This window comes from Pseudophryne corroboree, chromosome 9 (genome assembly GCF_028390025.1).
Source record: "Pseudophryne corroboree isolate aPseCor3 chromosome 9, aPseCor3.hap2, whole genome shotgun sequence".
NCBI classification, from domain to species: domain Eukaryota; kingdom Metazoa; phylum Chordata; class Amphibia; order Anura; family Myobatrachidae; genus Pseudophryne; species Pseudophryne corroboree.
In genome coordinates, this window is record NC_086452.1 from 396495348 (window position 1) to 396783705 (window position 288358).

A 288358-nucleotide genomic window follows, 5' to 3' on the forward strand; every position below is an offset into this window, starting at 1 on the left:
AGCAGTCTGCTGCCAGTGTCCACCAGGTCCGTTATACAGTATATTATATATATATAAGCAGCAGTACGGTAGGCCACGGCTGTACCTACCTCTGTGTCGTCACTTGTCGTCCATAAGTATAGTAATACTATACTATCCATCCATCTACATTGTATACCTGTGGTGTTTTTTTTTCTTTCTTCATACTAGTTTAGCAGTCTGCTGACAGTGTCCACCAGGTCCGTTATACAGTATATTATATATATATAAGCAGCAGTACGGTAGGCCACGGCTGTACCTACCTCTGTGTCGTCACTCGTCGTCCATAAGTATAAGTAATACTATACTATCCATCCATCTACATTGTATACCTGTGGTGTTTTTTTTTTCTTTCTTCATACTAGTTTAGCAGTCTGCTGACAGTGTCCACCAGGTCCGTTATACAGTATATTATATATATATATATAAGCAGCAGTACGGTAGGCCACGGCTGTACCTACCTCTGTGTCGTCAGTGCACTCGTCGTCCATAAGTATAAGTAATACTATACTATCCATCCATCTACATTGTATTTCTCTATCGTCCTAGTGGATGCTGGGGTTCCTGAAAGGACCATGGGGAATAGCGGCTCCGCAGGAGACAGGGCACAAAAAGTAAAGCTTTAGGATCAGGTGGTGTGCACTGGCTCCTCCCCCTATGACCCTCCTCCAAGCCTCAGTTAGATTTTTGTGCCCGGCCGAGAAGGGTGCAATCTAGGTGGCTCTCCTAAAGAGCTGCTTAGAAAAGTTTAGCTTAGGTTTTTTATTTTACAGTGAGTCCTGCTGGCAACAGGATCACTGCAACGAGGGACTTAGGGGAGAAGAAGTGAACTCACCTGCGTGCAGGATGGATTGGCTTCTTTGGCTACTGGACATTAGCTCCAGAGGGACGATCACAGGTACAGCCTGGATGGTCACCGGAGCCTCGCCGCCGGCCCCCTTGCAGATGCTGAAACGAGAAGAAGGTCCAGAATCGGCGGCAGAAGACTCCTCAGTCTTCTTAAGGTAGCGCACAGCACTGCAGCTGTGCGCCATTTCCTCTCAGCACACTTCACACGGCAGTCACTGAGGGTGCAGGGCGCTGGGAGGGGGGCGCCCTGGGAGGCAATGAAAACCTATTTTTTGGCAAAAAATACCTCACATATAGCCTCCGGGGGCTATAAGGAGATATTTAACCCCTGCCAGAATCCGTTGAAGAGCGGGAGACGAGCCCGCCGAAAAAGGGGCGGGGCCTATCTCCTCAGCACACAGCGCCATTTTCCCTCACAGAAAGGCTGGAGGGAAGGCTCCCAGGCTCTCCCCTGCACTGCACTACAGAAACAGGGTTAAAACAGAGAGGGGGGGCACTAATTTGGCGTTAGAAATATATAAAAAGATGCTATAAGGGAAAACACTTATATAAGGTTGTCCCTATATAATTATAGCGTTTTTTGGTGTGTGCTGGCAAACTCTCCCTCTGTCTCTCCAAAGGGCTAGTGGGTCCTGTCCTCTATCAGAGCATTCCCTGTGTGTGTGCTGTGTGTCGGTACGTGTGTGTCGACATGTATGAGGACGATGTTGGTGAGGAGGCGGAGCAATTGCCTGTAATGGTGATGTCACTCTCTAGGGAGTCGACACCGGAATGGATGGCTTATTTAGGGAATTACGTGATAATGTCAACACGCTGCAAGGTCGGTTGACGGCATGAGACGGCCGACAAACAATTAGTACAGGTCCAGACGTCTCAAAAACACCGTCAGGGGTTTTAAAACGCCCGTTTACCTTAGTCGGTCGACACAGACACGGACACTGAATCCAGTGTCGACGGTGAATAAACAAACGTATTCCTTATTAGGGCCACACGTTAAGGGCAATGAAGGAGGTGTTACATATTTCTGATACTACAAGTACCACAAAAGAGGGTATTATGTGGGATGTGAAAAAACTACCTGTAGTTTTTCCTGAATCAGATAAATTAAATGAAGTGTGTGATGATGCGTGGGTTCCCCCCGATAGAAAATTATTGGCGGTATACCCTTTCCCGCCAGAAGTTAGGGCGCGTTGGGAAACACCCCTTAGGGTGGATAAGGCGCTCACACGCTTATCAAAACAAGTGGCGGTACCGTCTATAGATAGGGCCGTCCTCAAGGAGCCAGCTGACAGGAGGCTGGAAAATATCATATAAAAGTATATACACACATACTGGTGTTATACTGCGACCAGCGATCGCCTCAGCCTGGATGTGCAGAGCTGGGGTGGCTTGGTCGGATTCCCTGACTAAAAATATTGATACCCTTGACAGGGACAGTATTTTATTGACTATAGAGCATTTAAAGGATGCATTTCTATATATGCGTGATGCACAGAGGGATATTTGCACTCTGGCATCAAGAGTAAGTGCGATGTCCATATCTGCCAGAAGATGTTTATGGACACGACAGTGGTCAGGTGATGCAGATTCCAAACGGCACAAAGGTGTATTGCCGTATAAAGGAAGAGGAGTTATTTGGGGTCGGTCCATCGGACCTGGTGGCCACGGCAACTGCTGGAAAATCCACCGTTTTTACCCTAAGTCACATCTCTGCAGAAAAAGACACCGTCTTTTCAGCCTCAGTCCTTTCGTCCCTATAAGAGTCATATTTGCCCAGGGATAGAGGAAAGGGAAGAAGACTGCAGCAGGCAGCCCATTCCCAGGAACAGAAGCCTTCCACCGCTTCTGCCAAGCTCTCAGCATGACGCTGGGACAGTACAGGACCCCTGGATCCTACAAGTAGTATCCCAGGGGTACAGATTGGAATGTCGAAACGTTTCCCCCTCGCAGGCTCCTGAAGTCTGCTTTACCAAGGTCTCCCTCCGACAAGGAGGCAGTATGGGAAAAAATTCACAAGCTGTATTCCCAGCAGGTGATAATCAAATTACCCCTCCTACAACAAGGAAAGGGGTATTATTCCACACTATATTGTGGTACTGAAGCCAGAAGGCTAGGTGAGACCTATTCTAAATCTAAAAAAATGTGAACACTTACAAAGGTTCAAATCAAGATGGAGTCACTCAGAGCAGTGATAACGAACCAGGAAGAAGGGGACTATATAGTGTCCCGGGACATCAGGGATGCTTACCTCCATGTCCCAAATTTGCCCTTCTCACTAAGGGTACCTCAGGTTCGTGGTATAGAACTGTCACTATCAGTTTCAGACGCTGCCGTTTGGATTGTCCACGGCACCCCGGGTCTTTACCAAGGTAATGGCCGAAATGATGATTCTTCTTCGAAGAAAGGGCGTCTTAATTACCCCTTACTTGGACGATCTCCTGATAAGGGCAAAGTCCAGGGAACAGTTGGAGGTCGGAGTAGCACTATCTCGGATACTGCTACAACAGCACGGGTGGATTCTAAATATTCCAAAATCGCAGCTGATCCTGACGACACGTCTGCTGTGCCTAGGGATGATTCTGGACACAGTCCAGAAAAAGGTGTTTCTCCCGGAAGAGAAAGCCAGGGAGTTATCCGAGCTAGTCAAGAACCTCCTAAAACCAGGAAAAGTGTCAGTGCATCATTGCACAAGGGTCCTGGTAAAAATGGTGGCTTCCTACGAAGCAATTCCATTCGGCAGATTTCACGCAAGAACTTTTCAGTGGGATCTGCTGGACAAATGGTCCGGATCGCATCTTCAGATGCATCAGCGGATAACCCTATATCCAAGGACAAGGGTGTCTCTCCTGTGGTGGTTACAGAGTGCTCATATTCTAGAGGGCCGCAGATTCGGCATTCAGGATTGGATGCTGGTGACCACGGAGGCCAGCCCGAGAGGCTGGGGAGCAGTCACACAAGGAAAAAATTTCCAGGGAGTGTGATCAAGTCTGGAGACTTTTCTCCACATAAATATACTGGAGCTAAGGGTAAATTTATAATGCTCTAAGCTTAGCAAGACCTCTGCTTCAAGGTCAGCCGGTATTGATCCAGTGGGAAAAACATCACGGCAGTCGCCCACGTAAACAGACAGGGCGGCACAAGAAGCAGGAGGGCAATGGCAAAAACTGCAAGGACTTTTCGCTGGGCGGAAAATCATGTGATAGCACTGTCAGCAGTGTTTCATTCCGGGAGTGGAAACTGGGAAGCAGACTTCCTCAGCAGGCACGACCTCCACCCGGGAGAGTGGAAACTTCATCGGGAAGTTTTTCCACATGATTGTGAACCGTTTGGAAATACCAAAGGTGGACATGATGGCGTCCCGTCTGAACAAAAAAAAAAAAAAACGGGACAGGTATTGCGCCAGGTCAAGAGACCCTCAGGCAATAGCTGTGGACGTTCTGGTAACACCGTGGGTGTACCAGTCGGTGTATGTGTTCCCTCCTCTGCTTCTCATACCTAAGGTACTGAGAATTATAAGACGTAGAGGAGTAAGAACTATACTCATGGCTCCGGATTGACCAAGAAGAACTTGGTACCCGGAACTTCAAGAGATGCTCACAGAGGACTTATGGCCTCTGCCGCTAAGAAGGGACTTGCTTCAGCAAGTACCATGTCTGTTCCAAGACTTACCGCAGCTGCGTTTGACGGCATGGCGGTGGAATGCCGGATCCTAAGGGAAAAAGGCATTCCGGAAGAGGTCATTCCTACCCTGGTCAAAGCCAGGAAGGAGGTGACCGCACAACATTATCACCACATGTGGCGAAAATATGTTGCGTGGTGTGAGGCCAGGAAGGCCCCACGAGGAAATTTCAACTCGGTCGATTCCTGCATTTCCTGCAAACAGGAGTGTCTATGGGCCTCAAATTGGGGCCCATTAAGGTTCAAATTTCGGCCCTGTCGATTTTCTTCCAGAAAGAATTGGCTTCAGTTCCTGAAGTCCAGAAGTTTGTCAAGGGAGTATTGCATATACAACCCCCTTTTGTGCCTCCAGTGGCACTGTGGGATCTCAAAGTAGTTCTGGGATTCCTCAAATCACATTGGTTTAAAACCAGTCAAATCTGTGGATTTGAAGCATCTCACATGAAAAGTGACCATGCTCTTGGCCCTGGCCTGGGCCAGGCGAGTGTCAAATTGGTGTTTTTTTTTTCTCAAAAAAGCCCATATCTGTTTGTCCATTCGGACAGGGCAGAGCTGCGGACTCGTCCCCAGTTCTCTCCCTAAGGTGGTGTCAGTGTTTCACCTGAACCAGCTTATTGTGGTGCCTTGCGCCTACTAGGGACTTGGAGGACTCCAAGTTGCTGGATGTTGTCAGGGCCCTGAAAGTATAGGTTCGAGGACGGTTGGAGTCAGGAAAACTGACTTGCTGTTATCCTGTATGCACCCAACAAACTGGGTGCTCTTGCTTCTAAGCAGACTATTGCTAGTTGGATGTGTAATACAATTCAGCTTGCACATTCTGTGGCAGGCCTGCCACAGCCAAAATATGTAAATGCCCATTCCACAAGGAAGGTGGGCTCATCTTGGGCGGCTGCCCGAGGGGTCTCGGCTTTACAACTTTGCCGAGCGGCTATTTAGTCAGGGGCAAACACGTTTGTAAAATCCTACAAATTTGATACCCTGGCTAAGGAGGACCTGGAGTTCTCTCATTCGGTGCTGCAGAGTCATCCGCACTCTCCCGCCCGTTTGGGAGCTTTGGTATAATCCCCATGGTCCTTTCAGGAACCCCAGCATCCACTAGGACGATAGAGAAAATAAGAATTTACTTACCGATAATTCTATTTCTCGGAGTCCGTAGTGGATGCTGGGCGCCCATCCCAAGTGCGGATTATCTGCATTACTTGTACATAGTTACAAAAATCGGGTTATTATTTGTTGTGAGCCATCTTTTCAGAGGCTCCGCTGTTATCATACTGTTAACTGGGTTCAGATCACAGGTTGTACAGTGTGATTGGTGTGGCTGGTATGAGTCTTACCCGGGATTCAAAATCCTTCCTTATTGTGTACGCTCGTCCGGGCACAGTGTCCTAACTGAGGCTTGGAGGAGGGTCATAGGGGGAGGAGCCAGTGCACACCACCTGATCCTAAAGCTTTACTTTTTGTGCCCTGTCTCCTGCGGAGCCGCTATTCCCCATGGTCCTTTCAGGAACCCCAGCATCCACTACGGACTCCGAGAAATAGAATTATCGGTAAGTAAATTCTTATTATCTGTGGTGTTTATTTTTTTCTTTCTTCATACTAGTTTAGCAGTCTGCTGACAGTGTCCACCAGATCCGTTATACAGTATATTATATATATATATATATATATATATATATATATATATATAAGCAGCAGTACGGTAGGCCACGGCTGTACCTACCTCTGTGTCGTCACTCGTCGTCCATAAGTATAAGTAATACTATACTATCCATCCATCTACATTGTATACCTGTGGTGTTTTTTTTTTTCTTTCTTCATACTAGTTTAGCAGTCTGCTGACAGTGTCCACCAGGTCCGTTATACAGTATATTATATATATATAAGCAGCAGTACGGTAGGCCACGGCTGTACCTACCTCTGTGTCGTCACTCGTTGTCCATAAGTATAAGTAATACTATACTATCCATCCATCTACATTGTATACCTGTGGTGTTTTTTTTTTTCTTTCTTCATACTAGTTTAGCAGTCTGCTGACAGTGTCCACCAGGTCCGTTATACAGTATATTATATATATATAAGCAGCAGTACGGTAGGCCACGGCTGTACCTACCTCTGTGTCGTCAGTGCACTCGTTGTCCATAAGTATAAGTAATACTATACTATCCATCCATCTACATTGTATACCTGTGGTGTTTTTTTTTTTCTTTCTTCATACTAGTTTAGCAGTCTGCTGACAGTGTCCACCAGGTCCGTTATACAGTATATTATACACACTTATAAGAAATTGTCTTACAACCCGATGGAGACCTTCAAACAAGATCTTGATAAGATTCTATCCACAGCTTGTAAAGACGGATTGATAGATCACAAACTATTAGGAGCTTTATCTCAGGCTTACCCCAGGGTTCCAATATTATACACGATTCCCAAGGTGCACAAAGATGCAAATAACCCCCCGGGCAGACCTATCATATCTGCCCGCGGGTCCTTGCTACAGCCAATATCACAATTTTTAGATTTTTTGTTGCAGCCGTTAGTGATGAAACAGGAGACCTTTTTGAAAGATACCACACAGTTTTTGTTGAAACTTGAAAATGTCGGGCTGATTCCAGAAGGAGCATTGCTGTGCACCTTGGATGTAAAGAATCTGTATACGATTATACCACACTCCATGGGTTTAGAGTGTATGAGGAGCTTTCTATATTCTAATCAGTTTAGTGATCTTGATATCCCGTTATTTTTACAGTTATTGGAGTTTATACTAATGCGGAATTTTTTCCTTCACAATGGTAAATTTTATTTACAGTGCACTGGCTGTGCGATGGGGACGAATGTTTCCCCATCGTACGCTAATGTGTTTATGTTTGAACAGGAACGTAATTTTTTCTTTTTAGATCAGAACATTCACCAGAAGATTAAGATGTATACGAGATACATAGATGATCTCTTTATGATCTGGACGGGATCGGAGAGTGAATTGATTCAATTGATCTCACAAATCAATGCTCTTGATCACCCTGTGAAATTTACGTTTCAATATAGTTGTGAAGTAATCAATTATCTAGATGTAAAGGTAAAGGTTGTAGATGGTAGGGTTACCACGGAGTTGTTTCATAAAAATACAGATCGGAACACGCTATTACATTACAGCAGTTGCCATCCACCGCCTTTGAAAAAAGCTCTCCCCAGAACACAGATGTTGAGAGCAGCTAGAATTACAAGTGATGTGAGTGCATTAGAACCAGCTCTGGATTTGGTTCAAGATAAGTTTGCACAAAGAGGGTACCCAAGATCACTTCTAGAGGAGTCCAAACGGAAGGTGTTAGACACCCCCAGGGAGGCCCTTTTGAAATCTGACACCCCTAAGATTAAAGCAGATAAAATTCCATTGATATCGGAGTATACCTTAGCCAGTCAAGTGATGCCTCGGGCAATGAAAGCGTTGTGGCCGATAGTGAGTGGTGATAGCGAGTTACCAGTTTTTAAGGGTAAACAACTGATGCCCTGTTATAAAAGAGGCAAGAATTTAAGGGACATATTGGTTAAGTCTAAAGTAGAATACACTCCGAATATCGGTAAAACATCCTTTTTAGTTCAGAAGAAAAAAATGGGGTGCTATAAGTGTATATCATGTACCACATGTAATTATCTAGAACCAGGTCCATACTTTAAACATCCACACACTGGGCATAGATATAAGATCAATCATGTATTGACATGTACAACCCAGTATGTAGTGTACATCATAATATGCCCTTGTGGGCTTTATTATGTGGGACAGACGACGAGGACTTTTAGGGAACGGATGGCTTTACACCGATCGGCCATTAAGGCCGCATTGGAGAATAAAGATTGTGACCAACCGGTGGCACGTCACTTTAAAAATGCGCACCATTCACTGACCTCCTTGAAGTATAAAATTATCGACCATGTCCCCCTCGATGTGAGAGGGGGTGATAGGAAGAGGCGGTTAAGTCAATGTGAATCCAAATGGATTCATATTTTGGACACCATAGCTCCTAGGGGTCTCAATGAGAAGATCTCTTGGGGCATATTTTTATAAATTATAACTGTAGAGGCAAATTTAGCTCCAAGTTCTTCAACAAGTACGATCTAGAGTTCCCTGTGAAGAAGATTATAGTGAGGAGAGCCTTAGGACTATTAGATAATAATTTTCTTGATATTCATGCTTGTGTAAAGAAATTATACATTGACTATGAATACAACAATGAATATATCTCTGGCATTGTTTTTAATCTTTTGATTTTAGATTAATAGTATGCACTAACATGTCATCACCTGTGTGATTCCACATATTTGTTTATCACTTATGAGCACTCGATTTTGGTTATAGTTTTTCACTTTTATATGACATGAATATGTAGATGTTCATCTTTTAAATAGATTTTTATTTCCTTGCAGTCACCACAGGGGGGCGCACACCGCACTCCCGGGAGGCACTGAGAGCCGCGACTGGTTGCTATGGGGATCCTGGTAACCGGCCGGACGGGCGCTTAGATGACGTCAGATCCGGAAAGACGGCATGTGGGCTGAACGGGAGGACGATGGACGCCGACACCTGTGAGTGATCTGCATCTTATAAAAGGTATGTTATAATGCATCTGTTCACAATGCTGTATATTCACTATTTTGCACTTGTTGTGATTGCGTCCTGACGAAAAGGCCGGAGGGCCTTGAAACGTTGCCGACCATTGTGTATGGATTTTCACTAAAGCATCTATTTATATGGAAGAAACTGGAGTGCCGCCCTTTATTCTTATTCATAAGGATCTTGGAACTGTCTATGCATGTGGGGAGGGCACCATATCTGTGTTCACATTATCCAGAGTGCCAAGCTTTTGTTGTATTATATATATATATATATATATATATAAGCAGCAGTACGGTAGGCCACGGCTGTACCTACCTCTGTGTCGTCACTCGTCGTCCATAAGTATAAGTAATAATAGTATACTATCCATCCATCTACATTGTATACCTGTGGTGGCTTTTAGTTGTGCGCAAAATATGGAGAACAAAAATGTGGAGGTTAAAAAAATAGGGAAAGATCAAGATCCACTTCCACCTCGTGCTGAAGCTGCTGCCACTAGTCATGGCCGAGACGATGAAATGCCATCAACGTCGTCTGCCGTTGCCCAATGTCATAGTACAGAGCATGTAAAATCCAAAACACAAAAGATCAGTAAAAAAATTACCCAAAATCAAAATTAAAAGCGTCTGAGGAGAAGCGTAAACTTGCCAATATGCCATTTACGACACGGAGTGGCAAGGAACGGCTGAGGCCCTGGCCTATGTTCGTGGCTAGTGGTTCAGCTTCACATGAGGATGGAAGCACTCATCCTCTCGCTAGAAAAAGAAAAGACTTGCGGCAAAAGCACAGCAAAGAACTGTGCGTTCTTCGAAATCCCAAATCCCAAAGGAGAGTCCAATTGTGTCGGTTGCGATGCCTGACCTTCCCAACACTGGATGGGAAGAGCTTGCGCCTTCCACCATTTGCACGCCCCCTGCAAGTGTTGAAAGGAGCACCCGCAGTCCAGTTCCTGATAGTGAAATTGAAGATGTCAGTGTTGAAGTACACCAGGATGAGGATATGGGTGTTGCTGGCGCTGGGGAGGAAATTGACAAGGAGGATTCTGATGGTGAGGTGGTTTGTTTAAGTCAGGCACCCGGGGAGACACCTGTTGTCCGTGGGAGGAATATGGCCATTGACATGCCTGGTGAAAATACCAAAAAAATCAGCTCTTCAGTGTGGAAGTATTTCAACAGAAATGCGGACAACAGGTGTCAAGCCGTGTGTTGCCTTTGTCAAGCTGTAATAAGTAGGGGTAAGGACGTTAACCACCTCGGAACATCCTCCCTTATACGTCACCTGCAGCGCATTCATAATAAGTCAGTGACAAGTTCAAAAACTTTGGGCGACAGCGGAAGCAGTCCACTGACCAGTAAATACCTTCCTCTTGTAACCAAGCTCGCGCAAACCACACCACCAACTCCCTCAGTGTCAATTTCCTCCTTACCCAGGAAAGCCAATAGTCCTGCAGGCCATGTCACTGGCAAGTCTGACGAGTCCTCTCCTGCCTGGGATTCCTCCGATGCATCCTTGAGTGTAATGCCTACTGCTGCTGGCGCTGCTGTTGTTGCTGCTGGGAGTCGATCGTCATCCCAGAGGGGAAGTCGGAAGACCACTTGTACTACTTCCAGTAAGCAATTGACTGTCCAACAGTCCTTTGCGAGGAAGATGAAATATCACAGCAGTCATCCTGTTGCAAAGCGGATAACTGAGGCCTTGACAACTATGTTGGTGTTAGACGTGCGTCCGGTATCCGCCGTTAGTTCACAGGGAACTAGACAATTTCTTGAGGTAGTGTGCCCCCGTTACCAAATACCATCTAGGTTCCACTTCTCTAGGCAGGCGATACCGAGAATGTACACGGACGTCAGAAAAAGACTCACCAGTGTCCTAAAAAATGCAGTTGCACCCAATGTCCACTTAACCACGGACATGTGGACAAGTGGAGCAGGGCAGACTCAGGACTACATGACTGTGACAGCCCACTGGGTAGATGTATTGCCTCCCGCTGCAAGAACAGCAGCGGCGGCACCAGTAGCAGCATCTCGCAAACGCCAACTCGTTCCTAGTCAGGCTACGCTTTGTATCACCGCTTTCCAGAATACGCACACAGCTGAAAACCTCTTACGGCAACTGAGGAAGATCATCGCAGAATGGCTTACCCCAATTGGACTCTCCTGGGGATTTGTGGCATCGGACAACGCCAGCAATATTGTGCGTGCATTACATCTGGGCAAATTCCAGCACGTCCCATGTTTTGCACATACCTTGAATTTGGTGGTGCAGAATTATTTAAAAAACGACAGGGGCGTGCAAGAGATGCTGTCGGTGGCCAGACGAATTGCGGGCCACTTTCGGCGTACAGGCACCGCGTACAGAAGACTGGAGCACCACCAAAAAAACCTGAACCTGCCCTGCCATCATCTGAAGCAAGAGGTGGTAACGAGGTGGAATTCAACCCTCTATATGCTTCAGAGGATGGAGGAGCAGCAAAAGGCCATTCAAGCCTATACATCTGGCCACGATATAGGCAAAGGAGGTGCAATGCACCTGTCTCAAGCGCAGTGGAGAATTATTTCAACGTTGTGCAAGGTTCTGCTGCCCTTTGAACTTGCCACACGTGAAGTCAGTTCAGACACTGCCAGCCTGAGTCAGGTCATTCCCCTCATCAGGCTTTTGCAGAAGAAGCTGGAGGCATTGAAGGAGGAGCTAAAACAGAGCGATTCCGCTAGGCATGTGGGACTTGTGGATGGAGCCCTTCATTCGCTTAACCAGGATTCACGGGTGGTCAATCTGTTGAAATCAGAGCACTACATTTTGGCCACCGTGCTCGATCCTAGATTTAAAACCTACGTTGGATCTCTCTTTCCGGCAGACACAAGTCTGCAGGGGTTCAAAGAACTGCTGGTGAGAAAATTGTCAAGTCAATCGGAACGCGACCTGTCAACATCTCCTCCTTCACATTCTCCCGCAACTGGGGGTGCGAGGAAAAGGCTACGAATTCCGAGCCCACCCGCTGGCGGTGATGCAGGGCAGTCTGGAGCGACTGCTGATGCTGACATCTAGTCCGGACTGAAGGACCTGCCAACGATTACTGACATGTCGTCTACTGTCACTGCATATGATTCTCTCACCATTGAAAGAATGGTGGAGGATTATATGAGTGACCGCATCCAAGTAGGCACGTCAGACAGTCCGTACGTATACTGGCAGGGAAAAGAGGCAATTTGGAGGCCCTTGCACAAACTGGCTTTATTCTACCTAAGTTGCCCTCCCTCCAGTGTGTACTCCGAAAGAGTGTTTAGTGCCGCCGCTCACCTTGTCAGCAATCGGCGTACGAGGTTACTTCCAGAAAATGTGGAGAAGATGATGTTCATTAAAATGAATTATAATCAATTCCTCCATGGAGACATTCACCAGCAGCAATTGCCTCCAGAAAGTACACGGGGATCTGAGATGGTGGATTCCAGTGGGGACGAATTAATAATCTGTGAGGAGGGGGATGTACACAGTGAAAGGGGTGATGAATCGGACGATGATGATGAGGTGGACATCTTGCCTCTGTAGAGCCAGTTTGTGCAAGGAGAGATTGATTGCTTCTTTTTTGGTGGGGGCCCAAACCAACCAGTCATTTCAGTCACAGTCGTGTGGCAGACCCTGTCGCTGAAATGACGGGTTGGTTAAAATGTGCATGTCCTGTTTATACAACATAAGGGTGGGTGGGAGGGCCCAAGGACAATTCCATCTTGCACCTCTTTTTTCTTTCATTTTTCTTTGCGTCATGTGCTGTTTGGGGAGTATTTTTTGGAAGGGCCATCCTGCGTGACACTGCAGTGCCACTCCTAGATGGGCCAGGTGTTTGTGTCGGCCACTAGGGTCGCTTAGCTTACTCACACAGCTACCTCATTGCGCCTCTTTTTTTTCTTCTTTGCGTCATGTGCTGTTTGGGGAGTATTTTTTGGAAGGGCCATCCTGAGTGACACTGCAGTGACACTCCTAGATGGGCCAGGTGTTTGTGTCGGCCACTAGGGCCGCTTAGCTTACTCACACAGCTACCTCATTGCGCCTCTTTTTTCTTCTTTGCGTCATGTGCTGTTTGGGGAGTATTTTTTGGAAGGGCCATCCTGCCTGACACTGCAGTGCCACTCCTAGATGGGCCAGGTGTTTGTGTCGGCCACTAGGGTCGCTTAGCTTACTCACACAGCTACCTCATTGCGCCTCTTTTTTTTTCTTCTTTGCGTCATGTGCTGTTTGGGGAGTATTTTTTGGAAGGGCCATCCTGCCTGACACTGCAGTGCCACTCCTAGATGGGCCAGGTGTTTGTGTCGGCCACTAGGGTCGCTTAGCTTAGCCATCCAGCGACCTCTGTGCAAATTTTAGGACAAAAAATAATATTGTGAGGTGTGAGGTGTTCAGAATAGACTGAAAATGAGTGTAAATTATGGTTATTGAGGTTAATAATACTATGGGATCAAAATGACCCCCAAATTCAATGATTTAAGCTGTTTTTTAGGGTTTTTTTGAAAAAAACACCCGAATCCAAAACACACCCGAATCCGACAAAAAAAATTCGGTGAGGTTTTGGCAAAACGCGTTCGAACCCAAAACACGGCGGCGGAACCAAACCCAAAACCAAAACACAAAACCCGAAAAATGTCCGGTGCACATCACTAATATATATATATATGATTGTATTATATATTATATTATCTACATATACTATATCTGTAATTAAATGTCCACAGTATGCTGGCACTCCTCAATAGTCAAACACAAGATGATGTGTATTAGACAAGCGTTTTCAGGGCACGCACCTATATTGTACGGGTCCATTTTTTACTTTGTGTGTAAAGTCCATTAAACTCTGTTAAAATTGTATTACACTATCAGAGTTTTCTTCTCCCCATGGGGCATATTTGGTTTTAGGGTACAGCGTGCATTTTAGTGCTGTGCAAGAAACGGCATCGGCGCCCCCCCTCAAGCAAAAACAGGGCAGTGTGCGCCATAGGCGCGCGCCAAAAATATAGGGGCGTGGCTTCGTGGGGAAGGGGTGTGGCCACAAAATAATACCACTTCATATAACGGTGCACAGTAGTCTCCATTATTTAAATACGCCGCACGGTAACTCCGCTACACCAGGTAGAGCCCCTTTTACACCTTACGGCGGACAGAATCCCCTTTTTACACATTACGGCAGACAGCGTCCACCTTTTACACATTACGGCAGACAGCATCCCCTTTTTACACATTACGGCAGACAGCGTCCCCTTTTTACACATAACGGCAGACAGCGTTCCCCTTTTTACACATTACGGCAGATGTTTAAAGCAGTGTCGGGATTCCGACTGCTGGGATCCTGACCTGATCCCATACACACACACACACACACACACACACACACACACACACACACACACACACTATATATATATATATATATATATATATATAAGAAGAAGGAGGTTGTGCAATCAATGTTAACGTCCTTAAAAGTCCATACAGTCCGTATGTAATTTCTGATGTCGGTGCTAGCTCTTCTAAACAGTGTAACCACACTGTTAATGTAAACTGAAAAAGAATGATGAAGGCGCACTCAGTGAATCAAGATATAAAGTAGATTAACTACAAGTAACAGGCTCACATACATCAAGGTTTAAAATCACCGGCTCATGGAACTCGAAAGCGCTGTATCCAGTGTCTCTCACAGCGGTTCGTCTCTCAGGTTGCCGGCATGCAACAATTATCAGGTCAGCGTCTCAGCTTACGGAACAAGTGTTCTTAGTTGGAAAGAACACGTCTTCGTTTAGGCCACGCCCAACGCGTTTCGTCACTGTATGACTTCGTCAGGGGGTGTGCTCAGTGTCTCCAGCGATGTCTTTTTATACGCACTGATTGTTCACATCATATATTCAGGTGTAACACATTACTATCAATCTTATACATACTTTTAGAACAGTAACTCTATAAACATCTTTTATCTTACTTTTCTTTAATACAGATATATATATTCTGAATGGACTTTATTTATAGAAAGAATATACTAATGTTAAAAAGATTATCATACAATGATTATCATAAAAAAGATCATAAAAAAGATCAGGAGAAAAAAACTATAAAACGTATATAGCAAGCAATACTAAAATGTCTGTAACTGAAGTTCAAATAAGTCAGTATATAATTTAGGCAGTAAAGAACAAATCAATTACAATATTGTAAAACACCAAACAGTTTTCTATTGGATGACTTATATTTTGTTCGATATAAATTCTTTGTTACTTAGTGAAACAACTGACGGGTATACGTACCCACTAAGGGAGGGGCGACCGCAGGGACAAGAACAAACTAAGCTACCACCGCAACTGCCGGAAGAAGCCGGGGTAGACATGGAAAGGTCACACCACCCGCCGTCTTTCCCCCCCATATGGCAACTCAACCAGTCTAAAACGCAACCCCAATCAGTTGCTAATAGCAATATCACCAGTCAGTGGCATACATTACAAATATATAATTAGTTAATTATATCAAAGGATCTTGCTTCTATCATACACTCTTTATCCGTAACAAACCGTCTAATCATAAATTACTCAATTAAAATACTATAATAATAACATAAGAGAATAGAAAGAATAAAAGGATGCATTATATCATTAAAAAGGAAAGATACCTATAGCAGCAGAATTAACCATATAGAAGGGAGATTAAATTATGCAGAGTGGACAATATGCTAATATATTCTATATTTAATGTAAAAATGATGTAATATCATAGGTCTCATTTAAACCCGACGGTGCGAGAGTGTTTAGTTTGTATATCCAAAAAGTCTCTCTTTTACTTAGTAGTTTAGAGATATACTAAAACTACTAAGTAAAAGAGAGACTTTTTGGATATACAAATTAGCATATTGTCCACTCTCCATAATTTAATCTCCCTTCTATATGGTTAATTCTGCTGCTATAGGTATCTTTCCTTTTTAATGATATAATGCATCCTTTTATTCTTTCTATTCTCTTATGTTATTATTATAGTATTTTAATTGAGTAATTTATGATTAGACGGTTTGTTACGGATAAAGAGTGTATGATAGAAGCAAGATCCTTTGATATAATTAACTAATTATATATTTGTAATGTATGCCACTGACTGGTGATATTGCTATTAGCAACTGATTGGGGTTGCGTTTTAGACTGGTTGAGTTGCCATATGGGGGGGAAAGACGGCGGGTGGTGTGACCTTTCCATGTCTACCCCGGCTTCTTCCGGCAGTTGCGGTGGTAGCTTAGTTTGTTCTTGTCCCTGCGGTCGCCCCTCCCTTAGTGGGTACGTATACCCGTCAGTTGTTTCACTAAGTAACAAAGAATTTATATCGAACAAAATATAAGTCATCCAATAGAAAACTGTTTGGTGTTTTACAATATTGTAATTGATTTGTTCTTTACTGCCTAAACTATATACTGACTTATTTGAACTTCAGTTACAGACATTTTAGTATTGCTTGCTATATACGTTTTATAGTTTTTTTCTCCTGATCTTTTTTATGATCTTTTTTATGATAATCATTGTATGATAATCTTTTTAACATTAGTATATTCTTTCTATAAATAAAGTCCATTCAGAATATATATATCTGTATTAAAGAAAAGTAAGATAAAAGATGTTTATAGAGTTACTGTTCTAAAAGTATGTATAAGATTGATAGTAATGTGTTACACCTGAATATATGATGTGAACAATCAGTGCGTATAAAAAGACATCGCTGGAGACACTGACCACACCCCCTGATGAAGTCATACAGTGACGAAACGCGTTGGGCGTGGCCTAAACGAAGACGTGTTCTTTCCAACTAAGAACACTTGTTCCGTAAGCTGAGACGCTGACCTGATAATTGTTGCATGCCGGCAACCTGAGAGACGAACCGCTGTGAGAGACACTGGATACAGCGCTTTCGAGTTCCATGAGCAGGTGATTTTAAACCTTGATGTATGTGAGCCTGTTACTTGTAGTAAATCTACTTTATATCTTGATTCACTGAGTGCGCCTTCATCATTCTTTTTCAATATATATATATATATATTAGGTGATTCATCGCGCCCTACGGGCGCTCTTCACACCGTAACCTTTGTCCGTCCTTAATGTAGCGGGTGCAGGGGTGACTGCGTATGGGGGAGGGTGTCTGTGGATGTCGCGGGTGGAGGAGGGGCGGATGTGGGGGTGTGTGAGGATGGGAGAGGGGATCGGGAGGTGATGTGGGTGGGGGAGAGGCGGGGGAGTGGATGTGGGAGGGGGTGGGGAGGTGCTACAGCTGGGGTAGCGTTGGAGGTGCTGGGAGTGGGGGATGGACAGGTGCAGGGCTGTTGCACATGTGGGAGGGGTTCCGGAGGCGTTGCAGGTGGGGAAGGGCCGGTTGGGGTCCGGTGGTGTGGGGAACAGGTGAGGGGCTGGGGTTACGTGGGTGGGGGAGGGGCGGTGGTGCAGTGGATGGTGGTGTTGTGGGTGGGATGGAGGTAGGTTTAGTATATATGTTATACAGAGATAGCATACAGTAGTACATATACAGTATAAGATAGTGGGGAGGTGGCTTACCCTGTATGTGACGGGTGATGCGGCTCTGCAGCCACTCCAGCCTCTGGATGATGCGCAGGGTGTCCCCCTTGTCCTCAGGCTCAATCCTACTGCTGCTGCCCCCACTCCAGTGTTCGAACATAGCAGCCGGTTATATATTTGTTGCTTTAGGCCACGTATAGTAGGCAGAGGTTGTTCGTGATACCGCTTTGGACCACACAGGGGCAGAGGAGCGGTTTTGTTTGCGTGCTACAGAGTATCCCCAGCTTCCTCCATATAGCTGGGATGGGGGGTGAGTCCGGGTACCGGGAGGGGCTCAGTGTTAGGGGACGGAGCGCATGGTCAACTTACCAGACTCTCTGCCGCTTGGCATCGTAGTGTCCGGCAGCGTCTCCCTGTGTGAGCGGGGACCCAGCAGGAGTCAATCATTCCGCTGCTAGCTGCACGGGTGGCCAATCACAATGCGGCCTTCCGCCATCTGTCCAATGGCGGGGGGCAGGGCTTGGACGGACCCTTAACCTGCTGCCGCTGTCTCCGCACAATCTCCTGCGCTCAGTGTATATATCTATATATCCTAGTATCCTCCTATTATCTATATATCCTAGTCTCCTATGTATTCTCCTATTCTCCTATATATTAGGACAGATCTGTGACTTGAGTCCGCCCAGCATTGTGGCTCCACCCAGCGTTAGCAAATGAGTCAAAGTCACAGATCTGGGCTAATATAATATATATATATATATTACACACACACAATCAATACTCACAGAGCACCGTCCAGCACAGACTCCACACGTTGCCAGGGAATTCCTCCTACCAGTCTGCGTGCTCAGCCAGTCACTGAGCCGCAGGCTGGAGCATGACTTCCTCCCATTGGGAGGATGAGACGTCACTCAGCATGCTCTGCAGCGCCAGCGGCTGCAAAGAGCATGACGGCGGGGCCGGGCTGTCAGTGGGGAGGGAAGGGTAATGCCACGCATTTCACTGCCGTGGATCGGATCGCGTTACAGATCTGATCTCCGGCGGGTGGTGGTAGCCCTTTTCTGACAGCCGGCTCTGGGGGAAATCTGCGCTCTAATTAGGTGTGCACTGTGGGCAATGCCCCTTCTGCACACACCTAGTTACGGCGCTGACCTGAGCCATACCCCCCCCCCCCCCTTTTTTATATGAAAAAAAGTGAGTTGTTATATACATTATTATCTTTTTCATGCTATAAACACTCACTGGGTCATTTTTTTGCTAATAAGCACGATTTTCTTTGCCACTTGGAATTAAGGTTGCACTTTGCACTCGGCACTTTGCACGTTTTTGTGATTGCACAGTCACTTTAATGAATATGATAGTACTCGGTACTGATACATCCCTCCTCTCCCTCTGTGCATAATACTGCATCTGTTGAGTACACCTACACAGCTACAAGGAATAGAGGAAGAATCTCCAAGAAAGCTCTTACTACAGGCAAATATTTCTTGGAAATCTGGTACGCATATAAGAATCTATTCAGCTGTAAAAAGCACAGAAGGCGCAAATGTTTTACCACCTGTGAACATATATATGAAACCCTCCTTTGCAAATCCTGCGTTTGCTCCTGCTGGGAGTATCGCCTTCTTAGAGAGGTGAGAGACTGAAACGTCTACAGCCGGAGATTCTTCCCAAAATTATCTACCCTCAGGGGCAAAGGGGAATGTATGCAAAAACAGTTTGGACACCTGATATTTTTTATCTGGATTCTTCCAGGTCAACTTAAATAAATCATCTAATTCTTTAGAATCAGGAAATGTGACTGTCATTTTGTCTTGAGGGAGGAAAAACGACTGCTGATTTGCAGCGTCCTCTAGGGGGAGCTTTAGCACATCTCTAATAGCTAAAATGAGGGGTTCAGTACCCTGTGTAGGAGTGGAATCCCCACTTAAGGGATCTACACCATCCCCATCATCCTGTATATCATCATCAGAATCTGATAGAAGTGTAGGCAAAGCACATTTTTGGCACCTGTATAAGACAGGGGGGAGGGGATGGGGGACATCAGCCCTGGCAGCTAGATCTGCTACTGCTTTTTGCAGTTCTTGTGTTTTATTGGCATTGGTAGTGAGCTGAGATGACATATTACACATCATAGTTATGATAGCCCCCAGCCAGGTGGGCTCATGACTCTCCCCCTCATGGTCCTCAGCATTTTGTGAGGATAGACTACACTGCTCACATGATATGGAATCAGATGAATCAGATGAGAGAGGGGAAAATATACGTTATGGTAAGAACTTACCGTTGATAACGGTATTTCTCCTAAGTCCACAGGTTTACAAGATAACAATGGGATATGATGGAGTGACAGCGGATTTGCACCAATCAGTCAAAGCTTTCTGGCCTCCCAGCATGCAATGGGCCCGTCCATATATCCCCGCCCCCTGGTTTAGGCAAATCAGTTGTATTCCAAAGCTCAAGGCAGGAGCATTATGTAGAACCCTAATCAGGCGAGAAGAACACACATGTACACCCTTCCGTACAAGAAGGAAGAGGTTAGTGAGTAAAAAAGGATTCTCAAATCAGGTGCGTCAGGGTGGGATCCCTGAGGAACCTGTGGACTTAGGAGAAATACTATTATCAACAGTAAGTTCCTACCATAACGTATATTTCTCCGGCAAGGTCCACAGGTTATCCACAGGATAACAATGGGATTTCCCAAAGCAGTTTAGCGGTGGGGACGCTCCTGATGCTCAGGAGAATCCTTCGCCCAAATTCAGCATCGTGAGAGGCAAAGGTATCCAAAGCATAATGTCTTATTGATTGTGTAAACGGAAGACCATATGGCTGCCTTACATACCTGTTCTGTTTAAGCACCACATTGTGCTGCCCATGAAGGACCTACCTTACGAGTAGAGTGAACAGAGACTTTAGCCGGAATGGGGAGATTAGCTAGAAAATATGCTTTGTCATATGAAGTCATCTTGCCAGTGTCTGCCTACCAGCAGGTCATCCTCTCATATGAAATCCATAGAGAATGAAAAGAGAATATGCTTCTCTGATGACACTGGTACCATCTACGTAGCTCCTTAATGCATGGATCACGTCCAGCGATGCATCCCCCGCAGAAAAGGTCCAGACTCTAAAAGGCCGGGACAATATTTCCTTTTGTTAAGGTGGAAGTTAATCATCACCTTAGGAAGATATCCAGATCTAGTTCTGCGAACTACTTTCTCTGGATAAACAATCAGAACTGGGGAACGATATGACAATCCCTAAGTCTGCTGTTCTTCTAGCTGACAACTCAGTCAGTAGAAAAGACACTTTAGTTGCCAACCATTTGTAATCCCTATTATTAAGTGGTTCAGATGGGGCAACTTGAAGGATTTTCAGGACTAACCAAGTCCCACGGCACTGTAGGAAAGACAACCAAAGGTTGATGCGCAGCATACCCTGGAAAAAAATATACGCACATCCTGTAAATTGGTTATTTACTTTTGGAACTCTACAGTCAATGCCGACCCTTGCTTCTCTCAAGGAAGCCATTCATTCCTGTCTGAAGGAATGCTATGACCCTGTAACTCTGAAAAAAAATTATTGGGGCCATTCACCTACAGCAACTGGTGTTTGCAGATGTTCCCCATCCAAGTACTCACCAGGCCCAACACTGCATAGCTTCCCAGATCTGGTGAGATTGGGCATATCAAGTGTGGTGTGGCTGTGGGTTTTCTTTCACTGTACCACAGAATATAGGCTTGCCATATTTGGTGATATATGCGAGCTAGAAAGGTTTCCTTGCTCTGAAACTGTCTGAAAGTATCCTCTTGACCTGAGGATAAAGGTTTCAATGGCCACGCTGTCAAAGACAGCCGACCCACATGTCTGTGATAACCAGTACCCTGCATTAGTAGGTCTGGACATTGAGGAAGCAGAAGTAGAGCATCCATTGCCATTATCTGCTATTCTTCCTGTTTTAACTTACTCACCACCCTGGGTAATAGGGTATTTAAAGGAAAACACATCCGCCAGATGAAGGTCCTATCTCACAGATAAGGCATCCACAACGATCGCCCTGGGATCCTTTGTTCTTGACCCATATGTGAGTACTTTGTTGTTCAACCAAGACGTTCTGAGATACATCTCTAGCATCCGGCAGGAGGTTGAACAGCAAAAGGTCACTTCCGCTTCCGCCAACGATCACGGAACGTGAAACGCACATTTCCGGTTCCGGGAGAAGTTTGAACCGCAAACGGCGGGAAATCCAAATTAGTTCTTTTCCGGAAATGGAGTTTAAAAAGGGGAACAGCGCACAACACCACAGATGCACTTGAGAAAGGATGTACCATCCGAAACGCGTTGTGCCGTATTAATGGGACTGTGACCTTCTTGGACTCTCACCGGGTACCTGTGATATCCATCTACATCGGCAAAGTGTGTGGTATGTTGCTGGGCTGCCAGCTGGAACCCTATTTACATCAAAGGCACACACCACATGCCTCCTACGGTATGAGCCAGAAGTTCCATCTCATATGAATTGCACATAGACTGTTTTGTCATTTGTTTACAATCAAGGGTCTGTGCAATAATTTGTCAATTTTTATCAAACGATTTCATGTTTTATGTATGTTCAATCCATGTATAATATGCATTGTGTCACTAAATTATCATGGAAAAATAAAAATGTCTTTTTAATTAATTAGACATTTAGTAAATAATTTTTGCACACATCCTTGGGAAGGAACAGCGCTCACCACAAATACCTAACCTTGTATATGCTATAATCCTTGACATTTGATGTTAGTGTCTTTTTGGTATTTTTATGATCTGCGGCATATTCCTTTCCCAAAGTGCGCAATAATCCACCTAAAATTCCTTTTTTTCACCTATTGTTTTAACATCATAGGTGGTTTATGCTGCAGGGATGTTTGCTTTCAGAGAAATTCGTAATGATCGTATGAGAGATATATTCTCTGATGATACTATTATTGATTCCAATGTTAGTGATGAGGATCTATCAACTTTACTTAATAAAGTAGAGAGAAGCATGCTCTAAGAAAATAGAATTTGGTGGGAGATTGCAACCCTAGAACAGTACCAAATCAAAAGAATGGTGCCGAAAGGTCTGCAATTATCCAAAGCACCTTCTTTTCAGTCAACAAGAATGGAATTTCAACATGATTGGGACCTAATTCTTAAAGCATGCTCTCACTCTCTGATTGACCTCATCATCAAAGAAAGACAATTGGAATTAAGATCATTAAATCAGGAAATCAATTCTATAAACATATTGTTAAAACCAGTTTTAGAACTGGAGGATGTGAAAGAAAAAGAAAAAGAAATCCTATTTAAATTAGAAAAAAACACCAGGGAGTTAAAAATAAAAAAATATAAGAAATTTCAAAGAGACTCAAAGATAGAAAGTGAGAGTCAAGAGATTGTCTCTCAAACAATACCAGCAAAACCAATTAAGAAGAATAATAGAAATAGAAACAATCAAGGTAAAAATCATGGCCCTAGGGAAAATGTCCAAAATAAATTTCAGAAATCATCCAATCAGACTAATGTAAGGCAGTATAGAAAATATAATAGGTACCAGTTCACATATCCTGATCCCAATGAATCGGGTGGAGACTGGAAAAGAATCCAGAATAGACGTCCATATAGAGAACCATATCATACAAACGATTTCAGATTACCAGTCAGAAATCGTTATGATCAACTACAAGAGTCTACTAAAAGCAATCAGTCTTTTTTAGATCAGGAACAGAGAACCCCGAGAAGGTTCAGGTAAAAAAAAAAACAGTAGGGGTAAACGGGGAGGTAAGAAGAAAAGCAAACCCCCCAAATCCCTAAATAAAGAATTGGGAACCATTACTAAGTGTGAAAAGGGAAAAGTCTACAATTTAAGTACCTATGTATTGAAACCAGAAGAATTAACAATTCTTCAAAAAGGTTTAAAGTTTGCTCCGACTTCAAATGCAAATCCATTTGAAGTTTATGTAGACCTGCAAAAATACATACGTAAACTATGTGTAAAAAAATTCTTCCTATCAAAGGAGAATGAAGTCAAGGATATCCCTAACGAGACATCAAAATCGATATTTAAACCAAGATCAACCTTTTTTCCTAAACAGATGAAAGGGAACTGTATCAATTGTTTTAGCACTTTAGTGGAAAAAGACATCAGGAATATGCAACAAAATAAAAATAAGAAATTCAATATTACTAAGAAGGAACAACTAGCGATTAAATCTTTAAAAGAAAATAAAGAAATAATAATAAAGCCAGCCGATAAAGGCGGATCGGTAGTAGTTTTAGACAAAAATGACTACATTGACGAAGTTAATCGACAGTTGGGAGACATGAAAACTTACAAAAAACTAAGAAGTGACCCCGCTGTCAGCATTGTAAAGAAATTGAAAACATTGACGGACGAGGCGTGTCTGAAAGGGGTTATAACTCAAGATGAGAATAATTTAATCAACATACAGAACCCCACTATACCAACCATATACGTATTACCAAAAATACATAAACATGCCACAAAACCGCCTGGGAGACCAATAATCTCTGGCTCTAACAGTAATACGTCAAATCTTTCCGCCATAGTAGATCATTATTTACAACCGCTGGTAATCAAAAACAATTCCTATTCGAGAGACACAACGGATACTCTCAATAAGCTTAAAGACTTTCAGTGGGACCCCAATTTCATTTTGGGAACGGGTGATGTCACCAGTTTATACACGATTATCAATTGGGAAAAGGGATGTGAGGCCATACGATTTTATCTAGATAAAAGTGATTATACTGAAGATCTAAAGGCATTCTTGATTGAATCAATTTCTTTTATTCTACATAATAACTATTTTTACTTTAATGGTTGTTTTTATTTACAAATACAGGGAACGGCCATGGGCACCAGGTTTGCCCCTGGTTATGCCAACCTATATATGGCATATTGGGAACATATTGCAGTTAATCAATGGCTGGCAGAAGGGGCAAACCTGGTGTGCTGGTTCCGTTTCATTGATGATGTATTTTTTATCTGGAGAGGAGACAGTGAAAGTCTATCTTCATTTTGTACCCATCTTAACACTAATAATTTTAATATTATGTTTACTTTTCATACCAATACACAAACAGTCTCTTTTCTTGATTTAAAAATATATGTAAAGGACAATGTGCTGTCCACGTGTATATTTAGAAAGGAAACCGATTCTAATTCATATATCGATATTACAAGTCAACATCACCAAAAATGGCTGGAGGGTATACCTTTAGGCCAATTTAAAAGAATAAAAAGGAATTGTACTGAAGAAGAGGTATGTCAAACAGAGTTAGAATTGGTTGGAGAGCGTTTCAAAAATAAGGGGTATTCAGATAGTGAAATCCTGAAAGCAAAAACAAGAGTTAACACAATCAATAGGGAAGACCTTTTAAAGTGCAATAACAATAATAAAAAAGATGATCCTTCATTACAATGGGCTTTTATAAGCCAATATGGATCTCACTTTAAAATAATGGAAAAAAGCATACAAAAAAACTGGAGAGTTCTACAGGAAGATGCCGTTTTGAAAGAACATCTACCTAAAAAAACAAAATGTATTTATCGGCGAGCCCCGTCACTTAAGGACAAATTAGTTAATAGCACTTTATATGACCCCAAAACTAGTGAAAGAACAAAGAGGTTTCATCGATGTGGCTCTTGCTTGATGTGTCGCTCCACCAACAATTCTTCTAATCCTAGGAAAATCACCACTTTTGAGGCAAATGATAGGTCTGACAACATAAGAAGTTTTATCACTTGCCATTCACGTAACATAATATATCTAATAGAATGCATGTGTGGACTTATATATATAGGCAAGACCACTCGTAATTTAAAAACACGTATGGCTGAGCACATATATAATATAAGGAAGGGACAATTAAATCACCCTTTATCACAGCATTTTAAAAATTGCCATAAAAATTGTGAATTCGAGATTAAACGATTTATGGGGATTGAGCAAATAAAAGAAACCAGTAGGAATAGAGATATTGATGTACGTTTAGCAAAAAAAGAAATGGAATGGATATATACTCTGAATACATTGGTTCCTAATGGTCTGAACTCAGACTTTGAACTAAAATGGTTTATGATGTAATAATCTATGTCCATTGTTTTCTAACTTGTTTTTTATTTCTTTTCCTTCACACGTCAAAACAAAATATAATGTTGCCGGTAGGGATGGACTACATGGGAATATAAAGTACCATGCAGATTTTAAATAGGCAACTTATATTGGTAAATGTCAATTGTATTAAGAAAGACATCCTATGGTCTTTTGGATCAAGATGGAATAATAATTGGAGGTCCCAACAAGTTATATCATCTTTTATTCATATTTATGGTGTATGGAACGCATATTTCCGGGTCCGGACCAGAGGTGGAACGCAAATCATCTCATTTCCGCTGACGATTGCGGAAGTAGATAATGAAGTGACAGTGCAATACAAGTTCCTTCAGCCACCGCCAACGACTGCGGGAGATGGAACGCATACTTCCGGATCCGGCAGGAGGTTGAACAGCAAAAGGTCACTTCCGCTTCCGCCAACGATCGCGGAACGTGAAACGCACATTTCCGGTTCCGGGAGAAGTTTGAACCGCAAACGGCGGGAAATCCAAATTAGTTCTTTTCCGGAAATGGAGTTTAAAAAGGGGAACAGCGCACAACACCACAGATGCACTTGAGAAAGGATGTACCATCCGAAACGCGTTGTGCCGTATTAATGGGACTGTGACCTTCTTGGACTCTCACCGGGTACCTGTGATATCCATCTACATCGGCAAAGTGTGTGGTGTGTTGCTGGGCTGCCAGCTGGAACCCCATTTACATCAAAGGCACACACCACATGCCTCCTACGGTATGAGCCAGAAGTTCCATCTCATATGAATTGCACATAGACTGTTTTGTCATTTGTTTACAATCAAGGGTCTGTGCAATAATTCGTCAATTTTTCTCAAACGATTTCATGTTTTATGTATGTTCAATCCATGTATAATATGCATTGTGTCACTAAATTATCATGGAAAAATAAAAAATGTCTTTTTAATTAATTAGACATTTAGTAAATAATTTTTGCACACATCCTTGGGAAGGAACAGCGCTCACCACAAATACCTAACCTTGTATATGCCACATCTCTAGCATGCACCACTTGTTTTCTAGAGTCCGGAAGATCTCTGGGTGTAGAGCCCATTCACTCCTCTGAATGGTGTATCGACTTGAAAAAAGTCCATATTACCCATTTATGATTCTCAGACTGAAAACAGCGGACAAGGTTTGGATGATGAAATCCATCCTCTTAGGTATGTGACTTACCTTCTTCATCCCCTTTTCGTCTGAGAGTTACTTCCCGATGTAGAGGTACTCTAGTGCCGTTGTTTTGTCCGAGCGGAACTGGACTGGTTTTCACATGAAGACTGTCTCGTGCCTACAACGGTGCCCTATATATGGCCCAAAGTTTTAACCTTTATTGGTAGACAGCACTTTGGAAAACAATCTTCCTGATACTAATCCTAGTGTCAGAATCTTCCCAATCTGATATCAAAGGGATTTCCCTTTGTCCAGCTGGGATGTCTGTAGCCACCAGGCTAATTACCTTCTTACTTTTATCGTAAGTACCATAGTCTGTTTTTATTATCTGATGCAATCCATTAATACTTACCACACCTTGTATCTCCAGCTGGTCTCTCTAGGTACCAACCAGGCCCACACTGCTAATCTTCCATGATCCAATAAAGTCTGGGCATATGCAGTGTGGCGTGGTTGTAGATTCTACTAGGTAAGAATCAGACGCTGCAGAGACTTAGAGTGGAATTTTGCATACTCCCTCCTGTCGATGCAGATACCATCAAACCATCCCCGCATTGCTGCGTGAATGGATACCGTTTGACTGTGTGGCGATTCTTGAATCCTATAGTGAACCTTGGATTTCATGTTGCGAAGTAAAAAATGACTCTCTGCAGACGTAATCCAGTACAGCCCCCAAGTGAGTCATCCGATGTGACGAAACTGGACACAATTTTCCCCAAGTTATGAGTCACTTGCCTGCAACTCGTTATTGCTGTTGCCGATGACAAGAGCAATCTCTGTGACTGTGCCAGGATTAAAAGATCCTAGGTATGGGAAAAACCTTAACCCCTGCTGGCGGAGATAAGGTGCTGTTACCCCCATATTTCTGGTAAATACTCCGGGGACTGTGGCTATCCCAAAAGATAAAGCCTAAACTGAAAAATGCTTTTCTGGAGGAACAGCCGAACCTTGGATTACACTGATGGACAAAAGTATAGGAACATGTAGGTAAGCCTCCTGTATCTCCAGGGATCCATAAAACCCACTGGCTCCATGCCACACATAAGGAACATAATGATTCCATGTTTTCAAATGTATTTGCTCAGTATTTTTCGGATTGAGAGTGGAAATGCCCCATTTGTCTTCCGACTAAGCCAGGTTGAAGTAAAACCTTGTCTTTGTTTGCCAGAGGAACTGGAATGACTATTCCTGACCAAAGCAATTTTCTGACCTGCTTCTTGCAAAGCCAGGCCTTCGTCTATAGCCGAGATAGGCTGTTTTGAAGGCGAAACATAACTAGAGATACTATACCAGGTCTGTGACCTAATGAAATCGGCCCCCCAACCTGGGATCTCCCAGGCGGAGCCCACACCATCCGCTGATGGTTTTATTTTTCTACAGCACCTGGTATTCCCTGATATCCGAATACTAATCAGGCCCACACTGTAGATCTTCTGGTAGCTCATTGGTTTCCTATTTTGAAACCACACTGACGTGGGATTCAGCCTATGACAGGCTTCTATTGATATTGTAATATCAACGCCTGAACTGTATGCGGAAGAAACCTGACTTTCTTGGAGTCTGCTTCTGACTCTGGAATATCTGTCAATTCCTATCAAAAAGGAATATTTTTAGAACAAGACAATGATTTAATCTACAGCACCTGGTATTTCTCACCAGGCCCCACACTGCATAGCTTCCAAGATCTGGTGAGATTGGACATATCAAGTGTGGTGTGGCTTTAGATCTTCCACGTACCCAGCTAAACTGCTCTATAAGCAGGTATAGTTAAGGCTGATGCCCTGGAGTAAATATTTTGCCCATATCCAATGCTTCCAGGAACATTGCAGTCTTTTATATGAGCCATATGAGATTCCTGTTCTTAAAAAAATCTCCTTCCATTGCATCAGCCCAGGCAACCACTACCTTTGCCATTTAAGCCGAAGCCAAGGCTTGGCCTCATGACAGCCCTAGACAGGAAAATTGTAGATTATCCTTATCTACTTTAGGAGCCATCTCCCCCTTTTTTAAACAATCACCAGCTAGAAGCAGATCATAGGAATTCCATTTCTTAGGAATTCTAACTTTTTATTGGGCTTAACCCAACCTCTTCCATGATTTTCTTGGAACTCAAGTATTGGGATGTTTAAACACAGGTGCCTTGGTTTTTAACACAGGCTTTACTGTATCCTCTAAGGATAAGATGGCTTTATTGCTTTCAATTAACTCAGGTATATTCGAGAGCTGAGACCTACCTCTTTTTCATATGATGAAGTAGAATAATAGGGCTTTCATCTACTGATGAATGTAAACAATGTGTAGTCTGCGAGAGTGAAGATTTACTTACCACTGATTCTGAGAAGCTGCTGCTGTATGTAAGGGCTTGTAACCCTATTCCTGGTACAGGATTTTGGGGGATTATCCATCTAACTTCCTGGATAAGCTTGTTTAAATATAGCCCCAGGTGGATACACTTGTTCCTGCATCTGCCTTGCTGAGCTAAACATTATGCATACAAGCCATCCTGAACCAGATAATAAGAGGATAATACAGCTTCAAACATGGTATGAGTGTCCTCACCATTTCGCTTTATTTCATGATAAATAATCAGCACTACACAATTTTTGTGACTGTATCACTTTACCTTTTAAAATGATATCCATTCGATCCTTCTCATGCACCAGCATTGAGGATCTGCAAAACAAACTGACAGCCCTGTAGCAAAGTCAGCATCATACTAGCAGCCAGTCACATGTTATACATTAGTATATTAAGCAATATGAGCATATCGTCAACTACATTAATATTTTAAGTATGTAGGAGAACACATTTACTGAATCATGTTTAACATATGTAACGTATTCAGATGCAATGCGACAGAAACAACAGTAATGGTATACAGACTCGTATGCAATAGGCACTTATCTAACTATTCATACTCAAAACAGTAGATAGAGATTTAGTGCTGTATAGCCCGTACTCAGTAGAGTGGGATACATTGAGACTTACCCCGTTTCCAGGATTGATCAATACATTAGCAAACGCTGAGTGGATCCAGATGCTACTAGTGTACACTGCCGCTCCATGAAGCTATAGTGAACACAGACGCACCGGTCACACAGCCGCCTATGCTGCGACTGGGCCCTCAGTGAACTCGGACGCACCGGTCACGCAGCCGCCTATGGTGCGACCGAGTCCCCTCGTGGTAGCAATCAGTGAACACAGACGCCACGGTCATACAGCCGCCTATTCTGCGACCGGGTCCCCTCGTCTCCCAGTGTAGCTGGTAGCATCTGAGACGGAAGCGAGGAAACAGTTCATGGTGGGAGACTCGGCGGAAACTGGTCATGAACCGTGGGGAGGAGCGACCAGGAGAGCGTCTGATTCCCCACTGCTGACATCAACCCTATGGATCGCGGCCTCATACTATTCCTGGAGCCTCTGATCCCTAAGGCCTAGCGCTGGAGCACCCGTGGTGGCGGCGTGTCAGCTACTGTTTGGTAGTTTCCTCCCAAAACAGTGCGGCTGTGTCCGTATTCCATGTGCTACTCGGAACTGATGCCTTACCTTCTCCCCGTGCTCCGGCCACAGCCTGGTAACGTCTGATGGACCTGCTAGTATATCCGACACAGACGCACGCCGAAACAGCACTGTACTCGTGGGTTTTTTTTCACCATTATGAAAACACACAGTACACATACAACACTAGACTGATAACAATGCAAGGCTTCCCTATTGCATGTGAGAGGAGACACAAATAAGATCGGTCGTTAGGTCGACACAGCTTAGGTCGACAGTCATTAGGTCGACAGGTCAAAAGGTCAACATGAGGTTTTCACTTTTTTTTCTTCATTTTTTGGATTTTTTCATACTTAACGATCCACGTGGACTACGATTAGAATGGTATCCTGCGAAGCGAGCCATGCGAGGGGACACGGTGCACTAATTGGGGTTTCCCGTCACTTTAAAAAGAAAGCGACGCCAAAAACAGTAAAAAAAATCCATGTCGACCTTTTGACCTAGTACATGTCGACCTAATGATTATGTCGACCTATTCTCCCTGTCGACCTTGCATGGTCGACCTAATGACTGTCGACCTAAGCTGTGTCTATCCAACGACCCATACCCAATAAGAGAGGACCCAGCACACACCACGCTGCAGAGCCCCAGTGAGGTTGTCAGAAACAGTGAGAACTGTTTTTACAATGTAAAATCCTCAGAGGAATTAATCTGTGTACAAATAGCGGCTCTCCCCATAACTAAACACCCTGTTCCAGTGATCCAGCGTGTGACAGTCTGGAGGAACTGTGTAAGGCTGCTGCTGCTTATGCAGAGGAAGGCGCCGAAATGCTGCTGAGCCCACTCTGATGTAACTCCACCCCCCCCCCCCCCCCCCCCCCGTAATGGCGCCGGAGCTACCTATATATTTTTATACTGGCTCTGTCTCCTAAACCTGCTGTAGATATACATGAATGCTAGGTACAGCCATCGGTTGCCAGTCTCACGCAGGGGCTATAGCGGATCCCCCCCAGGAGGGGCCCGTATGCCTCACCCCGGCTGCTGCCGCACCAAGAACGTGTGTACTCACCACCGATGATCACCTTCAGGTTATGTTAGGGGTGTGCGCGGTGCTGCGGTTGCGACAGCCAAGGCGCAGTGCCCCGCTTGACAAACAACCCCTCAGGACGGTAGTCCTGCAGCAGGGAAGCGGCTCTGCACCTCAGGATGCCGGTGACCGTCCCCTCCCCTAACTCCCACAGCACAGGTATGTTGTTGCCCAAACAGCATACCGAAATAAACAAAAGTTTACAATTAATTGAAGAAAAACTCTGGAGCTAGCTGAGTGTGCATCCTCTCCTGAGGGCACTTTTTTCTAAACTGCCTGTAGGAGGGGGCATAGAGGGGAAGAGCCGGCACACCCAGTGGAAGACATTTAAAGTGCACTGGATCCTTTGGACACCGTGTATACCCAATTAACCATCGTACTAATGTGTCCCCAATATCCCTTATGGATGCTAGAGAAAATTGAAAAACTAATGTCGACCTTTTGTCATGTTGACCTAGAGTCCCTGTCGACATACTTACTGTCGACCAATAGTGGTCGACCTAAGTGTGGTTGACCTAGAGACCGGATACCAGTGGACCTGACTGCTTTGTCGGGACCCTACCCTTAGCGTTAGGACGCTGCTACTACCCATTTTGTGTTAGCTCTTCTAGGCATTACCTATTCTGCCCAGGGTAATCCCAAATGGTGCGCCCAAGACGGCTGCTTTGCTTGGTACCTTTCGTGGGTGGAATATACAACCCATGGAGATTATGACACAAACTGTCTGCACCAACCTTGCAATATGCTTATTGTGCTCTCTAGGTTTTGTTGCTTTTAATTGTTTCTGTGTGGTTGTCTACTTGCTGAAATACCAATCCTTGTACTTTGCACTATGCTTCTGATGTCTGTAAAGCGACATAGGGGTAAATTGACTAAGGTGGGAGGTTTTTTTAGAACTAGCGATGTTGCCCATAGCAACCAGTTTCTACTTAACATTTATCTGGCTGCTTCTAGAAGATAATAGATAGAGGCCCTCATTCCGAGTTGTTCGCTCGCTAGCAGATTTTAGCAGCATTGCACACGCTAGGCCGCCGCCCTCTGGGAGTGTATCTTAGCTTAGCAGAATTGCGAACGAAAGATTAGCAGAATTGCGAATAGAAAATTCTTAGCAGTTTCTGAGTAGCTCGAGACTTACTCCTACACTGCGATCAGCTCAGCCCGTTTCGTTCCTGGTTTGACATCACAAACACGCCCTGCGTACGGCCAGCCACTCCCCCGTTTCTCCAGACACTCCCGCGTTTTATTCTGGCACGCCTGCGTTTTTCCGCACACTCCCAGAAAACGGTCAGTTTCCGCCCAGAAACACCCACTTCCTGTCAATCACACTCCGATCACTTCAACGATGAAAATTCTTCGTTCGGACGTGAGTAAATCTACTAAGTTTTGTGCTAAAATACTTAGCGCATGCGCACTGCGTACCATGCGCATGCAATTTTTTGCCTTAATCGCTCCGTTGCAAAAATCGGCAACGAGCAAACAACTCGGAATGACCCCCTGAATCTGATTGTTTGCTATGGGCAAAATCACCAGTTCTAAAAAAAAACTCCCACCTTAGTAAATATACCCCACTGAGTCCTGCTGTAGAGGAGAGCTATATAAATAAAATAAAATAATAATAATAATAATTATTATTATTATGATTGTTGTATCCCCAGTTCATATTGTGCCACACTATAGTGCCCCCACTTCACATTACAGTGCCCCAGTTCATATTATGTAACATTATATTGCCCCATACTTGCCTACATTGTAGGTCTCCTCTCCGGGAGAAGCCCGGAGAGGAGACGCTGCAGTAGTCTTCGGGGGGCGGGGCCGGATGGTGACATCACCAAGCCCCGCCCCGCATCGGTAAATGCCGCGATTCGCGGGTCAGCGGGAAGGGGTGGAGCTAAAATGATGCAATTTGCGTCATTTTAACCCCTACCCCACCCGACGGACCCGCGAAAACGGGAGATTCTCTCTCTATCCTGCTCGCATCACTAAGGTGCGAGCAGGATGCGGGAGACCTGCCCACTCTTCCGGGGGTGCGGGGGGCTACCCCCAAAAACGGGAGCCTCCCGCAGCTTCCGGGAGAGTAGGTAAGTATGTATTGCCCTCCAGTTAATTTTATACCACATTACAATGAGCAGGTTCAGGGGCAAACCTAGATACATTGCAGGCCCCAAGACAAAAGTTTGTAAGAGCTTCTATGTACCATCCACTGATAAAAAATGTATATAATATGTGTACCTGTGACAGGGAAGGTGGCCCCTCTCAGCCGCACTTCCTGTACCTATAGTAGCTACACCGTCTATATAACACATGTGACTGTGACAGGGAAGGTGGCCTCTCTCAGCTCTGGGTCCCATAGCAGCTGCACTCCTTGCACTTATGGTAGCTACACGCTGTATATAACACTTGTAACTGTGACAGGGAAGGTGGCCTCTCTGAGCTCTGGGCCCCATAGCAGCCGCACTCCCTGCACCTATGGTAGCTACACCCTGTATATAACACATGTGACTGTGACAGGGAAGGTGGCCTCTCTCAGCTCTGGGTCCCATAGCAGCTGAACTCCCTGCACCTATAGTAGCTACACCCTGTATATAACACATGTGACTGTGACGGGAAGGTGGCCTCACTCAGCTCTGGGTCCCATAGCAGCCGCACTCCCTGCACCTATGATAGCTACGCCCTTGTATATAACACATGTGACTGTGACAGGGAAGATGGCCCCTCTCAGCTCTGGGCCCCATAGCAGCTGCACTCCCTGCCCCTATGATAGCTACGCCCCTGTATATAACACATGTGACTGTGACAGGGAAGGTGGCTCCTCTCAGCTCTGGGTCCCATAGCAGCCGCACTCCCTGCACCTATGGTAGCTACGCCCCTGTATATAACACATGTGACTGTGACAGGGAAAGTGGCCTCTCTCAGCTCTGGGCCCCATAGCAGCCGCACTCCCTGCACCTATGGTAGCTACACCCTGTATATAAACACATGTACCTGTGACAGGGAAGGTGGCCACTCTCAGCTCTGGGCCCCATAGCAGCCGCACTCCCTGCACCTATGGTAGCTACGCCCCTGTATATAACACATGTGACTGTGACAGGGAAGGTGGCCTCTCTCAGCTCTGGGCCCCATAGCAGCCGCACTCCCTGCACCTATGGTAGCTACACCCTGTATATAACACATGTACCTGTGACAGGGAAGGTGGCCACTCTCAGCTCTGGGCCCCATAGCAGCCGCACTCCCTGCACCTATGGTAGCTACACCCTGTATATAACACATGTACCTGTGACAGGGAAGGTGGCCTCTCTCAGCTCTGGGCCCCATAGCAGCCGCACTCCCTGCACCTATGGTAGCTAAGACCCTGTATATAACACATGTGACTGTGACAGGGAAGGTGGCCCCTCTCAGCTCTGGGCCCCATAGCAGCTGCACTCCCTGCACCTATAGTAGCTACACCCTGTATATAACACATGTGACTGTGACAGGGAAGGTGGCTCCTCTCAGCTCTGGGTCCCATAACAGCTGCACTCCCTGCGCCTATGGTAGCTACGCTCCTGTATATAACACATGTAACTGTGACAGGGAAGGTGGCCCCTCTCAGCTCTGGGCCCCATAACTGCTGCACTCCCTGCACCTATGATAGCTACGCTCCTGTATATAACACATGTAACTGTGACAGGGAAGGTGGTTCCTCTCAGCTCTGGACCCTATAGCAGCTGCACTCCCTGCGCCTATGGTAGCTACGCCCCTGTATATAACACATGTGTCTCTGACAGGGAAGGTGGCCTCTCTCAGCTCTGGACCCCATAGCAGCTGCACTCCCTGCGCCTATGGTAGCTACGCCCCTGTATATAACACATGTAACTGTGACAGGGAAGGTGGCCCCTCAGCTCTGGGCCCCATAACTGCTGCACTCCCTGCACCTATGATAGCTACGCTCCTGTATATAACACATGTAACTGTGACAGGGAAGGTGGTTTCTCTCAGCTCTGGACCCTATAGCAGCTGCACTCCCTGCGCCTATGGTAGCTACGCCCCTGTATATAACACATGTGACTGTGACAGGGAAGGTGGCCTCTCTCAGCTCTGGATCCCATAGCAGCTGCACTCCCTGCGCCTATGGTAGCTACGCCCCTGTATATAACACATGTGACTGTGACAGGGAAGGTGGCCTCACTCAGCTCTGGGTCCCATAGCAGCCGCACTCCCTGCACCTATGATAGCTACGCCCTTGTATATAACACATGTGACTGTGACAGGGAAGGTGGCTCCTCTCAGCTCTGGGCCCCATAGCAGCTGCACTGCCTGCACCTATGGTAGCTACGCCCCTGTATATAACACATGTAACTGTGACAGGGAAGGTGGCCTCACTCAGCTCTGGGCCCCATAGCAGCTGCACTGCCTGCATCTATGGTAGCTACGCCCCTGTATATAACACATGTGACTGTGACAGGGAAGGTGGCCTCACGCAGCTCTGGGCCCCATAACAGCTGCACTCCCTGCATCTATGGTAGCTACGCCCCTGTATATAACACATGTGACTGTGACAGGGAAGGTGGCCTCTCTCAGCTCTGGACCCCATAGCAGCTGCACTCCCTGCGCCTATGGTAGCTACGCCCCTGTATATAACACATGTGACTGTGACAGGGAAGGTGGCCCCTCTCAGCTCTGGGCCCCATAGCATCTGCACTCCCTGCACCTATGATAGCTACGCCCCTGTATATAACACATGTGACTGTGACAGGGAAGGTGGCCCCTCTCAGCTCTGGGCCCCATAGCAGCTGCACTCCCTGCCCCTATGATAGCTACGCCCCTGTATATAACACATGTAACTGTGACAGGGAAGGTGGCTCCTCTCAGCTCTGGGTCCCATAGCAGCCGCACTCCCTGCACCTATGATAGCTACGCTCCTGTATATAACACTTGTAACTGTGACAGGGAAGGTGGCTCCTCTCAGCTCTGGACCCCATAGCAGCTGCACTCCCTGCGCCTATGGTAGCTACGCCCCTGTATATAACACATGTGACTGTGACAGGGAAGGTGGCCTCACTCAGCTCTGGGTCCCAGTAGCAGCCGCACTCCCTGCACCTGTGATAGCTACGCCCTTGTATATAACACATGTGACTGTGACAGGGAAGATGGCTCCTCTCAGCTCTGGACCCCATAGCAGCTGCACTCCCTGCGCCTATGGTAGCTACGCTCCTGTATATAACACGTGACTGTGACAGGGAAGGTGGCTCCTCTCAGCTCTGGGCCCCATAACTGCTGCACTCCCTGCCCCTATGGTAGCTACGATCCTGTATATAACACATGTAACTGTGACAGGGAAGGTGGCTCCTCTCAGCTCTGGACCCCATAGCAGCTGCACTCCCTGCGCCTATGGTAGCTACGCCCCTGTATATAACACATGACTGTGACAGGGAAGATGGCTCCTCTCAGCTCTGGGCCCCATAACTGCTGCACTCCCTGCCCCTATGGTAGCTACGCTCCTGTATATAACACATGTAACTGTGACAGGGAAGGTGGCCTCTCTCAGCTCTGGACCCCATAGCAGCTGCACTCCCTGCGCCTATGGTAGCTATGCCCCTGTATATAACACATGACTGTGACAGGGAAGGTGGCTCCTCTCAGCTCTGGACCCCATAGCAGCTGCACTCCCTGCGCCTATGGTAGCTACGTCCCTGTATATAACACATGACTGTGACAGGGAAGGTGGCCCCTATCAGCTCTGGGTTCCGTAGCAGCCGCACTCCCTGCATCTATGCACAGCCCCAGTTCCACCTTCGAGACCTCGGAAGTGCTGATACATTTTAACAGTATGCGGTTAGCATACCGCTTGTCGGGATCCCGGCTGCCACAATACTGCCGCCGGTATGCCGGCGAGATGGGTGATTCCCCCTCTATGGGTGTCAACGACACCCACAGAGGGAGAATAGAACCTGTGGCGGGCGTAGCTCGTCCCCGATCCCCAATCCTGCAAGGGGCTTCATTGCGCTCGCCCCCTTCCAGCATTCTACCGCTTGGGATGCCGATGTCAGGATCCTGACGTTCTGCATCCCGGCCGGCGGTATAGCATACTGAACCCATTTTAACACCTATAGACAGTCCTGGCACAGCTGGAAGTGGAGATTTTTAGACATGTAAGGGACTATAGAGCACTGGATTTGTACTTAGTGGCAAGAACAACATATGCATTACCAGGGAAGATGACCTTTAAACCAGGAGAGGGTGTAACTAACATTGGGAACATGACACAACTAAGATTTCCGCCCAGGAAAGAAGCCTGTGATGTAGATGTAAGTGAATGAATCCTTAGACCATGACACAATGCTTTTGTTCAGAGTGAAACACTGATGTCACTTGTTTACTGTAGAGAATATAGGCGGAGGTCCACGTATTGCTGAGGAACTTTACCAGTGGCTCACAGGAGTCTCACCTGTGTTTGTAGCAGTGACCTGGGAAGCTAAACAATCACTTGTAGACCTGAAAGTTGGCAGAACGACAGGTTGCTGGACTCGGTGTTGCTATGGCAACATACATTTGCTTTTCGCATAGTTTTAATTCACCTTACCACTTCGGTTTTTTTCAAATCTTAGTAATTCTCTATAGTGCTGTGAGATCTTTATTTCTACTCAGTCTTGGCTACGTGCTTTGTTGCACTTTGAGGTTGGATCTTTTCCAGAGATTTTTCCTACGCTGGTGAATTCGATCTGCCTTATCAGCCCATGCAGGTATACCATATGTAATATGCTACTAGTAGTCGAGTGTCGGTGGGGGGTGTCATACTTGAGTCCCTGCAGATGTTGTTGTCCCTGGCTTCCCTGAAGACTTTGGACCACCTTGGCAGAAGTATGAGGCCACCAAAGCAAACCAAAAAACAAGTCACCACTCATTAAGAAAGTGACCAAATATATGATTCAGGAACGAGAGGTCACCGGTGCTAAAAGTAATTGGTAAAGTTTAACAAGAAGGCAGCTGAATATCATGCATTAGCAATTATTAGTAGCAGACACAAATCATGCAAGACTAGTTGTAAACAGCAGTAGTACTGTCAGAGCATCAGGGCATGTAGTACATTAATTATTAGAATTTACAATAGCACTACATTATAACGCGAGAATGTTCCCTGCAATGACTCTCATGTCCACAGAGTAGTAAGCAGGGTTTTAGTAGTTCGAAGCGGAATGTCTTTAGCATCCAATCTACCTGGACCCGAATTATTGCTGGGGCTTCCCTCTACCAGCGCTTGGAGATGACATCCTCTCCCAGTGCTGGTGATCTGGCTGTCCATAGGCTTGGAACCCATTTTCTCTTACGTCCTAGAGGATGCTGGGGTCCACATTAGTACCATGGGGTATAGACAGGTTCACTAGGAGCCATTGGCACTTTAAGAGTTTGAGAGTGTGGGCTGGCTCCTCCCTCTATGCCCCTTCTACCACACTCAGTTTAGAAAATGGGCCCGGAGGAACCGGTCACAGCTAGGGGAGCTCCTAGAGCTTCTTTAGTTTTATTATTTCTCTTACGTCCTAGAGGATGCTGGGGTCCATTTTAGTACCATGGGGTATAGACGGTTCCGCAGGAGCCTTCGGCACTTTAAGACTTTTCAACAGTGTGAACTGGCTCCTCCCTCTATGCCCCTCCTCCAGACCTCAGTTTAGAAAATGTGGCCAGGAGACTGGATGCACACTGGTGGAGCTCTACAGAGTTCTGCAAGAAAAAGACTTTGTTAGGTTTATTATTTTACAGGGAAGCTGCTGGCAACTGCTTCCCTGCTTCGTGGGACTTAGGGGAGGAAGTAGGAACCAACTTCTCAATTAGTTCAATGGCTCTGCTTCCGCGGACAGGACACCATTAGCTCCTGAAGGGTACTGAACACAGCCCCTGCCTGGCTGCTGCTCACTCCCACAGCACTGCCGCCAACCCCTAACAGAGACAGAAGTCAGATGGCTGGTGAGTATATTACCGGAGTCCTGTAGAGAGGGGATCCTCCGGTCATCGTTGGCGGCATACAGGTACACACGCAGCGCGCACCATGTCTCTCAGCACAAGGGTGCAGAGCGCGGGGAAGGCGCGATCTGAGGGCATGTTTTAAAACCTTACTCTCACTGGCAAAAAGGGCATATACATATACAGCCGCTGATGTGCCATCCCCAGCCAGTATAAATATTACATTGCTGAGGCTGAAGGGCGGAGCTTCTCCTCAGACTTGCCAGAACACTCACTGGGTGCCATTTTCTCCTGACAGAAACTCCAGTGTGAAGCTCCTGAATGCTGTTTCTCCTCACGACAATGCTGATACAAGTACAGGGTGTTATAGAAACGGCAGAGAGTGTTCCTTATAATTAGGTCTGTGTGCCTATTATTGGTATATGCGCTGTATGTGGGTAATATTTCCACAATTCACAATAAGGCGCAGTGTGTGGACTGGCAGATCCCTCTGTGTTTCTCTGACAGACTTTAGTGTGGGTCTGTCCCCAAATAGTGTGTGTGTGTGTGTGTGTGTGTGTGTGTGTGTGTGTGTGTGTGTGTGTGTGTGTGTAACATGTCAAACATTGGGGAGGCTTCTTTCCAGGAAGAAGCCATTTTAGATGCACAAGTGGGTAATGTGGTGGCCCTTCCATCTCAGAAGGAGCCGGAGTGGGTGAGAATGTTGCAAAAGAATATGTCAATGCTTGCAAAGAAATTCTCTGAGTCTGAACAACAGACTAAATATTGGAGGCAGTCTCTGGAGGATGCACTGTTTACTGACCCCTCCATATCATCCACTCGGGTCCCATCCAGTTCCCAGAAAAGGTCTCTGGCCCAGATAATGCAAGGGGACACAGACACATATTCCGATTCTGACGTCGACACTGGGGATTTGAGAGGGGTAGACCCCAAATTAGCCAAAAGCATACAATGTATGATAGTTGCTATAAAGGAAGTGTTGGAGTTTCCTGAAACAACACTGGTCCCACAGGAAAATTATTATTTTAAATTAAATAAAAAGCAGGTTGTGACTTTTCCTCCTTCAAAGGATTTGAATGCGTTCTTTGACCCACAAGCAATAGCAATGGATGCACTGGGGCACCAGTGGGTGTTCCTGGGCTAACCCTGAGAAGAAATGTACCCTTCCCAGAAGGATACGTGTAGCGTATCTTTTCCCTGGGGAAGACAGGCACAATTGGGAGACACCCCCAATGATAGACACCTCAGTTTTTTGGCTGTCTAAGAAAATAGTTTTGCCTGCCCCTGGTTCAGCCCCCTTAAAAGATCCAGCTGACCGTAAATTAGAAACAACCCTAAAATCTATATATACGGCTAACGGAACGGAGCTCAGGCCCACCATTGCTTGTGCGTGGGTAGGTAACGCTATGGAAAATTGGTCTGACAACTTGCTTGTTAACATAGACACAGTTGACAGGGATAAAATAGTCCTAACTCTCGGCCATATCAAAAATGCTGCAGGTCACTTAGTTGAAGCTATGAAGGATATTGGGTTGCTGAGTTCAAGATCCTCCGCTATGGCGATTTCAGCCCGCAGGGTGCTATGGATCCGCCAATGGAATGCTGATGCGGAATCAAAAAAGAATATTGAGGCGCTTCCTTACAGTGGAGAAGCCCTCTTTGGAGACAAGCTGGATGCCATGATTTCTACAACTACATCAGGCAAGTCAGCATTTCTACCTTCCGCAGCTGCTCCACCTAGGAAAGGATTTCATTCTCATACGATGCAATCCTTTTGGTCCAACAAGTCCAAAAAGGCAAAGGGAACCCCCTTCTTCGCAGGAAGGGGCGAGGAAGAGGTAAAAAATCTACACCACCATCAGGCTCGCAGGAGCAGAAGTCAACAGCTACTTCTGCTAAAATCTCAGCATGTCGCTGGGGCTCCCCTGCAGGAGTACGATCGGGTGGGGGAACGTCTACTGTCTTTCAGCCAGGTCTGGGTTCACTCAGATCTGGATCCTTGGGTATTGCAGATAATATCCCAAGGGTACAAATTGGAATTTCAGGACCTTCCCCCATGCCGATTTTTCAAATCAGCCTTACCAGCTTCTGTTCAGGACAGAGCAAAAGTGCTGAACGTAATACAGAAATTATGTCAAGACAACGTAATTTCCTTAGTTCCTGTGTCACAACAGGAAAAAGGGTTTTATTCAAGCCTGTTTGTAGTGCCGAAACCGGATGGCTCGGTCAGAACAATTTTAAACCTAAAGACTCTGAACCTTTATTTGAAAAGGTTCAAATTCAAGATGGAATCCCTGAGAGCGGTGATCTCCAGCTTGGAGGAAAAGGAATTTTCTGGTATCAATGTACATTGCCTTTCAGGCTCTCCACGGCTCCGAGAATATTCACCAAGGTGATGGCGGAGATGATGGTTCTTCGCAAGAAAGGAATCAAAGTCATCCCATACTTGGATGATCTCCTCATAAAAGCGAGATCCAGGGAGAAACTTGTGCAGAACATTGCACTTTCCCTGACGGTGCTTCAACAGCACGGTTGGATCATAAACCTTCCAAAATCACAATTGGAACCCACAATGAGGTTATCATTTCTAGGAATGATATTGAACACGGAAGCACAGAAAGTATTCCTACTAGTGGAAAAGGCTCTGGAGAGCCAGAGGATGGTCAAACAAGTTTTAAAACCAGCACGCGTATCGATTCATCAGTGCATCCACCTGCTGGGGAAGATGGTAGCGGCCTACGAGGCTCTACAATTTGGGCGATTCCATGCCAGGGTGTTCCAATGGGACCTACTGAACAAGTGGTCTGGATCGCACCTACACATGCACCGGAGGATAATCCTGTCAACAAAAGCCATTATTTCACTCTTGTGGTGGCTTCAAAGTTCTCACGTCCTGGAGGGACGCAGGTTCGGGATTCAGACTTGGATCCTGGTGACCACAGATGCAAGCCTCCGAGGTTGGGGAGCAGTCACGCAAGGGGAAAGCTTCCAAGGACGATGGTCAAGTCAAGAATTACTCCTTCACATAAACATTCTGGAATGTATTTGGAGAAAATATGTATCTTGGTGTGAATCCAAGAAGTCTCCTGCGGTGGAGTTTAAATTAGGATGTCTTCTCCTATTTCTGGGTCTATCAAGGTCCATATTTCAGCCTTATCCATTTTCTTTCAGAAACAGTTAGCTTCCCTTCCTGAGGTCCAGATATTCGTGAAGGGGGTTCTGCGCATCCAACCTCCCTTTGTGCCTCCTGCGGCGCCATGGGATCTTAATGTGGTGTTGCAGTTCCTTAAATCGGACTGGTTTGAGCCTCTACAAGAGGTAGAGTTGAAGTTTCTCACTTGGAAAGTGGTCATGATGTTGGCCTTGGCCTCAGGCAGACGAGTGTCTGAATTAGGGGCTCTGTCACACAAGAGTCCTTATTTGATTTTTCATGAAGATAGAGATGAACTGCGGATGCGTCAGCATTTTCTTCCAAAGGCTGTGTCTTATTTCCAGATCAACCAACCTGTGGTGGTGCCAGTGGCTTCTGACACCTCAGCCGTTTCAAAGTCCTTGAATGTCGTCAGAGCGTTGAGGACTTATGTTGCAAGAATGGCTCGGAGAAGGAAAACAGAATCTTTGTTTGTCCTCTATGACCCCAACAAGATTGGGGGTCCTGCTTCTGAGCAGACTATTGCGTGCTGGATCAGAGGTACCATTCAGCACGCTTATTCCACGTCAGGATTGCCATTACCGAGTTCGCTAAAGGCCCACTCTACAAGGAAAGTGGGTTCTTCCTGGGCGGCTGCCCGGGGTGTCTCGGCGTTGCAAATTTGCCGGGCAGCTACTTGGTCAGGGGCAAACACGTTTGCTAAGTTTTACAGGTTTGACACCTTGGCTGCTGACGACCTTCAGTTTGGTCAGTCAGTTCTGCAGGAACATTAGCACTTTCCCGCCCATACTGGGAGCTTTGGTACATCCCCATGGTACTAAAATGGACCCCAGCATTTTCTAGGACGTAAGAGAAAATAGGATTTTAATTACCTACTAGTAAATCCTTTTCTCGTAGTCCGTAGAGGATGCTGGGCGCCCGCCCAGTGCTCATTTTTCCTGCAAATTACGTTTTGTCTTTTTGCACAGGTTCTCATGTGTTAAGATGTTTTACAGCAGTTGCTGTTATGTTATGCATGCACGTTAGCATGGGTTATGTTGAAGGCCATCTGAGGTGGCATGTTTTGTATGGTGTGAATCTCGCCACTAGTTTAATGTAAATTCTTCTCTCGAAGTTGTCCGTCTCCTTGTGCACAGTTCCTATACTGAGGTCTGGAGGAGGGGCATAGAGGGAGGAGCCAGTTCACACTGTTGAAAAGTCTTAAAGTGCCGAAGGCTCCTGCGGAACCGTCTATACCCCATGGTACTAAAATGGACCCCAGCATCCTCTACGGACTACGAGAAAAGGATTTATCAGTAGGTAATTAAAATCCTATTTTTTCTAAGAGTTAGTTAGGCACAGGGAGGCTGCTGGCAACAGCCTCCCTGCTTCGTGGGACTAAGGGTAGTGTCTGCCCTGCGGGGTTCGAGCCACTATCTCCGCTGACAGTACACTGAGCTCCTGAGGATGATGATCATTAGCCGCCCCAGGCGACTTCTCACTCCCGCAGCATACCGCCACCCCCTTACAGAGCCAGAAGATTCCAGTGGCGAGTGAGTCACTGGCCCCCCATAGCAAGCGTGGAGCCGGTGTGAAGATGGTGGCAACAGGGTGGGAGCGCAGTATTAACTGCACTCCGGAGGCTCAGCAGTACATAGCGCGGTGCTGTGAGGGGCGCCCTGAGCCAGCGCCTATACCCTACACTGGTCACCAAGGCTGTCAGGGACCTCGGTAACACTGCCAACACAATTCCTCAGGCCAGTATAAAGAAGAGCGGGAAGCAGCGCCATTTTCAGGAGGCGGAGCTTCTCCTCAGAGCGGACCCAGCAGCGTTCAGCTCCATTTTCCTGCCTGCAGATCCTGTACAGAGACGCTGACAGGGAGAGCTGTTTCTCCAAGCAACTCCAGCTATCCTGTGCGGCACCAGGGGGTTGTAGAAGGGGGGTAGGGGGAGGGGGGGGGGGGGGGAGGAAGGCTGTATAAATACTGTGTAGTCTATAAAGGTACACAGTAAGCGCCAGGCAGTTGTATTATATCTACCTAGGAAGCGCTGTGTGTGGTTGGCTCCAGTCTCTGCGTTTTGTGTGTGTGTGTGTGTGTGTGTGTGTGTGTGTGTGTGTGTGTTCTCTCACATAGCCAATGCAGACATGGAGGGGTTCCCATGGAATCTCGGTAATACCATTGTGACCGGGATCCTTCAATCCCAATCCATATGTATGGAAAACCCAAGTCATCCCTGCACAACAGTAAAGAGAGCTACTTTGTTTTTAATAGGAATCTAGTTCTAGCTGGCATTCCAGCCATCAGAAGCTCATCTGTAACCATATTGGTCTCCTGATGGCCTTCTGGGTTACTGCACGTTCTGGGTTCATGGGTGCCTGTGGCCCCTCTGTGGCCTATCTCTCGTGCTAGCCCTTATACTGAAGGATTCTTGCAGTTCCAGTAGACTTTAACTCAACTTCAGGTGAGCACACAAAACTCCATTACCAGGTTCTAGATCTAGAGGCTGCTGATTGCCTAACTTACTCCACTCACCCTACCATTGTTATTCATCTGTATTACTATAACATGCTGTTCACCTTTATCATCTGTATTTTCCCCAAAAGTTTATCATACATCCACACTTTCCTTATTCAGCCAATTGTATCCTATGCTGTGTGCCCAAGATGGCGACCTCACCTGCTACTTTTATGGGCAGGATTAAGATTCTGTTAATAAAATGATGCTACTTGTAACCTGTATGTTATATTTTGATTTTTTCCCCCCGTTTTTACCTATGTGGATTTGATCCATCATCTCCACATAACAATTATCCAATGAGTCCATTGCATCGTTTGTAGTTCCCCTACAACGGCGGTCTTGCCTGGTACATGGAACTGGTGATTCTGTGCCTCCAATATTTGTCAGCCCACCAGCAACCCTGTCTATCATTGCTTCCACCGTAAAGGCTAGTGCACATACTGTATTGTGCTTTGCTTGCATGTGCAGAGACTGATGCCGCTTTCACACCGCAACGGCGGGTCCTTCCCGGGTGCGACCCAGCATTGGACACTTTCACATTGGCTTCCCAACCCGGCACTATCCCTGGTCGAGTTGTCATTGCGGAGCCGGCATCGGGGGTGGGTGCAGAGGCGGAGCTGAGAGATGAGATCATCTCCACACCGCCTCTGCCTATACTGTGAACTGGTCCTGGTTCACATGGACCAGGCAACCCGTTCACACTGCACTTGACCCGGTAATAACCCTTCTTTTTGCTGCGGGGTACACTGGGCTCCACAAGGAATGGACAATGGGGTGTAGAGTAGGATCTTGATCCGAGGCACCAACAGGCTCAAAGCTTTGACTGTTCCCGGAATGCATAGCGCCGCCTCCTATATCACCCCGCCTCCTTGCACAGGATCTCAGTTTTGTAGTTGGTGCTGCAGTAGCAGGCACTTAACAGAGGGGCTGCTCCAGGCAGCCCTAAGAAGAGCTTTTTTTCTGAGGAAAAAAGTGAAGACTTCAAGGACAGCAACAGTGTTACATGTCAGTGGACATTCACGGCTGCAGCTCCGGCACTCCCCAGCGGCGCTGTATACTCCTGAGCCCTGGTTGCCGGGTAACTATAGCAGGAGGCTCCGGTTTTCTTCTTGTCAGGCACACACGACGGGGGCTCCCCAGGATCGCGTGGCCGCGCTTCGGGAGGTGGTAAGTGGGTCCCGCTTGCGGGACCCGGTCTTTATCGCGATCTGGAGCGGTCAGTGGGAGGCGGGCCGAGCGCGGTGGACACTGTGGCAGTACAGGCGATCCCACTAGATCACCAGGGCATGGGACAGGTCAGGTTTTCTCTATAAACCATTTTATTAGAGCCCGCAGTACCCGGTGGTTTTGCCAGCAGGGGGATAGAGCTTGGACCTGAAGCCCCTCCCCAGGGCCGAAACTAGGAGTTTTGTCACCCGGGGCGAGACATTAACGTTCCCCCCCCCCCCTCCCACTCCGAGAGAGAGAGAGTGTGAGTGTGTGATAGATAGATAGATAGATAGATAGATAGATAGATAGATAGATAGATAGATAGATAGATACACACACACAAATGGTGGTCGGGACTCCGGTTAAACAATAACTTGCCTGGGTGCCCTCCCCGATGCGTCAGAACCATACGACATGCAGAGAACGGCGGGCGGCACTCACATGACTCTCAATAATAATCACATAAATGTACTGCTGATTGATTATTATTGAGAGTCCTGTGAGTGCCGCCCGCCGTTCTCTGCATATACTGTGTGTGTGTATATATATATAACTCCATAAGGGCAAAGGGGATAGCTAGGTATTTTCATACTTTTTATTTTTTATTTATATTGGCTACAGATGGAGAAAAAATAAAATAACAACCCATACTGTACATTGCTACATAAAATCACACACCTAAACACATACATTCACTTACATACATACATACATACATACATACATACAATCACACACCTGTTTAAATACATATGGGTTGGTGCTGTTTCACCGACTGTCAGCATCCCGACACTGGGATCCCAGCAGTAAGATGGCGGCAGCGGCGTGGAGGGGACGAGCGCAACAGATGTTCTATTACCTCGCCACAGGTTCTATTCCCACACTATGGGTGTCGTGGACACCCATGGGTGGAAATAGTCCCTGTAGTCGGCATGCTGACTGTCGGTAAGGTCAGGGGGCAGGATGTAGGTGCTGGTATTGTAACCCGGTCACATAACTACATCACATACATATAGTGACATGTATACATACAGTGACACACGAGCACATACAGATACTGTATGTAGTCACACACTTATTCACATACAGTCACACATTCATACATACATATGTGGCATACTGGAATGTTAGTAGACAAGAGATATTGGAAAGTTCCAAAAGCCTTTTAATTCTTATCAGTGAGTGGGGGAGTTTTATGGCCCCAACCAGTTACTTGCAGACCCTGTGACATGTAAGAGGTTAGGACAGGAAGTGTAGGGGATTTTAGAAGAAGGAACAAAGTACAGGACAGTTCAGTGTGAGCTGAGGACTGAGGATGGAAGGCACAGGCTAAGTGTCCAGGAGAAACGCAGGCTGGGGACTGTGGAACAAGAATGGCACTCCACAGTCCCTGGCATGATGGAAAGAAGAGCAGCGTGTGGGTGTTGCTATGAAGAGAGGGAGAGCCCATATCTGCAGTGTGACAGGAGAGCCAGCAGCTTCAGCGAGAGATGGAGAGTGCAGTGTGAGAGCCACAGTATGCAGAGTACAGTGGAAGGAACCAGGAACAAAGGACCTTCAGGGGTACCCAAGAAGCAGGACGGGAGGTGTGAGTCTGCGGGATAGGACGAGCTGGGTGAGTGGTAGGAACCACGTTTGGCGGAAGGCCCCCAGTAACGTGTACATGAGATCCCGTTTAGATAGAGCCCCTAGCGAATGGGGGAGAGCACACTAAAATGAATTTCAGTTTGCGAAAGCCGCACTACTGATTCCCAGAGACTGCGCTGGTATGTACTGTACTGTAATGATGTCACATCACTGTAAATGCTGTTATTGCCCGTGAAGCAAATGAAAGGAGATGTAACTTGATGTAACCCATATGAATATTGCGCTGGAGAGGAGAACAAGGAGTTAAATGTTACTGTCGTGATAACCCTGTCTGAACTGTGAATAAACTGCTTGCTTATGTGATGACATGGCCTGGCGTGACAATGCTTTTTAAAATGACTGATGGACAGGCCCCTCCCCGGCTATCACAACTTAGCAAGCGAATAGGATCGGTACCGAAGATTTATTTGACAATTTGGGGAAAACTTTATTGGGAGGGGCCCATGAAAGCCACCTATCTCTTTTGACCCAGCGAACTGGGGGAGACAAGGGCCGGCACGGGCAGATTCTAAGTGTTTGGCACAATTGCCAGAAGATGTTGGAACATTCATGATCATCTGTGACCCAGGACTGTAATTCACAGGAAATAGGCAGCAGTATATGTGATTTGTATGTCATGTGATGTTTTGCATGCCATGTTTTTCTGCTCATGTGATTGTTATATTGTGTGTTTGCAATTGCATGCCATGTTTTTTGATCATGTGATTGTTATATTGTGTATGATGTATACTTCAATTATGCTTGTTTATTGTGTGTTATGTTTTGACCTTGCTGTAGAGTATAAGAGACTGTTCCTTGCTAGACTTTTTGCAAGCTCATAGTTAATTAGTTATATTGCGTGGGGACACGCAAGATTTTAGCAGGGGTGTATGTGGCATACTGGAATGTTAGTAGACAAGAGATATTGGAAAGTTCCAAAAGCCTTTTAATTCTTATCAGTGAGTGGGGGAGTTTTATGGCCCCAACCAGTTACTTGCAGACCCTGTGACATGTATAGAGATGAGCGGGTTCGGTTCCTCTGAATCCGAACCCGCCCGAACTTCAGGTTTTTTACACGGGTCCGAGCAGGCTCGGATCTTCCCGCCTTGCTCGGCTAACCCGAGCGCGCCCGAACGTCATCATCACGCTGTCGGATTCTCGCGAGGCTCGGATTCTATCGCGAGACTCGGATTCTATATAAGGAGCCGCGCGTCGCCGCCATTTTCACACGTGCATTGAGAGTCATAGGGAGAGGACGTGGCTGGCGTCCTCTCCGTTTAGAGAAGAGAGAGACACAGTATTTTCGGGGAGCATTATTAGGAGGAGTACTACTGTATACTACTATACTACTTGCTGAAGTGATATTTATAGATTAGATAGTGTGACTGTAAGTGTATTATCTGACTTGTGGGGGAGACACTGACAGTGGGGAGCAGTTAGAGTCTGAGAGCAGGACTCAGGAGTACATATAACGTACAGTGCACACTTTTGCTGCCAGAGTCAGTGCCACACTGCCATTGTTGTGACCACACTGACCACCAGTATAATAACATATTTTGTGATTGTCTGCTTAGGCCTCGGAGTACTAGTTGCAAGTTGCAACGTGACCTGTCCTGGAGTGACCACCAGTTTAATAATCAATCACCACCAGTTTAATATATATATATATATATATATATATATATATATATATATATATATATAATTGTATATAATATATATATATATATAATATTGTATACCACCTACCCGTGGTTTTTTTTTTTCATTCTTCTTTATACATACTACTATAGTAGCTTACTGTAGCAGTCTGCGGTGCTGTGCTGACCTGACAGTGTCCAGCAGGTCCGTCATCAGTCATTACATAATAAATATATATAGTACCTGTCCGGCTGCAGTACTAGTGATATTATATTGATTTCATCTCATTATCAATAATTTATCATCCAGTCTAGACTCTATATTAGCAGCAGACACAGTACGTTAGTCCACGGCTGTAGCTACCTCTGTGTCGGCACTCGGCAGTCCATCCATAATTGTATACCACCTACCCGTGGTTTTTTTTTTTCTTTCTTCTTTGTACATACTACTATAGTATAGTAGCTTACTGTAGCAGTCTGCGGTGCTGCTGAGCTGACAGTGTCCAGCAGGTCCGTCATCAGTCATCATTACCTAATAAATATATTATCTACCTGTCCGGCTGCAGTACTAGTGATATTATATATACATACATATATATATTGATTTCATCTCATTATCAATCATCCAGTCTATATTAGCAGCAGACACAGTACGTTAGTCCACGGCTGTAGCTACCTCTGTGTCGGCACTCAGCAGTCCATCCATAATTGTATACCACCTACCCGTGGTTTTTTTTTTTCTTTCTTCTTTGTACATACTACTATAGTATAGTAGCTTACTGTAGCAGTCTGCGGTGCTGCTGAGCTGACAGTGTCCAGCAGGTCCGTCATCAGTCATCATTACCTAATAAATATATTATCTACCTGTCCGGCTGCAGTACTAGTGATATTATATATACATACATATATATATTGATTTCATCTCATTATCAATCATCCAGTCTATATTAGCAGCAGACACAGTACGTTAGTCCACGGCTGTAGCTACCTCTGTGTCGGCACTCGGCAGTCCATCCATAATTGTATACCACCTACCCGTGGTTTTTTTTTTCTTTCTTCTTTGTACATACTACTATAGAGTATAGTAGCTTACTGTAGCAGTCTGCGGTGCTGCTGAGCTGACAGTGTCCAGCAGGTCCGTCATCAGTCATCATTACCTAATAAATATATTATCTACCTGTCCGGCTGCAGTACTAGTGATATTATATATACATACATATATATATTGATTTCATCTCATTATCAATCATCCAGTCTATATTAGCAGCAGACACAGTACGTTAGTCCACGGCTGTAGCTACCTCTGTGTCGGCACTCAGCAGTCCATCCATAATTGTATACCACCTACCCGTGGTTTTTTTTTTTTTCTTCTTTGTACATACTACTATAGTATAGTAGCTTACTGTAGCAGTCTGCGGTGCTGCTGAGCTGACAGTGTCCAGCAGGTCCGTCATCAGTCATCATTACCTAATAAATATATTATCTACCTGTCCGGCTGCAGTACTAGTGATATTATATATACATACATATATATATTGATTTCATCTCATTATCAATCATCCAGTCTATATTAGCAGCAGACACAGTACGTTAGTCCACGGCTGTAGCTACCTCTGTGTCGGCACTCGGCAGTCCATCCATAATTGTATACCACCTACCCGTGGTTTTTTTTTTTCTTTCTTCTTTGTACATACTACTATAGTATAGTAGCTTACTGTAGCAGTCTGCGGTGCTGCTGAGCTGACAGTGTCCAGCAGGTCCGTCATCAGTCATCATTACCTAATAAATATATTATCTACCTGTCCGGCTGCAGTACTAGTGATATTATATATACATACATATATATATTGATTTCATCTCATTATCAATCATCCAGTCTATATTAGCAGCAGACACAGTACGTTAGTCCACGGCTGTAGCTACCTCTGTGTCGGCACTCAGCAGTCCATCCATAATTGTATACCACCTACCCGTGGTTTTTTTTTTTCTTTCTTCTTTGTACATACTACTATAGTATAGTAGCTTACTGTAGCAGTCTGCGGTGCTGCTGAGCTGACAGTGTCCAGCAGGTCCGTCATCAGTCATCATTACCTAATAAATATATTTTCTCTAACGTCCTAAGTGGATGCTGGGGACTCCGTCAGGACCATGGGGAATAGCGGCTCCGCAGGAGACAGGGCACAAAAATAAAGCTTTAGGATTAGGTGGTGTGTACTGGCTCCTCCCCCCATGACCCTCCCCCAAGCCTCAGTTAGGTTTTTGTGCCTGTCCGAGCAGGGTGCAATCTAGGTGGCTCTCTTAAAGAGCTGCTTAGAAAAAGTTTTTTAGGTTTTTTATTTTCAGTGAGTCCTGCTGGCAACAGGCTCACTGCATCGAGGGACTTAGGGGAGAGAATTTCAACTCACCTGCGTGCAGGATGGATTGGATTCTTAGGCTACTGGACACCATTAGCTCCAGAGGGAGTCGGAACACAGGTCTCACCCTGGGGTTCGTCCCGGAGCCGCGCCGCCGACCCCCCTTACAGATGCTGAAGATTGAAGGTCCGGAAACAGGCGGCAGAAGGCTCTTCAGTCTTCATGAAGGTAGCGCACAGCACTGCAGCTGTGCGCCATTGTTGTCACACACTTCACACCAAGCGGTCACGGAGGGTGCAGGGCGCTGCTGGGGGCGCCCTGGGCAGCAATATTTTAATACCTTATGGCAAAAGAATACATCACATATAGCCATTAAGGCTATATGTATGTATTTAACCCATGCCAGTTATCTAAAACTACGGGAGGAAAGCCCGCCGAAATAGGGGGCGGGGCTTATTCTCCTCAGCACACAGCGCCATTTTCCTGCTCAGCTCCGCTGTGAGGAAGGCTCCCAGGACTCTCCCCTGCACTGCACTACAGAAACAGGGTAAAACAGAGAGGGGGGGCATTTTTTGGCGATATATTGGATATATTTAAGCTGCTATAAGGAACAACACTTATATAAGGTTGTTCCCATATATATTATAGCGCTTGGGTGTGTGCTGGCAAACTCTCCCTCTGTCTCCCCAAAGGGCTAGTGGGGTCCTGTCTTCGATAAGAGCATTCCCTGTGTGTCTGCTGTGTGTCGGTACGTGTGTGTCGACATGTATGAGGACGATGTTGGCGTGGAGGCAGAGCAATTGCCGATAATGGTGATGTCACCCCCCAGGGAGTCGACACCGGAATGGATGGCTTTGTTTATGGAATTACGTGATAATGTCAGCACATTACAAAAATCAGTTGACGACATGAGACGGCCGGCAAACCAGTTAGTACCTGCCCAGGCGTCTCAGACACCGTCAGGGGCTGTAAAGCGCCCTTTACCTCAGTCGGTCGACACAGACCCAGACACAGACACTGAATCTAGTGTCGACGGTGATGAAACGAACGTATTTTCAAGTAGGGCCACACGTTATATGATCACGGCAATGAAGGAGGCTTTGCATATCTCTGATGCTGCAAGTACCACAAAAAGGGGTATTATGTGGGGGGTGAAAAAACTACCTGTAGTTTTTCCTGAATCAGAGGAATTAAATGATGTATGTGATGAAGCGTGGGTTAACCCAGATAGAAAAATGCTAATTTCAAAAAAGTTATTAGCATTATACCCTTTCCCGCCAGAGGTTAGGGCGCGCTGGGAAACACCCCCTAGGGTGGAGAAGGCGCTCACACGCTTATCAAAACAAGTGGCGTTACCGTCTCCTGATACGGCCGCCCTCAAGGATCCAGCGGATAGGAGACTGGAAACTACCCTAAAAAGTATATACACACATACTGGTGTTATACTGCGACCAGCCATCGCCTCAGCCTGGATGTGCAGTGCTGGGGTCGTCTGGTTGGATTCCCTGACTGAAAATATTGATACCCTGGATAGGGACAGTATTTTATTGACTATAGAGCAATTAAAGGATGCTTTCCTTTATATGCGAGATGCGCAGAGAGATATTTGCACTCTGGCATCGAGAGTAAATGCGATGTCCATATCTGCCAGAAGGAGTTTATGGACGCGACAGTGGTCAGGTGATGCGGATTCCAAACGACATATGGAAGTATTGCCGTATAAAGGGGAGGAATTATTTGGCGTCGGTCTATCGGATCTGGTGGCCACGGCAACTGCCGGAAAATCCACTTTTTTACCTCAGACCCCCTCCCAACAGAAAAAGACACCGTCTTTTCAGCCGCAGTCCTTTCGGTCCTATAAGAACAAGCGGACAAAAGGACAGTCATATCTGCCTCGGGGCAGAGGAAGGGGTAAGAGAGGGCAGCAAGCAGCCCCTGCCCAGGAACAGAAGCCCTCCCAGGGTTCTGCAAAGCCCTCAGCATGACGCTGGGGCCTTACAAGCGGACTCAGGAGCGGTGGGGGGTCGACTCAAGAATTTCAGCGCACAGTGGGCTTGCTCACAGGTGGACCCCTGGATTCTGCAGGTAGTATCTCAGGGTTACAGGTTGGAATTCGAGAAGTCTCCCCCTCGCCGGTTCCTAAAGTCTGCTTTGCCAACGTCTCCCTCAGACAGGGTGACGGTATTGGAAGCCATTCACAAGCTGTTTTCTCAGCAGGTGATAGTCAAGGTACCCCTCCTACAACAGGGAAAGGGGTATTACTCCACGCTATTTGTGGTACCGAAGCCGGACGGCTCGGTAAGACCTATTCTAAATCTGAAATCTTTGAACCTGTACATACAAAAATTCAAGTTCAAGATGGAGTCACTCAGAGCAGTGATAGCGAATCTGGAAGAAGGGGACTTTATGGTGTCCCTGGACATAAAGGATGCTTACCTGCATGTCCCAATTTGCCCTTCACATCAAGGGTACCTCAGGTTCGTGGTGCAAAACTGTCATTATCAGTTTCAGACGCTGCCGTTTGGATTGTCCACGGCACCTCGGGTATTTACCAAGGTAATGGCCGAAATTATGATCCTTCTACGAAGAAGAGGCGTATTAATTATCCCTTACTTGGACGATCTCCTGATAAGGGCAAGGTCCAGAGAACAGCTGGAAGACGGAGTAGCACTAACCCAACTAGTGCTGCAACAACACGGGTGGATTCTGAATTTTCCAAAATCTCAGTTGACCCCGACGACACGTCTGCTGTTCCTGGGAATGACTCTGGACACGGTTCAGAAAAAGGTGTTTCTTCCGGAGGAGAAAGCCAGGGAGTTATCCGAACTTGTCAGGAACCTCCTAAAACCAGGGACAGTGTCTGTGCATCAATGCACAAGAGTCCTGGGAAAGATGGTGGCTTCTTACGAAGCGATTCCATTCGGCAGATTCCACGCACGAACTTTTCAGTGGGATCTGCTGGACAAATGGTCCGGATCGCATCTGCAGATGCATCAGCGGATAACCTTATCGCCACGGACAAGGGTGTCTCTTCTGTGGTGGTTGCAGAGTGCTCATCTGTTAGAGGGCCGCAGATTCGGCATACAGGACTGGGTCCTGGTGACCACGGATGCCAGTCTGAGAGGCTGGGGAGCGGTCACACAGGGAAGAAACTTCCAGGGAGTATGGTCAAGCCTGGAGATGTCTCTTCACATAAATATACTGGAGCTAAGAGCGATTTACAATGCTCTAAGTCTGGCAAAACCCCTGCTTCAGGGTCAGCCGGTGTTGATCCAGTCGGACAACATCACGGCAGTCGCCCACGTAAACAGACAGGGCGGCACAAGAAGCAGGACAGCAATGGCAGAAGCTGCAAGGATTCTTCGCTGGGCGGAAGATCATGTGATAGCACTGTCAGCAGTATTCATTCCGGGAGTGGACAACTGGGAAGCAGACTTCCTCAGCAGACACGATCTACACCCGGGAGAGTGGGGACTTCATCCAGAAGTCTTCCACATGATTGTGAACCGTTGGGAAAAACCAATGGTGGATATGATGGCGTCCCGCCTCAACAAAAAACTGGACAGGTATTGCGCCAGGTCAAGAGATCCTCAGGCAATAGCTGTGGACGCTCTGGTAACACCGTGGGTGTTCCAGTCAGTGTATGTGTTCCCTCCTCTGCCTCTCATACCAAAAGTACTGAGAATTATACGGCAAAAGGGAGTAAGAACGATACTAGTGGCTCCGGATTGGCCAAGAAGGACTTGGTACCCGGAACTTCAAGAGATGCTCACGGAGGATCCGTGGCCTCTACCTCTAAGACGGGACCTGCTTCAGCAGGGACCGTGTCTATTCCAAGACTTACCGCGGCTGCGTTTGACGGCATGGCGGTTGAACGCCGAATTCTAAGGGAAAAAGGCATTCCGGAAGAGGTCATTCCTACACTGGTAAAAGCCAGGAAGGAGGTGACTGCACAACATTATCACCGCATTTGGAGAAAATATGTTGCGTGGTGTGAGGCCAGGAAGGCCCCCACGGAGGAATTTCAACTGGGTCGATTCCTACATTTCCTGCAAACAGGATTGTCTATGGGCCTCAAATTGGAGTCCATTAAGGTTCAAATTTCGGCCCTGTCGATTTTCTTCCAGAAAGAATTGGCTTCAGTTCCTGAAGTCCAGACTTTTGTAAAAGGAGTACTACATATACAGCCCCCGGTTGTACCCCCAGTGGCACCGTGGGATCTTAATGTAGTCTTGGATTTTCTCAAATCCCATTAGTTTGAGCCGCTCAAATCGGTGGAATTGAAGTATCTTACATGGAAAGTAACCATGCTACTGGCCCTGGCTTCAGCCAGGAGAGTATCAGAATTGGCGGCCTTATCATATAAGAGCCCATATCTGATTTTCCATACGGACAGGGCAGAACTGCGGACGCGTCCTCATTTTCTGCCTAAGGTGGTGTCAGCGTTTCACCTGAACCAGCCTATTGTGGTGCCTGCGGCTACTAACGAGTTGGAGGATTCCAAGTTGTTGGACGTGGTCCGGGCATTGAAAATATATATTTCAAGAACGGCGGGAGTCAGAAAGTCTGACTCACTGTTTATATTGTATGCACCCAACAAGATGGGTGCTCCTGCTTCTAAGCAGACGATTGCTCGTTGGATTTGTAGCACAATTCAACTTGCACATTCTGTGGCAGGCTTGCCAAAACCTAAATCTGTCAAGGCCCATTCCACAAGGAAAGTGGGCTCATCCTGGGCGGCTGCCCGGGGAGTCTCGGCATTACAACTCTGCCGAGCTGCTACTTGGTCAGGGGCAAACACGTTTGCAAAATTCTACAAATTTGATACCCTGGCTGAGGAGGACCTTGAGTTCTCTCATTCGGTGCTGCAGAGTCATCCGCACTCTCCCGCCCGTTTGGGAGCTTTGGTATAATCCCCATGGTCCTGACGGAGTCCCCAGCATCCACTTAGGACGTTAGAGAAAATAAGAATTTACTTACCGATAATTCTATTTCTCGTAGTCCGTAGTGGATGCTGGGCGCCCATCCCAAGTGCGGATTGTCTGCAATACTTGTACATAGTTATTGTTACAAAAAAATCGGGTTGTTATTTGTTGTGAGCCGTCTGTTCAGAGGCTCCTACGTTTGTCATACTGTTAACTGGGTTCAGATCACAAGTTATACGGTGTGATTGGTGTGGCTGGTATGAGTCTTACCCGGGGTTCAATATCCTTCCTTATTGTGTACGCTCGTCCGAGCACAGTATCCTAGCTGAGGCTTGGGGGAGGGTCATGGGGGGAGGAGCCAGTACACACCACCTAATCCTAAAGCTTTATTTTTGTGCCCTGTCTCCTGCGGAGCCGCTATTCCCCATGGTCCTGACGGAGTCCCCAGCATCCACTACGGACTACGAGAAATAGAATTATCGGTAAGTAAATTCTTATTATCTACCTGTCCGGCTGCAGTACTAGTGATATTATATATACATACATATATATATTGATTTCATCTCATTATCAATCATCCAGTCTATATTAGCAGCAGACACAGTACGTTAGTCCACGGCTGTAGCTACCTCTGTGTCGGCACTCGGCAGTCCATCCATAATTGTATACCACCTACCCGTGGTTTTTTTTTTTTCTTTCTTCTTTGTACATACTACTATAGAGTATAGTAGCTTACTGTAGCAGTCTGCGGTGCTGCTGAGCTGACAGTGTCCAGCAGGTCCGTCATCAGTCATCATTACCTAATAAATATATTATCTACCTGTCCGGCTGCAGTACTAGTGATATTATATATACATACATATATATATTGATTTCATCTCATTATCAATCATCCAGTCTATATTAGCAGCAGACACAGTACGTTAGTCCACGGCTGTAGCTACCTCTGTGTCGGCACTCGGCAGTCCATCCATAAGTATACTAGTATCCATCCATCTCCATTGTTTACCTGAGGTGCCTTTTAGTTGTGCCTATTAAAATATGGAGAACAAAAATGTTGAGGTTCCAAAATTAGGGAAAGATCAAGATCCACTTCCACCTCGTGCTGAAGCTGCTGCCACTAGTCATGGCCGAGACGATGAAATGCCAGCAACGTCGTCTGCCAAGGCCGATGCCCAATGTCATAGTACAGAGCATGTCAAATCCAAAACACCAAATATCAGTAAAAAAAGGACTCCAAAACCTAAAATAAAATTGTCGGAGGAGAAGCGTAAACTTGCCAATATGCCATTTACCACACGGAGTGGCAAGGAACGGCTGAGGCCCTGGCCTATGTTCATGGCTAGTGGTTCAGCTTCACATGAGGATGGAAGCACTCAGCCTCTCGCTAGAAATCTGAAAAGACTCAAGCTGGCAAAAGCACCGCAAAGAACTGTGCGTTCTTCGAAATCCCAAATCCACAAGGAGAGTCCAATTGTGTCGGTTGCGATGCCTGACCTTCCCAACACTGGACGTGAAGAGCATGCGCCTTCCACCATTTGCACGCCCCCTGCAAGTGCTGGAAGGAGCACCCGCAGTCCAGTTCCTGATAGTCAGATTGAAGATGTCAGTGTTGAAGTACACCAGGATGAGGAGGATATGGGTGTTGCTGGCGCTGGGGAGGAAATTGACCAGGAGGATTCTGATGGTGAGGTGGTTCGTTTAAGTCAGGCACCCGGGGAGACACCTGTTGTCCGTGGGAGGAATATGGCCGTTGACATGCCTGGTGAAAATACCAAAAAAATCAGCTCTTCAGTGTGGAGGTATTTCAACAGAAAAGCGGACAACAGGTGTCAAGCCGTGTGTTGCCTTTGTCAAGCTGTAATAAGTAGGGGTAAGGACGTTAACCACCTCGGAACATCCTCCCTTATACGTCACCTGCAGCGCATTCATAATAAGTCAGTGACAAGTTCAAAAACTTTGGGCGACAGCGGAAGCAGTCCACTGACCAGTAAATCCCTTCCTCTTGTAACCAAGCTCACGCAAACCACCCCACCAACTCCCTCAGTGTCAATTTCCTCCTTCCCCAGGAATGCCAATAGTCCTGCAGGCCATGTCACTGGCAATTCTGACGAGTCCTCTCCTGCCTGGGATTCCTCCGATGCATCCTTGCGTGTAACGCCTACTGCTGCTGGCGCTGCTGTTGTTGCTGCTGGGAGTCGATGGTCATCCCAGAGGGGAAGTCGTAAGCCCACTTGTACTACTTCCAGTAAGCAATTGACTGTCCAACAGTCCTTTGCGAGGAAGATGAAATATCACAGCAGTCATCCTGCTGCAAAGCGGATAACTGAGGCCTTGACAACTATGTTGGTGTTAGACGTGCGTCCGGTATCCGCCGTTAGTTCACAGGGAACTAGACAATTTATTGAGGCAGTGTGCCCCCGTTACAAAATACCATCTAGGTTCCACTTCTCTAGGCAGGCGATACCGAGAATGTACACGGACGTCAGAAAAAGACTCACCAGTGTCCTAAAAAATGCAGTTGTACCCAATATCCACTTAACCACGGACATGTGGACAAGTGGAGCAGGGCAGGGTCAGGACTATATGACTGTGACAGCCCACTGGGTAGATGTATGGACTCCCGCCGCAAGAACAGCAGCGGCGGCACCAGTAGCAGCATCTCGCAAACGCCAACTCTTTCCTAGGCAGGCTACGCTTTGTATCACCGCTTTCCAGAATACGCACACAGCTGAAAACCTCTTACGGCAACTGAGGAAGATCATCGCGGAATGGCTTACCCCAATTGGACTCTCCTGTGGATTTGTGGCATCGGACAACGCCAGCAATATTGTGTGTGCATTAAATATGGGCAAATTCCAGCACGTCCCATGTTTTGCACATACCTTGAATTTGGTGGTGCAGAATTTTTTAAAAAACGACAGGGGCGTGCAAGAGATGCTGTCGGTGGCCAGAAGAATTGCGGGACACTTTCGGCGTACAGGCACCACGTACAGAAGACTGGAGCACCACCAAAAACTACTGAACCTGCCCTGCCATCATCTGAAGCAAGAAGTGGTAACGAGGTGGAATTCAACCCTCTATATGCTTCAGAGGTTGGAGGAGCAGCAAAAGGCCATTCAAGCCTATACAATTGAGCACGATATAGGAGGTGGAATGCACCTGTCTCAAGCGCAGTGGAGAATGATTTCAACGTTGTGCAAGGTTCTGATGCCCTTTGAACTTGCCACACGTGAAGTCAGTTCAGACACTGCCAGCCTGAGTCAGGTCATTCCCCTCATCAGGCTTTTGCAGAAGAAGCTGGAGACATTGAAGGAGGAGCTAACACGGAGCGATTCCGCTAGGCATGTGGGACTTGTGGATGGAGCCCTTAATTCGCTTAACAAGGATTCACGGGTGGTCAATCTGTTGAAATCAGAGCACTACATTTTGGCCACCGTGCTCGATCCTAGATTTAAAGCCTACCTTGGATCTCTCTTTCCGGCAGACACAAGTCTGCTGGGGTTGAAAGACCTGCTGGTGAGAAAATTGTCAAGTCAAGCGGAACGCGACCTGTCAACATCTCCTCCTTCACATTCTCCCGCAACTGGGGGTGCGAGGAAAAGGCTCAGAATTCCGAGCCCACCCGCTGGCGGTGATGCAGGGCAGTCTGGAGCGACTGCTGATGCTGACATCTGGTCCGGACTAAAGGACCTGACAACGATTACGGACATGTCGTCTACTGTCACTGCATATGATTCTCTCACCATTGAAAGAATGGTGGAGGATTATATGAGTGACCGCATCCAAGTAGGCACGTCACACAGTCCGTACTTATACTGGCAGGAAAAAGAGGCAATTTGGAGGCCCTTGCACAAACTGGCTTTATTCTACCTAAGTTGCCCTCCCACAAGTGTGTACTCCGAAAGAGTGTTTAGTGCCGCCGCTCACCTTGTCAGCAATCGGCGTACGAGGTTACATCCAGAAAATGTGGAGAAGATGATGTTCATTAAAATGAATTATAATCAATTCCTCCGTGGAGACATTGACCAGCAGCAATTGCCTCCACAAAGTACACAGGGAGCTGAGATGGTGGATTCCAGTGGGGACGAATTGATAATCTGTGAGGAGGGGATGTACACGGTGATATATCGGAGGATGATGATGAGGTGGACATCTTGCCTCTGTAGAGCCAGTTTGTGCAAGGAGAGATTAATTGCTTCTTTTTTGGTGGGGGTCCAAACCAACCTGTCATTTCAGTCACAGTCGTGTGGCAGACCCTGTCACTGAAATGATGGGTTGGTTAAAGTGTGCATGTCCTGTTTATACAACATAAGGGTGGGTGGGAGGGCCCAAGGACAATTCCATCTTGCACCTCTTTTTTCTTTAATTTTTCTTTGCGTCATGTGCTGTTTGGGGAGGGTTTTTTGGAAGGGACATCCTGCGTGACACTGCAGTGACACTCCTAGATGGGCCCGGTGTTTGTGTCGGCCACTAGGGTCGCTTATCTTACTCACACAGCTACCTCATTGCGCCTCTTTTTTTCTTTGCGTCATGTGCTGTTTGGGGAGGGTTTTTTGGAAGGGACATCCTGCGTGACACTGCAGTGCCACTCCTAGATGGGCCCGGTGTTTGTGTCGGCCACTAGGGTCGCTTATCTTACTCACACAGCTACCTCATTGCGCCTCTTTTTTTCTTTGCGTCATGTGCTGTTTGGGGAGGGTTTTTTGGAAGGGACATCCTGCGTGACACTGCAGTGACACTCCTAGATGGGCCCGGTGTTTGTGTCGGCCACTAGGGTCGCTTATCTTACTCACACAGCTACCTCATTGCGCCTCTTTTTTTCTTTGCGTCATGTGCTGTTTGGGGAGGGTTTTTTGGAAGGGACATCCTGCGTGACACTGCAGTGACACTCCTAGATGGGCCCGGTGTTTGTGTCGGCCACTAGGGTCGCTTATCTTACTCACACAGCTACCTCATTGCGCCTCTTTTTTTCTTTGCGTCATGTGCTGTTTGGGGAGGGCTTTTTGGAAGGGACATCCTGCGTGACACTGCAGTGACACTCCTAGATGGGCCCGGTGTTTGTGTCGGCCACTAGGGTCGCTTATCTTACTCACACAGCTACCTCATTGCGCCTCTTTTTTTCTTTGCGTCATGTGCTGTTTGGGGAGGGTTTTTTGGAAGGGACATCCTGCGTGACACTGCAGTGACACTCCTAGATGGGCCCGGTGTTTGTGTCGGCCACTAGGGTCGCTTATCTTACTCACACAGCTACCTCATTGCGCCTCTTTTTTTCTTTGCGTCATGTGCTGTTTGGGGAGGGTTTTTTGGAAGGGACATCCTGCGTGACACTGCAGTGACACTCCTAGATGGGCCCGGTGTTTGTGTCGGCCACTAGGGTCGCTTATCTTACTCACACAGCTACCTCATTGCGCCTCTTTTTTTCTTTGCGTCATGTGCTGTTTGGGGATGGTTTTTTGGAAGGGACATCCTGCGTGACACTGCAGTGACACTCCTAGATGGGCCCGGTGTTTGTGTCGGCCACTAGGGTCGCTTATCTTACTCACACAGCTACCTCATTGCGCCTCTTATTTTCTTTGCGTCATGTGCTGTTTGGGGAGGGTTTTTTGGAAGGGACATCCTGCGTGACACTGCAGTGACACTCCTAGATGGGCCCGGTGTTTGTGTCGGCCACTAGGGTCGCTTAGCTTAGTCATCCAGCGACCTAGGTGCAAATTTTAGGACTAAAAATAATATTGTGAGGTGTGAGGTATTCAGAATAGACTGAAAATGAGTGTAAATTATGGTTTTTGAGGTTAATAATACTTTGGGATCAAAATGACCCCCAAATTCTATGATTTAAGCTGTTTTTTAGTGTTTTTTGAAAAAAACACCCGAATCCAAAACACACCCGAATCCGACAAAAAAAATTCGGTGAGGTTTTGCCAAAACGCGGTCGAACCCAAAACACGGCCGCGGAACCGAACCCAAAACCAAAACACAAAACCCGAAAAATTTCATCTCTAGACATGTAAGAGGTTAGGACAGGAAGTGTAGGGGATTTTAGAAGAAGGAACAAAGTACAGGACAGTTCAGTGTGAGCTGAGGACTGAGGATGGAAGGCACAGGCTAAGTGTCCAGGAGAAACGCAGGCTGGGGACTGTGGAACAAGAATAGCACTCCACAGTCCCTGGCATGATGGAAAGAAGAGCAGCGTGTGGGTGTTGCTATGAAGATGTCACGATCCGGGTATCTGGACGCCATTTCTTACCCATCAGATGCCTCCTAAGGCTGGCTCAGCGCTCCAGGACCGGATCGCATCTGTTATCCTGATGTGTACATTCCTGTATCCTCTCCTGTCACTCTGGGACGCTGTCACAGTAAACGCCATATTACACCTGGCATGGCATCTCCCGCGGCCTCCGCCGCCGTCCCTGAACTTCTGCATGCAGAGTGTCTGAGTGGCGATTACGTCAGCCGCGGCCTCCGCTGTGTCCGCGTGGTTGGATGTGCATCTGTCAGCCTGGCGCCTCCTGTCTCCGGTGGCCGGCGCCGCCATTACTGTTTTCATTACCACATGGATTACAAACCAAACTTCCCTCCAAGTGTCTGCATGGGCGCAGCCATCTTGGATTCTGTCAGCTGATCATTTCCACCAATCTGTTCTCAGTATTGATAATCTGCATAATTGCCTAGCCAATCCCTTCCTTGCTGCAGGTATAAATACACTGTGCCTGAGCAAGGAAGGCGTCAGTGCTTTGGTTGTCAAACCTAGTTCCTGTTTGTCTCTCTCCTGTGATTGTCTTCCAGGTTCCAGCTCCTGTCTCAAGACTTCCACCATAGAGACCCGCACCAGCATTCCACCTGCGGTGTAGCCTGACTCTCCAATCCATTGTGGATTCATCTGTTTCCAGCTACAACATTACCTGCTTCCAGCTCAGCTTCCAGCAGAGTACAGCTTCCCTTAAAGGGCCGGTGTCCTTTCTACACTTTACCACTCTCCACCGGTATTATTATTTCTCCGCTCTCAAGTTCTACATTTCAGTTCATATTTCATCGCTCCCAAGTTCATTTATTATTTAACTGGTTCCAGCCAGTATCCACTCCGTGCTAACAACAGTCTGGTTCCAGCCAGTATCCACAGCAGCTGTTTTATCTTCAGCAACCCAGCTTTTCCTGGAACACCAGCTGGCACAATCCTGGGTTATCTCCATTGCTACAGTCGGGCCTGGTAAGGACTTTCCATCTAGAAGATCATAAGAACTATCTCACACTACCAGTGCTCTGTGGCTCCTGCCATCCTGTAGTACCCAGGAACTGTATTTATTCTTTGCTGACTTTTACGTTTTCTTTTACTGCTGCTGTGTTGCGGAGTTGTCATAATAAACATCATTGACTTTTATCCAAGTTGTCGTGGTCACGCCTTCGGGCAGTTATTATTCATGTTACTTACATGTCCAGGGGTCTGATACAACCTCCCAGGTTCCGGTACATCTCAGCCCCTACAACTGAGGCTGCCTCCCGTCAGCTCAGGCCCTCAGTTGTGACAGTAAGCACTGACCTAATGAATCCAGCCGGAGACCAGGATCAAGCGGCCAGGCCGATGCAAGAACTGGCAGCCCGACTAGAACATCAGGAGGCTGCACAGGGCCACATCATCCGCTGTCTCCAGGATCTCTCTACTCGGCTGGATGGGATTCAGACAACTCTCCGTGGATCAGGCGCGTCTGGTGCGTCAACCACAGTGACTCCAGCTATAACCCCACCCACCTTACCCATTTCTGCTCCACGTCTTCATCTTCCAACGCCAGCAAAATTTGATGGATCTCCAAGATTCTGCAGGGGATTTCTCAACCAGTGTGAGATTCAGTTTGAGCTACAACCTGGCAATTTTCCCAGTGACCGTACAAAAATTGCCTACATTATTTCTCTTCTCAGTGGCTCAGCCCTTGATTGGGCATCACCGTTATGGGAGAGGTCCGACACCCTGCTATCTTCCTACACTGCCTTCGTGTCAACATTCAGGCGCATCTTCGACGAGCCAGGCCGGGTAACCTCAGCTTCATCCGAGATTCTCCGTTTACGCCAGGGGCCACGTACTGTAGGACAATATCTGATACAGTTCCAGATCCTGGCATCCGAACTGGCATGGAACGACGAGGCCCTGTATGCTGCATTCTGGCATGGCTTATCTGAGCGTATTAAAGATGAGTTAGCTACCAGAGACTTACCTTCTAAGTTAGATGAGCTAATCTCACTCTGCACGAAAGTTGATTTACGTTTCAGAGAGAGAGCAACTGAGCGTGGAAGATCATCTGCTCCAAAATCTTCTGCTCCTCCTCCTCATCAACTGTCACCATCTAAAGATGAGCCCATGCAACTTGGCCGTTCCCGTTTAACTCCTGCTGAGCGCCGAAGACGTCTCTCCGAGTTTCTCTGTCTCTATTGTGCAGCTCCGTCTCACACCATTAATGCCTGTCCCAAACGTCCGGGAAACTCCAAATCCTAGCTCGCCAAGGAGAGGGCCGGCTAGGAGTAATGATCTCCTCTCCATCTCCTCAAGATTGTAATCTCCCAGTCTCGCTTCAAGTTGCTCAACGTTATCGGAACGTCATTGCCCTCCTTGATTCCGGAGCAGCTGGGAACTTTATTACCGAAGCCTATGTTAAACGGTGGTCCCTACCCACCGAGAGACTTCCTTCGTCCATTTCTTTAACTGCCGTGGATGGCAGCAAAATTTTTGATGCAGTTATTTCTTTAAGGACTCTACCAGTTCGTCTGAGAGTGGGAGTTCTTCATTCCGAACTTATTTCTTTTTTAGTGATTCCAAGAGCCACACATCCTGTGGTCCTGGGCCTTCCATGGCTCCGTCTTCACAATCCTACAATTGATTGGACGACTACGCAAATCCTGGCATGGGGTTCCTCCTGTGCTGAGACATGTTTGTTTAAAGTATTGCCGGTCTGTTCTTCCTCCCCCAGGTCGTCTGATGTTCCACCTCCTCCATATCAAGATTTCACGGATGTGTTCAGTAAAGCTTCTGCTGATATCCTTCCTCCTCATAGAGAATGGGACTGTCCGATTGATCTCGTTCCAGGGAAGGTTCCACCTCGAGGCCGAACTTATCCGTTGTCTCTGCCTGAGACGCATTCTATGGAGGAATATATTAAAGAGAACCTAGCAAAGGGGTTCATTCGACCTTCTTCTTCTCCAGCCGGCGCAGGCTTCTTTTTTGTAAAAAAGAAAGATGGTGGTCTGCGGCCGTGCATCGACTACAGAGGTTTGAACGACATTACCATCAAGAACCGTTATCCTTTACCCCTGATTACTGAGCTCTTTGACAGAGTTAGCGGAGCTAACATCTTTACAAAGCTGGACTTGCGAGGTGCATACAATCTCATCTGGATCCGTGAGGGTGACGAGTGGAAGACCGCCTTTAACACCCGTGACGGACATTATGAGTACCTCGTCATGCCCTTCGGATTGAGCAATGCTCCAGCTGTCTTCCAGCATTTTGTCAATGAGACCTTCAGAGACATTCTATACCGTCATGTCGTGGTCTATCTAGACGATATCCTCATTTTTGCCAACGATTTAGAGGAACATCGTTTTTGGGTTAAAGAGGTTCTGTCCCGTCTCCGTGTCAATCATCTCTATTGCAAATTAGAAAAATGCGTCTTTGAAGTCAAGTCCATTCCGTTTCTAGGGTACATTGTGTCCGGTTCCGGACTAGAGATGGATCCTGAGAAACTACAAGCAATCCAAAATTGGCCGGTACCCTTAACCCTCAAAGGGGTCCAGAGGTTCTTAGGGTTCGCCAACTATTACCGAAAGTTTATACGAGACTTTTCCACCATTGTGGCGCCTATTACTGCTTTCATTAAGAAGGGTGCTAACCCGTCCAAGTGGTCTGAAGAAGTTATGCAAGCATTTCATCTTTTAAAACAAAGGTTCATCTCTGCGCCTGTTCTGAAACAGCCTGACATCGACTCTCCTTTCATCTTAGAGGTGGATGCCTCCTCCGTTGGAGTAGGAGCGGTGTTATCTCAGAGGGCTAAAGATGGCCATTTACACCCTTGCAGTTTCTTCTCCCGGAAGTTCTCCCCAGCTGAGCGCAACTATGCCATTGGCGACCAGGAGTTGCTAGCCATCAAGCTCGCTCTAGAAGAGTGGAGGTATCTGTTGGAGGGAGCTTCTCATTCAATCACCATACTTACAGACCACAAGAACCTTTTATACCTGAAGGGCGCACAATGTCTCAACCCTCGTCAGGCCAGATGGGCACTTTTCTTTTCCAGGTTCGACTTTAAACTCCAGTTCTGTCCGGGCTCTCAGAATCGCAAGGCCGATGCCCTTTCCCGCTCATGGGAGCAAGAAAATGAGTCAGAGTCTTCAGACAAGCATCCTATTATAAATCCGTTGGCATTCTCCACGGTAGGGATGGACTCTACGCCCCCATCAGGGAAAAGTTTTGTGAAGCCGATGCTAAGGAAGAAGCTCATGCATTGGGCCCATGCTTCCCGTTTTGCCGGACATACAGGTATCCAAAAAACCCTGGAGTTTATCTCTAGGTCCTATTGGTGGCCAACTCTGAAAAAGGACGTCTTGGAGTTTATTGCATCTTGCCCAAAGTGTGCCCAACATAAAGTATCCCGCCAGTCGCCTGCGGGGCAACTGGTTCCACTATCCGTTCCCCGTCGACCATGGACCCACTTGTCGATGGATTTCATTACAGACTTACCCATGTGCAACAAGTTCAATACCATCTGGGTGGTAGTTGACCGGTTCACCAAGATGGCACACTTCATTCCTCTCACCGGTCTTCCGTCAGCTTCCAAGTTGGCTCAAGTATTCATACAAGAGATCTTCCGACTCCACGGTCTTCCTGAAGAAATTATCTCAGATCGAGGTGTTCAATTCACAGCCAAATTCTGGCGAAGTTTATGTCAAGTCCTCCAAGTCAAGCTAAAGTTTTCCACGGCTTACCATCCTCAGACCAATGGTCAAACCGAGAGGGTGAATCAGGACTTGGAGGCCTTCCTCCGCATCTATGTGTCCTCCTCTCAAGATGACTGGGTTCAATTACTTCCCTGGGCCGAGTTCTGTCATAACAACCAGTATCATTCTTCATCTGCTTCAACACCATTCTTCACTAACTTTGGATTCCACCCTAAAGTCCCTGAGTTCCAACCGCTTCCAGCAACTTCTGTTCCCGCAGTGGATATCACCTTGCATCAGTTTGCCAATATCTGGAAGAGCGTACGATCAGCTCTGCTCAAGGCATCGTTCAGGTACAAGAAGTTTGCGGATAAGAAGCGTCGAGCAGTTCCTGCTCTCAAGGTGGGCGATCGGGTATGGTTATCCACGAAGAATTTGAGGTTAAGAGTTCCCAGTATGAAGTTTGCACCTCGCTATATCGGTCCTTTCAAGATTGAACAAGTCATCAATCCTGTTGCTTACAGACTCCAGTTGCCTCCCTTCTTAAAAATACCCAGGACATTCCATGTTTCCCTGTTGAAACCGCTGATCTTGAATCGGTTTCATTCCTCACTTCCTCCAACTCCGAAAGTCCAAACTCAACGAGGCGTTGAGTATGAAGTGGCCAAGATCCTGGACTCACGTCACCGTTACGGTCAACTACAATATCTTATTGACTGGAAGGGTTATGGTCCTGAGGAACGTTCATGGACCAATGCTTCTGATGTCCATGCTCCTGCCTTGGTCCGGAGATTCCATTCCAAGTTTCCTCAAAAGCCAAAGAAGTGTCCTGGGGCCACTCCTAAAGGGGGGGGTGCTGTCACGATCCGGGTATCTGGACGCCATTTCTTACCCATCAGATGCCTCCTAAGGCTGGCTCAGCGCTCCAGGACCGGATCCCATCTGTTATCCTGATGTGTACATTCCTGTATCCTCTCCTGTCACTCTGGGACGCTGTCACAGTAAACGCCATATTACACCTGGCATGGCGTCTCCCGCGGCCTCCGCCGCCGTCCCTGAACTTCTGCATGCAGAGTGTCTGAGTGGCGATTACGTCAGCCGCGGCCTCCGCTGTGTCCGCGTGGTTGGATGTGCATCTGTCAGCCTGGCGCCTCCTGTTTTCGGTGGCCGGCGCCGCCATTACTGTTTTCATTACCACATGGATTACAAACCAAACTTCCCTCCAAGTGTCTGCATGGGCGCAGCCATCTTGAATTCTGTCAGCTGATCATTTCCACCAATCTGTTCTCAGTATTGATAATCTGCATAATTGCCTAGCCAATCCCTTCCTTGCTGCAGGTATAAATACACTGTGCCTGAGCAAGGAAGGCGTCAGTGCTTTGGTTGTCAAACCTAGTTCCTGTTTGTCTCTCTCCTGTGATTGTCTTCCAGGTTCCAGCTCCTGTCTCAAGACTTCCACCATAGAGACCCGCACCAGCATTCCACCTGCGGTGTAGCCTGACTCTCCAATCCATTGTGGATTCATCTGTTTCCAGCTACAACATTACCTGCTTCCAGCTCAGCTTCCAGCAGAGTACAGCTTCCCTTAAAGGGCCGGTGTCCTTTCTACACTTTACCACTCTCCACCGGTATTATTATTTCTCCGCTCTCAAGTTCTACATTTCAGTTCATATTTCATCGCTCCCAAGTTCATTTATTATTTAACTGGTTCCAGCCAGTATCCACTCCGTGCTAACAACAGTCTGGTTCCAGCCAGTATCCACAGCAGCTGTTTTATCTTCAGCAACCCAGCTTTTCCTGGAACACCAGCTGGCACAATCCTGGGTTATCTCCATTGCTACAGTCGGGCCTGGTAAGGACTTTCCATCTAGAAGATCATAAGAACTATCTCACACTACCAGTGCTCTGTGGCTCCTGCCATCCTGTAGTACCCAGGAACTGTATTTATTCTTTGCTGACTTTTACGTTTTCTTTTACTGCTGCTGTGTTGCGGAGTTGTCATAATAAACATCATTGACTTTTATCCAAGTTGTCGTGGTCACGCCTTCGGGCAGTTATTATTCATGTTACTTACATGTCCAGGGGTCTGATACAACCTCCCAGGTTCCGGTACATCTCAGCCCCTACAACTGAGGCTGCCTCCCGTCAGCTCAGGCCCTCAGTTGTGACAGAAGAGAGGGAGAGCCCATATCTGCAGTGTGACAGGAGAGCCAGCAGCTTCAGCGAGAGATGGAGAGTGCAGTGTGAGAGCCACAGTATGCAGAGTACAGTGGAAGGAACCAGGAACAAAGGACCTTCAGGGGTACCCAAGAAGCAGGACGGGAGGTGTGAGTCTGCGGGATAGGACGAGCTGGGTGAGTGGTAGGAACCACGTTTGGCGGAAGGCCCCCAGTAACGTGTACATGAGATCCCGTTTAGATAGAGCCCCTAGCGAATGGGGGAGAGCACACTAAAATGAATTTCAGTTTGCGAAAGCCGCACTACTGATTCCCAGAGACTGCGCTGGTATGTACTGTACTGTACTGTAATGATGTCACATCACTGTAAATGCTGTTAATGCCCGTGAAGCATATGAAAGGAGATGTAACTTGATGTAACCCATATGAATATTGCGCTGGAGAGGAGAACAAGGAGTTAAATGTTACTGTCGTGATAACCCTGTCTGAACTGTGAATAAACTGCTTGCTTATGTGATGACATGGCATGGCGTGACAATGCTTTTTAAAATGACTGATGGACAGGCCCCTCCCCGGCTATCACACATATATAGTAGTCACACACATATACAGTGCCCCTTTCCTGAGTCATACTCACTATTTAGGCTGTACTGCTGCTCTTCCTCTCCTCTTTCCCATGCTGCTGGCTGGCATTGCACTGTGTACAGTGCCGTTTAGCCCCGCCCCCTTTTCGGGCTTCAGGATGCTTCTTACCAGTGCAGCAGTGCACTGTTTGCAATGATTAAATGCACTAGCAGGGGAGGAAGGGGGATAACTTGTCCCCTGTGCTCAATCTTTAATCCTGCCCTGCCGATCACATCATCAAACGCCGCAAAGATGAAACTGAAAGTACACTACAGCTCCTGGCAGCAAGGGCTGCTGGGAGATGTAGTTTATTTTCAGTTTCATCTCAGCGATGCGGTGCTGGGCTTCTTCATAGGCGGCACGGCACTGGCTCTAAGTAAGCAAACGCTGCCGCATAGGGAGGGGGGGGCGTTAGGGGGGATTGAAGTGCTAGTCTCAGCGCCCTCTTCAAGCCGGCGCCCAGGTCACATGCCCCCCTAGCTGCGGCGCTGCCCTCCCCCAGCCCCAGGGCGCCATTTTCTGCAAATGTTCCCGCCCTGGAGCTGCATATCGGTCTCTCCCTCACTCCCTGGCAGTGTCTGCGGCGCCATTATCCCTCAGCTCACTGTTCCTGGGAATGCTTGGGCAAATCCTCCTATGTAAAGCCGCCTGGTTGACAGTGCTGTGACTTTACAAGACACTTAAGTATTCTACCTGCCTTTTTTAGTCAGTGTTAGTTAAGAAAGAGTGCACTTAGTCAGGGTTTCCTAGTACAATTACCCTGTGATATACATCCAGTTCTTACTGTGTACTGTTATATCTATTGTTATATAGCTGTGTAAGCTAGTCCAGTGCAGTATTATTGTTAGTAATAACCTCTGCATTGTACAGACTGTGACTATTTGTGTGTGCATTTGATAGCTGAGTGGTGTCCATTTCGTGTCTTTCACTCAACTGCTATCCCTATATTCTATAACCGGAGGGGGCTTGGTGCGTCAGGTTTTATCTAATATAGGATTTTCACAAAGATATACTGTATTACGTATTTTTGTCTGTGATTTAGTCACCATATCTCTCCTTTATCTCTGCTGGTGCTCACTACACTGCGCAGGGGTATGGGCTAGAGGTATTGTGCTGATGACAAATTGTAGTGTGTTACCTGATACTGCAAGTTATATCATGTCTGCTTCTGAGGGTAACGTTTCTGGGGCTGAACACACTGCCGGTGTTGCTGAAGCCGCAGATACCTATGAGGAGAATATAGCAGCTTTGGGCTCTGGTTCTGGGGGCTCCTTGCCCCGCAGTGGGACGGTGGCAACGGGGGCAAATAATGACCCGCCGTGGGCCACTTTTTCCACGCTTCTGCATACGCTAGTTCATAAACTAACACCCCCTATGGGCCCCCAATGCCGGTGCAACTGTTTGTGGTCCCTGCAGCTAACCCTCCGTGGGCGGATGATTTATCTGCTCAAATAAAGAAGTTGAACCAGTCCCTGACTACTAAAAAGTCTGACCGTCGCTCGCCTACGTCCAAGGGGTCCTCTAAGCGAGCGCTTGTCTCCTCACAATCCACTGCTGTCACTGACACCTCGTCGGATGAAGACGGCACTTACACTGACCCCACAGGTTCTGACTCAGATACGGCTGATGGGGAGGGTGGTTCACATGTGGATGTTCCTGATCTTTTGGAGGCTATTAAGTTAATTTTACGGATTACGGATGATCCCGAGCCATCCGTTCCTCCTAAGAAATCAGATAGGTTCAAGCGTCAGAAGGTGATTAAACAAGTTTTACCTCACTCTGACCACCTAATTGATATACGTCAGGAACCCTGGGAAAACCCGGGTACGAAGTTTCTGGCTCAAAAGAAGATGCTGGCTCGCTATCCCCTCGCGCCGGAGCTGTCTAAGAATTGGGAAACGCCTCCTCCAGTGGACTCACATGTGGCTAGGATGGTGGTTTCCTCAGCTCTACCGGTCACTACCGTCACGTCTCTAAAAGAGCCTACGGATAAACGTGTGGAGGGTTGTCTGGAAGCGATTTACACCCTCACGGGTGCTGCACAAAGGCCCACTATTGCAGCTACTTGGGCTGCAGAGGCCATTGAAGCATGGGCCTTGGAGTTAGATGCTGAAATCTCCTCTGACCATGCTAGACAATGCTTGTCTTACATTGTCACAGCTTCTCGTTATATTAAAGAGGCGGCTTCTGATGCCGGAATCCTGGCAGCCAAGGCCTCTACTATGTCAGTCCTGGCTCGCCGGATATTGTGGTTGAGATCCTGGTCTGTGGATCTGGACTCTAGAAAAACCCTGGAGGTACTCCCTTTTAAGGGAGATATTCTGTTTGGGGAGAATTTAAATAAGATTGTGGCTGACTTGGCTACTGCCAAAACTGCCTGTCTGCCAAGTACTGCTCCTTCTGTGTCGAAGGCTAAAGGTACTTCCTTTCGCCCCTTTCGTCCTTCAGTTAAAGCAAAAGGTCAGGAGTACAACAAACAGGCCCGCACTTCCAAACCTGGTAAGCCTAAGCCCAAAAGAGCCTGGGCGGCCGTCAGCCAGCTTCCAAGACAGATAAGCCTGTCGCATGACGGGGCAAGCCTCCCTCTGGGGGACCGGCTTCTAGGGTATACCCAGGAATGGTTGAAGACCACTTCAGATGCCTGGGTACGGGAAGTCGTCACTCGAGGTTACGCCATAGCCTTCAAACACCAACCCCCTCATCGATTTTGCCAGACAGACGTCCCGTTGGACAAGACAAAGGCAAACACTCTACATTCGGTGGTACAGACCCTCCTGGATACAGGAGTCGTAGTACAGGTGCCTCTTGCGCAGAGGCAATTCTCCGCTGTTTCTAGTCCCGAAACCGAATGGGTGCTCCCGGCCCATTCTCAACCTCATGGCATTGAACAGGTTTGTGAAGGTTTCCAAGTTCCGGATGGAAACCCTTCGCTCTATAGTTCTGGCCTTGGAACCTGGGGACTTCATGTTCTCCCTGGATATACAGGATGCTTACCTGCATATTCCTATAGCAGTGTCTCATCAGCAATACCTGAGATTTGCGATTGGCAACTGCCATTACCAGTTTCGGGCGTTACCTTTTGGTTTAACAATGGCTCCGTGAGTCTTTACAAAAGTCATGGCGGTGATGACGGTGGTACTCCGCCGTCAAGGGGTCAGGATACTGCCGTATTTGGACGACTTGTTAATCCTGGCAAGTTCCCCAGAACTTCTCCTGCGTCATCTAGATGTGACGGTCCGGTTTCTGCAAGCCCACAGGTGGCTCATCAACTGGAAGAAGTCATCCCTGATCCCTGCTCAGAGCATGGTGCATCTGGGAGCACTATTGGACACTCACAACCAGCGGTTGTTCCTGTCTCAGGAGAAAGTCCTGAAACTTCAGGACAGGATTCGTTGCTTCCTATCTCGTCCGCAAGTGTCGATACATTCGGCGATGCAGGTGCTGGGCCTCATGGCGTCAGCATTCGACATGGTGGAGTACGCTCAGTTTCACTCTTGCCCTCTCCAGAGGCTGATTCTAGCCAAATGGGACGGCCTGCCTCACCGGATCAGGTCTCAAATGATCTCATTGACTCCGGAGGTCCGTCTGTCGCTGCTCTGGCGGCTCTGGGACCAACAACTGTGCAGGGGCCGTCCGTTCTGGATATCCGACTGGGTCCTGTTGACGACAGATGCCAGTCTAAGAGGTTGAACCTAGCCCAGCATTTAATTCAGAACCGTCCTGTTCAAGTACAGTCGGACAACGCCACCACAGTGGCTTACATAAATCATCAAGGCGGCACTCGAAGCCGCCTAGCAATGAAGGAAGTCTCACGGAAGCTTCCGTCTTAAGGGCTAAAGGGTTTTCTGAGGCGGTCATTCAAACTATGTTGCGGGCCCGGAAACCGGCTTCGGCTCGGATTTACCATAGGGTCTGGCATTCTTACTTTGTTTGGTGCGCATCTAACGATTATGACACTTCCAAGTTTAGTATAGCCAAGTTGTTGGCTTTTTTCAGCAGGGCCTGGACTTAGGTCTGCGTCTGGCCTCCATCAAGGTTCAAATATCTGCCTTGTCGGTGTGGTTTCAGAGGAAAATTGCGACCTTACCTGATGTGCATACCTTTACTCAGTGCGTGTTGCGTATCCAACCTCCCTATGTCCCGCCTGTGGCTCCTTGGGACTTGTCGGTGGTTTTGGAGGCGTTACAAGAGTCTCCGTTTGAACCTCTTGGTTCAGCTGACCTTAAGTGGCTTTCCCTTAAGGTGGTGTTTCTGCTGGCTATTGCTTCAGCCAGAAGAGTGTCGGATTTGGGTGCCTTGTCCTGTAGTTCCCCATATCTGATATTTCACCGTGACCGGGCGGTTCTTAGGACTCGTCCCGTCTATCTACCTAAGGTGGTTTCTTCTTTCCACCTTAATCAGAAGATTGTAGTTCCGGCACTTGTTTCTCCTGATCTGTCTCCCAAAGAGCGGTCTTTGGATGTGGTACAGGCTCTCCGTATCTATGTGAAGAGAACTGCTCCTATTAGGAAATCTGATTCTCTTTTTGTTGTGTTTTGGTTTCACAAACGGGGCTGGCCTGCTCACAAGCAAACTCTGGCCAGATGGATTAGAATGGTGATTGTACATGCTTATGTGAAGGCTGGTCTCTCTGCTCCTGATCACATTAAGGCCCATTCTACTCGGTCTGTTGGACCTTCTTGGGCGGCCCAACGTGGTGCGACCCTTGAACAATTGTGCAAGGCGGCTACGTGGTCCTCTGTGAAAACGTTCATAAGGTTCTATGCCTTCGATACGGACGCTTCCCAGGATGCTTCCTTTGGACGCCAGGTTCTTGTGCCCGCTACAGTGCATCCCCTCCCATAAGGAACTGCTTTAGGACATCCCCATTGTCCATTCCTTGTGGAGCCCAGTGTACCCCGCAGCAGAAAACGAGTTTTAGGGTAAGAATTTACCTTTGTTAAAACTCTTTCTGCGAGGTACACTGGGCTCCACGAGGCGCCCACCCTGATGCACTTAGCTTCTTTGGGTTGGTATGGCATTAGCCGCTGACACGTCTCCTGTCGTGAGAATGCGGTGTTGTGGCTACTAACCATTATCGTCTCTTTTCCTGCTACTGCATTGGAGTGGTTAACTAAAAACTGAGATCCTGTGCAGGGAGGCGGGGTGATATAGGAGGCGGCGCTATGCATTCTGGGAACAGTCAAAGCTTTGAGCCTGTTGGTACCTCGGATGAAGATCCTACTCTACACCCCATTGTCCATTCCTTGTGGAGCCCAGTGTACCTCGCAGCTGGAAGCTGCTGGAGGCCCCAGGAGAAGGTAAGTATCACTGACCTGGGTTGAGGGTGTTGTGAACTCGGGGGTTCTTCCGGTGACCGGGAAGGGGAACCACAGCTGGGCCGAAGTAGAGATGGCCGGATGTAGGTTTTCTTCATGCAGGATTTTGCGGCAGGCAAGATTCGTGACGGATACTGGAATCCACCTGAAAGACAAGGACTTGAGAACGGTGCTGGTGAATACTGTGAGTAATGCTGAGGAACACTGAGGTTGCGGCTGATAAACCCAGAGACAGGAATTTCAAGGGCGATGCTGACAGCACAGTGATTTAGGGGATTCGTGAGTGATGCTGAAGCACACGGTGACCGATGATTGAGAACGTTGCTGAAGCACACGGTGACTGATGCTTGTGAGCGTTGCAGAAGCACACGGTGACTGATGCTTGTGAGCGTTGCAGAAGCACATGGTGACTGATGCTTGTGAGCGTTGCAGAAGCACACGGTGACTGATGCTTGTGAGCGTTGCAGAAGCACACGGTGACTGATGCTTGTGAGCGTTGCAGAAGCACACAGTGACTAATGCTTGTGAGCATTGCAGAAACACACGGATGCTGGGAGCACAGAAGTCCGTGCAGCAGAGGAGCACACTGAACGCTGAAGCACAGGAAGCTGGGAGCACAGAAGTCCGTGCAGCAGAGGAAGGAGACACTTTAGAATACTGGAGCACTGGAGTTTACTCTTCTAAGAAAGAGATGATACTCAGGCGCCGGAGCTCTGCCCGGTGTCTGAATTTGAACTTCCCGCCTCTGTCTGTTTGGCGGGGAGCGCCGATGACATCACCCGCCTACACATCCTCCGTGGACGCCGGGCGTACCCGCGGCGCCCGCCCCCCGAACGTCCGCCGGGACCAGCGCCATCGGAGCTCCGAGACCCGGAGACCACCAGCGGGGACGGCCGCCAGGAGACCCAGCGCACCCGGAGGTATGACAGTACCCCCTCCTCTAGGAGTGGCCTCTGGACACTTTCCTGGTTTTGTTGGGTGTCTAGAATGAAAGATCCGAATTAGTTGGGGAGCAGTGACCTCAGAAGCCTTTATCCAACTACTTTCTTCAGGTCCATAACCCTTCCATTCCACCAAATATTGTAGATTCTTGTGATAGTAATGAGAGTCCAGAATAGTTTTGATCTCAAATTCTGTTCCAGTTTCAATCGCTACTGAGGTTGGACTAGAAGGCTCTGAATGGAAACGATTTAGGATGAGAGGACGAAGGAGAGAGACATGGAAAGAATTTGGTATACGAAAGCGAGGAGGCAAACCCAATTTGCAGACCACAGGATTCAGGACTTGTAAAACAGGGTAAGGACCGATGAACCTTGGAGCAAATTTCATAGTGGGTACTTTTAGACGGAGGTTGCGGGTGGAGAGCCATATTCTATTCCCAACCTTGTCTTGAGGAGCGGCCCGCCGTTTCTTGTCTGCAAAGAATTTGTATCGGACGGAGATTTTCTTGAGGTTAGCATGAACCCTACTCCAAATTTGACTGAAGTGTTGTAAAGTGTAAGTTACAGCCGGAACCTCCTCTGACGGAAGGATTGGTAATTCTGTGAAGGAGAGAGATAAACGCGGAGAAAAGTCTCCAAATCCTGGTTGACTCGTTCGGTTTGCCCATTTGAGGATGATAGGCAGACGAGAATTTGAGTTTAATTCGAAAGGTAGAACAGAGAGCTCTCCAAAACCTGACAGTGAACTGTACCCCTCGATCTGAGACCACCTCCAGGAGGTAAGCCATGTAACCGAAAGTGCTCCTGGATAAATAGCAGAGCCAGTTTGGGAGCTGTCGGTAGACCTGTCAATGGAACGAAGTGTGCCATCTTCGAAAAACGGTCGACAATCACCCAGATGGTATTGTAACCTTTGGAGTGGGGCAACTCGGTAATGAAGTCCATAGAAATATGGGTCCAGGCTTTCCTTGGAATGGACAGAGGACGAAGCAATCCGGCAGGAGGCAGACGAGGAGTTTTGTGCTTTGTGCATTGAGGACAAGAACTAACATAATCCTGTATATCCCTCCTCATGGTATTCCACCAGTAAGACCTTTGAAGGAATTCGAACATTTTTTGGACCCCCGGATGACCGGAGAACTTGGAGATATGGGCCCATTGTAGTATTCTTGGTCGGAATTTAACTGGTACTGACATTCTTCCAGGAGGAGGATCTAGAGAAGTGGAAGCAGCGGAAATGGAGATTGGACTGAGAATTAAACTTCTTTCAAAGGAATTCTCTTCATCTGAGGCAGTTAGGGAACGAGACAGAGCGTCAGCTTTTGTATTGAAAGTCCCGGCCCGGTACTTAATAACAAAAGAGAATCGAGTAAAGAAGAGTGCCCATCTGGCCTGCCGGGGATTCAAGCATTGTGCGGTCTTGATGTACAACAAGTTCTTGTGATCAGTGTAAATAGTAATCAGATGTTTGGCACCTTCTAACAAATATCTCCATTCTTCCAAGGCGGATTTTATTGCCAAAAGTTCCTGATCTCCAATAGTGTAGTTCAGAGCCGGCCCTATGCATAGGCAAACTAGGCAATTGCCTAGGGCATCTGGTATGCCTAGGGGCACAAGCAGTTTCTGCTGATTAAAATGATATGTGGCATGCCTATATTCTGTGTGTAGCATTTCGTATGAAGATACAGCCACAGTCGCACACAGTATATAGGCATGCCGCATATAATTTTAATCAGTAGAAGCTGCTTGTGCATCCTAGCCACATAATAATGCAAATAAGATGCATTTTCATAAAAGATAGGCACCCGACATTAGCAGAGATGCCAGTTGACTCACGACTGGAACTATATGTGTCATTATGTGTATAAGGACATTAATAATGTGTAACATATGTGTAAGGGGCACTATGTGTGTCATTATGTGTATAAGGGCACTAATAATGTGCGGCATATGTGTAAGGGAAATTATGTGTATAAGGGCATTAATAAGGGTTGGCATAGTGTGTAAGGCGCATTATGTTTATAAGGACATTAATAATGTGTGTCATATGTGTAAGGGGCATTACTGTGTGGTATTATGTGTATAAATGCATTACCTATGTGTGGCATTATGTGTATAAGGTGCTCAACTGTGTGGCGTAATGTATAGAAAGGGCACTACTGTGTGGTCTAATGTGAATAAAGAGCGGTGTGGTGTGGTGTATTGAGAATAAAGAGCAATATGGTGTGGTGTGATGTGAATAAGGAGCAATTCAGTATGATGTTATGTGAATGAGGGGCACTACTGTGAGGAGTAACGTATATAAGGTAAAGTGGTACTACTGTGTGATGTAATGTGAATAAGGGACACTATCGCATGATAAATTGTGAATAAAGTTGCACTACTGTGAGGCATAATTTGAATTGGGGGTACTATTGTGTGGGTATGCCCCTTGCCAGCAAAAACACATACCTTCTTGGTCTGTGCGCCGAATGTGCATACTCTTCTTATTTAAATTACAGGGGGTAGGAAAAAAAAAGGACTGCTATGGGTGGGGGTTGATGGTGCTGGGAAAGGGGTGCAGGGTCAGAAGCGGAACTAGCGATGGTGCTAGGGGGCACCAGCCAAAATCTTGCCTAGGGCATCATATTGGATAGGGCCGGCTCTGGTGTAGTTTTGCTCAGCAGGCGAGAACTTACGAGAATGGAAACCACATGGATGCAATTTCTTGTCCGAAGAATACTGGGAAAGAACGGCTCCGACTCCGACTGAGGAAGCATCGACCTCCAGGAAGAACGGTTCTTCGAAATTTGGTTGTTGGAGTACCGGAGCTGACACAAAAGCTGATTTCAACTGGGTGAAAGCTTCCACGGCTTCGGAAGACCACAAACTCGGGTTGGAACCCTTTTTGGTCAATGCGGTAATGGGTGCAACAATGGTGGAAAAACCCCTAATGAATTTCCTGTAGTAGTTTGCAAAGCCCAAGAACCTTTGTACTGCTTTCAAAGAGAGAGGCTGAGTCCAATCACGAATGGCAGTGAGTTTCTACGGATCCATGCGAAGCTCCGTACCTGAGATGACATAGCCGAGGAACGGAATTGACGATACCTCAAAAGTGCCTTTGGAAATCTTGCCGTAGAGACGATTCTTTCGTAGTCGGAGAAGTACCTCTTTGACCTGTGTCCTATGTTCTGCAAGATTTTTGGAAAAGATCAGAATGTCGTCTAAATACACCACTATACTTTGGTATAACATGTCTCGGAAGATTTAGTTAACGAATCCCTGGAAAATGGCAGGAGCATTGCTAAGGCCAAACGGCATTACCAGATATTCGTAATGCCCATCTCGGGTATTGAAGGCGGTCTTCCATTCGTCCCCCTGTCGGATACGTATAAGATTATAGGCTCCTCTCAAGTCGAGCTTCGAAAAAACGTGGGCTCCACGCACCCTATCAAATAGCTCCGTGATTAGCGGCAAGGGATATTTATTTCTGATGGTGATATCGTTTAGGCCACGATAATCGATACATGGTCTTAACCCCCCGTCCTCCTCCTTCACGAAAAAGAAACCTGCTCCAGCCGGAGAGATAGAGGGGCGAATGAATCCCTTAAGAAGATTAGATTTAGTTAACGAATCCCTGGAAAATGGCAGGAGCATTGCTAAGGCCAAACGGCATTACCAGATATTCGTAATGCCCATCTCGGGTATTGAAGGCGGTCTTCCATTCGTCCCCCTGTCGGATACGTATAAGATTATAGGCTCCTCTCAAGTCGAGCTTCGAAAAAACGTGGGCTCCACGCACCCTATCAAATAGCTCCGTGATTAGCGGCAAGGGATATTTATTTTTGATGGTGATATCGTTTAGGCCACGATAATCGATACATGGTCTTAACCCCCCGTCCTCCTCCTTCACGAAAAAGAAACCTGCTCCAGCCGGAGAGATAGAGGGGCGAATGAATCCCTTAAGAAGATTAGATTTAATATAGTCCGACATAGCTTGGGTCTCAGGTAGAGACAGGGGGTAAGTGCGACCCCGAGGCGGCATCTTCCCTGGGATGAGGTCAATGGGGCAGTCCCAAGGTCTATGGGGTGGTAGCTGATCAGTCGCCTGCTCAGAGAACACATCCGTGAACTCCCGATAAGCCTCCGAAATGAGCTCCTCGTTCGACCTAGAAGATGCACGGAGCGGACAGACGGGAGTAAGGCAATTAGTGAGACAGAATGAACTCCAAGACAGAATTTGTGAAGACTTCCAGTCGACGTGGGGATTATGAGTTTTGAGCCAAGGCAACCCGAGGACAAGGTCGTGAGGCATCACCGGAATCACTAGGACCTCCAGATGTTCTTGATGTAGAGCTCCGACTTGCAGCCTAACGGGCTCTGTGCGATATGTAATGAGGACATTGGATATTCTGGTACCATTGATAGCAGTCAATGAAATAGGCCGTTTGATAGACTTTAAATCCAGACTTTGGGCACAGGAGAAAGAAACGAAATTCCCAGCAGCCCCAGAGTCCAATAGGGCATTAAAAGATTTGGCAACTGACTTGGAGATCAAAGATACGGAAAGTAAGCAATCCAAAGTCGGAGAAGATTTGGACGTGACTCCCAACTTGACTCCTCCGGAACAAGCTAGGCCTGCCCGTTTCCCGGACGGGATTTACAAAACTTGATGAAATGATCTGCGGCTCCACAGTAAAGTCAAAGTTTACCCTCACGACGACGCTGTCGTTCCTCCGGAGACAGTCGGGACCGGTTAATTTGCATGGGTTCGTCCGGACTGGGTACAGCCGCTGGCCTAGGAGGAAGCCGGAACCTGGAACGATCTGAACGACTACGTTCTGCTCCACGCTCCTGCATCCGAAGATCCACCTTGACGCAGAGGGAGATCAACTCTTCTAATGGATCCGGCAGATCCCTAGTGACCAACTCATCTTTCAGCTGGTCGGAGAGACCGTTCCAGAAGGCAACCCTCAGGGCGTCATTATTCCAGCGAAGTTCAGAGGCAATGGTCTGGAAATGAACCACGTACTGACCCACGGAGCGGGAGCCCTGACGCACACGAAGCAAGTCGGAAGAAGCAGTGGTCATCCTGCCGGGCTCATCGAAGATTCTTCGAAAGGACGTGATGAAGTTAGTGTAGTTGGAAACCACGGGATCAGATCGTTCCCATAACGGAGACACCCAATCCAACGCTGACCCTTCGAGCAGGGAAATAATATACGCCACCTTAGACCGATCCGTAGGGAAATTATGTGAGAAGCTCGAAGTGCACCTCGCACTGGTTTAAAAAACCACGGCAATTCTTTGGATTCCCATTATAGCGGGAAGGAGTAGGAAGCTGAAGGCGTGACCTGGTACTGGCCGAAGGTTGGACATTACTGGAAATGGCAACTGGAGCGGTTACGGGAACTGAAACCGGAATTACTGAAGCTAAGGATGCTTGAATTTGATCCAATCGACTGGACAATTCCTGGAGATACTGCATCACCTGGCCCTGTGTCGCCTCCTGACTCTGAACTCGGGAAGCCAAACTTTGGATGGCGCTCGACTCTGTGTTCCGATCCCCCGGGTCCATGGGGCCCGAGTATACTATCACTGACCTGGGTTGAGGGTGTTGTGAACTCGGGGGTTCTTCCGGTGACCGGGAAGGGGAACCACAGCTGGGCCGAAGTAGAGATGGCCGGATGTAGGTTTTCTTCATGCAGGATTTTGCGGCAGGCAAGATTCGTGACGGATACTGGAATCCACCTGAAAGACAAGGACTTGAGAACGGTGCTGGTGAATACTGTGAGTAATGCTGAGGAACACTGAGGTTGTGGCTGATAAACCCAGAGACAGGAATTTTAAGGGCGATGCTGACAGCACAGTGATTTAGAGGATTCGTGAGTGATGCTGAAGCACACGGTGACCAATGATTGAGAACGTTGCTGAAGCACACGGTGACTAATGCTTGTGAGCGTTACAGAAGCACACGGTGACTAATACTTGTGAGCGTTGCTGAAGCACAGGGTGACTAATACTTGCGAGCGTTGCAGAAACACACGGATGCTGGGAGCACAGAAGTCCGTGCAGCAGAGGAGCACACTGAACGCTGGAGCACAGGAAGCTGGGAGCACAGAAGTCCGTGCAGCAGAGGAGCACACTGAACGCTGGAGCACAGGAAGCTGGGAGCACAGAAGTCCGTGCAGCAGAGGAAGGAGACACTTTAGAATACTGGAGCACTGGAGTTTACTCTTCTAAGAAAGAGATGATACTCAGGCGCCGGAGCTCTGCCCGGCATCTGAATTTGAACTTCCCGCCTCTGTCTGATTGGCGGGGAGCGCTGATGACGTCACCCGCCCACACATCCTCCGTGGACGCCGGGCGTATCCGCGGCGCCCTCCGGGACCAGCGCCATCGGAGCTCCGAGACCCGGAGACCACCAGCGGGGACAGCCGCCAGGAGACCCAGCGCACCCGGAGTGGTAAGCGCGGCGTCCGCGGCGGTATGACAGTAAGAGAGCACTGGACCACCAGAGACGTTTAATCGACAGTTTATCATGTTGGCACATAATCCGTATAGACATGATGTATGTTGATAGGGCCACTCTCAATATACTAAACATATCGACATGCAGATTGTTTGACCATGTCAACATATTTATGTGGACCTGATGACTGTCAATATAATGGTTGACAAATCATTCTACACCTGTTTATGCAAATGTGGCCCAGCACGTGAGCACATACATAGGACATCTGGGCGGAGGTCTGACTTTTGCACCTACTATACGGCAAGTACAAGGAAACCCTGGTGATGATGTGGCAACCACGCGCATTTGCTACCAACGCAGAGGTATTAGTATCTTGAGAAGTGTGCAGCTCTGCGTATGGAAATGCGGTATTTATCTGTGCACTCTGCTGTTAAGTAAAGGATGCCCAATCTGTTTCCAGCTCTGCGTCGGCCCTTTATGTTCAAAAACAAGCGCATTTAAATGAAATTCTGTCCATGTTCATCAGTTCTGCCATATAGAAACACAGTTGCTGTACCTGTATCCTCTGACTGTGACATGTAACAGAGTTCCCACGGTTGTTGTTTTTCTGCTTCAGCAAATGTTTCATCATTCCATAGGAACATAGAATTTAGATGGTTCTTATCTGCCATCAGTCTGCCCCTTTTTCATTTATGTTTTTGGTAACTTCAACCCTATTTGTTCCCTAGGGGTAGATGTATGATCCTTCGATATGGGGGAGAAGTATCAGCACACGTTATGTGCCCCATGTATGACTGTGGCAGTGTATGCTCAGTGACAGAGGCGCTATGTGCAGGGCAATGTATGAAAGGTCAGTCACACTGACCATTCCGACACCTGCTGCAGCTATCCATTTTGTCGTTGCCCATACACCACAGGCAGGGACAGCGCTGTCCTTGGCTGTGGCAGCTTCCAGATCCAGGCTGCATGTGAGATCTCGTGAGAGTAGCGAGATCTCGCACATGCGCACTGGAACCAGTCGAGAAGAGACACAGTGCATCAGCACGAAGCTGATGTGGTGTGGCAGGGATCGCCGGAGGGGGTGCTCCGGCAGTCAAGATGTTAATACATCTTGTAGTTTCCTGCTTGCCTCGTAATGAGGCGAAGCAGAAAGTGCTACAGTGGCACAATCTGTCCACTACCCTCCCTGCAAAGTAGTCTTTCCTCAAATTTCCCCTGAACCTATCTCCCTCCAGTTTCAGCATGTGTCCTCGGGTTCTATCTCTTCTTTTCCTGTGAAGAATGTCTCCCTTGTTTAAAACCCCTGATATATTTTAAAGTTTCCATCATATCCCCCTGTTCCCTTCTCTGCTCCAAACTATACATGTTAAGATCTTTTAGTCTTTCCTTTTATGTTTTGTGATGTAGGCCATGCACCATTTTAATTGCCCTTCTTTGTACGCACTCTAATGTATTTATATCCTTCTGGATATATGGCCTCCAGAACTGATCACAGTATTCTAGATGTGGCTGTACCAATGACCTATACAGTGGCATTATTACTTCTAGTTTCCTGCTGTGGCTTACTCTTCCTATGCAACCTAACATTTGATTTGCCTTCCTCATGGCTTTGTTACATTGCTTACCTGCCTTCAAGTCATCTGAAATGATGACTCCTAGATCCCTTTTGTCCTCTGTAGATTCCATTATAGTGTCGTCAATACTATATTTAGCCTTTGGGTTTTTGAGACCCAAGTACATGAATATGCAGGTTTTTTTTTTAATACATTAAACTGTAATTGCCACACTCTTGCCCATTCCTCTAGCCTAGCTAGATCCTCAATCATTAGTTTTACCCCTCCTACTGTGTGTACTCTATTGCATACCTTTGTGTCATCTGCATGGTGTTAACCGCATTTTCTTTATATCCTTTGGCAACTAGTGTAGCATTATAATTTGCAATGTCTCGATTTATATTATAAGCCTATTTGATTTTAAATGTCTATCTACAATCCATCCTTTTTCTCTTTGCTCTATGGGTAATTGAGTCAGTGTCCTATTTTTATTTTTATGTAAGGAATCAATTTATTCTTTTGTTGTTACTGCTCATTTCTTGGCTCCCTCTGGCCAATTTCTTTCCAAATATTAAGATCCAATATTTATACTGCATACGACTTACATGACAGCAGTGCCATGCTCTCCTCAGAGGCTGCTGCTAAGGTTTTGGTGAAGAATCTTCCTATATAATAAAAAGGCTACCACTACTCCTCACCTATATGAGGGGAATTCAAGTGTTTTGCACGCTGGTAGCCACTAGATGGTGCCCAACAGAGCAACTCAATTGTTGCTCCGTCCGAAGTGCCCACAGCCACCGGCACTGACATTACCGTTATGTTGTTCCGTCATTTTGACAGGCTGGTAACTAGTTTAAACTATAATGACAATATTAGAGGTTACCACCATCCAGGCATGGAAAGGGATTTTTGAACTGCATGCCTAGCCTTAAAGACACTTGTGGTTGGAGACCTACCCAGCCACATGGGTAATGGCGGCCGCAGCACGTAAGGGGGTTAACCCTCCGTGCCTGGCGCCATTTTTAAAAGGAACAACAATTGGCTCTAGGTACCATGCACTGTAATAATAATAATAATAATAATAATTTTATTTATATAGCGCTCTTTCTCCAATAGGACTCAAGTTCTCCAATGGCTGCAACGCGTTTCATGCGGCAGCAGCGCACTTCTTCATACCACCTATCTAATTCCGTGCAACATCTGCTACCCAAATTCTCACTCAAAAGAGTGTAAACATTATTGATACTAATCAACTTTTTTTTACAGGTGCCACTAGTTTTAACATATTCATTTTTCCCCAAACATACCCATAGCGCTCTTTTTTCTTTTTCATTTAAATGGTATATCGTATGCAGGAAAAGGATGATACATTTGTTTATTTGAGAAGTCAAACATCAACCTTATTTTGAATCTGTGTGATAAAGATATCAAAGGAGAATTGTAAATTACCGGTTGGTATTATGAGCTGTATTGGGTCTTCTGACTATATATAGGGGTCCAGAAAGCCTCAGAGGGTATTCCATCTTACTTTATTCTGCTGTTAACATCTTTTTGTATTCTTTTTTTTCCCCCTGGCAACAGGGAAGGTCCTTCTCAGGGCTTGATTTGAGCAATAAACATCCTTGCCTCAAAACGATAGCCTTCCATCTTGCGACACCCAGGAATGCCCAATTGCAGTCCCGTTCGCCGGCTGTCCAGGGTAAACCCAGCGTCTCCAAGTTACGCCTTCCGTTACGCTACGTGCAGAGGACTGGTCAGTGACCAGTGGAGGTCAGCCAACGCCAGAGGGTGTGGCAAAAGCGTGTTGACGCATTCACAGCAGTAAGCGGTTATTCAGGTGCTGGTGGTAGGAGCCTGAGCAGAACCATGGTTCCAGATGCCACGGAAATGAGGGAGTCTGGTGGTGGCAGCATCATACCCGCCCACTGCACAGTGGGTGGAGTCAGTAACAGGCAGTGTGGCCCAAACCCATTCTGTGATCGCAAAACGCAGCCAGTGAGGGCGGTAATGCGTCCAATCACAACACTCATTACACAAGCAATTTACTAGAATAACGTTCAACATGCTTGGTCTTCCACCAGCATGGATTCCAAGATGAAGGTACTAGTGGTTCATAAGTGACAGGGAATTTTTTAGCCTTTGCATATAGAGATTTTGATCCAACATTAACAATAAAAATTGTGTGTGGCCAAATTAACATTCATATGGACACAACATAGATCTTTCCCAATAATAGTTTTATTTATATAGTGGATATCTCCCAACAAGATTCAAAGTGCTTTACCATTTGCATATTAGACAAAATAAATGTAATCTAAGAGTGTCAACCTTTTTTTTTTTTTTTTTTAAATACAACAAACAGGTAAATTAGTAAACTGGTAAGTCTGGAGACTGAAGGTTTCTAAAGTAGAGGCCTCTCAAACTGCAAGGGAGCGAGCCGCTAAATTAAAAATGAAAGCAACAAATGAAGTATTGCAGATTAAGGCCCAGATTTATCAAGCCTTGGAAAGTGATAAATTTCACAGTGATAAAGTAACAACCAATCAGCTCCTGTCATTTATCAAACACAGCCTGTAACATGGCAGTTAGGAGCTTATTGGCTGGTACTTTATCACCGTGCAATTTATTACTCTTCAAGGCTTGAGAAATCTGGCCTAAGGGCCTAATTCAGAACGAGTTGTAGGTTTGCGAAAATTAGCAAAACTGCAACTCCTTCCACTAGCATCAGGGGGGCCTACAAGCATAGCCGCCCCGCATGCTGGGTCCTCCCCGTGACGTCATGCAGCCGGGTCCTCCCCGTGACATCACGCAGCCACTGCGGCCCGCCCCACAAACAGTCTGGACACACCTCAGTTGTCCGGACCACGCCTGCTCCCCCTCCCAAAGCTCAAAAAACGCTGCATCACCACCCCCTGCCTACACTTAGACTGCGATTGAATGCAATCACAGTTTAAGTCCTCGTGCATGCACAGACGTGCGGAAGTAGCAGCATACCAAGCTGAATCTGCCCCTAAGTACTGCTAATACTGCAGATCCAAGTAAGAGAGTGGGAGGAGTCAAAAATAAGAATTTACTTACCGATAATTCTATTTCTCATAGTCCGTAGTGGATGCTGGGACTCCGTAAGGACCATGGGGAATAGCGGCTCCGCAGGAGACTGGGCACAAAAGTAAAAGCTTGAACTAGCTGGTGTGCACTGGCTCCTCCCCCTATGACCCTCCTCCAAGCCTCAGTTAGGATACTGTGCCCGGACGAGCGTACATAATAAGGAAGGATATTGAATCCCGGGTAAGACTCATACCAGCCACACCAATCACACCGTACAACCTGTGATCTGAACCCAGTTAACAGTATGATAAACGAAGGAGCCTCTGAAAAGATGGCTCACAACAATAATAACCCGAATTTTGTAACAATAACTATATACAAGTATTGCAGACAATCCGCACTTGGGATGGGCGCCCAGCATCCACTACGGACTATGAGAAATAGAATTATCGGTAAGTAAATTCTTATTTTCTCTAACGTCCTAAGTGGATGCTGGGACTCCGTAAGGACCATGGGGATTATACCAAAGCTCCCAAACGGGCGGGAGAGTGCGGATGACTCTGCAGCACCGAATGAGAGAACTCCAGGTCCTCCTCAGCCAGGGTATCAAATTTGTAGAATTTAGCAAACGTGTTTGCCCCTGACCAAGTAGCTGCTCGGCAAAGTTGTAAAGCCGAGACCCCTCGGGCAGCCGCCCAAGATGAGCCCACCTTCCTTGTGGAATGGGCTTTTACAGATTTTGGCTGTGGCAGGCCTGCCACAGAATGTGCAAGCTGAATTGTACTACAAATCCAACGAGCAATCGTCTGCTTAGAAGCAGGAGCACCCAGCTTGTTGGGTGCATACAGGATAAACAGCGAGTCAGATTTCCTGACTCCAGCCGTCCTGGAAATATATATTTTCAGGGCCCTGACTACGTCCAGTAACTTGGAGTCCTCCAAGTCCCTAGTAGCCGCAGGCACCACAATAGGCTGGTTCACGTGAAACGCTGAAACCACCTTTGGGAGAAATTGAGGACGAGTCCTCAATTCTGCCCTATCCGTGTGAAAAATCAGGTAAGGGCTTTTATAAGATAAAGCCGCCAATTCTGAGACACGCCTGGCTGAAGCCAGGGCTAACAGCATTACCACCTTCCATGTGAGATATTTTAATTCCACAGTGGTGAGTGGTTCAAACCAATGTGATTTTAGGAACCCCAAAACCACATTGAGATCCCAAGGTGCCACCGGGGGCACAAAAGGAGGCTGTATATGCAGTACCCCTTTGACAAACGTCTGGACTTCAGGCACTGAAGCCAGTTCTTTTTGGAAGAAAATCGACAGGGCCGAAATTTGAACCTTAATGGACCCTAATTTTAGGCCCATAGACAGTCCTGTTTGCAGGAAATGTAGGAAGCGACCCAGTTGAAATTCCTCTGTAGGGGCCTCTTTGGCCTCACACCACGCAACATATTTTCGCCAAATGCGGTGATAATGTTTCGCGGTTACATCCTTCCTGGCCTTTATCAGGGTAGGGATGACTTCTTCTGGAATGCCTTTTTCCTTCAGGATCCGGCGTTCAACCGCCATGCCGTCAAACGCAGCCGCGGTAAGTCTTGGAACAGACAAGGTCCCTGCTGGAGCAGGTCCTTTTTTAGAGGTAGAGGCCACGGGTCCTCCGTGAGCATCTCTTGAAGTTCCGGGTACCAAGTCCTTCTTGGCCAATCCGGAACCACGAGTATAGTTCTTACTCCTCTCCTTTTTATGATTCTCAGTACTTTTGGCATGAGAGGCAGAGGAGGGAACACATACACTGACTGGTACACCCATGGTGTTACCAGAGCGTCCACCGCTATTGCCTGAGGCTCCCTTGACCTGGCGCAATATCTGTCTAGTTTTTTGTTGAGACGGGACGCCATCATGTCCACCTTTGGTTTTTCCCAACGGTTTACCATCTCTTGGAAGACTTCTGGATGAAGTCCCCACTCCCCCGGGTGAAGGTCGTGTCTGCTGAGGAAGTCCGCTTCCCAGTTGTCCACTCCCGGAATGAACACTGCTGACAGTGCTATCACATGATTCTCCGCCCAGCGAAGAATCCTTGCAGCTTCTGCCATCGCCCTCCTGCTTCTCGTGCCGCCCTGTCTGTTTACGTGGGCGACTGACGTGATGTTGTCCGATTGGATCAATACCGCCTGACCCTGAAGCAGGGGTTTTGCTTGACTTAGGGCATTGTAAATGGCCCTTAGTTCCAGAATGTTTATATGAAGAGATGTTTCCATGCTTGACCACAAGCCCTGGAAATTTTTTCCCTGTGTGACTGCTCCCCAGCCTCTCAGGCTGGCATCTGTGGTCACCAGGATCCAATCCTGAATGCCGAATCTGCGGCCCTCTAGTAGATGAGCACTCTGCAGCCACCACAGAAGAGACACCCTTGTCCTTGGCGACAGGGTTATCCGCTGATGCATCTGAAGATGCGATCCGGACCATTTGTCCAGAAGATCCCACTGAAACGTTCTTGCATGGAATCTTCCGAATGGAATCGCTTCGTAAGAAGCCACCATTTTTCCCAGGACCCTCGTGCACTGATGCACTGACACCTGGCCTGGTTTTAGGAGATTCCTGACTAGCTCGGATAACTCCCTGGCCTTCTCCTCTGGGAGAAACACCTTTTTCTGGACTGTGTCCAGAATCATTCCTAGGAACAGGAGACGTGTCGTCGGAATCAGCTGCGATTTTGGAATATTTAGAATCCACCCGTGCTGACGTAACACTAACTGAGATAGTGCTACTCCGACTTCTAACTGTTCCCTGGACCTTGCCCTTATCAGGAGATCGTCCAAGTAAGGGATAATTAAAACGCCTTTTCTTCGAAGAAGAATCATCATTTCGGCCATTACCTTGGTAAAGACCCGAGGTGCCGTGGACAATCCAAACGGCAGCGTCTGAAACTGATAATGACAGTTTTGTACTACAAACCTGAGGTACCCTTGGTGAGAAGGGTAGATTGGGACGTGGAGATAAGCATCTTTGATGTCCAGAGACACCATATAGTCCCCTTCTTCCAGGTTTGCTATCACTGCTCTGAGTGACTCCATCTTGAATTTGAACCTCTTTATGTAAGTGTTCAAGGATTTTAGATTTAAAATTGGTCTCACTGAGCCGTCCGGCTTCGGTACCACAAACAGCGTGGAATAATACCCCTTTCCCTGTTGTAGGAAAGGTACCTTGATTATCACCTGCTGGGAATACAGCTTGTGAATGGCTTCCAAAACTGCCTCCCTGTCGGAGGGAGACTTTGGTAGAGCAGACTTCAGGAACCGGCGAGGGGGAGACGTCTCGAATTCCAGTTTGTACCCCTGTGATACTACCTGCAGAATCCAGGGGTCCACTTGCGAGTGAGCCCACTGCGCGTTGAAATTTTTGAGACGGGCCCCCACCGTGTCCGAGTCCGCTTGTAAAGCCCCAGCGTCATGCTGAAGACTTGGCAGAAGCAGAGGAGGGCTTCTGCTACTGGGAAGAGGCTGCCTGGTGCAGTCTTTTTCCTCTTCCTCTGCCCCGGGGCAGAAATGAGTGGCCTTTTGCCCGCCTGTACTTATGGGAACGAAAGGACTGAGTTTGAAAAGACGGTGTCTTTTTCTGCTGAGAGGTGACCTGGGGTAAAAAGGTGGACTTTCCGGCCGTTGCCGTGGCCACCAGGTCCGATAGACCGGCCCCAAATAACTCCTCCCCTTTAAACGGCAATACTTCCATATGTCGTTTGGAATCCGCATCCCCTGACCACTGTCGCGTCCATAACGCTCTTCTGGCAGAAATGGACATAGCACTCACTCTTGATGCCAGGGTGCAAATATCCCTCTGTGCATCACGCATATATAGTAATGCATCCTTCAAATGCTCTATAGTTAGTAATATACTGTCCCTATCCAGGGTATCAATATTTTCAGTCAGGGAATCCGACCACGCCACTCCAGCACTGCACATCCAGGCTGATGCGATTGCTGGTCGCAGTATAACACCAGTATGTGTGTATATACCCTTCAGGATATTTTCCAGCCTTCTATCCGCTGGTTCTTTGAGGGCGGCCGTATCAGGAGACGGTAACGCTACTTGTTTAGATAAACGTGTGAGCGCTTTATCTACTCTAGGGGGTGTTTCCCAACGCGCCCTAACCTCTGGCGGGAAAGGGTATAGTGCCAATAATTTATTAGAAATTAGCACTTTTTTATCGGGGGAAACCCACGCTTTATCACACACCTCATTTAATTCATCTGACTCAGGAAAAGCTACTGGTAGTTTTCTCACTCCCCACATAATACCCTTCTTTGTGGTACTTGTAGTGTCCGAAATGTTCAATGCCTCCTTCATTGCCGTGATCATGTAACGTGTGGCCCTACTGGACATTACGTTTGTCTCCTCACCGTCGACACTGGACTCAGTATCCGTGTCTGGGTCTGTGTCGACCCACTGAGGTAACAGGCGTTTTATCGCCCCTGACGGTGTCTGAGACGCCTGGACAGGCACTAATTGATTTGTCGGCTGTCTCATGTCGTCAACAGTTTTTTGTAAAGTGCTGACATTGTCACGTAGTTCTTTAAATACAACCATCCAGTCAGGTGTCGACTCCCTAGGGGGTGACATCACTAATACAGGCAATTGCTCTGCTTCCACATAATTTTCCTTCTCATACATGTCGACACAATCGTACCGACACCCAGCACACACACAGGGAATGCTCTGATAGAGGACAGGACCCCACTAGCCCTTTGGGGAGACAGAGGGAGAGTTTGCCAGCACACACCAGAGCGCTATATATATATATATATATAGGGATAACCTTATATAAGTGTTACTCCCTTTTATAGCTGCTGTTTATAATTTAGCTGCCAATAGTGCCCCCCCTCTCTCGTTTTTACCCTGATTCTGTAGGGACTGCAGGGGAGAGTCAGGGAGCCGTCCTTCCAGCGGAAACTGTGAGGGAAAATGGCGCTTGTGTGCTGAGGAGATAGGCTCCGCCCCTTCACGACGGCCTTATCTCCCGCTTTTTTCTGGAAAACTGGCAGGGGTTAAATACATCCATATAGCCCAGGAGCTATATGTGATGTATTTCTTTTGCCACCCTAAGGTATTTCTGTTTTTATTGCGTCTCAGGGCGCTCCCCCCCAGCGCCCTGCACCCTCAGTGACCGGAGTGTGAAGTGTGCTGAGAGCAATGGCGCACAGCTGCAGTGCTGTGCGCTACCTTAGTTGAAGACAGGAACGTCTTCTGCCGCCGATTTCACCGGACCTCTTCGTTCTTCTGGCTCTGTAAGGGGGCCGGCGGCGCGGCTCCGAGACCCATCCAGGCTGAACCTGTGATCGTCCCTCTGGAGCTAATGTCCAGTAGCCTAAGAAACCCAATCCACTCTGCACGCAGGTGAGTTCGTTTCTTCTCCCCTTAGTCCCACGATGCAGTGAGCCTGTTGCCAGCAGGACTCACTGAAAATAAAAAACCTAAAATAAACTTTTACTCTAAGCAGCTCAGGAGAGCCACCTAGCATGCACCCTTCTCGTTCGGGCACAAAAATCTAACTGAGGCTTGGAGGAGGGTCATAGGGGGAGGAGCCAGTGCACACCAGCTAGTTCAAGCTTTTACTTTTGTGCCCAGTCTCCTGCGGAGCCGCTATTCCCCATGGTCCTTACGGAGTCCCAGCATCCACTTAGGACGTTAGAGAAACCGGCTTCAAATACCTTGAATCCAGGATATGTAGGGCATTGAAAGTCAGTAAAGCCGGTCCGGTTGTGAAAACAAACTGCATAGATCAATGTAAATAAAGCTAGGCCTTTATTCAGTTTTAGAAAAATACACATTCTTAAATGCCGTGGCCAAGTGTGAGTCAGTGCATGTAACATGCCTTGTAGGAAAGAACTATACAGTGTTTTTAGCAGTCTTAGTTAAAAAATCATTTTGTAACAAACAATATGGGCAGACAGACAGGTAATGGTTATGTAAACATGTACAGTAGTTATAATGCAGACAGTCATTAGATTATAAATAAAATATACATTTGTTAGGAAACTGTTGTTGGAAGCAACATTTGCATAAAAAATGCTAGAATATTAAAATATAATTTTTAAAAAAAGGTAACTCCTCATAACCTTTCTAGGGTATCGAATTGCATTTTAATATTGGAAAAGGTGATTTTCTAGAAATCAAAAATACAGAATTAAGAAAGAGTAACTGAGAACAAGTACATCCTAATTTAATAGCAACTTTTAAAAGGTGAATTGTCACTTAATGATAAGTGTGTTGTAGGGTCTACCTGCTGAGTCAATGAAAACATGTGATGTTTATAAAAAAAAAACCAAGGTATATTTATTTCTCATTATGTAAAGTTAACAGTGACACATGAAGATACTACCGGTAAACAAGATTTGTTCGTAACATCTGTATTCCATAACATAGTCTCAATTTTATCTGCAGGAAGAGCGTACAAATTAATATAAATATATATATATATATATATATATATATAGACACACACACACACACACACACTCACTCACTCACTCACTCACACACACACAAACACTTGACAAGATGGATATTATTGATAAACATAAAAGCCATACATTTAAAAACCAATGGGGGTTATTCAGGTCCGGTTGCTGCTGCTGCTGCTTCTTCAAGCTCAAGTACCCATGTTCGGTACGTTGCGCATGTGCCACATCTGTTCTGCACGTATGCAAATAGGTCCTGCGACTTCGGAAGAATGGCAGCAGAATGTCAGTGTCTGCTGCTGTTTGGGGGGGCGGCAACGGCTTCAGTTACCCAAAACAGAGGCATGTCACTGCCGTGGGGGGAGTGTAGAGGTCAGAGATCTCAGTCAAAGGACGGAGATTACCTGGCCTCTGTGACGGACGGCATGTGCGGCTCTTTAAGTGCTGCAAACTGCCCAATGGTCTCTTAAAGATCCGATGCTGCGTCCTAGGACACCGGTTGGATCACTACTGCAGCAGGAGGGGGGTGTACTTATGAGCATGTACATTACTGACCCCCTACATCCCGCCCACCTGTGGCAGTGTGGCCTGGATCCCGGCGTGGGGATGCAGACCGCCGGTAAGCCATACCCAACCCAGCAAGAGGCATCTGCATCACCATCAGGGCCAAGAAAGCAGCAGATAACAACTCCAACCACATCTGAATGACCCCTAATATGCCTATAATGCTTTGCAATTTGAAATCCTACACTTGCAACAGAAACTGCAGAGGAAAAAGTGGTCTAAAGACCTGTAGTGTCCAAAAACAAGTTTGATGTATGGAGCTATCCTCCATACTTCAGAAGTAGTTGGAACTCTTGGAGGACCCTGCTCACTGCACTATACAACTACGGTCATCATGATACTAATTGCAGCACACGCAGCCCGGTCCTCACTAACAATCACACAAGTGGGTATGCAACTGACGAACATATGATCACAATCATTTATCTCCTGTTATGCACATTCTGATGGTCCGATTGGTATAACACAGGGTACAAAAGGACGAGCAGACAGGCTCTAATGAAATGCATCTTAAAATTTGAGCATTGATGTGTACTGTGTCTGAAGCAGAGAAAGACACTGGATAGCCCTGTACAATGGCCTGTCAGTGTAACTCGAGATGACTGCCCTCTGCTTTCTGGGTTGCAAAATGATATCTAGCTCAGCAGGGCAGATTCTCAGATTCTTTTGTCGCCCGGGGCAAGGCAGTAATATGACACATTACTGAAACTAGAGTACTTACCATTATAATGCATCAGGATACCCAATGGCTGTAGCGGCCTCACACTGCACTCTCCTTGATCCTATTACTACAGGCCAATCACGTTGATGGCTCTACCCCATGAATTTTACATATTAAAGAAATGGGAAATTTGAACAACAGAGGCATAAATGTCCACTCAGCCTGGTGCAAACTGGTCGAGAACAAGAAGAGGAGAGAGAAGTGGGAGTGCTCACGTCAAGGGGGCTGGGCTAGTGTATGGCACATCCATGGCGGGTACAGGTTATTTTCTCTCTAAAAGATGCAGAAAGATTTAGAGCAAGAAAAGAGGTGCTTTATAGCGCAACTGTAAATTGCAGTGTAAAAATGAAGTTGCACACTACTTAAGTGCTACGTGTAAAATTAGGCAGTAATTATCCCTACATGCAAAAAATAAATTAATAAATAAAAACTGCATTTCACCCTTTACATGGCAGCATGGTGTCTGCAGGTGAGCATTTCTGCACATTGTACAGTTTTATGATGATGTATAAACACCATAGAAAGTAACAAGTGTTAACGGAAGAGTAAAAGTTGATTTCTCCACAAATGTATTTGCTATATGTGTATGTGATTAAACTGCTCTTTTTCAGTCTTAATTGGTCTAAGAACCTCTCAGTAGTAAGTGACATACTGAGATTTACAGTTCGATATCAGCAGGACAGCCAACCCAGTGTTTAAAATTCCAAGGGCTGTATCCAATTAGCCCCGATGCGATTTTGGACGATCAAAGCGGCTGGATATTGCGATAAATGACAGATGGTCAGTATCGCGGTATCCAATTAGAGGTTGTTTTGATTGTCCGAAATTGGAACCGCAATCGCACGAAAACACCCATGTGTTATCACAGCTCCGGTGGCTGCTTATCAGGGATTATGCTTCACATGCCTGAGGCAACCGAAGCATAAACCCGATAAGTGCCGGCATTGGGTGAAAAGGATCGCCCCCCCCCGCGATCCTGTTAGCAGTGGTAAAGTACCGCTGCTAATAGGATACTACCCCAAGTGTTCTGAAAATACATAAAACAATAGACTGACTATCCATTTGCTCAATGATCAACTGCATCAACTTGACCGATTATCTGAAGAGCACATCTCAAGTAATCATTTAACAAACACAAAGAAAATAGAAAGTGCACAAGGAATTAGGGTACATTTATGGAAAAGCTGGTGGTCATAGCAACCAAATCAAGTTTGTTCTTAATTATTTTGCAAGCTGCTTTAGAAAATTACATTGAGAATACAATCGATTGCTATAGACCATGCTACCTATTTATTTTGCATCACAGATGCCCTCAATAGTTCCCTCAAGGCCTTTTGAAGCACTCTACCTTGTATGGAGACAACTTAAGTAATTTATTTTCTTTTTTATTGCCACCAATTAGCAATGTTCAAGTAGATCTTCCTGAAAAAAAATCTGTTATCATGGGAGCTACTCAATCTGGCGCAACCAACTCTTGGGCACCCACACCCAAGTTCTAGAAAAACAAATTCTCAACAATAGTACTCTTCAGAGCTCTGGAAAGCTGGATGAAGACAACCCTTAGTATGCTGTGAAAGGGACCGTCACCTGGCTACCAATAATGAGGCAATGCCACTTAAACCAAACCCATTTCCGCATGAGCAAAGCTGGCATAGAGATTAAGTATTAAACTCCACAGAAAACTAAAATAGGGAAGAACCATAAACACCAACGTTGCCAGTTTTGGTCAAGCAGTGAGCAGAAGAATGGTGCGAGATAGTTAATGGCACCGAGGACACTTGCAGATACAACAAATGGCACAATCAAGGTAAGCAGGACCAACACCTTGGACCACCAAACTCAAATGCATCAGCTTGTATTGGCTTTATGTTTTGATGCTTAGAAGCAAAGTAGACAAATAAAATGTAATTACAGTTGAAATAGTTTCTCTATTATTCAGAGTAAAAAGAAAAAGAAATCTGCAAAACACTTGAGTCCTGTTTTACATCAATCACAAAAATAGGCTAGCTACTACACAAGCAAACGTATGACGTGGCTTACAGATGTAGACGAGCCTACACAACATTTAAGTGGAATCCATTATGCTGTAAATTAACAATAAGAAAAGGATCATGTACTTCTAAAAGCTAACAAAATATTCATATATTTGCAGCAGAATCATATTTCTCATGTTTTATACATGCCTTACCCAATACAGAATTTTATATATATATATATATATATATATATATACACACACATACACACACATATATATATACACATATATACACACACACACGTGTGTGTGTGTGTGTGTGTGTGTGTGTGTGTGTGTGTGTGTGTGTGTGTGTGTGTGTGTGTGTGTGTGTGTGTGTGTACGTACGAAGAGAGAGCATTAAGAAATTCGGCTAAGATTGTAATTATAGCTCTGATACCAAAGGCATTTTTGCTTTTTTAAATATTATTTCTGCGGCGATCTCAATAGCACAAAAAACAAATGGCGCTGGCTAGTGGTATTTTATTGCAGTAATAATGGGGTGTACTCTTGCCGCCACAAATCTTTTATTATATGGACAGCAGTGTCACGGAATGACTACATTTGCATTTCAAACAGTGGGGCAGATGTATTAACCTGGAGAAGGCATAAGGAAGTGATAAACCAGTGATATGTGCAAGGTGATAAACGCACCAGCCAATAAGCTCCATTATGTAAACTAACAGTTAGGATCTGATTGGCTAATGCCTTTATCACCTTGCACATATCACTGGTTTATCACTTCCTTATGCCTTCTCCAGGTTAATACATCTGCCCCAGAGTCCCCAAACACAGTGAAAAAAAACCAGAATGCTAAAACAATAATAAATAGACATTTTTGCTTTTTAGAGAAACTCTCTCCAGGTCTTACAGCTTTGCTGTGTAAAGTGAATTCACTGATACTGTAACAGATAATACATTTATGGGAGCTTAAAAAAATCATCACCATCAGCATATTTTAGGCTCTAAGTTGCTGATCGTGCTGGTCTACAGAAGGAACACACAGGAAACTGATTCAGTCTATTTGCCCCGTACTCAATGTACTACGCCGTCTCCTGTTTTCCTGATCAGAGTGCATGAAATAATTGATGGTGTATTTATATATGTAACAAAAGGCACTAATCGTAGCATAAGTGGTTAAATTTCAGTCTAAGCTACTTACTAACAATACTTCTAGAAATTGGGGCTATCTACAGGAGAGAATGGGATTTCAGCAAGGGGTAATTAAATATTAGTAGACGGCCGTTTCCCCATCACATCTAGGCGTCCTATTCTCTAAATATTTAATGATTATACAGTGTATAAAGGGGGTCATTCCGAGTTGATCGCTCGCTAGCTGTTTTTAGCAGCCGTGCGAATGCATAGCCGCCCACAGGGGAGTGTATTTTAGCTGTGCAAGTGTGCGAACGCTTGTGCAGCCGAGCAGTACAAAAACCGTTTGTGCAGTTTCTGAGTAGGTCTGAACTTACTCAGCCTCTGCGATCACTTCAGCCTGTCCAGTCCCGGAATTTACATCAGACACCCGCCCTGCAAACACTTGGACACGCCAGCGTTTTACCAAACACTCCCAGAAAACGGTCAGTTGACACCTATTAACGCCTTCTTCCTGTCAATCTCCTTGCGATCGGCTGTGCGAATGGATTCTTTGTACAATCCATCGCCCAGCAACAATCCGCTTTGTACCCGTGCAACGCACCTGCGCATTGTGGTGCATACGCAGTAGTGACCTGATCGCTGCGCTGCGAAAAACAGCAGTGTGCGATCAGGTCGGAATGACCCCCAAAATCTCTAGCAGAGCTCTGCTTTGCCATACTGGAAAGAAAGTTTGAAATAGTTAAAATGCCCAAGTTTCCCTACTGCTGCACTACTCAGAGAGCAACACATGGGGGTATATTTACTAAGATTCGTAATTTCCGAAAATAGGTCAAAGTTCAATCACGAATGACATCGACAGTGTAAAACTGCAACTTTTTGAATTGATTACGATGGATTTACTAAGCTGTCGTATTCGTATTTTTCTTTGCTTCCGATGTCGATGTCATTCGTTTTTTTTTACCTATTTTTACGGCAGTGATTAGCAAAACACTGCCGTTTTTTTTTTACAATCAATCTCGGCCGGATCTGTGTGATCCGTGCTGGGGTTCTTATTTTTTTTTTTTTTAATTAAACAATGTAAAATCACAAAAAAAAAATGCGTGGGGTCCCCCCTCCTAAGCATAACCAGCCTCGGGCTCTTTGAGCCGATCCTGGTTGCAGAAATATGGGGAAAAAATTGACAGGGGTTCCCCCATATTTAAGCAACCAGCATCGGGCTCTGCGCCTGGTCCTGGTTCCAAAAATACGGGGGACAAAAAGAGTAGGGGTCCCCCGTATTTTTAAAACCAGCACCGGGCTCCACTAGCTGGACAGATAATGCCACAGCCGGGGGTCACTTTTATACAGTGCCCTGCGGCCGTGGCATCAAAAATCCAACTAGTCACCCCTGGCCGGGGTACCCTGGGGGAGTGGGGACCCCTTCAATCAAGGGGTCCCCCCCCCCAGCCACCCAAGGGCCAGGGGTGAAGCCCGAGGCTGTCCCCCCCCATCCAATGGGCTGCGGATGGGGAGGCTGATAGCCATTTGTGATAATGAAAAGATATTGTTTTTAGTAGCAGTACTACAAGTCCCAGCAAGCCTCCCCCGCATGCTGGTACTTGGAGAACCACAAGTACCAGCATGCGGCGGAAAAACGGGCCCGCTGGTACCTGTAGTACTACCACTAAAAAAATACCCAAAAAAACACAAGACACACACACCGTGAAAGTATAATTTTATTACATACATACACACATACATACATACTTACCTTATGTTCTCACGCAGGTCGGTCCTCTTCTCCAGTAGAATCCAAGGGCTACCTGTTGAAGAAATTCTACTCACCAGATCCATGGGTCCAGGCTCCTCGGCAAATCCAGGGTTAATCCACGTACTTGAATAAATAAAAAAAAACGGTGTCCCGACCACGAACTGAAAGGGGACCCATGTTTGCACATGGGTCACCTTCCCACGAATGCCAGAAACCCACTTTGACTTCTGTCTAAGTGGGTTTCTTCAGCCAATCAGGGAGTGCCACGTTGTAGCACTCTCCTGATCAGCTGTGTGCTGCTGTCCTCACTGACAGGCAGCACGCGGCAGTGTTACAATGTAGCGCCTATGCGCTCCATTGTAACCAATGCTGGGAACTTTCTGCTCAGCGGTGACGTCACTTTAGGTCAACCGCAGGGCAGAAAGTTCCCATCATTGGTTACAATGTAGCGCATAGGCGCTACATTGTAACACTGCCGCGTGCTGCCTGTCAGTGAGGACAGCAGCACACAGCTGATCAGGAGAGTGCTACAACGTGGCACTCCCTGATTGGCTGAAGAAACCCACTTAGACAGAAGTCAAAGTGGGTTTCTGGCATTCGTGGGAAGGTGACCCATGTGCAAACATGGGTCCCCTTTCAGTTCGTGGTCGGGACACCGTTTTTTTTTTCTATTCAAGTACGTGGATTAACCCTGGATTTGCCGAGGAGCCTGGACCCATGGATCTGGTGAGTAGAATTTCTTCAACAGGTAGCCCTTGGATTCTACTGGAGAAGAGGACCGACCTGCGTGAGAACATAAGGTAAGTATGTATGTATGTGTGTATGTATGTAATAAAATTATACTTTCACGGTGTGTGTGTCTTGTGTTTTTTTGGGTATTTTTTTAGTGGTAGTACTACAGGTACCAGCGGGCCCGTTTTTCCGCCGCATGCTGGTACTTGTGGTTCTCCAAGTACCAGCATGCGGGGGAGGCTTGCTGGGACTTGTAGTACTGCTACTAAAAACAATATCTTTTATTTTACAACAAAGGCTATCAGCCCTCCCATCCGCAGCCCATTGGATGGGGGGGGGACAGCCTCGGGCTTCACCCCTGGCCCTTGGGTGGCTGGGGGGGGGGGACCCCTTGATTGAAGGGGTTCCCACTCCCCCAGGGTACCCCGGCCAGGGGTGACTAGTTGGATTTTTGATGCCACGGCCGCAGGGCGCTGTATAAAAGTGACCCCCGGCTGTGGCATTATCTGTCCAGCTAGTGGAGCCCGGTGCTGGTTTTAAAAATACGGGGGACCCCTACTCTTTTTGTCCCCCGTATTTTTGGGACCAGGACCAGGCGCAGAGCCCGATGCTGGTTGCTTAAATATGGGGGAACCCCTGTCATTTTTTTCCCCATATTTCTGCAACCAGGATCGGCTCAAAGAGCCCGAGGCTGGTTATGCTTAGGAGGGGGGACCCCACGCAATTTTTTTGGCAAAAATAAGCACTTTCCCACCCCTTCCCACTGATATACATGCACGGATCTCATGGATCCCTGCATGCATCTCAAATCACGGAAAAAAAAAGCAGGTCTGTTTTTTTTTAGGACTTTTTTACGAGTTGTAATTTTTCACGGCAGTGTTTTGTGTTTTTTTGCTTTGCACTTCTTAGTAAATGACCGAGATTCATATCTAAACAGGCGTAATTTGACCGATGGTGTATTCATTCGTAATTTTTTACCTGAACTAGCAAAAAATTACGAATGCCCTCATCACTGCCGTGATTAGTGTTTAGTAAATGACCGAGATTAACCGAGATGACACTTTGAAGAAAAAACGGCATCTCGGTCAAAATCGGGAGCTTAGTAAATATACCCCATGGTTTTGTTCACGATCTTTTAAAAAAATAAAAGAAAAAAGATTTCTTCTAAAGCCCAGAACGGTCGGTAGGCTTCACAGGTTCCAGCCTAGGGCGACAGCAGTAGTGGGACAGCACTCTGCAGAGGGGATTATTCCTGAAACTTTCCCAGGCAAGGCTTCAGGTTGAGGAGTCGTGTGCTGTAATGTGGCTGCTTGTATTCCTCAACCAATAATAGTAGTGCTAAGATGGGATGTAGCGATGCATCAGAGTGCAGATCAGATAACATCGCTATCACTGCATCTTTGCAACACTACGGTATGCTACTGGACACGGAGGAATACTGAACTTTTAATTCTTGACTGGCCAGTGATTATTTTTAAATGACCGGACATAGGGGGTAATTCCAAGTTGATCGCAGCAGGAAATTTTTTAGCAGTTGGGCAAAACCATGTGCACTGCAGGGGGGGCAGATCTAACATTTGCAGAGAGAGTTAGATTTGGGTGGGTTATTTTGTTTCTGTGCAGGGTAAATACTGGCTGCTTTATTTTTTACACTGCAATTTAGATTGCAGATTGAACTCACCACACCCAAATCTATCTCTCTCTGCACATGTTATATCTGCCCCCCCTGCAGTGCACATGGTTTTGCCCAACTGCTAAAAAATTTCCTGCTGCGATCAACTTGGAATTACCCCCACAAAGCAAGAGACAAGAGCTTGAGATACAGGACCTGAGAAGACAAAAAAAGCCATTGTGTCTACTCACAAACCTGCACACAACTCAAGTCTAGAATTCCTAAGTATCATAAGTTCAACTGTTTTTATTTAGCAGCAATTACAAAACAAAAACTGGTATCGGTATTATCACTAGGGTAACTGGAGGTCCTGAATATCCACACCATTGTGGACTCCACCGATATCGATACCAGTTTGAAGTTCTTTTCTTTCTAACTGCTAATGATGTCATTGATGTGACGCAGTGGATTTGAGGGTATGCCTGGCTAGCAGGACAAGGCTGCTAGGGAGCAGACTGTAAATCTAGACTTATTTGCACGGCACAACATTACAAATCTACACCCTGCGGAGACTTTGCAAAGTCCTGACCTACAATCATATTACAAAAAGTCAGTATGGGAAAACTGAACATTGCATTGCCGGGGCTGTGTTGCACGCAAGTGGCTTGTGGAGCTCTTTGTACTTTGCTCATGTGTGTCACGAGTTTGTGGTTTTGAGTAAGATGTCCTGCAGGTCTTCAGGCAGTTCCTGTAAGATAGTATCCACCTGCCTTTGTAGCCTCTGCAGTGTGTCCACATTGACGGGCAGTTGTTCTCTCTGTGTCAGAGCCTGAGAATAGCAGAATGAATTAGCTTTTATGAAGATCCCCAATCCCGTACATACCGGTCGCCATTGGTTTTCAAATTGTGAATGCCACTGCAATTTCTCATGGCAACCTTATGTTTGTAAATGGAACTATCTATATCTTTAGCTACACATGCTCTAAAACAAGACCTGCTGTGTTATAGGTATACATTAGGTGCATCAGTCATTTACACGTACCAAATAAACACACCACTTCTATGTCCCATTGAGCATATTTAGCAACATGGTACAATGTATAGTAGTCACATTGTTCAGAATGTAGCTGCCATTATTCTAGCACAGATTAGAAAATAAAAGCTAAGCTCCTATTGGTTTCTAAGTGGACACTGCAATTATATACATAAGCTAAATATTGTTTATATTAAAGGGTAACTGCATTCAAAAAGGATTTTGCCAAAGTAAAATCATTATGCTAGGTATTACCAATTACTGGACTACAAGACGACCAAATTATTTTTGACTTTACATTTCATTACAAGAAAACAGAACAGTTAGAAAGTCATTAGATACATTTTTTTTTAATACATTCTTAATTTCTCTATCGTCCTAGTGGATGCTGGGGTTCCTGAAAGGACCATGGGGAATAGCGGCTCCGCAGGAGACAGGGCACAAAAGTAAAGCTTTCCGATCAGGTGGTGTGCACTGGCTCCTCCCCCTATGACCCTCCTCCAAGCCAGTTAGATTTTTGTGCCCGGCCGAGAAGGGTGCAATCTAGGTGGCTCTCCTAAAGAGCTGCTTAGAAAAGTTTAGCTTAGGTTTTTTATTTTACAGTGAGTCCTGCTGGCAACAGGATCACTGCAACGAGGGACTTAGGGGAGAAGAAGTGAACTCACCTGCGTGCAGGATGGATTGGCTTCTTGGCTACTGGACATCAGCTCCAGAGGGACGATCACAGGTACAGCCTGGATGGTCACCGGAGCCTTGCCGCCGGCCCCCTTGCAGATGCTGAAGTAAGAAGAGGTCCAGAATCGGCGGCAGAAGACTCCTCAGTCTTCTAAAGGTAGCGCACAGCACTGCAGCTGTGCGCCATTTTCCTCTCAGCACACTTCACACGGCAGTCACTGAGGGTGCAGGGCGCTGGGAGGGGGGCGCCCTGGGAGGCAAATGAATACCTATTTTGGCTAAAAATACCTCACATATAGCCTCCGGAGGCTATATGGAGATATTTAACCCCTGCCAGAATCCGTTAAGAGCGGGAGACGAGGCCGCCGAAAAAGGGGCGGGGCCTATCTCCTCAGCACACAGCGCCATTTTCCCTCACAGAAAGGCTGGAGGGAAGGCTCCCAGGCTCTCCCCTGCACTGCACTACAGAAACAGGGTTAAAACAGAGAGGGGGGGCACTAATTTGGCGTTAGAAATATATAAAAAAGATGCTATAAGGGAAAACACTTATATAAGGTTGTCCCTATATAATTATAGCGTTTTTGGTGTGTGCTGGTAAACTCTCCCTCTGTCTCTCCAAAGGGCTAGTGGGTCCTGTCCTCTATCAGAGCATTCCCTGTGTGTGTGCTGTGTGTCGGTACGTGTGTGTCGACATGTATGAGGACGATGTTGGTGAGGAGGCGGAGCAATTGCCTGTAATGGTGATGTCACTCTCTAGGGAGTCGACACCGGAATGGATGGCTTATTTAGGGAATTACGTGATAATGTCAACACGCTGCAAGGTCGGTTGACGACATGAGACGGCCGACAAACAATTAGTACCGGTCCAGACGTCTCAAAAACACCGTCAGGGGTTTTAAAACGCCCGTTTACTTTAGTCGGTCGACACAGACACAGACAGGGACACTGAATCCAGTGTCGACGGTGAATAAACAAACGTATTCCTTATTAGGGCCACACGTTAAAGGCAATGAAGGAGGTGTTTCATATTTCTGATACTACAAGTACCACAAAAGAGGGTATTATGTGGGATGTGAAAAAACTACCGTAGTTTTTCCTGAATCAGATAAATTAAATAAAGTGTGTGATGATGCGTGGGTTCCCCCCGATAGAAAATTATGGGCGGTATACCCTTTCCCGCCAGAAGTTAGGGCGCGTTGGGAAACACCCCTTAGGGTGGATAAGGCGCTCACACGCTTATCAAAACAAGTGGCGGTACCGTCTATAGATAGGGCCGTCCTCAAGGACCAGCTGACAGGAGGCTGGAAAATATCATAAAAAGTATATACACACATACTGGTGTTATACTGCGACCAGCGATCGCCTCAGCCTGGATGTGCAGAGCTGGGGTGGCTTGGTCGGATTCCCTGACTAAAAATATTGATACCCTTGACAGGGACAGTATTTTATTGACTATAGAGCATTTAAAGGATGCATTTCTATATATGCGAGATGCACAGAGGGATATTTGCACTCTGGCATCAAGAGTAAATGCGATGTCCATATCTGCCAGAAGATGTTATGGACACGACAGTGGTCAGGTGATGCAGATTCCAAACGGCACAAAGGTGTATTGCCGTATAAAGGAAGAGGAGTTATTTGGGGTCGGTCCATCGGACCTGGTGGCCACGGCAACTGCTGGAAAATCCGCCGTTTTTACCCTAAGTCACATCTCTGCAGAAAAAGACACCGTCTTTTCAGCCTCAGTCCTTTCGTCCCTATAAGATCATATCTGCCCAGGGATAGAGGAAAGGGAAGAAGACTGCAGCAGGCAGCCCATTCCCAGGAACAGAAGCGTTCCACCGCTTCTGACAAGTTCTCAGCATGGCGCTGAGACCGTACAGGACCCCTGGATCCTACAAGTAGTATCCCAGGGGTACAGATTGGAATGTCGAGACGTTTCCCCTTCGCAGGCTCCTGAAGTCTGCTTTACCAAGGTCTCCCTCCGACAAGGAGGCAGTATGGGAAAAAATTCACAAGCTGTATTCCCAGCAGGTGATAATTAAATTACCCCTCCTACTACAAGAAAAGGGGTATTATTCCACACTATATTGTGGTACTGAAGCCAGAAGGCTAGGTGAGACTTATTCTAAAAAATTTTTTGAACACTTACAAAGGTTCAAATCAAGATGGAGTCACTCAGAGCAGTGATAACGAACCAGGAAGAAGGGGACTATATAGTGTCCCGGGACATCAGGGATGCTTACCTCTATGTCCCAAATTTGCCCTTCTCACTAAGGGTACCTCAGGTTCGTGGTGCAGAACTGTCACTATCAGTTTCAGACGCTGCCGTTTGGATTGTCCACGGCACCCCGGGTCTTTACCAAGGTAATGGCCGAAATGATGATTCTTCTTCGAAGAAAAGGCGTCTTAATTATCCCTTACTTGGACGATCTCCTGATAAGGGCATAGTCCAGGGAACAGTTGGAGGTCGGAGTAGCACTATCTCGGATACTGCTACAACAGCACGGGTGGATTCTAAATATTCCAAAATCGCAGCTGATCCCGACGACACGTCTGCTGTGCCTAGGGATGATTCTGGACACAGTCCAGAAAAAGGTGTTTCTCCCGGAAGAGAAAGCCAGGGAGTTATCCGAGCTAGTCAGGAACCTCCTAAAAACAGTGCATCATTGCACAAGGGTCCTGGCAAAAATGGTGGCTTCCTACGAAGCAATTCCATTCGGCAGATTTCACGCAAGAACTTTTCAGTGGGATCTGCTGGACAAATGGTCCGGATCGCATCTTCAGATGCATCAGCGGATAACCCTATATCCAAGGACAAGGGTGTCTCTCCTGTGGTGGTTATAGAGTGCTCATCTTCTAGAGGGCCGCAGATTCGGCATTCAGGATTGGATGCTGGTGACCACGGAGCCCAGCCCGAGAGGCTGGGGAGCAGTCACACAAGGAAAAAATTTCCAGGGAGTGTGATCAAGTCTGGAGACTTTTCTCCACATAAATATACTGGAGCTAAGGGTAAATTTATAATGCTCTAAGCTTAGCAAGACCTCTGCTTCAAGGTCAGCCGGTATTGATCCAGTGGGAAAAACATCACGGCAGTCGCCCACGTAAACAGACAGGGCGACACAAGAAGCAGGAGGGCAATGGCAAAAACTGCAAGGACTTTTCGCTGGGCGGAAAATCATGTGATAGCACTGTCAGCAGTGTTTCATCCCGGGAATGGAAACTGGGAAGCAGACTTCCTCAGCAGGCACGACCTCCACCCGGGAGAGTGGAAGTTTTTTCCACATGATTGTAAACCGTTGGGAAATACCAAAGGTGGACATGATGGCGTCCCGTCTGAACAAAAAACGGGACAGGTATTGCGCCAGGTCAAGAGACCCCCAGGCAATAGCTGTGGACGTTCTGGTAACACCGTGGGTGTACCAGTCGGTGTATGTGTTCCCTCCTCTGCTTCTCATACCTAAGGTGCTGAGAATTATAAGACGTAGAGGAGTAAGAACTATACTCATGGCTCCGGATTGGCCAAGAAGGACTTGGTACCCGGAACTTCAAGAGATGCTTACAGAGGTCTTATGGCCTCTGCCGCTAAGAAGGGACTTGCTTCAGCAAGTACCATGTCTGTTCCAAGACTTACCGCAGCTGCGTTTGTCGGCATGGCGGTGGAAAGCCGGATCCTAAGGGAAAAAGGCATTCCGGAAGAGGTCATTCCTACCCTGGTCAAAGCCAGAAAGGAGGTGACCGCACAACATTATCACCACATGTGGCGAAAATATGTTGCGTGGTGTGAGGCCAGGAAGGCCCCACAAAGAAATTTCAACTCGGTCGTTTCCTGCATTTCCTGCAAACAGGAGTGTCTATGGGCCTCAAATTGGGGTCCATTAAGGTTCAAATTTCGGCCCTGTCGATTTTCTTCCAGAAAGAATTGGCTTCAGTTCCTGAAGTCCAGAAGTTTGTCAAGGGAGTATTGCATATACAACCCCCTTTTGTGCCTCCAGTGGCACTGTGGGATCTCAACGTAGTTCTGGGATTCCTCAAATCACATTGGTTTAAAACCAGTCAAATCTGTGGATTTGAAGCATCTCACATGAAAAGTGACCATGCTCTTGGCCCTGGCCTGGACCAGGCGAGTGTCAAATTGGTGGTTTTTTCTCAAAAAAGCCCATATCTGTTTGTCCATTCGGACAGGGCAGAGCTGCGGACTCGTCCCCAGTTCTCTCCCTAAGGTGGTGTCAGTGTTTCACCTGAACCAGCTTATTGTGGTGCCTTGCACCTACTAGGGACTTGGAGGACTCCAAGTTGCTAGATGTTGTCAGGGCCCTGAAAATATGTTCCAGGACGGCTGGAGTCAGGAAAACTGACTTGCTGTTATCCTGTATGCACCCAACAAACTGGGTGCTCTTGCTTCTAAGCAGACTATTGCTAGTTGGATGTGTAATACAATTCAGCTTGCACATTCTGTGGCAGGCCTGCCACAGCCAAAATATGTAAATGCCCATTCCACAAGGAAGGTGGGCTCATCTTGGGCGGCTGCCCGAGGGGTCTCGGCTTTACAACTTTGCCGAGCAGCTACTTGGTCAGGGGCAAACACGTTTGCTAAATTCTACAAATTTGATACCCTGGCTAAGGAGGACCTGGAGTTCTCTCATTCGGTGCTGCAGAGTCATCCGCACTCTCCCGCCCGTTTGGGAGCTTTGGTATAATCCCCATGGTCCTTTCAGGAACCCCAGCATCCACTAGGACGATAGAGAAAATAAGAATTTACTTACCGATAATTCTATTTCTCGGAGTCCGTAGTGGATGCTGGGCGCCCATCCCAAGTGCGGATTATCTGCAATACTTGTACATAGTTACAAAAATCGGGTTATTATTGTTGTGAGCCATCTTTTCAGAGGCTCCGCTGTTATCATACTGTTAACTGGGTTTAGATCACAAGTTGTACGGTGTGATTGGTGTGGCTGGTATGAGTCTTACCCGGGATTCAAAATTCCTCCCTTATTGTGTACGCTCGTCCGGGCACAGTACCTAACTGGCTTGGAGGAGGGTCATAGGGGGAGGAGCCAGTGCACACCACCTGATCGGAAAGCTTTACTTTTGTGCCCTGTCTCCTGCGGAGCCGCTATTCCCCATGGTCCTTTCAGGAACCCCAGCATCCACTACGGACTCCGAGAAATAGAATTATCGGTAAGTAAATTCTTATTTTTCAAAGGACATTTTTTTTACAGTCATTAGATAATTTACCAACAGATCTACTGTACCTACAAGACTATCTGGGAAGCAATCACTACTGTTAGCACCTCTTCAGCAAAAGCACCACACACAGGCAGATCAAGAGGGCATTATTATACTGCCCCTTCCTACATTCTGATTGGCGGAAGGTATAGGTTGCACGCCTATGCCCGAGAATTGGGTAGAAGACTCTACCTGACAGCTCTGAAAAAATATCAGACAGGCTCCTCTCTCAGCCATCATACACTTGTACACAGTGGCATTTTGTAATCTGCACCTTGACAAAACCATGTTGCACTGCAAGTGGGGCAATAAAGGAATGTCCTTGCTTAATTTTACATTTTAAACATAGAAACACTGAATTTGATGGCAAGTAAGAACCACTTAGCCAATCGAGTCTGCCCCTTTTTTACCTTACAATAACCTCAAAACCTATTTGATCCCTTATTTTTTGTAAGGATATCCTTATGTCTATCCCAAGCATGTTTAAATTGCTCTAATGTCTTAGCCTCTACCACCTCTGATGGAAGGCTATTCCACTTGTCCACTACTCTTTCTGTAAAGTACTCAAATTTACCCTGAACCTACCCCCCTCCAGTTTCAGCTCATGTCCTTGTGTTCTAATATGGTCTTCCTTTGAATAATGTCTCCTCCTGTGAATGTCTCTATCATGTCCCCTCCTTTCCCTTCTCTGCTCCAAACTATACATATTAAGATTCTGAAAATATTCTGAAGAGAGACCCGGTGCTGGGCCCTATGCTGCCCGATAAACCTAAACACATATACAGAAGGGCTCCCAATCCGAACTCTAGATTGGTCACTAGTGCATATGCACCAATATCACAAATGTCTAGTATTACATCTACTGGGTTTTATTGATGCCAAGTGGGGGTTTAAAAAAGATAAAACAGATCAATATTAACGGCAAATAAATAAAGGTGAAATAATTTATTACATGTAATTCTAAAAAGATAGTGTGTGCAATTAAATGTTGTTGAAATAAATATTATATTGGTAGAACGTCACGACCTTTTAAGGTGCGTTTGGAAGAGCATCTGCGGAACATTAAGAAGGGCCTTGATACCCATGTTCTTTCGGCACACTTTAAAAGGGAACACAAATGTTCCCTGAAAGGGATTGTAAGCTTCTGTGGCATCAAAGCCATAAAAGGGAACAAAAGACATCATAACAATGCAATAAAGCTAGCAAAGACCGAAACGAACTTAATCTTTAACTGTAAAACTTTAATTCCAAGTGGGCTCAATAATGATTTTGAGCTTAAGTGTTTCTTATAGTAGCTTAATTTTTTGTATGGATTTTCATCCAGCACCTGATATGGTCCAGTATCGATAAATCAGTCTCACAAGTTTTTAATATCTTCAATAGAGTAATTCTGTTTGTGATAATTAACCTGTATATGCAACAAATGGGGGTAATTCAGAGTTGATCACAGCAGCAAATTTGTTAGCAGTTGGACAAAACCATGTGCACTGCAGGTGTGGCAGATAATAGGATTTTAATTCCCTACCGGTAAATCCTTATCTCGTAGTCCGTAGAGGATACTGGGGTTCACAGTAGTACCACTGGGTATAGGCGGGTCCACTAGGAGCCATGGGCACTTTAAGAAATTGATAGTGTGGGCTGGCTCCACCCTCTATGCCCCTCCTACCAGACTCAGTCTAGGAAACTGTGCCCGAGGAGACGGACATACTTTGAGAGAAGGATATAAAAGGATAGTGGTGAGATTCCGAACCAGCACACACAAACTAGAAGATAGCCAAGCTAACCAAACTTTAAACCAGGAACCAACAATACTTAACCAAGTAACAGTGCAGGAAGAAAACGAAGCACTGGGCGGGCGCCCAGTATCCTCTACGAACTACGAGAAAAGAACTTACCGGTAGGTAATTAAAATCCTATTTTCTCTTACGTCCTAGAGCAGGGGTGGCCAACCAGTCAGAGACAAAGAGGCAAGAAATTTTGTTAGGTATATCAAGGAGCCGACTACGAGCCGAAGACGCACTTGCAAAAATGGGGTGTAACCTTGTGCCTGCTAGGCCACGCCCCTGGTATAAAATACATTGAAAAAGCCAGATCCAACATAAAATACAATGAAAAAGCCACTTCTACATCAAATAATTGATAAGCCAGATCCACATAATATATATTGAAAAAGTCAGATTCACATAATACTTCAATTCCTCCATGTGTCATTCCAGCCAGCACCCGCATGTGTCACTCCAGACCGCTCCCCCATGTGTATTTGGCTCCCTCAGTTCTCAGTCTACGTAGTGCTGCTGCATGTCTGGCTGGAGTGCAGCGGTTTACAGATCTCTTGTGGTCACATGACTGAGTGTTGGGAGCCACATTTGAATAAAGAAAGAGCCGCATGTGGCTCAAGAGCCACGCGTTGGCCACCACTGTCCTAGAGGATACTGGGGTCCACATTAGTACCATGGGGATGTACCAAAGCTCCCAAACCAGGTGGGAGAGTGCTGAGGTTCCTGCAGAACTGATTGACCAAACTGAAGGTTCTCAGAGGCCAAAGTATCGAACTTGTAGAACTTAGCAAACATGTTCGAACCTGACCAAGTAGCTGCTCAGCAGAGCTGTAAAGCAGAGACACCCCGGGCAGCTACCCAGGAAGAACCCACCGATCTAGTAGAGTGGGCCTGTACAGATTTTGGACACGGCAAACCTGCCGTGGAATAAGCATGCTGGATAGTAAGCCTGATCCAGCATACAATTGTCTGCTTTGAAGCAGGACACCCAATTTTATTGGGATTATAGAGAACAAACAGCGAGTCAGATTTACTGTGACGAGCAGTCCGCTTCACATAGATCTTCAAGGCCCTCATGACATCTAAGGACTTTAAAGTAGCAGAGGTGTCGGTAACCACCGGTACCACAATAGGTTGGTTGATATGAAACGCAGACACCACCTTTGGAAGAAATTGCTGACGAGTTCTGAGTTCACCCCTATCTTCATGAAAAATCAAATAGTTGCTTTTGTGAGACAACACCCCAGCTCTGACACACGCCTCACAGAAGCCAAGGCCAACAGCGTGACGGCCTTCCACGTAAGAAACTTGACGTCCTGTAAAGGCTGAAACCATTCCGATTGCAGGAACTGCAACACCATGTTGAGATGCCAAGGTGCCGTAGGTGGTACAAAGGGCGGTTGGATGTGCAGAACCCCCTTCAAAAACGTCTGAACCTCAGGGAGAGAACCCAATTGTTTCTGGAAGAAAATGCATAAGGCCGAAATCTGGACTTTTATGGAGCCCAAACATAGGCCCACATCCACACCCGACTGCAGAAAAAGGAGAAAACGTCCCAGTTGAAATTCCACCGCAGGAAATTATTTTTTCCAAATACGGTGGTAATGATTAGACGTTACCCACTTTCTGGCTTGGAATAACCCGATCCGGGATCCCTTTCCAGGCTAGAATGACGCTCAACCTCCATGCCGTCAAACGTAGCCATGGTAAGTCTTGATAGACGAACGGCCCCTGTTGGAGAAGGTCCTCGCGAAGAGGTAGAGGCCACGGGTCCTCTAGGAGCATCTCCAGTAGATCCGCATATGGATAATGAATCTAACCCGTCAATTAGATTACCTGACCATTTAGCAATGGCCCTAGAGATCCATGCACAAGCTATAGTGGGTCTCTGGGTCACCCCCGCAGCTGTGTACAGAGATTTGAGAGTGGTCTCAATCTTGCGGTCTCCAGCATCCTTCAAGGAAGCTGCCCCAGGGACAGGTAAAACTATCTTACGTGACAGCCTAGAAACCGATGTGTCAATTATCGGTGGGTTTTCCCATTTTTTTTTCTGTCATCCTGAGGAAACGGGAAGGATGCGAGTAACCGTTTTGGGACCTGAAACTTCTCGTCAGGATTTACCCAAGTTGCTTCAAATAGGGAATTTAATTCCTTAGATGCAGGGAAAGCAGGATTTTGGTACTTACCAGGTAAACCCTTTTCTTTGAATCCATAGGGGTCACTGGAGTACTCTTGGGATATGGACGGGGCGTTAGCAGGGATAGGCACATTTAAATATTTAAATTAGTAACCCTCCACCCTCTCCATACTCCCAAGGTACCTCAGTGTTTTTGTACTGAGCCGAACAGGAGTGAAAGAGAGAATGAACAATGTAGAATTACAAATAACATGATAACATAACAGACAACTGAAAAGTTGACACGACAACCGATAACAATCACCTTAACCTTCCAACAAGCCGGTGATAATGTGTTACCATAATATATACTGAACCAACCACAAGACAGGTGAAACTGCTCTGGGCGGGCGTCCAGTGACCCCTATGGATTCAAAGAAAAGGATTTACCTGGTAAGTACCAAAATCCCACTTTCTTTTTCATCCACTGGAGTACTCTTGGGACGTACCAAAGTTTCCCCCTTGGGTGGGAGAGCTGGTTGGCACCTGTAATATTAGACGGCCCAAGTTAGACACCGATGCCGTAGAATTATCAAATTTGTAAAAGCACAAACGTGTGCACTGATGACCATGTAGCTGCATGGCAAGATTGTGTTGTGGAGACTCCACGACCTGCTGCCCATGACGTTTCCACAAAACGTGTGGAAAGTGCTAAAGTAGCTGCAAGCGGTTGTAGATTAGGAAGAAAGTAAGCCTGACGAATGGTCAGCTTAATCCATCTGGCCAAGGTTTGCTTGGAAGTTGGCCACCCTACCTTGACTGCATCACAGAGAATAACAATGTATTTGTTTTACGTACTGTAGATATTCGTGCTACATACATGCGTAGCGCATGAACTACATCCAAAAAAAACTGAAGTTCCTGAACATTGAGAAACCGGAACTACGATTAGGTGATTTATATGAAAATCAGGATTTTGGTACTTACCGATAAATCCCTTTCTCTGATTCCACAAGGGACACTGGAGAGCAGTTACAATGGGGAATATAGTAGGCAGTAACTGGGAGCTGGCACTTTAAAACTCTAACACTGTGGTTAGCTCCTCCCCTACTATGTCCCCCCTCCAAGCCAGTCTACGTAAAACTATGCCCGAGGAGAGCTGGAAGAGACCAACGTTAAAGTAGAGGAGGTAAACGGAGCCCTGTTAACCACGACAACACAAAATCAAACCTGAAAACCTATTCGAAAAAACGTTAACCTGAACAAAACAAGCAGTCACACAGTGACTTGCAAACCCTGAAGTGAAAATGGAGGAAACAGCGCTGGGTGGGCGTCCAGTGTCCCCTGTGGAATCGGAGAAAGGGATTTATCGGTAAGTACCAAAATCCTGATTTCTCCTTCATCCACTAGGGGACACTGGAGAGCAGAAACAATGGGGACTTCCCAGAGCTCCCAAGACGGGAGGGAGAGCGCTGAGAGTCCTGTCAAACCGCTCAGCCAAACTGTGACGCAGAGGCCGCAAAAGTGTCAAACCTGTAAAACTTGACAAACGTATGTCGGCCCGACCAAGTAGCTGCACAACAAAGTAGTCATGGAGACCCTGCGGGGCGGCCACCCACGAGGTCTCTACAGAGCGCGTAGAGTGCGCCGAAATTGAAGACGGAGGCTCTCGCGAAGCCGCCAAATAAGCTTGTCTGATGGTCAGCCGAATCCATCGGGACGTCTGCTTAGAAGCCGACCAACCACGGCGGGCAGCATCGTACAGAACAAATAAGTAGTCCGACTTCCGAATAGCCGAAGACCTATCCACATAGATCTTGAGCACCCTGACAACATCCAACGATCTCGAATCCAGAGAGTTCACTGAGAGGGCCGGAACCACAAGTGGCTGATTGATGTGAAAATCGGACACCACCTTCGGTATAAAAGACATGCGAGTACGGAGCTCGGCCCTATCTGCATGAAATACCAGGTAAGGAGGTCGACAAGAGAGAGCCCCAAGTTCCGACACCCGTCTGGCCGAAGCCAGAGCCAGAAGGACCACCTTCCAGGTGAGATATTTCATCTCCGCCGACTCCAGAGGCTCAAACAACTTAGACTGCAGAAAAGAGAGGACCAGTTTGAGGTCCCATGGTGCTGTCGGAGGGCGAAAGGGAGGCTATATTCATAGAACCCCCTGAAAGAAGGTCTGAACTTCCGGCAGCAAGACTAATTTCTTCTGGAAGAAAACCGAAAGAGCAGAGACCTGTACCTTTAGTGAACCCAGTCGTAGCCCTGCCGAGAAACCCGCCTGCAAAAAACTGAGAAGGCGGGCCAAGCGAAAAACGGAAGGAGAAAACTCTCGACATTCACACCAGGCTACGTAAGCCTTCCAAATGCGGTAGTAGTGAGACGATGTGACTGACTTTCTAGGCTGCAGCATAGTAGGTATAACCGTACGAGGATTCCCTTCCATTTCAAGATGGCCTTCTCAACAGCCACGCCGTCAAACGTAGCCTGCGTAAGTCTGGATAAAGAAAAGGACCCTGTTGTAGCAGATCGTCTCGTAGTGGCAGGGGCCAAGGCTCCGCTACTGACAACAGGTGTAGGGCGGAGTACCAAGTCCTGCGCGGCCAATCTGGAGCCACCAGGAGGACCAGCGCATCTTTTCTCTTGATGCGTTGCAGAACCCGAGGCAACAACGGGAAAGGAGGAAAGAGATAAATGAACCGGAAATTCCAAGGAGCCGTGAGGGAATTCACGGCCGCCGCCGCCGGGTCCCTCGTCCGAGAGTAATACAGAGGCAGTTGATGGTTCAGTCGGGACGCCATGAGGTCGATCTGTGGTCTTCCCCACCGGCGGACCAGCTGAGAGTGACCACTCTCCCAGGTGCAGGTCCTGTCAGCTGAGATAATCGGCTTCCCAATTGTCCACTCCTGAAATGAATATTGGCGACAAGGACAGAGCATACTCCTCTGCCCAGAGGAGGATTTTGGTAACCTCCCTCATTGCCGCACGGCTGCGAGTGCCGCCCTGACGATTGATGTACACTACCGTTGTGGCGTTGTCGGACTGAACTCTGACTGCTCGACCACGCAGCAGGTGATGTGCCTGAAGTAGGGCGTTGCACACTGCACGTAGTTCGAGAATGTTTATGGGGAGAGCGGATTCGTGAAACGACCAGCGCCCCTGAAACCAATGTTCAAGGGTCACCGCCCCCCAGCCTCGCAGACTTGCGTCTGTGGTGAGGAGAGTCCAACCCCAAATGCCGAACCGCTTTCCTTCCAACAGATGCGTCGACTGGAGCCACCAAAGGAGCGACGACCGTGCTTTTGGAGACAGCGTCACCCGCTGATGAAGGAATAGATGAGACCCTGACCACTGATGTAGAAGACACAGTTGGAAAGGTCGAGAGTGGAAGCGTCCGTATGGAAGAGCCTCGAATGCCGCTACCATCTTCCCCCCAGAAGGCGAATGCACAGATACACTGATACCCGACGGTGTCGAAGTACCGACCTCACCAGCGTCTGAAGAGAGAGGATTTTGTCCTGAGGAAGGAAAACCTTCTGACGGACCGTGTCGAGAATCATCCCCAAGAACAGCAACCGTTGTGAGGGGCATAAGTGAGACTTCGGGAAGTTCAAGATCCACCCATGCAGAATCAGAAGGTCCTGGGTTATCCGGATATTCTGAAGCAACAGGTCTGCAGAGTGCGCCTTTATTAGCAGATCGTCCAGATAGGGGACAATCGTCACACCCTGCTTCCGAAGTAGGGCCATCATGACCGCCAAGACCTTTGTGAACACTCTGGGAGCAGAAGAGAGACCGAACGGAAGGGCCTGCAACTGGAAATGAGCATCCTGTATCGCGAACAGGAGAAAAGACTGATGAGGAGGCCAAATGGGAACATGTAAGTATGCATCCTTGATGTCTAAGGACGCCAGAAACTCATTTTGCTCCAACCCAGCAATAACAGACTGAAGGGACTCCATCTTGAACTTGAATACCCTCAAAAATGGATTGAGATCCTTCAAGTTCAGGATTGGCCTGACCGTGCCGTCCGGCTTCGGCACGAGAAACAGGCTTGAGTAATAGCCCTGTTTCCGATGATGCGAGGGAACAGGGATCAGAACCTTTGCGGACAGAAGCTTCTGAACAGCAGCCTGCAAGGCTACTCTTCTGTCGACGGAAACTGGCAAACCGGTGAAGAAACGCTGAGGCGGCCGGGTCTGAAAATCGAGTTTGTAACCGCAAATGACGAGATCCCTGACCTAAGCATCTGGACAGGATTGTACCCAGGCCTCCCTGAAATCCCACAGACGAGCTCCCACCCTGTGGTCTCCCAGGTGGGAGGGAAGCCCATCATGCGGTGGTAGCGGTGGAGGACTTAACCTCTGACTGGGCGGAGGCTGTGGAACCTATGCCTCTGCCCCTACCTCTATGGCCATGGGAGACGGAAGCTCCGCCCCTGGCCTCGAAACCTGGAAGGGGCACGAAAGGACCGAAAGGAAGGACCTGTATAGGGCATCCGAGAGGCTGGAGCAGCAGAGGGAAGATAAGTGGACTTAACCACCAGTGGCCTGAGAAATCCAGGCATCCAAATCCTTTCCAAATAGGACCTCTCCCATAAAGGGCAACGCTTCTGCTGCCCTTTTGGACTCCGCATCCGCCTGCCACTGCCGCAGCCAGAGAGCTCTGCGGGCCGAAATTGCCAAAGCAGAAATCCTAGCTCCGAGGATACTGATGTCCTTGGAAGCCTCGCAAAGATAAAGGGCTGATTCGCAGATGTGTTCTGCCAACGGTATCAGTTGATCCGCAGGCAAATCATCACGAAGTCCAAAGGACAATTGTTCCGCCCAAGCTTCCATCGCCTTGTTGACCCAACAACCTACCTGCGCCGGGCGATGTAACACCCCCGCCGTCGAGTAAATAGTCTTCAAGGTGGTTTCCAACTTCCTATCCGACGCTTCCTTCAGCGAAGTCGCTCTAGGAACCGGCAGAACAGTCTTCTTGGACAGACGAGACAGCGAAGGATCCACAATCGGAGAGGTCTCATAACGCTTCCTGCTATCTGCGGGAAAAGGATAGGAAGACAAAATTTTCTTCGATCCTGAAATTTTGCATCCGGATGTTTCCAAGCCGCCGTTAGGAGCGCATCTAGCTCCTCCGAAACTGGAAAGGTCACCGGCAGGCATTGGTTGGTGCCAAACCTTGAAGGCCATAAGGTGTCCTGCTCCATCTCCTCCACCTGTAATACTGAGCGAATAGCAGTAATAAGTGCCTCAATACCCTGAGCTACTGGTTCAGAGTACTCATACACCTGATCGTCATCAGTATCCTGTACCTCTACCACCGTCTCTTCCAATAGAGTTATATCATCGTCAGATTCATGTAACACGGAGGCTAGCAATCTCTTTTTTTGAATCTTGTGGAGGGGAACTAAAGGACGGGGCCTGGGAAGGGATTACAGCCCTAGAGAGCCCTTCAACTGATTTCGCCAGGGAAAGAGCCCATGCTGGTTCAGGCATAGGGACAAGCTGTTGGAATCGGGCCGCCTCTCTATCCTCCTGAGAAGCCTTCAGTTCCCTAGTTAACATAACCTCTGTGAGCTGTGTTGTCCAAACAGGAGTGCTCTGGTGCTGTGATGAGGGCTGAGCCGATGGCTCTGACCCACAATACTCACATAAAAGGGAATTTTCAGACTGTCCCTGGGTGAATTTTGCAGAACACTTCTGACATTGGAAAACCTTCTGTGCTGCACCTGTCACACTCCCACACACACATACACACACACACACACACACACACACACACACACACACACACACACAGCAATAGGCAGAAGGGGAGGTAGGGGGGGGGGGGGGGAGAGCAGGAAGAAGTGCAGCCACAGCAGCCCTATGAATCCTGCACGCTATTGAGCAGTGTCAGGCACTATCAATAAATTACAGGTGCCTCACACGATACCTTAGTGCCCCCAGTCCCCACTGAAACTGCACACTGTCCAGGGTAAAAGCCGCTGAGTTCCCCCTCTCTGCGCTGCAGCGTTGTAAAATGGCCGGGGATGTAGGGAGGTCCAGAGCGGGATTAAGCTCCGCCCCCCATAATGGAGCAGAATTAAAAAATGCAAAGGCGCCTCTGATCGTAGTGGTATCCCCGTGCCGGCAATGTGAGCCGGGGCCAGAGAGCGGGGAGTGTCTTTCATACTCCCCGCTGTCCTGCTGCCGGATCTGCTGATGGAGTGACCCCGACACGCGCCGCAGCGGTGTCCGGCCTCTTATACTTACCGCTGCCGTGCTGCCGGGGTCTTCCGCTGATGGAGTGGCCCCGACACGCAGCGGTGTCCGGCCTCTTATACTTACCGCTGCCGTGGTCTTCCGCTGATGGAGTGGCCCCGACACGCAGCGGTGTCCGGCCTCTTATACTTGCCGTGCTGCCGGGGTCTTCCGCTGATGGAGTGGCCCGACACGCGCCGCACGCAGCGGTGTCCGGCCTCTTATACTTACCGCTGCCGTGGTCTTCCGCTGATGGAGTGGCCCCGACACGCGCCGCACGCAGCGGTGTCCAGCCAGCTCCGGAGAGCTCAGTGTCTCCTTCAACCGGGGACCATCCCAAGCCGCACGCAGCTGCAATGGGACCCCGCCGGCAGCTCCCACGGTGCAGACTGGCAGTGGCAGAGCTGCCAGTCTGTGAAGAAAGAAGAAAGGAAAAAACATAAAAAATGTTTTTAGAGAGAAAACCCAAGAGTGACCAGCTCCCTTGGGCACAAAATAAAGACTGGCTTGGAGGGGGGGCATAGTAGGAGAGGAGCTAGCCACAGTGCCAGCTCCCAGTTACTGCCTACTATATTCCCCATTGTAACTGCTCTCCAGTGTCCCCTAGTGGATGAAGGAGAAAGGGGATACTACCTTTGGTAAAAAAGCGGGATTCGTCCGAAGTTCCGCTCCGTTATCTGAAACGCGCCTTGCCGAAGCTGCGGCTAATAGACAACGGTTTTCCCAGTTAGAAACTTAACATTGCCTTGTTGCAAGGGTTCAAAACTTGAGGACTGCAACAAACCTAAAACTAAATTCAAGTCCCATGGTGCTGTAGGTGGTATAAACGGAGGTTGAACTCCAAGAACACCTGGCAGGAACGTATGCACTGTTGGCAAAAGAGACCAACAGCGCTGAAAGAAAAATGACAAAGCCGAAACCTGTCATTTAGTGTCGCTAAACGTAGTCCTACGTCTAACCCAGTCTGTAAACAAGGCAGAAAACGGGATTTCAAAGAAGATGTCGGATTTCCTTTTCACATTAAAATAAGATTCCTCCTCGTCCTCTGATACCTTATCATAGATGTGCAGGACATCTCTAATGGCTTCTATCAAGGCCTGTATACCCTGTGACAAAGTTGCATCCCCCACACCCTCCTCCAGGTCTGATACATCATCATTATCAGTATCAGCCTGCACGATTTGGGCCAGAGTACCCTTCTGTGGACAAATGGTAGGGGTCTAAGACGCTGGAAGGACCACTGAATCTCTATTCATCAGGTCATCAACAGATATTAAGTATTAAGTATTGCGTCTCTTTCTCATTTTGGGATAATTTATTCAAAATATTTGAAATCAACCCTTTTAATTAATCTAACCATACTGGTTCAGATCCACTAGCCTGAGAATGTGTACTATCCTGAGTACACGTCAGTGATCCCCCAGACTGAGAAAAACACTCTGCTGTGCATGATACACACTCCTTTGACATAGTAAATATGAAAGAAATCACATACACACAGGAAAATAGGGTAAAACACAGTTAACCCACACAGAGCCTTCTAGGGAGACAGAGTATAATGGAGCTAGCCACACAACACCCTTATAGCTAAAGTACAAGTTTCAGCTGGGTCGCAAACTAAGTACCCTAAAATAAGAATTTACTCACCGGTAATTCTATTTCTCGTAGTCCGTAGTGGATGCTGGGTACTCCGTAAGGACCATGGGGAATAGACGGGCTCCGCAGGAGACTGGGCACTCTTAAAAGAAAGATTAGGTTGACTTTGGCTCCCCCTGCTGGTCAGATACCTGCAGTGTCTGCCTTTTTTTTTTTTCTCATCTTTTATATAGTGATTAATTTTTTGGTACCACGTCACCTGTTTTGTCATGGATAAATATATGGCCAAGCAACAGAAGGGTGGTAAAGGTAACCAGGCTACTAAAAGTCGTGAAACCAGAGCCTCCACTCCGGTCTCCCGAGGCTCCCCAGCTTCTCCAGATAGAGATAACGTCCTGGCAGGAGTCTCGGATTCGACCAAATATGCATCTGCCTCTGTCGCTAAAGCACAAGAAATTTCTGATATTATCTCCCCGTTGCTTGACAAAAAATTGGCAAGTTTGAAGGAGGCGATTGACTCTACCATGGTGCAAATAAAAGTACATGAAACACGTCTGGATGAGGCAGAACAACGGATCTCAGATCTTGAGGATGATTTGTCCGCTGCAAAAGCACTGATTGATACACATGAAACGTCCCTCGCAGCAGTAAACGACAAGTTAGAGGACCTTGAAAACCGAAATCGTCGGAATAACTTACGTCTGATTGGTCTGCCTGAGTCGGTCCGCCAAAAGGATCTCATGGATATGGTCTCCACCTGGCTGCCGCAAGAACTTAATTGCGCACCTGCTTCCGGCTCCTTCCTGATTGAAAGAGTTCATCGCGTTGGACCTGACCGTCGGACTGACCAGCGCAGACCTCGACCTGTTATATTCCGATTCCTTAATTACACGGATAAAGTTGGTGTCATGGAGGCATACCGCAAAGCTCAAGATCTATCCTATCAAGGGAATCGTTTGATGTTGTTTCAGGACTTCTCTTATCAGGTGGCGATGAAACGCCGTGAATTTTCGCGGGTGTGCAAGTTACTGTTCGAAGCGGGAGTTCGCTTTGCTCTTCTATACCCTGCCAAACTTCGAGTACATCATGACGGCAAACAATTCTTTTTTGATTCAGTGGAACCAGCCAAGACTTTAGTGGCCTCTCTTCCTGCTATCTCTACTGCCGCGGAGTGATTGACTGTCACGCCAGCTAGTATTGTGCAATTGTTCTTATTGCAATTATCATCGTGATGTTTCTCGCTGTTTATTTCATCATGTTGTGGTTAACTGTTATTTTATGTCCCGGGCTGTTTCTGACTGACGCCGTTCACGGGATCTTACTTTTGTTTCATCTCATTGCCTGCTTTTTTGTTCTTTCCTTTTTCTCTTCCTTTTCTAGCTCTCTTCACCCCTCTCTCCCTTTTGTTATTCTTTCCTTTTTCCTCCAGCTCCTTTCCCACCTTATTCATATCAGAGGTTTTTATTTGTTTCATGATAGACTGCTCTGGTCTATTGCGTTGGTTCTTATAATGTTACAAAATGGAAGAACTGCAGGACTTATGTCATATGTTATTTTGTTTGTCTTCTTTTGTTGTATGCTGTTGTTGGGGTTGGGGGGTCACACGCGGTCGCACCTTGTAGTTCCCTTGCTCGCTGGGACATGGGGGACTCCTTTCCTTGCTGTATTCAAATTTACTTCTTTTACTAAATGTGGTATTGGCTAATCCTATAGACCCTGCTACTTTATCACTGAGTAGAAAAACACATATTAAATTCCTATCCTGGAATGTGGAGGGCTTAAATACCCCTATAAAGAGGAAAAAGGTGTTACAACACCTTAAACGTCTTAAACCGGACGTAGCGGTACTCCAGGAGACCCATTGGAGGGAGGGTGACAATAATAAATTGCGGGCCACTTGGATAGGGGAATTCTTCTCTGCCTCCTTTACGACTAAAAAAAGGGGTGTGATGCTGCTTCTTCATAAGTCTCTACGTTATGTTGTCCTTGATAAACTGTGTGACTCTGAAGGCAGATTTCTATTTGTTAAACTGCGCATTGAAAACTCAATTTACACGATAGCCACTATATATGCACCCAATGGCCCGAATGGTGCCTTTTTTACCGATCTTTATGTTAAATTACAGGAATGGGCTGAAGGGGCCATCATTTTGGGTGGGGATTTTAATGCTACTTTGGACCCTATGTTAGACAGATCAGGTACCGGGGGGCGGGGTAGCGCGCCATCCGCATTACGATTTTTTATTTCTTCCTTGCAGCTGTCAGACCTGTGGCGTCATCAACATCCTGTGGAAAGGGATTACACCTTTTATTCTCATCCTCACCGCACCTCCACTAGAATTGACTTTTGGCTTTTGCCTACACATTTACTTTCCAGGGTCTCTCAATCTAAGGTGGAAAATATTGTCATCTCCGATCACGCCCCTACCTGGTTCACTTTATCTCTTTCTAATCCCTCAATGACTTCATTTAATTGGAGATTTCCCTCGTATCTGTTTGACTCCCCCGACTTCAAATTAGATTTAGAACGACATTTTCTAAATTATGTGGATGACAATCTACAACACATGGACGACATTAATCTGTTCTGGGCCGCATCAAAACCGGTACTGCGTGGTCATATAATTAATTATGTTGCCCATAAACGGAGAGTACTTAATCAGAGGTATACGGATCTTGGACAGACATTGACTACAGCATATGCAAATATGTTGAGATCTGACACCGCTGAGACTCGCCACACATATTTGACCACTAAACACCTTTATGACACTCTATGTACCGAGCGTGCTCAATGTGTCTTAGATTTTCAAAAACATCGATACTTTAGATGGGGTAATAGGTCAGGCAAATTGCTGGCTAACGTGGTTAGAAGTCAACGCCCCCCATTTACTGTCTTGCGTATTCTCTCAGACGGACAGGTTTTAACTGCTCCCTCAGAAATAACAGATTCTTTTTTGAATTATTTTAAGACATTGTATGCTGCTCCACCGGATCACCCTTCTTTAGGTATGTCCTTCCTCAGATTGGCAGGTTCACCTGTTTTGACGGATGAGGAACATGAATCTCTTACTGCCCCCACCAATGACTTAGAAATTTTATCTGTGATAAAACGCCTAACCAACGGTAAGGCTCCAGGCCCCGATGGCCTATCCGCAGAATATTATAAAATATTGGCTCCACATATCGTCCCTCATTTAGTTGTCCTTTTTAATTCAATTCTTTCTGGCCAAGCCCCACCTCCCTCCTTTACTCAAGCCCACATTATCCTGATACCCAAACCTGGGAAGGATCCCACTTTAATACAGTCCTATCGCCCCATATCTTTACTAAACCAAGATTTAAAACTATTCACTACCTTGCTGGCACAGCGTCTACAGTTACTGCTTCCAAAGTTGCTTCACCATTCCCAATCTGGTTTTGTGAAAGGCAGGTCCTCTGTACATAATATTAGACAAGTGGTCGCTGCTCTTACACAATCCACGAGAGTAACTGGGGGAAGTTCTTTATTGGTCAGCTGTGACGCCGATAAAGCCTTTGATCGAGTTTCCTGGAACCATCTCCTTAGGCTTTTTCACCTACAAAATTTTGGTTCCTCTTTTGTCCGACTTTTTCGCATGTTATACTCTAGCCCGACCGAGTTTCTCACGGTAAACGGCTTGAACACTGATAGTTTCTCACTCCACAGGGGCACTCGGCAGGGTTGCCCCTTATCTCCCCTACTTTTCGACTTAGCCCTAGATCCCCTTATTAGGCAATTCTACAAAAATACTGACTGGCTAGGCATAAAAATTGGTTCTCATGAGCTTAAGGTTTCGGCCTATGCTGACGACTTGTTATTATATTTTGCTAACCCTCAAGAGGCCTTTCCCAGTTTTTTAAGACTTCTTCATACCTTTGAGTCCATTTAAGGGTTCCAGGTAAATGAATCTAAAACAGAGGCCTTGGCATTACATTCAAAAGCTGTGGAGGGGTGAGATGGCCGATTTCCTTTTAAATGGGCACACTCCTCTCTGAAATATTTGGGACTTAATATCCCGGTGCTTCCGTCTGACCTATATAGGGTTAATTTCCCAACAGTAATCTCTCGCATTATGGCAGATTTTCAATCTTGGAAACACCTCCCGCTTTCATACATTGGCAGATGCCATTTAATTAAAATGATCTCGTTCCCCAGATTGCTTTATCCTATACAAATTCTCCCTTTGATGCTTAAGGATTCAGACATTCGGTTACTGTCTACGGCCATGAGTAAATTCATATGGGCGGGGAAAAAGCCTAGAATTTCACTTTTTAAGTTAAGCCAAAGTCAAAACTATGGGGGTATTAACTTGCCTTGTATACGCAGTTATGTTTTAGCAGCGCAATACAGAATAGCAGTTGATTGGTTACAAGGATCCTCTGATTTTGCAAATACTGATTTGGAACAAGCCTTTTGTCCAGACATTCTCCTCCCTAGTTTACTACATATGAAACCCACTACATATCCTCCACATGTGGCCTGTAACCTATTATTAATTAGTACTTGTATGGCATGGAGACGATCTCGCTCCCGGATGGGCATCTCGACCTATACCATACTATTTCTTCCACTATCACACAAGGACTTTCAAATGCCTTACACTACTACATCTACTGTGCTTAGGGACTGGTATTTTGGAGGTTTGCGCTTAATTCACCAGATTATAGATCCAACCTCCCTTAAAGTGCTCTCCCACGATTGTTTGGTGGAGAAATTCCCTAATTTATATATCCCCCTTTTTCTTTATTTTCAGATACGTAGTTATGCTACAAAGGTGGTGTCTAAATTGTCTATATCTGACAAGGCGAATGTGCTGGATGGTGCGCTACGTTGCTGCCCAGGGAGGGGTTGCTCCACATCTGTTATTTATGTACATATCAAACGATCCGTGAATGTTGATACTCTGTCTACGGGTATGGCTAAGTGGACAAATGATTTTCCATCTTTACCTTTCAAATCTATACTTGATGCCTTTGTACGGCTTAACAAACTTTTGATTTCAACATCTTATGCAGAAATGACGTATCAGATCTTACATAGATCTTATATTACACCTAAGTTGCGCTGTCTCATGGGTATATCATCGACTTCTGCCTGTTTTAAGTGTCAAGCTCCTGATGCAGATCTCTATCATTGTTTATGGAGCTGCCCTGAGGTGGCCAAGTTTTGGTCGCTTGTACAGAATTATATTCAAAACACCCTGGGTATATCTTTCGCCCTTTCTCCTGAATGGGCCCTTTGGGATATATATCCGACTTCTAGTGGGAGGCCGCCCATGGGACACCGCAACTTAATAGCAAAAATTGCTGCCGCAGGGAGGAAGACCATCCTCTCACAGTGGATATCCTCAGACACTTTGACCCTTACGTTATTACTGCCTAGAATCACTCATTTATTCAATATGGATTGGTTGGAAATGTCCATTAATAAGGAGGCGAGGGCAGACAATTTTTTTAAAACCTGGTTGCCTTATATAAAAACTTTGCCTCGGGCCCAAAGAGATATAATGCGGAAAGGTGTATTACTTACCTCCTGGTACAACTTGGAGATGCTCTCCTCGAACTGTCCTCCGTTTTGAGCTCTCATTGACACTGCCTAAAATTGATTGTGTTGTTGCCTTTTGATTTGATATGTGTTTTTGTGCGATGTGCGGGACGTGTGACCACCTCAATATTCATTTTTATCTGTTTACCTGATATATTTCATGTTTGCTTTAATTCATTTGCTGTTGCAGATCTACTTATTACTTATGCATATATTTTTTGTATGTTGTGCATTTCTTCAATAAAATGTAAAAAAAAAAAAGAAAGATTAGGTATTATATCTGGTGTGCACTGGCTCCTCCCTCTATGCCCCTCCTCCAGACCTCAGTTAGGGAAACTGTGCCCGGAAGAGCTGACATTACTAGGAAAGGATTTGGAATCCAGGGTAAGATTCATACCAGCCACACCAATCACACCGTACAACTTGTGATAACTATACCCAGTTAACAGTATGAACAACAACTGAGCCTCATTCAACAGATGGCTCAGAACAATAACCCTATAGTTAAGCAATAACTATATACAAGTATTGCAGAAAGTCCGCACTTGGGACGGGCTCCCAGCATCCACTACGGACGAGAAATAGAATTACCGGTGAGTAAATTCTTATTTTCTCTGACGTCCTAGTGGATGCTGGGTACTCCGTAAGGACCATGGGGATTATACCAAAGCTCCCAAACGGGCGGGAGAGTGCGTATGACTCTGCAGCACCGAATGAGCAAACTCAAGGTCCTCCTCAGCCAGGGTATCAAACTTGTAGAATTTTGCAAAAGTGTTTGATCCCGACCAAGTAGCAGCTCGGCAAAGTTGTAAAGCCGAGACCCGTCGGGCAGCCGCCCAAGAAGAGCCCACCTTCCTCGTGGAATGGGCTTTTACTGATTTAGGATGCGGCAGTCCAGCCGCAGAATGTGCAAGTTGAATCGTGCTACAGATCCAGCGAGCAATAGTCTGCTTTGAAGCAGGAGCACCCAGCTTGTTGGGTACATGCAGGATAAACAGCGAGTCAGTTTTTCTGACTCTAGCCGCCCTGGAAACATAGATTTTCAGGGCCCGGACTACGTCCAGCAACTTGGAATCCTCCAAGTCCCGAGTAGCCGCAGGCACCACAATAGGTTGGTTCAAATGAAACGCTGATACCACCTTTGGGAGAAATTGGGGACGAGTCCTCAATTCTGCCCTGTCCATATGGAAAATCAGATATGGGCTTTTACAGGACAAAGCCACCAATTCTGACACCCGCCTAGCTGAGGCCAAGGCCAACAGCATGACTACCTTCCACGTGAGATACTTCAACTCCACGGTCTGAAGTGGCTCAAACCAATGTGATTTTAGGAAATCCAACACTACGTTGAGATCCCAAGGTGCCACTGGAGGCACAAAAGGGGGCTGAATATGCAGCACTCCCTTAACAAACGTCTGAACTTCAGGCAGTGAAGCCAGTTCTTTTTGAAAGAAAATAGACAGGGCCGAAATCTGGACTTTAATGGATCCCAATTTTAGGCCCATAGTCACTCCTGACTGTAGGAAGTGCAGAAATCGACCCAGCTGAAATTCCTCTGTTGGGGCCTTCATGGCCTCACACCAAGCAACATATTTTCGCCATATGCGGTGATAATGTTTTGCCGTCACATCCTTCCTAGCTTTTATCAGCGTAGGAATGACTTCAACCGGAATGCCCTTTTCCATTAGGATCCGGCGTTCAACCGCCATGCCGTCAAACGCAGCCGCGGTAAGTCTTGGAACAAACAGGGCCCCTGCTGTAGCAGGTCCTGTCGGAGCGGCAGAGGCCAAGGGTCCTCTGAGATCATTTCTTGTAGTTCCGGGTACCAAGTTCTTCTTGGCCAATCCGGAACGATGAGTATAGTTCTTACTCCTCTCTTTCTTATTATCCTCAGTACCTTTGGTATGAGAGGAAGAGGAGGGAACACATAAACCGACTGGTACACCCACGGTGTCACTAGAGCGTCCACAGCTATCGCCTGAGGGTCCCTTGACCTGGCGCAATATCTTTTTAGCTTTTTGTTGAGGCGGGACGCCATCATGTCCACCTGTGGCCTATCCCAACGATTTACAATCAGCTGGAAGACTTCTGGATGAAGTCCCCACTCTCCCGGGTGGAGGTCGTGCCTGCTGAGGAAGTCTGCTTCCCAGTTGTCCACTCCCGGAATGAACACTGCTGACAGTGCTAGCACATGATTCTCCGCCCATCGGAGAATCCTTGTGGCTTCTGCCATCGCCATCCTGCTTCTTGTGCCGCCCTGTCGGTTTACATGGGCGACAGCCGTGATGTTGTCTGACTGAATCAGCACCGGCTGGTTTTGAAGCATGGGTTCTGCTTGACTTAGGGCATTGTAAATGGCCCTTAGTTCCAGAATATTTATGTGTAGGGAAGTCTCCTGACTCGACCATTGTCCTTGGAAGTTTCTTCCCTGAGTGACTGCCCCCCAACCTCGGAGGCTTGCATCCGTGGTCACCAGTACCCAGTCCTGAATGCCGAATCTGCGGCCCTCGAGAAGATGAGCACTCTGCAGCCACCACAGCAGAGACACCCTGGCCCTCGGGGACAGGGTGATCAGCCGATGCATCTGAAGATGCGATCCGGACCACTTGTCTAATAGATCCCACTGAAAGATCCTTGCATGGAACCTGCCGAAGGGAATTGCTTCGTAAGAAGCTACCATCTTTCCCAGGACTCGCGTGCAGTGATGCACAGACACCTGTTTTGGTTTCAGGAGGTCTCTGACCAGAGATGACAACTCCTTGGCCTTCTCCTCCGGGAGAAACACCTTCTTCTGTTCTGTGTCCAGAATCATGCCCAAGAACAGCAGACGCGTCGTAGGAACCAGCTGCGACTTTGGGATATTCAGAATCCAGCCGTGCTGTTGTAGCACTTCCTGAGATAGTGCTACTCCGAATAACAACTGCTCCTTGGACCTTGCCTTTATAAGGAGATCGTCCAAGTACGGGATAATTAGAACTCCCTTCTTTCGAAGGAGTATCATCATTTCGGCCATTACCTTGGTAAATACCCTCGGTGCCGTGGACAGACCAAACGGCAACGTCTGGAAATGGTAATGGCAGTCCTGTACCACAAACCTGAGGTACTCCTGGTGAGGTGGGTAAATGGGGACATGTAGGTAAGCATCCTTGATGTCCAGTGACACCATAAAATCCCCCTCTTCCAGGCTTGCAATAACCGCCCTGAGCGATTCCATTTTGAACTTGAACTTCCTTATATAAGTGTTCAAGGATTTCAAATTTAGAATGGGTCTTACCGAACCGTCTGGTTTCGGTACCACAAACATTGTGGAATAGTAACCCCTTCCCTGTTGAAGGAGGGGAACTTTGATTATCACCTGCTGAAGGTACAGCTTGTGAATTGCCGCCAGTACTACCTCCCTCTCCTTGGGAGTAGCTGGCAAGGCTGATTTGAGGTAACGGCGAGGGGGAGACGTCTCGAACTCCAGCTTGTATCCCTGAGATACCACTTGTAGAACCCAGAGATCCACCTGTGAGCGAACCCACTGGTCGCTGAAGTTCCGGAGACGGGCCCCCACCGCACCTGGCTCCACCTGTGGAGCCCCAGAGTCATGCGGTGGACTTAGTGGAAGCAGGGGAGGATTTTTGTTCCTGGAAACTGGCTGTCTGGTGCAGCTTTTTCCCTCTACCCCTGCCTCTGGGCAGAAAGGACGCGCCTCTGACCCGCTTCCCTTTCTGAGGCCGAAAGGACTGTACTTGATAATACGGTGCTTTCCTAGGCTGTGAGGGAACCTGAGGTAAAAAAGTCGACTTCCCAGCTTTTGCTGTGGATACGAGGTCCGAGAGACCGTCCCCAAACAATTCCTCACCCTTATAAGGCAAAACTTCCATGTGCCTTTTAGAATCAGCATCACCTGTCCACTGCCGAGTCCATAATACTCTCCTGGCAGAAATGGACATTGCATTAATTCTAGATGCCAGCCGGCAAATGTCCCTCTGTGCATCCCTCATATATAAGACTACGTCTTTAATATGCTCTATGGTTAGCAAAATAGTATCCCTGTCAAGGGAATCAATGTTATCTGACAGGGAATCAGACCATGCTGCTGCAGCACTACACATCCATGCTGAAGCAATAGCAGGTCTCAGTATAGTACCTGAGTGTGTATACACAGACTTCAGGATAGCCTCCTGCTTTCTATCTGCAGGCTCCTTTAAGACGGCCGTATCCTGAGACGGCAGTGCCACCTTTTTTGATAAGCGTGTGAGCGCCTTGTCCACCCTAGGGGATGTTTCCCATCGCAACCTGTCGGTTGGCGGGAAAGGGTACGCCATTAGTAACCTCTTAGAAATCACTCATTTCTTATCTGGGGAACACCACGCTTCTTCACACAATTCATTTAAGTCATCAGATGGGGGAAAAGTCACTGGCTGCTTTTTCTCCCCAAACATAATACCCTTTTTAGTGGTAACCGGGTTAATGTCAGAAATGTGCAACACATTTTTCATTGCCGTAATCATGCATCGGATGGCCCTTGTGGATTGTACATTTGTCTCATCCTCGTCTACACTGGAGTCAGACTCCGTGTCGACATCTGTGTCTGCCATCTGTGGTAGCGGGCGTTTTTGAGCCCCTGATGGCCTCTGAGACGCTTGGGCAGGCGCGGGCTGAGATGCCGGCTGTCCCAAAGCTGTTACGTCATCGAACCTTTTATGCAAGGAGTTGACACTGTCGGTTAATACCTTCCACATATCCATCCACTCATCGGCTCCTGCTCCGCCTCCACGTAAGCGTCCTCATCAAACATGTCGACACAGCCGTACCGACACACCGCACACACACACAGGGAATGCTCTGACTGAGGACAGGACCCCACAAAGTCCTTTGGGGAGACAGAGAGAAAGTATGCCAGCACACACCAGAGCGCTATATAACAGAGGGATTTACACTAATACAAAGTGAATTTTCCCCCAATAGCTGCTTATATCACCTTTTGCGCCTAAATTTATGTGCCCCCCCTCTCTTTTTTTACCCTTCTCGTAGTGTATACTGCAGGGGAGAGCCTGGGGAGCGTCCTTCCAGCGGAGCTGTGAAGAGAAAATGGCGCTGGCTGTGCTGAGGAAGATAGCCCCGCCCCTTCAGCGGCGGGCTTCTCCCGCTTTTTTAATAATATTTATGGCGGGGGATTAGGCACATATACAGTTTATAACTGTATTATGTGCATTTTGCCAAAAAGGTATACATATTGCAGCCCAGGGCGCCCCCCCCCCCCCCAGCGCCCTGCACCCACCAGTGACCGGAGCGTGTGGTGTGCTGTGGGAGCAATGGCGCACAGCTGCAGTGCTGTGCGCTACCTTATTGAAGACCGGAGTCTTCAGCCGCCGATTTTCTCCTGGAATCTTCCGTCTTCTGGCTCTGCAAGGGGGACGGCGGCGCGGCTCCGGGAACGGACGATCGAGGTCAGGCCCTGTGTTCGAACCCTCTGGAGCTAATGGTGTCCAGTAGCCTTAGAAGCACAAGCTAGCTGCAAGCAGGTAGGTTTGCTTCTCTCCCCTCAGTCCCTCGTAGCAGTGAGTCTGTTGCCATCAGATCTCACTGAAAATAAAAAACCTAACAAATACTTTCTTTTCTAGTAAGCTCAGGAGAGCCCACTAGGTGCATCCAGCTCTGGCCGGGCACAGATTCTAACTGAGGTCTGGAGGAGGGGCATAGAGGGAGGAGCCAGTGCACACCAGATAGTACTTTCTTTTAAGAGTGCCCAGTCTCCTGCGGAGCCCGTCTATTCCCCATGGTCCTTACGGAGTACCCAGCATCCACTAGGACGTCAGAGAAATAGGGTTTAGTATACCAAATATTGCTCCCCCCCTTCCTATGATCCCCTGGTACCGCTGAGGTGCTCTGGAGTCCTTGTGGAGGAGCTGTGCTTCTCTGCCAGTCTGCCTGTGTATAACTGCAGAGGGAAAATAGCGCTGGTGAGCTGCTGGAGCCGCTCATAGTGAAGCCCCGCCCCCTTAATGGCGCGCGGCCTTCCCGGGTTTTTTATACTGGCTGATGTAATTTCTGTTCTACAGTGGGTTAAAACCCCTGTAGAATTGCTGCCAGTGTGGGTATATGTATGTTGTGGCTTCAGCTCGCCCCTCACAGCGGAACACACAGCACCCTGTATGCCTCTGAAGCCTGGAGCCGCAGCCTGCTTGTCAGCGCTGCGCTCCTACCCCTTGTGCCGCCAGTGCAGCCGGCAACCCGCTAACCGGGACGCCGGACACCTACTTACCACTCTTCTTACTTCTGGCTCTGTTAGGGGTGGCGGCGTACTGTGGCTCTGTACGCTCGCCGTGGTGGGGCTTGCGAATAGGACCCTCAGGAACTCAGTGTCCTGTCAGTGGGGAACGGGACCATTAACCCTAGGTAGGTTGGGTCATCCCCCCCTAAGTCCCACGAAGCAGGCAGTCTGGTGCCATCCAGACCTGCCTGAAAACAATAAAAAGGAAAATAAATGCAGAAAATTCTTCAGGAGCTTCCCAAGTGTGATCGGCTCCTCCGGGCACATTTTCTAAACGGAGTATGGTAGGAGTGGCATAGAGGGAGGAGCCGGCCCACACTATCAATTTCATAAAGTGCCCATGTCTCCTAGTGGACTCGTCTATACCCCATGGTACTAATGTGGACCACAGTATTCTCTAGGACGTAAGAGAAAAAACATTTGCAGAGAGTGTTAGATTTGGTGGGTTATTTTGTTTCTGTGCAGGGCAAATAATGGCTGCTTTATTTTTACACTGCAATTTAAATTTCAGTTTGAACACACCCCACCCAAATCTAACTCTCTCTGCACATGTTGTATCTGCCCCCCCCCCCCCCCCTCAATGCACATGGTTTTGCCCAACTGCTAACAAATTTGCTGCTGCGATCAACTCTGAATTAGGCTGAATGTTCCTATTTGACCGTCTGATCACTAACAGTCCCTTTTTCTAGTTTGTAGGGAGCATTCATGACGACAGTATAAAGAAAGTCCCTCTGTTGTTTGGATCACTATACATAGAATGAATTTTAACAACTGTTTGCCATGGCAACTGCTTCCGCACCAGTCCATCGGCCTGTTATAACAGAAAATTCCTGTTTGTGTCTCAGTGTGCGTTCCACCATAAAGAAGGTTGTAACATCATTTCCGGTCATAAACCTTTGGGAGGAAATCATCCTGCGCAGTCACGTGTGGTCCAACGCGGCTACACCTTAAGGATAACCATTGTGACACTTCTGGACATGTGGTTTTCATGTGCAGTCCAGCACGATCACCACATGATTAGCCACCACATCTCCTTCCGGCCGCGCAACTTCTAGAGGGGGGGGGGGGGGGGCTTCCGGGAGTTCTTTTGGGATTGATATGTGGTCCAATGAGAGTTCCAGCACGGCCGCACTCCCGTGATTGCATTTGTAGTGTACGGCAATCTGGGGGAACATACCCATTCGCAATGTGTGAATAACATAATATGTATAGGACTTAATATATGTATAAAGAATTTGCAATTTCAACGTGGCATGGATGAGCCTGGTTGGCCGAAGGGTTGCCATGACAACAGTTTAGTCTTTTCTGCTGGATTCTTCTCATTATATGGACGCTAAATAACCTGTACACTGTAATCTTGTGTGTATTTCATTGAATTCACATTGCTATGTAGTGCACCTATGGTTTGTTTTTATTATGGTAAATGTATACACAGGTTGAGTATCCCATATCCAAATATCCGAAATACGGAATATTCCGAAATACGGACTTTTTTGAGCGAGAGTGAGATAGTGAAACTTTTGTTTTCTGATGGCTCAGTGTACACAAACTTTGTTTAATACACACAGTTATTAAAAATATTGTATTAAATGACCTTCAGGCTGTGTGTATAAGGTGTACATGAAACATAAATGAATTGTGTGAATGTAGACACACTTTGTTTAATGCACAAAGTTATAAAAAATATTGGCTAAAATTACCTTCAGGCTGTGTGTATAAGGTGCATATAAAACATATATGCATTCTGTGCTTAGGTTTAGGTCCCATTGCCATGATATCTCATTATGGTATGCAATTATTCCAAAATACGGAAAAATCCGATATCCAAAATACCTCTGGTCCCAAGCATTTTGGATAAGGGATACTCAACCTGTATAGGTTTGGGACTGTTAAACACCTAATTGCATGAGGTTACTTCCTCTTAGATTTCATTGGCTGTTCAACATTTAATATCTAGCTTTCCAAACTTAGTTAATTGTCTTGATAAAGGTCACTTGGTGACCAAAACACGTCGACAGGAACAAGTGTGGACAGCCGATTTTTTTGTTTACCATCTTTTCTTTGGAAAAGGTATCCTGTACCAAATTTTCAACTTGGGGTCCATTACAGAAACGGCTAAAGGAAAAGATACCTTTATATGCTTTGAATCCTCCAATATAATCAGGGTGGTTCTTAAACAAAAATCTCCTGATTGATCCAATCAAAGATACCTTTACGTGCTTCGCATCACCTATTTCACCTTGAGTAGGGTATGCTTGTCTTTTCATGAAGTATTGTCGAAGTTAAAGATACCTTTATGTGCCTATTACATTTCACATACCACAGTGAGTTGGGTACGCTTTTTTGGAGAACCCGTTATTGATCACGACATCACTTATTAAAGTTCAAAGTGAACTTATATACATATATTAATAATTGTTTCAAGTGTGAATGTGAGATATGCCCCCCATCACACTATCTACTTTATTGTTTGGACACTTTTTATCAAAGAGTTTTATTATCCAAAAATTGGTCTACACATTTTTGTATGTTTTGTATTTTAATGTTCACCGTAGCATCGGACTACAAACTCAACTTCTTGGTAACGTCTGAGAGAGCGAAGCAAGGAAGGGAAGATCCGGTCTGAATCATTCCAAAAGGAAAGTATTGTATAGGTATTGAATTGTGTTGTTTAGCGCCTGGGATTGAGCTCCTCCCAAATTCTTTGTGGTTCCATATTAAGATCTTTAGTCATTCTGGGTAAGTTTTGTGCTGTAGAGTTTTCGTTGCCCTTCTTTGTACAGTCTCTAATGTATTAATATCCTTCTGTATGTATGGCCTCCAGAACTGAACACAGTATTTTAGATGGGTGTGATACGGCTTGCCGGCGGTCAGAAGACCGGCCACGGCATCCTGATTTGAAGAATCCTGGCAGGGGGTAGGTACATATACTTACCCTCCCCCAATACCCCCTAACCGTCCCTTGCCGCAGTCTAACCCCAACTCTCCCTGGGGGTGCCTAAACCTAACCCCCTCTCCCTGAAGTCTAACCCTAACCGTCTCCGGGGGTGCCTAAACCTAGCCCCCGCAGGCTAACACTAATAGTGGGCCGCATACTTACGATCAGGATGCTGGTTGTCAGGATTCCAGCATCAGCATTTTATCCGATGTTGGAGTTCCGGCGCCAGAATTCTGTCAGCGTGTCGGGATTCCGGCTGCCGGCATCCCAACCACCAGCATCCTGACTGCATCCCTTTGGCTGTATAAATGACCTATACAGTGACACGTCTTTCTTTCTGCTACCGATTCCTCTCCATATGCAGCCAAGCATCTGATTTGCCTTTCTCATTGCTTTGTTACTTTGCTTACCTGTCTTTAAGACACCTGAAATAGTGACTCCTAGATCCCTTTCCTCCTCAGATGTTTCCATCATAATACCATAATGTAAGAACAAAGCTGTCCAGCATTTGTGGGCTACATACAAGAGCAGTCAGTATTTTCCCTGCATACAAAAACAAATGCATTTGAACCGCTTGCATTGCAATATGGATTGCTCCAGGAGAAAACGTCTCTTCTGTGGATTTCTCTGAATAAAGGCTTGTGTGAGGCCACATACAGGCTGATGGGTGGGGTGATTCCCCCTGAGCCACCACTGTGTCTACAATCACTCCTATACATTCTCAGATATAGTGTTTTAATATAACAGTTATACTAGAATGCCTTTCCAATAATCAACTACAGTATTCACTATATTAACAATTACTCCCATTGTTACTTACCAGTTTGTTTTTAAGCTTTAAAACCAGATCAACAGCTTCTACTTCACTGTGTTTCTGAACCCAGATTAGCAAATCCTAAATGCCAGATACAGATTAATAATGAATTATGTTCAGAAAAGCAACTACCATTATTAAAACTCAATGGGGGGAGATTCAAATGTTTGAAAAGTCAGTTGGGTGTCTGTTTTTTCCTGTCTATAAAATAGGAAAAATCAGACATCCAACCCACTTTTCAAACATTTGAATCTCCCCCAATGAGTCATTCATTACCTTTGCATTTTGGTGAATATGTGCACTAAACGTGAACAAACATTCAGCAATCAGCTGTTATCTGTCTATGCCTGCTATGGTTTTCAAACGGGATCCGGTCAGGATACCTGCAGTTGAAATATCGACACTATTCATAATGCCGACACCAACTTCCTGAACAGGGTCACAAGCCCGGCACCTGAATCCCCACCGAACAGAGTGTGTGCTGGGATGCAGGGCAGATAAGCTGGGGGGGGGTGGGTTGTATCAGGCTGCTGGGAGGAGGGATGGGTTTAGGCACCCCCAAGGGGTAAGTGTGAGGGATAGGCTGCGGGGCGTAAGGGGGGATAGGCTGCGGGGAGGGGGGTTGGCTTTAGGCACCACCAGAGGTTAAGTGTGAGGGATAGGCTGTGGGGCGGTTTTAGGCTGCGGGGAGGAGGGTTGGGTTTAGGCACCCCCAGGGGTTAAGTGTAAGGGATAGGCTGCGAGGGGGGGGGGGGGGGGGGGTTAGGTTTAAGCTGCTGGGAGGAGGGTTAGGTTTAGGCACCAACAGCAGGGTGGGTTAGGGTTAGGCTGCTGACAGGGACAGTTAGGGGGCCACTGGGGGTAGATAGCTATACTTACTTTCCCCTGTCGGGATTCTGAATGTCGGAATGCCGCAGACGGTATTCTGACCGCTGGCAAATCAATCCCAACCCTTTTCAAATTACCATTGATTACAAAAAGCATACGGTTAACATCAAGAATTTCTGCAAGAAACGAATCTTCTCTAGCCTGAAAACTTGTGCAAACAGCTGTACAACGCTTTCTGAGACTATGGACACATGATTAAGCAGACAGATCCATGTAACAGTCAGTGCCATACGGCAATCAATTTAAAATAAAAATAAGATTTTAAACCTACCGGTAAACCTTTTTCTCGTTGTCCGTAGAGGATGCTGGGGACTCCGTAAGGACCATGGGGATAGACGGGCTCCGCAGGAGACATGGGCACTTTAAGAAAGACTTTAGGTATGGGTGTGCTCTGGCTCCTCCCTCTATGCCCCTCCTCCAGACCTCAGTTAGAGAAACTGTGCCCAGAGGAGACTGACAGTACGAGGAAAGTATTTTTGTTAATCCAAGGGCAAGATTCATACCAGCCACACCAATCACACCGTATAACTTGTGATATACTATCCAGTTAACAGTATGAAAACGACATAGCATCAGTCCAAGACCGATGAGACTATAACATAACCCTTATTTAAGCAATAACTATATACAAGTCTTGCAGATGTAGTCCGCACTTGGGACGGGCGCCCAGCATCCTCTACGGACTACGAAAAAAAGATTTACCGGTAGGTTTAAAATCTTATTTTCTCTTACGTCCTAGAGGATGCTGGGGACTCCGTAAGGACCATGGGGAATATACCAAAGCTCCCAAACGGGCCGGAGAGTGCGGATGACTCTGCAGCACCGATTGAGCAAACAGGAGGTCCTCCTCAGCCAGGGTATCAAACTTATAGAACTTTGCAAAGGAGTTTGAACCCGACCAAGCAGTAGCTTGGCACAGCTGTAGCGCCGAAACCCCTCTGGCAGCCGCCCAAGAAGAGCCCACCTTCCTAGTGGAATGGGCCTTGACCGATTTAGGTAACGGCAATCCCGCCGTAGAATGCGCCTGCTGAATCGTGTTACAGATCCAGCGAGCAATAGTCTACTTTGAAGCAGGGGCACCAATCTTGTTGGTTGCATACATGACAAACAGTGCTTCTGTTTTTCTGACTGTAGCCGGTCTGGCCACGTAAATTTTCAAAGCCCTGACCACATCAAGGGACTCGGGATCCTCCAAGTCAGGCGTAGCCACAGGCACCACAATAGTTCATATGAAAGGATGAAACCAATTTTGGCAGGAATTGAGGACGGGTCCGCAATTCCGCTCTATCCATATGGAAAACCAGATAGGGGCTTTTATGTGATAAAGCCGCTAATTCCGACACTCGCCTAGCCGAAGCCAAGGCTAATAACATGACCACCTTCCAAGTGAGATTTTTCAACTCCACCGTTTTAAGTGGTTCAAACGAGTGTGACTTAATTAAACTTTACACCACGTTAAGGTCCCAAGGCGTCACCGGAGGTACAAAAGGAGGCTGAATATGCAGTACTCCCTTCACAAAAGTTTGTACTTCAGGGAGAGAGGCCAATTCCTTTTGAAAGAAAATGGATAAGGCCGAAATCTGAACCTTAATAGACCCTAATTTTAGGCCGAAATTCACTCCAGTTTGCAGGAAGTGAAGGAAACGGCCCAGATGGAATTCTTACGTAGGAGCATTCCTGGCCTCACACCAAGAAACATATTTTCGCCATATACGGTGATAATGTTTAGATGTCATGTCCTTCCTAGCCTTTATTAGCGTAGGAATGACCTCATCCGGAATACCCTTATCCGCTAGGATCCGGCGTTCAACCACCATGTCGTCCAAAGCAGCCGCGGTAAGTCTTGGAATAGACATGGCCCCTGTTGCAACCGGTCCTGTCTTAGAGGAAGAAGCCACTGATCTTCTGTGAGCATTTCCTGCAGATCCAGATACCAGGTCCTTCGTGGCCAATCTGGAACAATGAGGATTGTTCTCATTATTCTCCCTCCTACCATTCTCAACACCTTGGGTATGAGAGGAAGAGGGGGAAATACATAGACCGACTGGAACACCCACGGTGTCACTAGGGCATCTACAGCTACTGCCTGAGGGTCTCTTGACCTGGTGCAATACCTCTGTAGCTTCTTGTTGAGGCGGGACGCCATCATGTCTGTCTGTGGCAGTTCCCACTGACTTGCAATCTGTGCGAAGGCTTCCTAAAGAAGTCCTCTCTTGGATGCAGGTCGTGTTTGCTGAGGAAGTCTGCTTCTCAGTTGTCCACTCCCGGAATGAACTGCTGAAAATGCGCTTACATGAATTTCCGCCCAGAGGAGAATCCTGGTGGCTTCTGCCATTTCCACTCTGCTCTTTGTGCCGCCTTGGCGGTTTACATGAGCCACTGCGGTGATGTTGTCTGACTGGATCAGAACCGGTAGGTCGCGAAGCAATGTTTCCGCTTGCCGAAGGGCGTTGAATATGGCCCTCAGCTCCAGGATGTTGATTTGAATACAAGTTTTTTGACTTGACCCAAAGACCTTGGAAGTTTCTTCCCTGTGTGACTGCTCACCCACCTCGGAGGCTCGCGTCCGTGGCTACCAGAATCCAGTCCTGGATGGCGAACCTGCGACCCTGCAGAAGGTGAGCACTCTGCAGCCACCATAGGAGAGACACCCTAGCCCTAGGGGACAGGGTGATTAACTGATTCATCTGTAGATGTGATCCGGACCACTTGTTCCGTAGATCCCATTGGAAAGCCCTCACATGGAACCTGCCGAAGGGAATGGCCCCGTAAGATGCCACCATTTTTCCCAGGACCCGAGTGCAGTGATGCACTGACACCTGTTTTGGCTTTAATAGGTTATTTACCAGAGTCATTAGTTCCTGGGCCTTCTCTATCGGAAGATAAACCCATTTCTGGTCCGTATTCAGAATCATACCCAAGAAGGGCAGACGAGTCATAGGAACCAACTGTGACTTCGGGATATTGAGAATCCAGCCGAGTTGCTGTGACACCTTCAGCGAAAGTGACACGCTGTTCAACAACTGCTCTTTTGATCTCGCCCTTATTAGGAGATCGTCCAAGTATGGGATAATTGTGACTCCTTGCTTGCGTAGGAGCACCATCATTTCCGCCAATTACCCTGAAATTGGTAATGACAATACTGTACCGTAATTCTCAGGTACGCCTGATGGGGTGGATAAATGGGAACATGAAGGTATGCAGCCTTTATGTCTAGATACACCATAAAATCCCCCCCTTCCAGGCTGGCGATGATCGCTCTGAGCGATTCCACCTTGAATTTGAACCTTTTCAAGTATAGGTTCAGAGATTTTAATTTTAAAATAGGTCTGACCGAACCGTCTGGTTTCGGGACTACAGCCAATGTTGAGTAATATCCCCTTCCTTGTTGAAGGAGGGGAACCTTGAGCACCACCTGTTGGAGATACAATGTGTGAATTGTATTTAATATTATCTCCCTTTCTGGGGGAGAAGCCGGTGGGGCCGATAAGGAAAACCGGCGAGGAGGCACCTCTTCGAATTCCAGCTTGTAACCCTGAGAAACAATTTCTCTTGCCCAGGGATCCACCTGTGAGTGAACTCAGATGTGGCTGAAGAGTCGAAGACGTGCTCCCACTGGGTCGGAGTCCCAGCGTCATGCGGTGGATTTAGTAGAGGCCGGGGAGGACTTCTGTTCCTGGGAACTAGCTGTGCCCTGCGCCCTTACCTCTGGTAAGAAAGGACGCTCCTCGTACTTTCTTGTTTTTCTGCGACCGAAAGGACTGCATTTGATAATGTCGTGCTTTCTTAGGCTGTGAGGGAATATAAGGTAAATCTGATCTTTTGCCAGCTATAGCTGTGGAGACCAGGTCCGAGAGCCCTTCTCCACACAATTCCTCACCCTTGTAAGGTAAAACCTCCATATGCCTCTTTTAGTCGGCATCACCTGTCCATTCCATGTTCCACAGGACACGTCTAGCAGAAATCGACATAGCGTTGACTCTAGAACCCAGTAGACCAATGTCTCTTTGAGCATGTCTTATATATAAGACAGCATCTTTTATATATCCTAGGGTCAATAACATGGTATCCTTATCTAGGGTTTCAATCTCCGCTGATAAGGTATCTGTCCACGCTGCTACAGCGCTATAAACCCCTGCCGACACAATCGCCGGTCTGAGTAGTGTACCAGAATGTGTGTAAATGGACTTCAAAGTACTTTTCTGCATGCTATCTGCAGGATCCCTGAGGGTAGCTGTATCTTGGTATGTCAGCGCTACCTTTTGGGTAAACATGTCAACGCCTTGTCCACCCTAGGGGAGGATTCCCATCGTATCCTAGCCCTAGCAGGGAAAGGATACGCCATGAGAATTCTTTTGGGAAACTGCAGTTTCTTGTCTGGAGATTCCCGCTCTTTTTCACACAATTCATTTGGTTCATGAGAGGGGGGAAATGTTATCTCAGCTTTCTTCCCCTTAAACATGTGTACCCTCGTGTCAGGGACAGATGGGTCATCAGTGATATGCAAAACATCTTTTATTACAATAATAATATATTGAATACTTTTCTGCCAGTTTAGGCTGTAACTTTGCATCATCGTAGTCGACACTGGAGTCAGACTCCGTGACGGTATCAGTGTCTATTATTTTGGATAGTGGGCATTTTGAGACTCTGAAGGTCCCTGCGACATAGGGACAGACATGGGTAGATTCCCTGTCTGTTCTCTAATCTTTTGTGCAATAAATTTACCTCAGCACTTAATTCCACATATCCCGTCAGGTGTCGGCGTTGTCGACGGAGACACCACACACACACACACACACACATTTGCTCCATCTCCTCCTTAGAAGAGCCTTTTACCTCAGACATGTCGACACACACGTACCGACACACCACACACTCAGGGAATCCTCTTATCTGAAGACAGTTCCCCCACAAGGCCCTTTGGAGAGACAGAGAGAGAGTACGCCAGCACACACCCAGCGCTAATACCCCAGGAAGAACACACAATGTGTTTACCCAGTAGCGCTGTAATCCTATTATTTGCTGCCAATTATGTGCCCTCCCCCCCCCTTCTCTGAAACCCCCTTTCACCGTGGATAAGCAGGGGAGAGTCCGGGGAGCTTCCTCTCAGCTGTGCTGTGGAGAAAATGGCGCTGGTGAGTGCTGAGGGAGAAGCCCCGCCCCCTCGGTGGCAGGCTTCTGTCCCGCTTAAATATAATAAAAACTGGCGGGGGCTCTTTATATATACAGTGCCTAGCTGTATATATATCTCTTTTGCCAGAAATGAGGTTTATATTGCTGCCCAGGGCGCTCCCCCCCTGTGCCCTGCACCCTTACAGTGACTGCCGTGTGTGAGGTGTGTGGGAGCAATGGCGCACAGCTGCACTGCTGTGCGTTACCTCAGTGAAGATCATGAAGTCTTCTGCCGCCTCTGAAGTCTTCTTTTTCTTCTCATACTCACCCGGCTTCTATCTTCCGGCTCTGTGAGGAGGACGGCGGCGCGGCTCCGGGATGAACTCCAGGGTGAGACCTGTGTTCTGACTCCCTCTGGAGCTAATGGTGTCCAGTAGCCTAAGAAGCAGAGCCTTGAAACTCACAGAAGTATGTCTGCTTCTCTCCCCTCAGTCCCTCGATGCAGGTAGTCTGTTTCCAGCAGGCTCCCTGAAAATAAAAAACCTAACAAATATACTTTCTGTCAGGAAGCTCAGGAGAGCTCCCTGAAGTGCACCCATCTCCTCTGGGCACAGTATCAAACTGAGGTCTGGAGGAGGGGCATAGAGGGAGGAGCCAGTGCACACCAGATCTAAAGTCTTTCTTAAAGTGCCCATGTCTCCTGCGGAGCCCGTCTATCCCCATGGTCCTTACGGAGTCCCCAGCATCCTCTAGGACGTAAGAGAAATAAATAAAACTTTATATTTTGCCTCCAACGCCAATTTAGAAATAAAACTTAGACCATCTGTGTACCACTCCGGCTTGTCCTGGCACTCAATATACAATGGCACAACATAGCAGCTCTGCTGGGTCTCAGGCGTTGGTGAGAGCAGAACCCCATTTCCACTGGTAGTTTGAGTTCCCAGAAACCATGCCTCTGGGGGTTGGCTCCTAGCAGATAAAATACTGCATGCAGTGTTCAAGGTGTATGCTGTTGGCTACAACTGTAAACTAAATAACCCTGTGGCACTACAAGGAGCTGTCATTCAGGGCAGGAAGGAACCTGCTGTAATCATTACTACTAAGCCAGCTAGCCTTGGACCGGCAAATAATGCAAATCTACTTTAGAATGTGGGCCATCATTCACGGTTATTTTTACCTTTCCAAGTACACTAAAGTACATTATTGTTTTCCGAGACAAATACAACTAGAGGTACAAATTATAGTCTTTTTAGAAGATTGACTTGAATACCTAAAAGGAAAAGATTAGATTACCTCGTTACAAAGTGCTTCAAGCTGAAGAGCTTCTAGTTTCTGCATCATTTCTTTTCTGCGAGCTCTGAACCATCCGTCAAAGTTTGGTGACCGCAAAAAGTGCCTTCAGTTACAAGAGAGAAAGGTTATGGCAAGCATGGGGGTGTCCTTCATACAATAACACAAGTTTCCTATGCGCAGATAACAGATAATAGGATTTTGGTACTTACCAGGTAAATCCTTTTCTTTGAATCCATAGGGGGCACTGGAGTACTCTTGGGGATATGGACGGCTTCCGCAGGAACAGTGCACTGAATATTCAAATTCAGTAACACTCCTCCCCTCCATACTTCCAGAGTACCTCAGTGTTTTTTACTGAGCCGAACAGGAGCGATAGAGAGGTTGACAATGGAGAATTACCTATAACATCACGGACAACCATAAAGTTGACACATAACGTAACCGACAACGAAACAGTTGACACCATAACCGATAGAACTAGAAAATTTGAACCAGTCGGTGAAAATGTGTTACCATAAGATCCCCTGAGCTTACCACAAACCAGGTAAAAACTGCTCTGGGTGGGCGTCCAGTGCCCCCTATGGATTCAAAGAAAAGGATTTACCTGGTAAGTACCAAAATCCTATTTTCTTTTTCATCCACTAGGGGTCACTGGAGTACTTTTGGGACGTACCAAAGCTTCCCCCCGTGAGCGGGAGAGCTGTTTGACACCTGTAACACTAGGCGGCCAAAGCTAGATGCTGATGCCGCAAAACGTATCAAACTTGTAAAAGCGCACAAACGTGTGCACTGAAGACCATGTAGCCGCACGGCAAAGCTGCGTCGTATAAGCTCCACGACCAGCTGCCCATGAAGTTCCCACAGAACGTGTGGAATGAGCTGTTACTGATGTATGCGGCTGTAACCTAGCATTAAGGTAAGCCTGACGTATAGTCAGTTTTATCCATCTGGATAAGGTCTGCTGAGAAACTGGCCAACCCATCTTGGCAGCATCATAGAAAACAAACAACGTATCCGTCTTACGAACTGTAGACGTTCGGGATACATAAACGCGTAATGCGCATACCACATCCAGAGTTCCAGAATGTGCTGTTAACACAGAAACTACTATTGGTTGATTGATGTGAAAAGATGACACTACCTTTGGTAAGAAAGCGGGATTCGTCCGAAGTTCCGCTCTGTCATCATGAAACACCAAATACGGTGGCTTGCATGACAAGGAAAGCTAAGGCTAGAAGAAAAATTGTTTTCCAAGTGAGAAACTTAATATCCACTTGCTGTAAGGGTTCAAAATATGAAGACTGTAAGAAATCTAAAACCAGATTCAAGTCCCATGGCGCTGTAGGTGGAATGAATGGAGGCTGTACTCTGAGGACACCTTGTAGAAAAGTGTGTACCGACGGCAATAGAGCCAATCGTCTTTGAAAATAAATTGACAACGCAGATACCTGCACCTTTAGTGTAGATAAACGCAGTCCTCCATCTAACCCCGTCTGTAGAAATAACAAAAGACGGGATAACTTGAAAGATGATGTCGGAAACTTCCGAGCTTCACCCCAACCTATATAGGCACGCCAAATTCTGTAATAATGAGCTGCCGTAACCGGCTTCCTAGCTCGTAATATGATTGGTATAACCGATACTGTAATGCCCTCTCTTCTTAAGAGGGCGGTCTCAACAGCCACCCCGTCAAACGCAGCCGCGCTAAATCGGGGTAAAAGAACGGACCCTGTTGTAACAGGTCTGGACGTAGTAGGAGCGTCCAAGGATCGTCTGCCAGTAGTCCGCGGAGATCCGAGAACCAAGCTCTCCGAGACCAATGAGGCACCACTAGTATGACTGTGACGGACTCTCTTTTGATCCGTTTTAGCAACCGAGAGAGCAGCCGAAACGGTAGAAACAGATACACGAGGCTGTACGGCCACGCGATTGTGAGAGCATCCACCGCCACTGCCCTTGGATCTCTCGTTCTGGACACATACTGGGGCGTTTGGTAATTGTGGCGAGATGCCATCAGGTCCACCTGAGGGTAACCCCACCTGTGGACCAACATTTGAAACACCTCTGGATTTAATGCCCATTCTCCTGGATGAAAACCCCGACGGCTGAGATAATCCGCCTCCCAGTTGTCCACTCCTGGAATGAACCCTGCCGACAATATCACCTGGTGGTATTCTGGCCAATTGAGGATTCGAGCTACTTCCCGCATTGCCATGCGGCTTCTCGTTCCTCCTTGGTTGTTGATGTATGCGACTGCCGTCGCGTTGTCTGACTGCACTTGGACAGTCTGAGAGGGAAGCATGTGTACTGCTTGTCGTAGTGCATTGTAAATTGCGCGGAGTTCCAGGACATTTATAGACAGCAATCTGTCGTGATCCGCCCAGAGACCCTGTCGCTGACAATTTTGAACTACAGCTCCCCAACTTCTGAGACTCACGTTTGCCGTTAGAATTATTCAATTCCAGCCGCCGCCTGCGGTTAAATTGTGTACCTTGAGCCCCAGAGTAGAGACACCCTCGCCCTTGCCGACAACCTCACCCTGTGGGGAATCTGCAGATGCGAGGCCGACCACTGTGCGAGCACATGCTGTTGAAATGGACGCGAGTGAAATCTTCCGAACTGAAGCGCTTCGAAAGCCACCACCATTGTTCCTAATAGGCGAATACACAAATGTACCGAGAGTGTGCGTGGCTTGAGCACTAATTGTACCAGATGTTAATCTGTACTTTCTGTTGTAGTAGGTAAATTCTTTGATTTACCGTATCGAGAATCATACCTAGGAATTGAAGTCGTTGAGATGGAATTAGATGCGATTTCTTGAAGTTGACACTCCAACCGTGGTGTACGTTTGCAGCGCAAGTTGGAGGAGCATCTGTTGAGACGGAGCTTTTATGAGCAGATCGTCTAAGTACGGAACGATTGTCACTGCCAGGGATCTGAGATGAGCTATCATCACAGACATCACTTTGGTGAATACCCGAGGCGCTGACTAGAGGCCAAACGGTAGAGCCTGTTAATGGTTGTGGCGTATTGCAAAACGCAAGAACCTCTGATGAGGTGACCAAATCGGAATGTGTAAGTACGCATCCTTGAGATCAAGCGCAATCATGCAATCTTGTGGCTCCAAATCTGCAATTACTGACCGCAGAAATTCCATCTGCAATCTGTAGTAAGTGACTTACTGATTGAGACTATGACGGAGCCCTCCGGCTTCGGTACCACAAACAGACGGGAATAATAACCCTGACCTTGTTGGTGTACCAGGGCTGGAATTAAAAACTGCTGAATCCAGCAGAGACTGAATGGCAATCTGCCAAAACGCCTTCTTGTCGTCCGACAGAGGCAGTCCTGTCTTGAAAAAGCGCAGTGGCGGGAGACAGCTTTCTTTTAACACTAAATAGCGGATACATCCATCAGTGGATGTCTGGAATCCCGGCAAATGTAACGTCTGAAGGCGCGCTCCCACAATTGGAAATCCGAGATGGCCTGGGAGCCCGTCAAGCCACTGGCTTGTTGGTGACTTTAGCGCCCTGGCGATACAAGGCGTGGCTGTTTCTCTACCACAGCCTTGAAAGGACTGAAGCCTAAAGGCTTTGAACGTCGGACCAGAGTATTTCCGTCTTGGTACCGGTGGAGGCAATGGCAGGAAACTAGACTCTCCCCTCCCCCCCCCCCCCCCCCCCCGCCTTGGCCTGAGAAATGCATTTGTCCAATTTAGGACCAAACAACTTCTGGCCACCGTTCTTTTGACCTCTGACTCCGCTTGCCAAGAACGCAGCCAGAGTACTTGTCGTGCTGTAACTAGCGACGATGAAAAGCGAGAAGCGAGCTAACAGCCGGCAGCAGAAGCTGTACATAGATACTCAGCAGCTTCTCAAATTTGATTAACGATAAGTATAACGTGATCGTCATTGTTCCCATACAAAGAGCGCCTTAGTGACCCAAATCTATCTTACGTCTGAAGGGTCTTTATAAGGTTTGACACAGACGAATCCACCAATGGCGGATTCTCCAATGTAGATGTCACTGTGTGGAAACGGGTAAGTAGAAGGTATAGAACCGGTTATTCGGTTATTTTGTGTTTCTACTAACATCTTATTAAGATATCCTAAATAAGAACCCCATTGGAGATCTCTGTCGTTTTGTTAGAGGCTCCTTAGTCTCTGTAAACTTGAGAGACTGACGCACTGGTCATTATCAATGTCTGCCAAAGTGAAGTTGGACCTTTGCAACGGCTGAGACTCCTCCGTTAGATTTGCCGGTCTCATCCGAGACTCCGATCTTGCCGCTCGTGTCGAGCGGCGGCCAATTCTAATTGCAACCCAGCCATTACATTTGCGTAACATAGAAATGAAACCGGGTTCCGGAATGGAAACCTACAAAACATACTGAACATGTGGTAGATTCATGTACAGACATTGCAGTAAAACTTCTTTTTTAGTCTTTGCTGGTGCCGTACTCATTATGCAGACAGACAACACAATAAACAAAGACAGACATGTGCACGACTCAGTAAAATTGTTACTAAGGTGTGTTATATATATATATATATATATATACTAGGTGGGGAATGTGCGTGTGCGGCGTGCTTCGGGACTATGTGGATGTAGTGTGAGCGATGTTGGAGAGGGTGGTTTGTAGGCTAGGTGTGTGAACGGGGCGTAACACAGTGTGCAGGGTCGGCAGACAGTTTGTGTTGGGCTTGTGGGGAAAGTAGTCTGTGTGTGGGGGTGTTGGGGAGTGTGTGCGGGTGTGCTGCGGGACTCTGTGGGTGTGCCGTGGCTGTAGTGTGTCAGATGTTGGTGGTGGTGCATGTATTAGTGGTGTGGGGAGGGGGTCCGGTGGCACACAGTGTGCAGGGATGGAAGGTAGTGTGTGTGGGGCTTGTGGGGAGGGTGTCCGCTGTGCGTGCGTGCTGGGGTCTGTATGCAAGTGTGGTGTGTGCGTAATGCTGCGGGATTGTGTGGGCGCGGGCTGGCAGGGGGTTAAGCGGCTGTACAGTGTGTGCAGGGAGGGAAGACAGTGTTTGTGTGGAGGGTGGCCTGTGGTCGACCATGCTGGGGAATATGTGCGTCCGTGCTGCGGGCGGTGTGCTGCGGGACGATGTGGGCATAGTGCACAGTGGACAGGAGTCAGTCTGTATGGGGCGGTGTTGAGGAGTGTGTGCGTCCGTGCTGTCGGTGGGCTTGCTGCGGGACTGTGTGGGGGTGCCATGGCTGAGGTGTGTGAGATATTAGGGGGGGGTGAATGTACCAGGGGCGTGGAGCGGGAGGCCGGCGTCTGGGGGGGAGGGGGGACAAGTCCGCTGTGCGGCCGGAGTGTGTGAGGTAATTAGCGGGGGAGAAGTCCGCTGTGCGGCCGGAGTGTGTGAGGTAATTAGCGGGGGGGGTCTTAGAAGTCCGTTGTGCGGCCGGAGTGTGTGAGGTAATTAGCGGGGGGGGGGGGGGGAAGCCCGCTGTGCGGCCGGAGTGTGTGAGGTAATAAGCGGGGGGGGTCTTAGAAGTCCGCTGTGCGGCCGGAGTGTGTGAGGTAATTAGCGGGGGGGGGGGGGGGGGGGTCTTAGAAGTCCGCTGTGCGGCCGGAGTGTTTGAGGTAATTAGCGGGGGGGGGGGGCTTAGAAGTCCGCTGTGCGGCCGGAGTGTGTGAGGTAATTAGCGGGGGGGTGGGGGAAGAAGTCCGCTGTGCGGCCGGAGTGTTTGAGGTAATTAGCGGGGGGGGGGAGAAGTCCGCTGTGCGGCCGGAGTGTGTGAGGTAATTAGCGGGGGGGGGGGGGGAAGCCCGCTGTGCGGCCGGAGTGTGTGAGGTAATAAGCGGGGGGGGTCTTAGAAGTCCGCTGTGCGGCCGGAGTGTGTGAGGTAATTAGCGGGGGGGGGGGGGGGGGGGGTCTTAGAAGTCCGCTGTGCGGCCGGAGTGTTTGAGGTAATTAGCGGGGGGGGGGGGCTTAGAAGTCCGCTGTGCGGCCGGAGTGTGTGAGGTAATTAGCGGGGGGGCGGGGGGAGAAGTCCGCTGTGCGGCCGGAGTGTGTGAGGTAATTACCGGGGGGTGGGGGAAGAAGTCCGCTGTGCGGCCGGAGTGTTTGAGGTAATTAGCGGGGGGGGGGAGAAGTCCGCTGTGCGGCCGGAGTGTGTGAGGTAATTAGCTGGGGGGGGGGTCTTAGAAGTCCACTGTGCGGCCGGAGTGTGTGAGGTAATTAGCGGAGGGGGGGGGGGGGGGAGAGAAATCCGCTGTGCGGCCGGAGTGTGTGAGGTAATTAGCGGGGGGGAAGGGGGGAGAAGTCCGCTGTGCGGCCGGAGTGTGTGTGGTAATTAGCGGGGGGGGGTCTTAAAAGTCCGCTGTGCGGCCGGAGTGTGTGAGGTAATCAGTAGGGTGAATGTAGCCGCGGCGTGTAGAGGGATGCCGGCGGCTGTACACACTGCAGAGGGGGAAGAGAGTGTACCTTGGTCTTGTGGGGAGGGTGGCCTGTGGTCTGAGTGCTGCGTACCTGGTTGGAGATGGTGGTGGGATGACGTGTGTGCTGCTCAGTTCTGGCCAGGAGCTGGTAACTCCACCCAGGCCTCTAACTCCGCCCAGCGTTAGAGTGCCAGGCACACACAAGGCAAATATATAGGAGATATATATATATATATATGGCCGCAGTGCAGTGCACGTGGCCAGTACTATATAAAACCTGATAGGAAATTCCCCCTTACACCCCTGCGCCCCCGGTGGAGTAGAGATGTAGTACAGGAACGTTCTGGAATCATAGGAAGACACAGGAAACATGTTAAAAAAGGCCCACATTCCATGCTTACAGTTAGAATCACAGGGCAGGTTACAATACAATACAATACATGCCTGTGTGCAGACCTCTCCCCCTGTGCTCCGTGTAGCGCTGTGTCTCAGCGGTGAGCGGTAGCCGGACCTGTCCGGAGTAAGTGCAGGGAGGCGGGGAGCGCGCTATAAGGAGAGCGGCCGTGACGGAAGTGTGGCCGGCGGGTGTGCACGGAGTGCGGCGGGCCGGAGCGGCTCTTGGCAGCGGGGCTGTGCTGCGGCGGGCGCCGAGCCCCGGACAGCGCGGACGGAGCGGCTGGGGCGGGCGGCCGGGATTAGAGGCGGGTGCGGGCGGCGGTTACAACACGGACCCCACACAGCATACAACACGGACCCCACACAGCTGACCGCCCCGTCCCCCCAGCATACCTTGTCTCCTGTAGGGAGGGCTGCGACGGGGCTTCTTCCTGTAAGCTCCGTCCAGCTCTTGCAGCAGTTCATGGCTGCGACGGGGCTTCTTCCTGTAAGCTCCGTCCAGCTCTTGCAGCAGTTCATGGCTGCGACGGGGCTTCTTTCTGTAAGCTCCGTCCAGCTCTTGCAGCAGGTAGTGAGCTACGTGTGGCAGTGAGGGTGCTCTTTGTGAGGACCGACACGCCATGCGCTGCTTCGTGCAGCGGCACTATCCCGGACCGTTGTTTATAGTAGAAACTGGGAAGGGATGCGTCTGAAGTTGTAAAAATAAAAATAAAATATTCACTAAGTGTGGGAGCCCCCCACACCAGCCCTGTTGCTCCGACGAGCACAGAAAAAACACTGAGGTACTCTGGGAGTATGGAGGGGAGGAGTGTTACTGAATTTGAATATTCAGTGCCCTGTTCCTGCGGAAGCCGTCCATATCCCCAAGAGTACTCCAGTGACCCCTAGTGGATGAAAAAGAAATACAAGTAAAGCCCCAGAACCAGGGACAGCAATGTATATAGGGCATCACATGCCACTTCTGATGTGGGTGTGAATTATCACTAGAGGCTGCATAAATCCATACATTGTTCTCTATCCATTCCTTAGGGTTCCCGAGTGCCATATCAGAGAATGTTACACTTGATCTGATTTATGGCACCAAGTAGTGTTCCCCTGTTTTGGCAGATGGCATCATGAATAGGTCAACGTCAAACTGCTGTCGTGGCGGCAGAGAATGTAAGAGAATCTTCCTGGACAGCAAGTTAATAAATGTAATCTGCCGCATTGTGAGCACACATCACTTACTGAAAGCAGGAGTCACAACAAGGTCTCTGTGTACGAGTGCCGTAAATTATCTCTTAAAAGGCAAATAGAACAGATGGCCAGTTTAATGTCCTTTACTCTTCACTAAACACTCGAAGTATAAAATTGTATAAAATACTGTAGAAAATTGAAAAAACAAACAAAAACCAGGATGCATCATATAGGATCCTTAAAAGGTGACTTGTAAGGATCCTACTAATGAGCCGACGTGTCTCCAGTTTTCCATGGTTATATTTGCAGTCTTATGTTATGGTTTGAACAATTTTTTTACTAACACATTGTTTGAATGTGCACTTGTACTGCAGTGTGTGTGTATATATATATATATATATATATATATATATATATATTTATTTATTTAGTACCTCTAGTTGTATCGGTCTCAGACAACAACAATGTACTTTAGAGTACTTGGAAAGGTAAAAGAAAAGATATGTGTGAATTATGGCCCGCATTCTAAAGTAAATTTTCATTATTTGCCGGTCCAATGCTAGCTGGCTTAATAGTAATTATGACTGCAGTTTCCTACCTGGCCTTCCTGCCCTGAATGACAGCTCCTTGTAGTGTCACAGGATTATTTAGTTTACAGTTGTAGCCAACAGCATTCACCTTGAACACTGCATGCAGCATTTTGTCTGCTAGGAGCCAACCCCCAGATGCATGGTTTCTCGGACTTTTGTCATGAGGTAGTCTAATCTTTTCCTTTTAAGTCAAGCTCCTAAAAAAAAGACTATACACACACATATATATATATATATATATATATATATATATATATATATACACACACACACACACACACACACACACACATATATATATATATATATATATATATATATATATATAAATCAGAATATCTCATCACTCCTCTACATGCCCCTTGTATGCCCTCAGACTTCTCTATAAGTCCCTTAACCACTTGCCTGGCGTGGTCGCATCTGACCAGTCAGAAAGCTCACTGTGCGGCTGCAGGAAGAAAATCTTCCTGCAGCTGCCACTTATCAGAAGGTTCTCATGGTTCCTTTGCTTCCTGGATTCCTCCCCTCTGTGCTTCCAATGATGCCCCCACCCTGCAGCTGCAGACATAAGCAACGGCTGGAGAAATGTTAAAATGCAGCCCCTTACCTTTTCTCCTATATAAAATCGTATTGGATATATTTTAAATAGGTGTTCTTCACCTAATTCAATCATGGAAAACCCAACAAGTTCTACATTTTTTGGAAACAATATTAGCCTGTTAAGTGGTTAATGGATTAAAATTAAGGTGTGCAGTCCAGCCCCTCCCCTTTTCTCCTGTATTTGTGTATATATTGTACACTTGAAGGGTAGAGACTCCTCCTGCCTGGACCAGCACACTTCCTTGCATTGCTGTCTACATATTACAATGGGCACTATTATAAGTAAGACCTGGATAAATGTTTATAATGTGTCAATATTAGGGATGTTAGGGACCTAACTGATGAAGTTCACATTGACATGGTAAGTGAGCATGCATTTTTGGACAAACGTGCTAAGAACCTTATTTAGACTCCATGTTTAACTGCAGAGTGTATTGTCAGTGTTCTTAGTGCTTAGAGTGTGCATCTGCATTTTCGTTTTTCTGCATGGCACTACAAGTCTCCGCATGGTAGTACCTCTTATTATGTGTAAAATTAGGGTGTGCAGTCCAGCCCCTCCACCAAGTTCCTAACATGCCATAAGGCTTCTCAAGGGGGCCCTTATATTTTGTAAGCTCAAAACATGACCACCTCCACGAAGTACCTAATATGGACTAAGAGGATAGTTTATATGAAAGATGTTTTTTTTTTATTCTGAGGGCCTTTAAAATATCATATTTCTATTTGTGTATATACATATGAACATTGTACAGCAATACACGCTTCCCCCGTGGATGGACATTCTCCTTCACTTTCAATCAATGACCGTTTACCTTTATCAATGACTATGGCTCTTCAGTGTTGCGTACTACAAAGCACAGCATGACCTAACCACAGACAGGCTGAAACTTGTAGTTCCTCTAATCACTGGGGAGCCATAGGTTACACTGGTATGAAGCCAGCCACATAGGACATTCAATTCCAGCGCACCTCTATGGGGTGGCGGTAAAACTCTGGATGTTGTGGGCTGTTATGTGCCAATCTGGGCCTGGATATCGCTGCCATTGCGCTGAATTGGATCTCCCCATTGAAGTGGGAATCATAGCACCTACAACCACCTTACAAGATCGCCCTCTGCTCAAGCATCAATTGTTATTTAGAATTTGTTTTTGTAAATGTGTTTATCCATAGAAATAATAGGTGTTTATTGATACATATTTCACCTCTGTCATTCTGCAACATACAGTATTACATGTGAAACTGACCCTATTTACACTTTCTCTTTATACACTGCAGTTTGCCGCTATTCTTGTCCCGCACGGGATGTACACGTCCCCTTTTAACATCTGCCCACAACTCAATGGTGCTTGGCAGCACCCCTTAGGGAGCTGCTATGACTGCATATCCATGGTGAGCCCTAAATGCCCCAGTCCGAAACTGTCCACCTCCCACATCTGGGGAATTTAGACTATAAGCTACAATGGGGCAGAGGCGGATGTAGCTGAACAGACATCATATGAAAGCATAGTGCTGTGTAATATCTTGATGCACTATAAACGCCAACCTGTATAGGCCGATCCAGTCTCCTTTTAACCGAGAGGTAAGCTGAGGCCCGGTCTTCTCCAGTGTTTTCATAAACTCCTCCTGACTGAAGGGCTTCAGCTGTGGAGGACTCTGCAGGGACAATACACGGAGGTAGAGGGGAATATGAAGCACTTGTAAAGGCATATAGTATAAATGACATTATAATGGCAACTCACCTTCCATGCAGAGATACTCTTCAGCAGGGGCATCAGGCTGGCCACATAACGCTCCTATAGGAAAACAGAAAGTAATATAATAACCACCTGCCTGGGGTATTACGTAGAGGAGCTTAGTCACAAACCAGCACTTACAATGGGAGACACCAGTGGGACATACTCTCCTGTCTCATATTACAGCTCCCTTACATGCAATGCTTTGAATGCTGTAGTACAGATTGATTCTTCCATATCCGAAATGCTTGGGAGCATAAGTATTTTGGATTTCAGATATTCTGTATTTTGGATATCTGCATACCATAATGAGATGACCTAGGGATGGGACCAGAGACTAAACGTGAAATGCATTTATGTTTCATATACACCTTATAAAACACAGCCTGAAGGTCGTTTTATACAATTAGAAATAATTTGGTGCACGAAACAATCAGAAAGCAAAGGTGTCAAGCTCAAAAAATGTTGGATTTTGGAATATGTTTGATGTTGGATTTTCGGATATGGGAGACAACCTGTAGTAGCGGAGTGAGAAAGAGAAATAACATGACTGTGAAGCAGAAATAAGAGGACAGTGAGAGAATAAACCCAAACAGCGACCATGAGAGGTGATGAAGGTAAAGAAGTGTTGAATGTCAGCCACATACTAAAGGAATGATGAAGCTCTGCGTCAGCTCCAAGAAATGGCGCCGGAGAATGGCGTTCTGGGCTTCTGTCGGACGTTTCTGCTGAACACCCTAAAACACAATGAGACAACATAATGACACAAACAATCCCCACCTCATTACCACTCAATCTATACCATGCAGGGAGTCCAAGCCATCTACACAGTGACCAGAGTACAATGAAAAGCTAATAGATCCATGAATAATATCAAGTATGATGCCACACCTTTATATGTTACATCCATTACGCTCCACATCTTCCAGAGGGCACAAACCCATTATTGGGGATTCACGTATTCCAAACACAGTTTATCACACAGCTTACTAATAAAAATAGGATTTTAATACCTACCGATAAATCCTTTTCTCTTAGTCCATAGAGGATGCTGGGGACTCCAAAAGGATCATGGGGTATAGACGGGATCCGCAGGAGACATGGGCACACTATAAGACTTTGAATGGGTGTGAACTGGCTACTCCCTCTATGCCCCTCCTCCAGACCTCAGTTATAGGAACTGTGCCCAGAGGAGACGAACATTTCGAGGAAAAGGATTTTGTTAAACTAAGGGTGAGATACATACCAGCTCACACCACACCGTACAACATGGCATTTAATTAAACCCAGTTAACAGTGTGAACAAAAAAACAGATCAGCAACAGCCTGACCCTTACCAAACACAACCTTTGTGTAACTTAAGCAATAACTATATACAAGTACTGCAGATAGAGTCCACACTGGGACGGGCGCCCAGCATCCTCTACAGACTAAGAGAAAAGGATTTACCGGTACGTATGAAAATCTTATTTTCTCCTTCGTCCTAGAGGATGCTGGGGACTCAAAAAGGACCATGGGGTTTATACCAGAGCTCCAAACCGGGCGGGAGAGTGCGGATGATTCTGCAGCACCGATTGAGCAAACATGAGGTCCTCATCAGCCAGGGTATCAAACTTGTAGAACTTTGCAAAAGTGTTTGACCCCGACCAAGTAGCTGCTCGGCAAAGCTGTAATGCCGAGACGCCTCGGGCAGCCGCCCAAGATGAGCCCACCTTCCTAGTGGAATGGGCTTTCACCGATTTCGGCAACGGCAATCCAGCCGTAGAATGAGCCTGCTGAATCTTATTACAGATCCAGCGCGCAATAGTCTGCTTAGAAGCAGGAGCGCCAACCTTGTTGGCCGCATATAGGACAAACAGCACCTCTGTTTTTCTCACCCGAGCCGTTCTGGTTACATAAATTTTCAAAGCTCTGACCACATCAAAAGACTTTGAATCAGCCAAGGCTTCAGTAGCCACAGGCACCACAATAGGTTGGTTCATATGAAACGAAGAAACCACCTTCGGTAGAATATGTTGACGAGCTCTCAGCTCCGCTCTATCCTCATGGAAGATCAGATAGGGGCTTTTGTAAGACAAAGCCGCCAATTCGGACACCCGCCTTGCGGACGCCAAGGCCAATAGCATGACCACTTTCCAAGTGAGAAATTTCAACTCAACCGTTTGTAAAGGTTCAAACCAGGAACTGTAACACCACGTTATGGTCCCATGGAGCCGCTGGGGGCACAAATGGAGGTTGTATGTGTAGTACGCCTTTCACGAACGTCTGAACTTAAGTAAGCGAGGCCAATTCCCTCTGAAAGAAAATTGATAAGGCCGAAACCTGCACTTTAATGGAGCCCAACTTCAGGCCTGCATCCACACCTGATTGCAAAAAATGGAGAAACCGCCCCAGGTGAAACTCTTCCGTAGGAGCCTTCTTGGATTCACACCAAGACACATATTTTCTCCAGATACGGTGATAATGCTTCGCTGTTACCTCCATTCTAGCCTTAAGTAGGGTGGTGATGACTTCCCCGGGAATACCCTTCCTAGCTAGGATTTGGCGGTCAACCGCCCTGCCGTCAAACGCAACCGCGGTAAGTCCTGGAACACGCACGGTCCTTGCTGTAACAGATCCTCTCTTAGAGGAAGAGGCCAAGGATCTCCTGTGAGTAATACCTGAAGATCCGGATACCAGGCCCTCCGAGGCCAATCTGGAACAATGAGTATCGCCTGAACCCTTGTTCTTCTCACGATCCTTATCACCTTTGGGATGAGTGGAAGTGTAGGGAACACATAGTCCGACTGAAACACCCACAGTGTCACCAGAGCGTCCACTGCTACTGCTTGAGGGTCCATCGACCTGGAACAATATGTCTGAAGCTTCTTGTTGAGGCGAGACGCCATCATGTCTATTTGAGGAATTCCCCAACGACTTGTCACTTCTGCAAAGACCTCTTGATGAAGACCCCACTCTCCTGGGTGGAGATCGTGTCTGCTGAGGAAGTCTGCTTCTCAGTTGTCCACGCCTGGAATGAAGACCGCTGACAGGGCGCTTGCATGTTTTTCCGCCCAGCGAAGGCTCTTGGTGGCCTCCGCCATCGCCGCTCTGCTCTTTGTTCCGCCCTGGCGGTTTATGTGCGCCACGGCTGTTATGTTGTCCGACAATCAGGACGGGCCGGTCGCGAAGAAGATGTTCCGCTTGTAGCAGGCCGTTGTAGATGGCCCTTAATTCCAGAATGTTTATGTGCAGACAAGCTTCCTGGCTTGACCATTTTCCCTGTGTGACTGCTCCCCAACCTCGGAGACACACGTCCGTGGTCACCAGAATCCAATCTTGGATGCCGAACCTGCAACCCTCTAGAAGGTGAGAACTTTGGAGCTACCACAGGAGAGAAACCCTGGTCCGGGGGGACAGAGTTATTTTTCGGTGCATCTGCAGATGGGACCCTGACCACTTGTCCAGCAGGTCCCACTGAAACGTTCTTGCATGGAACCTGCCAAACGGAATGGCCGCGTAGGCCGCCACCATTTTCCCCAACACTCGAGTGCATTGATGAATCGACACTCTTGGTGGTTTCAGAAGTTCCTTGACCATGTTCTGGATTTCCTGAGCTTTTTCCAATGGGAGAAAAATCCTCTGCCGTTCCGTGTCCAGAATCATGCCCAAAAACGGCAACCGAGTTGTCGGAATCAACTGCGACTTTGGCAAATTCAGGAACCAGCCATGCTGTTGCAGCACCCGCAGTGAGAGCGCAACGTTTTTTAGTAACAGCTCCTGTGATCTCGCTTTTATCAGGAGATCGTCCAAGTACGGGATAATTGTGACCCCTTGCTTGCGCAGGAGCACCATCATTTCCGCCATTACCTTTGTGAAAATCCTCGGGGCCGTGGAAAGACCAAACGGCAACGTCTGAAATTGGTAGTGACAATCCTGAACAGCGAACCTCAGGTACGCCTGATGAGGAGGATAAATGGGGACATGTAGGTAAGCATCCTTTATGTCGACTGACACCATAAAATCCCCCCCCTCCAGACTGGAGATCACCACTCAGAGATTCCATCTTGAATTTGAAACTTTTGAAGTACACATTGAGGGATTTTAAAGTTCAGAATCGGTCTGGGCGAGCCATCCGGCTTCGGGGCCACAAACAGGCTTGAATAAAACCCTTCTCCCCGCTGTGACGGGGGAACTTCGACAATGACTCGCTGCTGACACAGCTTTTGTATCGCCGTACACACTACCTCTCTTTCTTGAAGAGAAGCTGGCAAGGCCGATTTGAAAAATTGGCGTGGAGGCACGTCTTGAAACTCCAGCTTGTATCCTTGGGTCACAATTTCCAGCACCCAAGGATCCAGGCCCGAGAGAACCCAGACCTGACTGAAGCGTTAAAGACGCGCTCCCACCGGTGCGGACTCCCGCAGGGGAGCCCCAGCGTCATGCGGTGGATTTGGTAGAAGCCGGGGAGGACTTCTGCTCCTGGGAGCCTGCCACAGCCGGCGATCTTTTTCCTCTACCCTTACCTCTTGCCGCAAGGAAAGATGACCCACGTTCTTTCCGGAATTTCTGCGACCGAAAGGACTGCATCTGATATGGGGGCGTTTTCTTTTGCTGTGGAGGAACAAAAGGCAGAAAAGAGGACTTACCTGCGGTAGCTATAGAAACCAGGTCCGCGAGGCCTTCACCAAACAAAACTCCACCCTTGTAGGGGAGAGCCTCCATAGCCTTCTTAGAATCAGCATCACCATTCCACTGATGAGTCCACAACGCCCTTCTAGCCGAGACCGCCATGGCATTGGCCCTTGATCCCAACAGGCCAATATCTCTCACCGTCTCTTTTAGATAGACTGCAGCGTCCCTGATATGACCCAGTGTCAAAAGCACGCTATCCCGATCCAGGGTGTCTATATCCGATGACAAGTTATCTGCCCACTTTTCAATCGCGTAACTCACCCACGCCAAAGCCACAGCCGGCCTGAGCAGTGTACCTGTCGTGACATAAATAGATTTCAAGGTAGCTTCCTGCCTCCGATCAGCAGGATCTTTAAGGGTCGCCATGTCAGGAGACGGTAGCGCCGCTTTCTTGGACAATCGCGTTAGAGCTTTGTCTACCGTGGGTGTTGCCTCTCACCCAACCCTATCCTGAGAAGGAAACGGGTATGCCATAGCAATTCTCCTGGGAATATGCCACCTTTTGTCTGGCGTTTCCCAGGCTTTTTCAAATAGGGCATTCAGTTCATGAGAGGGAGGAATCGTTACCTCCGGTTTCTTGCCCTTATACATACAGACCCTTGTCTCAGGGACAGCGGGGTCTTCCGTAATATGCAACACGTCTTTTATAGCCACAATCATGTACTGAATACTCTTAGCCACCTTAGGATGCAACTTTGCATCATTATAGTCGACACTGGAGTCAGAATCCGTGTCGGTATCAGTGTCTGCTACCTGGGTAAATGAACGTTTTTGGGACCCCGAGGGGGCCTGAGTGTGTGGTACCACGTCTCCCATGGATTGCCTCCATGCTTGGTTCTGAGACTCAGATTTGTCCAACCTCTTATGTAACAAAGCCACACTGGTATTCAACACATTCCACATGTCAACCAAATCAGCAGTCAGCGGTGCCGACAGAGTCACACCTTCATTCTGCTCAGCTCTCACACTAACCTCCTCCTGGGAAGAGCATTCAGTTTCCGCCATGTCGACACACACGTACCGACACCCCCAAACACACTGGCCTAAAGGGGACAGACCCACAGCAAGGCCTTTCAGAGAGACAGAGGAGTTTGCCAGCTCACACCCAGCGCCACACCTGTCTGAAAAGCACTATGCCCCAGACCTATCAGCGCTTGTAATATAATACAACCAACACCAAAATTAAGTGCTCCCCCCTTTGTTTTCAACACCCTGTTACTTGTGACAGCAGTGGAAGAGGCCAGGAGCAGCGTCTCTGCAGCAAGCTGTGGAGAGAAAATGGCGCTGGTCAGAGCTGAGGAGGAAGCTCCGCCCCCTACAAGGCGCGCTTCGGTCCCGCTGAGATTATACTGGCGGGGGTCACATATAATGCCTATGCACCTTAAAATAGCCAGATAGTGTCTAAAAGAGGTTTTTATTGCAGCCCAGGGCGCCCCCCCTGCGCCCTGCACCCATGCAGTGCCTGTGTGAGCGGAAGCAATGGCGCGGGGCGCGGTATCTCAGGAAGACTGAAGTCTTCTGCCGCCTTCCGATGTCTTCTTTGCTTCGGTTACTCACCTGTCTTCGATCTTCTGGCTCTGTGAGGGGGGCGGCGGCCCGGCTCTGGGAGCGAGCAGCTAGGCGACCCAAGTGATCGGACCCTCTGGAGCTAATGGTGTCCAGTAGCCTAAGAAGCAGAGCCTATCAGTCTCACAGAAGTAGGTCTGCTTCTCTCCCCTCAGTCCCACGAAGCAGGGAGCCTGTTGCCAGCAGTGCTCCCTGAAAATAATAAAGCTAACAAAAGTCTTTTTATGGAACTCAGTAGAGCTCCCCTAGAGTGTGACCAGTCTCCTCTGGGCACAGAATCTAACTGAGGTCTGGAGGAGGGGCATAGAGAGAGGAGCCATTCAAAGTCTTATAGTGTGCCCATGTCTCCTGCGGATCCCGTCTATACCCCATGGTCCTTTTGGAGTCCCCAGCATCCTCTAGGACGAAGGAGAAATATATTTAAAAAGCTACTGTAACCTACACACTGTGTAAGCAGCCACACTGAGAAAGAGCGGAACCCATCATTGGGGATAAAGTCAAATAGCTAACATTACAATGCCACCAGTTATGATGTCAACAAAATTAATTTTCAATAGGCAATGTGCCAACATTCTCAGAATGTTGACAGGTGTAATGCAGACATTAAAGGTAGACTGCGGGGAAGGGGGGTGTTATGGATAACGGAGAATTAATTACTGGAACGCTGTGGAGGATGGGAGGTGTGACCCGGACAACACTGAAACTGCTGCATGTATCAGGAGAAGGTAAGTCACCACTGGGTCACCAGGGTCTTTGTCTCGACATTCTAACTTGTCGACATTTCATCACTGTCTATATGATGAATGTCAACATTATGACTGTCGACATATCATACCCAACCCCATCAATGCACTGGGATCCAGCGGCACTACTATGAATTTTGCAGACGATGAGGTATTGTTTAATAGAAAATAACGAGTTTTATGGTAAGAACTTACCTTTGTTAAAACTCTTTCTGCGAGGTACACTGGGCTCCACAAGGATAGACATTGGGGTGTAGAGTAGCATCTTGATCCGAAGCACCAACAGGCTCAAAAGCTTTGACCTTCTTCCCAAGATGCATAGCGCCGACTCCTATATCACCCCGCCTCCGTGCACAGGAGCTCAGTTTTGTTAACCAGCCCAATGCAGTAGCAAGTAAAAGAGACGACAACTGCCAGTTGCCACAAACACCACACTCTCCTGACAGGAGACGTGTCAGCGGCTAATGCCATACCAACCCAAAGAAGCTAAGTGCGTCAGGGTGGGCGCCTTGTGGAGCCCAGTGTACCTCGCAGAAAGAGTTTTAACAAAGGTAAGTTCTTACCATAAAACTCGTTTTCTGCTGCGGGGTACACTGGGCTCCACAAAGATAGACATTGGGGATGTCCTAAAGCAGTTCCTTATGGGAGGGGACGCACAGTAGCGGGCACAAGAACCCGGCGTCCAAAGGAAGCATCCTGGGAAGCGGCGGTATCGAAGGCATAGAACCTAATGAACGTGTTCACTGAGGACCACGTAGCCGCCATGCACAATTGTTCAAGGGTCGCACCACGGCGGGCCGCCCAAGAAGGTCCAACAGACCGAGTAGAATGGGCCGTAATGTGAGCAGGAGCTGACAGACCAGCCCTCACATAAGCATGTGCAATCACCATTCTAATCCATCTGGCCAAAGTCTGCTTGTGAGCAGGACAGCTCCGTTTGTGAAATCCAAACAGAATAAAGAGAGAATCAGATTTCCTAACAGAAGCAGTTCTCTTCACATAGATACGGAGAGCCCGTACCACATCCAAAGACCGCTCTTTGGAAGACAAATCAGGAGAGACAAAGGCCGGAACCACAATCTCCCGATTAAGGTGGAACGAAGAAACCACCTTAGGTAAATATCCGGGACGAGTCCTAAGAACCGCCCGGTCACGGTGAAAAATCAGATATGGGGAACTACAAGACAAGGCACCCAGATCCGACACTCTTCTAGCAGAGGCAATAGCCAGCAAGAACACCACCTTAAAGGAAAGCCACTTAAGGTCAGCTGAACCAAGGGGTTCAAATGGAGGCTCTTGCAACGCCTCCAAAACCACCGACAAGTCCCAAGGAGCCACAGGCGGGACATAGGGAGGTTGGATACGCAACACACCCTGAGTGAAAGTATGAACATCAGGTAAAGTCGCAATTTTTCTCTGAAACCACACCGACAAGGCAGAAATATGAACCTTGAGGGAGGCCAGACGCAGGCCTAACTCTAGACCTTGCTGCAGAAAAGCCAAAAGCTTGGCTGTACTAAACTTTGAAGCGTCAGAATTGTTAGATGCGCACCAAACAAAGTAGGAATGCCAGACCCTATGGTAAATCCGAGCAGAAGCCGGTTTCCGGGCCCGCAACATAGTTTTAATGACCTCTTCAGAAAAACCCTAAGCCCTCAAGACGGAAGCTTCAAGAGCCACGCCGTCAAAGACAGCCGGGCTAGGTCCTGGTAGACACAGGGGCCCTGTACGAGGAGGTCTGGGCGTTGTGGAAATAGAATTGGACGCTCTGACGATAGGCCCTGCAGGTCTGAGAACCAGTGCCGTCTGGGCCACGCCGGAGCTATGAGAAGCAGATTTCCTTTTTCTTGCTTGAACTTCCGAATTACCCTGGGCAGGAGTGACACCGGAGGGAACACGAACGGCAGCCGAAACCTCCACGGCACCGCCAGCGCATCCACAAATGCTGCTTGAGGATCCCTTGTCCTTGCTCCGAAGACCGGAACCTTGTGATTGTGTCGAGACGCCATCAGATCCACATCTGGAAGACCCCACTTTTCCACGAGGAGTTGAAACACTTCTGGATGGAGGCCCCACTTGCCGGCATGCACGTCCTGACGACTGAGAAAGTCCGCTTCCCAATTCAGGTTTCCCGGAATGAATATTGCCGATATTGCCGGTAGATGGCGTTGCGCCCAACGTAGAATCCGTGAGACTTCCTTCATTGCCAAACGGCTTCGAGTGCCGCCTTGATGATTTATGTAAGCCACTGTGGTGGTGTTGTCCGACTGTACTTGAACAGGACGGTTCTGAATTAAATGCTGGGCCAGGTTCAACGCATTGAAGACCGCCCGCAATTCCAGAATGTTGATCGAGAGGAGAGATTCCTCCTTGGTCCACCGACCCTGAAGGGAGTGCTGCTCCAGCACCGCGCCCCAACCTCTTAGACTGGCATCTGTCGTCAAAAGGACCCAGTTGGATATCCAGAAGGGACGGCCCCTGCACAATTGTTGGTCCTGAAGCCACCAGAGCAGCGACAGACGAACCTCCGGAGTCAATGAGATCATGTGAGACCTAAACCGGTGAGGCAGGCCGTCCCACTTGGCTAGAATTAGCCTCTGGAGGGGGCGAGAATGGAATTGAGCATACTCCACCATGTCGAATGCGGATACCATGAGGCCCAGCACCTGCATTTCCGAATGTATCGACACTTGCGAACAAGAAAGGAAGCAACGAATCCTGTCCTGAAGCTCAGGACTTTCTCCTGAGACAAGAACAACCTCTGGTTGTGAGTGTCCAACAGCGCTCCCAGGTGCACCATGCTCTGAGCAGGGACCAGGGAGGACTTCTTCCAGTTGATGAGCCACCCGTGGGCTTGTAGAAACCGGACCGTCATATCCAGATGACGTAGAAGATCTGGGGAATTTGCCAGGATTAACAAGTCGTCCAGATACGGCAGTATCCTGACCCCTTGACGGCGGAGTACCACCGTCATCACCGCCATAACTTTGGTGAAGACTCGCGGAGCCATTGTTAAACCAAAAGGTAATGCCCGAAACTGGTAATGGATGTTGCCAATAGCAAACCTCAGGTATTGTTGATGTGACACTGCTATAGGAATATGCAGGTAAGCATCCTGTATGTCCAGGGAGACCATGTAGTTCCCAGGTTCCAAGGCCAGAACTATAGAGCGAAGGGTTTCCATACGGAACTTGGAAATCTTCACAAACCTGTTCAATGCTTTGAGGTTGAGAATGGGCCGGGAGGACCCATTCGGTTTCGGGACTAGAAACAGAAGAGAATAGTACCCCCGCCCCCTCTGAGCAAGGGGCACCCATACTACGACTCCTGTATCTAGGAGGGTCTGTACCACCGAGTGTAGAGTTTTTGCCTTTGTCTGGGCCAAAGGGACGTCTGTCTGGCAAAATCGATGAGGGGGTCGGTTTTTGAAGGCTATGGCGTAACCTCGAGTGACGACTTCCCGTACCCAGGCATCTAAAGTGGTCTTCAACCATTCCTGGGTATACCCTAGAAGCCGGCCCCCCACCCTGGGGGAGGCCCGCCCCGTCATGCGGCAGGCTTATCGGTCTTGGCAGCTGGCTGACGGGCAGCCCAGTCTCTTTTGGGCTTCGGCTTACCAGGTTTAGAATTGCGGGCCTGCTTATGGTACGCCTGACCTTTTGCTTTACCTGGAGGACGAAAGGGGCGGAAGGACGTACCTTTAGCCTTCGACACAGAAGGAACGGTATAAGGCAGACAGGCAGTTTTGGCAGTAGCCAAGTCAGCCACTATCTTATTTCAGTCCTCCCCAAACAGAATATCTCCCTTGAAAGGGAGTACCTCCAGGGTTTTTCTAGAGTCCAGATCCACAGACCAGGATCTCAGGCATAATATCCGGCGAGCCAGGACTGACGTAGTAGAGGCCTTGGCTGCTAGTATACCGGCATCAGAAGCCGACTCTTAATATATCGAGACGCTGTGACAATATATGACAAGCATGGTCTAGCATGGTCAGAGGAGATTTCAGCTTCTAACTCCAAGGCCCATGCTTCAATAGCCTCTGCAGCCCATGTAGCAGCAATAGTGAGCCTTTGTGCAGCACCCATGAGGGTGTAAATCGCTTTCAGACAACCCTCCACACGTTTATCCGTAGGCTCTTTTAGAGACGTGACGGTAGTGACAGGTAGAGCTGAGGAAACCACAATCCTAGCCACATGAGTTCACTGGAGGAGGCGTTTCCCAATTCTTAGACAGCTCTGGCGCGAGGGGATAGCGAGCTAGCAACTTCTTTTAAGGCACAAACTTCGTACCCGGGTTTTCCCAGGGTTCCTGACGTATATCCACTAGGTGATCAGAGTGAGGTAAAACTTGTTTAACCACCTTCTGACGCTTGAACCTATCTGGTTTCTTAGGAGGGACGGATGGCTCGGGATCATCCGTAATCTGTAGAATTAACTTAATAGCCTCCAAAAGATCAGGAACATCCACATGTGAACTACCCTCCCCATCAGCCGTATCTGAGTCAGAACCTGTGGGGTCAGTGTAAGTGCCGTCTTCATCAGACGAGGTGTCAGTGACAGCAGTGGATTGTGAGGAAACAAGCGCTAGCTTAGAGGACCTCTTGGACTTAGGCGAGCGTTGGACAGACTTTTTAGTAGTCAAGGACTGGTTCAACTTCTTTAATTGAGCAGATAAATCGTCCGCCCACGGCGGGTTAGCTGCAGGGACCACATACGGTTGTACCGGCATTGGGGGTCCCATAGGGAGTGTTAGTTTATGAACTAGCGTATGCAGAAGCGTGGAAAAGGCGGCCCACGGTGGGTCAGTATGTGCCACCGTTGCCACAGTCCCACTGGGGGGTAAGGAGCCCCCAGAACCAGAACCCACAGCTGCTATATTCTCCTCATATGTGCCTGTGGCTTCAGCAACACCAGCAGTGTGTTCCGCCCCAGAACCGTTACCCTCAGAAGCAGACATGATATAACTTGCAGTATGAGGTAACGGTACAATTATCAGCAGCACTAAATCCCTAAACCTAAACCCCTGCGCAGTGTAGTCAGCACTAGCAGAGATAAAGGAGAGATATGGTGATTAAATCACAGAGAAAAATACGTAATACAGTATATCTTTGTGAAAATCCTATATTAGATAACACCTGACGCACCAAGCCCCCTCAGGTTATGGAATATAGGGATAGCAAGTTGAGTGAAAGACACGAAATGGACACCACTCAGCTATCAAATGCACACACAGAAAGTCACAGTTTGTACAATGCAGAGGTTATTACGGACAATAATACTGCACTGGACTAGCTTACACAGCTCTATAACAATAGATATAACAGTACACAGTAAGAACTGGATGTATATCACAGGGTAATTGTACTATAAAAACTGCACTCTTTCTTAACTATCACTGTTTAAAAAGGCAGGTAGAATACTTAAGTGTCATGTAAAGGCACAGCGCTGACAACCAGGCGGCTTTACATAGGAGGATTTGCCCAAGCAGTCCCAGGAACAGTGAACTGAGGAATAATGGTGCCGCAGACACTGACAGGGAGTGAGGAAAAGACAGAAATGCAGCTCCAGGACAGGAACACTTGCTGAAAATGGCGCCCTCGGGCTGGGGGAGGGGCTTCAGGTCTAAGCCTTATCCCCTCTGCTGGCAAAACCACCGGGTACTGTGGGCAATATAAAAACCGGTTTAGAGAGAAAACCTGACCTGCGCCCATGCCCTGGTGATCTAGTGGGATCGCCTGTACTGCCACAGTGTCCACCGCAAGCGCGCGCAGGCCGCCTCCCACTGACCGCGCCGGTTCGCGATAAAGACCGGGTCCCGCAAACGGGACCCACTTACCACCTCCCGAAGCGCGGCCACGCGATCCTGGAGAGCCCCAGCCGTGTGTGTCTAACGTGAAGAAAACCAAAGCCTCCGCTGTAGGTACCCGGCAACCAGGGCTCGGGAGTGTACAGCGCCGCTGGGGGAGAGATGGAGCTGCAGCAGGCAATGTCTACTGACATCCAGCACAATCTGTGCCTCTGCTGCAGCCCTTGCAGTCTTCTTTTTTTCCTCAGAAAAAGCTTTTATAGAGCTGCTGTGAGCAGCTCTTCCTGTTACATGCTTGCACTGCAAGCACCAACTACAAACTGAGCTCCTGTGCACGGAGGCGGGGTGATATAGGAGGTGGCGCTATGCATATTGGGAAGAAGGTCAAAACTTTTGAGCCTGTTGGTGCTTCGGATCAAGATCCTACTCTACACCACAATGTATCCTTGTGGAGCCCAGTGTACCCCGCAGCAGAAAGATAAGTGTTTCATGAATGGTTCATCTCACAACATGGCTTCTTCCAGTGTGCAACAAACAGGCATGCTAGCTGGCCATCATACTGCTAGTACAGGGGATTTTCAGCAGTCCGGCACAGTGCTAAAGCCTGAATGTGAGCAGCAAGCTGCGTATAGTGCTATGTACATACTGGCTCATAGTGGATGCTTTGTCATTTATGGGTTTTTTTTATATTGACATCTAAAGGCTGTGTCTTGTGGTTTTAGCTGTTACGGACAGTGGTGATGCAGAGTTCTCACAACAGCAAACTCAAATTAAAATATAAATACACCGCTAGCAGGAGAATTTGTTACATAGTACAGTAACTTACAACTTATCTCGGCAATTCAGTTTATAACTATAACTATATCTGTGTCAAGATCTGAGGGGAGATTTATCAAATCTTGGCGAGAGATAACCAACAGACCAATCAGCTGCGTCGTTTTACAAACACAGCCTATAAAATAATAAAACAGCAGCATCACACTAGTAAGCGATACAGCTATTTCCTTGGTGCGACAATGCGCCATTCCACAATGCTGTCTGATGACGGGAGGATTACGGCATGCCATGTGCAAAACGCTCTGGCATTCATTACACACTGGACTATCTAGGGTACTGCCTTAAAAAAAACACACATAGTTTTGTGTGCGGAATACAAAGATTCACCAACATGTATATAAGACAACCTTGCAGGTCTTCCTTATTTTGCAGCGAGATCCAAAAGTGCACAATGTCACTAAAATAAATAAAGTATTTAAAATGGAAAAATATCTTACTATAACACCTAACAGCGCGGCCTACAGGTTCAATATAAGCGCCTGCTGGTGGCAATTATTTTTTAACGATTTTTTCCAACATCAGCCCGAGCTCTGGAACATCAAGGGACGGCAGCGATAATTCTCCTGAGCTGTGCAGAAATTGGCGTACTACAGTTCTGACAGCTGGAGGGGAAAGTGGTTAATCGCAAAGTAAAAAAAGGGGGGAATTAAAAACAAAAAAGGAAGAAAACTTCAGCTTATTCTTTAACTCCATCACACTACTGGACAAACAAAGCATCTCTTAGGCCTCAGCGTGTCATTCGTTATGGAATTTTAAATAAAGGAAAGTGTTGGTAAAAGGACACTCTGCTTATGTATATTTAGTCCAGAAGGACCATGCATTACACTGCATCGAGACACAATCTGTCACACTCAGTCTGTTCCAGCATGGCGCCTTCCATTACAAAGCTCTGCATTATGTTCTTGGCTGCAGACTGTATTCTCTGTACTGAAAAAACAAATCACGCCTGGAAGAGCCATGAAAGACAGTGATAACCGGTGTCAGTCTCCCACCTCCTGGAACCACACGCAGGATGCAACGCTGCCCTTCTGGCTGATTAAGCAGCCAGTCACTATCGCCATGTAAAAGCAGGGCACAAATCACACATCTGATGTTCTAGCAAATGTTAACTCTCCGCTTAAGCAAGATACTGGTTCCTTCCTCGTGTGTCTTCATGTTGTAAGCAGCAGTTTCTCTGTTACAGGAAGAAATGATTGTGCAGTGTACAAAGAAACCCTTGAGAATCCTCTATTTTATCAACAGGAGAGTTTCTCATCTTAAAATTATGTCTACCGGAAAAAAAAAGGATTTTAATTACCTACCGGTAAATCCTTTTCTCGTAGTCCGTAGAGGATAATGGGGTCCACATTAGTACCATGGGGTATAGACGGTTCCACTAGGAACCATGGGCACTTTAAGAAATTGATAGTGTGGGCTGGCTCCTCCCTCTATGCCCCTCCTACCAGACTCAGTCTAGGAAACTGTGCCCGAGGAGACTGACATACTTTGAGAGAAGGATATAAAAGGATAGTGGTGAGATTCCGAACCAGCACACACAAACTAGAAGAAAGCCAAGCTAACCAAACTTTAAACCAGGAACAGCAACAGCTGAACCAACAATACTTAACCAAGTAATAGTGCAGGAAAAAACAAAGCACTGGGCGTGCGCTCAGTATCCTCTACGGACTACAAGAAAATGACTTACAGGTAGGTAATTAAAAATAAGATTTTAAACCTACCGGTAAATCTATTTCTCCTTCTCCGTAGAGGATGCTGGGGACTCCGTAAGGACCAAGGGGTATAGACGGGCTCCGCAGGAGATAGGGCACCTAAAAGTACTTTGACTATGGGTGTGCACTGGCTCCTCCCTCTAGGCCCCTCCTCCAGACCTCAGTTAGAGAACTGTGCCCAGAGGAGATGGACACTACAAAGCAGGATTTGGAAATCCAAGGGCAAGATTCATACCAGCCCACACCAATCATACCATGTAACCTGGATCATACATAACCAGTTAACCGTATGAACAAAAAACAGCAACGGTCCAAGACCGATTCCAACTGTAACATAACCCTTATGTAATCAACAACTATATACAAGTCTTGCAGAGTTTCCGCACTGGGACGGGCGCCCAGCATCCTCTACGGACTAGGAGAAATAGATTTACCGGTAGGTTTAAAATCTTATTTTCTCTTACGTCCTAGAGGATGCTGGGGACTCCGTAAGGACCATGGGGTTTATACCAAAGCATCCAATCGGGCGGGAGAGTGTGTATGACTCTGCAGCACCGACTGAGCAGACGCTAGGTCCTCATCAGCCAGGGTATCAAACTTGTAGAATTTAGCAAAAGTGTTTGACCCCGACCAAGTCGCCGCTCGGCAAAGTTGTAATGCCGAGATGCCTCGGGCAGCCGCCCAAGAAGAGCCCACCTTCCTAGTGGAATGGGCCTTAACCAAATTTGGTACTGGCAATCCAGCCGTAGAGTGAGCCTGCTGAATCGTATTACAGATCCAGCGAGCAATAGTCTGCTTCGAAGCAGGTGCGCCAATCTTATTGGCCGCATACAGGACAAATAGGGCCTCTGTTTTCCTAATTCTAGCCGTCCTGGCTACATAAATCTTTAAGGCCCTGACTACGTCCAGGGATCTGGAATCCTCCAGGTCACTTGTAGCCACCGGCACCACAATAGGTTGATTCACATGGAATGAAGAAACCACCTTAAGCAAAAATTGCGGACGTGTCCTCAATTCAGCTCGATCCACATGAAAAATCAAGTAGGGGCTTTTGTGTGACAAAGCCGCCAATTCTGATACTCGCCTTGCCGATGCCAAGGCCAACAACATGACCACCTTCCAAGTAAGAAATTTCAACTCAACCTTGTTAAGCGGTTCAAACCAGTGTGATTTTAGGAACTGCAACACCACGTTCAGGTCCCATGGTGCCACTGGAGGCACAAAAGGGGGCTGGATGTGCAGCACTCCCTTTACAAACGTCTGGACTTCTGGAAGAGAGGCCAATTCCTTCTGAAAGAAAATCGAGAGGGCCGAAATCTGCACCTTAACAGAGCCTAATTTCAGGCCCATATCCACTCCTGTTTGTAGGAAGTGGAGAAAACGACCCAGATGAAAATCTTCCGTAGGTGCATTCTTGGTCTCACACCAAGACACATACTTTCGCCAGATACGGTGATAATGCTTAACCGTCACCTCCTTCCTAGCCTTTATTAAAGTAGGGATGACCTCTTCCGGAATTCCCTTTTTTGCTAGGATTCGGCGTTCAACCGCCATGCCGTCAAACGTAACCGCGGTAAGTCTTGAAATACAGAGGGCCCCTGTTGCAACAGGTCTTCCCTCAGCGGAAGAGGCCAGGGATCTCCTGTGAGCATCTCTTGTAGATCTGAGTACCAGGCCCTTCGAGGCCAGTCTGGGACGAGTATCGTCTGGTACTCTTCTTCGTCTTATGATCCTCAACACTTTTGTGATGAGAGGAAGAGGAGGAAACACGTAGACCAATTTGAACACCCACGGTGTTATCAGAGCGTCTACTGCTACTGCCTGAGGGTCCCGAGACCTGGCACAATACCTCCGAAGTTTTTTGTTGAGGCGTGACGCCATCATGTCTATTTGGGGAGTTCCCCAAAGACGTATTATGTCTGCAAAGACTTCTTGATGAAGTCCCCACTCTCCTGGATGGAGATAGTGTCTGCTGAGGAAGTCTGCTTCCCAGTTGTCCACTCCCGGAATGAAGACAGCCGACAGAGCGCTCACGTGATTTTCCGCCCAGCGAAGAATCCAGGTGGCTTCCGCCATCGCGACTCTGCTTCTTGTCCCGCCTTGGCGGTTCACATGAGCCACTGCTGTGACATTGTCTGACTGAATCAGAACCGGTAGTTTTCGAAGAAGACTCTCCGCTTGTCGAAGGCCGTTGTATATGGCTCTGAGTTCCAACACATTGATGTGTAGACATGACTCCTGGTCTGACCAAAGTCCCTGAAAATTTCTTCCTTGTGTGACTGCTCCCCATCCTCGGAGGCTCGCGTCCGTGGTAACCAGGATCCAATCCTGAATTCCGAATCTGCGACCCCCCAGTAGGTGAGCACTTTGCAACCACCACAGGAGAGACACCCTGGCCCCTGGGGACAGAGTAATATTTCGATGTAAGTGTAGATGGGACCCGGACCACTTGTCCAGAAGGTCCCATTGAAAAGTCCTTGCATGGAACCTTCCGAATGGAATGGCCTCGTAGGCTGCCACCATCTTTCCCAGAACTCGAGTGCATTGGTAAACAGACACCCTTTTCGGTTTCAGCAGGTCTCTGACCATGTTCTGGATGTCCTGGGCTTTCTCCATTGGAAGGAAGACCTTCATTTGTTCCGTATCCAGTATCATACCTAGGAACGGTAGTCGAGTTGTCGGAATCAACGGTGACTTCGGTAGATTTAGAATCCAACCGTGTTGCTGGAGCACTTTCAGAGAGAGCGCCACACTGCTCAGCAATTTCTCCCTTGAGCTCGCTTTTATCAGGAGATCGTCCAAGTATGGGATAATTGTGACTCCATGCTTGCGCAGGACCACCATCATTTCCGCCATTATCTTGGTGAAAATCCTCGGGGCCGTGGAAAGTCCAAACGGCAACGTCTGAAATTGGTAATGACAATCATGTACAGCGAATCTCAGGAATTCTTGATGGGGGGGATATATGGGGACATGAAGGTACGCATCCTTTATGTCCAGAGACACCATAAATTCCCCCTCCTCCATATTGGCTATTATCGCTCTGAGCGATTCCATTTTGAATTTGAATCTTTTTATGTACAGGTTTAGGGATTTCAGATTCAAGATAGGTCTGACCGAACCGTCCGGTTTCGGGACCACAAAGAGGGTTTAGTAGTAACCTCTTCCCTGCTGGTTCATGGGAACCCTGATTATCACTTGCTGTATACACAGCGTTTGAATTGCAGCTAACACTACATCCCGTTCCGACGTGGAAACTGGTAGGGCCGACTTGAAAAATTGGCGCGGAGGCACCTCTTCGAATTCCAGTTTGTAACCCTGGGAAACTATTTCTAACACCCAGGGAATCAGGTCTGAGCTGACCCAGACCTGGCTGAAAAGTCGAAGACGTGCGTCCACCGGTGCGGACTCCCTCAGGGGAGTCCCGGCTTCATGCTGTGGGTTTTGGAGTAGCCGGCGAGGACTTTTGTTCCTGGGCGCCTGCCGAAGCAGGTGCTCTTTTGCCTCTGCCCTTACCTCTGGCAAGGAAGGAGGATCCCCGACCTCTTCTGGACTTGTGCGACCGAAAGGACTGCATCTGATAGGGTGGCATTTTCTTTTGCTGTTGGGGAATATATGGTAAAAAATTTGATTTACCTGCTGTAGCTGTGGAAACCAGGTCCGTCAGCCCATCCCCAAACAATACATCACCCTTATAGGGTAGTACTTCCATATGCTTTTTTGAATCCGCATCACCCGTCCATTGGCGAGTCCATAAGGATCGTCTCGCTGAGATCGACATGGCATTGGCCCTAGAAGCCAGCAATCCAATGTCTCTTTGAGCATCCCTCATAAATAAGACTGCGGGGTATATGCAATTGCGGTCGAATTCGCGGCAATTATCGCCGTTTTTTAATTCGACCAAATTCGCCAGGTGAATCCCGGCAGGTGCCTGCCGGGATTCACCATATTCAATGAAAAACGGATTCGCCAGAATCGCGGGCGAAAATCGGCCGATTTGGCGGATTTTGCCGCGATTTTAAAAAAACGGGAAAAAAACGTGAAAAACCCGAAAAAAAAATGGCGTGGGGTCCCCCCTCCAAAGCATAACCAGCCTCGGGCTCTTTGAGCTGGTCCTGGTTCTAAAAATGCGGGGGAAAAATTGGCCAGGGATCCCCCGTATTTTTAAAACCAGCACCGGGCTCTGCGCCTGATGCTGGTGCCAAAAATACGGGGGACAAAAAGAGTAGGGGTCCCCCGTATTTTTAACACCAGCATCGGGCTCCACTAGCTGGACAGATAATGCCACAGCCGGGGGTCACTTTTATGCCGTGCCCTGCGGCCGTGGCATCAAATATCCAACTAGTCACCCCTGGCCGGGGTACCCTGGGGGAGTGGGGACCCCTTCAATCAAGGGGTCCCCCCCCCCAGCCACCCAAGGGCCAGGGGTGAAGCCCGAGGCTGTCCCCCCCCATCCAATGGGCTGCGGATGGGGGGGCTGATAGCCTTTGTGATAATAAAAAGATATTGTTTTTTCCATTAGTACTACAAGTCCCAGCAAGCCTCCCCCGCAAGCTGGTACTTGGAGAACCACAAGTACCAGCATGCGGGAGAAAAACGGGCCCGCTGGTACCTGTAGTACTACTGGAAAAAAAATACCCAAATAAAAACAGGACACAGACACCGTGACTTGTACAACTTTATTACATACTGCCGACACACACATACTTACCTATGTTGACACGCCGACTGCCACGGTCGCCGACGATCCGAGGGTACCTGTGAAAAAATTATACTCACCTTCCAGCGTCCAGAGGTACATCCACGTCCAGAGGTAAATCCACGTTCTTGGCAAAAAAACAAACCGAACACCGATCCATACCGGACTAGAAAGGGGTCCAATGTTTTCACATCAGACCCCTTTCTCCCGAATGCCGGGACATCACGTGACTCCTGTCACTGACGTCCCTTCAGCCAATCAGGAAGCGCTACTTCCGTGGCGCTCACCTGATTGGCTGTCCGCTGTCTGTACTGTGACAGCGCATCGCAAAGCCGCTCCATTACTTTCAATGGTGGGAACTTTGCGGGTAGCGGTGGGGTCACCCGCCGGTCAGCCGCTGACCGGCGGGTGACCTCACCGCTAGCCGCTAAGTTCCCACCATTGAATATAATGGAGGGAGCTGTGCGATGCGCTGTCACAGTGCAGACAGCGCTCAGCCAATCAGGTGAGCGCAACGAAGTTGCGCTTCCTGATTGGCTTAGAGACCTGTCAGTGACAGCTGTCACTGACAGGTCTCATTCGTGGAAAGGTGTCCCATGTGTCAGCATGGGACCCCTTTCAATCCGTTTTTGGTGCGGGTATTTGCGTTTTCTTATTTTGCCAAGTCCGTGGATTTATCTCTGGACCATGGTTGAGGTGAGTATTTTGAACTTTTCTTTACAGGTATCCGTGGATTCTACATGGAGAAGAGGACCGATGTCGGCGTGTGAACATAGGTAAGTATGTGTGTGTCGACGTATGAAATAAAGTTTTACTGTCGACGGTGTGTGTGTCCTGTTTTTATTTGGGTATTTTTTTCCCAGTAGTACTACAGGTACCAGCGGGCCCGTTTTTCTCCCGCATGCTGGTACTTGTGGTTCTCCAAGTACCAGCTTGCGGGGGAGGCTTGCTGGGACTTGTAGTACTATTGGAAAAAACAATATCTTTTTATTATCACAAAGGCTATCAGCCCCCCCATCCGCAGCCCATTGGATGGGGGGGGACAGCCTCGGGCTTCACCCCTGGCCCTTGGGTGGCTGGGGGGGGGGGACCCCTTGATTGAAGGGGTCCCCACTCCCCCAGGGTACCCCGGCCAGGGGTGACTAGTTGGATATTTGATGCCACGGCCGCAGGGCACGGCATAAAAGTGACCCCCGGCTGTGGCATTATCTGTCCAGCTAGTGGAGCCCGATGCTGGTGTTAAAAATACGGGGGACCCCTACTCTTTTTGTCCCCCGTATTTTTGGCACCAGCACCAGGCGCAGAGCCCGGTGCTGGTTTTAAAAATACGGGGGATCCCCTGTCAATTTTTTCCCCGCATTTTTAGAACCAGGACCAGCTCAATGAGCCCGAGGCTGGTTATGCTTTGGAGGGGGGACCCCACGCCATTTTTTTTTATGATTTTACCCTTCCAGCATAAAAAAAAATAAAAATAAAAAAATAATATTTTAAAAAATATATAAATAATATTTGTGCCTCCCAAAAAAAAAAAAAAAGTACCTAATCCCTTCTAATATAAATAGATCTGCTATTCCCAAAAAAAAAAACACCAAAAAAAACATGTTTAAAATTTTTTTATTTGTTTTCACCCTCCAAAGTGTGGCGGATTGAAAATGACGAATTTGCTGTCTAAAAGCACTGCTGTCGAATTTCAAAACTTGAATTGAATATGCTTTGGTCGAATTGCAGCACTTGTATCATTGCAGAAAAGTCGAATTTGCAAAAAATCGAATTTCAAAAAGTCGAATTTTGAAAGTCCGTTTTTTGGTCGGAAAGCACTGGATTGCATAGGGGAATTTTTTTTTTTGGTCGAAAATGACCCGAAATTCGACAATTTCGGGAATTCGACCACAATTGCATATACCCCTGCGTCTTTTATATGGCCTAGAGTTAAGAATATAGTATCCTTATCCATATTTTCAAAATTATCTGTCAGCTCATCTGCCCAAGCTGCAACTGCGCTACACACCCATGCCGACGCAATCATCGGTCGTAGTACAGCACCCGTATGAGAATAAATACACTTTAAGGTAGTTTCTTGCCTGCGATCTGCAGGGTCCTTAAGGGCAGCTGTGTCAGGAGACGGTAGCGCCACCTTCTTGGACAAGCGCGTCAGTGCCTTGTCCACAGTGGGAGGTGATTCCCAAATCTCCCTGTCCTGTTTAGGGAAGGGGTATGCCATATAAATTCTTTTGGGGATCTGCGGCCTCTTCTCCGGAGTCTCCCAAGCTTTTATAAAGAATTAATTTAATTCATGAGATGTGGGAAAATTAATAATCTGTTTCTTTTCCTTAAACATGTGTACCCTTGTGTCGGGGACCGAGGGTTCATCCTCAATATGCAAGACAACCCTAATAGCCACAATCATACACTGAATGGTTTTAGTCACCCTAGGGTGCAATTTTACTTCGTCATAGTCGACACTGGAATCAGAGTCCGTGTCGGTAGTAGTGTCTTGTGTTAAGGGACGTTTTTGAGACCCCGACGGGCCCTGTGAATCGGTCCAATCCGAGGATTGACCCCCTGATGTTCCCCTTAATTCAGCCTTATCAAGCCTTTCATGTAAAGATGTCACACTTGCATTTAACCTATGCCACATGCTCATCCAATCCTGAGTCGGCACCAGCTACGGGGACACACCACTCATTTGCTCCACCTCCTCCTTGGAGAAGCCTTCCGCTTCAGACATGTCGACACACACTTACCGACACCCCACACACACAGGGGGTTACTTATAAGGGGACAAAACCCCAACCAGGCCCTTAGGGGAGACAGAGAGAGAATGCCAGCACACACCCAGCGCCCAAACACTGGAATATATGACCAGATAGCGCTTTTATATATTTATAATGTTAATCTCCACTCACTACGTCGCCAATGTGCCACCCTCCTCTTTTTTTTCCAGCCTGTGAAGCTCAGCAGGGGAGAGAACAGGGAGCCAGCGTTTTCTCATGCAGCCTCTGTGGAGAAAATGGCGCTGGTTAGTGCCGAGGATCAAGCCCCGCCCACCCGACGGCGGGCTTCGGTCCCCTCATGATATTGTAAGAAAATGGCGGGGGTCCGTGGATTTACTGTCCTACAGCCTAATCCAACATATTTATGCCCAAATAGAGGTTTATTGCTGCCCAGGGCGCCCCCCCCCCCCTGCACCCTACAGTGCCTCTTGTGTGTGTGTGTCTGGGAGCAATGGCGCGCAGCTTACCGCTGCGCGCTTACCTCATGAAGATCTGATGTCTTCTGCCGCCTGAAGTCTTTTCCTCAATACTCACCCGGCTTCTATCTTCGGCATCTGTGAGGAGGACGGCGGCGCGGCTCCGGGACGAACCCCAGGTGAGACCTGTGTTCCGACTCCCTCTGAAGCTAATGGTGTCCAGTAGCCTAGAAGCAGTGCCCAACCTTACAAGCCAGCTCTGCTTCTCTCTCCTCAGTCCCACGATGCAGGGAGCCTGTTGCCAACAGGACTCCCTGAAAATAAAAAACCTAACAAAATTCTTTAAAACAGCAAACTCTTGAGAGCTCACTGCTTTGTACCCTTTCTCCTCTGGGCACAGAATCCAACTGAGGTCTGGAGGAGGGGCATAGAGGGAGGAGCCAGTGCACACCCATAGTCAAAGTTCTTTTAGGTGCCCTATCTCCTGTGGAGCCAGTCTATACCCCTTGGTCCTTACGGAGTCCCCAGCATCCTCTAGGACGTAAGAGAAATCCTATTTTCTCTTGTGTCCTCGAGGATACTGGGGTCTACATTAGTACCATGGGGATTTACCAAAGCTCCCAAACCGGGTGGGAGAGTGCTGAGGTTCCTGCAGAACTGATTGACCAAACTGAAGGTCCTCAGAGGCCAAAGTATCGAACTTGTAGAACTTAGCAAACGTGTTCGAACCTGACCAAGTAGCTGCTCGACAGAGCTGTAAAGCCAAGACACCCCGGGCAGCCGCCCAGAAAGAACTCACCGACCTAGTAGAGTGGGCCTTGTGACAAGCTGTCCACTTCACATAGATCTTCAAGGCCCTCACGACATCCAAGGACTTTGAAGTAACAGAGGTGTCGGTAACGACCGGAACCATAATAGGTTGGTTGATATGAAACGCTGACACCACCTTTGGAAGAAATTGCTGTCGAGTTCTGAGTTCAGACCTATCTTCATGAAAAATCAAATAGGGGCTTTTGTGAGACAACACCCCCAGCTATGACACACGCCTCGCAGAAGCCAAGGCCAACAGCGTGACGGCCTTCCACGTTAAGAAACTTGACGTAAACGTCCTGTAAAGGCTGAAACCATTCCGATTGCAGGAACTGCAACACCACGTTGAGATCCCAAGGTGCCGTGGGAGGCACAAAGGGAGGTAGGATGCACAGAACACCTTTCAAAAATGTCTGGACCTCAGGGAGAGAAGCCAATTGTTACTGAAAGAAAATGGACAAGGCCGATATCTGACTTTTATGGAGCCCAGACGTAGGCCCACATCCACACCTGCCTGCAGAAAAAGCAGGAAACGTCCCAGGTGAAATTCCACCGCAGAATAAGTTCTGCTCTCACACCAAGAGACGTATTTCTTTCAAATACGGTGGTAATGTTTAGATGTTACCCCTTTCCTGACTCGGATTATATTCGGGACAACTTTGTTAGGGGTCCCTCTTCTGGCTAGAATCAACCGTTCAACTTCCATGCCGTCAAACGTAGCAGCGGTATGTCCTGATAGACGAACGGGCCCTGTTGCAGAAGTTCCTCGCGAAGAGGTAGGGGCCACGGATCTTCGAAGATCATCTACAGAAGGTCCGCATACCAGGCCCTTCTGAGTATTGCTTGAACCTTTTCCCTTTTTATTCTTTTTGAGAATTCTTGGGATCAGAGGAAGTGGAGGAAACACGTACACCATCTAATAGACCCATGGAGTCGTCAGAGCATCTACTGCCACTGACTCTGGGTCTCTCGACCTGGAACAATACCGCTTGAGCTTCTTGTTGAAACGAGAGGCCATCATGTCAATTCGTGGATATCCCCACCGACGTGTCAAGTACCTGAACACTTCCGGGTGAAGGCCCCACTCCCCCAGGGTGCAGGTCGTGTCTGCTGAGGAAGTCTGCTTCCCAGTTGTCCACTCCCAGAATGAAGACCACTGACAATGCCACAGTGTTTCTTTCTTGACACCTCTGACATTGCTGCTCTGCTTTCCGTTCCGCCCTGTCGGTTTATGTACGTCACTGCTGTTACATTGTCCGACTGGACTTGAATGGCCCGATCCTGAAGACGATAAGAGGCCTGCAGAAGGGCGTTGTATATGGCCCTGAGTTCCAGGATGTTGATTGGAAGGACAACCTGACTTGGCCATCTTCCTTGAAACTGCACCCCCTGGGTGACTGCTCCCTAACCTCGAAGGCTTGCATCCGTGTTTAACAAGATCCAGTGCTGAATTCCGAACCTCTGACCCCCGATCAGGTCTGAGGTCTGTAGCCACCACAGAAGGGAGATCCTGGCTTTTGGCGACAGACGAATCCTCTGGTGCATGTGAAGATGCGATCTGGACCATTTGTCCAACATATCGAGCTGGAAGGGTCTTGCGCGAAACCTCCCATATTGAAGCGCCTCATATGAGGCCACCATTTTCTCCAGAAGGCGAATGCACAGATGCACCGATATCCGGGGGTTGGCTTCAGGACATCTCGCACCATCGACTGGATTACCAATGCCTTTTCCAACAGAAGGAACACTTTCTGCGACTCCGTGTCCAGTATCATTCCCAGTAATGGGAGCCTCCGTGTTGGCTCTAGGTGAGATTTTGGAAGGTTCAGAATCCACCCGTGATCTTGGAGAAGTTTGTTTGAGAGGCCAATGCTGTCCAGCAACCTCTCCCTGGATGGCGCCTTTATCAGAAGATCGTCCAGGTACGGAATTATGTTCACTCCCTGCTTGCGGAGTATAAACATCAGTCCTGTAGTGCAAAGTCCTGTAGTGCAAACCGTAGATAAGCCTGGTGAGGCGGCCAGATCGGAATGTGAAGCTACACATCCTTGATATCCAGAGACAGAAAGAATTCCCCTTTCTCCAGACCCGAGAACACCACTCTCAGATACTCCATCTTGAACTTGAACACTCTTAAGAACAGGTTCAAGGACTCGAGGTTCAGAATTGGTCGTACCGAACCGTCAGGTTTCGGTACTGCAAACAAGTTGCAATAGTACCCCATGTTGTGTAGATGAGGTGGAACTGGAAAAATTACTTGAGTTTGTACCAGTTTTTGGATGGCCTGCTGTAACGTTATACTTGCCTCTTGTGAAGCTGGTAAGCCTGATTTGACGAATCTGTGAGGTGGGAGCTCTTGGAACTCCAGTCTGTAACCCAACGAAATAAGATCTATTACCCGGGGATCCCGGAACGAACTTGACCAGATGTGACTGAAGAATTGTAGTCGGGCTCCAACCTGACAGACCTCCAGGCTTCGCGGTCCACCCGTCATGCTGAAGGCTTTGAGGAAGCAGAGCCTGAGCTCTGTTCCTGAACACCTGCAGTTGCTGGTTTGCATGGTTTACCTCTTGTGTCTCTGGAGGCCGTAGAAGAACCTCTAGATTTTCCCTTAAACTTGGCTGTCCGAAAGGACTGTAATATATGAAGCTGAATAAGCTTTCTTGGCTGGGGGAGCTGCGGAAGGAAGATACGTAGACTTACCCGCAGTAGCTTTGGATATCCATTTGTCTAGTTCGCCTCCAAACAAGGCCTCTCCTGTGAATGGTAGGCCTTCCACGCCTTTCCTGGAGTCCGCATCAGCAGTCCACTGGCGTAGCCACACTCCCCTGCGTGCTGACATTGCCATAGCAGTGGTGCGTGCATTAAGCATAGCAATCTCTTTTATGGCTTCCACCATAAAGTTTGCAGAGTCCTGTATATGCTGCAGGAGTAAAACAACATCGCCCCTGGACAAGGAATCTAATCCCTCAATTACGTTACTTGACCATTTAGCAATGGCTTTTGTGATCCACGCACATGCAATAGTGGGTCATTGGGTGACCCGAGCAGCTGTGTACAATGATTCGAGTGTAGTCTCAATTTTACGATCAGCCGCGTCTTTTAGGGAGGCTGCACCAGGAACAGGTAATACAATTTTACGTGACAGGCTACAAACTGATGCGTCCACTATCGGTGTATTTTCCCATTATTTCCTATCCTCCAGAGGAAAAGGAAAAGGAAATGATGAGAGCAACCTTTTAGGGATTTGACATTTCTTATCAGGATTAACCCACGGTTCTTCAAAAAGGGTATTCAATTCCTTTGATGCAGGTAATGTGACTGAGGACTTCTTTTTTACATTAAAATAATATTCCTCACACCTTATCAGGAATTTGCAGGACATCTCTGATAGCCTCTATAAGAGCATCTATTACCAGTTACAGAGTAGCATCCCCCCACTCCAAATTCACCTCACCCTCCTCCATGTCTGACCCCCTCAGCGTCAGACTGCAGGATATGGGCCATAGATAGTTTTTGTGGACAAATGGGAGGGGATTGGGACGCTGGTTTGGGGACTGAGTCTCTATTTATCAACTCATCCACAGTCTGTCTTTAGTATTGCGTCTCTTTCTCATTGCGGGATAGCCTTGTAGAAATATTTGAGATCATTCCCTTAATGGAAATAACCCATTCCGGTTCAGCCCCGCTATTCTGGGAAGGTGCGCTGCCCTGAGTACCCAGTAGTGAGCCCCCTGGTGAAGAGGAACACTTTGCTGTACAAGAAACACACTCTTTGCCTGACATAATGTAAATCTGACAACACACACACACAGGAAAAAGTTAAGCACAATCAACCCACAAAGAGCCCTTCAGGGAGACAGAGTAATTTGGAGCCAACCCCCACCGCACCCTTATCGCTAATGCCAAGCTTATCCGGGACGCAGACTAAGCTCCCTGATAGGGGACTTAGTACACTAATAATCGCTCCCCCCCTGCTATGACCCCTGGTACCACTGAGGTAATCTGGAGTCACACTGGAGGAGCTGAGCGTCCCTGTCAGTCAGCGTCTGTGTTCACTGCAGAGGGAAAATGGCGCTGGTGAGCTGCTGGATCCTCTCATAGTGAAGGCGCGCGGTCTTGCCGCTTTTTTTATACTGGTAATCTATTGATTAAAATGGAGAGAAAACCGTTTTAAGGCTGTTTTTGCCAGTGTGGGTACTGTGTACAGTGTACTGAGATGCAGCTGTGTACTGTGTCTGGAGACGCAATCCGTCCTGGTTAGAAGCCGCGCGTCTCCGTACCTTCATGCTGCCATAATGGGCGGCGACCCGCTAGTTGGGACACCAGTTTAGTACTCCCCACTCTGTTAGGGGTGGCGGCGTGCTGCGGGAATGTACGCTCGCACCATGGTGGGGCTTGAGAATAGTTCCCTTGGTAGCTCAGTGTCCTGTCAGCGGGGAACGGGACCATTAACCCTTCAAGAGGTTGAGCCACCCCCCCCCCTCCTCCCCTCTTAACGTGCCCATGGCTCCTAGTGGACCAGTCTATACCCCATGGTACTAAATGGAACCCCAGTATCCTCTAGGACGTAAGAGAATTTTTTATTCTTTTTATAGAGTTGACATTAAAAACTTGCCAGAATACACACATAATGGGGCAGACGCTCAGTTGAGTGTAGGAACTTGTTGGCGTCTCATTTCAGTCGCATCGTCACATACTGACCAGGGCCATCTTAATGTATAGGCACACTGGGCAGCTACCCAGGGACCCATGATTCTAGGGGCTTCGAGCAGGGGCAAACCGGCCCAGGGACTACAATGCTGTTAAGGCAGCCCTGCTACTGATTGGGTGCTACTGGGCTGTAATGGGGCATCCTCACATAGGCATAGTTCAAAATGGTCATATCAACGCAAACGCACAGTTGAACGATAATGTAAATATGCCTGTTTCCATGTGTGTCTTTTGCACATAGTATAGGGAGGGCATGATGAGCACTACTCATAAACCAGGTGTATGGAGAGGGGATAGTTACACATCAAGTGTTGCATAGAAATTTGCATACAGATAAAGATACGCAATTTCTTTCTACGTGCACGTAGCACAGGGGCTCATACATCAGATTCCCATCCACCTTTGCATCAGGTTCAACATGTCTCAAATGACTGTTCAACTAAAACACTGCAGGCCTGATACTAGAAAGCATCTACTGTTATCAGACCACCGCACAAAGCCCTAGAGGAAGGGTGGGCAATTATTTCAGCTCGGGGGCCACTTAACACTTTCCAGTGAATATTCGAGGGCGCACAAAAAACATTGTGGCTCCGGCAGGGCACTCATCGCGGATTATGCTTCGAGTGCCTGATGCACCCGAAGCATAATCCCCGATAAATGCCGGCATCGGGGGGATGAGCCCACCGCATCGGGGCTACTAGGATAGCCCCGGGCGATACAATTATGTTTCCATAAATTACCCATATTTGTTTCCATAAATTACTAATAACATTATGCTGATTCTGAAGTAACACACATTTATTAAAACACTATATACTTGCGTCAGGAACAGTCAGTGCCAGAAGACACAGAAATGCGTATAGCCTTACATGCATTCCCTACTGCCACCGACACTGAATAGTCAGGTGTCAAAACCTGACCTCAAAGCACCACTTGCAAACAATCATATCATTTTTTTTTCCCAACAGTCATTATCTTCCCACCCATCTCTCCCCTCACTGGACAAAATAATCAGCTCCCCCTTCCCCCCCTGGACAAAATAATCAGCTACACCCCCCCCCCCCCCCTGGACAAAATAATCAGCTTCCCCCTCCCCAGACAAAGTTACCAGCTTCCTACCCTGGACAGAATTGTCAGACCCCACCTCCCCCCCCCCTCCCCCGGGCACCCAGGGCCGTCAACAGAAATCTTGGGTCCCGGTACACTGATACCTCATGGGCCCCCCTCAACTCCCCATGACCCCACACACACACACACACACATTTTAATGCAGAGTGTCTTTAAATTTATATATACACACACACACATATATATATATATATATATATATACACACACATAGTATTCCTTCTAAGCTGTTTCAGCAGGGTGCTGCACCCTGCACATTTTTGAAATGTGAAAAAGCACCCTGCCCTTTTTCAGTGCACCCTGCAGACCATAAATCGCCCCCTTGTATACAGAATGCAACAGTCAGAGTGTATGTTACAATGTTGTTGTCTACTCCATGCCCACCTCTGAAATTGGAACACAATTTCTATCCTTAGCCAACTGGATGGCAGAGGAGGCACTGTAAATAACACAGCACTCTGATAAAGAGGGAAAGAACAGGGTAAGCAGTGAGCATGTACTGCTTACACTATTTCCCTAGTAGAACAGACTTATTTTTTTCCTGTCTATTTTAGCCCATTGTTTAACTGTTCTGTTTGATAACACATATGGATTATAACCACTTCAGCACTGGAAAAGACATTTATAATTATCTACTTATGTATATGCTACAGCCGATCTTTCAAGAAGACTTGACGTATACAGAATGTTTCTCAGTACAGATGTTAGGTGTCTTATATGTATGCATGGGTATATGATTTACTAAGGACAAAATGTATGTTCAAAAACTATAAACGTATGTGCTATGCTTTGTGCGCAAAGCGTCACATCAAAAATGTGCCCTTCAAAATAAAAATGTGCCCTCTTCAATGCTCAGCACCCTGCCCTAAAAAAATCCTAGAGTGAACACTACACACACATATATACACATACACACACACACACACACACACACACACACACACACACACACACACACACACACAGGTTGAGTGTCCCTTATCCAAAATCCCACATTTTGGGGTTCCCTACTGAGAAAATGACATATATATTGTATATTGTGTGTATATATAGATATATTATATAGATATATAATATATACGTATATGTGTAATTTTCTCAGTAGGGGAACCAAACATGTGGGATTTTTAATTTTGGATAAGGTATACTCAACCTGTATATAATTATATACACATATACACAATCATGTACATATGTTTTCCTGCTGTGATGCCCGTCTCCTCGAAGCCGGTAGGGGCAGACAAGGAAGACAGGGCAGGGGCAGCGTCATGACAACAACGCAGCACGGACCAGACCAAATGAAAGGGTAACCTGGGGGCAGGGCCAGTTTTCGACTAAGTGGAACACAGAGAGATAATTTCCTATGGTTGGGGGCGGCCTGTTAAAGCTCCAGACTGATAGACATGCTGGGACTGTAGTTACACTGCCACAAAACACCATGGCAAATGTACAGTGAACAACAAACATGCTGGGACGTCTAGTCCCACAGCTTACTCACTGGGTTGTGGTCTGGTTGGACAGTGCTCCCAGGGGAAAGGGTCCTGCCGGCATCCAGTCCACTGCACACCACCACTTTCCATGTTATAGCTCTGCCCGTGCCCTGGGGTCTCCAGTCCTGCTTACACCTGGGGGGCAGAGGCCAGGCCGAGGAGGACAGCACCACGACAAGTCCCAGGCTACAATTATAGCCAGTCCAGGCTGCTGCCACTGATCCACTCTGTATGTGCTGCTGGCCGGGTAGTGGGAGTTGTCAGGGGCGGGATGCCGCTCCCAGACTCCACTCTGGGGCTGTGAAGGGTGGATGGCTGGGCACAGTCTAGCGGGTGGGGGAAGTGTGGAGGTATCTGTGCTGGGAGCGCAGCCACTGACTGAGGTCTATGCTGCCGCTGTCTGCCTGTGGCTGTGGCCTCCTTAACCCTCCCACGCGACGTGAACAAGCTTCCTAAGCAGCGCCCACGGCTCGAAGGTAATGCAGTGCAATGACAAGCAGCTCAGCCAGTCGGGCCGCTTGTCATTGCCCACTGATGGGATGCAGCGGGCCGGGCAGGATCAGTTCACGGGCCGCATGCGGCCCGCGGGCCGTATTTTGCCCACCCCTAACCCTAGAGGGTCAAGGCCTCATTCCCCAGCCGCTGAAGATGGCTGAGGTGTTAACAATGGGAAGTAGTTTTTATCAGCAGAATTGGTGGGAGGAGACAATTATATAACAGGGATAGCTAAATATAATTAAGTCTTGAGACCCCCATACATCAGTGGCCCCGTTTCCCCAATTCTCCGACCAGCAATGATCCGTCAAAGAATTAAACATGTTAAAAATCTCTGAGTTGCCAATCAAAACCATTTTTGGTTGGGATCGGGATTTTTAAATATGTTAAATATTCCCGATTCACCAATCTGGCCATCAAGGGATCAGTAAACGGCAGAAATATGTTGCTGACTTGCAGTTAAAGACCATTTCATTGCGCCTTAGTAAGAAAATGATCTAAACTATTTACTAGGATTACCTTCTGTAGCTGTTTTATGATCTCTTCATCTTTGTTCAGATATGGCTTATATGAGCTATAAACGCCTATGGACAAAATAAAGCATAAATATACAAAACGCATAATGGTCGCAGGTAAAACAACATTAAGCACATTGCAATAACACAGAAACAGTCTCACCAGGCTTAGAGTCCAATGTCTTTAGTGTTTTCAGTTTTTTCACCTTCACCTGTTTGGGAACATCTCCTGTAATGCATATAATGAACAAGTGATTACTATATGAATACATTTCCGTACATTATATTCGTATAAACACTGAGTGCTAAGGTCATCACTGATAACTGGTAAGTTCTAATATCACTTTGATATTTCATTGTTATTACTGTAAGGAATAATGCGCCCCCTACTGTACGCAAATTAGAATTGACTGTGACTCTCAGAAATCATCGGTGACATGTTGTACTCCTTGCATTGGAAGTAATTATAGTGAGTGAACAGCTGGGTCTTAAGGGCCCTATACATTGGCCGATCCGCCGCCGAGCTGCCCGACGGCGGATACGGCCGACCCAGCGGCGGGGGGGGGCAGTAACGTGGGGAGTGAAGTTTCTTCACTCCCCCCCGTCACCCGGCCGCATTGAAGTCCAGGCAAATATGGACGAGATCGTCCATATTGGCCTGCATGTACAGCCGACGGGGGACCAGCGATGAACGAGCGTGGGGCCGCGCATCGTTCATCGCTGGAGCCTCCACACTCAAAGATATGAACGGTATCTCGTTCATTTATGAACGAGATCGTTCATATCTTTGACTGATGTCGGCCAGTGTGTAGGACCTATTATTCAAGGAGTGTTGTCATTTATTGGTCATCCTTTTCTCCTACTTAAGGCTCAAGTGTCAAGACTTCATACAACTCCTATTTCCTTTTCTTCAGACTCACTCTGTTATTTGATTAAACTGTCCTGTTATAGAACCTCTCCAGTTTCCTCACTTTCTCAAGTCAGTTTTTTCTCCTTATTTATCCTGGCAACTACCATACAAAAAGACCCTCACTCTGGACCTGGTAAACATAACAAAAAAGGAAATATCACTTCATTTCCATTTAACAAAAGTACTGTAATTCTTTTTTTTTTTTTTTTTTAATTGAAGAATTTTTGAAAGCTATATTTATTTGTGGTTGATCCGAGATGTATACATGATTTATATTTCTTAATCATAATATAGGAGAAAATTATCAGGACGTGTTACCTGCCAGTTTCACATCTCCGATGCGGATGATATGAGGCCAGTGCTGCAATGTTTTAGCAAAGAACGGATTGGTAACACCAAAGATAACAGATGGCCTGAAGAGAAGGACACAAGGTTACAGCTGTGAGAAGAGTGTGTACTGGTGGGTGCCCAGATTTAGTGATCAGGGTAAGGAGCAGACACGTAGAGGAAGAAACATGTTTAGAAGATCATCATGATCGTTTGTTTTCCATGCTTTTGTTATAGTATGTATTACCTAACAATTTATATATTTCAAAACAGTCACCTCTATGTAATAAAAACGAATTTTTCTCGGAGAAATTATATGTTTGCTCCTATCAAATGGAGCAAATGTGCGGTCACACCCTCCGGATAGTGTCACAAGCTTGGTCTCTGCATGCAATATTTGATACAGCCTTGCAATGCATCCAAATATCACATTGCAAATTTGGACTATTTTATCACATCAGCATCTGATTGTGATAAATATGCCCCTTAATAACATGCAATAGAGCTGGTGCAGAAAGACAATGGGCCTAATTCTGAGTTGATCGCAGCATCAAATTTGTTAGCAGTTGGGCAAAACCATGTGCACTGCAGGTGGGGCAGATATAACATGTGCAGAGAGAGTTAGATGTGGGTGGGGTGTATTCAAACTGAAATCTAAATTGCAGTGTAAAAATAAAGCAACCAGTATTTACCCTGCACAGAAACAATATATCCCACCCAAATCTAACTCTCTCTGCAAATGTTATATTTGCCCCCCCTGCAGTGCACATGGTTTTGCCCAATTGCTAACAAACTTGCTGCTGCGATCAACTCAGAATTACCCCCAATGTTAATTGGCCAATTAAATACTCCGGTCATTAAGCAATAACGTTTAAAGCAGCTGCAGATAAGTATTAATGTAGTAGTTTAAATATATGAGACATAAAATAAGATTTTACTTACCGGTAAATCTATTTCTCGTAGTCCGTAGTGGATGCTGGGGACTCCGTAAGGACCATGGGGAACAGACGCGCTCCGCAGGAGACAGGGCACTCTAAGAAAGAATTAGGACTACTGGTGTGCACTGGCTCCTCCCTCTATGTCCCTCCTCCAGACCTCAGTTAAGGAAACTGTGCCCGGAAGAGCTGACAGTACAAGGAAAGGATTTTGGAATCCAGGGTAAGACTCATACCAGCCACACCAATCACACCGTATAACTCGTGATAAACTAACCCAGTTAACAGTATGAACAACAACAGAGCATCAGACCAATCTGATGCAACCATAACATAACCCTTATGTAAGCAATAACTATATACAAGCATTGCAAAAGAAGTCTGCACTTGGGACGGGCGCCCAGCATCCACTACGGACTACGAGAAACAGATTTACCGGTAAGTAAAATCTTATTTTCTCTAACGTCCTAGTGGATGCTGGGGACTCCGTAAGGACCATGGGGGTTATACCAAAGCTCCCAAACGGGCGGGAGAGTGCGGATGACTCTGCAGCACCGAATGAGCAAACACAAGGTCCTCCTCAGCCAGGGTATCAAACTTGTAGAATTTTGCAAAAGTGTTTGAACCTGACCAAGTAGCTGCTCGGCAAAGCTGTAATGCCGAGACCCCTCGGGCAGCCGCCCAAGAAGAGCCCACCTTCCTTGTGGAATGGGCTTTTACTGATTTTGGAGGCGGCAATCCAGCCGCAAAATGAGCCTGCTGAATCGTGTTACAGATCCAGTGAGCAATAGTTTGCTTTGAAGCAGGAGCACCCAGCTTGTTGGATGCATACAGGATAAACAACGACTCAGTTTTCCTGACTCAAGCCGTTCTGGCTACATAAACCTTCAAAGCCCTGACTACCTCTAGTAACTTGGCATCCTCCAAGTCACGAGTAGCCGCAGGCACCACAATAGGTTTGTTCAAATGAAAAGATGACACCACTTTTGGCAGAAATTGCGGACGAGTCCGTAATTCTGCCCTGTCCATATGGAAAACCAGATAGGGGCTTTTATGTGACAAAGCCGCCAATTCTGACACACGGCTAGCCAAAGCTAAGGCCAACAGCATGACCACCTTCCACGTGAGATATTTTAACTCCACAGTTTTAAGTGGCTCAAACCAGTGTGATTTCAGGAAACTCAACACCACGTTAAGATCCCAAGGTACCACTGGTGGCACAAAAGGGGCTGAATATGCAGCACTCCCTTTACAAACGTCTGAACTTCAGGAAGAGAAGCCAGTTCCTTTTGAAAGAAAATGGATAGGGCTGAAATCTGGACCTCAATGGACCCCAATTTTAAGCCGAAAGTCACTCCCGACTGTAGGAAGTGAAGGAAACGGCCCAGCTGGAATTCCTCCGTAGGGGCATTCCTGGCCTCACACCAAGCAACATATTTTCGCCATATACGGTGATAATGCTTAGCCGTCACGTCCTTCCTAGCCTTTATTAGCGTAGGAATAACCTCATCCGGAATGCCTTTTTCTGCTAGGATCCGGCGTTCAACCGCCATGCCGTCAAACGCAGCCGCGGTAAGTCTAGGAACAGACAGGGCCCCTGTAGCAACAGATCCTGTCTGAGAGGAAGAGGCCATGGGTCCTCTGTGAGCATTTCTTGCAATTCCCGATACCAAGTCATTCTTGGCCAAACCGGAACAATGAGCATTGTTCTCACTCCTCTTTTCTTACGATTCTCAGCACCTTGGGTATGAGAGGAAGAGGAGGAAATACATAAACCGACTGGAACACCCACGGTGTCACTAGTGCGTCCACAGCTATCGCCTGAGGGTCTCTTGACCTGGCGCAATACATTTGTAGCTTTTTGTTGAGGCGGGATGCCATCATGTCCACCTGTGGCAGTTCCCAACGACTTGTAATCTGTGTGAAGACTTCTTGATGAAGTCCCCACTCTCCCGGGTGGAGGTTGTGCCTGCTGAGGAAGTCTGCTTCCCAGTTGTCCACTCCCGGAATGAACACTGCTAACAGTGCTTTTACGTGATTCTCCGCCCCGCGAAGAATTCCGGTGGCTTCCGCCATCGCCACCCTGCTCCTTGTGCCGCCTTGGCGGTTTACATGAGCCACTGCGGTGATGTTGTCTGCCTGAATCAGCACCGGTTGGTAGCGAAGCAGAGGCTCTGCTTGACTTAGGGCGTTGTATATGGCCCTTAGTTCCAGGATATTGATGTGCAGACAAGCCTCCTGACTTGACCACAGACCCTGGAAATTTCTTCCCTGTGTGACTGCCCCCCACCCTCGGAGGCTTGCATCCGTGGTCACCAGGACCCAGTCCTGAATGCCGAACCTGCGACCCTCGATAAGGTGAGCACTCTGCAGCCACCACAGAAGAGACACCCTGGCCCTGGGGGATAGGGTGATCAGCCGCTGCATCTGAAGATGCGATCCGGACCACCTGTCCAACAGATCCCACTGACAGGTCCTCGCATGGAACCTGCCGAAGGGAATGGCTACGTATGACGCCACCATCTTTCCCAGGACTCGCTTGCATTGATGCACCGACACCTGTTTTGGTTTTAAGAGGCCTCTGACCAGAGTCACGAGCTTCTGAGCCTTCTCTGCCGGGAGAAAAACCTTCTTCTGGTCTGTGTCCAGAATCATGCCCAAAAAGGGCAGACGCGTCGTAGGAATCAGCTGCGACTTTGGAATATTCAGAACCCAGCCGTGCTGTTGCAACACCTCCCGAGAGTGTGCTACGATGATCAGCAACTGCTCTCTGGACCTCGCCTTTATGAGGAGATCGTCCAAGTACGGGATAATTGTAACTCCTTGCTTTCGCAGAAGCATCATCATTTCTGCCATTACCTTGGTAAATATTCTCGGTACCGTGGACAGACCAAACGGCAACGTCTGGAATGGGTAATGACAATCCTGTACCACATTATCTGAGGTACGCCTGATGAGGTGGATAAATGGGGACATGAAGGTATGCATCCTTTATGTCCCGAGACACTATATAATCCCCCCCTTCCAGGCTTGCGATGACCGCTCTGAGCGATTCCATCTTGAAGTTGAACCTTTTCAGGTATATGTTCAGGAATTTTAAATTCAATATGGGTCTGACCGAACCGTCCGGTTTCGGTACTACAAACATGGTCGAATAATATAACCCTTTCCCTGTTGAAGGAGGGGAACCTTGACCACCACCTGCTGAAGATACAATTTGTGAATTGCAGTTAACACTGTTTCCCTCTCGTGGGGGGAAGCCGGCAGGGCCGTCGGTGAGGGGGCATCTTCTCAAAGTCCAGCTTGCATCCCTGAGACACAATATCTATATTGCCCAGGGACCTAACAGGGAGTGAACCCACTTGTGGCTGAACTTACGCAGGCGTGCCCCCACCGGGCCTAGCTCCGCCTGTGGAGCCCCAGCGACATGCGGTGGATTTTTGTAGAGGCCGGGGAGATACTGCCTGAGAATTCTTTGTGGGAAACTGCAGTCTCTTGTCTGGAGATTCCCGCTCTTTTTCCTCATGAGAGGAGGGAAATTTACCTCAGCTTTCTTCCCCTTAAACATGTGTACCCTTGTGTCAGGGACAGATGAGTCATCAGTGATATGCAAATCATCTTTTATTACAATAATCATATATTGAATACTTTTCTGCCATTTTGGCTGTAACTTTGCATTATCGTAGTCGACACTGGAGTCAATCTCCGTGTCGACATCAGTGTTTATTATTTTGGATAGTGAGCATTGAGAGACACTGAAGGTCTCTGCGACAGAGGGACAGACATGGGTAGATTTCCTGTCTGTTCTCTAATCTTTTGTGCAATAAATTCACCTCAGCACTTAATTACACATATCCAACAGGTGTCGGCGTTGTCGACGGGGACACCCTCACACACATATTTGCTCTATCTCCTCCTTAGGGGAGCCTTTTACCTCAGACATGTCGACACACACGTACCGACACACCACACACACAGGGGATGCTCTATTTGAAGAACGTTCCCCCACAAGGCCCTTTGGAGAGACAGAGAGAGAGTATGCCAGCACACACCCCAGCGCTATATGACCCAGGAATCACACAGTAACGTGGTGTTAACCCAGTAGCTGCTGTATATATTGTTTTTACACCAAATTTATGTGCCCCCACTCTCTTTTCACCCTCTTTCATCGTGCTTCTGCAGGGGAGAGCCTGGGGAGCTTCCTCTCAGCGGAACTGTGGAGAGAAAATGGCGCTGGTGAGTGCTGAGGAAGAAGCCCCGCCCCCTCAGCGGCGGGCTTCTGGCCCGCGATTTTGTGTAAAATAATGGCGGGGGCTCATGCATATATACAGTGCCCAGCTGTATATATGCTCTATTTTGCCAGGAGGTACTCAATTGCTGCCCAGGGCGCCCCCCCCTGCGCCCTGCACCCTACAGTGACCGGAGTGTGTGGGTTAGTGTGGGAGCAATGGCGCACAGCTGCAGTGCTGTGCGCTACCTCATATGAAGACAGGAGTCTTCTGACGCCAATTTTGATGTCTTCTTGCTTCATTCGCCGGCTTCTGTCTTCTGGCTCTGCGAGGGGGACGGCGGCGCAGCTCCGGGAACGGACGACCAAGGTTAAGTTCCTGTGTTCGATCCCTCTGGAGCTAATGGTGTCCAGTAGCCTAAGAAGCGCAACCTATCCGCAGTTAGTAGGTTTGCTTCTCTCCCCTCAGTCCCACGTAGCAGAGAGTCTGTTGCCAGCAGATCTCTCTGAAAATAAAAAATCCTAATAAAATACTTTCTTATTAGCAAGCTCAGGAGAGCTCACTAAAGTGCACCCAGCTCTGACCGGGCACAGATTCTAACTGAGGTCTGGAGGAGGGACATAGAGGGAGGAGCCAGTGCACATTAGTAGTCCTAATTCTTTCTTAGAGTGCCCTGTCTCCTGCGGAGCCCGTCTATTCCCCATGGTCCTTACGGAGTCCCCAGCATCCACTAGGACGTTAGAGAAATTTACGATACCGCAATGAAATAGGCGCTATGTTGTAGCTAGAGCTTGTGGAACATCAGGTGGCTACCTGGTAGGTTATGTTATTGGTACCAAAGCTTAATCCACAGAGAAACGTATCAATTGTGTCCACACTCTCAGTCTAGTACAGGGCTACTAATGATAGTATTCTAGGGAGCCTATTTTGGTCTTTGTATATCAAGAATATATACGCTACAGAATACACACCAGCCTGATCAGCTGGCTACTGTGCATCTGCTGTACTGCATGTTACTAAAGGCCCCCATACATCTATGCGCCAGTTCCCCGACCCTGCCGGAAACCGCCGATCTGCCAACCAGATCTGATGATTGCCAATCCGTTGGGGAATCGGAGAAATTAAGCAGGTTAAAATTGGCCGATTGACCACTGTTGGACGGGATCGAGGAATCAGGATTTTTAAACATCAATATAAGAAGAAAGTATGCAGGTTTGTCCTTTATGCACGGATAGAGGTTTGTGCCTAGCTCCACCAAATCTGGCATGGTGGTGTAGTTTGACCAGGATTAGGTTTTTGCCTAGGTTTAAACTTCAGGTCACACACTGTCCCATACATGATATACCAGGCTTACCATGCTATCTCTTTAAACTGGGACACTCATGAGGAGCCACGACCTACTGAACAAAACACACTTTTAAAGACCGTGGACAAGGTGAAGTGATTATCCCAGCTGTGGCTTACCACAGACTCAGCTAAAACCCGGACTGGATTCCATCAGACCTGTTGCTGCTGCTCCAATCCTGCAAAAGTCTGCTTGTGTGCGTGCGTGTATCTCTTTAAACGGAATGTTCATGAATGACATAGGCTCTGCGGCTAATCTAAACCAGGTGAACTACAGGCTTGCAGTCAGCCAGCCACAGAACCTGTGTAATTCATTAGTGCCCCAGTTTGGTAAGCCTACACATACAGACATTAACACACTTATTTATACGAGTGCTGTTGTAGTTTTCATTACTTCCACAGCAAACCTGATAACAATAACATTATAAAATGTGGCAAGTCCTGGTTGGTGACATCTGTACTTCCAACACGTCAATGCAAAGAGCTCAAAACATGCATCAAGTACAAAGTGATATTATATTTATGGACAGAATTAGTAATATGAGCACGGACTTTGAGAGATCACCACATAAAGAAGTACAGGACCATCTTTAGCATATGCAATGAGTAGTATGGCTTCTAAACAGCCTGTGCAGACCATAACACCTATGTATATATCTACCTTTAATCCGGGACTCCTATGATTTACTCAGCTCCTGTGGCGGATAAAAAACAAGTGAAATGCAGGCCTTAGAATTTAGCCAGCCACAGAACCTGTTTAAATCATAGGTATCCCGCTTTAAAAGGACATTATGGCAAGCCTATATATATCCAATTGGACAAGACACACAATGCACAGTTTAAAACAGAATATGTATACATACGGTGCCTGTGTGCGGGTTGTATACTCCTTGAATTCAGCATCGTGGATCGTGAAGTACGGTCTGAAATCACTGCAGTATTTTAATGGAGAAATACATCTGTACACATAAAAGATGGAAATATTAGAAACAGTGATTTCTGAAAACAGAAACCAGATTTTAGCTGTCACTTTTAGTGCACCGCAGAAAATGTAAGCAAACGTAATTAGATATACCCCTTTCACACGGTCATCAATATCCGGGTAATTGCACGTGAACGCGCAGCAACTTGGGATACTGGGGGTCATTCCGACCCATTTGCACACAACGGTTTATCGCTGCGGTGCAAACGGGTGCGGAATGTGCATGTGCGGCAGGCGCAGTGCGCGACGTTGCCCGGCAACAGGGGTCGCTGGGTTACGTCGCAACTTACAAAGGAAGCGGTCGCAGAGCCGACCGCTAAGAAGATTGACAGGAAGGAAGCGTGGCTGGGCAGATCCGGAGCGTTTGGAGCCGTTTTCGGGGAGTGGTGAGTATAACGCAGGCGTGTCCAGCAGAACGGAGGGCGGAGTAGTGACGTCAAAGCCGAGCCCATCATCGCTGGATCCATCGCATAGGGTAAGTAGGTATGGGGTTGGTCTTGTTCTGGTTGAAATTTTTTTAGCTTAGCAGGGCTGCACAAGCGATCGCAGTCCTGCTAAGCTAAAATACACTCCCCTATAGGCGTGGACTATTGATCGCAGCAGCAGCTAAAAGTTGCTGGCTGCAATCAACTCGGAATGACCACCATTGTACGGTGAAAGCACCATGATATTGTAGCCAAACAGCTGTCTGTGTACTACAAGGAACCCCGTTTATATGTACACCAGGACCAAAACAGTGGTAACTATCGGACCCTTTTATCTATATATTACTATTAACATGCCGTCAGGGCATTATCTAACTCAGACGGAAACTATTTTAACCTTACTGGGATGCCAGTGTTTTATATATGAACGCTCAGAGAGACCTTGTTTGAGATGGATACCTGATATATTTATGCTGCCGTAAACTTAAATTTATCTCAAGCGCTTTTTTTACCAATTATTGGAATTTTTATAGTGTGTTTTTTCTAGAGATCATAAATATGTACTCTCTGTTGTAAATGTGTATTTACTTTGCATACCGATATAAAATACAAAATCTAGCCTCTGTGTGATTAAGTTTGGCTAATCAACAGCACACATATATTAGAAGTTTAATTTGTTGCAATTTGATGCTATTTAAAACAAACCCTAGCGCAGTGATCAGGGCTGGTGCTAGGGTGTTCAGCGCCCCCCTGCAAACTATAAATTTGCGCCCTCCATATTCAACAAAAGGTCAGCGCGCGCCGGGAAAATGGGGTGGTCTCACAAGTAAGGGGCATGACCACACAATAGTACCCCCATTAAAATTACACCACACAGTAGCACAATCTTATTCATCTTATACGTAATGCCACCCCAGTAATAGTAGCGTCCTTATACGTAATGCCCCGCCAGTAGTAGTAGCATCCTTATACGTAATGCCCACCAGTAGTAGCGTCCTTATACGTAGTGCACCCCCAGTAGCAGAAGCGTCCTTATAAGTAATTCCCCCCTAGTATAGTAGCGTCCTTATACGTAATGCCCCCCCAGGAATAGTAGCGTCCTTATACGTAATGCCCCCCCAGTAATAGTAGCGTCCTTATACGTAATGCCCCCAAGTAGCAGTAGTGTCCTTATACGTAATGCCCCCCCCCAGTAATAGTAGCGTCCTTATACGTAATGCCCCCTCCCAGTAGTAGTAGCATCGTTATACGTAATGCCCCCCCAGCGGTAGTAGCATACTTACATGTAATGGCCCCCCACAGCAGTAGTAGCGTCCTTATACGTAATGCCCCCCCAGCAGTAGTAGCGTCCTTATACGTAATGCCCCCCCCCCCCAGCAGTAGTAGCGTACTTACATGTAATGGCCCCCCCAATAGTAGTAGCGTCCTTACATGTAATGGCCCCCCCAGTAGTAGCCCGTCCTTATACGTAATGCCCCCCCAGTAGTAGTAGCGTCCTTATACGTAATGCCCCCCCCAGTAGTAGTAGCGTCCTTATACGTAATGCCCCCCCCCCCAGTAGTAGTAGCGTCCTTATACGTAATGCCCCCCCCAGTAGTAGCGTCCTTATACGTAATTCCCCACAGTAGTAGTGTCCTTATACGTAATGCCCCCTGCCCCAGTAGTAGCGTCCTTATACGTAATGCCCCCTCCCAGTAGTAGTAGCATCGTTATACGTAATGCCCCCCCAGCGGTAGTAGCATACTTACATGTAATGCCCCCCCCCAGCAGTAGTAGCGTCCTTATACGTAATGCCCCCCCCCCCAAGCAGCAGTAGCGTCCTTATACGTAATGCCCCCCCCCCAGCAGTAGAAGCGTACTTACATGTAATGGCCCCCCCAATAGTAGTAGCGTCCTTACATGTAATGCCCCCCCCCCAGTAGTAGCGTCCTTATACGTAATGCCCCCCCAGTAGTAGTAGCGTCCTTATACGTAATTCCCCACAGTAGTGTCCTTATACGTAATGCCCCCTCCCCCAGTAGTAGCGTCCTTATACGTAATGACCCACAGTAGTAGTGTCCTTATACGTAATGCCCCCTGCCCCAGTAGTAGCGTCCTTATACGTAATAGTAGCGTCCTTATACGTAATGCCCCCTCCCAGTAGTAGTAGCATCGTTATACGTAATGCCCCCCCAGCGGTAGTAGCAAACTTACATGTAATGGCCCCCCCAGCAGTAGTAGCGTCCTTATACGTAATGCCCCCCCAGCAGTAGTAGCGTCCTTATACGTAATGCCCCCCCCCCAGCAGTAGTAGCGTCCTTACATGTAATGGCCCCCCCAATAGTAGTAGCGTCCTTACATGTAATGGCCCCCCCAGTAGTAGCGTCCTTATACGTAATGCCCCCCCAGTAGTAGTAGCGTCCTTATACGTAATTCCCCACAGTAGTAGCGTCCTTATACGTAATGCCCCCTCCCCCAGTAGTAGCGTCCTTATACGTAATGACCCACAGTAGTAATAGCGTACTTACATGTAATGGCCCCCCCCAGTAGTAGCGTCGCTATACGTAATGCCCCCCCCCCCCCCCCCCGTAGTAGTAGCAGCGTCCTTACATGTAATGGCCCCCCTTTAGTAGCGTCCAAAATGCGTGCGCACACAGACATACCTCACACACATATATATATATATATATATATATATACATACACACACACACACATACATACACACACACACACACACACACAAACACACACATTTCTCTCTCACCCTCCACTTACATAAGTCTGGCTGTCCCTCTCTCTACAGCAGCCTGGTCCGTTTAGCTCCACCCCCTTCTGGACCATTTAACTCCGCCCTTCCATCCCATGTAGCTCTGCCTTCTCCTTTGATCCTACACAGCCACTGTCACAGGTGATTGGGAGGGTGGGGGGGGGGGGGGGTTCATGCTGCCGCTGCTGCTACCTGTCATACAGTGACAGGCACAACAGCAAGGGGGGACGGGACGGCGCAGCAGCAGGGAAGGGATGCAGAGCAGGGACGGCGCCTCCCCGTCCCAACGACTCCCTGCACTGGATCCCTTCGCTGAGCGGGTAGCGCCGGGCCTGGCAGTGATAATATGTATCTATTTGTATTTCCATTTTGTAAAGTCTGGCAAGCTTCACTCACTTGCAGCTGGTATTTGGTTCAGATAAACTAACAACTCTGACTAGTGCCGGGAATCACACAGCGAGTCACCGATTGGCGCCTCTCTTTGTGTATGTATACACTCAGGGGAAATAACCCAGGTTGAGAGACCCGGCATTTCAACCAGGGTATCGAGCAGGGATGACCCCGGCTCATGGTGCACTGTGAACGTGTAAGCCGAGTTGATGCAACCCGGCACCCGGGTCACACCATAGGAAGAGCCGGCATCTCCAAGCGCCAGCAGTGATGTCACCAACCCGGCAATAAGCCGGGTGAGTCCGCCAGTCTGAAAGGGGTCTCAGCTGGGTCGCACCTGGGATGGACCCATGTACAGAATCCTGGGTGCAACCCAGCATAGCAGTGTGAAAGGGGTATCACTAAGTTACTATCCGTTAGTGAACATTGGGGGTAATTCAGACCTGATCGCTGGGCAGTGATTTTTGCAGCCCTGTGACTGGATAGTCGCCGCCGACAGGGGAAGTGTATTTTAGCTGTGCAAGTGTGCGATCGCATGTGTCGCAGAGCTGCACAAACTGATTTTGTGCAGTCTCTGTGCAGCCCAGGACTTACTCAGCCCTTCCAACGCTTGGACACACCTATGTTTTTCCAGACACTCCTTGAGAACTTTCAGCTGCCACCCACAAACGCCCTCTTCCTGTCAACCTCCTTGCGATCGCCTGTGCGTTCGGAAGTTTTGCACCATCCCGTCACTGACCGGCGATCACCGCTGCTGCGGTCCACCGCACCTGCAAATTGCGGTGCATGCGCAGTTCAGATCTGATCGCAGGCTGTGAGAAAACGCAGCTTAGCGATCAGGTCTGAATCGGCCCCATTGCAAGGTGTTGCTGCATAAATTCAATAGTGTGTGTGAAATAATGACCAGGAACATTAATTGATGAAAATCTCTATATTCTTTGTGAGACAAAACATGTTTCAACAGTTCAGCTGAAACAAGCAGATATACATTTGCATTTCATTTTTAACTGTAATGCTATATAAAACAATAAACCTGTGTGACTTAACTGCATGTTCATTTCTCAATGTTTACAAAAAACTAAAACATGAGCGCACAAAACAAAATAACGATATGGGGTGTAGCTCCAACAAGAACCAACACCGATGCACTGCAAAATATATATATTTATAGCGAGAGTTAAGAGTACGGGGAAGGTATCAGAGACAGGAGGGTTAGAGCCCAGGATTGCAGTAGTCAATGGAAATTATGAGGGGCAGGAGGAAGGGACACTGGGATACTGCTTAATTAAATAAGAAAAGAAAAAAAAGGCACATTTACACTAAGTAATTTTCTTCACGGCTACTAAGTGACTCAGTAGGGTTGGTTCTATATCGGAGTGGGAGAAGGGACCTTGTGACGTACCTAGAAGAGGAGACACGTCACCAGGGAGAGGAGCTACGGCCGAACAGGGTACCCGAAAGTACCCTCGCGGGCTCGCTTCGCTCGCCACGCTTCGGGCTCGGTGGCTCGCTTCGCTCGCCACCTAATTACTAAAGGTAAGGTAATAGCTGGTGGCGGGGATAGTAGAGCAACTGTCCCGCTGGCCTAGCTCCTCCCCCTTGTGTCATGGCTCCTCCCCCTGACGGAAAAGGTCCCTTAGGCCACTTGGATCTAGCCTCAACCGATTCAGTAGGTGGCACCTCTGTAACAAATATGTTGTCACCTGGAATTATACTTTAGTGGCATACATTAACATCCCCCCTCGATGCTCTGCATAGGGGAGAGGGACCAATTTAGGAAAACATTTTAATAGGTGGTAGTGCAGCAATAAAACAAAGATCATAAGATTCATGAAACTTCCCAGTATTACTTTAATCTGATTAAACTTCATAAAAATACCAAAAATGATAAAGTAGCTGGCTAGTTCTCCAGCTGGTTATAAAATATGAATGTTACGTCCTATGAGCTAGAAAAGACTTTTTCATTTGTTGGAGGTCATTTTTTTGAACCTTATGTTCACTTATTTCATGTATTAAACTATGTTCATTTAGTTATATTAAGTGTCTTTGGTCACTTCCTATTGCCAGCACGGAAAGAGAAGGGCTGGGTACACCGACATGTGCCAGTCATGGTTAGATACATCTATATTACACTGGATCTATCAGTGCTAGGAATTTGGAAAGACCTCCATTGCTGATGGCCTAGCCCTACCGTTCCCATAAAGAACCCATAGAGAAACCTCATAACGACCCAACCTACGCTAACATACATGCAATTATAGCGACAACAAGGATACGGGTTGAAACTGGTATAATGGTTCTGAATACACATAAACCAGGCATATTAGAGTTAAACTGTCCTGTGTTAAGGGAATGCATATGTATAATTATGCATAGATTGTAAATTCGCAAGAGCAATGGCATTCTTTCCTCATGTGCCTTTCCTTTTCTTACATACACTATCTTATACTCCATACTCCCTTTGATGGCACCTAACCCCTGGTTTTCTATACCTGTCCTATATCGTCTTGAACTGTAAGTGCTGTTTTCTTGTTTGCTCATTTGATTATGTATTGTGTAACGGGCGCTGCGGATCCCTTGTGGCGCCATATAAATAAAAGGATAATAATAACGCCATAGATTTAGGGTTTTTTGTTCCTTTTTAAAGGAAAGTTATCTTCTGTTGCCGTGGCATGAACAACAATTCTGTGGTTGACTTACCCCCTATGGATTATATTAGCACATTTTAAATACAAAGTGATGATAAAAATGTAAATGCAATAACATGTGCACCACCAATCAGCACTCAGCAGAGAACTTCCTAAACTGAGAATTTAGGAATATAATGTCTTTAAAGCACATGAAGAGGTTAACTTACATCTAGGAAAATCCTTACATGCTGCTTCACATAATTATGTTTATACATCAGGCTAGATCTACATTATAATGTGAACAGCAGCTTAGTATGCCTGACTGATTATGACAGCTGGGAGCCTAGGAAACGGAGCGTTACCAAGATGTCAGCTTATTAACTGTGCAGAATTTGTCAAGGGGTGCAAGAATATATTATATATATATATATATATATATATATATAAAATGGGAACACTTCAACAACAAAAGCATGTGTTGCAGATAAACTGCCTCAATACCGTAGCTCCAGAACTATCCAAAATCCAGAATTATAAATCGATTCTTTTAGAAGAAACTTACCCTACAAGAGCCAGTACGGTCTCTGAAGACTGTGATGGTGACGGAGCCATGACCACAAGAGGTTCTCCCAATAAGACGAGTTCCCAGAGCAGCTGGATGTGGAAGAAGACTGGGGAGAAGCACCTGGAAAGTATGGTAATCCTTTTAATGGTTACCGGAATAAATACATATCACACAAGGCGTTAGATGTTACATACAGATGTGTCCCCATTCATCTTTGCTGCAGTCACGTCAAGCAGCCTCTCTTGGCACGCTAGGGAGCGTGAGAATCTTCTAGCAACGGGACTTTTTTTTATTGCAAAATGCATCTTTACAAACGCAATGAGACTACGACGCATGATGAGACTGTGCAGTGTAATTTGACATATGACACTTGTATATCAGTGTGGGCTGAGTCTCTGAGTCTGTATACAAAGTGCTACGATGTAGCAGCAGCAGCTTTTTTCCAACACAAGTTCTGTTCAGCTCCGCATACAGCCTCAGTCACACTCAATATACAAGCGTCAAATATCAAATCAGCACAGTCTCATTGTGCGTCCTAGTTGCACTGTGTTGAGACTAAGACGCATTGCCGGCAAAACAAAAATGCCTGACGTTAGTGAGTCGGATGGGACCTTGCAGCTCACTCACGCCAAGCATCCCGCGCTGCATGGCGTATTGAGGCTAGATGTAGGAGGATGCATCTGCAACGAAAGTCCTAACCTGCCATGTTACAAGCACTGTATGACAAATGACAGGGGCTGATTGGTAGGTATATTAACTCTCTCTACTTTATCACTCTGCTTCTGTCCCTTTGTCTATCAACCAGCAATATGATGGGAACCACTGTATTCTAAGTGACCAGTACTGTTCGCCTGTTACTGGCAGAAAGGGTGCCTGCTATAACTAGAGTACAGATACAGCCAATAAAGTTATTCTCTCTGCACAATGATGTTCGTTGAAGTAGAAGAAGCATACTACTTCAATTTAATCTGAATAGGACATCTCCTTTATCACAGTAACCCCAGATCAACTGTAATAAACTACATAAGGTAGTAATTACATAAGAGACCTTTCTAAAAATCTATTCCCCAGTACAACATGAACGAATGTGTTGTTTCTGATTCCTGACCCTTACTAGAAAAAAAATAAAACTAAAGAAACTAATTCATTGCTCTGGGTAACACCCTAGTTTTCAAAACTGAACCCTCTTAAAGGCTGTGACCGTGCAATATATATTGCTACAAGTAGTGTATCCTGGCAAACCCGAATAATACAAAGGTGATTCAGTTCAAGTCACGCCAGCTACAGTACTTTCTTTAGAAGATTTGTGTCCTCTCAACACTGACAATTCATGACCACAAGAATTATTTGTCAGTAACAAAGAAACTGTGGAGCACGGTATAAATCTGTATGTTGCAATCACTGTCTACATTGTGTTTTGTTGCGGTTACCTGAATAGATCAACTTCATGTATTGTCGGTAATGACACAGAGATTTGTGCGTCTGTCTGGAACAAATCGGAGAAACAGAACGTGATTTATGTAATTATGCACAGATCCTTCTACTAGATAGGGTGAAAGGGCCAGTTCTGTATATGGCGACTACTTCACAGTGCGACAACTTGGTCCCCTATGAAAAGTTTATTTCAAGGGTAATGTAAAGATAGTGCTCATTCTAGGATTTTTTTAGGGCAGGGTGCTGATCATTGAGGAGGGCACATTTTCATTTTGAAGGGCACATTTTTGAGGTGACGCTTTGCGCACAAAGCATAGCGCTTTTGTTTATAGTTTTTATACATATATTTTCCCCTACATACATATAGGACACCCATGTAACACCCAACATCTGTACTGAGAAAAATACTATATTTGTCCAGTCTTCTTGAAAGAACGGCTACAGTATATACACATAATAAGAAGGATAATAATAAATGTCTCCTCCACTGCTGAAGTAGTTATAATCCCTATGTGTTATAAAACAGAAAAGTTAAGCGGAGGGTTAAAATATACAGTATAGGTACAAAATAAAAGTCTGTTCTTCTACTAAGGAAAATAGTGTAAGCAGTACATGCTCACTGCTTACCCTGTTCTTTCCCTCTATATCAGAGTGCTGTGTTATGCCAGCAGCCACTGCAGTGATGCCATTTACAGTGCTTCCTCTGCCATCCATTTCATTAAGGATAGAAATTGTTTCCAATTTCAGAGATGGGCAAGGAGTAGACAACTACATTGTAACATGCACTCTGACTGGGTGTGGTTCATCAAATCAACAGTATCTAGGTCGACAATGTTTAGGTCGACAGTCACTAGGTCGACATGGATGGAAGGTCGACAGGGTTTCTAGGTCGACATGTGCTAGGTCGACAGGTCTAAAAGTCGACATGAGGTTTAATTTTTTTTTGGGTGTCGTTTTCTTCGTAGTGTGACCGGGATCCCCAATTAGTGCACCGCGTCCGCTCGCCATGCTTTGGGCATGGTGCCTTCGCTCCGCTACCGCTTCGCTCGGCACAGATTACCGTTCCAATCGTAGTCCACGTGGATCGTTAAGTATGAAAAAATTCAAAAAAAGAAAAAACATGTGAAAAACTCATGTCGACCTTTAGACCTGTCGACCTAGCACATATCGACCTAGAAACCCTGTCGACCTAGAAACCCTGTCGTCCTAGAAACCCTGTCGACCTAGTGACTGTCGACCTATAGTGGTCGACCTAAACATTGTCGACCTTCAGACCGGATCCCCTCTGACTGTTGCATTCTGTTTACAAGGGGGCGATTTATGATCCTGCAGGGTGTACTGAAAAAGGGCAGGGTGCTTTTTCACATTTCAAAAATAGGCAGGGTGCAGCACCCTGCTGAAACAGCCTAGAAGGAATACTACAAAAAAATGTTTTTGTATAACCAGTATGGGGAGTAAGTAAAAGAACAGTGGAAGATGTGCAGAAATGTGCCTACAGGATTTATACACTATATTGCCAACCAAAATGTGAGGAAAATAACGCGCGACACTCCATACCTGCGGTGTCATGTCCACCAGTTGTATTGTCCCTGGCTTGTCATGTCGCGTTGGAATCCGCACCTGAGAAAAATATCAATAAATCAACTTCACCAAAGGTGACCAACCTGGGCTCTCTCGCCACACACGGCTCTGAACTCTTTGGTTTCTGGGTCCCGGCTGCAGGTGCTCGGAAAGTCATGAAGGAGTGACAGCATGTGTTAAAATTTCAGGGGATGTGGGGCGGTTGGAAGGGTATATGTATGTCACGGTCTGAGGGCATGGCTCTTAAGAGTGGTTGGTCACCTCTGAGCTAAATCATTCTCTGTTTTGTTTTTTTACCAAATCTAGACTTCTGGGTGAATGTTAATCTGAACAATGAAATGCCCCCTCAAAGGGGTATATTTATGAAGGTGTGAGTTGTTGCCAATAGTAACCAATTGGATTCCGTATAACATTTATCTAGCAGCTTCTAGAAGACAATAGCTAGAATCTGATTGGTTGCTATGGGCAACATCTCCACTTCTAAAAAAAACCTCACAGCTTAGTAAACATACCACAAAGAGACCGTCTGCAAGATGTAGGCATTTCCTACACAGCTACAGACAGTAAATTAACCTTGTATTTCCTCTAGATTACCAAAACAAAGAGCAATCTGTTGTGCTTTAATTCTATTATATTCTCTTAAAGGGGGGTAGATGGCACTTTTCGCCCGTTTTTAGGTTGAGTTTACATTCAACCTATTCAATACCCGTGCCGTTTTTTCTACTGGTCAAAAAATCCGGCACGGGGGAAAACTATGTTGACTTGCTGGCATTTTTGCTTCTTTTTGGGTCCGTTTTTGCCAAAGCCGATTTGACAAAAAAAAAAAGCGAAATGGCATGGGCTAAAAGTGATTAAAAAATGGGCAATTGAATACACAAGGTCGAAGTAGTGCAGTTTTTCCGCTAGCCGAAAAAACTCGCACTACATGAATACCCCCCATAGTCTCTCTCAGGTAGAAATGTGAAAAAAGGTCCACAATTGATAAAAAAAAAAAAAAGACAGAAACATGTATGTACCTTTACTACAAGTCCCATAATTGGCAGGTGCAGAGTTTTTCCTGGCACAGGAGGTGGCCATCGGTCTACGTCACTACAAGCTGCAGAGAAGAAGGACAATATAGATATTACTGAACACGGCAAAATTGCATTTAGAACAAATGATAATTTGGTAAGGTCTATTATATAATGCATGCGAGAGCAAAGCATCACCCACTGAATGGAGCGCTCATTGTATTTTATTTGTGTATGCACAGAATGGAGGCAGCTATTAGTATCCTGAACCAATAGTCATCACGATTCAACTTATCAACACATTAATAATGAACAATCAACTAGAGGCACTTAATGGCTGGTTCCTAGTGCCGGGACAGTGTGCAGGAGACAGGTGTTCCCTACATATTTTCATGTACGGACTTGCACTCTTCCAAAGAGTAGATCTGGCGCCGGAGGCAGCGACCAGTCTAGCTGGAGGATTGTAGAACGTTTAAGCTTAACAAACCACTACAGCTCTCAGTGCGGAGAAGGTGTGCAAAGTAAAACAAAAAACCCACTGAGATGAAAAGACCCAGATAAAGCATATGGTTTAAAAATGTATTTACTGCCAAGCTGCATAGTGCTAAATCAATCAGGAACAATGGCAGTGCATTTCTACCTCAGCGTTTAATGTGAGATTCCACCAGAGATAAAAGAATCTCATTACTTATTTATATGTCACATAAACTGCTGTTCATTTATAGAATGTGAGGTCAGGAACAAAATGTCATCCAAAGTCTTCTTGGAAATTACCAAATGTCACATCCGAGGAAGAATGGCTGCTGTCTGCCCAGCATACGGGTAAACTGAACAGGAGCGGACCTTCAAAAGACTGGCAGAAGGAAGGTATTCTATTATCATCTATATGTAAGGTGCCCCGAGAGTTCCATAGCACCACACAAAGGGAGAAAATAGACAGCCGTAAGTACAGACAGCATCTAAAATTCCCGGGTGGTATTCATGTGACCGGCGGTCTGCTGACCGACAGTCACATGACCTCCTCCACCATCCCACCGGCTCAGTATCCCGATGGTCGGTATGCCGACCAACAGGGACTATTTCCACTCGTGGGTGTCCACGACACCCATAGAGTGGGAATAGAACCCGTGGCGACCACAGGTCGCCACCGAGCCTGCAGCGTGGCGAGCGCAGCGAGCCCGCAAGGGGCTTGCTGCACTCGCCCCTCCCCGCCGGGATCCCGGCGTCGGTATGCTGCCGGGATCCCGGCGTCGGTAAGCTGACCGGCGGTCAGGAGACCGCCGGTCAGCCATACTACACCCAAATTCCCATAGATACATGATTACATGGTAGTTACCATAATCATTAGAGAGAAGACGAAGTGGGGAAAGCACGCCTTGCATAAGTTTACAATCTATAGGGAATATGGGTGGACACAATGAGGAGAGGAGGTCAGAGACTGCAGAGAGAGAGCAGGAACGGGGGTGAACTAGGATGGAAAGGTGAAAGTTTAAAGAGGCATACTTGAAGACAGGGAAGCTGGTTAAAAAAAAAAGTCTGACGGTAAAAGAGGGCATGCCACAAGATAGGAGGAGCCAGGGAGAAATACTAAATGTAAGTGTGTGATCAAGGAACCTCATACGTAGGACTTAAAATGTCAGTGTGAAAAGTATAAGACACAGACAGAAGAATGGTGCTATAAAAAAATTAATCTGTCCCATTTATATATTAGTGGCTTATTTGCACCAAAGTGTATACCGAATATACACTGCCCAAAAAAAATAAGATTTTACTTACCGATAAATCTATTTCTCGTAGTCCGTAGTGGATGCTGGGAACTCCGTAAGGACCATGGGGAATAGCGGCTCCGCAGGAGACTGGGCACATCTAAAGAAAGCTTTAGGACTAGCTGGTGTGCACTGGCTCCTCCCCCTATGACCCTCCTCCAAGCCTCAGTTAGGATACTGTGCCCGGACGAGCGTACATAATAAGGAAGGATATTGAATCCCGGGTAAGACTCATACCAGCCACACCAATCACACCGTACAACTTGTGATCTGAACCCAGTTAACAGTATGATAACAACAAAGGAGCCTCTGAAAAGATGGCTCACAACAACAATAACCCGATTTAGTTAACAATAACTATGTACAAGTATTGCAGACAATCCGCACTTGGGATGGGCGCCCAGCATCCACTACGGACTACGAGAAATAGATTTAATCGGTAAGTAAAATCTTATTTTCTCTGACGTCCTAGTGGATGCTGGGAACTCCGTAAGGACCATGGGGATTATACCAAAGCTCCCAAACGGGCGGGAGAGTGCGGATGACTCTGCAGCACCGAATGAGAGAACTCCAGGTCCTCCTCAGCCAGGGTATCAAATTTGTAGAATTTAGCAAACGTGTTTGCCCCTGACCAAGTAGCTGCTCGGCAAAGTTGTAAAGCCGAGACCCCTCGGGCAGCCGCCCAAGATGAGCCCACTTTCCTTGTGGAATGGGCTTTTACAGATTTTGGCTGTGGCAGGCCTGCCACAGAATGTGCAAGCTGAATTGTACTACCAATCCAACGAGCAATAGTCTGCTTAGAAGCAGGAGCACCCAGCTTGTTGGGTGCATACAGGATAAACAGCGAGTCAGATTTTCTGACTCCAGCCGTCCTGGAAACATATATTTTCAGGGCCCTGACAACGTCAAGTAACTTGGAGTCCTCCAAGTCCCTAGTAGCCGCAGGCACCACAATAGGTTGGTTCATGTGAAAAGCAGAAACCACCTTAGGGAGAAATTGAGGACGAGTCCTCAATTCTGCCCTGTCAGAATGAAAAATTAAGTAAGGGCTTTTATATGATAAAAGCCGCCAATTCTGACACACGCCTGGTTGAAGCCAGGGCTAACAGCATCGTCACCTTCCATGTAAGATGATATTTTAAGTCCACAGTGGTGAGTGGTTCAACCAATGTGACTTAAGGAACCTCAAAACAACATTGAGATCCCAAGGTGCCACTGGAGGCACAAAAGGAGGTTGTATATGCAGTACCCCTTTTACAAATGTCTGAACTTCAGGTACTGAAGCCAGTTCTTTCTGGAAGAAAATCGACAGGGCCGAAATTTGAACCTTAATGGACCCTAATTTTAGGCCCATAGACAGTCCTGTCTGCAGGAAATGGAGGAAACGACCTAGTTGAAATTCCTCTGTAGGGGCCTTCTTGGCCTCACATCACGCAACATATTTTCGCCAAATGCGGTGATAATGTTTTGCGCTTACATCCTTCCTGGCTTTGACCAGGGTAGGGATGACTTCATCTGGAATGCCTTTTCCCTTCAGGATCCGGCGTTCAACCGCCATGCCGTCAAACGCAGCCGCGGTAAGTCTTGGAACAGACAAGGCCCCTGCTGGAGCAGGTCCTTTCTTAGAGGTAGAGGCCACGGGTCTTCCGTGAGCATCTCTTGAAGTTCCGGGTACCAAGTCCTTCTTGGCCAATCCGGAACCACGAGTATCGTTCTTACTCCTCTCCTTCTTATGATTCTCAGTACTTTTGGTATGAGAGGCAGAGGAGGGAACACATACACTGACTGGTACACCCACGGTGTCACCAGAGCGTCCACCGCTATTGCCTGAGGGTCCCTTGACCTTGCGCAATATCTGTCCAGTTTCTTGTTAAGACGGGACGCCATCATGTCCACCTTTGGTTTTTCCCAACGGTTTACAATCAGTTGGAAGACTTCTGGGTGAAGTCCCCACTCCCCCGGGTGGAGGTCGTGTCTGCTGAGGAAGTCTGCTTCCCAGTTGTCCACTCCCGGAATGAACACTGCTGACAGTGCTATCACATGATTTTCCGCCCAGCAGAGAATCCTTGCAGCTTCTGCCATTGCCCTCCTGCTTCTTGTGCCGCCCTGTCTGTTTACGTGGCCGACAGCCGTGATGTTGTCCGACTGGATCAATACCGGTTGACCCTGAAGCAGAGGCTTTGCTTGACTTAGGGCATTGTAAATGGCCCTTAGTTCCAGGATATTTTTGTCTCGAGGCTTGACCATAAGCCCTGGATATTTTTTATTTATTTTTTTCCTGTGTGACTGCTCCCCAGCCTCGCAGGCTGGCATCCGTGGTCACCAGGACCCAGTCCTGAATGCCGAATCTGCGGCCCTCTAGAAGATGAGCACTCTGCAACCACCACAGGAGGGACACCCTTGTCCTTGGTGACAGGGTTATCCGCTGATGCATCTGAAGATGCGACCCGGACCATTTGTCCAGTAGGTTCCACTGGAAAGTTCTTGTGTGGAATCTGCCGAATGGGATTGCTTCGTAGGAAGCCACCATTTTTACCCAGAACCCTTGTGCATTGATGCCCTGAGACTTGGTTCGGTTTTAGGAGGTTCCTGACTAGCTCGGATAACTCCCTGGCTTTCTCCTCCGGGAGAAACACCTTCTTTCTGGACTGTGTCCAGGATCATCCCTAGGAACAGAAGACAAGTCGTCGGAACCAGCTGCGATTTTGGAATATTGAGAATCCACTCGTGCTGCCGCAACACTACCTGAGATAGTGCTACACCGACCTCCAACTGTTCTCTGGATCTTACCCTTATCAGGGAATCGTCCAAGTAAAGGATAACTAAAATTCCCTTCCTTCGAAGGAATATCATCATTTCGGTCATTACTTCAGTAAAGACCCGGGGTGCCGTGGACCATCCCTACGGCAGCGTCTGAACTGATAGTGACAGTTCTGTACCATAACCTGAGATACCTTTGGTGAGAAGGGTAAATTTTGACATGAAGGTAAGCATCCTTGATGTCCCGAGACATCATGTAGTCCCCTTCTTCCAGGTTTGCAATCACTGCTCTGAGTGACTCAATTTTGAATTTGAACCTCTGTATGTAAGTGTTCAAAGATTTTAGATTTTAAAATCGGTCTCACCGAGCCGTCTGGCTTCGGTACCACAATAGTGTGGAATAATACCCCGTTCCCTGTTGCAGGAGGGGTACCTTAATTATCACCTGCTGGGAATACAGCTTGTGAATGGCTTCCAAAACTGCCTCCCTGACAGCGGGAGACATCGGTAAAACAGACTTTTTGGAAACGGCGAGGGGAATACGTCTCGAATTCCAATTTGTACCCCTGAAATATTACCTGAAGGATCCAGGGGTCTACTTGCGAGTGAGCCCACTGCGCACTGAAATTCACTGAGAACGGGCCCCCACCGTGCCTGAACTTGTAAAGCCCTAGCGTCATACTGAGGGCTTGGCAGCGGCGGAAAAGGGTTTCTGTTCCTGGGAACTGGCTGATCTCTGCAGCCATTTTCCTCTCCCTCTGTCACGAGCAGAAAAGAGGAACCCTTTTGTCCGCTTGCCAACCAGGACTGCGCCTGATAATACGGCGTCTTATTTTGAGAGGCGACCTAGGGTACATCCCCTTTTTTAAGGCAATACTTCCAAATGCCGTTTGGAATCCCTGACCACTTTACTGGTAGAATACAAAGCACTTATACTTGATGCCAGTCGGCAAATATTCCGCTGTGCATCATGCATATATAGAAAAGCATCTTTTAATTGCTCTATAGGCAATAATATACTGTCCTTATCTAGGATATCAATATTTCCAGTCAGGGAATCCGACCACGCCACCCAGCACTGCACATCCAGGCTGAGGCGATTGCTGGTCGCAGTATAACACCAGTATGTGTGTAAATACATTTTAGGATACCCTCCTGCTTTTTATCAGCAGGATCCTTAAGGGCGGCCATCTCAAGAGAGGGTAGAGCCCTTGTTCTTACAATCGTGTGAGCGCCTTATCCCCTGTAGGGGGTGTTTCCCAATGCACCCTAACCTCTGGCGGGAAAAGGTATACTGCCAATAACTTTTTAGAATTATCAATTGTTATCGGAGGAAAACCCACGCATCATCACACACCTCATTTTATTTTTCAGATTCAGGAAAACTATAGGAAGTTTTTCCTCACCAAACATAATACCCCTTTTTTGGTGGTATTCATATTATCAGAAAAGTGTAAACATTTTCCATTGCCTCAATCATGCAATGTGTGGCCCTATTGGAAATCACGGTTGTCTCTTCACGTCGACACAGGAGCCAGTATCCGTGTCGGCGTCTGTATCTGAGGTAACGGGCGCTTTAGAGCCCCTGTATGAGACATCTGGACATGCACAAGCTGAGTAGCCGGCTGTCTCATGTCAACCACTGTCTTTTATACAAAGCTGACACTGTCACGCAATTTCAACAGTACATCCACTCAGGTGTCGACCCCCTAGGGGGTGACAACACTATTACAGACACTCTACTCCGTCTCCACATCATTTTTCTCCTCATACATGTCGACACAAAAGTACCGACACACAGCACACACACAGGGAATGCTCTGATAGAGGACAGGACCCACTAGCCCTTTGGGGAGACAGAGGGAGAGTTTGCCAGCACACACCAGAGCACTATATATATACAGGGATAACCTTATATAAGTGTTTTTCCCTTTATAGCTGCTGTATTGTTTATACTGCGCCTAATTTGTGCCCCCCTCTCTTTTTTAACCCCTTTCTGTAGTGTAGTGACTGCAGGGGAGAGCCAGGGAGCTTCCCTCCAACTGAGCTGTGAGGGAAAATGGCGCCAGTGTGCTGAGGAGATAGGCTCCGCCCCTTTCTCGGCGTCCTTATCATCCGTTTTTCTATATGTTTTGGCAGGGGTTAAATGCATCCATATAGCCCAGGAGTTATATGTGATGCATTTATTTTAGCCATATAAGGTTTTATCGATTTATTGCGTCTCAGGGCGCTGCCCCCCGAGTGCCCTGCACCCTCAGTGACCGGAGTGTGAAGTGTGCTGAGAGCAATGGCGCACAGCTGCGGTGCTGTGCGCTACCTTATCTGAAGACAGGATCGTCTTCTGCCGCCGATTTCACCGGACCTCTTCGCTCTTCTGGCTCTGTAAGGGGGCCGGCGGCGCGGCTCCGGGACCCATCCAGGCTGAACCTGTGATCGTCCCTCTGGAGCTAATGTCCAGTAGCCTAAGAAACCCGATCCACTCTGCACTCAGGTGAGTCCGTTTCTTCTCCCCTTAGTCCCACGATGCAGTGAGCCTGTTGCCAGCAGGTCTCACTGAAAATAATAAACCTAAACTAAAACTTTCACAAAGAGCTCAGGAGAGCCCCTAGTGTGCACCCTTCTCGTCGGGCACAGAAATCTAACTGAGGCTTGGAGGAGGGTCATAGGGGGAGGAGCCAGTGCACACCAGCTAGTCCTAAAGCTTTCTTTAGATGTGCCCAGTCTCCTGCGGAGCCGCTATTCCCCATGGTCCTTACGGAGTTCCCAGCATCCACTAGGACGTCAGAGAAATAAAGGGAACACTTAAACAACACAATGTAACTCCAAGTCAATCACACTTCTGTGAAATCAAACTGTCCACTTAGGAAGCAACACTGATTGACAATCAATTTCACATGCTGTTGTGCAAATGGAATAGACAACAGGTGGGAATTATAGGCAATTAGCAAGACACCGCCAATAAAGGAGTTGTTCTGCAGGTGGTGACCACAGACCACTTCTCAGCTCCTATGCTTTTTGGCTGATGTTTTGGTCACTTTTGAAAGCTGGCGGTGCTTTCACTCTAGTGGTAGCATGAGACGGAGTCTGCAACCCACACAAGTGGCTCAGGTAGTGCAGCTCATCCAGGATGGCACATCAATGCGAGCTGTGGCAAGAAGGTTTGCTGTGTCTGTCAGCGTAGTATCCAGAGCATGGAGGCGCTACCAGGAGACAGGCCAGTACATCAGGAGATGTGGAGGAGGCCGTAGGAGGGCAACAACCCAGCAGCAGGACTGCTACCTCCGCCTTTGTGCAAGGAGCAACACTACCAGAGCCCTGCCAAATGACCTCCAGCAAGCCACAAATGTGCATGTGTCTACTCAAACGACCATGAGGGTGGTATGAGGGCCTGACGTCCACAGGTGGGGGTTGTGCTTACAGCCCAACACCGTGCAGGACGTTTGGCATTTGCCAGAGAACACCAAGATTGGCAAATTCGCCACTGGCGCCCTGTGCTATTCACAGATGAAAGCAGGTTCTCACGGAGCACATGTGACAGACGTGACAGAGTCTGGAGACGCCAAGGAGAACGTTCTGCTGCCTGCAACATCCTCCAGCGTGACCGGTTTGGCAGTGGGTCAGTAATGGTGTGGGGTGGCATTTCTTTGGGGGCCGCACAGCCCTCCATGTGCTCGCCAGAGGTAGCCTGACTGCCATTAGGTACCGAGATGAGATCCTCAGACCCCTTGTGAGACCATATGCTGGTGCGGTTGGCCCTGGGTTCCTCCTAATGCAAGACAATGCTAGACCTCATGTGGCTGGAGTGTGTCAGCAGTTCCTGCAAGACGAAGGCATTGATGCTATGGACTGGCCCGCCCGTTCCCCAGACCTGAATCCAATTGACCACATCTGGGACATCATGTCTCGCTCCATCCACCAATGCCACGTTGCACCACAGACTGTCCAGGAGTTGGCGGATGCTTTAGTCCAGGTCTGGGAGAAGATCCCTCCGGAGACCAGGCAAGAGGAGGCCACACGCACTACTGAGCCTCATTTTGACTTGTTTTAAGGACATTACATCAAAGTTGGATCAGCCTGTAGTGTGTTTTTCCACTTTAATTTTGAGTGTGACTCCAAATCCAGACCTCCATGGGTTAATAAATTTGATTTCCATTGATCATTTTTGTGTGATTTTGTTGTCAGCACATTCAACTATGTAAAGAACAAAGTATTTAATAAGAATATTTCATTCATTCAGATCTAGGATGTGTTATTTTAGTGTTCCCTTTATTTTTTTGAGCAGTGTATATAAATTGCTTTATAGCTACCTTTCCCAAACAAACACAAAAAAAGATCTGCTGAAAAGCTCCAATTAAATATACTGTGTGTGTGTGTATATGTGTGTATGTGTATATATATATATATATATATATATATATATACACACACATATATACACACACACATATATACACATACATAGTTTTTTGTTTGTTTTTTTAACGTATAAAGCACGTACTAAATGTGCACATGAATAATGGATAATAGATTTTGCAGCATGATTATTAGTATTAAAAAGGGGACGCAGTTAGCTTCCCGACGAACGGGATCCCGGTGGTCGATAAACCGACGCTGAGATCCTGAGGGAGGAGACAATCCCGGCCTCGAAATACCAATGCAAAACGGGATGCTGGCGTCAAAATACAGACAGCCGGCATCCCAATCTGGGGGTTAGGCTTAGGATGTTGGCATGAGAAGGTTAGGGTTAGGGACCGGGGAGGGAGGGTTAGGGTGAGGCACATGGAAGGGGAGGTTAGCGTTAAGCACCAAATGGGACGGTTAGGTTTAGGCAGCGGAGAAGGGAGGGTTAGGGTTAGGCACTCACAAGGGAGGGTTAGGATAGGGAAAAGTTGAGGGTTAGGGGGCTAAATGGGGGGCTGTCGGGATTCTGATGGACGGGATGTCGCTGTCCGTATACTGACCGCCGGCATCCCGTCCATCGGTAACTCATACAGAACCCTTTAATGAAAATATTTTTGGAAAGTTATTGCTCCAGTGTTAAAGAATGCCTGTATACCCTGCACTAAAAACACTTTACAGTGTATTTAGTGGAGCCTGCCTCTCATTCAATGACCCCTGAAGAAGTTTCACACTAAGATTAGATGTTGAATGTTACCTGCTTCCAAGCACGGGTCACTCCTCTCAAAGTACTCAGGGGCAATCTGCTTTACCACAGTGTGGAAGAAGTTGATGTATGGCAGCTTACTGATCAAAACTAAGGACTGACCAAACAAAAAAAAGAGTTACGATTTAAATCCAACAAGTAAACAGAACATATTACTCACTAATCATTGTGTCCACCTAGGTACACCTCTTAATAGCAGATCCCCATTCCCAAAGTGTCAGAAGCAGATCCAAAGCTCTAGAACCTTTCGGTTATAAAGCACCAAGGGGTCCCTGCAGCTGTGGATGGCAAGAGCATGACAGACAGCTACAGACCGGTTCCAACTTAGTCTATGGCAGGGAATGCTGATACTGCAAAAATAGATAAGTCAACATTATGCTTAAAGCTGGGCATACACTATACCAGTGTTCTCAAACTGGGTGCCTCAGGACACTTGCAGGGGTGCCCTGGTTTGGTGGTCCAGGATCAAATTCAAATTATTTATGGTCAATGTAATAGACAAAACCAGTGCTTGTGGCGTCCAATCATAAAATATGTGGACAAACAAAAGTGAATCCTGTCCCTCACCACATAACTGACCCTAAGGATGGCATATAAACACAATTTACTTAATTTAATATATTTTTCTGAATAGCACACTTTTGGCATAGGGGTGCCGTGAAATTTTTTTTTATACGTACTCTAGGGCGCTATGACTCAAAAATGTGTGGGAACCACTGCACTATACAATTATGTGGCAGATCATCTACCAGATCTGGCTGGTTGGAATGAAAATCTGGTAATGGATGAGAGCAAATGATAATCAACCATTTGCTCCCAAACACTGGAAAATGGGCAAAAACTGTTGTTCATACAAATTGGTTAAATAACGGACAGGTTCTGTCTAATTTCCAGTGTTTCGGAGCAAATGGTCAATGGTCATTTGCTCTCACCCATTACCAGATTTTCATTCCAACCAGCCAGATCTGGCAGATTACATGACAGATAATTGTATAGTGTATGTCCAGTTTAAAGGGCCATACACACTAGACGAGATAATAAAAGATATCGTTCAGAAGGGACGATCTGAGTGAGATCTTTTACAATCTCGTTGTGTCGTTAACAATGCGTGATCCCGCACATCGTTAACAACAGCCATGCTGCATCTCGTCGTTCCCCCTGCCGCCCCCCCCCCCCCCCTCACTTCCGTGCTGGCATCGGCAAGTGTGTATGCACTTGCTGATGCCAGCATCCCGCCGCTGCCAATATCAGCGTTGGCGGGGGCTCGTCTAGTGTGTATGGACCTCAAGAGAGGATATCAAAATTGCTGTACATAATGGGAATGGGTTTGAATAATATCACGGGTTACGGTGTCTAATCCACAGGTCCTCAAACTCTGTCCTCAGGACCCCACACAGTTCATGTTTTCCTGGTCACCTGTGGATTTTTAAAATGGACAGTTGGTCATACACAGTGCTCCTTCTGGACGAGATGGAAAACGTGACCCATGTGGGGTCTAATTCTTCAGGTTATCTGCCGTTAAATAAACTGATTTGTGAGGTTTAAATTTCCATGTGTTGTTATTAGGGGGGGGGGGGGGGACCCTCTGCTTACTTCAGGACAGGTGTATGCAGTTCCCGATTCACAACAGAAACGGTAATGGCAGGGCAGATACTAGGAAGTATAGCGTTCTGCATCAGCCCTGCACCTATGTATTATTATGCGTTTCAGATGAGTGGATCTTACAGAGAGGACGTTGCTTAGCCTTGGTAAATGTAAGTAACACAACACTTGTTCTTCACTCCAAAACCACAGGATTCATAACACTGTGAGATATCCTCCAGGACGCAAAGCCAACAAGGGGTGATCTCAGGTTAATTACATCCCCATGCGGAAGACAGCTCAAGGCAGCTGCCACGTTATTAATTACCTTTTGAAAATAGCCTCTTTTCAAAGACTTGTCACGGACTTGTCGGAAATAAACGTAACCATAGAAACAGGATGGATCTTTCTGTTGGAGAGATATGAAACAACCACAGAAAAAAAGAATATGAATACTTTTTTCATACGTAAACATTACTGGAGATAATTGGACAATGTAGGTTATGTTCCTAATGCTTTCCTAATCACGCGAGACATGGAACATCACACCACTGCAATCTGCATAATTTACATTAAAACTTATTAGACTAAATCAGATTTGTTGTGGATCACACATTGGCCCAACTTGCATATATGTGTTTGTTATCTGCTTTAGACTACACCCCCTTTAAGCATCTTGGAATTTACTGAACTATCCTTTGAATTTTATAGTTGTATTTCAGATAACACCAGAGGTTCCTAAAACTTGGTCCTCAAGAGCACCTTAACGATCCAGGTTTTAAGGATAACCATGCTTGGGCACAGGTGGCTTAATTAGGACTTCCGTCCATTTGATTTAGCTATCTGTGCTCAGACATTGATATCCTTACAACCTGTACTGTTGTGGAACCTTGAGGACAGAGTTTGGGAACCAAAGGATTACATAATATGTTTTATAGTGCGCTATTTAAGGCAATTTATTCTAATAAACTGGAATGCATACACAATATATAGTCGTGGTGTCCCAATCCTCAGGAGCTGCTTACCAAATTGTTAAAAGAAATTAAAAAAAAAAAAAAAAATGTAATAAAAAAATTAAGTGATAAATGATTACAGCCCAGTAGTTCTATAGATTTGGGGATCATCTTTCAGCAACATTAAACGTATGCAATCTGATGAAACACGTGTGTGTGCAGTCACCATCTCACACACTGTAATATCAGTATATTCAATAGGTCTTTTCTCCGGGGTAAGACCTGCTGATTACAACAATCACATTGTAAGCCTACACCAAAAGATCTTGCTTCAGTTAGCTTTTTAGTTTACTTTTGCTATTCGCTTATACTGCAAGTAATCAAACCTTTAAATAAACTGGTGAATCTCTGTCTGTCTGATCCAAGACACAGTGTAAGGACGATTTCCTGCCAATTGATTGACGAAATCTGAAGCAAAACTGTGTGTCTCCCAGGCAGCCTTTAAATATAAGCAACAGGCAAATACATTAGCTTACACCAGTCATTCTAACGTTTTTTCAGGAGAAAAGCAGCAACTCTGCGCCTACCAGAAAGGCCGGCTAATACAAAAATACTAATTCTATCTTTATTTGCACAACTGCCATCTCCACTTAAAACTTCCTAGTATACATAATCCTGTAATACAATTTGAGACTTTGAGCGGATTCCTGCTTCACACTTCAGGGGGGTGCAAGCAAAATTAATGGGTGCCAGCGGCAAAACAACTGAAAAGCTCCCGTCAGACACCCATAACTAATGAGTGCAGATAAAGAATTTAATTTAACCCTTAGATTACAGCCCTATTTCTCATTTGTTAACGTTAAAGTGTTAATAAGCAAACAGCACACCTTGATCTCTCAGTGCGTTAAACCGAAACCATGACCCAAATTCGCATGGGAGCTGATGTTGGGTAGGTGAGCTAAAGAGGTTGGTCAGAGCAGAGCCCAGTACAGAGACTAGAATGTACAGTTAGGGGGCAAGTGAAAGAAAATGATAGGAGTAAGATATCACAAGGCGCCACAAATTCAGTATACAATACTACATTAAAAACATACGTCCCTTTTGTAGCTGAAATTCAACTTCATATATCCAGGTTTTCCACCTCATTCATTGGACGGATTTATCCGTAGATATGCAAAATTAGAGGGGAAATACCCTTGGGTTGGCTATTGACTATCCATACCAGCCCTATCCAGCAGATCCTGCCTAATAAGACCCAGGTCCTTGTTCCCAGTTTCCAGATCCGGGTGGTTGCTGGTGATTTAAGAGCTTGTTTGAGAACTTTTCCGGGTTCTCAGACCATCTGGTAATTATTCTGTGGATCTACTGTGGCTGCCATTTGTTAAATTTTTACTTGTCATTTGTTTACATCTTGCATGATGTTTTAATAAATTGTATGTTGTCTGCACATGATGGTATTTCCCCTCTTATTTTGCATATCTACGGATAAATCCGTCCAATGAATGAGGTGGAAAGCCTGGATATATGAAGTTGAATTTCAGCTACAAAAGGGACGTATGTTTTTAATGTAGTATTGTATACTGAATTTGTGGCGCCTTGTGATATCTTACTTCTATAATTTTCTTTCACTTGCATCTGTGGTGTCTGGAGAGAGGCATCTATACAGGGGTAATTAGTCTTGGAGCGGCCCTTTAACATTTAACATTTTTGCGCTGTGTGTGGTGTACAGGAAATATTCTATTAGCCCATCATATATATCTTTCTCTCAGTTAGGGGGCAATTCAATTAGCCACAGTAACTTACCGCAACTAATTTACCCCGGGGGGGGGGGGGGGTGTAATTCAATTGATGCCCATAACAGGCGTTATCAAATATGGGCCATGCTGAGTCTTCTGCAACTTAGGTGCATCTCCACTCACATCTGAAGGGGCGTAACTGGCTGATAAGGGGGCCATTTGCACATAGGCATAGTTCGGAGAGAGAGTGATGACAGAACTGCAGGCAAAGTCATGTGTATGTGTAATTACACCCGTTTCAGATGGGGCTGGTGCGTGTGTTCTGATAGTGACAGCTTAGGAACCTAGTATGAAGTTATGAGCGGACCGCCTGCAGAGATGCGTACATTGCACACCCAATGCACGAGCAATCACTTCTGTTTTACATGCATTGACCTCAGCCCCAAAGCGCTGTGCCTCGTGCTTTTTTAGTTTTCTCATCATGTGGTCTCTCGGAAAAGAATCTTCTTCACTGGTCCACTTCTCTACTCTTTACACAGCTTAATACATCTCCCCCTAGGTAGGTGACAGACAGAACCCTCATTTCCTATGGTCTTGGACTTGACATGAAACGCTTTGATCACATACAGTTACATTCCATAAAAGATACTGGACTTCCAGATGGGCATGAAGTATTGTTATGCACTGTTTGATTAGTTAGCTTTCATTTCTATAACCATCTTCTCCCATCTCCTCACATGGCTTATGTTTTTGTATCCTACTCTCCCCCTCCCTGACTCTCACCATTTTAGTATTTTGACTTTCAGGAAAAATAACATAAACATAAAAGGAAACGTATTTACCAGAGTTTGAATCCGGGAACGACAGGTAACATATGCTGGTTTTCTGTAAATGAAGATAACTACATTACATGGTATATGGGTTATTTGAACACAAAACAATTATTTAACTATAAGAATATAGGACTTTCTTTTATTAAGGACTGGGGCCTTCAGGTGTAATATGTATGGTAATTTAGGGGGAAGTAAAATACAACCCATGTATAACCGGTGCTTGTATCTAGGGTACCCAATTTATCTTCTGCTCCTATCAAATAATTGAAGTTACAATGATCCAATATACTTATCTCCCTGCATTATTACTTGTACTAAAGCAATGATCACCCCTCTCATTCCTATTCCAAACTGCCCTAGTAATACTTAATTACAACAATATTATTACAATGAATGGTATGCAGTCAGCATACCAATCGTCGGGATCCTGGATGTCACAATACCGACGCCGGGATCCCAACTGGGTTACCATACCTCAGCCGGTATACCGGCGAGGTAGGTGATTCGCTCTCTATGGGTGTCCACGACACCCATAGAGGGAGAATAGAACCTGTGGCTTTGTTGCGTTCGCCACCCCCGCAGGCATTCCACCGCTCGCGATGCCGATATACTGACATTTGGCATCCCGAGCGGCGCTATAACATACCAATCCCCAATGAATGTGTTTTGCCTAGAAGATGCAAGATTCGATGTTCTGTGCTGACAGCTGATGAACAGCAACATGCAGCGTATAGGGGCAACTGCAAAACAGAACATAGCTTGGAGAGAGATAAAGTACCAACCAATCAGCACCTAGTATTTTTCAAACACAGCATGTACAATTACATTTAGACACTGATTGGTTGATACTTTATCTCTCTCCATGTTTTGATAACTTTCCCCCAAAGTCTGATATTCCTCCCACACCTAGAGCACCCGAGGCAAACGGCTTTCATGCCATGTATGAAAGGAAAGCTATTAGTAGTGCTCTCGCAGCTCAGTGCCATGTGTATTCTGAGGACTTTTAATGTGCTTAAAATTGTCAGTAGAGAGTGTACAATATTCCACATATAATCAGTGTACAATATAACACAATGTAGAGGACTATTTCACATAAAAAAACATTACTTGCAACAAATGACAGAGCAGAACAAACGTATTCCACCACTGCGGGTGGTCCTGGTAAAGTATCTCTCTGTACACTACCTATTAGAAGTGTTGGCATAGAACCAGCTCGGCTAATCCGTCCTCTGGATGTGCCAGTCCTACCTTTGTAGCTACAGTACAATGTTAACTAGTGCTAGGATCTAGAAATAAGACTCTCCACTACATCAAAAACATTTCTTTTGGAGCGTTGCAGATAAGCTAAGCTTGTAGTAATGTTATCGGATGATCCCTCCCTTGCAGATATGCGCAACAAGAATAGATTGAAATAAGAACTGGATGTCACTCACCTCCTTGTCTGTTAGCTTGGCATGTGGGGGATACAAAGCCTGCAATGAGAAACCATAGTGTATAACTCGGTGTACACTCTTACAACTCTTTCCATGCACCGCTAAGATCAGTACTGAGGTCAGTGTATTAACCCCTTGCCTGACATAGTCGCATGTGATATGACCGGAACCAGGAGTACATTACCACATTACCTGGCCAGGTCGCATCACATGCAACGCGCTTCCCCACTGTGTGACCCTGCTTGTAGATTAGGAGATCTTTTGTCCTCGGATCCCCCGGCAGTCTCTGATCACCGATATCACTGCCCCAAGAATGCAGTGCACCCGTCATTCTGGAGCGCATGCACTGGGGATAACAGTGCGGAGAGGGGAAATTAGTTCCCCCCCCCCAAGCACTATTTGGCAGATCTGTGCAAGTGCCGAGATCAGCTGCGGCAGGCAGTCCTCCTTGACACAAACTCTGCTGCTCTCTGCATGTGGGCGTGGAAGGTAAAATAAAGTTAAATTATGCTGAAGGGGGGTTACAATAATACACTTTAATGGGGGGGGTGGGGGGGGTTGTTTATAAAGCAAGGATTCTTTTTACCCCTTGAGGCAGGCATGTCCAAACTGCGACCCTCCAGCTGTTGAGAAACTACACATCCCAGCATGCCCTGACAGCAAAACTGTGTCAGGGTATGCTGGGATGTGTAGTTTCACAACAGCTGGAGGCCCGCAGTTTGGACATTCCTGCCCTAGACATATATTTTTTTTTAAATAAAATGTTTTAATATATTATTAAAAATACTTTTTAAACTTTACTGGGTAATAAAAATAAGATTTTACTCACCGGTAAATCTATTTCTCGTAGTCCGTAGTGGATGCTGGGGACTCCGTAAGGACCATGGGGAATAGCGGGCTCCGCAGGAGACTGGGCACTCTAAAGAAAGATTTAGTACTATCTGGTGTGCACTGGCTCCTCCCACTATGCCCCTCCTCCAGACCTCAGTTAAGGAAACTGTGCCCGGAAGAGCAGACATTATAAGGAAAGGATTTTGGAATCCCGGGTAAGACTCATACCAGCCACACCAATCACACCGTATAACTCGTGATACACTTATCCAGTCAACAGTATGAACAACAACAGAGCATCAACAATGGATGCCAACATAACATAACCCATTATTAAGCAATAACTATGTACACGTATTGCAGAAAGTCCGCACTAGGGACGGGCGCCCAGCATCCACTACGGACTATGAGAAATAGATTTACCGGTGAGTAAAATCTTATTTTCTCTAACGTCCTAGTGGATGCTGGGGACTATAGCAAAGCTCCCAAACGGCCGGGAGAGTGCGGATGACTCTGCAGCACCGAATGGGCAAACTCAAGGTCCTCCTCAGCCAGGGTATCAAACTTGTAGAATTTTGCAAATGTGTTTAAACCCGACCAAGTAGCAGCTCGGCAAAGCTGTAAAGCCGAGACCCCTCGGGCAGCCGCCCAAGAAGAGCCCACCTTCCTTGTGGAATGGGCTTTCACTGATTTTGGATGCGGCAATCCAGCCGCAGAATGAGCCTGCTGAATCGTGTTACAGATCCAGCGGGCAACGGTTTGCTTTGAAGCAGGAGCCCCCAACTTGTTGGGGGCATATAGGATAAACAGCGAGTCAGTTTTCCAGACTCCAGCCGTTCTGGCTACATAAATCTTCAAAGCCCTGACTAAATCTAGTAACCTGGAATCTTCCAAGTCACGAGTAGCCGCAGGCACTACAATAGGTTGGTTCAAATGAAAAGATGACACCACCTTTGGCAGAAATTGGGGACGAGTCCGCAATTCTGCCCTGTCCATATGAAAAACCAGATAAGGGCTTTTGCATGACAAAGCCGCCAATTCTGACACACGCCTAGCCGAAGCTAATGCCAATAGCATGACCACCTTCCACGTGAGATACTTTAGCTCCACGGTCTTAAGTGGTTCAAACCAGTGGGATTTTAGGAAACCCAACACCACGTTGAGATCCCAAGGTGCCACTGGTGGCACAAAAGGGAGCTGAATATGCAGCACTCCCTTAACAAACGTCTGAACTTCAGGTAGAGACGCCAGTTCCTTTTGAAAGAAAATGGATAGGGCCGAAATCTGGACCTTTATGGATCCCAACTTCAAGCCCATAGTCACTCCAGACTGTAGAAAGTGCAGAAATCTGCCTTTTTGGAATTCCTCTGTAGGGGCCTTCCTGGCCTCACACCAAGCAACATATTTTCGCCATATGCGGTGATAATGCTTTGCTGTCACGTCCTTCCTAGCCTTTATCAGCGTAGGAATAACTTCCTCCGGAATGCCTTTTTCCGCTAGGATCCGGCGTTCAACCGCCATGCCGTCAAACGCAGCCGCGGTAAGTCTTGGAACAGGCAGGGCCCCTGTTGCAACAGGTCCTGTCTGAGAGGCAGAGGCCATGGGTCCTCTGTGAGCATTTCTTGCAGTTCCGGGTACCAAGGCCTTCGTGGCCAATCTGGAACAATGAGTATTGTTCTCACTCCTTTTCTTCTTACGATTCTCAGCACCTTGGGTATGAGAGGAAGAGGAGGAAACACATAGACCGATTGGAACACCCACGGTGTTACCAGGGCGTCCACAGCTATCGCCTGAGGGTCTCTTGACCTGGCGCAATACCGTTGTAGCTTTTTGTTGAGACGGGACGCCATCATGTCTACCTGTGGCAGTTCCCATCGATTTGTAATCTGAATGAAGACTTCGTGATGAAGTCCCCACTCTCCCGGGTGAAGGTCGTGCCTGCTGAGGAAGTCTGCTTCCCAGTTGTCCACCCCCGGAATGAACACTGCTGACAGTGCTTGTACGTGATTCTCCGCCCACCGAAGAATCCTGGTGGCTTCCACCATCGCGACTCTGCTTCTTGTGCCGCCCTGGCGGTTTACATGAGCCACCCCGGTGATGTTGTCTGACTGAATCAGCACCGGTTGGTTGCGAAGCAGGGGCTCTGCTTGACTCAGGGCGTTGAATATGGCCCTTAGTTCCAGGATATTTATGTGCAGACAAGCCTCCTGACTTGACCACAACCCTTGGAAGTTTCTTCCTTGAGTGACTGCCCCCCACCCTCGGAGGCTCGCATCCGTGGTCACCAGGACCCAGTCCTGTATGCCGAACCTGCGGCCCTCGAGAAGGTGAGCACTCTGTAGCCACCACAGAAGAGACACCCTGGCCCTGGGGGACAGGGTGATCAGCCGATGCATCTGAAGATGCAATCCGGACCATTTGTCCAACAGATCCCATTGAAAGATCCTCGCATGGAACCTGCCAAAGGGAATGGCTTCGTACGATGCCACCATCTTTCCCAGGACTCGCGTGCAGTGATGCACCGACACCTGTTTCGGTTTTAAGAGGTCACTGACTAGAGTCACAAGCTCTTGAGCCTTCTCCGTCGGGAGAAACACCTTCTTCTGGTCTGTGTCCAGAATCATGCCCAGAAAGGGCAGACGCGTCGTAGGAATCAGCTGCGACTTTGGGATATTCAGAATCCAGCCATGCTGTTGCAACACTTCCTGAGAGTGCGCTACGCTGATCTGCAACTGCTCCCTCGACCTCGCCTTTATGAGGAGATCGTCCAAGTATGGGATAACTGACTCCTTGCTTTCTCATGATCACCATCATTTCTGCCATTACCTTGGTAAATATTCTCGGTGCCATGGAGAGCCCAAACGGCAACGTCTGGAATTGGTAATGACAGTCCTGTACCACAAATCTGAGGTACTCCTGATGAGGCGGATAAATAGGGACATGCAAGTAAGCATCCTTGATGTCCAGAGACACCATAAAATCCCCCTCTTCCAGGCTTGCAATGACCGCTCTGAGCGATTCCATTTTGAACTTGAATCTTTTCAGATAAATGTTCAGGGACTTTAAATTTAATATAGGTCTGACCGAACCGTCCGGTTTCGGTACCACAAACATTGTGGAATAGTATCCCTTTCCCTGTTGAAGAAGGGGAACCTTTACCACCACCTGCTGGAGAAACAGCTTGTGAATTGCCGCTACCACTACTTCCCTTTCTATGGGGGAAGCTGGCAGGGCCGATTTTAGGTAACGTTGAGGGGGCATCACCTCGAATTCCAGCTTGTATCCCTGAGACACAATCTGTATAGCCCAGGGATCCACCCGTGAGCGAACCCACTGGTGGCTGAAATGTCGGAGACGCGCCCCCACCGCTCCTGGCTCCACCCGTGGAGCCCCAGCGTCATGCGGTGGATTTAGTGGAAGCCGGGGAGGACTTCTGTTCCTGGGAACTAGCTGTAAGGTGCAGCTTTTTTCCTCTACCCCTGCCTCTAGCAAGAAAGGAAGCACCTCTGACCTTCTTGCTTCTTTGTGCGCGAAAGGACTGCATTTGGTAATACGGTGCTTTCTTAGGTTGTGAGGGAATATATGGCAAAAAGTTTGACTTCCCAGCAGTAGCTGTGGAAACCAAGTCCGAGAGACCGTCCCCAAACAATTCCTCACTCTTGTAAGGTAACACCTCCATGTGTTTTTTGGAGTCTGCATCACCTGTCCACTGCCGAGTCCACAGGACCCTCCTGGCAGAAATTGACATTGCATTAATTCTAGAGCCCAGTAGGCAAATGTCCCTCTGGGCATCCCTCATATATAGGACAGTGTCTTTTATATGCCCCAGGGTCAGCATAATGGTATCCCTGTCCAAGGTATCCATTTCCTCAGACAGATTATCTGTCCACGCTGCTACAGCACTACACATCCACGTCGACGCAATTGCCGGCCTCAGTAGAGTCCCTGAATGTGTATAAACAGATTTCAGGATACTTTCCTGCTTTCTATCTGCAGGATCCTTTAGGGTGGCCGTATCCTGCGACGGCAGGGCCACCTTCTTAGATAAGCGTGTGAGAGCTTTATCTACCCTAGTGGAGGATTCCCAGCGCACCCTGTCCTCTGGCGGGAAAGGGTATGCCATAAGTAACTTTTTGGAAATCAGGACTTTCTTATCTGGGGAATCCCACGCTCTTTCACATAACTCATTTAACTCATGTGAAGGGGGAAAAGTCACCTCTTGCTTTTTCTCCCCATACATATAAACCCTCTTGTCAGGGACAGGGTTTACCTCTGATATGTGTAAAACATCCTTCATCGCTATAATCATGTAACGTATAGCTTTTGTCATTTTTGGTTGCAATTTTGCATCATCGTCGTCGACACTGAAGTCAGAATCCGTGTCGACATCTGTGTCAACCATTTTGGATAGTGGGCGCTTTTGAGACCCTGAGGGCCTCTGCGCTGTAGGATCAGGCATGGGTTGAGACCCTGACTGGCCCGAGGTATCAGCTTTATCCAACCTTTTATGTAAGGAGTTTACATTATCATTTAACACCTTCCACATATCCATCCAATCAGGTGTCGGCACCTTCGGCGGCGACACATCAGTCAACTGCACTTGCTCTGCCTCCACATAGCCCTCTTCGTCAAACATGTCGACACACGCGTACCGACACACCACACACACAGGGGAAGCTCTAAATGAGGACAGGACCCCCACAAGGCCTTTTGGAGAGACAGAGAGAGAGTATGCCAGCACACACCCCAGCGCTATATAACCCAGGGATTACACAGTAACTTAGTGTTTACCCAGTAGCTGCTGTAATATTATTAATGCGCCTAAATTTATGTGCCCCCCCTCTCTTTTTTACCCTTCTACCGTGAATCTGCAGGGGAGAGCCTGGGGAGCTTCCTCTCAGCGGAGCTGTGGAAGGAAAATGGCGCTGGTGAGTGCTGAGGAAGAAGGCCCCGCCCCCTCAGCGGCGGGCTTCTGTCCCGCGATTTTTTTGTAAAATAAATGGCGGGGGCTCATACATATAACAGTGTCCCACTGTCTATATGCAGCTTTCGCCAGGAGGTATCAATTGCTGCCCAGGGCGCCCCCCCCCCTGCGCCCTGCACCCTACAGTGACCGGAGTGTGTGGGTTAGTGTGGGCGCAATGGCGCACAGCTGCAGTGCTGTGCGCTACCTCATGTGAAGACAGGAGTCTTCTGCCGCCGATTTCGATGTCTTCTCGGCTTCTGCCGGCTTCTGTCTTCTGGCTCTGCGAGGGGGACGGCGGCGCGGCTCCGGGAACGGACGACAAGGTCAGGTCCTGTGTTCGATCCCTCTGGAGCTAATGGTGTCCAGTAGCCTAAGAAGCGCAACCTAGCCGCAGTTAGTAGGTTTGCTTCTCTCCCCTCAGTCCCCACGTAGCAGAGAGTCTGTTGCCAGCAGAAGCTCTCTGAAAATAAAAAAAACCTAACAAATACTTTCTTATTAGCAAGCTCAGGAGAGCTCACTAAAAGCACCCAGCTCTGTCCGGGTACAGATTCTAACTGGAGGTCTGGAGGAGGGGCATAGAGGGAGGAGCCAGTGCACACCAGATAGTACTAAATCTTTCTTTAGAGTGCCCAGTCTCCTGCGGAGCCCGCTATTCCCCATGGTCCTTACGGAGTCCCCAGCATCCACTAGGACGTTAGAGAAATAAAAAAGACAATTTCTCAGCGTTTTAAAAAAATGTCAGTTAAGTGGTTAAAGGGATATTGGACAGCCCAGTAGTTCTCTAGCGATGGCTAAACTCAGTCAGAAAGTTGAAATGGAAATCAAGGGAACTAAAAGGAATTCTGGAAATGTGCAGGTAAATGATAATTAAACAAAATCAGAGCCCACAATTCAATTGTAAATAGGCCCAAATAAGCTTGTGAGTAGGGCCCTCGGACCTCTCTGTCTGTTATCACCCAATCTGGTTACATTACTGTTTTGTTCCCATGTGTAAAATGCAACAAAATATGGAGGTATGGCTATTAAATAATAAAATTAAACAAATTATAGAATCCTTGTTAAGTACATTTTAACGCTGTTTCCCTTCTATGTACTCCACTTCTGCACCCACACACCACTGTATTCTTATTATCCATTGGTCAAAGCTGTGCTGTAGATAATCAGCAGTCAGCTGTCTCAATAGCTCTGTCATTTTCTTCTTTACTTCAGTAAATGATGCAAAATGGATTCTTTTACGTGCTTTCTTCTTTCTTGGTTATGATTGTGTTTTCCAGTGCATGGACTGACGTTTTACCTCAGGATTGTACTGGAAGATCCAGGTTCAACCACAGGTAATAACTATCTAAAAAATGCAAATTCGCTTGAATTTTCTCCCAAAATGTCTGTACAAAATTGCTTTCGGTTTTCTTTCTGTTCGGCAGTGAGAAGCTTTGGAGCAATCTTAGCACAACATTTTGTTAAGGGGTGTGGTTCGTTTTATCGACAGTGTCTAGGTCGACCACTATAGGTCGACAGTCACTAGGTCGACATGGATGGAAGGTCGACAGGGTTTCTAGGTCGACAGGTCTAAAGGTCGACATGAGGATTTTTTTTTTTTTGTGTTGTTTTCTTCGTAAAGTGACCGGGATCCCAAATTAGTGCACCGCGTCCCCTTGCATGGCTCGCTTCGCTCGCCATGCTTCGGGCATGGTGCCTTCGCTCCGCTACCGCTTCGCTTGGCACACTTTACCGTTCCAATCGTAGTCGACATTGATCTTTAAGTATGAAAAAATCCCCCCAAAAAAAAAAATGTGAAAAACTCATGTCGACCTTTAGACCTGTCGACCTAGCACATGTCGACCTAGAAACCCTGTCGTCCTTCCATCCATGTCGACCTAGTGACTGTCGACCTATAGTGGTCGACCTACACATTGTCAACCTAGACACTGTCGATCTTCAGACCGGATCCCTTTGTTAAGATCTTGAAGCAGAACTTGCCTATCCATTTCTTTGTCGAGGTTTACCATTTCTGCTATCATTCGGATGCTGAGTCGAAGGTCAATTTCGAAGATTCTCAATACTGTCCTTAATTTTCCCTCGCTTTTCATGTAGCCTTCTTCCACATCCTCATTATCATCCTTTGTGGCGTTCAAACACACGTGCACATGACATACAATCTGCCTCGTTTAGCATACAGAAAAGATTCTGTGGGCGTTTTGTTCAATTTAACTGAATTTTCTTAGTTAACACATGAGAAAAAAACAACTTCTCCGAATGCAGTGTTACAGCAAACTACCTGTGCGAGGGGGTGAAACTTGGAAAACAGTTTTGAGATCCAAAATCAATGATCACTCACTCCCACTCAACTCATGCAGTATGGGTTGTTTTTTTTACAAATACAGTCTCGTTATTTAATAGCCATACCTCATATGCCGGCACTCTCTCAATAAAAGAGTAAATCACAGCTGGATAAATCCCAGGAACCAGGTAGCTGATGTCACTAAGAAATCAAAGCTGGTATCTAATTTTTGGGGACTGTCTCTATTGGGGAGGACTGATGTCTATTCTAGACGTGACTGGCCGGCTCCTGGTCCTATATTCTGACTCTGAATTACGATATTTCTTCACAACTCTAGATAAGGCAAGGCATTGTGCTACGCGAAAGCCTGGGGTCTTCCTAGTTATGAGTCCTGGTGGCAAAATAGGAGGACCACTGGAACTTCAAAAAGTTATCAGGGAGGTAACAGGAGAACAACTTCAATAGAAGACCAAGGAATGTCTATGTTATTGCTCACTAAGATGCTGGCAAGGGGTGAGTATCATTAAATCGACAGTGTCTAGGTCGACAATGTTTAGGTCGACCACTATAGGTCGACAGTCACTAGGTCGACAGGGTCTGAAGGTCGGCAGGGTTTCTAGGTCGACATGTGCTAGGTTGACAGGTCAAAAGGTCGACATGAGTTTTTCTTTTTTTTTGGTGTTGTTTTCTCCGTACAGTGACTGGGAAGCCGAATTAGTGCACCGCTTCGCTCGCCATGCTTCGGGCAAGGCTTACCGTTCCAATCGTAGTCCACGTTGATCGTTAAGTATGAAAAAGTTTTTTTTAAAAACATGAAAAACTCAAGTCGACCTTTTGACCTGTCAACCTAGAAACCCCGTCAACCTTCAGACCCTGTCGGCCTAGTGACTGTCGACCTATAGTGGTCGACCTTAACATTGTCGACCTAGACAGTGTCGATCTTCAGATCGGATCCCGCTAGCAAGCACCAACCAGTCATCCATCCTCTGACACCCTAATACACTATTCACCCTAATACACTATTCACGTGCAGCTGTATAGCTATAATATACAGCGCTTTAGCAAAGGTCAGAATTAATTGGCAGTAGCATTAATAATCATAAATAAGATGTTAAATGTTTGAACAGTTGGCAATAGCACTCTCTGCAATAGAGATGTTTAAGATGAGAGAGTGCGTTTTACTAGAGACCAGAAATGCACCGCAATGACAGACATATGAATGCCTGAAGTGTAAATATAAAAATAATACAAATTAAATATAAACAGTTTAAGTAACAGTATTCTTAGGACATTGGGGGGGGGGGGGGGGAGAAAGTAATTGTTTTCTTGCGCCCCCAGCTCCGGTCTAGAGTCATGGGCAATTTAAATTGTTTGTGAACTGGGTGCAACGGTCGTTGATGCCCATTACTTATCGCTAGCGTATAGTGGCTAAACCCAGGCAAACTACTGGGTGTGCCTACTTGGACTGCCAAAGCCTGACACTGGGTGGATTTAGGCTCACCATCCTAGAAAAGTGCGAGCAGAAATAACGCCACTTGTACCGAGCAGCACAATTGAATAGCTCCCAGTCACTATAGATGTTAGTGCGGTAGCGTAAAACTACCAAATTCTCCCTTAAAGAATCACTAAGTTCTCAAACTCTCCGTATAATACGTTACAGCAATGTGTACACATTGACAATACTGAGAATTATGGTACACCAACATCACAACATTCTGCAGTCTTTCAATCGCACAGAGCAACAGTAACATAATAGTACCCCCCACTGCTCCACTGTGCAATCATATTATAAATGTCTATGTCACAGGAGGATTGTAAAGGATAAAGAGAAAGACAAGAAGGAAAAAAATATGAAAGGAAAGCTTTAAAATGGTGCGAAGAACGTCAAGGCAACACCTTTAAGCAGTGAGTGTGGACATAAGGAAGCCAAATAGAACTTTATGGCTCCACCCTCATTGTTGATGGGTGTCTCCATCCTGTCCATTATATACAAGAATGAAAGTGTAGGCTGCATGCTAAACAATACTGAGGATCTGAGTTACAATGGCCTTTTGTGGAGCAGCTGCTGTGTTCGATAGGGATATTGCTGTGCCTGACCAAAGGCCATGTAACTGAGTAAATATCACAACGCCCAATCACAAGTGATATGAAACGAAACCCCGAGAGCATGTGTGCTATAGCTGCGTGAACCCCCTATGAGGAATTTCAATCTAGAGGGTAGATTTACTAAAGCTTCTAAAAATGTAAAGTGATGGTGTTGCCTATAGCAACCAGATTCTAGCCATCAATTCTTTATTGCATCCTAAAAATGCTAGACAGAATCTGATTGGGTGCTATGGGCAAAAACTCCACTTTTCATTTTTAGAAGCTTTAGTATATCTACCCCTAGGGGAGAAGTAAACCCTGGGTATGAACAGGTTATTTCTGTGTAGGAATTATGTGCAGCTGAATTAAGCCTTAGAGAGTGATAAAGTGGGGAGAGATAAAGTACCAGACAATCCGCTCCTAAAGGGGGGTACTCACGGGAGAGATGTGTGCTGAGCGATCTTAACACAGACCGCTCAGCACACATCTCTCCCCCCGCTCAGCACAGCGCGATGTGCTGAGCGAGGGGGAAAGCCGACGGGGGGCCGCTCACTTCACACAACGGTGAAGTGAGCGACCCGCTAGATTGAGCCTGCATGCAGCTCAATCTAGCATCGGCGATAGCGATGCGCGGGGCCGCGCATCGCTATCACTGGGGGGCATACACACGGCTGATCCGTGCTTAAAATCTAAGCAATCTAGCAAGATTGCTTAGATTTTAAGCACGGATCTCTCCGTGTGTACCCCCCTTAACTGTCATGTTACAGGCTGTGTTTGAAAAATGCTATCTTTACAGCCAATGTTATGTGTGTAAAACTAATGTAATCTGAAACACACAAGATGTTGAAGTGCTTATGTACGTTTTGTTAAATCAACACACAGATGTTTTTATTTGGTTTGGGTTTTTTAACAGAACATTTTGTAGATTTTTATTATGACCGAAAACCCCCTCAAAGGAGCTGTAACAAAAGATGTTACCTAAAAAGACTATTATAAGATACTGCACTTAGGGGGTCATTCCGAGTTGATCGCTCGCTAGCTAGTTTTAGCAGCCGTGCAAACGCTATGCCGCCGCCCACTGGAGAGTGTATTTTAGCTTAGCAGAAGTGTGAACGCCTGTGCAGCCGAGTTCTGCAAAAACAGTTTGTGCAGTTTCAGAGTAGCTCTGAACCTACTCAGCGCTTGCGATCACTTCAGCCTATTCGTGTCCGGATTTGACGTCATACACACGCCCAGCCACGCCTGTGTTTTTTCAGACACGCCTGCGTTTTTGCAAACATTCCCTGAAAACGGTCACTTGACACCCAGTAACGCCCCCTTCCTGTCAATCTTCTTGCGGCCGCCAGTGCGAAGGAAAACTTTGCTAGAACCTGAGCACAACCACAAAGAGGTTTGTACCCGTACGTCGCGCGTGCGCATTGCGGGGCATAAGCATGCGCAGAAATGCCTTTTTTTTCACCTGATCGCTGCGCTGCGAAAATCGGCAGCGAGCGATCAACTCGGAGTGACCCCCTTACTCCACCTACAAATCAAAGAAGAAACAACAAGTGACAAACCACAGCACTGTGGGCTTCACAGACGCACAAAGACCCGATGATTTACCTATATCTCTGATGTCGGCTGAACTGCGCATGTGCATCACTGGACACAATGATAGTCTGCAGCCGTTTGGAGGCGGGGAAAGGGGGGGCGATAGTAAACGGGCATTCTCCGACTTATCACTGCACTGTACTGAACAGCCCTGGGAGATAATTCCCGGCGTTATTCAACGGTCTTCAAATTGAATCGTGCCCAAAGTGCTTCGGAAATAAATGTGTTATTTAGAATGAATGCCACAACCTGAACCAGACTGCTAGATGTTAAATATAAATTGAATACAAGAACCTTCCTTCTCTCCATAGAAACAAATTGACGTAATGTGGCAATGATCAAGCATTAGTATAATGACTCAATTAAATCAAAGTCACCTGTAATCCCTCTTCAGCAAACAATGTTTCGGAAAGTACCCTGGAAGCATTTGCAAACTGTCCTTATAAATATGAATAGCACATAGGTCGTGTGTCATGTGTGACAAAAGTTTTAATGTTTTAATAAAGCATAGTGCCAGTACAAGCCCAAGTGAGCCGAGAACCCTTTAGGATCAGGAAGCCCGCTGGCATCCAGCTCTCACCAACAAACGGGGGATTATAAGGCATACATCAGGTTACTGTAATACGCCATATTGGAGTCCTCCTTTTGACACTGCTTGTGTTACTGCCTAATAACAGACAACACCTAGCTGATTCATTGCTTTCTATAATGCATTGGGGAACTTTGAACTCTATTATATTTTTTATTAAATCACATTGAGCGATGAAACACGTCACTAAACTTGTTCCCTCGATTCATTACATAGTTTGAGTAAGACAGCATATGTATCCTTTGATGCAGTAAATAATTTGTGCCTACGGAGTTACCCTCAGACTGGGAATCCTAGAAGTACCTTACAAATATTTTTTATAAAAATGCATTTATTAATTTTATTAAGCGATGAACAGACAGATTAATTACTTAAGACTGTGAAATTATCAGCCTACAACTAAAAATAATAAATAAATAAAAACACAGTAACCAATTTCACCAGATGTCACCTATTTTCAGTGATTATTAGACAGGAGAGTCTATTTAAGAAAAAAATAATAAAAAAATAATAATAAAGTATTAAATAATTCTGCTAAACACCCAAAATGTTTTAATTTTCATATACCACATGCTGGAAAGGCCGCTGTAATGCATGGGAACAGCTCAACAGTTTTTTTGTTTTTTTTTGTTTTGTTTTTTAATTGCTTGTAAAATCCGTTTCTTTTTTATCTTTTTATTTTATTTTTTTTAACGGGGGAGAAAAAAAAACCCCACTCATTCAGTTATGCTTAATTCCCGTTATTTTGGCAATTTCAATTAAAAAAAAAAAAAAAAAAAAAAACAACCATCAATCAACCTTTAAAAAACCATCAACCTTCAGTAGCACTACCCCGTACTATAATGTTAGGCTGTATCTCACACCACCTGGCCCCACACAATAATTTGCTGACTCCACATAGTCACAGACCAAAGGTCTCCAAGTAAACAAATGGAATTTTTCCAATTCACTTTCCCAGCTCCAGGAAAAATATCAGATGTAGGATTACATAAACACAGGTAAAAGTCCTCTGATATGTCTAACTATGACCATGCAGAGTTCACCTGGGTACAGGTCACATTACACAATGACATTTCCCTTCCACACTGACAAAATACTAAAACAACACAATTGGTTGTGTTTAGGATTATGGCTGCTATAGTCTTTTCTCACAAAAATGTTGCACAATTTCTAATTGGTGCCAAAAATATCAAAATATAATAACAGTAAAAAAAAATAAACAAGAAATAGCAGTTTTGTAGGTGATCATAGTTCAAAGTATTTTTTATCAAATTGAAATGAAATAGGACACCAAAGAAAATGCTGGGAAAAAAAAAAGGTACAATAAAATACAACTGAAAAACACAACGCAGAGCATTGTTTAAATGTTTTCTGTGCAAAAACAACAGTGCTAGTGTATCTCTACTCTATACATTCCTAAAATGAGGAGGCAGAAAATAAAGGTTAATTCCATATTCAAACAATTGGCTTCCAAAAAAAATTTAATTTGCACAATGCATACATTTCCAAATATAACGAGATGCCTGGAAGCTTCAGTGTAGAAAAGCCCCAATGCCAGGCCTCCTACGGCGTAATGGTGTGGCTGCACTAGTTAACAGGCATTACTATGCAATATTTAGCCCGGATCCGGTATGATATACCAGGAGACAGGATGCCGGCTGTCATTATACAGACAGCGGCATCCTGGCAGCAAGTCCATTAGCGGGCTCACTGCGCTTGCACGCTTCAGGCCCGGTGGCTTGCTTTGCTTGACACAGCTTCTATTCCCACTCAGTTGGTGGCGTGGACCCACCAACCGAGTGGGAATACCAGGCCCGGTGTCTGGCTTCCGTCCATCGGTAAAATGCCGACAGCCAGCATTTTAACTGTTTCGTATTAGTACTGCCTTGTCTACTATCTAACACTTCCAAGCTCATAAAATGCCAATAACAATGTACATCAAATCTCTTAAGGTGCCCATACACTAGACGACCTGTAAATGATGATTTCTCGTTAACGATTTCCCTTGAACTCCCCCGGCAGCTCCCCGACAGCCCTGGGCAAACAACTGAGCGATCTGCACTATTATGAAAGATTTGTAGTTCCGATCCGTCGAAAATGGCCACATCGCTCATAATATCGTCTAGTGTATGGGCAACTTTACACCTGGGGTCAGATGAGGTCTATGAAAGAATCTCCACTGACCATTTCACATTCCGATCACAAAACAAGATTAAATGGACAAAGCAGTTAAATATGCGGTCATGCCGCTGCTCCAGGCCAATGGCGCCACTGAATGCAAGTCTGTTAGGATTCAAAAGAGCCAACATGTTCCATCCTCATCTTTCACTATTTCATTATTACAAATGCTTTCACTTCAAGTCCTTCAACAACTGTTATCTCTGTGCAAACAGGATTAAAGTTCTTGCTGATGCGGGCAGGCTACAGTCAGCTTATTGATACTGTTCGTGCTGCAGATGGATGATGGGATGTGTAGTTTATACCAGGAGGGATACCAGGCCAGAAAAGTGCTATTGGGATTCACAGAAATACCTTTCTCTGGGGTTAGAATAGCAGATAAAAAAAAATTCAAATATTAACTATATTACAAATAGAAAACATTTTTATTTCAGGAGTAAAAACTAGGGTTCCATAATAGGATCCGCCTACTGATGTCCCCCCAATGTCTTCGGGTTCTTAGTCTGGGGGCTATCTTAACTTACTTTTCTATTGCAGTTTTAAATGTAACCGGTCATGATGATAATGATTGGCTATGGCAACCTGCTGGTTAGTAAATGTACCCCCTGGAGTGCGAAAATAAATAATACAGATGCCTGCTGTTCGTGTGTCTTATCCAATCAGACAAACTGTACCGCTAAGAGCTTCCAATCTAACTTCAGGCTGTCGGCATCAGACTGCTGCAGGGGCTAGCGAAGGGGGGTGGGGGTGGGGGTTTATCCTGGATTGTGTGTGTGTGTGTGTGTGTGGGGGGGGGGGGGGGGGGGTTATCCTGAATTGTGGGCACCCCAGACATGAGACTAGCAGTTTATGGTAGTTGAGGGCTTATGGCATTAGGGTACAGCACGCTACTACTTGCACCATATTATTTTCCACCTACATGGTTTTATGTTCAAATTTGATTGAAACAATAGAACATTACATTTCTCTGTAAACTGATGCTGTATGTACACTTGTTTCCGCAGCAATTAAGTAGTGACTGAGCATGGAAGCTCTTACAGTCAGAAGGAGCCACGTCCTCTACTTACGGCCTGAACGCTAATATTTACTAAGCTGCCCTTTATGCTACGTGTCCTGCAAACATTGGAATGGACAGGATTCCTGTTCGGCATGCCATGTATGTAAGTAATAGGGAATATCTTAGATCTGTGCTCCACGTTAAGGGGCAGACACATAACACCATGTGTTTTTAGGCACCTTTTTTGGTCTGCTTTCATTCATTGAAATTGTATTTAAAAATGAAACACGGAACTGTAGGAAATCTGTAAAATAGTAGCTCTTTGTTTAAACGCATATAACAGACAATGGTTTGTAAATGGTCTTCAGCATCACATCTATCCTACTATAGGCTGAATTATGAATTTGATGCATACATTGGCCCAAATGTAAACGGCTGCAGGCAAATCTCACCAATTTACTTTTAATGATAAACACTATAACCCTTCTTCCCTCCCATCTGATGCTAGATTAAAAATGGCAAGGCCTAAGATATAAGTTAACACATTTCAATCATATTCTATATCGGATAATAAAATGAATTTCCAGATCCATCCCTCATACATGATTACATAAAATCTCCAGAGACATAAGTGATCTCTCTGGAGGGAATTCAATTGTTCCATAATAGCACCAGCTCCCATCAAAAGTGACAGGAGCTATTCAACTGTTTGTGCCAGTGGGTATGATGCCGCGGGTGCCCATAACTTATCGCAAATTTCTGCTCACACCTCAGGTGCAAGCAGAAATCCGACCAAAGTAGGGCTTTTGGGCGATTTAGATATTTCTTAAGATGGGAGTAGTCTCTTTCCACAGCCAATTCCCTGCATTTAGGGAGGCACATACAATTGAATAGCTCCTTAAGACCAAAGCTTTGGTCACAATAAAGCAGCTGTTTCTCTCTTCTAACATCAAATACAGAGTCCTAGAGGAATGAAATAATAGAAATGACTGACTCCACATAGTTAAAAAAAGAACGAAACCCAGATTGGCTGAGTGTTTACGGTGACAGTGGGGTTTGGCCCAAGTAGTATCTCAGTACAAAATAGTGGGTGGCACTGCGACCTCAAGCTCCATCCTGCTTTACTGTCAGATACATCTATTAAAGCTTGTAATGCTTGCTGCTATGTGTCTCATTCTTTGCCTAAATGAACTGTTTTATATTATTACTGAGTACATAGACCCCTTACTCTCTGTATGTTTGATAAAAAGCAGGAGCTGGTTGGTTGGAGAGTGATAAAGCATTGAAAGATAAAGTATCAACCAACCAGCTCCTGTCATTTTTCAAGCACATATCTTCCCCACAGACTGTAACATGACAGGTAGGATCCGATTGGCTGATACTTTATCTCCCTCTCCAAGGTATTAGTACATAGACCCATAAGTGTAATATGTGGCCCTTTGGAAGGTTGGAGCGCGGCTTATTAGGTCCCTATAGGTATCAGGTACCCTATCACAGGTCTCTATATAGTGGAGAGGAAGGGGTTAAAAACAAAAGCATAAGGACTTATTTGCTGTATGGTGGGAAGGACGCAGTAAAATAAGGTTGTAAGCAAGATGAAAAAATGGATGGAAAAATGCTACATTTACAAAAGTTAAATGACACTACATCTTCAAATCTTGCGACCTCTAGACTTTACTCGCTGCAGGTCTGAGTTTTATCATTAACGGATATTAATATACATCAGATATAGCCACAGCCAGAACAAAGTGTAATAAGAGGAGTGATTGTGGTTTTGTGAGGTCTGTGAGGTTGGACCTTAATCACAACTTGAGCACCACACAACAAACTGATCCTATACAATGTGTAGGAGAGGACTAGTCTAAGACATGGCGGACACATTTTGTCAGCGATAAAGAGCACGAGATTGCACAGCTGTCATTAAACACTACAAACTATTAATAATCTTTGAAACAATCACTCCCTCCGATTTTCAACCTTCTCCTTAAGTACACCCAACTGCAGGTCAACGCTTTGTTGATATCCGCCTGTGGGAATAACTACTAGCCATATCTAATGACTATATTCACCATGACACATTCAGATTGTGAAGAACTCTGAATTCAATGCACACTCGTGTCACCCAACTGTTCCCTGGAAACTTCAAGTCACATGAATGTAATGTACCATGTAGCTCCACACAGCGCTTTTTCCATTATATAAAAAAAAAACAAAAAAAAAACAGTTCTTTAACCCATTTATTGCCGGAGTGCAGGTGCAAAGAGATAGGAGCGAATAATACAATTCAATGCACTGGATATGTGCGGTCAGAGGAGAACACGTATCACATCTAACACTCACTCATTACACACTCATGCACATAGTCCAGAATACAAACAATTGCAATGAAGCATAAGAGGGACTACTAAATATATATCTACACACACACACACACACACACACACAAGTCTCTGATATATATACACATATACAAGTAGATATACAGAGATGTATATACACATACATATACAAGTGAGATATACACACACATATACAAGTCGATACAGAGATGCAGAAGTACTACAACAACTTGCAGACTCCACTCTCACCTCTACTGTCTGGCCCAATTCCAGGTCGAAGCCCACCACACAGATACAGTGCAGCCAGGAGGAGAAGCGGTCCCAGGGCAGGGATAGCGGGTCCCCACCAGAAGTGTGCAGCTCCCCGGTCCCCTCCATCCCCGGATCAGACATAGCTAGCTGCGCCGAGCTTCCATCCAGCCGTCAATCAACAAAGCGCCCGCATCATCACACAGCGACGGTGCCGCGGGTCGTGCACTGATGATGTAAGAGGTGCTGGAAAGGAATCCTCCTGTGTGTGGGCGAAGAGCTTCCGCCAGGAAGTGCTGTTGTGTGGATGACCTGTATTACACTGTGTTTGAGCTGCATTGTTTGTTATGTGAACTGGTAGTGTTGCAACTGCTATGACTGTAACATGTTTTTGTTTATGAATAGACTAAAATATTATATAACACTAACTTGGTTTTATATGTATATTTGAATGTTATTAAACAAGGTCAGAGTTCTATGCCTCCAGGGAGCATGACTATTTCTGAAACTGTAACTATATACTTGTGAGTTCTGTTACTATGTAGTCATACTGGCGACATTCCTGCCAAGTCATATCTACAGTGTAATCATATTCTGCTATTGCTTTTCCCACTTGTTTTCTGATTGCAACAACCTGGTTCTTTGTAAATGAGGTACAAAACACTTTTAAATTGTTAGATTCTTGTAGGTTATTGTAAATGAAAAATAAAGAGCAGCAGAATATAAACACCCTGGGCCTGATTCAGAGACGGAATGCAGGGTTGATGCTAGATTCAAGTGGGCTAAGGGACCTTTTCCGTCAGGGGGAGGAGCCACGACACAAGGCGGAGGAGCTAGACCAGCGGGATAGTTCTTACTATCCACGCCACCAACTATTACATGTAGTAATCAGGTGGCGAGCCACCGAGCCCGAAGCGTGGCGAGCAAAGTGAACCCGCGAGGGTACTTTTCAGGTACCCTGTTCGGCCGTAGCTCCTCCCCCTAGTGACGTGTCTCCTCCCCTAGGTACGTCAGAAGGTCCCTTCTCCCACTCCGATATAGAATCAACCATGGATGTTATTGCTAAGCTACATGATGTCAAGCTGGAAGACAACTATATCCTAGTGGGTCTAGATGTAGAGTCATTGTACAGCAGCATTGACCATGCAAAGGGTCTAGCAGCAGTAGAGTATTTTCTAAAAATGGAAGGTTCCAGTGAATTTAACTCCTTCCTACTGCGGCTTCTGCATTTTGTTCTCCACAAGAATACGTTTACATTTGCTGACGCATTCTTTACTCAAATACGTGGAACAGCAATGGGCGCAGCTTGCGCACCGACGTATGCCAACCTATACTTAGGATGGTGGGAGAAGAAGGTGGTGTTTAACGAAACCAATGAACCATTTACCAGCAGAGTAATCGCTTGGATGCGCTACATAGACGACATTTTCGTTATCTGGGAAGGAGAAGAAAAACTACTTGAAGAATTTATCCAACGATTAAACAACAATGACTTGAATCTCAAATTGACCTATGAGATCAGCAGAGAGTCCATCCCATTTCTGGACCTCAGAATCTATAGGGATAAGAATGGAATGCTGGCAACAGAACTCTATAGGAAGGATACGGCCACTAATAGTTTGTTACTCAGTACCAGCTCGCATCTACCTGCTACAGTTCAGAATATACCCAGGGGCGAATTTCTGAGACTGAGACGGAACTGCTCGGATGATGAGATATATAGAATCAAGAGTAAATAACCCACAAGAAGATTGCGAGAGAGAGGATACAGTATGAGATGTATTAAAAAAGCTAGCAGAACCCTTCTCCACATTGACAGGCAATCACTTATCCTTCAGGAGAGTAAGAGATCAACACAGCTGAAGGAGATAAATAAAAACCGAGATACGATTCGTTGGGGATTTTTGCCAAGAATGGAAGGAGATTAGGGGGATAATCAACAAACACTGGCCTCTATTACTCAATGACCCAGATTTGGCAAGGAATCTGGGACCAGCAGTGTCAATGAGTTGGAAAAAATCGCCTAATATAGGGGATATGCTGGTCAAGAGCCACTTTTGCCGCTTTCCAAGACGAGAAAGTAAAATTAAAGGTACATATCCCTGTGGATCTTGTGCAGTTTGTGCACATGTCGAAACAAGACCAAACATCACGGATAGGAATGGGAACGATCTCAAAATATATAAGTTCTCTAATTGCCAGACTTCGAACGTCATCTACTGCATCCAATGCCCATGTAAAATGTTATATGTAGGAATGACCACTAGAATGGTCAAAACCCGCATTTTGGAGCACATGGGCAATATAAGAAATGTGGAAACGGACCTAATGAGATTTAGACAGGTAACATCGGTAGCCAGACACTTCCAACGACGACACTCCAATTCTCCACGCGAACTCAAGTTTTTCTGCCTTGAGAGATTGCGAATGGGCATCAGGGGAGGAGATTCCTCTAGAGAACTACAAAAACTGGAAAGCAAATGGATCTTTAAGTTGGATACTATGACACCTAAAGGTCTAAATGAGAATATTAACTATGGGGCCTTTCTTCCCACGTGATTATTATAGATTTATGATTTTTGACCTTCATATTCAGTGGCCCAGTTATTCTCCTGCACCTCCTCAGGACCTCCTCTTCCTCCTCTTTCTTTTATATCTCTTACAACCTTCCATTCTTCCTCTGGCTTTTCCTACACCCCAGTTGGGAGGACTAACTTGATATTAATATCTATGTTTATTACTATAGTTTCCTCTCTCCCCATTTTAGTTAACAAAGTATTCATAATGTTCCACCACATATCTTATCATCTACATTAATCTATTTATTTATATCATATGTTTTTATAGATTATTATTATACCGTCTCTATATTTTCTCAAGATATAAACTACTTGTTTAATCTACCTACGATCTATGCACAGTATAGCCCTCTTGTGTTATCGTTTTTCTCTTTCTTCTCTTTTTCTATATCTCATTCACTCATTCTGTCAAACAATACAATATCTTTCACCTATTATATCCTAGTCTCTTTACCTTTTAGCACTATTTTTATTATATGTACTTTGTACATCATTATTTACACACTCATATTTTATTTAAGCCTATTATTTACACAATTACCTGATCATATTTCTTTAGTTTACAATAATTCTACTCTCACCGCACATACAATTCATATTCACCCATAACTCTATTCTTACTGCGCAATCAGCTTGCACTCACAGAATTGAATGTCACTTATGACATATCTTTGTCTTATAATTTATTCAATTTTCCATCTAGTTTTCTTTTTTTAGGTTGATTAGACCATTACTAAATGTCATTAATTCCATGCCAGTAGGACACCAGCTGTGATTTAAACAACAGGGCTTATATGAATATATACTACATAGGGATAGCCTAATATACACTAGGATCTACTTACTGATGTATTGTTTTGAATACATCAGTAGGGGATGAATATAGAGGCTCACTCAATGAGATTAATATCCGGCCCCACTTTCTCAAATAAATGCTAGGTTCTATTTCCCAGAAATCTGAAATTAATTTCATAAACGTTAATTCATTTCTGTTACTAATACAGGCTACTGCCTATTTCTCTACAAGATATGTATAAGATACATGTATTACTGGCATCTATAATAATGCCAAATGATTAGGACGTTTAATTTTAATTTTTAATTTTTATTTTATCTGTACAACGGGTGATAAGGGAGCACTAATAATTTTTTCACTACATTACATGGATCACCTTTGTACCTACAGGCACTTATAAATGTGCCAAACCACTAGATTAGCCCAATTTTTTTATATAATGTTCTAATTTGGAAACGCAATTGTCGCTTAGATAATAGTTTGTAAAGGCGTTTTAGATTAATAATATTCTGCCTATATAGGATTATCATTTAATCATTGCAATACAATCAAAGTATTATAATATCAATCTCATCCTGATAATAGGTAATCGCTCACTGATCTAAATGGATTATTGAATATCAATTCCGCAATGTTTCTAATTTTATTTACCAGCTTTTTTTAAACTTTATGTGCATAGAATACCACAATAAATGACACATCAATCTTGGTCCAACTGAGTGTGAACTCATAAATATAACTAACAATACCAGCACGATTTTTTGGTCCAATGTGATTATTAATTAGGGACGATTCTATTCAGCTTCAGTTGATCTAACCAATTAGTGCACAGTATCTGCTTTAAATACTGCCCACCTCCACATGGCGTCACTGATGTGACCAAGCTTCATGTGAAACGTACGTCATCATTAGCGGGACCAGGACGTACAGAACACACGGAGGCACGGAAATCATACCCGACCCGGCGTCCAGTCCCCGCAGCGTCTTCTCACACGCTGACATAGCTCTGACAGCGCTCAGGACGTGCAGTATCTACGGAGGTACGGGATTCCTACCCTACCTGGCGTCCCTCTGACAGCGCTCAGGACGTGCAGTATCTACGGAGGTACGGGATTCCTACCCTACCTGGCGTCCCTCTGACAGCGCTCAGGACGTGCAGTATCTACGGAGGTACGGGATTCCTACCCAACCTGGCGTCCCTCTGACAGCGCTCAGGACGTGTAGTATCTACGGAGGTACGGGAATCCTACCCAACTCAACGTCCGGATCCTGTAGCGGCTTCCCACATGCTGATTCAGCCCTGACCGCGCTCAAAAGGACACGCCTGACGGGGAAGCTAACAGGTATTCAGAGCCGCCCTCTCATCCACTGCTCCATATCCACGGACTCCCCCTGCAATGTGTTTCCACAACAGGGGAGGGGGGATGTAGAGCGTGGACAGCAGAAGTGGCTTGTACTACTCTGTCCTTTCAGTCTCCAGGTGGACGATCTTTCCCCGCTCTCATTGTAACCATTCACTGCCCAGGTACACCTAGGCACATGGAACAACAGTAGAAAGGGAAACCGTCAGTATACACCTGGGACTCTTCATCTTTTAGTTACCATACCTATTAATGTTTGGAATTCCTGGACTCTATCAAATTAAGATATATCCTAGAACTGTCTCAAATCAATCTGAGAATTGCCACACATGGTTACATGGATATCAATGTGAATGACAACTGAGTCATCTACTTAAAGAGATAGGAGCATAATTGACACATCAAATGTCTCTGAAAATCCAGATGTGCCTATACGTAGCAATCATTTTGACATCAGAAATAGTTTGAAAACAACTATCACAGTGCTGATTTCATTTGATAGAAAATTAATTATTGACATTGCATATTGGAGTGCCATCATATCTTTTTTGTATAATACTGCTCCAACTGTATGTTCGTGGTTAGCACATGTGCCCTGTTAGGTGGAGTATTCCTCACAGCGTTATTACCATCTATACGTGATCTTTATTGTAGCACAGTATCTGCTAATGAATTAGAAATTATATCATTATCATATGCGAATTTTTGAACACATACCACTAATATACCTGTCGGTGCGCTCCCCATTTTAGTAAAACAGGTGTTGCGCATTCTTGTTTCAATCAATATGTTTTGTTGCACATGATTAACAAATTTCTATTACAGATTTAGAGACAGTATGAATATTATCTGTTCTCTTGCATGAATGGCCTTTTTTGCCACAATTGTATCCTGTCACTGTGGATACAAAAAAACGTATCAAATTACATCTGCACAGCCACTGCAGTCTGAACAATAGACTGGCAGACTAAGTGTACATATGTTACAATACACATCTATTTTGTTTCCTTTTGCAACATAAAGACGAGGAATTGCCAGGAACAGGGGCTCCCTTTGAGGTAATTTAGAAACTCACATTTTTTCTGATTTGTATTGATCATTACAATAATATAGCGCTCAACATCTCCTTACTTTAACAGTAACCACATACTTTTAATAGTGGCTAACGTTTGAGCTATGTCCGTGATTACAGACTAATTTAGTCTCGGTAATGGGTGATATTGATAACCGTTACAGTATAAAATATTCACAGTAATATATCACTAAGCTTGACATACAATTTTATTTGCTCTAATCACAGTGGAAATGGTAATTACCATCCTTGAATAGTAATTTTGGGCAATAATTACATAGGTGTTTACTCTCAGGCTATCAAATATATTTATTTGCCTGGCTATAGAGATTTATTTTAAAAGTATGTAATAAAAGTTACATTTTATGAATTCATAATTATTTCAAAAGAGTGCGCCACACACTAAGCTCTTTTTTAGTGCAGTACCCACTAGTGGTCTACACTAATAACCTTTAGAAAAATTACTGTAACTCCAGCTTAGTGGCGCACCTCCAACCTGATATATATATTTTTGGTCTTTTCAAAAAAGATAGGACTACTAATTTCTTTCATTGGTTGGTTTCGGCTTAATTATACTGTTAATTCCTGTGACCTGTGCATTGTCCCCCTGACACTTTGGTGTCTTTCCCTAGAGAAGCAGAATATAAACACCCTGGGCCTGATTCAGAGATGGAATGCAGGGTTGATGCTAGATTCAAGTGGGCTAAGGGACCTTTTCCGTCAGGGGGAGAAGCCACGACACAAGGGGGAGGAGCTAGACCAGTGGGATAGTTCTTACTATCCACGCCACCAACTATTACATGTAGTAATCAGGTGGCGAGCCACCGAGCCCGAAGCGTGGCGAGCAAAGCGAACCCGCAAGGGTACTTTTCAGGTACCCTGTTCGGCCGTAGCTCCTCCCCCTAGTGACGTGTCTCCTCCCCTAGGTACGTCAGAAGGTCACTTCTCCCACTCCGATATAGAATCAACCATGGATGCAGTTTGTATCGCAGCTGCGTCTTGTGTAGGGTATCCGGACTCCAGGTCGACAGCACAAAGGTCGACACACCGTAGGTCAACGCCAATTGGTCGACACACCTTAGGTCGACATGGACAAAAGGTCGACAGGAACAAGGTCGACATGGAAAAAGGTCGACATGAGTTTTTCACTATTTTTTTCTTTTTTTGAACCTTTTCATACTTAACGATCCACGTGGGCTACGATTGGAACGGTAAAGTGTGCCGAGCGAAGTGGTAGCGGAGCGAAGGCACCATGCCCGAAGCATGGCGAGCGAAGCGAGCCATGCGAGGGGACGCTGTGCACTAATTGGGGTTCCCGGTCACTCTACGAAGAAAACGACACCAAAAAAACATAAAAAACTCATGTCGACCTTTTTCCATGTCGACCTTGTTCATGTCGACCTTTTGTCCATGTCGACCTTTTGTCCATGTCGACCTAAGGTGTGTCGACCAATTGGCGTCGACCTAAGGTGTGTCGACCTTTGTGCTGTCGACCCTCAGTCCCAGACCCCTTGTGTAGATAGACACCTCCTGTATGTTTGTGTGTTCCACTGCTGCATCGCAACAGATCACCTGTATGAACATCGGTCATCTGAGTTATCCCAGTGTCAGATTTGACAAGGATTTTCAATTGTTTTAATTGTTTACTTAAAATTATAGTTGGTTTAAAGTAGTGATGAGCGGATTCGGTTTTACTCGGTTTTACTCGGTTCTCAAAACGGCATCTTATTGGCTCACGGATGTCACGTGTTTTGGATAGCCAATAAGATGCCGTTTTGAGAACCGAGTAAAACCGAGTAAAACCGAGTAAAACCGAACCTCGCTCATCACTAGTTTAAAGTCACATTTTAGTTTTATCCTTATGTTTCGGGTTAGTCAAAATTTAGTCAGTGGATCTCCATTTTCATTTTAGTCTAATTTTAGTAATAACTTTGCAAACAGTTTAATGTTACTGATGGATTTTACTGAAGGACATTTCTCTAAAATTCTCTTGAGAAGTTTGTGGTTAGTAATATAGTCTCAGAAGGCTCAGAGAGTGTTACATACTGAGTCTGACTTACTCTAGTACTTCGATATATACAAATTAATTCCTTAAGTGTGCTAAAACAAACAAGTGCAATACACAATCCTATTTCCTTCACAGCAGGTCATATTTATTTTCTGCAAATATGTAGAACACATAATTGTTCTTAGAAAGTTTAAAACCCCACTTCCAGTGTTAATTTTGACAAGGATTTTCAATTTAGTTTTAGTCCCTTTTTTTTTCTTTCTTCGTTTTAGTTAAGATTTAGTCAATGGCTCCCAGTTTTGTGTTTTGTATTTTGTAGTCAACCAACACTTTTAGTAACAATTTTAGTCAACAAAATTAACACTGAGTAATCCTCAGATTGCGCAGGATGGCCGGGCTGTTCAAGCTGCTTACGAGGGCAGCAGTCCTTGTTTTGTAGCACAATCTCTGGGGCTTCGGAGGCACTGCATGCGACAACGCAGGACTCGTTCTTCACATGTGCAGAACAGAGCCTGCATATTCGCAGTTCCCCTACAATTGGCAAGTACATAATCAATCGGAGTCACATACTAACCCACAACAGGCCCTTTGTGGTGGAGATTTATCAAAGCTTGAAGAGTGATAAAGTACTAAGGAATCAGCTTCTGTCATTTTTTCAACACAAATTTTGCAAAGGACATTTAGTGGGGTGGATTCATTTAGCCATGGGGTTTGTCCTATGGCTAATTGTCAGCCCAGACCTATACAATTAGGTTCTGCATCTGCATAAAAGAATTAAGAAGCTGCAATAAAAAAATCTGCGGTAAATGCATCTTCTAGCGCGGGCATGACAAACTCAAAATCCCAACTGAGCCGAATAATCAAGGTCTAAGGGGGTAATTCCAAGTTGATCGCAGCAGGATTTTTTGTTAGCAGTTGGGCAAAACCATGTGCACTGCAGGTGGGGCAGATATAACATGTGCAGAAAGAGTTAGATTTGGGTGGGTTATTTTGTTTCTGTGCAGGGTAAATACTGGCTGCTTTATTTTTACACTGCAATTTAGATTGCAGATTGAACACACCACACCCAAATCTAACTCTCTCTGCACATGTTATATCTGCCTCCCCTACAGTGCACATGGGGGGTAATTCCAAGTTGATCGCAGCAGGAAATTTTATAGCAGTTGGGCAAAACCATGTGCACTGCAGGTGTGGCAGATATAACATTTGCAGAGAGAGTTAGATTTGGGTGGGTTATTTTGTTTCTGTACAGGGTAAATACTGGCTGCTTTACTTTTACACTGTAATTTAGATTGCAGATTTAACTCACCACACCCAAATCTATCTCTCTCTGCACATGTTATATCTGCCTCCCCTGCACTGCACATGGTTTTGCCCAACTGCTAAAAAATTTCCTGCTGCGATCAACTTGGAATTACCCCCATGGTTTTGCCCAACTGCTAACAAAAATCCTGCTGCGATCAACTTGGAATTACCCCCTAAGTCTTGTGTGGGCTGCAAGACAAAGAAAGAGTCTTATATGCAATTTTTAAAGGTTTTTTTTTTTTTTTAGAAAAACCAACAATAAAGTATAATCAAAGACATGTCAAGTATCGTAAAGAAAATATTTACTTTAATGCAGTGGTGCAAGTAGGAAAAACTTAGTGGTACTGTGTGACCGCGCCTGAGGCGCGCATGCCAAAAAAATGGGTGTGTGATACACATATGGGGGCCAGATACAAATATGCTTTCAGTAGTGCAGTGCCAGATACACATATGCCCCCAATAGTGCCAGATACACATATGCCCTACAGTGCCAGATACACATATGGCCTACAGTGCCAGATACACATATGCCCCCACAGTGCCAGATATACATATGCCTACACTGTGCCAGATATAAATATGCCCCCACAGTGCCAGATATACATTTGCCCACATAGTGCCAGATATACATATGGCCCCACAGTGCCAGATACACATATGCCCACACTGTCCCAGATATACATATGCCCCCACAGTGCCAGATAACATATGCCCCCAATGTGCTCACTGCCACTGCTGCCTGGCTGTGTGTGAGGGCAGAAAAGCACAGCGCACGCCTCTCCTGCTCCTTCAGAGTGGGTATCTTAAATCAGGCTCTGGTTCATGAGCCAATCAGAGCTTGAGAACCAGCAGTTCCTGATTGGATGCCGGTCCGCGAGCTCTGATTGGCTTATGATTGGCCCATGGGCTGCGAGTTTGACACCCCTGTTCTACTGCATAGATTTCAGCGCTTTATGCAAAATGTATTGACAGGGAAAATGGCAAATACTTCAGCAGCTCCGGATGTTATTGAATACGTCCCTATATACTGTAATAAATCTTACAAAACGCAAATCATGCATAGAACAGTACATATTTTAGACCCTGCTTTATTGTTTATGCTGCAATAGTTAAATAGTAATAGTTTCTCTTACGTCCTAGAGGATGCTGGGGTCCACATTAGTACCATGGGGTATAGAAAGGTCCACTAGGAGCCACTGGCACCTTAAGAGTTTAAGAGTGTGGGCTGGCTCCTCCCTCTGTGACCCTCCTACCAGACTCAGTTTAGAAAATGTGCCTGGAGGAGCCGGTCACAGCTAGGGGAGCTCTCCAGAGTTTCTCTACTAAAAGTTTTTTTTTAGAGTTTATTATTTTACAGAGAGGCTGCTAGCAACAGCCTCCCTGCTTCAAGGGACTAAGGGGGAGTAGTGTCCGCCCTGCGGGGTCTGAGCCACTATCTTCACTGACAGGACACTGAGCTCCTGAGGGTGCTGATCGTTAGCCGCTCCAGGCGACCGCTCACGCCCGCAGCATGCCGCCACCCCCTTACAGAGCCAGAAGAATTCGGTGGTGAGTGAGTCACTGGCCCCCCATGCAAGCGGGGAGCCGGTGTGAAGATGGCGGCAACAGGGTAGGGAGCGCAGTACTAACTGCGCTCCGGGGCTCAGCGGTACATAGTGTGGCGCTGTGAGGGGCGCCCTGAGCCAGCGCCTATGCCCTACAACTGGTCAGCAAGCCTGTCAGGGTCCCCAGATTGCTGCCAGCAGAAATCCTCAAGCCAGTATAATACAATGAAGAGCGGGAAGCTGCGCCATGTTCAGGGGCGGAGCTTCTCCTCAGAGCGGACCCAGCAGCGTTCAGCACCATTTTCCTGCCTGCAGTTCCTATACAATAGACGCTGACAGGGAGAGCTGTCCCTCTAAGCAACTCCAGCTATCCTGTGCGGTACCAGGGGGTTGTAGAAGGGGGGGAGTAAGCTGTGTAAAGTCTGTGTAGTCTATCAAGGTACACAGACAGCGCTGGTAGTTTCATTTGTTCTACCGCAAAAAGCGCTGTGTGGGTTGGCTCCAATCTCTGTGTCTCTCTGTGGCATACTTGGGGGGAAGGTGTGTGTGTGTGTGTGTGTGTGTGTGTGTGTGTGTGTGTGTGTGTGTGTGTGTGTGTGTGTGTAATATCTCACATAGCCATGTCTAGGGACTCTATGTCATATGCTGCAGAAGATATTTCCTCTCAGGAGGGATCCATTCCATGTACACAGGATTGTGATGATTTGTCTCAGATCCCTATTGTTGAACCTGAGTGGTTATCTTCTATCAAAGGAATTATCTCTCAGATCTCTACTAGGGTAGCTAATACTTACTTAGACTGAAATTCAGGTGTTGAAAAAGTCTATGGCAGTTTGATCAGGCTCTGTCCCTCAGAGCCGGATTAAAGGGGGGGCTCTGGGGATAAGTACCCCTGGGCCCCACGCTGTAAGAGGGCCCCCCGCCACCCACCGCAGATCGGCTCTCTATTACCGATCCGATCTGCGGCTTGCGCTCCCTGCTCACCCCATCAAGCAGCCGCCGGCGCCGCCAGTGCTGCAGACTTTTAGTGGGCAGCCGAGCCGAATGACGGCACTGCTGTCCAATGATAAGTGAATCTGCAGCCTGCGGCTCCGTGACTGGTTGGAGCGCAGGCTGCAGGGGAGGAAGGAGGCGGGATCCCGGGCATGCAGAGCCTCGCGCGAGTGGACCCGCTACCGTGGACTGGAGGTTATTGTAATAACTGGCGGAGGAGAGAGGAACATGGTCTCCTCCTGTTCTCTGTGTGTCTGTCACTCATCACAGCCTGTCTCCCATCAGAACAGCAGTGTAAAAGTAAGACAGGCTGCATTACCTTTTTGTTGTTATTAAAATGTAAGTTAATGTTATGGGTATATATATATATATATATATTGTGACAAGAACACTGGGATAGTGTTTGAGGGCAGGTATGTTTGTCCCAGGTTCTTGTCTTACATGTTTTAGGAAGTGTTAACTTCTAGGAAAAATGCTTTTGGTTTTGTCAGAACCTTTTCAGTTTGCTGTAAAAGCTGGGTATAGGCTCTAAGAGAGAGAAAAGGAGAGTTCTAGACATTGGGCCCAGTTCGGGTCTTTGGCCTCACAGAGGGCTAATCAGGGTTTCAGCTGTGTAAGAGTGTTATAGGGCTGCTAGCCTGATTAGTAGGGGCAGACTGCCTGGGAAGGCTGCAGGAGCTGTGTGAGAGGAACACGCTTTTTGACACAAGTAAGCTACACAGTATTTACGGGAGAACTCTGTGTTTTTGTTTAGTGACAGTTAGGAATATCCTGTGTTTAGTTAGTGCCGGACAGGCAAGGTATTTTCTTTTGGTGTTTTGTTTTATTTTTTCTGTTTCAATAAAACTGGCCGGGGTCAGTTGTACCAGAAACTGGACTTGTGTTGTTCCTCAGCTGCTGCGTGCTGCCATATTCCCCAGGAAGAGGCGCCTTGCACCCCTACAGTGTTACAACTTGGTGGAGAATGCGAGCATGCCGTTCTGCGCATAAGTGAAAGCAGCAGCTTTGTGAGGCCTGCAGAAAACGGTGGTTTATGCAGATACAGCCCAGTGTGAAGTTACTGAGACTCACCCCTGAGGGTTTAATATATGTCCTGGGTGAAAGCAGCTACAAGGCCGCCTGAAAAATCTGTCGACATGGAGGATCTGCTTAAAGCCTTGCTGCAAGCTACAGCGGCTCAGCAGGAGGCCAACAGACAGCAGCAGGTGGCTATGGAGGAAAATAGGAGACAGCAGCAGGTGGCAATGGAGGAAAATAGGAGACAGCAGCAGGTGGCAATGGAGGAAAATTGGAGACTACAGCAGGAGGCCAACAGACAGCAGCAGGTGGCAATGGAGGAAAATAGGAGACAACAGCAGACAGCTGTTGACGAACTTTACAGGCAACAGCATCAGGATAGAGAGGCCTTAGCAGAAGTGGTGCAGAGACTTGCAGCTCGGGTTGGAGATGTGGCCGTCAGTGCTCCGACCAGCTCTAGTTCTATACGGGCCAGTCACTTCCTGCAGAAAATGACAGAGGCTGATGATGTGGAGGCCTATCTGACCACGTTTGAAAGGACTGCCGAGCGTGAGAACTGGCCGAAAGCACAGTGGGCCAGTCTGCTGGCACCTTTCTTGTCAGGTGAGCCCCAAAAAGCTTACTTTGATTTAAGCCCTGCTGAGGCTCGGGACTATGATAAACTAAAGACTGAGATCCTGACCCGCCTGGGAGTCACGCTGTCAGTACGAGCACAACGGGTGCACCGTTGGGTGTACGCCATGGAGAAGCCTCCGCGCTCCCAGATGCACGACCTTATTCAGCTAACAAAAAAATGGCTACAGCCAGAGACCTTAACTGGTCCTCAGATGGTTGAAAGAGTCGTCATGGACCGCTACTTGAGATCTTTGCCCATGGTCCTGCGCAAGTGGGTGAGCCATGGAAACCCGGGTGTCACGATCCGGGTATCTGGACGCCATTTCTTACCCATCAGATGCCTCCTAAGGCTGGCTCAGCGCTCCAGGACCGGATCCCATCTGTTATCCTAATGTTCACATTCCTGCATCCTCTCCTGTCTCTCTGAGACGCTGTCACAGTAATGCCTTATTACATCTGGCATGGCGTCTCCCGCGGCCTCCGCCGCCGTCCCTGAGCTTCTGCATGCAGAGTGTCAGAGTGGCGATTACGTCAGCCGCGGCCTCCGCTGTGTCCGCGTGGTTGGATGTGCACTTGTCAGCCTGGCGTCTCCTGTCTCCAGTGGCCGGCGCCGCCATTACTGTTTTCATTACCACATGGATTACAAACCAAACTTCCCTCCAAGTGTCTGCATGGGCGCAGCCATCTTGGATTCTGTCAGCTGATCATTTCCTCCAATCTGTTGTCAGTATTGTTAATCTGCATAATTGCCTAGCCAATCCCTTCCTTGCTGCAGGTATAAATACACTGTGCCTGAGCAAGGAAGGCGTCAGTGCTTTGGTTGTCAAACCTAGTTCCTGTTTGTCTCTCTCCTGTGATTGTCTTCCAGGTTCCAGCTCCTGTCTCAAGACTTCCACCATAGAGACCCGCACCAGCATTCCACCTGCGGTGTAGCCTGACTCTCCAATCCATTGTGGATTCATCTGTTTCCAGCTACAACATTACCTGCTTCCAGCTCAGCTTCCAGCAGAGTACAGCTTCCCTTAAAGGGCCGGTGTCCTTCCTACACTTTACCACTCTCCACCGGTATTATTATTTCTCCGCTCTCAAGTTCTACATTTCAGTTCATATTTCATCGCTCCCAAGTTCATTTATTATTTAACTGGTTCCAGCCAGTATCCACTCCGTGCTAACAACAGTCTGGTTCCAGCCAGTATCCACAGCAGCTGTTTTACCTTCAGCAACCCAGCTTTTCCTGGAACACCAGCTGGCACAATCCTGGGTTATCTCCATTGCTACAGTCGGGCCTGGTAAGGACTTTCCATCTAGAAGATCATAAGAACTATCTCACACTACCAGTGCCCTGTGGCTCCTGCCATCCTGTAGTACCCAGGAACTGTATTTATTATTTGCTGACTTTTACGTTTTCTTTTACTGCTGCTGTGTTGCGGAGTTGTCATAATAAACATCATTGACTTTTATCCAAGTTGTCGTGGTCACGCTTTCGGGCAGTTATTATTCATGTTACTTACATGTCCAGGGGTCTGATACAACCTCCCAGGTTCCGGTACATCTCAGCCCCTACACTGAGGCTGCCTCCCGTCAGCTCAGGCCCTCAGTTGTGACAGTAAGCACTGACCTAATGAATCCAGCCGGAGACCAGGATCAAGCGGCCAGGCCGATGCAAGAACTGGCAGCCCGACTAGAACATCAGGAGGCTGCACAGGGCCACATCATCCGCTGTCTCCAGGATCTCTCTACTCGGCTGGATGGGATTCAGACAACTCTCCGTGGATCAGGCGCATCTGGTGCGTCAACCACAGTGACTCCAGCTATAACCCCACCCACCTTACCCATTTCTGCTCCACGTCTTCATTTTCCAACGCCAGCAAAATTTGACGGATCTCCAAGATTCTGCAGGGGATTTCTCAACCAGTGTGAGATTCAGTTTGAGCTACAACCTGGCAATTTTCCCAGTGACCGTACAAAAATTGCCTACATCATCTCTCTTCTCAGTGGCTCCGCCCTTGACTGGGCATCACCGTTATGGGAGAGGTCCGACACCCTGCTATCTTCTTACACTGCATTCGTGTCAACATTCAGGCGCATCTTCGACGAGCCAGGCCGGGTAACCTCAGCTTCATCCGAGATTCTCCGTTTACGCCAGGGGTCACGTACTGTAGGACAATATCTGATACAGTTCCAGATCCTGGCATCCGAACTGGCATGGAACGACGAGGCCCTGTATGCTGCATTCTGGCATGGCTTATCTGAGCTTATTAAAGATGAGTTAGCTACCAGAGACTTACCTTCTAAGTTAGATGAGCTAATCTCACTCTGCACGAAAGTTGATTTACGTTTCAGAGAGAGAGCAACTGAGCGTGGAAGATCATCTGCTCCAAAATCTTCTGCTCCTCCTCCTCGTCAACTGTCACCATCTAAAGATGAGCCCATGCAAATTGGCCGTTCCCGTTTAACTCCTGCTGAGCGCCGAAGACGTCTCTCTGAGTCTCTTTGTCTTTACTGTGCAGCTCCGTCTCACACCATCAATGCCTGTCCCGAACGTCCGGGAAAACTCCAAACCCTAGCTCGCCCAGGAGAGGGCCGGCTAGGAGTAATGATCTCCTCTCCATCTCCTCATGATTGTAATCTCCCAGTCTCGCTTCAAGTTGCTCAACGTTATCGGAACGTCATTGCTCTCCTTGATTCCGGAGCAGCTGGGAACTTTATTACTGAAGCCTATGTTAAACGGTGGTCCCTACCCACCGAGAGACTTCCTTCCTCCTTTTCCTTAACTGCCGTGGATGGCAGTAAAATTTTTGATACTGTTATTGCTCTAAGGACTCTACCAGTTCGTCTGAGAGTGGGAGTTCTTCATTCCGAACTTATTTCACTTTTAGTGATTCCAAGAGCCACACATCCTGTGGTCCTGGGCCTTCCATGGCTCCGTCTTCACAATCCTACAATTGATTGGACGACTACGCAAATCCTGGCATGGGGTTCCTCCTGTGCAGAGACATGTTTGTTTAAAGTATTGCCTGTCTGTTCTTCCTCCCCCAGGTCGTCTGATGTTCCACCTCCTCCATATCAAGATTTCACGGATGTGTTCAGTAAAGCTTCTGCTGATATCCTTCCTCCTCATAGAGAATGGGACTGCCCGATTGATCTCGTTCCAGGGAAGGTTCCACCTCGAGGCCGAACTTATCCGTTGTCTCTGCCTGAGACGCATTCTATGGAGGAATACATTAAAGAGAACCTAGCAAAGGGGTTCATTCGACCTTCTTCTTCCCCAGCCGGCGCAGGCTTCTTTTTTGTAAAAAAGAAAGATGGTGGTCTGCGGCCGTGCATCGACTACAGAGGTTTGAACGACATTACCATCAAGAACCGTTATCCTTTACCCCTGATTACTGAGCTCTTTGACAGAGTTAGCGGAGCTACCATCTTTACAAAGCTGGACTTGCGAGGTGCATACAATCTCATCCGGATCCGTGAGGGTGACGAGTGGAAGACCGCCTTTAACACCCGTGACGGACATTATGAGTACCTCGTCATGCCCTTCGGATTGAGCAATGCTCCAGCTGTCTTCCAGCATTTTGTCAATGAGATTTTCAGAGACATTCTATACCGTCATGTCGTGGTCTATCTAGACGATATCCTCATTTTTGCTAACGATTTAGAGGAACATCGTTTTTGGGTTAAAGAGGTTCTGTCCCGTCTCCGTGTCAATCATCTCTATTGCAAATTAGAAAAATGCGTCTTTGAAGTCAAGTCCATTCCGTTTCTAGGGTACATTGTGTCCGGTTCCGGACTAGAGATGGATCCTGAGAAACTACAAGCAATTCAGAATTGGCCGGTACCCTTAACCCTCAAAGGGGTCCAGAGGTTCTTAGGGTTCGCCAATTATTACCGAAAGTTTATACGAGACTTTTCCACCATTGTGGCGCCTATTACTGCTTTCACCAAGAAGGGTGCTAACCCGTCCAAGTGGTCTGAAGAAGCCATGCAAGCTTTTCATCTTTTAAAACAGAGGTTCATCTCTGCGCCTGTCCTGAAACAGCCTGACATCGACTCTCCTTTCATCCTAGAGGTGGATGCCTCCTCCGTTGGAGTAGGAGCGGTGTTATCTCAGAGGGCTAAAGATGGCCATTTACATCCTTGCAGTTTCTTCTCCCGGAAGTTCTCCCCAGCTGAGCGCAACTATGCCATTGGCGACCAGGAGTTGCTAGCCATCAAGCTCGCTCTAGAAGAGTGGAGGTATCTGTTGGAGGGAGCTTCTCATTTAATCACCATACTTACAGACCACAAGAACCTTTTATACCTGAAGGGCGCACAATGTCTCAACCCTCGTCAGGCCAGATGGGCACTTTTCTTTTCCAGGTTCGACTTTAAACTCCAGTTCTGTCCGGGCTCTCAGAATCGCAAGGCCGATGCCCTTTCCCGCTCATGGGAGCAAGAAAATGAGTCAGAGTCTTCAGACAAGCATCCTATTATAAATCCGTTGGCATTCTCCACGGTAGGGATGGACTCTACGCCCCCATCAGGGAAAAGTTTTGTGAAGCCGATGCTAAGGAAGAAGCTCATGCATTGGGCCCATGCTTCCCAATTTGCCGGACATACAGGTATCCAAAAAACCCTGGAGTTTATCTCTAGGTCCTATTGGTGGCCAACTCTGAAAAAGGACGTCTTGGAGTTTATTGCATCTTGCCCAAAGTGTGCCCAACATAAAGTATCCCGCCAGTCGCCTGCGGGGCAACTGGTTCCACTATCCGTTCCCCGTCGACCATGGACCCACTTGTCGATGGATTTCATTACAGACTTACCCATGTGCAACAAGTTCAATACTATCTGGGTGGTAGTTGACCGGTTCACCAAGATGGCACACTTCATTCCTCTCACCGGTCTTCCGTCAGCTTCCAAGTTGGCTCAAGTATTCATACAAGAGATCTTCCGACTCCACGGTCTTCCTGAAGAAATTATCTCAGATCGAGGAGTTCAATTCACAGCCAAATTCTGGCGAAGTTTATGTCAAGTCCTCCAAGTCAAGCTAAAGTTTTCCACGGCTTACCATCCTCAGACCAATGGTCAAACCGAGAGGGTGAATCAGGACTTGGAGGCCTTCCTCCGCATCTATGTGTCCTCCTCTCAAGATGACTGGGTTCAATTACTTCCCTGGGCCGAGTTCTGTCATAACAACCAGTATCATTCTTCATCTGCTTCAACACCATTCTTCACTAACTTTGGATTCCACCCTAAAGTTCCTGAGTTCCAACCGCTTCCAGCAACTTCTGTTCCCGCAGTGGATATCACCTTGCATCAGTTTGCCAATATCTGGAAGAGCGTACGATCAGCTCTGCTCAAGGCATCGTTCAGGTACAAGAAGTTTGCGGATAAGAAGCGTCGAGCAGTTCCTGCTCTCAAGGTGGGTGATCGGGTATGGTTATCCACGAAGAATTTGAGGTTAAGAGTTCCCAGTATGAAGTTTGCACCTCGCTATATCGGTCCTTTCAAGATTGAACAAGTCATCAATCCTGTTGCTTACAGACTCCAGTTGCCTCCCTTCTTAAAAATACCCAGGACATTCCATGTTTCCCTGTTGAAACCGCTGATCTTGAATCGGTTTCATTCCTCACTTCCTCCAACTCCGAAAGTCCAAACTCAACGAGGCGTTGAGTATGAAGTGGCCAAGATCCTGGACTCACGTCACCGTTACGGTCAACTACAATATCTTATTGACTGGAAGGGTTATGGTCCTGAGGAACGTTCATGGACCAATGCTTCTGATGTCCATGCTCCTGCCTTGGTCCGGAGATTCCATTCCAAGTTTCCTCAAAAGCCAAAGAAGTGTCCTGGGGCCACTCCTAAAGGGGGGGGTGCTGTCACGATCCGGGTATCTGGACGCCATTTCTTACCCATCAGATGCCTCCTAAGGCTGGCTCAGCGCTCCAGGACCGGATCCCATCTGTTATCCTAATGTTCACATTCCTGCATCCTCTCCTGTCTCTCTGAGACGCTGTCACAGTAACGCCTTATTACATCTGGCATGGCGTCTCCCGCGGCCTCCGCCGCCGTCCCTGAGCTTCTGCATGCAGAGTGTCAGAGTGGCGATTACGTCAGCCGCGGCCTCCGCTGTGTCCGCGTGGTTGGATGTGCACTTGTCAGCCTGGCGTCTCCTGTCTCCAGTGGCCGGCGCCGCCATTACTGTTTTCATTACCACATGGATTACAAACCAAACTTCCCTCCAAGTGTCTGCATGGGCGCAGCCATCTTGGATTCTGTCAGCTGATCATTTCCTCCAATCTGTTGTCAGTATTGTTAATCTGCATAATTGCCTAGCCAATCCCTTCCTTGCTGCAGGTATAAATACACTGTGCCTGAGCAAGGAAGGCGTCAGTGCTTTGGTTGTCAAACCTAGTTCCTGTTTGTCTCTCTCCTGTGATTGTCTTCCAGGTTCCAGCTCCTGTCTCAAGACTTCCACCATAGAGACCCGCACCAGCATTCCACCTGCGGTGTAGCCTGACTCTCCAATCCATTGTGGATTCATCTGTTTCCAGCTACAACATTACCTGCTTCCAGCTCAGCTTCCAGCAGAGTACAGCTTCCCTTAAAGGGCCGGTGTCCTTCCTACACTTTACCACTCTCCACCGGTATTATTATTTCTCCGCTCTCAAGTTCTACATTTCAGTTCATATTTCATCGCTCCCAAGTTCATTTATTATTTAACTGGTTCCAGCCAGTATCCACTCCGTGCTAACAACAGTCTGGTTCCAGCCAGTATCCACAGCAGCTGTTTTACCTTCAGCAACCCAGCTTTTCCTGGAACACCAGCTGGCACAATCCTGGGTTATCTCCATTGCTACAGTCGGGCCTGGTAAGGACTTTCCATCTAGAAGATCATAAGAACTATCTCACACTACCAGTGCCCTGTGGCTCCTGCCATCCTGTAGTACCCAGGAACTGTATTTATTATTTGCTGACTTTTACGTTTTCTTTTACTGCTGCTGTGTTGCGGAGTTGTCATAATAAACATCATTGACTTTTATCCAAGTTGTCGTGGTCACGCCTTCGGGCAGTTATTATTCATGTTACTTACATGTCCAGGGGTCTGATACAACCTCCCAGGTTCCGGTACATCTCAGCCCCTACAACTGAGGCTGCCTCCCGTCAGCTCAGGCCCTCAGTTGTGACACCGGGTACTGCTGACCAATTAGTGGACATGGTAGAGCGGTATTTGGCAGCAGAGGAACTACTGATGACCACCCAGCAACCCATAGATCCTCGACAGCGCCCTTCAGTAAAGACTGGTAAGACTGTTCCGTGGGAAAACTTTGCTGGGCGGTTAAGAGAACGCAAGGCTGGAGAGACTGTAAATACTGGCCCTGGAGACAGGCCAATGGGGCTAGAACGGTCTATGCTGCCCAAACGGGTTGATAATCGTGTGATTAAATGTTTTAGGTGTGGTATGCCAGGTCATGTTATTGCCAATTGCCCAGTCACGCAAGAACCCATGCAATGTGATGCTGCCTTTGAATGTCGCAGAATGTCTTTCTTTGCTAGGTTAGCCTGTACTGTGGTACCTTCACCTGAGCTGGAAAAACAAATGTGTGATGTGTTCTTAGAGGGTAACCGGGTAGAGGCCTTGCTGGATTCAGGAAGTTTAGTTACCCTCGTGAAAGCTGGGTTAGTGAACCCCTTAAAGGTCCAGCAAATACCTATTGGGGTAACTTGCATACATGGGGATACCCAACATTATGTCACTGCTGAAGTGAATATAGAAACTTGTTGTGGGTCAGCAATGGTTAAAGTGGGACTGGTCCCCACCTTGGTGCATGAGGCCATAATAGGGAGGGATTTTCCTCATTTTTGGAAACTGTGGGAAGCACGGTTATCAACAGATGTGAGAAGTAAAGAGCCAGTTGATAATACCGGTGATTGTAGGGATGTACGTGTGTCTTCTGAACTTTCTGACCCTTTGCCTTTTGCTAGTTTGGCTGGGGAAGTGACAGATGGGGAGTCCAGTGAGGACCCTCTTGCTGGGAACAGAGACATAGTAGTTAGAACTGAAAGCGTGCCTGACCTGGAGGTAAAGAAGGATCTGTTTGCGTCTGAACAGTTAAAGGATCCTACCTTAATAAAGGCTAGAGAGAATGTTAAGATTGTTAATGGGGAACCTGTGGTACCAGGTGACAGGGTTACATATCCCCACATGGCCATCTGTAATGAGCTCTTGTACCACATTGTCAAAAGGGGTGAGGATGTGGTGGAACAGCTGGTAGTTCCTCAGCCTTATCGGAGAACGGTACTAGATTTAGCTCATAGTCACGTTACCACAGGACATTTAGGGGCAGAAAAAACCACTGAAAGAGTTTTACAAAGGTTCTTTTGGCCAGGGGTTTATAAAGAAGTGTCTGAATATTGTTCTTCCTGTCCTGAATGCCAGTATCATGCCCCTAGACCCCATTTTAGGAGCCCACTAGTTCCCATGCCTATTATAGAGGTCCCGTTTGACAGAATAGCCATGGATCTCGTGGGGCCCTTGTTAAAGTCTGCTCGGGGCCATCAGTATATCCTGGTAATTATGGACTATGCCACTCGATATCCTGAGGCTGTCCCTTTATGCACTATCACAACCAAGGCGATAGCTAGGGAGCTGGTGCAGGTATTTAGTAGAGTTGGAATACCAAAGGAAATTTTGACTGACCAAGGTACTCCATTTATGTCAAGGATCATGAAAGAGTTGTGCAAATTATTCAAGGTCACTCACCTCAGGACGTCCATCTACCATCCCCAAACTGACGGGTTGGTGGAAAGGTTTAATAAAACATTAAAAAGTATGTTAAAAAAGGTTGTTGAGAGAGATGGGAAAAACTGGGATTGTTTGTTGCCCTACTTGTTAATGGCCATCAGAGAAGTTCCTCAGTCCTCTACGGGGTTTTCTCCATTTGATTTGTTGTACGGTAGACACCCCAGAGGGCTGTTGGACATTGCCAAAGAGACGTGGGAAGGACAGCCCACTCCTTATAGGAGCGTTATTGAACATATAACACAAATGCAGGATAGGATTGCAGCCGTGGTACCTGTTGTCAGAGAGCACATGGAACAGGCCCAAAGTGCTCAACAGAGGGTCTATAACCGGAGTGCCAAGATACGGGAATTTGTTCCTGGAGATAGAGTTCTTGTTTTGGTACCCACTGTGGAAAGCAAATTCCTAGCTAAATGGCAGGGTCCATTTGAGATTAGGGAAAAAGTGAATGAGGTTAATTACAAAGTATACCAGCCGGGAAAGAGAAAACCAGAGCAGATCTACCATGTGAACTTAATCAAACCCTGGAAAGATAGGTTGTCTCTGTCAGCGGAGCCTTGCCCTTCGGTGTCTTCACCCCGGTTGCTTCCCGCAGTGAAGGTGTCAGAAACATTATCAGCTGATCAGAACAATCAGGTTAAAGAATTTCTCATCCAAAATAGGGAGATATTTTCAGAGCTGCCTGGCCGAACGACCATAATAAAACATGACATTGTCACAGAACCAGGGGTCAGGGTTCATTTAAAGCCATATAGGATTCCTGAAGCTCAGCGAGAAGCTATTTCTAAAGAAGTTAAAACCATGTTAGAACTTGGAGTCATAGAGGAGTCTAACAGTGAGTGGTCCAGTCCCATAGTGCTCATCCCGAAGCCCGACGGTAGCATACGCTTCTGTAATGACTTTCGTAAGTTAAATGAGGTGTCCAAGTTTGACGCATACCCCATGCCCCGTGTGGATGAGCTTGTAGAAAGGCTGGGAACAGCCAGGTTTCTCACCACATTGGACCTGACCAAAGGTTACTGGCAAATACCTTTATCTGATAGCGCCAAAGAAAAAACAGCCTTTTCGGTTCCGGAGGGGCTGTACCAGTATAAGATGTTACCCTTTGGGTTGCATGGGGCTCCAGCAACCTTTCAACGGGCGATGGATAAAATTTTGAGGCCCCATAGAAAATATGCAGCTGCCTATTTGGATGATGTGGTAATTCACAGTACAGACTGGGGGTCCCATTTGGTTAAAGTACAAGCAGTACTGGACTCAATCAGAGAGGCAGGGTTAACTGCTAACCCAAAGAAGTGCTGCCTCGCAATGGAGGAGGTCAAATACTTGGGCTTCACCATAGGCAGAGGTCTGATTAGGCCCCAATTGAATAAAGTTGATGCTATTCAAAACTGGCCTCGTCCAGTGAATAAAAAACAGGTAAGGGCTTTTTTGGGAATTACTGGGTACTATAGACGGTTTATTCCCAATTTTGCGACCACAGCGGTGCCGTTGTCAGACCTTACCAAAGGGAAGCAGTCAAATATGGTGAAATGGAACCCTGATGCAGAAAAAGCGTTCCAAGCGTTAAAAGTGGCTTTGTGTTCACAACCGGTATTGATAACACCAGATTTTTCAAAAGAATTTGTGGTACAGACAGATGCCTCAGAGGTAGGGATAGGGGCTGTGCTGTCCCAAACCAGAGATGGGGACGAACACCCTATCATTTATTTGAGTAGGAAACTCAATGAGCATGAAAAAAGGTATGCCATTGTGGAAAAGGAGGCTTTGGCCATTAAGTGGGCACTAGATACCTTGAGATATTACCTCTTGGGTAGACAATTCAGACTAGTGACAGACCATGCCCCTTTAAAATGTATGTATGTAAATAGAGGCAAGAATGCTCGTGTAACTAGATGGTTTCTAGCGTTGCAGGACTTTAAGTTTACTGTCGAACATAGACCGGGAACACAATTGGCCAACGCAGATGCATTGTCTCGCATCTTCTGTTTGGGGGCTACAAGTGTTCCGGCCCCTAGGTCGAAACAGGGGAGGGGGATATGTGACAAGAACACTGGGATAGTGTTTGAGGGCAGGTATGTTTGTCCCAGGTTCTTGTCTTACATGTTTTAGGAAGTGTTAACTTCTAGGAAAAATGCTTTTGGTTTTGTCAGAACTTTTTCAGTTTGCTGTAAAAGCTGGGTATAGGCTCTAAGAGAGAGAAAAGGAGAGTTCTAGACATTGGGCCCAGTTCGGGTCTTTGGCCTCACAGAGGGCTAATCAGGGTTTCAGCTGTGTAAGAGTGTTATAGGGCTGCTAGCCTGATTAGTAGGGGCAGACTGCCTGGGAAGGCTGCAGGAGCTGTGTGAGAGGAACACGCTTTTTGACACAAGTAAGCTACACAGTATTTACGGGAGAACTCTGTGTTTTTGTTTAGTGACAGTTAGGAATATCCTGTGTTTAGTTAGTGCCGGACAGGCAAGGTATTTTCTTTTGGTGTTTTGTTTTATTTTTTCTGTTTCAATAAAACTGGCCGGGGTCAGTTGTACCAGAAACTGGACTTGTGTTGTTCCTCAGCTGCTGCGTGCTGCCATATTCCCCAGGAAGAGGCGCCTTGCACCCCTACAGTGTTACAATATATATATATTACATATATTATATATGTTTATATATGTATATGTGTTTGTATGTATATATATATATATATATATATAATAGTGTGTCCGTGTATTTATATATATATATATATATATATATATATATATATATATATATTATAAACTACCCGATCCTCCCCTAGTTGAAATTGTAGTGTGTCATTATATATATATATATATATATATATATATATCTAATATATAATCACCAGTATGTTACGTATAAGAATGAGGCGACACTCCAGGGTAAGTCAAGAATCCTGTGTATTAATAATTCAGCATAATTCCAAACATGCCAACGTTTCAAGGTCCGCAGACCTTTTCGTCAGGACGTACAGAAAAGGTCTGCGGACCTTGAAACGTTGACATGTTTGGAATTATGCTGAATTATTAATACACAGGATTCTTGACTTACCCTGGAGTGTCGCCTCATTCTTATACGTAACATACTGGTGATTATTAATTTCTTTGGGAAGGCACCCTACATTTTGCAGTTTTGTCCTGAGTGCCAAGCTATTCTGCTGTGTGTGTGTATATATACATATATATATATATATATATATATATATAAAATAGGTAACAAAGCAGGCGGCACTCCAAGTCTGTTGAGAATTCAAGTGTATTACACACAAAACATGATCCGACGTTTCGGGGTCCAAGCGCCCCTTTGTCAAGGTGAACAATAACAACTGTGATAAAATTCATACCTTATATTAGAAGAGAAAACCCGCCAAGTGTGCCGTTCACGCCCGCCCGGCCGTTTGCGGTCCGTCCCTACTTCCGTCTCCAATAGATGACGTCATGCACAGTGCGCTCCGTGCACACGTCGTTGTCCTGGTTACCCGACGCTAGAGGCGGCCGGGCTGCGGCGCTGATAAAAGAAAACATATTGTGCAACAGATTTAGCATTACAGAACCCCACACCAAACTAATAAATGAGTAATAAAGATATAGTATAGACATTGAATTATATAAGTTTTTTTGAAAGTTTAAAGTTTATTGTTACCATTGCATAACATCATTTTTTATAACATAAGTTTCGCTTTTTTGATTGTCATCGCCTAGAATGCTGGGTTCACCTTGGTGGGGGCATGGCCCCAGCGGGCAGTCAGGGGTTTCTATGCCACCCTCTCTTTTTTATTTTTATTTTTATCTTTATCATTTTTTTACATGCACCGTCTAACCGTGGGTGCACCTTCAGTTATCACCTCATTCAAATTCAATGTCTATACTATATCTTTATTACTCATTTATTAGTTTGGTGTGGGGTTCTGTAATGCTAAATCTGTTGCACAATATGTTTTCTTTTATCAGCGCCGCAGCCCGGCCGCCTCTAGCGTCGGGTAACCAGGACAACGACGTGTGCACGGAGCGCACTGTGCATGACGTCATCTATTGGAGACGGAAGTAGGGACGGACCGCAAACGGCCGGGCGGGCGTGAACGGGACACTTGGCGGGTTTTCTCTTCTAATATAAGGTATGAATTTTATCACAGTTGTTATTGTTCACCTTGACAAAGGGGCCCTTGGACCTCGAAACGTCGGATCATGTTTTGTGTGTAATACACTTGAATTCTCAACAGACTTGGAGTGCCACCTGCTTTGTTACCTATTATCCAATTTTATCTGAGATGGCACCCAAGCACTAAGTCCGGGAGGGGGAGTGCCGGTCCTTACAGTTTCTCTCTCTCTCTATATATATATATATATATATATATATAAATCTTAGACCTTAGGGCCCCCTTGTTTTAAGTACCACGGGCCCCCCGAAGCCTTAATCCGGCTCTGCTGTCCCTATTCCTGCTAAATCCCCCAGAATGTTCCCACAGAAATGCCCAAATTATGCAAGATGACACGGATACCGATTCTAATACTGCAGACGGTGATGGGGAGGTGCTGAGGGAGGTGGCATCCCTTGCTAAGGGGTTGCGGCTCATGATTAAGGCCATTAGAGATGTGTTAAACATTAATGACACCACACCTGGGCAGGTTGAGGAGGCTCACTTCACTGACAATAAGATAGCCTCGCTAACCTTTCCTGCGTCTAAAGAATGAAACGCTATATTTGAAAAATTCTGGGAAAACCTGGAGAAAAAATTCCAGATCCCAAAAAGGGTTCTGGTTGCTTTTCCCTTCCCTTAGGAAGATAGGAAAAAATGTGAAAACCCACCCATCGTTGACGCATCTGTCTCCAGACTGTCAAAAAAGGTGGTTTTACCTGTCCCTGGATCTACCGCGTTAAAAGAACCGGCTGATCATAAAATTGACACTACGCTCAAATCCATTTACACTGCTTCAGGAGTGGCATTAAGGCCAATTATTGCCTGTGCATGGATTTCTAAAGCCATAGTAAAGTGGTCAGGCACATTAATAGAGGCTTTGGATACAATGGATTGAAGTGACATTGAATTGTTTTTACGTAACATACAGGATTCTGCAGGGTTCATGGTGGAATCCATGAAGGACCTGGGTACGCTGACTGCACGGATATCTTCCATGTCGGTCTCAGCCAAGCAGGGGACTCTGGCTACGCCAATGGTTTGCAGACGCGGAATCCAGGAGAAGTGTGGAGAACCTACCCTACACAGGTCAGGCTCTATTTGGGGAAGCACTGGATGCGTGGATTTCCACGGCAACTGCGGGTAAGTCACCTTTCCTTCCCTCTGCTACACCTTCTATGAAGAAACCATTTTCTTCAGCTGTGTCACAGTGCTTTTGGACCGCTAAGGCAAAATAGTCCTAGCCGCCTACCACTTTCTTTAGAGGTGGTAGGGAAAAATCCAAAAAGCCTGCGCCTGCAGGCTCCCAGAACCAGAGACCTGCTTTTGGTTCCTCAAAATCCTCAGCATGACGGTGGACCTCAAAGCCTGGAGGACGGTCTGGTGAGTACGAGACTCAGACGTTTCAGACACGTCTGGGTGTCATCCGGCCTGGATCCCTGGGTACAGTATGTTGTGTCCCAGGGGTACAGACTGGAGTTTCTAGAACTCCCGCCTCACCGATTCTGACAGACAGGGCTATCCTACAGAAAGCCATCCTGAAATTGGAAAAGTCACAGGTCATTGTCCCAGTCCCACCTCATATGCAAAACAAGGGTTATTATTCAAACCTTTTCATGGTACCGAAACCGGATGGTTCGGTCAGACCAATTTTGAACTTGAAATCGTTGAACCCTTATCTGAGGGTGTTCAAATTCAAAATGGAGTCTCTCAGAGCAGTGATTTCAGGTCTGGAGGAGGGAGAGTTTCTGGTATCCCTGGATATCAAGGATGCGTAGCTCCACATTCCGATTTGGCCGCCTCAGCAGGATTAACTCAGATTTGCACTGTTAGACAGTCACTATCAATTCCAGGCACTGCCATTCGGTGGTCTCTCCACAGCACCGAGGGTGTTCACCAAGGTGATGGCAGAGATGATTGTTCTTCTCCGCAGACAGGGGGTGAACATAATCCCATATCTGGACGATCTGCTGATAAAGGCACCGTCCAGGGAGAAGTTGTTGCAGTCCATTGTTCTCACGACTCATCTGCTCAGGGAACACGGTTGGATCCTGAATCTTCCAAAATCACATTTGGAGCCGACCAGGAGGTTGTCTTTTCTGGGAATGATCCTCGACACAGAAGTGCAGAGGGTGTTTCTTCCGGAGGAGAAAGCATTGGTGATACAAACAATGGTCCGGGATGTCCCGAAGCCAGCCCGGGTGTCGGTTCATCAGTGCATTCGCCTTCTGGCGAAGATGATGGCCTCTTATGAGGCTCTACAGTACAGAAGGTTTCATGCTCGGCCCTTCCAACTGATCTCCTGAGCATGTGGTTGGGATCTCATCTACACATGCACCAGAGAATACGTTTGTCGCCCAAAGCCAGGATTTCACTCCTCTGGTGTCTACAACTACCTCACCTTCTGGAGGGCCGCAGGTTCAGGATTCAGGACTGGACCCTTCTAACCACGGATGCAAGTCTCCGGGGCTGGGGCACAGTCACTCAGGGGGAAACCTTCCAAGGAAGGTGGTCAAGCCAGGAATCCAGCCTTCTAATAAACATTCTGGAACTAAGAGCCGTCTACAATGGTCTTCTCCAAGCGGCCCATCTTCTGCGAGATCGAGCCATTCAAGTGCAGTCGGATAATGTAATGACAGTGGCTTACATAAACCGACAGGGCAGAACGAAGAGCAGAGCTGCAATGTCACAGGTAACAAGAATCATCCTCCCAGCAATCTTCACTGCGGGAGTAGACAACTGGGAAGCGGACTTCCTCAGCAGACACGGTCTCCATCCACGAGAGTGGGGACTCCATCCGGAGGTGTTCACGGAGGTAACAGATCTTTGGGGTGTACCTCAAATAGACATGATGGCCTCTCATCTCAACAAGAAGCTTCGGCGGTATTGTTCCAAGTCGAGGGACCCGCAAGCTGTGGCGGTGGACGCCCTAGTGACTCCGTGGGTGTGTATGTGTTTCCTCCACTTCCACTTATTCCAAGAGTTCTAAAACTCATAAAGAGAACATGAGTTCAGGCGATCCTCATTGCTCCGGACTGGCCAAGAAGGGCTTGGTACGCGGATCTTCTGGATCTACTGCTGGAAGAGCCGAGGCCTCTTCCTCTTCGGGAGGACCTGCTGCAGCAGGGGCCGTTCGCTTATCAAGACTTACTGCGGCTACATTTGACGGCATGGAGGTTGAACGCCAGATATTAGCTCGGAAGGGCATTCCGAACAAGGTTATTCCTACCCTGATACAGGCTAGTAAAGGAGTAACTTCTAAACATTACCATCGTATTTGGAAAAAATATGTATCTTGGTGTGAGTCCAAGAAGTTTCCTACGGTGGGGTTTCAACTGGGACGGTTTCTCATCTTCCTGCAAGCAGGTGTGGATATGGGCCTGAGGTTAGGATCCGTAAAGGTCCAGATTTCAGCCCTATCCATTTTCTTCCAGAAACAGTTGGCTGCCCTCCCGGAGGTTCAGACCTTTTTGAAAGGGGTTCTGCACATCCAGCCTCCCTTTGTGCCACCTACAGCACCATGGGATCTTAACATGGTGCTGCAGTTTCTCCAATCGGATTGGTTCGAGCCTCTACAGGAAGTTGAGGTCAAGTTTCTCACATAGAAGGCTGTCACTTTGTTGGCCTTGTCTTCTGCTAGACGTGTGTTGGAGCTGGGGGCTTTGTCTTGTAAGAGCCCCTACTTGATCTTTCATGAATATAGAGCTGAGCTCCGGACACGTCAGCAGTTCCTTCCGAAGGATGTGTCGGCATTTCATATAAACCAACCTATTGTGATGCCAGTTGCTACTGACTCAAATTCTTCAAAGTCCTTGGATGTTGTTAGGGCTCTGAAAATCTATGTGAAGAGGACTACTCGTCACAGAAAATTGGACTCTCTGTTCTCTATGATCCCAAGAAATGTGGGTGTCCTGCTTCTAAGCAGACAATCTCTCGCTGGATCAGGTTCACTATCCAGCATGCGTATTCTATGGCAGACTTTTCGTGTCCTACGTCTGTTAAGGCCCACTCTACTTGTAAGGTGGGTTCTTCCTGGGCGGCTGCCCGGGGTGTCTCGGCTTTACAGCTTTGCCGAGCGGCTACTAGGTCTGGGTCGAACACGTTTGCAAAGTTCTACAAGTTCGATACTTTGGCCGCTGAGGACCTAAAGTTTGGTCAGTAAGTTCTGCAGGAGTCTCCGCGCTCTCCCTCCTGTTCTGGGAGCTTTGCTACATCCCCATGGTACTAATGTGGACCCCAGCATCCTCTAGGACGTAAGAGAAAATAGGATGTGAATTACCTACCGGTAAATCCTTTTCTCGTAGTCCGTAGAGGATGCTGAGCGCCCGCCAAGAGCTTCGTTATCCTGCAGTGGTTACTTGGTTCAGTACTGTTTAGTTCTTGGTTAAGGACTGTTTTGTTACTTGGTTAAGTAATCTTGTTCAGCCGTTGCTGATGTTTCAAGCTGGTTAGCTTGGTTTGCCTTCTATGTGTGATTTGGTGTGAATCTCGCCACTATCTGTGTAATATCCTTGTCTCAAAGTTGTCTGTCTCTTCGGGCACAGTTTCTAGACTGAGTCTGGTAGGAGGGGAATAGAGGGAGGAGCCAGCCCACACTCTCAAACTCTTAAAGTCCCAGTGGCTCCTAGTGGACTCGTCTATACGCTCATGGTACTAATGTGGTCTCCAGCATCCTCTATGGACTACAAAAAAAGGATTTACCGGTAGGTAATTAAAATCCTATATTTTTTCTCTTACGTCCTAGAGGATACTGAGGTTCCATTTAGTACCATGGGGTATAGACGGGTCCACTAGGAGCCATGGGCACTTTAATAATTTGATAGTGTGGGCTGGCTCCTCCCTCTATGCCCCTCCTACCAGACTCAGTTTAGAAAATGTGCCCGGAGGAGCCGGCCATGCTTATGGATGCTCCTGAAGAGTTTTCTGCGTTTATTTTTCTGTTTGTTATTTCCAGGCAGGACTGGATGGCACCAGCCTGCATGCTTAGTGGGACTTAGGGGGGGGGGAAGGCCCAACCTCTTGAAGGGTTAATGGTCCCGTTCCCCGCTGACAGGACACTAGCTCCTGAGGGAACTATTTGCAAGCCCCACCACGTTGAGCGTACATTCCCGCAGCACTCCGCCACCCCTAACAGAGCCAGAAGAAAGAAGATTGGTGAGAACTAAGCCGCCATTATGGCTGCATGAGGTTACAGAGATGCACGGCTTCTAACCGGGGCGGATTGCGTCTCCAGACTCAGTACACAACTGCGTCTCAGTACATTGTACACAGTACCCACACTGGCAAACAAAGCCTTAAAACAATTCTGTCTCCATTTTAAGTACAAATTACCTCAGCCTGTATGAAAAAAAAAGCTGGAAGACCGCATGCCATTGAAGGGGCGGGGCTTCACTATGAGTGGATCTAGCAGCTCACCAGCGCCATGTTCCCTCTGCAGTGGACACAGATGCTGACTGACAGGGTGACTCCAGATTACCTCAGCGGTACCAGGGGGTCATAGCGGGGGGGGGGGGGGGGAGCGATTATTAGTGTACTAAGTCCCCAATTTAGGTGCTTAGTCTGTGTCTGTGTCGAAAATATTATAGTCACATGCATCACGTGCAAACACCACACAGAGTGGCCTCCATGCGGGTGCTTGTTCTGCTGTGCGTGTGCATACTCGCACGTTACGTATATTGGCTCACGAAGTCCTGCATATTAGCGCGTGGTATGAGTAAATGCGGTAGCATACGCATTTGCATGGAAAAGCCACAAAGACATACAGTATCTGATATTTAATCCACATAGTGCATAATTTGCACATAGCCTACACACACCACACCAGCAAGTTACATTTGCTTCAGAGGTATAACACCAGAGGGATTCAACTTTACAGGATATGAGGGGACAGAATTAGGTTAGGAGGTGGTGTTTGGTATCCAGCTGTACAGTATTTCAAGGGCAATATTCCAATGGCAGTTTGCAGAAAGTAGAACGCTCCTGCGCATAGATATGCGCAGGAGTACAATATTAATATCACACTGTATTTACTGTACTCTTGATATTCAGCGGGAACCCAGTGGAGGACATCTGCAAGTGCACCTGGACCAGGCATCGCCCACCTATTCAAACCGACCTATGACCCCTCATGTACTGTAAATGACCAGTCCTTTGACCTATGGATGAAGAGATTACAGATTCCTTTGTTTCATGCTTTAGACTATTGTATAAAAGCCAAGCCTCCTGGCCGGTCATTCACATTCACTGAAGGTCATCTATCCAGATTGACTGAGGACCGGAACCGGGTGGCGCAGGCGAACAAACGTATGTATCCATTGATTGTAGCCTTTTCTCTAGTGTTATTGTATTTCTGTTGTACCCCCTTTTAAGTAAATATTCGTTGCTGGGTTGGACCACAACATTACATATACAATTGGTGTCGCATTTCCTTTCCTGTTAGGGGTTATAAAGTGTATTTCTCCGCACGTGTAGCTACTTTGTGCTTACAGCGTGACGGCATGCTTATGCAACGTGTACGCATTTGATAGGGGTTTCACACACACGCTTAACGATCGCAGCGGCCTGAACATTTGTGTATTTAAAGTATTGCTCTTTTCCTGTAAGTTAAACGAACTTAACATCTGCAACCCGGCTAAGCTTGGCATTAGCAATAAGGGTGCGGTGTGCTGGCTCCAAATACCTCTGTGTCTCCCTGAAAGGGCTCTTTGTGGGTTAATTGTGCTTTTAACCTTTCCTGTGTGTGTGCAGTCACATTTACAATATGTCAGGCAAAGAGTGTATTTCATGTACGGCAAAGTGTTCCTCTTCCCCAGGGAGCTCACTACTATGTATTCAGTGTAGTGCTCCTTCTCAGGCTAGCAGGGCTGACCCAGCGTGGCTGGATTCCCTCAAAGGAATGATTTCCAATATTTCTAATAAATTGTCCCGCAATGAGAAAGAGACGCAATAGTTAAGACAGTCTGTGGATGAGATTATGAATAGAGACTCAGTCCCCAAATAAGCATCTCAGTCCCTTGCCATTTGTCCACAAAAGCGAACTCTGGCCCATATCCTGCAGTCTAACTCTGATGCTGAGGGGTCAGACATGGAGGAGGGGAGGTGGATCAGAAGGGGGGGGGGGGGGACGCTGCTCTGTCACAGGGAGTAGAGGCTGTTATTGAAGCTATCAGAGACGTTCTGCAATTTCCTGATAAAGTGGCAGAGGACAGTAAGGAATTTTATTTTAATGTAAAAAATAAATCCTCAGTCACTTTTCCTGTGTCAAAGGAATTGAATACCCTGTTTGAAGAACCATGGGTTAATCCCTAAAAGGTTAATCTCATCTTTTCCTTTTCCTCCAGAGGATAGGAAAAAATGGGAAAATCCACCGATAGTGGATGCACCAGTATCCAGGCTGTCACGGAAAATTGTATTGCCTGTCCCTGGTGCAGCCTCCCTGAAAGACATGGCTGATCACAAGATTGAGACTACACTCAAATCCTTGTACACGGCTGTTGGGGTGGCCCAGAGACCCACTATAGCATGTGCGTGGATTACTAAAGCCATTGCTAGATGGTCAGGTAACCAAATTGAGGGGTTGGATTCTTTATCTAGGGGGGAGATTGTTTTACTCCTGTAACATATTCAGGACTCTGTGGACTTTATGGTGGAAGCCATAAAAGAAGCAGGTTTGCTTAATGCACGCACAACGGCTATGGCAGTGTCAGCACGCAGGGGCTTATGGTTATGCCAGTGGACTGCGGACGCGGACTCCAGGAAAGGCATGGGAGGCCTACCCTTCACCGGAGAGGCCTTATTTGGAGACAAACTAGACCAGTGTTCTCCAACCTTAATTGGGGGTGTGAGCTGCTTTCGGAAAATAAAACCTCTGAAGGAGCTACCCCCTCGCTCCAATGCGCGGGCGTTCCTGTGAAAGTGGGTGTGGACTCACAAAAGTGGGTGTGGCCTCACAACTACAAGTAATGCCCCCCCCCCGCGTAGTGCCAGATACACAAATAATGCCCCTCAGCAGTGCCAGATACACAAATAATGCCCCTCAGCAGTGCCAGATATACAAATAATGCCTCCCAGCAGTGCCAGATACACAAATAATGCCCGCCAGCAGTGCCAAATACACAAATAATGCCCCCCAGCAGTGCCAGATACAATGCCTCCACCAGTGCTAGATACAATTCCCCCTGCAGTGCCATTTAAAATGCCCCCCGCAGCGTCAGATAAAATCCCCCCTCCCTCCCCGCGCAGTGTCCAATACAGTGCCCCACACAGTGCTAACCCTTGCTGGCTTCTTCTACTGCCACCGGTGCTGCTCCTCCTGTATGAGGGACAGAAGGGGAGGAGAGCGCAGCGCGCGCCTCTCCTGTGAAGTCCGGAGAGCGGCTGCGGTGAGGGTGACAGAGTCTCCGGCGGCAGCGGGCATTTAAAATATGGTGCCGGTAAGTCCGGCAGCCAATCAGGTGCCGCCAATGACGGTCAACAAGCTCTGATTGGCTGACGGCTGGCACCATATTGAAAATGAAGGGAGGAGGAGTGCCAGTGACTGCCCAAGCCTGTGCACTCCGTGAGCTGCCGAAAATACTAGACAAATGGATCTCCAAAGCTACTGCGGATAAGTCTACATATCTTCCTTCTGCATCTCCCCCATCTAGAAAGACCTGCCAAGTTTAAGGGCAAAGCCAGAGGATCCTCTACAGCAGGGGTGTCAAAGACAAGGCCCGAGGGCCAAATCCGGCCCGCCAGACCTCGTCTGATGGCCCGCGGTGCCGCCGCCATGAAACCCCCTTCTCCCGAGTGCCCAGCTCGGGGGGGGCGGGGTTTCGCGGAATGACGCGATTGCGTCGTGACGTCACGGCGCAAACGCGTCATTCAACGAAACCCCGTCGGAGGAGGGAGAAGGGAGCCGCGCAGACGAGGAGGGAGAGGCGGCTGAAGAGCGGCGAGAACCGCTTCAAATGTAAGTCAGCCCCTCTCCCTTCCTCTCTTTCTCTCTCTCTCCCTCCTTCCACCACCTGCCACAATGTGTAAAATGGGGACCTGTACCTGCCGCTATGTGTAAAATGGGGACCTGTACCTGCCCCTATGTGTAAAATGGGGACCTGTGCCTGCCACAATGTGTAAAATGGGGACCTGTGCACTGTAAAAGGGGGCACATGGCTGGGCACTTTAAAAGGGGGCAGATGGCTGGGCACATATAAGGCAGGTGGAGCGGTAAATTTTGGATAGACCTACAGATACAACCGGCCCTTTGATGGGGACCAAACTGCTGATGCGGCCCCCGATGAATTTGAGTTTGACACCCCTGCTCTACAGCCAACAGAAGTCCTAGAGGTAAACCACGCAAACCAGCAACTGCCGGTTCTCAGGAAAAGAGCTCAAGCTCTGCTTCCGCAAAGCCTTCAGCATGATGGTGGACCGCGATGCCTAGAAGACTGGCAGGTGGGAGCTCGACTAAAAAATTTCAGTCACATCTGGACATCATGCCAGGATCCGTGGGTCATAGATCTTATTTCCCAGGGTTATAGACTGGAGTTTCAGGAACTCCCACCTCACAGATTCTTCAAATCAGGCTTACCAGTTTCACAGGAGGCAAGTATAACCTTTACAGGATGCCATTCAAAAACTGGTACAAACGCAGGTCATTGTTCCAGTTCCACCTCAACTCCAAAACAAGGGGTATTATTCCAACATTTTGTAGTACCGAACCCGGACGGTTCGGTAAGGCCGATTCTGAATCTACAATCATTGAACCTGTATTTACGAGTGTTCAAGTTCAAGATGGAGTCTCTGAGAACGGTGATCTTAGGTCAGGAGGAGGGAGTATTCCTAGTGTCTCTGGATATCAAGGATGCGTATCTTCACATTCCGATCTGGCCGCCTCACCAGGCTTATCTACGATTTGCACTGCAGGATTGTCACTACCACTTCCAGGCCCTACTTTTTGGTCTCTCCATGACACCGAGGGTGTTCGCAAGCAGGGAGTGAACATAATTCCGTACCTGGACGATCTTCTGATAAAGGGTCCGTCCAGGGAGAGGTTGTTGAACAGCATTGGCCGCACAACCCAACTACCCCTGGATCACGGCTGGATTCTGAATCTTCCGAAATCTCACTTAGAGCCAACTCGGAGGCTCCCATTTCTGGAAATGATACTGGACTCACAGTCGCAGAAAGTTTTTCTTCCGTTGGAAAAGCCATTGGTGATCCAGTCGATGGTTTGGGATGTCCTGAAGCCTACCCGGATATTGGTGCACCTATGCAATCGTCTTTTGGGGAAAATGGTGGCCTCTTACGAGGCTCTTCAGTATGGAAAGTTTCATGCAAGAGCCTTTCAGCTCGATCTGTTGGACAAATGGTCCGGATCACATCTTCACGTGCACCAGAGGATCCGTCTATCACCAAAAGCCAGGATCTCCTTTCTGTGGTGGCTACAGACTTCTCACCTGATCGAGGGCCGACGGTTCGGTATTCAAAATTGGATTCTGCTAACCACGGACGCAAGCCTCAGAGGTTGGGGAGCAGTCACCCAGGGTGTGCAGTTTCAAGGAAGATGGTCAAGTCAGGAAGTCGTCCTTCCAATCAACATTCTGGAACATAGGGCTATATACAATGCCCTTCTGCAGGCCTCATATCTTCTTCAAGATCAGGCCATTCAGGTCCAGTCGGACAATGCGACGGCAGTAACGTACATAAACCGACAGGGCGGAACGAAAAGCAGAGCACCAATGTCAGAGGTGTCAAGAATTCTCCTCTGGGCAGAAAAACACGATGTGGCGTTGTCAGCAGTCTTCATTCTGGGAGTAGACAACTGGGAAGCAGACTTCCTTAGCAGACACGACCTGCACCCGGGGGAGTGGGGCCTTCACCCAGAGGTGTTTCGGTGCTTGACAAGTCGATGGGGATATACACAGATCGACATGATGGCCACTCATCTCAACAAGAAGCTCAAGCGGTATTGTTCCAGGTCTAGAGACCCACAGACAGTGGCAGTGGACGCTCTGAAGACTCTATGGGTATATCAGATGGTGTACGTGTTTCCTCCACTTCCTTTCTGAAAAGAATAAAAAGGGAAAAGGTTCAAGCAATTCTCATTGCTCTGGACTGGCCAAGAAGGGCTTAGTATGCGGATCTCCTGGAGATTCTCCTCGAAGATCCGTGGCCTCTACCTCTTCGCAAGGATCTTCTGCAACAGAACCCGTTCGTCTATGAAGACTTAGGGGGTCATTCCGAGTTGTTCGCTCGCAAGCTGCTTTTAGCAGCTTTGCACATGCTAAGCCGCCGCCTACTGGGAGTGAATCTTAGCTTATCAAAATTGCGAACGAAAGATTCGCAATATTGCGAAAAGACTTCTCTGTGCAGTTTCTGAGTAGCTCGAGACTTACTCTGCCAGTGCGATCAGTTCAGTGCTTGTCGTTCCTGGTTTGACGTCACAAACACACCCAGCGTTCGCCCAGACACTCCTCCGTTTCTCCAGCCACTCCCGCGTTTTTCCCAGAAACGGTAGCGTTTTTTCTCACACTCCCATAAAACGGCCAGTTTCCGCCCAGAAACACCCACTTCCTGTCAATCACATTATGATCATCAGGACGAAGAAAAAACCTCGTAATGCCGTGAGTAAAATACCTAACTGCATAGCAAATTTTCTTGGCGCAGTCGCACTGCGGACATTGCGCATGCGCATTAGCGACTAATCGATCCGTTGCGAGAAAAAAATAACGAGCGAACAACTCGGAATGACTCCCTTAATACGGCTACGTTTGAAGTATGGCATGGAAGTTGAACGGCTGATTCTTGTCAGGAGAGGCATCCCTGACAAAGTCATCCCGACTATGATCCAAGCCAGGAAGGGAGTAATGTATAAACATTTGATCTATAGCAGAAAAATCTGTTGTGCCTTCAACTGCGCAAAGGGCTACCTGGCTGCTACAACTCCCAATACAAGTGTCTCCCCAAAACACTCCAATTACAAATAGAATACCCCAAAACACTCCAATTACAAATAGAATACAATGTGGATAGGCAATTGTTATGGCCGGGCGCCCCTAGACAATATGTGAACCATTCAATAAACAGAATAATACATTCCTTTATAAAGGTCGGTCCTCAAGATCTCTTTTGACTGATGCGTGTTTGATTCTCAGCACATAGAATAGAATAAAAGCATATCATGTGTAGTATAATTTTAAAATTTTAATACAACACATTAAAACAAATCCAGAATATTCTAAAAGTTTCAATCCCCCAAGTCCAGGTGCAAATGCTACAGATGGAACAATTACCAAAGTAATTTGAGAACTGGTTTGAAGCAGTCCTCAAACAAGCGTGTTATTTGAATAGTCACCACAACAGTCCTCTCGGGTAGGCAGTCAGGTGTATTCCTCTGGTAAATGGATAGCAGTTCACCTTTCACTGGAACAAGGGATCCACAAAACAACCAACGCGTTTCAACACAAAATGCTATGGGTCTTTCTCAAGGCAATGTGTAAAATATCCCCTTTTAAACCACACTCCACCAGTCGTGGACCATCATTTGACATCACAAAACTTTCACCCAATGACAGCCTTTCTTAGCACTAGGCTATGGTGGACCTGGTTGTCACTCAAAACTGTATCCACAAATCCCTCCTCCTGCTCAGACTCCTGTTGGAGTTCCCCTTGTCCATCAACATTAGGTGGCACCGCTCCCCCCGGAAGTACGTTCATCTATTTCCCGCCCGCCTGGCCGATCCCCTCCATGTGCGCTTCCACGTTACATGAGTTACATGCAGCGATTGACGTTCCCTTTTTAGCATTAGTATTCTTCTGTCCCCAATGTACAAAGATGTTTATCTACAGGATATAAACATAATTAAGAATATGCATGTCATAAGCATATTAAGAATCACATCAAATCGCCTTTGGGTATAAAGGAAAATATGTAATGTTTTTCTAAATGATTTATAAAAAACTCCCAATCTTCCCATAAACACCTTCTTAATTTACATTCAATTAATAAAATGCCAGGGGTCGCGTAGCTAGGCATTCCAAACAAGTGACATATTGGTGACATATTAAAAAGGGATAAACACAATCTATAAAAACCATTTTAATTCAAAATCGCAGTTGATCCCATGTGGATGTAATGTATTAAAATTGTAAATACACTGCATCTCATATTTGGCTAAAAGAGAAGCTATATCTCTTTGTCGTTGGTTACACTTGACTAATTTAATCCCAGCGAATCGTACTATCCCCTGTGTTGAGCAGTTATGGTATTTCTTAAAATGGTTGGAGAGAGCATGCGACTCCAGTCCCTTCTTAATGTTTGTCAGCGTCCGGAGTCTTACCGGTACGCTGGGGCCGCGGGGCTGGCTTCCTTGGCGTTGTGCGGGCAGCGGCGGAGGTGGGCTGCTGCGCCGGATCCGTGGGCAGCAGTAGCGGAGGTGAGGGGGTCCGCTCGTGGCGGCGGGACGCCGCTACAGCGGGTCGCTCTTGCTGAACTGTTGCTTGGAGACCAGGGGCAGTGAGTAATGTGGCTTTGCAAAAAGGTCTGCATTACTGGGCGCCGCCATGTTGGAGACCAAGTTTTTAGCATAGTTCCTGTTTCCTGTTTCTTCCAGCCAATCCAGGGGAAGCTCTCCCTATAAAAGGGGGCTGGTTTAGGACAGGGATGCCAGTGCTTCAAGTTACAACCCTGTTGTAGGTGCTTTAGCCTGTGCTCCCAGGATTCCTGCTGTATCTTGGTTCCTCCTGATTCTGCTTGGTCGGCTCTCTGTTGCTGCTGCAGCCCTGTCGTTTCTTGCCTGCTACTGCCTGTGGAAGCGCTCCTGGAAAACCCGGTCCAGTAAGACTCTTTGGGCACAGTCAGCCCCGGGTCTTCTGCCTCGTCTTTCAAGCCACACTCCACAGATCTCCTTCACCAGCCACGCCTTTGTACCACTGACCACAGCCTGCAGATTATTATCTTCAAGCCTCGTTTTCCAAACCACAGTCCACAGTCCTTGTTTCCAGCCACGTTTTCAACTACCATCCACAGTTCCACAGTTCATCATCTACAGTCTCGTCTTTCAAATCACAGTCCGCAGTTCTTCACCTCCAGCCACGTCTTTAACCATTGTGCTTCAGCCTCAGTTCCCTACCTCAGCTCTCTACATAATAAATACTTTCCATTGACTCTCAAACCCCGCCTACGTTCTTCATTGCTCCGTGTCCCATGCGAAGGAACTATATCCAGCCCCCTCATCTGGTTCATTCACAGCCTGCTACCTCCTCGGGCAAATCTCAGCTGCCGGATCCTCAAACCCTTCCAGACGTGACAGTAAGCACTGGCCCAATGGATTCGACGGGTGATCAGGCCTCAGGAAGGGATTCAACTGCAGATATCTGGTCTCGCTTAAGTAAGCAGGAGGCCACACAATCTCAAATCGTGCAGTTCATGCAGAGTATGTCCGAACGTCTCGATTCTCTCTGTGTTGCCATGACGGCACCTCAAGTATCTACAGCTGCTCCCACATTGGCACCTCCGGTCCTGCTTCCTCCTGTACCAGTACCACTTCCACGTTTACATTTGCCACCTCCCAGTAAATTTGATGGGAATCCAAAACAATGCCGCGGGTTTCTTAACCAGTGCGAAATCCAGTTCGAACTACAGTCGGCCATCTTCCCATCAGCACGAACCAAAGTAGCCTATATAATTTCTTTACTTACCGGGCAAGCGTTGGAATGGGCTTCACCTTTGTGGGAGAGGATGGATCCCATCTTATCTAACTATCCAGAATTCATGGCCACCTTTCGAAGAATCTTCGACGAACCGGGCAGGACTTCTGCCGCCTCATTGGAGATCCTGCGCCTGCGTCAGGGCACGCGTACGGTCAGTCAGTGCGTGATCCAGTTTCGCACCCTTTCCTCAGAACTGAACTGGAACGAGGAGGCTCTCATTGCAGCTTTCTGGAGCGGTCTCTCCGAAAAGATCAAAGATGACCTCGCAACTCAGGACGTACCTGATAAGTTGGATAAACTAATTTCTTTATGCAATAAGTTAGATCTGAGGTACAGAGAACGCTGTATGGAGAGGTTGCGGTCAGATCGCCCTAAGCCTAGAGTTGTTCTTCCACCAACACCATCATCACCAACAGTGGAAGAACCCATGCAGATTAATCGCTCCCACCTCTCCAATGAAGAACGTCAGAGATGGCGACAAGGGAACCTCTGCCTGTATTGTGGTGCATCTGATCACTTTGTTAAAACTTGCAGTCTACGTCCGGGAAACGCCCGCTCCTAGTTTGTGCTGGAGAGGTCAAGCTAGGAGAATTCTCAGAATTACATACCAAGAAAGAGTCTGTCCTGTTAACCCAATTGGAGCTCCCTTCTTCTTCTCTTCTCATCCCTGCACTACTCGACTCCGGAGCCGCCGAAAGCTTCATTACGTCAGCTCTGGTCAAACGATCTGGAATACAAACGGTTCCTTTGGATTGTACCATTTCTGTTACCGCAGTGGATGGAAGTTATATCCCAGAGGGTATTATATCCTTTCGTACTATTCCTCTCAAGATGAAGGTCGGAGTTCTCCATTCAGAAAAAATCTCTTTCCTTGTAATTCCTAAAACCTCTCATGAACTAATCCTAGGGTTTCCATGGTTAATCAGACACAATCCCCACATAGATTGGCAAACTATGGATGTTCTCTCTTGGGGACAAGACTGCTTTCAGAACTGTTTACCTTCAGTTAGAACTCTCTGTTCTTCCAACCCTTCCAGCCTTCCTGTGGAGTACCAATCTTTTCAAGATGTTTTCAGTAAGCATGGGGCGGACACCTTGCCTCCGCATCGTACTTGGGATTGTCCCATTGAGCTAGTACCCGGTAAGACTCCTCCCCGAGGTAGAATTTACCCTCTCTCACTTCCCGAGACACAGGCCATGTCGGAGTATATACGGGAGAACTTGGAGAAAGGGTTCATCAGGTCTTCTACAGCTCCGGCCGGAGCAGGGTTTTTCTTCGTCAAAAAGAAGGATGGGGGGTTGCGGCCCTGTATTGACTATAGAGGCCTCAATGACATAACAATTAAGAACAGATATCCGTTACCTCTGATTCCAGAACTGTTCGACCGTGTTAAAGGAGCTACTGTATTTACTAAGTTGGACTTACGGGGGGCCTACAATCTTATACGTATTCGCCCAGGGGACGAATGGAAGACGGCATTTAATACCCGCGACGGCCATTACGAATACCTGGTAATGCCTTTTGGCCTATGCAACGCCCCAGCCGTCTTTCAAGAGTTCGTTAACGAAATCTTCAGAGATCTCCTCTATGACTGCTTGGTAGTGTATCTGGATGACATCCTCATTTTTTCTAGGGATCTGAAGACCCACCGGGAACAAGTCAAAGAAGTGTTAACTCGTTTACGAAGGAATCAGTTATTCTGTAAGTTAGAGAAGTGCACCTTTGAAGTACCCACGATTCCATTCCTCGGTTACATTCTTTCAGGGCAGAGGTTACAGATGGACCCCGCTAAAGTCCAGGCAATTCAGGATTGGGCACTTCCAGCTACCCTTAAAGGAATTCAACGTTTCCTGGGGTTTGCTAACTTCTACCGAACATTAATTCAAAATTATTCTTCTGTCATAGCTCCTATAACCGCATTAACTAGGAAGGGAGCTGATCCTGCCAAGTGGTCTCCGGAGGCTTTGGAAGCTTTTTCATCTTTAAAAGAGGCCTTCACGACTGCTCCAGTTCTTCGACAACCCGATCTCAGCCGTCCGTTCTTGGTGGAGGTTGATGCCTCTACTGTAGGAGTAGGAGCAGTATTATCCCAGCTTTTCGAGGACAAGAAGGTCCATCCTTGTGCATTCTTCTCGCGAAGATTCTCCCCCGCTGAACAGAATTACGCTATTGGGGAACAGGAATTACTGGCAATTAAGTTGGCCTTTGAGGAGTGGAGGTATTTGTTGGAGGGAGCTCAGCATCCAATTTCGGTGACCACGGATCACAAGAACCTCCTGTATCTACAGTCAGCTCGATGTCTGAACCCACGCCAAGCAAGATGGGCACTCTTCTTTACCCGTTTTAATTTTAAACTCAGTTACAGACCAGGTTCCCTCAACAAAAAGGCAGATGCATTATCTCGCTCCCTAAGTTCAGAAGAACCCTCTGACCATTCAAAAGAGCAATTTATCCTGGAATCCACCTTTTTCTGCAACTAATACCTCTCCACTTCCTCCTCCAGGGAAGATCTTCGTTGCACCAAATCTTCGCAAAAAACTTCTTACATGGGCTCACTCCTCCTCCTTCATGGGCCATGCGGGCGGTCATAAGACACTTAAATTCATTCAACACTCCTACTGGTGGCCTCATCTCAGGACTGACATTCAGGAATTCGTAGCTGCCAGTCCAAAATGTGCCCAGCAGAAAAGTCCCAAAGGTCCACCAGCCGGGTTACTCCATCCTTTGCTGGTACCACTAAGACCATGGACGCATATTTCTATGGACTTTATTACAGATTTACCTATGTCTGGTGGGCGGAACACCGTATGGGTCATAGTTGACTGATTCTCTAAAATGGCACACTTTGTTCCTCTGGCTAATCTTCCATCTGCATCCCAGTTGGCAAAATTGTTTATAGCAGAGATCTTTCGACTCCATGGTCTACCCCAGGAGATCGTGTCTGATAGAGGTCCTCAATTTGTGGCCAGGTTTTGGAGATCCCTATGTTCTGCTCTTGGCTTGAAATTAAACTTCTCCTCAGGATATCATCCTCAAACGGATGGTCAAACAGAGAGAGTGAACCAGGATCTGGAGACTTTTCTGCGTTTATTCATGTCCTCCTCACAGGACGACTGGCTGGACTTCCTCCCGTTCGCAGAATTTGCCCATAACAATCTTTATCACTCTGCCACAAAATCTTCTCCATTCTTCATTAATTATGGTTACCATCCAAGAGTTCCTGACTTCCAACTTCTGCCTACGCTCGAGGTTTCGGCCGCAGAGTCAACACTTTGTCAATTTACTGAAGCCTGGAAACAAGTTCACAAGACTTTGCTCAAGACATCCAAGAGATATAAGACCTATGCAGATCTGAAACGAAAAGCTGTACCAAGCCTTAAGGTAGGAGATCGGGTTTGGGTTTCCACACGTAACCTAAGATTAAAGGTTCCTACAAAAAAGTTTGCTCCCAGATTTATTGGGCCTTACCCAATCGAAAGAGTGTTGAATCCTGTGGCTTACAAAGTGAAATTACCTCCGCAGATAAGAATTTCTAATGCATTTCATATTTCTCTCTTAAAACCACTGGTACTTAATCGGTTCAGAGCCGCTCTGCCTAAATCACCCAAGATCCAATCAGCACATGGAGATGAATTTGAGATTCACAAGATCCTCGATTCTCGCCGACGTTATGGTCGCATCCAGTACCTTGTCGATTGGAAAGGGTATGGGCCAGAGGAGAGATCTTGGGTAGATGCAGAGGATGTCCATGCTCCAAGACTTCTTCGGACATTTCATGCCAAGTTTCCAACTAAACCACATAGGTGTCTGGAGTCCACCCGCAAAAGGGGGGGTACTGTCAGCGTCCGGAGTCTTACCGGTACGCTGGGGCCGCGGGGCTGGCTTCCTTGGCGTTGTGCGGGCAGCGGCGGAGGTGGGCTGCTGCGCCGGATCCGTGGGCAGTAGTAGCGGAGGTGAGGGGGTCCGCTCGTGGCGGCGGGATGCCGCTACAGCGGGTCGCTCTTGCTGAACCGTTGCTTGGAGACCAGGGGCAGTGAGCAATGTGGCTTTGCAAAAAGGTCTGCATTACTGGGCGCCGCCATGTTGGAGACCAAGTTTTTAGCATAGTTCCTGTTTCCTGTTTCTTCCAGCCAATCCAGGGGAAGCTCTCCCTATAAAAGGGGGCTGGTTTAGGACAGGGATGCCAGTGCTTTAAGTTACAACCCTGTTGTAGGTGCTTTAGCCTGTGCTCCCAGGATTCCTGCTGTATCTTGGTTCCTCCTGATCCTGCTTGGTCGGCTCTCTGTTGCTGCTGCAGCCCTGTCGTTTCTTGCCTGCTACTGCCTGTGGAAGCGCTCCTGGAAAACCCGGTCCAGTAAGACTCTTTGGGCACAGTAGGCCCCGGGTCTTCTGCCTCGTCTTTCAAGCCACACTCCACAGATCTCCTTCACCAGCCACGCCTTTGTACCACTGACCACAGCCTGCAGATTATTATCTTCAAGCCTCGTTTTCCAAACCACAGTCCACAGTCCTTGTTTCCAGCCACGTTTTCAACTACCATCCACAGTTCCACAGTTCATCATCTACAGTCTCGTCTTTCAAATCACAGTCCGCAGTTCTTCACCTCCAGCCACGTCTTTAACCATTGTGCTTCAGCCTCAGTTCCCTACCTCAGCTCTCTACATAATAAATACTTTCCATTGACTCTCAAACCCCGCTTACATTCTTCATTGCTCCGTGTCCCATGCGAAGGAACTATGGGGGTCATTCCGAGTTGTTCGCTCGCAAGCTGCTTTTAGCAGCTTTACACACACTAAGCCGCCGCCTACTGGGAGTGAATCTTAGCTTATCAAAATTGCGAACGAAAGATTCGCAATTGTTATGCACACCAGTGCCAGCAGGAATGTACTGATGTCTGAACGGAGAGGGATGCAAAACAAATGAACTCACAGACAGACTGGGGAATATGACATTACATACACAGAAGGTGATAGGGTAACAAAATAAACACAAAGTGAACAGAGAAGCCCAAAGGCTAAGAAACTGGGTGTCTCCCTAGTATTAGGAATGCTCAGATGGAAAGAAGCGAGATGTTGTGATTTAATACGTAGAGAACCCGAAATGCTGTTGCTAAGGGCAACAGCAAAACCCTAAAGGGTTACTAACGGGTGTGGCAGTAAACTCCTTGGTCAGAGATGGAATAATAGACACAAGGAGAGTCTCCACAATCCTAGTCTTCACTTGCAGTGCACTGGTTCAGCTTACTGCCACTAAACTGACACCTGAACACCTTGCACAGTGAGAAAGGATTTTGGCAGGCAAGTCTGAGAATAAAGCCGCAAACTTGCTAGGTTCACAGAGTAGCAAAAGAACCCCAGCAGGTTAAACGACTGACTCCAGTCTTACTGCTAGGTCTGGATTGGCAGAGTGTAATACCAAATCCCAAGGCCTATTTGCAGTAAGCAACAAACAAATACAAAGTTTACACAGTACTAGCTAGCTTTCAGGAACTGACTAACAAACAAAGATTCAGCAGCATCTGCCTAACCTGAGAAGAGGGTTTATATAGCAGGTGCTGTCCACGCCCCACTCAGACCTCACAGACTGTGAGCACAAAAACCAGCACCAGATCCCCTGCCGTGCACAGAGCCTGTAACCACTGCACAGCAAAAGACCCGAACCGGAGTATCAGCTACGCTCAGGTTACTCCGCTAGCACTTGTCTCCCGGTTGCCATGACGACGTGGCAGCACAGAGCAGGAGACCCTAACAGTACCCCCCCCCTTTGACGAGGGGTCAAAGAACCCCTACCACCGGGTTTATCGGGGAACTGCGAGAAGAAAGAGCGTAACAGTCTGGGGGCATGAAGATCACAACTGCGCACCCACGACCGCTCCTCCGGGCCATA

The 288358-nt window shown here is 46.9% G+C and overlaps 1 protein-coding gene across 2 annotated transcripts; it reads right to left on the reverse strand.

The window, feature by feature from the left end:
• Positions 1–103075: 103075 nt before the first annotated feature.
• On the reverse strand, positions 103076–241835 carry DENND6A (DENN domain containing 6A). 2 transcript variants are annotated; one of them, XR_010186961.1, is made up of 21 exons: positions 241577–241835; positions 223475–223513; positions 222051–222093; positions 219859–219971; positions 218848–218928; positions 216930–217035; positions 207255–207334; positions 206215–206277; positions 204654–204709; positions 203221–203343; positions 196346–196441; positions 188966–189060; positions 187901–187966; positions 187742–187806; positions 156011–156100; positions 155370–155423; positions 155174–155283; positions 144479–144581; positions 137189–137263; positions 136779–136911; positions 103670–103750 (listed from the first exon to the last, which is right to left on the reverse strand). XR_010186961.1 is itself a non-coding variant. In XM_063940861.1 (20 exons), exons 1-20 carry the CDS (start codon positions 241718–241720, stop codon positions 103619–103621), a joined length of 1734 nt encoding a protein of 577 aa, XP_063796931.1. In that variant the 5' UTR covers positions 241721–241831; the 3' UTR covers positions 103076–103618. The 2 variants fall into 2 exon arrangements, 1 of the variants encoding a protein (XP_063796931.1); XM_063940861.1 differs by lacking the exon at positions 136779–136911 and having other exon boundaries at positions 103076–103750; positions 241577–241831.
• Positions 241836–288358: the final 46523 nt, after the last annotated feature.

Bases quoted from the DNA above. Each gene is read 5' to 3' on its own strand.
- DENND6A (XM_063940861.1), bottom strand. From the start codon at position 241,720: ATGTCTGATCCGGGGATGGAGGGGACCGGGGAGCTGCACACTTCTGGT. The intron at 156,101-187,741 runs GTAATCCTAGTA...ATTGTGTTTTAG, and splicing joins TCATAAAACAGCTACAGAAG to GGTGTTCAGCAGAAACGTCC. The intron at 144,582-155,173 runs GTTGGCGTTTAT...TTGTAACTGAAG, and splicing joins GACTGGATCGGCCTATACAG to GCACTTTTTGCGGTCACCAA.